The sequence below is a fragment of the Peromyscus californicus genome, unplaced genomic scaffold, assembly GCF_007827085.1.
Source record: "Peromyscus californicus insignis strain IS unplaced genomic scaffold, ASM782708v3 Scaffold_7__1_contigs__length_154581171, whole genome shotgun sequence".
NCBI classification, from domain to species: domain Eukaryota; kingdom Metazoa; phylum Chordata; class Mammalia; order Rodentia; family Cricetidae; genus Peromyscus; species Peromyscus californicus.
Window position 1 is genome coordinate 17,775,416 of NW_026294595.1, and position 288,358 is coordinate 18,063,773.

Sequence of the window (288,358 nt, forward strand, 5' to 3'; positions counted from 1 at the left end):
TTCTCGAGACAGGGTTGCTCTGTGTAGCTTTGTGCCCTTCCTGGAACTCACTTTGTAGACTAGACTGGCCTTGAACTCACAGGATCGCCTGCCTCTGCCTCCCGAGTGCTGGGATTAAAGGCATGTGCCACCACCACCTGGCAAGTCTCTTATTCTTGTGTCTTCTCTTTGGACTCTCACTGTTGACTTCCCTTGTCCAACTTTGATACAATGGTTTTTGTTTTTTCTTATTATATTTTATATTCATACACTTTTTCATTATCTCTTAGAAGCTTGTTCTGTTCTAATGAGAGACAGAAAGGCAGTGAACCGGGATGGGAGAGGAGGTAAGGAGGAACTGGAAGGAGTAGAGGGAGGGGAATCCCCACTCAGATTATATTTTATGAGAATAGAATTGATGTTTAGTAAATGAGAAAAAAATAAAATATCAGAGGTTTTGGAAAGTACCAATCTAGGCATTACATTGGAATTATATATATATTCATAACAGTTTGGCAGCATGTACAAGACCTGCACAAGCTCAAGCCAGACTAAAAAAAACATGGAGAAAGGATGTAGGTACAAAGTCCCACCCCTAACTGAAGACCTACTGGCAACTAAAAGCTTTTGGGAACAAGTACAGTCAGTTTTTATTAAGGGTGTAGCTCCTAGTTAATTTACTACACTCTAACAGAAGGTCACACATCATTTACTTTGAGTTAATGTACATGAAAAAGCCAAAAGGGATGGCATATAATTGGTTGGGTAAGTAAGTGAGAGTGGATCTGGAAGTGTTTGTGAGATGAGACTGGGTATATTCAAAATACATGATTGCAATTCTCAAAGAACTCTTTTAGATTCCCCCTTACGGCAGATGTCATACATTAATTCCTTAGATTCCATTATAAGAACGGTATTTATTTTTATCAAAGTGGCATTTCAAATCAAAGACTTTGAATACAATATATATTGACTTCAAATTATGTGAAAATGAATGAGTAGTTTTATATCTTTTCTTAAGTATTGGAAACTAAATGAAGCATACATGAAAATGTGAATAGTATATCAGAAAAACAGTAGAGAGGAAGCTGGGGCACTGAAGTTGCTGCTTTACCCATGTCCCAATTTAAGTTTACCTTAACCAGGCATGCTTTTCTAAGGCTGCCCTGCACATTTCTAGTCTGCTCAGACTCCCAAAATGTGAGAGAGATAAGCAGGTACCTGCTTTGAAAGTTGGTCTATTTTGTCACTGAATTATTAAAAATTAGGATACAAAACAAATCCTGTGTATCATCTGGGTCAGCCTAACCTACCATGAAAATCTGGGTTTTTGTCTAGCATGGAGAATTTATCTTTCTACTCGAGATTATTATAGACATTGTTCCTTCACTATTCTTACAATAACAGACAAAACACTCTTCAAGATCAACTTGACTGCTCTCTGAAGGTCAATTTGACACAGCCCACATGAGAAAAAAATAACTTAATGATATATTAAAACTTGAGCTTTCCTTATTTTATAGGTAAATATTGTTTTAAAAATGCCTGCATTCATTTGTAGTAAATGAGGTTTGATTTTGCAATCAATTGAAGAAAGTTCACTGAAGATTCCAGCTACTAAATTTGTCAAAACAGATATACATTTAACTTTTTTCATGTCTAGTTAGGGACTGTAAATATTGTATTATCAAATTGCTTTGATTTAAACTTCTGCATTTTCCTTATTTATCTAATCATTTAAAATCATCTTCAATAAAAGAAAGTAGTAATGACATTCTTCTTCATATTATGCCTTTCAGCCAAGGGGATGTGTTAATGTTTTAATGCCCTATAACATGAGTGGTCTGGTACAAACCATGGTGGTGTTTCTATTAAAGAAAAAGTGACTTTTGGAAAGTGTTCACTAATTGAACCCATTAAACACTATCACAATCATAAATAATTGAACTAAATTCAGTTTATAGGTTCCTAGTATTCTCTAGAAAAATAATATGATTTATTTCTAAAATATATTTTCATGATAGGCTGTAGAATATTCTGTTAACACTCACTTAGAAAATTAATAGGTGATAACAGAAATAAATTCAACACTAGAAATTTACCCTTCTTTTCCCAGTCTCTACCTAGAGACTTAAAGTGTGATGCCAGACTTTTTGCCTCTCCTTTGCTCAGCTCCTGACTACTTGTATTTGCATATTTTGTCAAACACAATTTTGATCATGAGAAGTTTTAACTATGAGTAAATAAGTTAATTTGTGGTAAGACAACTTTTTATGTATCTTTTTAATCTTATTTGTTACATAATATAAACATGGTAATTACAAATAAAAAATAAGAAAGGCGCTGAAACTACTCATGGCTGGAGAGATGTTCGGTGGTTAAGAGCACTAGCTGCTCTTCCAGAAGTCCTGTGTTCAGGTTCCAACACCCACATGGTAGCTCAAAACCATCTGTAACTCCAGTCTCAAAGGATCTGATCACCTCTTCTGGCCTCTACAGGCACTCCCTGCATGTGATGTCTCAACATATTCAGGCAAACACTCATATACATATGTAAATAAAATAAAAATAGATAAAAACTATAGACATAAAATTTAATAAAGAAAGACATAAAAACAACCTACTTTCTAAGAATTACTTTAGCTGCTTTAATGATGATGTAGAAAATGAGAATTAAGAGTAGGAATAAAACACTACTGTAGTCATAAGCTTCTGGTTAGATGAAATAAAAGAAAATGTGAACTATGAATCTTGCTAAAAGCAAGAAAAATATGGTTGGTAATGCAACTGAGAATATTGATGAACTTTCAATCCTTGATTCTAAACAACAAAACAAAAATCCTACCAGTAATTCTCTGAAAATACATTTTATAATTTTTTACAAACTTTGTCATCTAAAATTATTTTGCTAGTCACAGATCTGCTTGCTATTTTTATGCTTTACCTAAGCATAATACTTGAAGTAGGTAACTATTCTGTTTCGTTGCCAATCTATTTATATATTTATAAGCACATGTTTCAAGCTAATATTTGATTATTCCTTACAATTCTGTCACCTGAAGCAATGATCTCCATTGTTGTTAGTAATTGATTCACGCATGTGGCTCAGAGAAGAGTTTTGGTGGTCAGTTTTCTTAAAATTGAAATATACAGACAAGAGGCTTTTGGAGTGACAACTTCTAGGCACAGAATTTTATCTTTGTAGTTGGCATCATGCTTGATCAGACTTCATGACTAAATAAGTAACATGGACATATTCAGCAATAATTTTGGAGAATTGTTGTATGGCTTTTTTTTTCTTGGATCTTTCCTTTGATGAGTATGAAGTGTCCTTCCCTATCTCTTTTGATTAGTTTGGGTTTGAACTCTTTTTTGTTCAATTTTAGAATGGGTTTATATGGTGGCCTCTTAGGTCTATTTGCTTAGAAAATCTTTTTCCAACTTTTTATTCTGAGGTCATGTCTACTTTGATCTGGGTTAGTCCCCAACTGAGGAAATTCTGGAAATGAAAAAAAATCTAGAAATTTGAACAGAAACTACAGAGGCAAGCTTCACTAACATAATACAGGGGATGGAAGATATGATAAGAAAAATAGATCTATTAACAAAAAAATGCTAAATCTGAAAATTTCCTCACATAAAGCATCAGTGAAATTTGGGACGTTAGGGAACACCAAACCTAAAAATAATAAGACTAAAAGAAGATGAAGAATCCCAACTCAAAGTCCCAGAAAATGTTTTCAACAAAATCATAGAATGGTTTTTTTTTTTTTCTAATTTAAAGTCATGCCTATACAAGAAGTAGCACACACCTTAATCTCAGCACTCAGGAGGCAGACACAAGTGGATGTCTGAGTAAGAGTCCAGCTTGGTCTACAGAGCAAATTCTAGGACAGCCAGCACTACACAGAGAAACCACCCCCTCAAAAAATAAAAAAGAATAAAGAATACCAAATATATTGGAGCAGAAAACAAAGTCCTTGACACATAGTAATCAAAACATTAAATGTGCAAAAAAAGAGAAAGAATATTAATAACTGCCAGGGAAAAACACCAAGTAACATATAAAGGCATAAAAACTGCCAGGAAAAAAATGACCAAGTAAGATATAAAGGCAAAAGAGATTCTAGAGAAAAAGACCAAGTAACATATAAAGACAGATCTATGAAAATCATTTGTGAATTCTCAGTGCAGTTTCTAAAAGCCAGACGGTCCTGAACAGATGTGCTGCTGACTCTAAGATACCACAAATGCCAACCCAGACTACTATATCTAACAAAACTTTTAATCACATAAAAGGGGAAAATAATATATTCCATGATAAAGTCAAACATAAACAATATCTAGTCACAAATCCAGTCCTACAGAGGGTACTTGAAGAAAATCTCCAAACTTGGGAGGTTAATAACAACCATGAAAACAATGGTGATAAATAATTCCAGATCACCAAAATTAAAAAAGGAAACACACACACACACACACACACACACACACACACACATACAAACTACCACCACACCACCATGATCACCACCACCACCACCACCACCAAAATAACAGGAATGAATAGTGATTTATTATTGATATCTTTCAATATCAGTGGTCTCAAACAGTAAGATGATACAGATTAACAGAATGGATGAAAAATAAAACCCATTCTTTTGTTGCATCCAATAAGTACTCTTGAACATCAAAGTTAGATATCACCTCAGGGTGAAGTGTTGAGAAAAGATATTTCAAGCAAATGGACCTAAGAAACAAGATGGTGAAACCATTTTAATACCTAACAAAATACACTTCAAACCAAATCTAATTAAAAGAGACAGGGAAAGACAGCACACACTCATCAAAAAAAAATCCACCAAGATGAAATTTCAATTCTTAACATCTTTTCCACAATTCCAAGGTCACCTACATTTGTAAAAGAAACCCTACTTCAGCTTAAATCACATATAGATCCTCACACACTCATAGTGGGAGAATTTAATACCTGACTTTCACCAATAAACCTGCCAACTAGACAAAATATAAACAGAGAATACTGGAGCTAACATATATGAAAAATCAGATGAACCTATCATATATTTACAGAATATTTCACTCAAACACTAAAGAATAACCTTCTGTTTTGCATCTCAAGGAACTTTCTCCAAAATTGACCACATACTCAGACACAAAGCAAGTCTCAATAGATACAAGAAAATTTAGATAACTCCATGCATCCTATCAGATCACTATGGATTAATGCTGGATGTCAACATTAGAAAAAAGAACATAATGCTTATAAACACATGGAAACTTAACTGTCTATTGACTGAAAATTGTGGTAAAGACAGAAAGACTTGATGATATTAAAGATTTCTAGAATAAGTAGAGATGAATACAAATGATACCAAACTTAAGTGACACATGAAAGCAGTTCTAAAAGACAAATTCATAGCATTCAGTGTCAACAAAAGATGACAGATCTCATACTAGCAACTTAATAGCAAATCAGAAAGTTCTGGAACAAAAAAAAAGAAATCACATCAAAATGAATACACAAGAAGTAATCAAACTCAGTGCTTGCATCAATAAAATAGAAACAAAGAGAGCAATACAATGTATCAATGAAAAAAGAGTTGTTTTTTTGGGAAAAAATCTGGCAAGTCTGACAAATCCTTATACAAATTAAATAAAAGACATAGAGATAATATCCAAAAAAACAAAATTAGAATAGAAAAAGTGGACTAAAAACAGACATCCAAGAAATCCAGAGAATCTTGAGGCCATAATTTTAAAACCTGTACTCCACCATATTCAAAAATCTAAAGGAAATTAATATGTTTCTCAGTAATACTACTAACCAAAGTTAAGATCGGTAAGTAATTTAAATAGACCTATTACCCCTAGAGAAATAGAAACAATCATTAAAAGTCTCACAGCACTCCCTCCAATAAAAGTCAAGGGATAGATTGCTTTATCACAGAATTCTACCAGACTCTGAAGGAAGAGTTAATGTAAATATTTTGGAAATTGTTGCACAAAAACAAACAGAAAGAACATTGCCCAATTCATTTTGTTAGGCAAAAGTCACCCTGATACCCAAACCACATAGAATTAATACAGAAAGAGAATTACAGTCCAATTTCTCTCATAAATATTGATGCAAAATACTGAATAAAATACTTGCAAACATAATCCAAGAACACTTCAAAACATCAGTCACCATAATCAAGTAGGCTTCATCCCAGGGATGCAGGGATGATTCAATATACAAAAATCAGTAAACGTAATGTACTGTATAAACAACCTGAAAGGAAAAAAATTGCACCATATTCTCATTAGATGCAGAAATGACCTTTGACAAAATCCAACACCCTTTCATGATAAAAATCCTGGAGAGCTAAAGGATACAAGGGACAAACCTAAACATTCTAAGGCATTTCACATCAAGCCTATAACCAACATCAACTTAAATGGAGAGAAAGTCAGAGCAATTCAACAAAAATCAGGAAGGCAAGGTTGTCCACTCTCTGCATATATATTCAATATAATACTTGAAGTCTTAGCTAGAGAAATAAGACATCTGAAGGAGATCAAGGGGATGCAAATTAGTGAGACAGAACTCAAAGTTTCTTTATTTGCAGATGATATAATACTATACATTACTGACCCTAAAAAGTCTACTAGGGAGTTGCTACAGCAGATAAAAACTTTCAGCCAGTAGCTATGTACAAAATTAATTTAAAGAAATCAGTAACCCTCTTACATGTAAACTACTAATGGACTAAGAAAGAAGTAAGGGAAACAGCACCTTTCACAATAGCAACAAATAATATGAAATGTCTTGGGGTAAATCTAATCAAGCAAGTAAAAGACATATAATAAAAACTTCATGTCTTTGAAGAAAGAAAGTAAAAAATATATCCAAAGATGCAAAGATCACCCATTCTTATGCATTGGTAGGATTAACATAGTAAAAATGCCCATCCTACTAAAAGCAATCTACAAATTCAGTGCAATCAGCATCAAAATTTCAATACAATTCTTCACATATATTAAAAGGATAATTATCAACATCACATGGAAAAACAAAACAAAACAGGGTAACTAAAATAACCCTGAACAATAAAAATCTGTGAGAGATCTTATCGTAACTGATCTCAAGCTATGCTATAAAGCTGTAGTAATAACAATGTCATGATTTTAGCGTAAAAATAGACACACTGATTAATGGAATTGAATTTAAGACCCAGTTATAAAAAAAAAAAAAAACAAAGTAACCATAAAACAAAACAAAACAAAAAGACAAAAAAAAACTACACACACACACACACACACACACACACACACACACACACACACACACATACACACACACACACCTATGAACACCAGATTTTTTTTTTTTTTTTTTTTTGGTTTTTCGAGACAGGGTTTCTCTGTGTAGCTTTGCGCCTTTCCTGGAACTTGCTTTGGAGACCAGGCTGGCCTCGAACTCACAGAGATCCGCCTGGCTCTGCCTCCCGAGTGCTGGGGTTAAAGGCGTGCGCCACCACCGCCCGGCCCAGATTTTTTTTATAAAGAACACAGAATCACACACTGGATAAACAGAGAGCATCTTCAACAAATGGTGCTGGTCAGACTGGATGGCTGCATGTAGAAGAATCAAAACTGATCTATACATATCTCCTTACATAAAACTCAAGTCCAAGTGGATCAAAGACCTCAAAATAAAACCAGTACACTGAACCAGATAGAAGAGAAAGTGGGGGACACCCTTTGGTGTCCTGTGAACACATTGGCACAGGAAAAGACTTTCTGAACAGAACACTAATATCAACAATTAATAAATGGGACTTCATCAAAATGAAAAATTTCTACAGGAGAAAGGATACCATCATTTGGACAAAGCACAGTCCACAGAATGGTAGAAGATTTTCAACTACTTCACCTCTAACAGAGAACTAATATTCAACATATATAAAGAATTCAAGAATCCTGATATCAAAAAACAAATAATGTTTTATATTACAAATGAGATACAGATTTAAACAGTATTCTCAATAGAAGAAACTCAAATGGTTAAGAAAAAATGTTTAATATCCTTAGCCATTAGGGAAATAAAAACTCAAAACTACTTTGAGATTCTATCTTACACCTGTCAGAATAATTAAGATTAAGAATATAAAGGAAATCCCATGCTGGCAAAGATGTGGAGCAAAAAAACACTCCTCAATATCTAGTGGGAATGCAAACTAGTACATCCACTCTGAAAATTAGTATGGTGGTTTCTCAGATATATGGGAATTGATCTACTCCAAGATCAAACTGTTCCATTCTTGGACATATAACCTAAGGTCACTCCATCTTATCACTGAGATATTTGCTCAACTATGTAGCTGGAGTTATCTCTAGTCCCGCCCAGTACCACAGCCACTCAGACCCAAATAAACACATAGACGCTTATATTATTTAAACTATTTGGCCTAATGGCTCAGACTTCTTGCTACCTAGTTCTTACATCTTAAATTAACCTATTTTTATTAATCTATAAGTTACCACATGGCTTATGGCTTACCGGCACTTTACATCTTACTTCTCATGGTGGTAGCTGGCAGCATCTCCTCACTCAGCCTTCCACTTCCCAGAATTCTCCTCTCTCTTTGTCCCACCTATATTTCCTGCCTGGCTACTGGCCAATCATTACCTTATTTATCAATCAAAGCATCAACACATTTTCACAGCATACAGATATCCACAGCACAACTGTGGTCATTACTGCTCTATTCATAATACCCATAAATTGGAAACAACTTAAAGGTCCATCAAAAAATAGATACAGAAAATGTGGTATATTTATACAATGGAGTATTACTCAGCTGTTAAAAATGATATTATCGGGCTGGAGAGATGGCTCAGAGGTTAAGAGCACTGCTTGCTCTTCCAAAGGTCCTGAGTTCAATTCCCAGCAACCACATGGTGGCTCACAACCATCTGTAATGAGATCTGGTGCCCTCTTCTGGCCTGCAGAGATACGTGCAGACAGAATACTGTATACATAATAAATAAATAAAAAAAAAAAAAATGATATTATCAAATTCTCAGGCAAATGGTTGGAAGTGGAAAAAATTATCCTGAGTGAGATAGCCGAGACCCACTAAGATAAATATGGCATGTATTCACTTATAAGTGGATAATAGTCATTAAATAAATGAAAACCAAGCTTTAATTTATAGGCCCAGGGAGGTTAGGCTAGAGGAAGGAAGTACAAGGGACACATCGATCCTCCTGGAACTGTGAAATAGAATAGATTTTATGGGTGGATTAGGGGCAAGGAAGGGCAGGAAAAGGAAGATCATGTGTGAAAGAGAGCTGGGAAAGATGGTAGGAATGATGGAAGAGACAGCTGGGGGAATTTTGAGGGGTGGTATGGAACCCTAATGCAATGGAAGCTTACTAAAATATATGAAAGAAATCCTAACGGATTCTTCAAATAATGGAGTTAGAGTCCTAAGTGGCCATCTCTTGTTATCAAATAAAGCTATCTGTACCAGGATTGGGTTGCATACAGTTGAGTTGTTGACCAAAAGGGTCCCGTAGAAATCCCCAAAACAATTGGATGTACAATCTGTGCTGCCTGCAAAATGTGCTAGGACAATAGTGGAACAAAGCTTGTGGGAGTAAACAACTAAAGACTGTTTTGATTTAGCACCCACTCAATCAGATGAAACCTGTACCTGATACTGCTTGGGTTACAAAGAACCAGAGATTAAACTGCCCAGAGACCTATGGTAAAACCAAATTCTGCTTGTCAAAAAAAGTTAACAACTAAATGACACTTAATGAAAAAAAGAAAATATTTTCTTGGCCTTTGAACTGGGTTTTTTTTTTATCTCTTTCTCTCTCGTATTATTCATAGATTTGGACTTTTTATTGTCCTAGATTTCTTGGATGTTTTATTCCAGGATTTTTTTATATTTAACATTTTCTTTGACTGATGTATCCATTTCTTCTATCATATCATCAACATCTGAGCTTCTCTCTTCTATCTTTTGTATTCTGTTGAAGTTTGTTTCTGCAGTTCCTGCTCAAATTTCAAAATTTTTCCTTTCTGGAATACACTCACATTGTGTTTTCTTTATTGCTTCTAGTTCGACTTTTATGTATTGAACAGTTTTATTCATTTCCTTCAACTTTTTATTTTGTTTTCCTCAATTTCTTTGAGGGATTTATTAATTTCCTCTTTCATGACCTCTACCATTCATATTCATATAGTTGCTTTTAAAGTCATTTTCTTGTGCTACAACTCTGTTGGAATATTCATTCTGCTTTGATAGGGTTGCTTGACTCTAGTAGAGACATATTTCTCTTAATATTATTGAATATGTTTTTATGCTTGCTTTAGGCAGCTGGGATTGGTATGATTACATGTCTAGGTGTTGATTTCTATTTTTGTCTTTGTTTGATGTGTGTTTTGTTCCTTGGTTTTTTCTTCCTCTGGATTTTAGGAGAGTGTGTTGTTTGTGGTGCCTGCTAAGAAATTCTCTGTGGATATGATATGTATTCCACCTCAGACCCTCTCCCCTCATCTCTCTCTCTCTCTCTCTCTCTCTCTCTCTCTCTCTCTCTCTCTCTCTCTCTCTCTCTCTCTCTCTCTCTCTCTCTCTCCAAACCCTGCCTCATCTCAGAAAGCTTGCCTTGACTAGAGCACTCCAGATAGCCAAGGTTCAATGGGGTTACATCTATAATGACTCTAAATAGGCCTTTATAGTAGCCTATATTCATTCTGTCCTGTGGAGGGAAAGAGGCTTCATCACTACCAAGGGCACTCCCATAGTTCATGGATCCCTTATATGCAAGCTCTTGGAGGCTCTCAGCTCCCTGCAGAAGTAGTCATAAATCACTACCGGGGATGCCAGACCTTCAAGGACTCAGTAGCCTTAGGCAATGCTGACTCAGTCGCCTGAGACTGGCCTCCAGCGCCTCTGGATCAACAGAACATATTTTATTTTTGACAACTTCCTATCAGCCCTGCTATCAACCACAGGAGCGAGACAAACTCCTGAAAAAGGGGGCCTCACACATGGATGGTTCTATTTAAATAACTGCCTCATCTTTCTTTAGGACCAGGCACTGTCTATCATTTTAGACATCCACCAGACCTTACACATAGGCCCCAAAGCTTTGTTCCATTTCTTAGAGCCTGTCTTTGATCCCACCCATCTTTGAGCTCATATTTCACAGGTTCACTCTTCCTGCCAGATGTGTGCCAAGGCCAACCCACAAGGGGCCCTCCAGCCAGCCTACCTGTTTCCCTGGCAGGAATGGCCTGTGAGTTAGCAGGGTTTCCTGCTGGGTTTGGGGGAGCTGGAATAAAACAACAATTTAGGGGAGAGTGGTTACTAGGGAAGGCATGTGGAATCCACAGAAGATAAAGGCAGGGTGGTAATAAAGACTGTAGCAGGTGTTCTGTTGCAGAGCTAGGGATGAGACTGGGGTATTGGGTTTGAAGGAGAAGAGGCAGTGGTTAAGTTCTTCAGTTAGTTTATCTGTTTCCCTAGCCTCCTGTGTGTTCACAGGTAATGCCTTCTGGTATTGGACGCTGAGGTAAAGGGAGAAGTTGTGGGGAGGAAGGTTAGTGAAGACCTTTGTTGTCCACCGAGGATGGAGTCAAAGAAGAAAGGAGACCCCAGCAGGTGTTTTGCTAGAGAACAGATGATGAGACTAAGGGGATTTGGACTGGAGGATCAGGAGAGGTGAAGCTCTGTAGTCAGCTTACATGCTTCCCTGACAAGAATGTATCAAATAATTTTAAGGCAAAATAAATGATATATATTAGTTTCTCACATTTTGATATTAATCATATAATGTTAATTATTTGCATTATATTATGTATCAATTACATATGATAATCTATCATGTACTTATTAAGTATAATGGTTACATAGTCAATTTCATGATATGAGCTTTCATAAGTAGGGGTATAAATGGGGAATTGAATTCTGTGCTAGTTCTTGTGAATTTGTGCATAATTTGGAATTTAGACTCAGCCCTATGAGAGACTGTTGAGACATTTGGAGAAGGTAAAAATAAAACTAGATTCTTGCCTCATATGACTATAAAAACAGATTACAAATTAAAATAAAAATATTAAATAAAATTTAAAATAGAAATAAATTTAAGCTTAAAAAATCATTTGAATAATATATAATTTATATTTGGGAATAGTATTTCTACTTGAAAGTTTAAGATTTGTGTGAAATTTGCATACTTATTTTAATAAATTCTATTGACTTGATAACACTAATATCTCAGAAAGATGCACATGGTCCACAAAACTGGAGAAATGCCAAATTTCCTCATTGTAAGACACCAAAGAACGTCTTTAAAGTATGCTGATGTTTCAGGCTGTAGTCACTGCAGCCTCAGGTAGAAAGGGTTTTATATCTAGAGCCATTTAACCATGAATGAACAAGGAATTCCCTTTATGATTTCAAGGCACATTATTTTAAGATTGTGGCAGGAGAACAATCAAGTGGCCTGAAATTAGATAGATTTATAGTCCAGACATGAGACAAAGACATGTTCATTTAGGGAGGATGTGTGAAGTAACAATCTGTGTACCAAATGTCTATGCAGCTAAAAAGACCTCCTTATCTTAATTAACTTCATATCTTTCAAAATATTAGCAAATATTTGTTGTCTGGTTGAAAGGAAAGTAAGAAATATTGATTAGTTTAGCATTTGTCAAATGTGAATAAATTTAACATTTATTAAATACGAATGCCATTTAAATAGATTGTGAATAATTCTTATCTAACTAGTTAGTAAGATAAAGTATCCCTGAAAAACTCAAAATAAAATGATTAACTAACTCTCCATTAAGTGTTGCACTCTCAATTGATATTGGTTTCTAGCAAGGCCTTGGCTGCATGGTAATTTTTCCACTGTTTTAGAAGAATGGCATCTGTGCTCTTTTTGTATTTAACATAATTTCTTTATTGAATCTTTGGGAATTTCACATCATCCAACCCAATTCCACCCACCTCCCAGTTGCTCCATATCTGCCCTCTACCCCTGGAGTTTGCCCCACAAAAGAAAATTTAAAAGATAATAAAACCAAACCAAACTAATCTAAAACAAGGAAGCAAAAAAGAAAGAAAGAAAGAAAAACAAAAAACCCTCCAAACCCAAAAGAAAAAAGAAAAGAAAAAGAAGAGCAAGACAAACAAATAAACAAACAAAAACTCCTCTTCACTCTTTCATCTTCCTGCCTCTCTAACATCTCCTCGTTTGTCCTGGTGGTATTGGGGGCACGGTGCATCACACAATATAACTTTTTGTCCAGTCAGCTTTACTTGCAAATATTCATTGCGATGAATCATTGGTCTGACTCAAGGCCTCTGGTTTCTGGTATACCATCATTACTGGATCCTCATCGAAACTCCTCTCAGATATCTTGTGGCTGCCCTGAGTCACAGAGATCCTTCATGAATTCTGGCAGATCTTAGATGGGGTTGATGTTAGGGTGGACCAACCTAAAGCCTGTTTGTGGGCCTGGGTGGTAGTGGACCTGGTTAGTCCAGATCACTATGGTCATCACCCTCAGATGAGGGACAGAGCCAGCTCCCCTACATCCATGCCATCAGGATCAGTTCTCCCTTGCGTGAGGTGAGGGGTGGGGCCATCTCTCCCAAGTGTGAGGGCCAGCTCTCCCATGAGGGTTAGGGTCAATTCTCTTGATGCATTGTCCATCAAGGACAGGGCCAGCTATTCCAGGGCCGGAAAGCAGTGGATCAGGCTCAGCATTGCCTTCCGATTTCATCATGTATCACTCATGGGCCATCTCAGAAATCAAACGGACCCCAGCTGCAGCAGGACCACAGACCCAGACATGGCCCTTGACAGCAACTTGGGCACAGATGACATCCTGGCTCAGGTGGAAGCACCTGCCACTCAGATCAGAATGGCTCTGATATTGGCACTCCGGGGATACCAATAAGGCCACAGATTGTGGCCTCAACCCTGGGACTCTGTGTAACCTTTGGTGGCAACAGGCACCTTGGACTTCAACACAGACCTTGACTGCAGTAGAACCACAGACCCAGACGTGGTCCTCAGAGCCGTTGGCTCTGGATGTCACCATTGCCCCAGGTGGCAGTGCAGGCCACTCAGATGGTCCTAGGACACTAACATGGCACCAGATCTTGGACATTCACATGCTAACAGAAAACTCAGACATCAGTATAGACCTTGCTGCAGTAGGGCCACTGACCCAGACAGGCCTTCAACAGTAGCTCTGACCCAGATATCACGATAGCATCAGGTAGCAGTAAAGGCCACTCAGATATGTATGGCCCCAGCTGCAGCATAGCCCCCAGACTCCAACATGGATACACGTGTCCTTCCAGCCTCTAGGAATCCACATGACTCTTGTGGCAAAAGGAGTCAGGGATATCAACAATGACCGTGGATGCAGTAGGACCGTGGGCCCAGCCCTGGCCAGTATTTCACTATGGCATTGGATGACAACACCAGTCACTTAGATCTGTAGGACCCCCAGATGCAGTATGGCCCTGGGCCAACAACATGGTTCTCAAGACCTGGGCTGGTGGTAAGACATCTATATTCTTTTTTTTTAATTAATTATTTTTTACATTCTTTTCTTTTTTTATTTTATAATTTAATTTTACATATTGGCCACAGATTCCCCTGTCCTCCTTTCTCCCGCCGCCTCCCGCCTCCCCCACCAACCCACTGCCCATTCCCATCTCCTCCAGGGCAAGGACTCACCTGGGGATTCAGCTCAGCCTGGTACATTCAGTCCCCTCCTCCCTTCACCCAGGCTGAGCAAAGTGTCCCTGCATAGGCCCCAGGCTCCAAACAGCCAGCTCATGCACTAAAGACAGGTCCCAGTCCCACTGCCTGGGAGCTTCCCAAACAATTCAAGCCAATCAACTGTCTCACTTATCCAGAGGGCCTGATCTAGCTGGGGGCTCCTCAGCTATTGGTTCATAGTTCATGTGTTTCCACTAGTTTGGCTATTTGTCCCTGTGCTTTTTTCCAATCATGGTTTCAACAATTCTCGCTCATACAAATCCTCCTCTTTCTCGCCAGCTGGACTCCTGGAGCTCCACCTGGGGCCTGGCCGTGAATCTCTGCATCCGATTCCATCAGTCATTGGATGAGAGTTCTACCACAACAGTTAGGGTGTTTGGCCATCCTATCACCAGAGTAGGTCAGTTTGGGCTTTCTCTCGACCATTGCCAGTAGTCTATTGTGGAGGTATCTTTGTGGATTTCTGGGGACCTCTCTAGCACTTTGTTTCTTCCTATTCTCATGGGGTCTTCATTTATCATGGTCTCTCTTTCCTTGTTCTCCCTCTCTGTTCTTGATCCAGCTGGGATCTCCCACTCCCCTAATCTCTCTTTCCTTTGACTCTTGCCTTTCATTACCCCCCACCCCTCACATTCAGTTTATTCTTAAAACTATTTGCTGTCACTGGGAATCCCCACTCTAACACTAGAAGATTGAAGAATAAGTGTAAATAATCTGATTAGTAGACAATGGACTTGAGTAGATAGGAAGGGCACTCTACTCGAGAAGGGAAATTTTGCTCAGATGTCAGAATTTCATTAAAACATTTATGTTACATTTATGTTACTTAATTTCATTAAATAGGAAATAGTGACTTTAGATGAAGTGATTATTTTCAATTTTGAATTAAGTTTTGGTAATTTTATACATGAATGTAACTTGTTTTGATCATATACACTCCTCCTGGATGCTGCCTTCACATCTGCATCCCAACTTAATCTTCTTATTCTGCCATTATACAATTGTTGTTCCTCTTCATGGAGAGCCGGGCTACCCAAGACATTTTCAGAGGCCTAATAAAAGGACAAAGGGGAAAAGTGACCATTTACTGATCACATTAAAAAAGTCATTTATAGCTCACAGACTTCAACAAGGCCACAGCTATCTGCCCGACCCCCAGGAATCCACACAGCTCTTGTAACAGCTGGAACCAGGGATATCAACAATGACCCTGGATGCAGTAGGACCATGGTCCTAGCTCTGGCTGGTATGTTACCTGGGCACTGGATAACAATATATGTCATTTAGGTCTATAGATCCCAGATGCAGAATGGTCCTTGGGCACCAACACTGTCTCCAAGACCATGTTGTCTTGGTCTGAGGTTCTGTGGATTCTAAGTGATAATAATATGATAAATAAAATATCATAAAATTTTAAAAATGTAGTACATTGGAATTGAACAAAACCACATAAAGAAGGAAAAGAGCCCAATAGAAGGCACAAGAAACAGAGACTCGTGCTCACACTTAGGATTACCATGAAACCACTAATATTGAAGCAAAGGACCTGTAGGGTTAAAGGAGAGAAGAAAAAAAATATATAACTACAAATAAGAAATTATAAGAAAACATTTTTAAAAGGAAAAGTTGTGACATGACATTGAGACAAGGAACCTCCAAAGATGCCATTAAGTTTTTTTTCTATTGGCAATCAACTATATATAAGACTTATATGTGGGCATGCAGCCTACATATAAGACTAGTTTGTTTCTCCAGTAATACTCCCCTGTTGTGAGCAATGAAAGAGATATCTTGATAGAGGGAGGCACCATAGGGTTAGGGAGAAACCTAGTGATAGGGAAGTTCTCAGGAATCTACAAAGATGACCCCAGTTTAGACTACTAGAAATAATGGAGAGGGTACCTGAATGGCCTTCCTCAGTAATCAGATCAGTGAATACCCTGTCATCATATAGCCTTTATCCAGTAACTGCTGGAAGCAGATTCAGAGATCCACAGCCAAGCATCAGGCCAAGCTCCAAGAGTCCAGTCGAAGAGAAGAAGGAGGGATTCTATGAGCAAGGGGGGCCAAGATCATGAAGGGAAATCTACAGAGGCAACTGAACCAAGATCATGGGAACTCAACAACTTTAGACCAACAGCTGTGGAGCCTGCATGGGACCAGACTAGGCCTTCTGCATACAGGAGACAATAGTATAGCTTGGTCTGTTTGAGCAGCCCCTGGCAGTGATTAGGATCTATCCCTGGTTCATACACTGGCTTTTTGGAGTCCATTAGCTGTGGTGGGACACCTTGCACATCCTTGATACAGGGGGGAAGGGCTTGGTCCTGCTTTGACTGAATGTACCAGGCTTTGCTAACTCCCCATAGGAGGCCTTACCCTTTCAGAGGTGAAGGGGATGGGTCAGGGGGTAGGCTAGGGAGTAGCAGGAGGAGAGATGAGAAGGAGATCTATGGTTCGTATGTAAAATGAATAAAAAAATTCTTAAATAACAAACAAACAACAGCAAAAAATAAATAAATAAAAAGTCTCAACCTGGCCTCTCCCTACCACTTCCTGTCAGCTACTTGCTGACTCAGACTTCTGACCACAGATGAATTTTATTTAATCAAACACATCTTTGCATCATTAAAAAAATGTTCCAGAGCATAAACAAAAGTAACATACCTTAATATAATATTCTACAACAGGTGGAATGGGACTAAAATCGAATCAGATATTGGATGGTAACTCTCACAGCTTTGTGATTGACATTGTTGCCATACCATATCTTGCAGGCCAGATACCACTGTAAATCAAAGAGTTTATGTATGTCCTGGTGTTTATGTTTCTCTTTTGGAAGACTTCTGAAAACCTTCCTGTACCAAAGACACTAGAACATAGTCGTAAGGTCTCTGTGCAGGGACCAGCTTGACTTCTCTATGTTCAATGAGTTGTGTAGGTGTTGTCTTAAAAACTGGGGCTTTGTTTTCAGTTTGGGAAAAGAAATCTATTGTCTTGGCAAGAGTTTGGGTTGTTTGTGGTTTTCCATGGGGCTTCTTTGGCAACAGCTCAATTAGATGTAACCAAAGCTTGTTACTGGAAGCTTCACTTGGTGACAAAAGATGACCAGTTGGTACTCTGTCTCCCTTATTTTTCTTCATTTCTTTAAGATCACCTTCAGATATGTATTTCCCTTAAGAAAATTCTACTGTATTAAGTTTCATTAATATCCCTGAAATGGCCCATAATATTAGCTGACTCTCCCTGTATTCCTCCTGACTCCCTATTTCCCCACTTTTACCACTTGACTCTCCTACTCCTTTCTTACACCCCCACCATCTATCAATCAAATTTCTCAGCCATTTGAGTTTCCTCAAATGTCTTCATAGATAAACTATTTTTTAAAATGATCTGTTTTCTTGGCATCTACTTTTTTTTAGTTCCTTTTATATTTTTGATATTAGCCTTCTATTGGAAGTGGAGTTCATAAAAAAAAATACATTTTCCCATTCTGTAGTCTGTGTCTTTGTCTGAATAAGCATGTTCTTTGCCATGCAGATGCTTCTTAGTATCAAAAGGTTCTGTGTATTAATTGTTGACCTTAGGACCTGTGCTAATAGTTCTCTATTCAGATTTTTTTGCCTATGCAATAAGTTCAAGGCCATTCCCTACTCTCTCCTCTATCAGGGTCAATGAATCTGCTTTTAAATTGAAGTCTCTATTCTATTTGACGTTGAGTTTTGTTCAGGGTAATAAGCATATATCTATTTGTATTCTTCTATATGCAGACATATAGTTTGATCAACACCATCTGTTGAAGATGCTGTCTTTTTTTCAAGTGTGTATTTCTGGCTACTTTATTAAAAAAAAGGTGTATGTGCCTGTGGATTTATATCTGGGTCTTCACTTCAATTAAGTTGGTCAACATTTCTGTTTCTGTGCCATTACAATGCTTTTTTATTACTATAGTTCTGTAGTATCACTTGAAATCAGGGAATGTGATACATCCAGCAGTTCTTTTATTATTAAAGAATGTTTAAAAATCCTGAGGGTTTTGGATTTCCATATGGAGCTAAAAAAATTATCCTTTAAAGATATGTGAAATATTGTTTAAAATCTTTGATGTGCATTGCATTGAATGTGTACATTTCTTTTGATAGGATGGTCATTTTTACTATATTAATCCTATTGATCCATGAGCATGGGGAAACTATTCATCTTCTGATATCTTCTCCAGTTTCTTTCTTGAAAGACTTGAAGTTTTTCTTTTTAAGACTTTCTCTTGTTTTGTTAGAGTTATCCCAAGACATTTGATACTTTTTAAGGCTATTTGGGAAGGTTTCCCTGATTTCTTCTCAGTCCATTTGTCATTTGTATACACCACAGGCCTTTTTTAGTTAATTTTATATTCAGCAATGTGCCTGGAAGTGTTTATTATCTGTAAAAGTTTCCAGGTGGAATTTTTACAGTCATTATGTATGCTATATGATCTGCAAATAAAGATAATTTGACTTTGCCCTTTCCAATTTGTATCTCCTTGATCTCATTTAGTTGTCTTATTGTTCTAGATAGCAATTGAATAGGAATAGAGAGAGAATAACCTTGTCTTGTTCCTGATTTTAGTGGAACTGCTCTGAGTTTCTCTCGATTTAAGTTATGTTGACTATAAGTTTGCTGTAAACTGCCTTTATTATATTGAGGTAAGTCCTTTGTATCCATAAACCCTCCATGACTTTTATCATATAGTGGTGTTGAATTTTGTCAAAGGACTTTTCTGCATCTAATAAGATGGTCACATGATTTTTCCTTACTTTACTTATATGATAGATTACATTTATTGATTTATGTATGTGAAAACATCCCTGTATCTCTGGAATGGAACCTACTTGATCATGGTAGATAACATATTGATGTGTTCTTGGATTTCGTTTACACTTTTTAAACATTTTATGAAGAATTTTTGCATATATGTTCATAAGAGAAATTGGTCTGTAACTATCTTACTTTGTTGGGATTTTATGTGGTTTGGGTATCAGGGTAACTCTCATCCCATAAGAAAGACTTAGGCAATGCTACTTCTGTTTTTGTTTTGTGGAATAATTTGAAGATTATTGGCCTTAACTCTTCTTTGAATGTCTAGTAAAATTCTATGCTAAAATCATCTGCCCCAGGGCTTTTTAAGGCAGAGAGACTTTTGATGAGCGCTTTTTATTTCACTAGTAGTCACTCATCTGATCTTGCTTTAACTTTGGTAAGTGGTATGTACCAAGAAAACTATCCATTTTTTTGGATTTTACAATTTGTTGGAAATCAGGTTTTCCATATAAAGTATGTCTTTATAATTCTCTGGATTTCCTTGTTGTCTGTTGTTATATATCCTTTTACATTTCTAATTTTATTAATTTGGATATTCTCTGTGAGTCTTTTAGTTGATTTGGATAGTAGTTTTCAATTTTATTAGTTTTTTCAAAGAACCAATTCTTTGTTTCAATTATTCTTGTAATATTTTATTTGTTCCTATTTATTGACTCTATCCATAAGTTTGATTGTTTCTAGTAATATATCCAGTTTGGGTGTGTTTTCTTCTTTTTCTTCTAGAGCTTTCAAGTGTGCCACTATTTTGCTAGTATGCGAGCTCTCTGGTTTTTTATGTATACACTTTGGGACTTGACTTTGCCTCTTAGCACTGCTGTCATCACGTCCCATAAGTTTGAGTATTTTGTGTATTCATTTTCATTGCATTTCTAGAAAGTCTTTAATATTTTTTCTTAATTTTTGTCTTGATCCACTTTTCATACAGTAGAGAGTTATTTAGTTTCTATAAGTTTTTAAGGTTTCTTTTGTTATTGACATCTAGATCTAATTCATGATGATCTGATAGGATATGTTCGTGTCTTATTTCCATTTTCTTGTATCTGTTGAAACTTTCTTTGTGACCAAATGTGTGATCAGTTTTGGAGAAAGTTACATGAAGTGGAGAGAAGAAGTTATATTCACTTGTGTTTGGGTGAAATGTTTTCTAAATGCCTATTGGTGCATTTAGTTTATATAATCGTTAACTCCAGAATTTCTCTTTTTAGCTTTTTTTTCTTTCTTTGTGTATGACCTATATATTGTCAAGACTGTGTATTAAAGTCTCCCATTATCAGTAAGTGAGGGTCAAAATGTGTTTTAACTTTAATAGCATTTCCTTTATGAACTTAGTTGCTCTTCTGTTAGGGATAGAGATGTCAAGAACTTCTGTGTCCTATTTGTGGAATTTGCCTTTGATGATAGTGTAGTGACCTTCCCTATGTCTGCTGATTAGATTTGTTTTGAAGTCTGATTGTCAGATATCAAAATGGCTACTCCAACTTGCTTCTTAAATCCACTTTCTTGGACTTTCTTTTTCATTTCTTTTACCCCAAGGTGATAGCTATACTTTATGACAAGGTGTTTATCTTAGATGCATCAGAGTGATAGATCCTATTTTCCTATCCATTCTATTACTTTCTGTCTTTTTATTGGAGGACAGAGATTATTGATGTTGAGAGATATCAGTGAGCAATGATTGTTGATTCCTGTTGTATTTTGTTGATGTGTGTATGTTTGTATGTTTGTGCTTCCCCTCTTTTGAATTTACTGGTCTGTGGTTATTTATTCCCTTTTTTTAAGGTGTAATTAACATCTTTAAGTTATAGTTTTCTTTCTAGACCTTCTGTTGTGAAGTATTTGTAGGTAGATATTATTAATTTTATCATGGAATGTCTTATTGTTTTCCATCTGTGAGTGTAGTGGTTTGAATGAACATTGTCCACATAGGCTTATAGTGAGTGGGTACTATTAGGATGAATGGCCTTGTTGTAGTAGGTGTGGTCCTGTTGTTGAAAGTGTATCACTGGGGAAAGGCTTTGAGGTTTCAGAAGCTCATCCCAGTGTCTTCTTCCTTCCTGCTGCCTACTGATCTAGATGTAGAAATCTCAGCTCTTTCTCCATCACCATGTCTGTCTGCATGCCTCAATGCTTCCTGCCTTGATGAAAATGAACAAAACCTCTGAACTTGTATTTCAGCCCCAAATAAATGTTTTCCTTTATAAGAATTGCCATGGTCATGGTGTCTCTTCACAGAAATAGAAACCCAAACTAAAACAGAAGTTGGTCCCAGGAGCTGGGGCATTGCTGTGATAGGCTTGATCATGTCTTTGTTTGGAGGAATGTAGACTTTGGAACTTTGAATTAGAAAAGCAACTTAATGCTTTAAACATAATTTAATGGGCAATAATAGTAGGAACCAGGAAGAGAGTGGTTCTGGGAGTTATTTAATTGTGGAGACCTGGATCAGTAGGATTCAGAAGAGAAAAATATTAGTATGTAGTATAGAGACCATTCTTGTGATACTTTTGTGTAGAACTCAGCTGCTTTCAGCCCTTGTCTAAAAATATGCCTGATAATTAATTAAAGAATTATGTGTTAACAACTTTAGCAGAGGATATTTCAAAACAACTTATCATTGACTATGTTGTGTGCTATTAGTGACCAGTCTTATGCAGATCTGTAATTAAAAGTAGGAAGCTGAGCAAGGAAAAATATCATCCACACAGTACCCAAGCTTTGGGTATACCATGACTTGTGAATTATTTGGTCATCTGAAGTTTAAACAATTTTTGGTTTATGTTATTGGCAAGTTTGTAGTAAATGTCTAAACTACATTTCAAATAAGATATAGTGGGATCTTTCTTGCCTGTAAACATCTTGGAGGTCACATTTGGTAAATGGGTTAGAAACCTGAGAACAACCACCAGATGACAGTTTCACAAATACATCTATGTCATTGTCTTCACAAGATTTCCCTTGTGTTAAATTCAGCATGATAGTATGCTGACAATTTGCCTTATGGCCCAAATGATTTACATGAAAGAAAAATGTATTTTTTTCTGTTAAGCATCAGTTTAAAAGTACATATTGAATTGTCTTTAGCTCATTTGTTTGAAAATGTGACACATTACAAAGCTGTCAGTCATATGCATTGTTATTTTATATTGCAAATGTCATTTGAATAGTTCATTATGCTAATAATGAGGGGTAATGAGGATTTTATTATATATTTGATGAAATAAATCAAATTCACAAAGTATGCGATAAAAATGGGAACATCATAAAATAAACAATCTAGTCCCATAACTATAAAAACCAAAGACAGACTTGCCAAAAAAATTGTTTAGGGAGATTTATTATTGGCATGTAAAAGTCAGGAGGCATTTGTGATTGATGAAGGGAAAAATGATGACTTTATTTAGAGATATATAACAGACATGATGTTCTTAATAAATCTAAATATTATTCACGGTATAGAGACCCCTCATGAGAGCTAAATAAATCTCTATTTTAGAAGAGGAAGAGACACTGACACATTAGTTTCATAGCTTCAATATCAGGAGTATTCTATTATTGAGCAACACCATGTGCTAAATAGAGCATTTAAATTGGAGATGCTCATCATTTCAGGAAACTGTAACTACCTACATGGGTCCAGTTCCCAATCTCAGATTTGGTAATGACAATTAGGTAATACTCATCTTTTCATCATGTAAACAAACTTACCAATCGTGGATCATGGTGATATAATCTAATGAAGTTAATCAAAACCTTGAGCTGTTTGGAAAGGCTACTGTGTGTGTGTGCGTGTGTGTGTGTGTGTGTGTGTGTGTGTGTGTGTGTGTGTGTGTGTGTCTGTGTGTCTGTGTGTCTGTGTGTCTCTGTGCATATATATGTAAATGTGCATGTGTGTATTATGCATGGTATATTAGCATGTATCTGTTTATTTGTGTATGTGTAACTATTTTTCTGTGATGATGTGCATATGCTTATGTGTACTCATGTATTTCTGCAAATAAGTGAATAATGTGAGGAGACAAAAAGTGATCATCAATGGAAAAATATTGGCAGTACCTTTTTCTCTTTAATATGGGGTAGTTTGTGGAGAGGTAGAATTGTCATATGGTGTCAATTTCTCTTCCTTTTTTTTAATTTATAAAGAGATTTATGCCAGGTAGTGGTGGTGCATTCTTTCAATCCCACTACTATGGAGGCAAAGGCAGAGAGATCTCTGTGAGTTCAAGCTCAGCATGGTCTACAGAGACAGTTCCAGGACAGCCAAGGCTGCACAGAGAAACTCTGACTTGAAAAAACAAAAACAACAGAAAAAGAAAAGTAAAGAAAGAAGAAAGAAATTTATTAAGCTCACCTATTCTGGGGAGCCAAGGGCATGATGTTGGCTTTTGCTCAGTTGTGGAGAGGGCTTCATGACACCTGATATCACACAGAAGCTGGAACATGCACCAAAGAGAATGCAGTATGCTGTCACATGAAGCCTGGAAGTAGGAATGGGCCACTATTGCTCTTTACATGACAACTTTTTCTCAGAAAGACATTGTAAGACCAGTAGAATATATCTCTTGAAATCAGTGTCCCCAATATTTCCTTTACAATATCACATACTACAAAGACTATATGTCTTTCTTATCATCAGTCCTGGTAGCAAATTTCCAGTACATGACTCTTTGGAGGACACACTCAAATAATATCCATTCCACAACAGTCAGATACTCAAAGATAACACTGTGGTGAAAAGCCTTACTGACACCATGGACACTTGGTATATCAAAGCAAAAGAGAACTCCATCTCTACAATCTTCCTTCATAAAAGATATATCAATGAGAGAGGTATATAAAATACCTGACTAGTCTTTTTCAAATTGTTAGTCGTAAAGAACAAATTCCTTTGACAAAGGATGAGCATCCAGAGAGTCTCAGGAGGTATAATGACCAACTTCAGTGGGGATCCTGAGTGGAATCTTGAAAAAAAAAACTGAACAACAATAATGAAAATGAAGAAAAGATGGCTTTAAATTTGTACTATCTTGATATTGGTTTCTAAACTGTGGCAAATACATTTTGGTAATGTAAAATGTTAATCAGGTAGTACATGTGGTTTGAGTATACTAGGAATCTCTGAATTATGTTTGCTGCTTACCTTTGAAGCTACACTATTCTAAAATAATAGTTATTTAATTATGTTTTTAGAATCACATTTGAATTTCCCTTGACATCTTGCTTTATTCAGGAAGTTAAATTCTGGAAATAATATAGCAGGAAATATAAAAAAAATATTAAATTAATTGTGAATTCATTACATCAGATAATAAATATTTACATCATGAGCTGGTCAACTATTTACATGAGGAAAATTCTGATAAATCACTCTAAGAGATAATTTTATAATCCCTGGAAACAAAATAAATACACCTCTGTAACAATAGTTCACAGAATGATGAGGCTTGCTGCAATGCTTTCAGAATTTAATAGGAAAACATAGTTTCCAGGAAGGTAATTTAAATGAATAATTCGAATCTTCTTGAAAAATAAGAAGTATCTCTAGAGAGGAGGGTAGTAGAATACAGATGCTATGAAGAGAAAAAGGAACAAGGGAGAAAATTCAGCTGTGGAGAAAGATGTGATGCTAATACAGAGGGAGAGGGAGGGAGGAGGTAAATAATCATAAGGATGCTTGTAAAAGCCACAGGAAAATATAGTATTTTATAAGTCCACCTTAAAATACATTCTGTGTATGTGTGCATGTATAATATATATATATATATATGCATATATAGTTTAAATGGAGTTATGTCACATGTAAGTAACAATACTCCTTCCCCAAACCATAGCCTATAACAAAATTCCTAGTTGAAGGCATAGGAAACCTCCCTTTGATTTGATGGTCAGCAGAATCCAAGAGACCCTAACAGTATAAGCTATTGCCATTGTCCTTGATTGCCTCATAGAGCTTGAGGGTAAGGCCCTATTATTGAGCCCATACACTTCTGTGCATTCTTTGTTAATATTTTTGCAATGTTTTGTCTCCACAGTAGGGTTGCATAATATTTTAGCTGGCTTTAATATTTACATCAAATGAACTAGGCTCCTATGGTAATTTTACTAATAGTATAGCTAAGGAAATAAGGGATCTGTGTACCCCCTACCAGACACAGGGCTATGAGATTGTAGTAATACGCCTGTGCTTGCCCGACCACTCATCCCCCCTGGTACATTCAATCGAGGCAGGTCCAAGCCCCTCTGCCTGCATCAAGGCTGTTCAAGGTGCTCCACTATAGGTAATGGGCTTTAAAAATTCAGCTCATTCACCAGGCATGGATCCTGATCCTACTGCCAGGGGGTCCCTTAAGCAGATCAAGCTACACCCTTGTCTTGCTTATGCAGAGGGCCTAGTCCAGTCCCATGGAGGCTCCACAGCTGTTCGTCTAAAGTTCATGAGTTTCCCACAGTTTGGTTTGGTTGTCTCTGTAGGTTTCCCCATCATAATCTTGATGTGCTTTGCTCATAGAATGCCTCTTCCCTCTCTTCTATTGGACTTCTGGAACTCAGTTTGGTGTTTAGCTGTGGATCTCTGCATCTGCTTTCATCAGTTGCTGCATGAAGGTTCTATGATGACAGGTTATTCATTGATCTGATTACTGGGGTAAGTCAGTTCAGGCACTCTCTCCACTATTGCTAGTAAGGTAAGCTGGGGTCATCTTTGTGGATTCCTGGGATTTCCCTAGCACCAGTTTTCTCCCTATCCCCATGATGTCTCTCTCTATCAAGGTATTGCTTTCATTGCTCTCCCACCCATCCCTGTTCCACTTTGACTATCATGATCCCTTATGTTCTCATCCCCTATCCTTTACCCTCTATTGTCTCCTCTCATTCTCAGTTTACTCATGGAGATCTCATCTATTTCCCTTCCCTAGGATGATCCATTCATCGCTCTTAGGGTCATCCTCATTAGATAGCTTCTCTGAAGCTGTGGGATATAGTCTGGTTATCCTTTGCTTTACATCTAGTATCCACTTATGAGTGGGTATATACCATGTTTGTCTTTCTGAGTCTGGGTTACCTCACTCAGGATATTTTCTAGTTCCATTCATTTGCCTGAAAATTTCATGATGTCATTGTTTTTTACCACTAAGTAGTACTCCATTGTATATATGTACTACATTTTCTTTATTTATTCTTTGGTTGAGGGGCATGTAGGTTGTTTCCAGGTTCTGGCTATTATGAATAATGATGCTAAGAAGATAGCATGTGTCCTTGTGGTATGATTGAGTATCCCTTGAGAATATGCCCAAAAGTGGTATAGCTGGGTCTTGAGGTAGATTGATTTCCAATATGCTGAGAAACCAACATACTGATTTCCAACGTGGCTGTACAAGTTTGTATTCCCACAAAACAGTAGAGGAGTGTTCCCCTTGTATATATCCTCTCCAATATAAGCTGTCATCAATGTTTTTGATCTTAATCATTCTGAGAGGTGTAAGATGGTATCTCAGAGTGGTGTAAGATGGTATCTCAGAGTCATTTTGATTTGCATTTCTCTGATGACTAAGAATGATGAGCAATTCTTTAAATGTCTTTTTGTCATTTAGATTCTTCCATTGTCAATTCTCTGTTCAGCTCTGTAGCCAATTTTTAAATTGGATTGCTTGGTATTTTGATGTCTAGTTTCTTGAGTTCTTTATATATTTTGAAGATCAACCCTCTTTCAGATGTAGGGATAGTGAAGACCTTTTGCCATTCCATAGGCTGTCATTTTGCCTTATTTACTATGTCCTTTGCCTTACAGGAACTTCTCAGGTTCAGGAGATCCCATTTACTAATTATTACTCTCAGTGTCTGTGATACTTGTGTTATATTTAGGAAATGGTCTCCTGTGCTAATGCATTCAAGGCTGTTTCCTACTTTCTCTTCTATCAGGTTCAGTGTAACTGAATTTATGTTGAGATCTTTGATCTCAACTTGGACTTGAATTTTTGTGTATGGTGGTAGATACTGATCTGTTTGCAATCTTCTATGTGTTGACATCCAGTTATGCCAGCATCATTTGTTGAAGATGCTTTTAGTTTTCCATTTTACAGTTTTGGCTTCTTTGTCAAAATCAGGTGTTCAGGTGTTCATATGTGCATGGATTAATGTCACAGTCTTCAATTCAATTCCATTGGTCCACATGTTGGTTTTTATATCAATACCAAGCTTTTTGAAAAATTTTTTTTAAACTATAGCTCTTTAGTAGAGCTTGAGATCAGGGACAGTGATGCTTCCCAAAGTTGTTCTATTTACAGGATTGTTTTAGCTATCCTGGGTTTTTTGTTTCTCCATATGAAGTTGAGTTTTATTCTTTTCAGGTCTGTGAAGAATTGTGTTGGGATTTGATGGGGATTACATTGAATCTGTAGGTTGCTTTTGGTAAGTTTGTCATTTTTACTATGTTAATCCTACCTATCCATGAGCATGGAAGATCTTTCCATTTTCTGATATCTTCTTCATTTTCTTTCATCAGAGACTTAAAGTTCTTTTCATACACATCTTTCATTTGCTTAGCTAGAGTTACCTCAAGGTATTTCACATTTTTTGTGGCTATTGTAAAAGGTGATGTTTCTCCGATTTCTTTATCAGCCCATTTATCATTTATATATAGGCGAGCTACTGACTTTTTTGAGTTAATCTAATCCCACCACCTTAATGAAGGTGTTCATCAGCTGTAGGAGTTCCCTGGTAGAATTTTTTGAGTCACTTATGTATACTAACTTATCGTTTGCAAATAACAAAAGTTTGAATTCTTCTTTTCCAATTTGTATTCCCCTGTTCTCCTTTTGTTGTTTTATTGCTCTAGCTAGAACTTTGAGTACTATATTGAATAGATATGGGGAGAGTGGACAGCCTTGCTTGTTCCTGTCTTTAGTGGAATTGCTTTGAGTTTCTCTCCATTTAACTTGAAATTGACAGTCAGCTTGCTGTTAACTGCTTTTATTATGTTTAGGTATATTCCTTGTATTCTTGATCTCTACAAGACCTTTATCATGAAGTGGTGTTGGATTTTGTCAAAGTTTTTTAGCATATAATGAAATGATCATGTTTTTTTTTTCTTTCAATTTGTTTATATGGTGTATTACATTGGCTGATTTTTGTATGTTGAACCAAACTTGCATCTCTGGGATGCAATCTATTTGATTGTGGTGGGTAAGTTTGTTGTTGTGTTCTTGGATTTGGCTTGCCAGTATTTTATTGAGTATATTTGCATCAATGTTCATGAGGGAGATTGGTCTGAAATACTCTTTTTTTTTTGTTGCATCTTTGTGTGGTTTGGGAATCAGGATAATCGTAGCCTTATAAAAAGTGTTTGGTGATGTTTCTTCCATTTCTATTGTGTGGAACAATTTGAAGAGTATTTGTATTAGCTCTTCTTTGAAATTCTGATAGAATTCTGCATGGAAACCATCTGGTCCTGGGCTTTTTTTGTTTGTTTGGGAGACATTTAATGACTGTTTCTATTTCCTTAGGGGTTATAGCTCTATTTAAATTGTTTATCCAGTCTTGATTTAATTTTGGTATGTGGTACTTTTCCAGAAAATTGTCCATTTCTTTTAGGTTTTCCAATTATGTGGATTATAGGTTTTGGAAGTGTGACCTAATGATTCTCTGTATTTCCTCATTGTTGTTATGTCTCCCTTTTCATTTCTGATTTTGTTAATTTGGATATTCTTGCCTGCCTTTTGATTATAGTGAATAAGGGTTTGTCTATCTTGTTGATTTTCTCAAAGAACCAACTCTTTGTTTCATTGATTCTTTGTATTGTTCTCTTTGTTTCTATTTTATTGATTTCAGCCCTCAATTTGATTATTTCTTGGCATCTATTCCTCCTAGGTGAGTTTGCTTCATTTTGTTCTAGAGATTTCAGGTGTGCTGTTAAGTCGCTAGTGTGAGATTTCTCTAACTTCTTTATGTGGGCATTAAGTGCTATGACTTTTCCTCTTAGCACTGCTTTTTTATGTTCCATAAGTTTGTGTATGTTGTACAATAATTTTCATTGAATTCTAGGAAGTCTTTAATTTCTTTCTTTATTTCTTCCTTGACTCATTGGTGTTTCAATTGCATTACTCAGTTTCCATGAGATTGTAGGCTTTCTATAATTTTTGTTGTTGTGGAAATCTAACTTTAAGCCATGGTTGTCCAAAAGAAAATACAGGAAGTTATTTCAATTATTTTTTATCTTTTAAAATTTGCTTTGTGTTTGAGTATGTGATTGATTTTAGAGAAGGTTCCATGGGGTGCTAAGAAAAAGGTATGTTCTTTTGTGTTAGAGTAGAGTATTCTGTAGATATCTATTAAGTCCATTTGAGTCATAGTATCTGTTAGATCCCTTATTTCTCTCTGTTAAATTTCTGACCTGTCCATTTGTGAAAGTGGTATGTTGAAGTCTCCCACTGTTAGTGTGTGGGGTTTGATGTGTAATTTAAGCTTTGGTATTGTTTCTTTTACATATGTGGTGCCCTTATATTTAGGGTATGTATAAATGTTCAGAACTGAAACTCCATCTTAGTGGATTTTTCCTGTGATGAATATGTAATATCTTCCTGATCACTCTTGATTGATTTTAGTTTTGTTAGATATTAGGATAGCTACACCAGCTTGCTTCTTAAGTTCATTTGATTGGAAAGTCTTTTCCCAGCCTTTTCCTCTGAGGTAGTGTCTGTCTTTGAAGTTGAGGTGTGTTTCTTGTATCCAGCAGAAGGATGGGTCCTCTTTTCTTATCCATTCTGTTAGCCTGTGTTCTTTTATAGGTGAATTGAGTACATTTATATTAAGGGATATTAATGACCAGTGATTGTTAATCCCTGTTACTTTTTTGGTGGTAGTGTTGTGTGTTTCCCTTCTTTGGGATTTGTTGGTGTAGGACTATCTATTGCCTGTATTTTCCTGGCTGAAATTTCCTTGGGTTGGATTTTTCCTTCTAGTACCTTCTGTAGGGCTGGATTTGTGGGTAGGTATTGTTTATATCTAGTTTTGTCTTGGAATGTTTTATGCACTCCATCTATGGTGATTGAAAGTTTTGCTGGGTATATTAGTCTATGCTGGCATCCATGGTCTCTTATTGTCTGCTTTACATCTGTCCAGGACCTTCTGGTTTTCAGAATCTCCACTGATTAGTCAAGTGTTGTTTTGATGGGTCTGCTTTTACAAGTCACTTGGCCTTTTTTCTTTGCTGCTCTTAATATTCTTTTTTTATTCTTCATCTCTAGTGATTTGATTATTATGTGGCAAGGGGACTTTTTGGGGGTGGTCTAGTCTATTTGATGTTCTGTAAGCTTCTTGTATCTTGGTACATATTTCCTTCTTTAAGTTGGGACAGTTTTCTTCTATAATTTTGTTGAATATAGTTTCTGTGCCTTTGAGTACATATTCCTCTACTTCTTTTATCCCTATTATTGTTAGGTTTGGGTCTTTTCATGGTGTCTCAGATTTCCTGGATGTTTTTTCGTACAACTTTTTTGACTTTGGGGTTTTCATTGGCTGATGAATCTATTTTCTCTATTGTATCCTCCATGACATAGATTTTCTCTTCTATCTCATGTATTCTGTTGGTTATGCTTGCATTTGATGTTCCTGTTTGCTTACCCAGATTTTCTATTTCTAGCATTCCCTCAGTTTGTGTCTTCTTCACTGCTTCCATTTCAATTTTCAGGTTTTGAACTGTTTCCTTCATTTGTTTAATTGATCTTCATGGTTTTTTGGCTATCTTTAAAAGATTTATTGATATATTCCAATTTTTTTTTATCTTTCCCTCAATTTCTTTAAGGGATTTTTTTTTTTCATTTCCTCTTTAAAAGCCTCTATCATCTTCCTAAACTTATTTTTAAGGTCACTTACTTTTGCTTCTTCTACGTTGTGATGTTCTGGTCTTGCTATTGTAGAACCACTATGTTATGGTGGTGCCATATTGCTCTTTATGTTGTTGTATGTATTTTGCACTGGTGTCTAGTTACCTCTTCCTCTAATAGGTGCAAGAAATGTCTGTGTCTGAGGGCACTGTTCTTGGTCCAATCTGTTCTTTCTATGTCTATGTCTCAGGGGACCACTCTTGGTCCAGTCAGAGCTTTTGTTCTAATTGGAGCTGCTGGATTCTGTGTCTCAGGAAGCTGCTGAATTTGCAGGGGGATGGGTGGGTTTGGGGTAAGGAGAGGGTCTTATAGACTGCAGGGTCTAATGGGGGGGTGTTGGTGTGTTGGCCTACCTTTAGGCACCTTCCCTGCTGGCCTGCAACTGGGGCAGCAATCAATCAGTGGGGCTGGGGTGCATGGGGTTGCACCTCAGGGCCTAGGTCCTAGAGGTAGAACTCTGTAGTTAAGAGAAGAGTCACTCACCTCTTGGTCTAATCAGAGCTGCCTGATTCTGTGTCTCAGGGAGCTGCTGAGGTCACAGGGGGATGGGTGGGTTTGGGGTAGGTGGTAGGTCTTGTAGATTGCAAAAACTATGGGGGGTGTTGGTGAGGAGACCTGATCTCAAGAGTCTATTCTGCTGGCCTGAAACTGGGGCAACAATAGGTGAGTGTAGGAGAGCATGGATTATGCCTCAGGGACTAGGTCCTGGAGGCAGGACTCTCTGGCTAGGAGAAGAGTTACTCACCTCTTGGTTAAGACATTGCAATTCTTAACATCTATGCACTAAACACCAAGACACCAAATTGCTGTAAAACAAAACACTACTACAGCTAGAATTACATATTGAACTTTACAAGCTGATAGTGGGACACTTCAATATCACATTCTGACCAATTGACAAGCAATGCAGTCAAAAATTGAACAGAGAAATGCTGGAGCTAATTGATATTATACACTAAATGGACCTAACAAGTATTTACAGAATATTTCAGCCAAGTGAAAAAGAACATATAATTTTCTCTCCACTTCTTCAGACTTTTTCCAAAATTGACTACATATTTGGATGCAAAACATGTCCCACCAGATACAACAAAATGCAAATGATACCCTGAATTCTATCTGATCAACACAGATTAAAGCTAGATATTAAGAAAAACAGAAATAACAGGAAGTTTTCAGTCTCATGGAAATTGTATAACTCTCTGATGAATGAAAAATGGATGAAGACAGGAATTAAGAAAGAAATCAGAAACTATCTAGAATAGAATTAAAATGAATACACATCATACCTGAACTTATAGGCTACTCTGATAGCAGTTCTAAGAGGCAAGATCATAGCACTAAGTGTCTACATTTAAAAACTGGGGAGATTTCATGATAGTAACTTAACAGCACACCTGAAAGCTCTAGAACAAAAGGAAGTAATCACAATTGAAAACAGTAAGCCACAAGAATTAAACTCAGAGCTGAAATCAATAACAAAGACACAAACAGCACAAAGACTTGGTTCCTTGAGAGCAATCAGTAAGGTTAATAAGCCCTCATCTATATTAACTAAAAGAAAGACAAAAAGATGCCCCCCAAAAGGGGAAAAGACAAAGAAACAAAACAAAATAAACTCTGGAAATGAAAAGGAAAACCTAACAACAGATACCAAGGACTTTCTCTCAATACAAAGCATCCTAAGAACATATGTTATTTAAAACATTATTCTCTCATACTTTACATCTGAACCACAGTTTTCCCCCTTCCTCCACTCCTCTCAGACACCTCCTGCCTCCTCTCTTCCCAAAATCCACTCTTCCATTTGCCTTCAAAAAAGACAAGGCTCCAGAGGGATATCAACTAAACATTGCATAACAATTTGCAATAAGACTAGGCACAAACCTTCATATAAAGGCAGGGTGAGGCAACCAATAGAAGGAAAAGGGTCCCAACCATAGGCAACCAAGTCAAAGATGGCCACACTTCCATTGGTAGGAGCTCCATAAGAACACCATGGTACAGGATCATAATGTTTATGCAGAGGACCTAGCTCAGAGCAATACATGGTTTGTGATTATTACTTCAATCTCTGTGAGCCTCTATGAGCCATGATTAATTAATTCTATGGTCCATATTCTTATGGTGTCTTAACCCTTCTGGCCTCTACAATCCTTCCTCCCTCTCTCATGGCATGGACTTTAGTTGGACCAGTCTTCATTTGGCCAATCTAATGTGCCTCCATAACTCCAGAACATCTTGCAGATAGGACAGATTGTAGGTTGAAGGTTTTGTTGCTATGTTGGTGTTTATGTTTCTCTTTTGATAGCTTGCAGACTACCTTCCTCTACCAAAGATGCTGGAACTTATGAGTTATGGGAGCCACTTTCTTTCAGACCAATGTATTATGTATCAAGATGACAAATACAATTTAAAATGGGGTACATATCTAAATAGAGAATTCTTATTAGAAGAAAATCAAATGGCTGAGAAACACTTTAATACTAGGTTACTTAAATATTCAATTGTATTTAAGCCTAATGGGAAGCTCTTAATATATTTATAAATAATACTATATATTACTACATGAAATATACTAAATATATTATGTTTTAATATTATATGTTTTAATATTATAAAATATAAATACTTAAATACTAGGATAAAAGTTAACAACTTCATTCATAGAGTGCAAAGGCTCTATATAACAACCTGCTCAACATCTCCAAGTTCATTGTAGGTGTTATCTTCAGCAATGGAGCCTTTCTGTCAGTTTGTAGATAGCAACCTATAACTTTTGGGAATAGTCCAGGTTTTGTTGCTGAGATGATACCCCAGTCCCACTGCTGGGTTCCTAGTCTTGTTATAGAAGATAGCCCCTTTAGGCTTTGTATCTCCCATTACTAGGAGAGTTCACTAACATCACTCTCATAGATTCCAGGGAGTTTCTACTATACTAGGTTTCTATATCGCCCACCCAAATGCTTCCCCAATCTTCTCTTCTGGCCAGAAGACTGCCCTCCAGTCTTTTCTCCCAATATTCCTCCATCACACCCCGAAGTAACCCCTCTGGTTCCAATCCCCATCCACTTTCAGTGCACCCATGAAATCTATTCCACTTCCCCCTTTCCAGGGAGATCTCTGTGTCTCCCTCACCCTGAGCCCCTCCTTGTTACTTAGTATCTCTGGATCTGCAGATGGTAGCATGATTATCCTTTACTTAAGAGCTAATGTCCACTTATAAGTGAGTACCTACCATGTTTGTCTTTCTGGATTTGGGTTACCTCACTCAGGATGATTTTTTTGTAGTTCCATCCATTTGCCTACAAATTTCAGGATGCCATTGTTTTTAATGGCCTAGTAAGACTCCATTGTGAAAACGTGCCACATTTTCTTTATCTCTTCTTTGGTTGAGGACCATCTAGATTATTTCCAGGTTTTGGCTGTTAATAATGAAGCTGCTATAAACACAGCTGATCAAGTGTCCTTGTGGTAGGATGGAGCATCCTGTGTACATATGAGCTTAATATGTCCATGCAGTGAAGCACTGAAGGAGTACACAGTTTCCACTTTGGGAAATACATGCACAAGTGTTGCTAAAGTTTTCCTGCCTGGCCCACAGTCAGGACAAACTCTCTCACCTGCCAGTCCCACAGCCACTCAGACCCGACCAAGTAAACACAGAGACTTATATTGGTTACAAACTGTATGGCCATGGCAGGCTTCTTGCTAACTGTTCTTACATCATAAATTAATCCATTTCTATAAATCTATACCTTGCCACATGGCTTGTGGCTTACCGGCATCTTTACATGCTGCTTGTCCTGATGGCGGCTGGCAGTGTCTCCCTCACCCAGCTTCCTGTTCTCTCAATTCTCCTCTCTGTTAGTCCCGCCTATACTTCCTGCCTGGCCACTGACCAATCAGTGATTTATTCATTGACCAATCAGCAACACATTTGACATACAGACCATCCCACAGCACACAAGTGACTAAAATATCACACAGTAGCATATTTTCAAAAACCAATGTACTTACATTGCAATGAAGTCTAAATCATGTTTTCAATGTTTAATGATTTACTCACACAAGTCTGAATTTGCTTACAATGGAACAACAGGAAGTATGTTCCAAGTAAAGTGCATGTGGTAAGAACACAGTGAAAATTGTAGTAGTTTAACCATAGTGAGGACTTTGTTATACCAATGCTCCTTATAGATACCAACTGTAACACAACTGGTTATTGTTGTACAAGAAAGAAGAGCACATGCGATTGTTATTGTAACACTGAACCAGGGCACTGACTGAATAAGAATGAAATAGAATAACTCAGCATAAGTGTCTGTAACTGAAGCAGTGCAGTGTGGCATTTGTAGAAAATATACTATGTACAACTAATACACCTCACAATTGTGTATTTGTGAAAGAACATGTTCCTTTCCTCCATCAAAATATAAATCCTGTTTACAAAGAAGTTACGGTTTTTACTGGTACAACACTGAAGTTTCTTGCACCAGAACAGGTTCATATATGTGCCAAGGTAAAATGGATTCATTTTGAATACAGTGAAAATAGTATGACTTTCACAGCATCAGGAATTTTGTTGTACCAATGTACTTCAAATAGATGCACTGTGGCTGAAGTGGTGACTGATTTACAAGGAAGCAGAGCACATAATATTATTACTGTTTCACTATCCCAGGATAGTGTCTGAATAAGACTGGAAGATGAGGCCTAGCAAGAATTTCTGTGACTGAAGCAATACACAACACCATATTTGGAAAACACACATAGAAGTGATTAAACCACAGGACAATGGCACATTTGCCAAAAAAAAAAATGTACTACTGCAGTGAAAACTAAATCCCATTTACAATGAAGTAGTCAGTTTTCCTCCAACAACTCTGAGGCTGCTTGCATTGAAAGAGCAATGCATCCATCCCTAGGCAAACTCAGTTTGTTAAGAATACAATAAAATCAGCAGTACTTTTTACTGGAAAACAAGTGGCAATTGATTTGCTAAAAAATCAGAGTATAGGAGAATAGTGTATCATTGCAACAAGACACTGAAGTCAACCTTTAATAGCACTCATGAAAGTAACTAAAACACTGTGCACAGGGTATTTGCAAATACCAATGTACTTTTATTGCACTGAAATCCAAATACAATTTATAATAGTTTGGATGATTTTATTCATATAACTTTGACTTTGCTTCCACCAGAAGAGCAAGGTGTACATTTCAAAGTAGAGTGGCTCTGTTAAGAACCGAGTGAAATGGTAATATTTGTACAGCTGCATAATATACAAATGTACCCTACAGGGATGTACTGGAAGAGAAAGGATGATTCATTTGTAAGAAAGCAGAACATATGAGATCATTTAATCAGTGTCACCAGACACTGAATTACTAGATAGTGTTATCTTTTAAAAACACATGCCCAAGTGAATAAACACTATGGATTGGTGAATTTGCAAAAGAAAATATACATGTATTTCCATGAAAGCTAAATTCCAATTACAAAGAAACAGGAACAGATCAATTTACTCTCACAACTCCGATGTTGCTTCTATTAGAACAACAGCACATACAATCCCAAGTTAAGCAGGCTTATTAAGAAGAGAGTGAAAATGGCAGTACTTTTACACTAGGAAGAACTTTGTTATAAAAATGCACCTTACAGAAAAATATTCTAAGGGAAGTCAGCAATAGGATTAGGATTATAACGAATCAAGAATTGGAGAAAGAGTATAAAAGTATTTGTAATATTAAAAACAGACAATGTCATCATTAGAAAACAAGAGAATAAAACAACACACGTTGGCCTATTTGCAGAAAGCAATGTACTACTAGAGCAACAAAAACTAAGTCCTGTTTACAACAAAGTAAATAGTCAACTCTTATCACCCTGAAGTTGCTTGTTTTAGAAGAAAAGGTGCGCTTTCCTAAGTGAAGTGTAGTTGTAAGAACAGAGTGAAAATGGTATACTTTTGTGACAGTAAGAACGTTTTTATACCAACGCATCTCTCAGAGAGGACTGTAATGGAAGTGGTGATTAATTACAAGAAAGCACAGTGCATGAACTAATTACATTAGCAAGAAAAAGAGACATTAAAATAGTGTTAAGTTAGGATTAAGATTGGGGATAGAAACAATAAAGAAAATACAAACCAAGGGAATTCTGAATATGGAAATTCTAGGTAAGTGAGCAGAGACTTACAGATACAAGTATTATCAGCAGAATACAAGAGATGGAAAAGAGAATTTCAGGCATGGAAGACCTAATAGAAAGAAAAAAATAGATACCTTGGTCAAAGAAAACATTAAGTCTAAAAATCTCCTGTCATGAAACATTCAGGAATATTGAGACACTATGAAACCTTAGAATCATAGGAATAGAAGAATGAAAAGATTCTCAGATCAAAGACCCAGAATATTTTTTAAAGAAATCATAGAACAAAAATTTTTCTAAATTAAGGAAGAACATGCCTATAAAGGTACATGAAGCTTATAAAACACAAAATAGATTAGATTAGAAAAGAAAGTTCCCCTCACCATATAATAATCAAAATAATGAACACACAGAACAAAGAAAGAATTTTAAAAGCTGCAAGAGAAAAAAGATAAATAGCATATAAAGGCAGATCTATTAGAATTATACTTGACTTCTCAATGGAGACATTTAAAGCCAGAAGGGCCTGGACAGATATCCTGCAGACTCTAAGAGACCACAGATGCCAGCCCAAGAAAAAACTTTCAATCACCATAAGTGAAGAAAACAAGATAATCCATGATAAAATCAACTTTAAGCAATATATGTCCAGAAATCCAGCCCTATGAAAGGTACTAGAAGGAAAACTCCAACCCAACGAGGTTAACTATATCAACAAAAGCACAGGTAATAAATATTCTTGTACCAGCATAACCCAAAGAAGGAACACACACACACACACACACACACACACACACACACACACACACACACACTCACACACTACCACCATTATCAACTACAACAAAATAACAGGAATTAGCAATTATTGGTTATTGAAATCTCAAAAATCAATGAATTCAATTCCCCAATTAAAAAAAAATAAGACAAACAGAAGGGATGCAAAACCAAGATCCATCCTTCTGCTGCATACAAGAAACACGTCTCAACCCTAAAGATAGACATTAACTCAGAGAAAAGTGTTGGGAAAAGATTTTCCAAGCAAACGCTCCAAGAAACAAGGTGTTTTAGTTATTATAATAGTAAAAAAAAAATAGATTTCAAACCTAAAGTAATCAAATTGACAGATCATTCAGAAAAAAGCTAAACAGAGAAATAAGGGAATTAACAGATCTTATAAAAACCAAATGGACCTAACAGATATTTATAGATCATTTCACACAAACACAAAGGAATGTACTTTTGTGGAACATTCTCCAAAATTGACCACGTACTTTGTTATGGAGAAAGTCTGAACAGATACAAGGAAATTGCAATAACCCCTTGCATCCTACCAGAGCACCATGGAATAAAGCTTGATTTCAACAAAAATAGAAAAAAAACCCAGAAAATCTAGAAATTCATGGTAACTGAATAATGTTAGACTGAATTACCATTGAGTCAGGGAAGAAATAAAGAAATAAATGAAAGACTTCCTAGAATTCAATAAAAATGAACACACAACATGCTCAAACATATAGGACACAATGAAAGCACTGCTAATAAGACAATTCATAACACTAAATGTTTTCATAAAGCATTTGGAGAAATCTCATACTATTGAGCTAACAGCACACCTGAATGCTGTAGAACAAAAAGAAACAAATATACCCAAGAGAAGAAAGGAGTAGATGGCAGGAAACAGTCAAATTCAGGACTGACTTAAATAAAATAGAAAATAAGAGAACAAAACAAAGAATCAATGAAACAAAGTGTTGGTTCTTTGAGAAAATCAACAAGATAGAAAAACCCTTATCTAAACTAACTACAAGGCAGAGAGGTAATATACAAGTTAACAAAATCAGCAATGAAAAGGGAAATATAATACATATACACAGGAAATCCAAAATTGGAAAAGCTAAAAGAAGTGGACAAATTTAATGATAGATATGACTTATCAAAGTTAAATCAAGATCACATAAACAATTTAAACAGACCTATGATCCCCAAGGAAAGAGCAACAGTCATTAAAATCTCTCAGGCAAAAAAAAAGTCCAGGACTAAACAGTTTTAGCACTGAATTCTAACAGTCTTTCAAAGAAGAGCTAATATTAATACTTCTCAAATTATTCCACAAATAGAAGCCGAAGGACCATTGTCTAATTTATTTTGTGAGGCCATAATTTCCTTCATACTCAAACCACACAAAGAAAGAGAATTACAGACCAATTTCTCTTAAGAGCACGATAATACTCAAGAAAACACCTACAAACCAAATAAAAGAACACATCAAAATGATCATCTACAATGATCAAGTATGCTTCATCCCAGCCGTTCAAGTATTGTTCAACATACGAAAATCAGTTAACATAGTCTACCATACAAATAAACATGAAGAAAAAAATATATAAAGTGATCACATTAGATGCTAAAAAGTCTTTGAAAAAGTTCAACACCCCTTTACAATAAAAATCTTAGAAAGATTAGGCATACAAGAGACATACCTAAATATAATTATAACAATTCACAGCAAGCCTATAGCCAACATTAAATTAAAATGAGAGAAACTCAAAACAATTCAACTAAAATCAGGAACACTACAAGTCTTTACCTTCTCCATGTCTACTGACTATAGTAATTAAATAAGCACTAAGACAACTGGAGGAGATCAGGGGGATATAAATTAGAAAGGAAGAAGTCAAGGAATCATTATTTGCAGATGATATGATAGTATATAGAAACAACCCCTGAAAATGTACCAGGGAACTTCTACAGATAATAAACTCCTTCAGCATTGTGGCTGGATACAAGATTAACTCAAAACAAATCAGGAGCCCTCCTTTATACAAATAGCCTGAGAAAAAGAAATCCAGGAAACAACACTATTCTATAATTGTCTGGGGTGGGGGGAAGCCTCCAGGTAGCACAGGGCTTGAGGGAAACCCACAATGTTAGTGTGTACTGGACTTTTCTGTCTTAGGGGGTTAGGGAAAAAAAGGCACTCACACACTCTCCTGGTGGTTCCTTTCATCATTCTTCTGTTCTCTTCTCTCCCTCTATAGCTTATACCCCAATAAAATCTTTCAGGCAAGACAAGGATCACAAAGGGGTTACATTCAATTTTTCAAGTGAATGATTATAAGTAAAAACATTCTTTCCATCTCCCGTACATGATTAAAAACAGTCATCTTGATAACCCATATACAATACATCTAATAACTTGTTACAAATTGATAGATAATGTTCAAGCAAAGAGCATTTTTTATCAGCCCCTTCTTTTGTTGACAGGCTGCAAATTGCAGTCACAAAGAGAGAAGCAATCACTTAATTATCTATCTTGAAATGTAATCTTATAGGGAATTTTAAAGGGGTCACAAATCTAAACTTTTATACAAAAAAACAAAAAACAAAAACAGCCAGTCAACTGAATTTTGAATCTTTAGGGTATACACTTATTCATCAATAGTTTCTTATATCACAAAATTTAGGTCAGGGATAGGTACAAGGAATTAATTAACATCCTTGGATCATTAACCAGACCTAGTGAGGAAAGTACATGAGCTAGCAACAAATGGGCTGCTTTGTATTTTCAACCCTAGACTAATGAATTAGACAGCTCAGCTATGTGTCCTTGTGAACTATACATTCTTTTCTGGGGTTATATATCTTAAAACTATTAGCAAAGCATCCGGTCTAACCTGAAGTTATTTTGAAGTTTTGTTTCAGCTAATGGTGCACACAAAATCCTATGACTGCATGTTTTCAGCATTAAGAGAATTAGACGCAGTCTGGCTCTTGGAGACTGAATTGTTTTCCTTAATCACTAGTCTGAGTTGTGATCTAAAGCAGCTCCTTAAGGTAGAACTCATAGGCTTCAGCTGTGAAACATAACCTTGTATTAATTTTTATTCATCAAAACTTTGTATAAGCTATCATTATTATTATCAATTAGACAGTGCAACTTAGGGAGAAATCATCTTCATGACAATACATAGATAAAAATGCCCAGTAGAATGGAATGTTTCTATGAGATAAACACACCAGGCAGTGGGGATCTCTCCCCACCCATTCACACAATGCCAGGTACCAGAGAAAGAGCTGTAGCCAACCTGTAGTGGGACAATAAAAGCAAAAGACATTCAGGGGTCTGTAGTCCATGGCCTTCCTACATGAAATTCATCCATCAGAGATTCCTCCTGGTGGGCAGATACCTTGAACTTCAATTGCCACCTGATACTCCTCTGACAGGGCCACTGGCACCCTTCACAATAGCCACAAACAGTATAAAAGATTTTGTAGTAACCCTACCCAAGAAAGTGAAAGACTTGTATGACAAAAACTTCATTTCTTTGAAGAAAGAAATTGAAAGATATATCAGAAGTTAGAATGATCTGAACAAAAAAGAACTTCAGATGGAATCACTATCCCTGATTTCAAGTTTTACTACACAGCTATAGTAATAAAAACTTCATTGTATTGGCATAAAAACAGACATGTTTATCAATGAAATCTAATAAAAAACCCAAACATCAATCCACAAACCTATGGACACCTGATTTTTGATAAAGAAACCAGAATTACACAATGAAAGTAAGAAAGCATTTTCTACAAAAGAATGTTACCATGTAGAAGAATATGAATAGATCCATATTCATTACCCTGCATACTCAAGTCCAAGAATCAAAGACATTGACATAAAACCAGACACAATGAACCTGATAGAAGAGAAAGTGAGTAAAATTATTGAACACATTGGCCCAAGATACAACTTTACAAACAGAACACCAATAGTCTAGACACTAAAATCAACAATTAATAAATGGGACCTCATGAAACTGAAAAGCTTCTGTAAGGCAAAGAATACCATGAATAGTACAAAATGGCATCCTATATAATGGGAAAAATTTTACCTAATTTTCTGTTTATAACTGTAACCCATTTTTAATTAAATTATTTGGTTAGTTGATGTCTAGTTTCAAGAGTTTTATGTATACAAATGACCATAACATACCACAGTGTTGTATTTGCAAAAGCCAATGTACTTCTACTGCAGCAAACACTGAATCTTGTTTCCAAAAGATTAGATATCTTTACTCGCATATACCTGAAGTTGTGTTCTTCAGAAGTCCAATGCATACATTCCAAAGTGAAGCTGGTTGTTAAAGAAGAGAGAGTATACAGTAGGGGGTTTCAAAAAACTAGAATTTCCTTATAACCATGAGCTCTCCCAGAGAAATAAAGTAAGAGGAAGAAAGAAAGAAAATTCATGATTATTTAAAAGAAAGCAGTGAGCAAATATAGTAACACTAAATAAGGACATTAACATTTTGGAATGAGTCTAGGCTAGGGTTAGGGATAGAACAAAATATAAATGTGAGAGCAAAGTATCTGTAAGGTAAGAAGAACAGAAGGTGCATGCACAAGACATATAAACATCGCAGAGCAAAGTATTTGAAAAAATAAACAATGAACTGCTACTGTGGAGAAAACTAAATACACTTTATAACACAATGGAAAGAATTTCTCATACATCTCAGAAGTTACTAGCATCAAAAGAGCAGACGAAACATTCCTAAGTAATGTGGGTTTTGAAAGAACAGAATGTAAATGATAATATTTTTACAAGTACTTTGTTATCCCACTACTCCTCATAGAGAAGTTAAGAGAAGTGGTGATTGATTGCAAAGAAACCAAGCACATGCATACATGAGCTTTTCATTGTATCACTGAATAAGGACATATGAATTAGAGTTAATGTTAGAACAAGTAGTGAATGAGAAAGCAGATTATAAGTATCTGAAACTTAAGCACCACAGTGTCATCTTTAGAAAGCACACACATAAATGACCATAACAAAGCACAGTAGGGTACTTGCAAATACCAATATACTTCTATAGCAGTGCCCAGTGAATCCTCTTGAAAATAGGAGGTGTCTTTCCAAACCTAGGGAGGGGGAGGTGTCTAGTTGAGGTGAGTTTACATGGTAATCTATCAGGGCTGGCCTGTTGCTCTGCAGGGGGTGGAGGGAGTGAGGGAGGTCCCTAAGCTAAAGCCATACCTACCTGGTCTTTTCTCAAGCATGCCCTCTAGTTGGGCAGCAGTTGTCTGCCTGAGGCACAGTCACAGGGGTAGGCCTACTTAGTCTTATAGAAGGTATGGCCTGTGGTTGCGCAGGGGTTGTCTACCTGACAGAACTGAGAGAGTAGGCTGGAAGAAGGAAGGGTGGATCTACAGGACTTTTAGAATGAATGGCCTGTGGTAGGGCAGGGTCTGTTACCTGCAGAAGTAGAGAAAGTAATAAGGTCTGTAGGTACCTGGCCTACCTGGTTTTCTAGAAGACAAGGCCAAGAGTTGGACAGCAGGTGTGTGCTCAAGGAAGTAGAGAAAGTGTACCCAATGTATTTCTACTGTAGCAAAAATTAAATACTGTTTACAACACTTTGAAAAGCTCTACTCCTACTTCTCTGAAATTACTGAAATTACTTGTATCAGAAGAGCAGAACATACAATCTTAAGTAATGTGGGTTTTAAACAAACAGAATGTAAATAATAGTAATTTTACAACTGCAAGTACTTTGCACTTCACAGATAAGTACTGTGTAGGATGGGGTGAATAATTACAAGAAAGTCCAGTCCTGTTTATTATTGGAACACTGTAAAAGGATTTTAAGGTTAGGTTTTGAGTTAGGTTAGATAGGGAAAGAATGAGAGAGCAGAGTATAAGTATCAATGACTTTAAAAGCACACAGTATCATCTTTTGGAGATGTACAAGCAAGTGACTAAAACATCATACAATGCATATTTAAAACAAAGCAAAACATTGCACTTCTATCCTAGTGAATACTAAATTCTGCCTTTGGAAGGATTTACTTATATAATTTTGAAGTTGCTGCCATATGAAGAGGGGAGCATAGACTCGTAAGTATAATGGGAGTGTTACGAATGGAGAGAATATCTTTTCCCATTCTGTAGGCTGTAGCTTTGCCTTTTTGACCGTATCCTTTGCTCTTCAAAAGCTTCTCAGTTTCAAGAGGTCCCATTGATTGATTGTTTCTCTCAGTGTCTGTGCTACTGGTGTTATGTTTAGGAAGTGATCTCCTATGCCAATGCATTCAAGACTACTTCCTACTTTCTCTTCTAGCAGGTTCAGAGTAGCTGGATTTATGTTGAGGTCCTTGATCCACTTGGACTTAAGTTTTGTGCACGGTGATAGATATGGATTTATTTGCAGTCTTCTACATGTTGATATCCAGTTATGCCAGCACCATTTGTTGAAGATGCTTTCTTTTTTCCATTGTATACTTTTGGCTTCTTTGTCAAAAATTATATGTTCATAGGTGTGCGGATTAATGTCAGGGTCTTCAATTCGATTCCATTGGTCCACATGTTGGTTTTTATGCCAGTACCAAGCTGTTTTTATTACTGTAGTTCTATAGTAGAGCTTGAAGTCAGGGATTGTGATGCCTCCAGAGGTTGTGTTATTGTACAGGAATCTTTTGGCTATCCTGGGTTTTTTGTTTTTCCATATGAAGTTGAGTATTATTCTTTCCAGGTCTGTGAAGAATTGTGTTGGTATTTTGATGGGGATTGCATTGAATCTGTAGATTGCTTTTGGTAAGATTGCCATTTTTACTATGTTAGTCCTGCCTATCCATGAGCATGGGAGATCTTTCCATTTTCTGACATCTTCTTCAATTTCTTTTTTCAGGGACTTAAAGTTCTTATCATATAGGTCCTTCACTTGCTTGGCTAGTGTTACCCCAAGGTATTTTATGTCATTTGTTGCTATTGTAAAGGGTGATGTATCTCTGATTTCCTTCTCAGCTTCTTTGTCCATTGTATATAGGAGGGCTACTGATTTTTTTGAGTTGATCTTGTATCCTGCTATGTTGCTGAATGTGTTTATAAGCTGTGTCAGTTCCTTGGTGGAATCTTTGGGGTCACTCAAGTATACTACCATGTCATCTGCAAATAGGGAAAGCTTGACTTCTACAGAATGGGAAAAGGTCTTCACCAACCCCACATCTGACAGAGGACTAATATCCAGAATATATAAGGAACTCAAGAAATTAGACATCAAAATGCCCAACAGTCCAATTAAGAAATGGGCTATAGAACTAAACAGAGAATTCTCAACAGAGGAAACTCAAATGGCTGAAAGACATTTAAGGAATTGCTCAACATCCCTAATCATCAGGGAAATGCAAATCAAGACAACCTTACACCTGTCAGAATGGCTAAGATCAAAAACACTGAAGACACCTTATGCTGGAGAGGATGTGGAGCTAGGGGAACTCTCCTCCATTGCTGGTGGGAATGCAAGCTTGTCCTACCACTTTGGAAATCAATATGGCACTTTCTTAGAAAATTGGGAATCAATCTCCCCCAAGATCCAGTTATACCATTCTTTGGCATATACCCAAGGAATGCTCAATCATACCACAAGAGCACTTGTTCAGCTATGTTCATAGCAGCATTGTTTGTAATAGCCAGAACCTGGAAACAACCTAGATGCCCTTCAACTGAAGAATGGATAAACAAAATATGGTACATATACACAATGGAATACTACTCAGCAGAGAAAAACAATGACATCATGAGGTTTGCAGACAAATGGATGGATCTAGAAAAAAATCCTGAGTGAGGTAACCCAGACTCAGAAAGACAAACATGGTATGTACTCACTCATAGGAGGATACTAGATATGGAACAAGGATGACTGGACTGCTACTCACATCACCAGGGAGGCTACCTGGAAAACAGGACCCCAAGAAAGACACGGGGATCACCAATGACGGAGAAATGGAAGAGATCTACATGAACAGCCTGGACATGAGTGGGGGTAATGAAGGGCGAGGGTCGAGGGAAAGAGAGCTTAGAGGAGTGGGAGATCCCAGCTGGATCAAGAACAGAGAGGGAGAACAAGGAATAGGAGACCATGGTAAATGAAGACCACATGAGAATAGGAAGAAGCAAAGTGCTAGAGAGACCCACAGAAATCCACAAAGATACCCCACAACAGACTACTGACAATGGTCGAGAGACAGCCCGAACTGACCTACTCTGGTGATAGGATGGCCAAACACCCTAATTGTCGTGCTAGAAACCCCATCCAACGACTGAGGGATCTGGATGCAGAGATCCATGACTAGGCCCCGGGTGGAGCTCTGGGAGTCCAATTAGTGAGAAAGAGGAGGGTTTATATGAGGAAGAATTGTTGAGACCAAGGTTGGATAAAGCACAGGGACAAATAGCCAAACGAATGGAAACACATGAACTATGATCCAATGGCTGAGGGGTCCCCAACTGGATCAAGCCCTCTGAATGGGTGAGACAGTTGATTGGCTTGATCTGTTTTGGAGGCATCCAGGCAGTGGGACCGGGTACTGTGCTCATTGCATGAGTTGGCTGTTTGAAACCTGGGGCCTATGCAGGGTCGCTTGGCTCGGCCTGGGAGGAGGGGACTGGACCTGCCTGGACTGAGTCTACCAGGTTGATCTCAGTCCGCGGGGGAGGCTTTGCCCTGGAGTAGGTGGGAATAGGGGGTGGGCTGGGGGGAATGTGAGGGGGGCGGGAGGGGGGAGAACAAAGGAATCCATGGCTGATATGTAGAACTGAACTGTATTGCAAAAAAAAAAAAAAAAAAAAAAGTGTATGTCATGAGCAATAAAGGAGGAAGACAGCCAAAAAAAAAAAAAAAAAAAAAAAGAATGGAGAGAGAAGAGTAACACTTTTATAAAAGCAAGAATTTTGTTTTCCCAATGCCCCTCATAGGTAAGTCAAGTAAGCGAACTGGTGGTTGATAGCAAGACAATGAGGACAGGAGTTTGTCACTGTAGCACTACACAGGGACTTTAGGGCTAGCATGAGTGTTAGCACAAGAATTATATGAGAAAGCAGAGTGTAAGTATCTGTAACTGAAGAACCACAGTGTCATCTTTAAAAACACACACACAGAAAGTGACCAAAACATCGAACAGTGGCTTATTTGCAAAAGCCCATGTTCTTCTACTGCAGAGAACACTGAATCCTGTTTACAATAGTTTGGATAGCTGTCCTCATATATATCTGAAGGTGTGTTCACCAGAAGACCAATGCATACATTCCAACGTGAACCTGAATTTTACAGAACAGAGTGTAATGGTAGAAGTTTTCCAACAACCAGAATTTCCTTAGAGCAATAAAACTCCCAGAGAAGTAACATAAAAGAAAACGATGATTATTTAAAAGAAAGCAGTGCCCAATAAGTTTAGTATAGTAGCACTAAATAAGGGCATTAATATTTGGGGTAGAGTTAGGGTGAGGATTAGGGACACAACAAAATATGTATGTGAGAGCAGAGTATAAGTATTTTTAACATTAGAAGCACACAGTGCTATCTTCAGAAGAAATATGAACAAGCAACTAAAACCTTGCACAGTGGCCTATTTGAAATATACGTGTTTCTGTTATAGCAAAACTAAATACCTTCATGTACAACATGATGAAAAGCTTTTCTCACACATCTCAGAAGTTACTAGTGCCAGAAGAGTAAAGCATACAATCCTAAGTAATGCAGGTTTGGAAAAAACAATATGTAAATGGTAGTATTTATGCAAGTATTTCTTATAACAATGTACCTTTCAGAAAAGTACTGGAAGGGATGTGGTAAATAATTACTAGAAAGCCAAACACATGAGTTTAATATTGTAACACAACAGAAGGATTCAAGAGTTAGGGTTAGAAAAATAGAAATGGGAGGGCAGAGAATAAGCATCTGTGATTTGAGCAGCACACGATATATTCTGTAGAAGACACATGATAAAACATGATACAGTAATATGATTTAAAAAAATGCACTTCTACTGTGAAAACAGTAAACCCTATTTCCTACGCTTTGAAAAACCCTACTTATGCATCTTTCAAGTTGTTTGTATCATAAGAAAAAACATTCATTCCTAAGCAAAGCAGGAGTGTTTTTCGAACAGAGTGAAAACAGGAGTACTTTTACAAAAGTAAGAAATTTGTTATTCCAATGCCCGCCACAAAGAATTAAAGTAAGCAAAGTGGTGACTGAATGCAAGAAAACTGAGCACATGACTTTTACGAGTGCACAATGACATAAGGGTTTGCCTTAGAACAAGAATTGAATGAAAGAACAGAGTATAAGTATCTGCAACTGAAGAACCACACAGTTTTATCTCTAGGAAACACCCACAAACACACACAAATAACTGAATACAATGGTGTATTTTCAAAAACCAATATACTTCTACTGAAGTGAACACTAAATCCCATTTACAAAATTTTGAGAGCATTACTCACATATCTCTGAAGGTGTGTTCAAAACAAGACCAATGCATACATTCCAAAGTGCAGCCGATTTTTAATGAACATAGTGTATATGGTAGGAGTTTTCCAACACTTAGAATTTCCTCATAACAATGCAACAGTTGGAGAAGTAATATAAAAATGGTGATTATTTAAATGACAGCAGTGTCTGTGATCTTCTTATAGTTGCACTAAATAAGGGCATTAATATTTGGCTTAGGTTTTGAGTTAGTGTTAGGGATAAAACAAGATATGAATGTTAAAGCAGAGTATAAGTATCTGTAACCTTAGAAGCACACAGAGTCATCTGTAGAATACACAAAGTGGGAAAAATACTACACAGTGGCATATTTTCAATAACAATGTACTTCTAATGCAGCAAAATCTGAATCCCATTCACAACCAAACGGAAGGTTTTACTCCTGCACACCTGAAGTTGCTTGCTCCACAAGAGCAGGTGCAGGTTCCTGGGAAGAGCCTGTTTGTTAAGAACACAATAAAATGGTAGTACTTTTACAGCAGCAAGAACTTCGGTATAACAATGCACTTCACTGGGATGTACTCTAACAGAAGTGGTGGTTGATTTATGGGAAAACAGAGCACCTGAGAATCGTGTATCAGTGTACTATGATACTGTAACAGAACAGAGGTTTATCTTTGGATAGCACATGAAGAAGTGATCAAAACTCTGTACAAGATGTATTTGCAAATACTAATGTACTTCTGCAGTGAAATTCAAATCCCAGTTACACCAATTTGGATTGCTTTAGTTGTACAACTCTGAAGCTTCCTGCGTTAGAATAATGGTGGGTATGTTCCTAAGTAAAGCATGCTTGCTAAGAACACAGTGAAAGTGGTAGTACCTTTACAGAAACACTTCTGTGTCACATCTACATGTGCTATTCAAAGATGACACTGTTGTGGTACACAGATACACTGTTCTCATGTTCTCTGTTTTCTCAGAAATTCACCTCACAGGGATGTATTAGAACAGAAATGTTGATTGATTTTTAAGATGTGATCATTATATCATTGCACCAGGAAACTAAATTAGTACACAGTGTCATCTATGGAAAACACAAGCACAAGTAAATAAACACCATACAATGGCTTATTTGCAAAAGATGAATGTAATTCTTCTGCTGTGATATCTATATCCCATTTACAAAGAAGCAGCGTGGTTTTCTCATAAACTCTTAGGTTAACTGCATCTGCAGAGCCTTGGAAATGGTCCTAGGTGTTGGTTATTTGCAGCGCTCTTACCCTGCGAGGAAACATCACAAAAACAACAGAATCTACTAACAAGAGTTTTATTAAGATAAGGTAAAGAGATAGAGGTACACAGGCTTGTGGAAAAGACACGTGAGTAAAGATGGAGCCGGGAATCATGGCCCTGGCTTATAAAGGCTGGGCTGTGCCTGTGCACACAGGCCCATGTGGCGTTCTATGCATGCGCATAGATCACATGGTTGTGCTATGCGCTTTACACAATCACCAAAGCCACGGGGTCCTGGTCACACGAGACGTTTTGACCCAGAAATGACTAGACAGAAGTGAGTAGGTCCCACTGGGCATTTGCAACCATGCCCAACCGTGGGGGTGTGTTGTGAATCCATATCACTAGGTAAAGTGAGATTGTTAAGAACACAGTGTAAACAGTAATGGTTTTACAGCAGAAAAACTTTGTTTTTCCAATGCACATGACAGATTGCCTGTAACAGAAGTACTGATTGTTTAATTAGTAAGCAGAGGGCATGAGAATATTGTTCTGGCATCATATGAGGACACTGACTGAACAAACTTGGGAGAGGAATGCTCAGCATAAGAATCTGTAACTGAAGCAGTTCACAATGACATTCACTAGTGACTAAAACACCTATCAATGGCATATTTACAATGGCGTATTTTCAAAAACCTTGTGATTCAGTGCAATCTAAATCCCTTTTACAATGAAGCAGAAGGGTTTACTCTTACGAAGTTGCTTACAACAGTACAGAAACATATAGGTTCCTGGTTAAAAAACAGTTTGTTAAGAACACAATGAAAACTACTATTGTTACACAAGAAAGAACTTTGGTGTAAAAATGCACCCACAGAGATGTACTAGAACAGAAGTTATGTTCATTGTACATGAAAACAGAGCTCATGAAAGTGTTGTTTTAGGGTTGCACCTGGACAATGACTGAGCAAGAATGGAGTAGAATAGCTCAGCATAAGTGTTCGGTAACCGAAGCCATATACATTGGCATCTTTAGACAATACACACATATGTCACTAAAATACCTCCAAATGAGACAATTGTAAAAAATAACAACAACAAAACTACCAAGTATTTCTTACTGCAGTGAAATAAATATCCCATTTAAAAAGAAGCACATGTTTTTTCCCGTACAACTAATTCCTAACTCCACAGCAGACCACCTGCAGAGGCCTTCTTTTCCAACTTTCTACATCTCCAGTGGACTGCACAAGTCTTCTCCTTCTAGTCTTTCTACCGCCAAATTGTTGTTTTATCCCAGTTTCCAACAGCAGCAAGCAATCCCTGAAAACCCAGAGGCCACTCTGGTCATGGGAAGAGGTAGATCTTCACCTTTCTCTGATCTTGGCCAAACCCAATTCCTGAGTCGCATCTGAAGCTGGACAGCAGACTCCTTGCTTTATCCCAGTCCCCCACTGCAGCTGGCACTTTTTGCTAACTCACATGCTACTCCAGACACAGAAGCAATTAAGCCAGCAGGCAGCAGGCCTTCATATCCCTTTCTGCTCCATCAAATAAATTCCTGCAGTCTCATCCCTAGCTCTTTAGCAAACATTCTGTTGTGGCCTGTCTCTCTCTCTCTCTCTCTCTCTCTCTCTCTCTCTCTCTCTCTCTCTCTCTCTCTCTCTCTCTCTCTGCCCCAATATACAGGGGACAAACTAAGCAGATCCTGGTGGAACACCCTGATGTCCTCATTGACAAGCTCCTATACTGGCCCTAGCCCATCCATATTCCTAAGTATGAGGACTCAACACCCAAGAACAATTTTTACTGGAACCTCTACTGCCCATACCTATCAGGATGCCAGAAGGTTTTTGTACAGGCAGCATAAAGCCATCATAATCTCCAAAGACAAAGAGAGGAAACAAAACACCCACTCAAGATAAACAAGACCAGATATCATCACCTAGAATTATACTCTTACCATTCCGAGATGTCTAGACAGAAGCTTAAAAGCACAATCAATAACAACCAGGACAATATGTCCTCACTGAAGCTTGGCAGTCCTACCACACCAGCTCCTCAATATTTCCACATAGTTGAAGCACAGGCAAAAGAAATTAAAGTAGCCTTTATGAATACAATAGTGGTCCTCAATGAGGAAATGAAGAAATGCCTTAAAGTAATCCAGGAAAACACAAATGAACAGTGGAAGGAAATGAATAAAACCATTCAAGACCTCAAGAGGGAAATAGAATCAATAAAGAAAACAGAAACTGAAGCAAATATGGAAATGAAGAATTTAGGAATTCCAACAGGCACCACAGAGCCATGTTTCACCAGCAGAATACAAGATATAGAAGAGAGAATCGAAGACATTGAAGGCACAATAGAAGTAGATATATCAGCAAAGAAAATATTGAATCAAAAATCCTCCTGGCATGAATCATAAAGGAAATCCAGGACACAATGAAAAGACAAAATCTAAGGAAAATAGGAAGAGAGGAAGGAAAAAAAACACAGGTCAAAGGCACAGAAAATACTTTTAGCAAAATCATACAGGAAAATTTCTCTAACCTTAAGAAGGTGATGCCTATCAAATTCTAAGAAGCATACAGAACACCAAGCAGACTGGACTAGAGAAGAAAGACTTTGGGCACATAATAATCAAAACATTAAATATACAGAACAAAGAAAAAATATTAAAATCTCCAAGGGAAAAGGACCAAGTAAAATATAAAAGCAAACCTATTAGTTTTACACCTTACTTTTCAATAGATACTATAAAAGCAAGGAGAGCCTATAAAGACATGCTATAAACTCTAAGAGACCACAAAGCCAGCCCAGACTATAATAGCCAGCAAAACATTCAATTATCATTCATGGAGAAAATTTCCATACATAAGACATCATGATAAAACCAAAGGTAAGCAATATCTGTCTACAAATCTAGCCCCACAGTAGGTGTTAGAAGGAAAAATCCAAACAAAAGAGGTTAAATACATCAAAGAAAACACATGGAATAAATAATCCCAGAGCAGAAAAATTAAAAGAAAAATGAAATACAAATACACACAACAATAACAACCACAACAACAAAACAACAGCAAAACATAAATATAGCAGGAATTAACCATCATTGATCATTGGTAACTCTCCTTTTTCCCATTAAAAAGACATCAACTAAAGGTGTGGATGTGAAAACAGCATCCATCCTTCTGCTGTATCCTAGCAATGCAGCTTAACATCAAGGACAGACATCCCCTAAGGGAAAAGAGTTGGGAAAGATATTCCAAAAAAATGGACCTAAGGAACAAGCTTGTGTAGCCATTTTAGTATCTGATAAAATAGACATCAAACCAAACTAATTCAAGAAGATAGGGAAGGAAAATACATACTCATCAAAGGGAAAATCCACCAAAGAGACATTTCAATTCTTTACATCTGTGTACCAAAAACAAGGGCACCAAAGTTTGTAAAGAAACACTACTAAAGTTTAAATCACATCTTGACCCTCATACACAAATAGTGGAAGATTTCAACACCTCACTCTCACCAACAGACAAATATTGCAGAACAGAAAAATAAACAGGGAGATGATGAGTCTAACTCATGTTAATTAGACCAAATGTACCTAAAATTTCACCAAACACAAAGGAATACATCTTCTTCTAAGCACCTTGTGTAACTTTTTACAAAATTTACCACATACTCAGTTACAAAACAACTCTCAGTAGATACTAGAAAATGGAAATTACACTCTGTAAGGTCTCAGACCACCTCGGACAGATAACAACAAAAGAGAAACATCAAAAAGTTTACAAAAGCGTAGAAGCTGAATAACTCTCTACAGAAGGAAAAATGGGTCAAGATAGAAATTAAGAAAGAAATTAAAGGCTTCTACAATTGAATGAAAATTAATGTACAACATATCCAAACTTATGGGACAAAATGAAGACTGTTCTATGAGGCAAATTCAAAGCACCATATGTCTAAATTTAAAAAAAAAAATTGGAGAGATCTTATATTAGCAACTGAAGCATAGGCTGGAAAGCTCTAGAGCAAAATGAGAAATTCATATCAAAATAGTAGAAAGCAAAAATAATCCAACCCAGCTCTGAAATCAATAAATAGAAATAATAAAAAACCAAATCAACAAAGAACAGTACAAACAGTTGGTTCTTTGAGAAAATCAAGAAGATTGATAAACCTTTATCCATGTTAAGTAAAAGACACAAAGAGAAGATCCAAATTAACAAAATTAAAAATGTAAAGGGAAACATAACAACAAACACGGATGAATTTGGAGAATCACAAATACATGTTTCAAAATGCTGTATTGCATTAAAATTAGAATATAAAAAAATTGGATGACTTTCTCCATATAAACTTCTTACCAAAGTAAAATCAAGATCAGATAACAATTTAAACAGACCTAAAATCTCTAGTGAAATAGAAGTCAGTAAAAGTTTCTCAAACAAAAACAACCAAACAAAAAAGCCCTGGCCCAGCTTGTTTTAGTGAAGAATTATGCCAGGGTTTCAAAGAAAAGTTATTGCCAATACTACTCAAATTATTCTACAAAATTCAAACAGAAGGAACGTTGCTCAATTCATTTTATGAATCCATGATTACCCTGATACCCAAAGCACACAAAGATCCAACAAAGACAGCAATTCACAGAAAGATTTTTTTTATGAACAAAGATAAAAATTTCTCAATAAAATACTTGCTAGACAAATCCAAGAACATGTCAACCATCAAGATCAGTTGGACTTCACTCCAGATATAATCCAACACTTAAGTAAATTGAAAGATGAAAAACACATGATAATCTCATTAGATGCATCAAAGGGTCTGACACTAAGACCCCTTCATGATAAAAATCCTAGAGAGATTAAGAATATAAGGGATATACCTCACCATAATAAAGGCAGTTGAGAGAAAGCTCCTGGCCACTATGAACTGAAATGGAGAAAAATTCAAAGCAATTCCACTAAATTCAGAAACTTCAAAAGCAAGCACTTGAAGTAATAAGACAACTGAAGGAGCAAAAAGTATATAGATACTATACATAAGGGACCTGAAAAAATCCACCAGGAAAATTGTTCAGCTGATAAATAATTTTAGCAAAGTAGAAGACTCAAAATAATTAGTAGCCTTCATATATACAAATGACGAAAAATTTGATAAAGAAATCAGGGAAACAAAACCTTTTACAATAGCCTCAAGTAATGTAAAATATCTTGGGGTAACTCTAACCAAGGAAGTGAAAGACTCAGATGATGCAAATCTGGAGTCCAAGAAGAAAGAAATTGAACAAGATATCAAAAGTCTGAAAGATATTCTGTGATCATGGATTGTTAGAATTAATGTAACCCACATGGCCATCCCAATATAAGAAATCTACAGATTCAATGCAATCCCCATCAAAATTCCAACACTATCCTTCACAAATCTTGAAAGGAATTTTTTCAATTTCATTTGGAAGCACAAATTATGCAGGATAAATAGAACAATCCTAAACAATCAAAGATGGACATATCACCATCCCTGATTTCAAGTTGTACTACAAAGCTGTAATAATAATAATAATAATAATACAGGATGGTATTGCCACAAAACCATGTATATCAATGGAATCAAACTGAAGATGAATACATGAATCCACACACCTATGGACACATTATTGTTTATAAAGAAGACAGAAATATACACTGGAAAAAAAAGAGCATCTTCAACAAATGGTACAGATCAAACTGGGTGGCTGCATGCAGAAGAAACCTAAAGGATCCATACTTTTCACCATGCACAAAACTCAGCTCCAAATGGATCAAAGATCTCAACATAAAACCAGATACACTGAACCTGAGAGAAGAGAAAGTAGTGGAAAAGCCTTGAACTCAATGACACAGGAGACTTTCTTCTGAACAGCACATAATTTTCTAGGTAAATTAGTTTGTTGTGAAAACTATAGTACTTTTACAACAGCAAGAATTTGGTTATGCCACTACACCTTGCAGAGATGAATGGTAACAGAAATAGTGATTGGTATACAAGAAAGCAGAGCACATGAGACCTGTACCCCTGCACCAGGACACTGATTAAACAAAAGTGAATGAAGAATTCTCAGAAAAAAATATCTGTAACTTAAGCAACTTTGGAAAACAAAATCAGAAATGACTAAAACACAGCACAATGGCATACTTGAAAGAAATAATGTACTTCTACTACAGTGAAATCTAAATCCAGTGTACAATGAAAGGGGAAAGTGTACTCATACAATTCTGGAGTTACCAGCTTCAGAGCAGTAGTGTGAATGTTCCAAGCAAAATGGGTTTGGTAAGACCAAAGTGAGTACTTCCACCAGGGAAGAAGTTGGACTTGCTGCAGACCTTCGTATCTCTGTTGCTTCTCCAAATCTAATCTCTCAGCCACACCCCCATCTCTGCAACAGAGTACAACCTGCAACTTCCCTTCCCCATTCCCACCATCTCCACTGTATCTCAAACATCCTTTCCTCTTAAACTTAATGCCCCAACTCCTTCCTTTATCTCAGCTGGCACTCCTTGGGAACCAACTGGTCACCCTTGCCAGCAAAGCTCGTAGCCTGATTTCAGATCTTCACCTCTCTCCCCATTGCTCCAGATCCAGATCCTATGCTCTAGTCTCATGCCCAGCTCTGCCGCAGAACACCTGTGGCTTCTTCCCTTATCCCATCTCTAATGGATCCCACAGATCTTCACTTCCTAACCTCTCCCCTCAACTTGTTGCTTTATCCCAGTCCCAAACTGAAGCAGGTATTACCTGGGAGCAAGGTCAGAGAAACAGGTAGGCTAGCACCAGATGCTCACCTTTTTGCTCAGCTCCTTCAAATCCAATTCCCCAGCCTCATGTGTAGCTCTGCAGCAGTCTACCTGCTGAGGCCTCCCCTCCCCCATAGTCCCACCTCTAGTGGACCACATAGATCTTATCCTTAGAACCTACCACCCCCAACTAGTTGCTTTATCCCAGCCCCCAATCCAGTCGGCAGTCACTTTCTGCTAGCTGACAGGCCACACCATCCAGGGACGCAGTTAGGCCAACTGTCAGCCTTCACTTCTCTGCCTGCTCCTCCAAATCAAATGCCCCAGTCTCATCCCCAGTTCTACATTTAGCAAACATTCTGCTGTGGTCTCTCCTCACTCTCTGTCCTCAGGGCACTCAGGGCACTGACTTAGCAGATCCTGGTGGAACACCCCGCTTTCCTCCCTCTTGTCAAGCTCCTACACTGCTACAGTACTTCCACATTCTTAAGTGCCAGGTTCCAGTACCCTAAAATGACCTTTACCTGGAAGCCATAGTGTCCACAGCTATCAGGACCCCAGAAGATTTTCCTACAGGCAACATACAGTTCCTGCACTCCAAAGAACCAGAATGAAACAAAAACAAAGGAACAGAACACCCACCCAACAAAGACAACATGAGATATTATCTCCTAAGTTTATACCCTTTCCCATTCCCAGATGCCTAGTCACAAGTACAAAAACACAATCACCACTGCCCAGCTTGTGCCAGTTTTAGGAACATGTCCCAAATGTTAGAAGGCATTTTCTATTCAGATGTGCCAATGGAATATAGGTCCTGTTTTTCTTTTCACTGGGTGTCATTCCTAATTGCTATGAATTTTCCATGTGCTTCCATTGAACTAGAACTGGGGTTTGGGTGGCAGTTGTACAATACAGAGGGCTATTCAGCCATCACACATTGTTGTAAGGAAAATTAACTTACTATGAGGGAGAGTGTGAATGCTCACCTCTATGCAGAGTTTCTCCTTGGCAAATTTCAGCAGAATTAATCAGCATGATTTTTTTTTTATTATCAAGGGGAATACAAAATGAGAAAGAAGATATGTGGCTGTCTATTTTTCAAGAATATTTCTTAGCTCAGATGTCGGAGTCAAAGAATTTCTCCCAGGCTGTTGCTGGTTATGACTTATGAAAGGGCACCTGTCGGGCCTGACAAGTGTACACAGAGCTTCAGGCTCCAACTTCCCATTAGTAGCAAGAGCCCCAAAGGTTAATTTGTTTTGGCACTTCCTGATTACTTTCCGTGTTCATCTCGTTCCAAGACTTCACAGTTGCCACGTGATTTAAAGGCCCTACTTAGCAACACATTGCCATTTTCACCAACTTATTGCTAGCTTTGGTCTTGTGATCTCTAAGTGCAAGTAAATAGCTGAAATCAATTTTCTGTTTAGAGTGGTTGATGATACCTAGTGGAATTTGCAGATTTCTCTTCTTGGATAAGTTTGAGAGTCATGTGCAAAAGTCATAACAGACAGATAGTACAAGAAGCCTTCTCATGTTTATGACCTTGGGTTTTTATCTGTTACCAAAATCATCATCTCAAGTATTCCATCAGTCACAAACATTTTGATTAATGTTTTAGTCAATTTTAATGAACTTTGTAAATAAAAACAAATCCCCATCCCACTTACTGATACATACTAAATAAATTTAAATAAATTTACTTATTTATCATACTTCTGTGACATTTTATGGGGTGCTTTATCCTGATAAAGATGAACATACCCTCCATCATCTTGTTAAAACACCACTTTTCTCATTGATGTCTCCCAGGTCTCTTACAACCCTGTGTACTATTTTATGTTATTTTTCTTTGTACCTTTACCTTCAGATTTCCTGCCAAGAGGTCCAAGTAGCATTTTGAAATACATTAGAGTCCAGCAATGGACATTTACACAAATGCCCTGGCCAAACTATTATCACTCTTATTTTCAAGAGCTCTATGATGCTATCAGTGCCTTCACAAGAATAATGTTTTGTTTTATTTTATAATTAATGCACTTATTTCTGTATTCCTTCACTAATGTTCCAAAAAGGACAAGCACTCATACTGAAAATGTGTGCTCTTGAAGTGACCAAACCAGTTCAGGCTAACAATTCCCTCTGGTGCCTCATGGCATCTCTTAAGTTGTGGAAATACAAATGTTAGGACAACTTCTAACTTTGAATTTTAGTGGAAGAAAGCATCATTATTTCTCCCTAAGACACTAACAAAAATGTAAATTTTTTCACTTTTTTCATGTGATTTGTGTTAAGAAATAAGTCATTATCTAGAGCCTTTGTTTTGGATTGATTTTTAACTCCATTTTCACTCACAGACTGATCAGATCAGGGTCTTCTGCTTTATCTCATTGGTTTATCAGATTCACTGCAAGACTGACTTGTTAGCAGAGGTATGTCTAATAGTTTGTCCTATTTATGTGTCTGTGGCAGGGGACAGAGGACATATAAATAAAAATGGTTATGGTTGGAAACACATGGATCCGACTGATGGATTGCCAGCTCCATGCTGCCTTCTCTCCCCTCTCCCCTCTCCCCCTCCCCTCTTCCCTCTCCCCCTCCCCTCTTCTCGCCTGGACCTTAGAATTTATTTCTAATTCTTTAACACTGTGTACTTCACTGCTCTCCCTGTTTGAGTTCAATGAAATATTTCTTGTTTTTCCCATGAGATAATCATAAACAACTGTCCCAGGAACTGTGATGATTTAAAAGAAAATGGGCCCCAAAAGTCGTGCCAATAGTAGGGAGTGTGATTTTTTTTAACTAGGTGTGGTCTTGTTGGATGAAGTGTGCTATTTGGAGGAAGGCTTTGAGGGCTCATATTAGCTCAAGCCATACCCAGGGAAACTGACCACTTCCTGCTGCCTGCAAGATGTAAGGCTCCTGGCTACTTCTCCAGCACCATGTCTGCTTGCATGCCACCATGTCCCACCATGATGATAATGGATTGAACCTCTGAACTGTAAGTGAGACACTCCAATTAAATGTTTTCCTTTGTAGGAGTTACCAAGGTCATAGTGTCTCTTCACAGCACTAGAAACCCTAACTAATACAGGAAACCTTCCAAACTTATCTGAATTTCCAAACTTTCTTTTCCTATTTTTTTATAAGGTCTCTTACTTGGTTTAATCCTGTACAAAGGCAATAACTCTTCAGAAAATAAAATATTTAAACATTTTTGATATTATAAAGTAAATATAACTTCTAAAAATTAATATGAAAAGGAACATAGGCAACTTGTACTCTCAAAATGTTCCTTATCCAAAAAATAACAATCTTAAAATTTATCTACCAAGAATATTGTATTCTATGGATCCAAAGTCACCACAGTATAGACTCTCATGAGAATATAGTAATATAGTATTGTATGAATCTAATATCACTATAATATGGGTTCTCCTGAGAATTTTCCTGTGGTGGTTAGAATGAGAAATATCTCTAGAAGACTCATGATTTTGAGTTCTCAGTGTCAAGTTGGTAGAATAATATGGGGATATTATAGAATGTTTAGATATTTATGAAGTGGGCCCTTGCTTAGGAAGTACATCACTATGATCTGAAGGTTATAGACTTATCCTATGTTCTGTGCATGTACTCTCAAGTCTCTGTCTCAGTCTGCCTCAGTCTGTCTTTGTCTGTCTCTGTCTCTGTCTCTCTGTCTCTGTCTCTCTGTCTCTGTCTCTCTGTCTCTCTCTCTCTCTCTCCTTCCTGTGTGTTAAAGAAAGGTGATCTCTCTGCTTCCTGCTCCTGCCATTATGGACTCCAACTCTCAAGAACTCTAAGATAAACACTTCTTTCTTTAAGTCACCTTTTGTCATAGACAACAGAAGAGTAACTACTACAATTTCCATTTTATATACAAAGAAAATAAAAATAAAATGATTGGCCAGGTGTGCCAGATCATGCCAATAGTCCCAAGAGTTGAAAGATTAAGTGAGCAGTATTAATAATTCAAAGCCACTTGGCTTTCACGATAATTCAGGGTTATCCTGGAATATATAATACTTGTCTCAAACAAACAAGCAAACAGAGTAAAACAAAAACATACAATCAAAACAAATACAACAAAATCAAAGAAATGAAATAAAAAAGTAATACCTTTAGGCAAATCTTCACCTCTCCATCTGCTCCTCCAAATCCAATGTCCTAGTCTTATCCCCTGCTCTATAACAGAATACCTGCTGTGGTTTACCTTTCCTCTCTGACTGCATCTCCAAATGCATCACAAAGATCTTCTCCTCCAATCAGCCTTTTCCAACTCATCTAATTATCTTAGCTTAGACCCCCAGCAGGAATTTCTTGGGAACACACCAGCTGAGCAGGCCAGAGAAATAGGTAAGCTAACTGAAGACATTCACCACTTCCTCTTCTCATCCAAATTCAATATGCAATCTTATTGCTAGCACAATATCAGAAACCTGCTGCAGCCTTTTTTCCCCTCTGCCACATCTCCCTTGGACCCCACAGACCTTCCCTTCCTAATCTACCTCCTTCTACTTGTTGCTTTATCCCAGCCCCTGATTCCCAAGGGCCACTCCTACCAGAGAAGTAGGTAGGCTGACTGCATATATGACTTCACTTTTCTCTCTGTCCCTCCAGATCCAATTCATCAGTCTTATCCCCAGTTCTGAAACAGACACTTGTGACAGCCTCATCATACCATCTCTAGTGGAACCCATAGATCATCCCCTCCTAACCTCCCACTCCACTCTTTGCCTTATCCCAGAACCCAAGTCTGGGAAACTACAGACTGACTCTGCTCCAGAAGCAGGTATTCGAATAACAGCTCTTCACCTCTCCTTCCATTCCTGACAATCCAATCCTTAATCACATCTCCAGTTCTCTAGGAGACCTCTTTGGGTAACTTATCTGCACTTTCTGCCCTCATTACAAGGATACTAAGAAAGCAGATCCAGATGGGACACTCTGTTTTCCTCCCCCATGTGAAACCCCTCAGATACCTAGACTAATCCCATTCCTGAGTGTGAGTTCTCAATACCCAGAAACTCATTTTATCTGAAAGTCCCTATGGGACAACTAGATCCATCGAAAATTTCCTAGTAGTCAATACACGTCTCCCGCATTCTACAAAGACCCAGAGAGAAAATAGAAACCAAGGAAGAAAACATCCACTCAATAAAGACAAAACAAGATATCAGCATCTATAATTATAATATTCTCAATTCTGGATACCTAGCCACCAGCATAAAAACACAATCAATACAATCACAACAACATGTCTCCACTAGAGCCAGAGAGCCATACCACAGCAGGCCCTCAACATCCCAACATCGCTGAAGCACAGGAAAAAACCATAAAATAGCCTTTATAAATATGACAGAGGTCCTTACAAAGAAAATTAATAAACCCCTCAGTGTAATGCAGGAAAACACAAAGAGTGGAAGGGAATGAATAAAACAATTGAAGAATGGAAAATGAAAATAGAATGAATAAAGAAAATCCAAACTGGAGGATTTGGGAAACAAATATTTAGACATTCAAACAGATGCTACAGAGGTAAGCTTCAATAACAGAATACAAGACATGGAAGAGAGAATATCAGGTGTTGAAGATGAGATAGAAGAAATGATACATTGGTCAAGGAAAATGTTAAATATAAAAATCTTATATGACACAAAACATCCAGGAAATGTGGGACACTATGTGCAGACCAAATCTAAAACTAATAGGAACAGGGGAAAGAGGGGAAACACAGGTCAAAATCACAGAAACTGTTTTCAACAAAATCACAGAAGAAAATTTTCCTAACCTAAAGAAGATGCCTATTAATGTACACAAAGCATCCAGAATACCAAATAGATTGAACAGGACAAGAAAGTCAGCTCAGCACATAGTAACAAAACACTAAACATAAAGAGCAAAAAAAGAATATTGAAAGCTGCAAGAGAATAAAGTCAAATAACATATAAAGGCAGACCTATTAGAAATACACCTAACTTCTCAATGAAGACTCTAAAAGCCACTAGCTCAAACATGTTCATTGCTGCTCTCTTTACAATATCCAGGAACTGGAAACAACTTAAAATGTCACTCGACAGTAAATAGATAAAGAAAATGTAGTCTATTTACTCAGCTGTTAAAAACAATGCCATCATGAAAAATTTCCAGGCAAATGGATAGACCTAGAAAAAAATCACTCCGAGTAAGGTAATCCAGATCCAGAAAGTTAAATATGGTATGTATTGACTTATATGTGGATATTAGCTGTTAAGTAATTGATAACCAAACTACAATCATAGACACAGAGAGGTTGACTATAGAAGAAAGAACTAGGGGGATTATATTGATGTCCTTGGGAGGGGGAAATAAAATAAACTTTATGGGTGGACTGGGGTTGATGTTACTGGAACAGGAGGATCAGTTAGGAAGGGACAAGAAATGTAGGAGGAGACCACATACAGCTCAGCTCATTGAACATGTAGAGACTCAGCTGGTGCCTACACGTAACCTTCCCTCCTATAGTCTAGTGTTTTTGGTAAAGGAAGGTATTTTGCAGACTAGCAAAAGAGAAACATATATACCAACCCACCCACAAAACCTTTGATCTACAATCTGTCCTGCCTATAAAATATGATAGGGCAATGATGGCACAAAGCTTGAGGGAGTAACCAGTCTGATTTGACTTAAGGCCTACCCTGCAAGATATAACTCATACATGACACTGTTTGAGTAACCTACAACCAGAGACTAGATAGCCCAGAGAAACAAAGGAAAACCAAATGTTACTAGTTTAAAAAAGAAAAAAAATATAGTGACAAAATGACTTCTAATGATATTTGGCTGTACTCATAGATTAGCACCTTATTCAGCCATCATTAGAGAAGCTTTCAAGCTTTCTCCTGCAGCAAATGAGAACAAATACAGAGGCCCACAGCCTGACCTTACACACACACACACACACACACACACACACACACACACACACACACACACACACACCAAAACAAAACAAAAACAGGAAGAAAGAGAGAGGAGGAGAAAGAGAGAGAGACAGAGAGATATCTTGGAACACTCAGCTCTAAATGGGATGACTCCATCAAAACCTTCCCTTCAAGCTCATGGAACCCCACAAAATGGAAGCTGAAAGAATGTAAGTGTCAGAGGGAATGGAGGACACCAGAACAAGACCCTCTAAACCAGCTAAGAACGGCTCATGTGAACTCACAGAGACAGAAGCAGCAAACACGGGCACTGAATGGGTCTGCACCAGGTCCTCTGAGTATGTATTATAAATTTCAGTTTAGTGTGTTTGTGAGATTCCTCAGCATGTGGAAGAGTTGGTCACTAATTTCCATGCATTCTCCCGGGCTCTTTTTCTTACATTGGTTTGCATTTTCAAACTTGGTTGATATGGTTTTTGTTTTATCTTATATTTTATTTGGTTATGTTTTGTTCTTATCTCTGAGAAACTTGTTATTGTCTAATGAGAGAAGCTGAGTGGGTCCGGAGGAGAAGGGAAACTGTAGTCAGAATATATTGTATGAGAAAAAAATGTATTTCAGTAAAAGGGGAAATAATAATTTTAAGAACTAGGGCTATTTTCATGTAAATGTAATTAATATATAGTAAACATAGAAAAATATATAGCACTGAAACTACCAACTAACATCTTATATTTACATAATATAAAGCCAGAAGTAAAAACATGTAGGATATTTTGTCCTACATAGTGTATTTTTTAATTTTTATTCACAAAGGATATGGTTGAAATTGATCCAAATACATAGGAATACATATCTACACATACACCCACACAACCTACCTTAGACACATATACACATACACACACGCACACTCATATGCACACACACACTTACATATTTACATATACACTCAGACATATACATTTAGACATGTACATACAAAACACAATCACATATTTATTATATACATACTACAAATAAAGATAAACATATATATATATATATATATGTACATACACCCATGTACATGGTCACACATGTGCACAACCACACCACATTTTTACATATGCATATATACATACTCTCACATATATATATATATATATACACTCACAAAGTTATACACAAATACACATACCTACACATTAATACATGCATATGTACATATACACATACATCTATATACACATATACGTGCACACACATATACCCACAAATGTACACAAACACATACATACATTTGCATTAATCCATATATACACATATACATTCATGCAAATATACATGCATACATACACACATACACACAAATCCACATCCACATACAAATGGATACATACATTTTCAGACACATGCACATATATACACACAACTATATTTACATATATATATACATACACATGTATGCATACAAACACATAAACACACATACATATCACATACCTCAGAGAACACTTCAGGAGAAAATTATATACATTGTATTTAAAACTAGTGAGAGAAAATAATAACATACAAGGTTATAGAATTTATTTTGAGCCCTAGGAGCAAAATGACCAATATATTTAAAAACAAAACAAAACAAAAACAACAATAACAACAACAACAAAAAGCACTGTCCATAGCACCAAGACTGATAGAATGCAACAGAGATTAAAACAGCTTGTAACAGGAGAAGACATTAACTGTGTGTGTATCTGTTGAAGTATGGGTATATGAGTGAAGAAACATACTCTAGAATTTTGTATTCATGATTGTTTCAGGTCTTTCACTTTCACCAAATCTACACCATAAAAGTTTGGGAACTTTGGGGTCTATCAACAGTCTATCAACTTGTTTTATTTGGAATGTACACATGCTAAGAATGTTTTCACTGTACGCTGAAAAAGTTACTGTTGAGCATTGTCTTAATTAGGGTTTCTATTGCCGTGATAAAACACCACGAACAAAAGCAATGTGGGAAGATAAGGGTCTATTTCAGTTTCTAGCTTTTAGTGTATTATCCAGAGAAGTCAGGGAAGAAACTAAAGGCAGAAACTGAAGCAGAGGCCATGGAGAAATGCAGCTCACTGGCTTTTCCCTCATGCCTTGATAAGCCTCCTCTTTTTTTATAGCACCCAAGACTACCTACCTGACCAAGTGTGGCATTTACCAGTGAGCTGAATCCTCACACATCAATCACTAATCAAGAAAACACACCACAGGCTTACCTGCAGGCCAATCTTGTGTGGGCATTTTCCAAGTTGAGGTTCTTTCTTTCCAAATGTCTTTAACTGGTATCAAGTTGATATAAAACTATGCAACACAAGCATATAACTAAGTTTGTCACATACAACAAAATAGTTTCTAGTTTGATTTAACCTCTGTATGTGACTAAAAGAGACCTTATCTTTTTTGTTTGTTATTTAACTGAAAATACTGACATTTTCTAAAAGGAGGCATTAGAGCAGTGGTTCTCAACCTGTGGGTTGTGACCCCTTTGGGGGTTGGATATCTGATATCCTGTATATCTAATATTTACATTACAATTCACAACAATAGCAAAATTAGAGTTATGAAAGAACAATGAAATAATTTTGTGGTTGAGGGTCACCACAACACGAGGAAATGTATTAAAGGGCCGATGCATTAGGAAGGTTGAGAACCACTATGTTAGAGTAACTGTGGGAATTTAGACAAAATCGACAAAATCTGGCTCACACATTATCTTGAGGCTGCTCAGAATGGCCATTAACTTTGGCAGGAATCAATGTAATATGAGTGACTTGGATGAAGGAGCTGTAATTTATACTGTTTTAACCTCAATTGCTCAGTGTAGTTTTGACAACTTTCCATTGGTAAATGTCTGCCTTCAGCTGAGTTGTTTGGAAAGAGAAAAACTGCGTGAATCTGTCTGAGCTGAGTTGTTAAAGCTGATCACCAGGACTGGAGTGGGGAGTATTCACATCTGTGGCAACTGCCAACAGAGAGGCCAAGCTGCTCACAAAGGCACCGGGCCCAAGCACTGCTTTATTGTGCTGTGGATGGCAGATGGGTTTATGAATTGCTTTTCACTCAGCCTCTCCAAACCATCCTCAGTTTGCTTTGCATTGTTTAGAAGAAATCCTCCTTCCTAGGCCTTAGGAAAGGTTCACTACTAGACGGTTTAAAGGAAGGGAAGACAAAACAAACAAACAAACAAATGAATGAATAAACAAATGAATAAAATAAACAGATACATAAAGACACAGGGTTGTGTCTAAACCCATCATGTGCACCCAGGCCTTTTTCTTCTCATAGATGAAACTTTCTCTGAGCTACTTTTTTCTTTGACTGTCATAATTCTTCATTGATATTTTCATTTTTATTAAGTTTATTCATTTATTTTACATCCTGACCACAATTTCTCCTCTCTTCTCTCCTCCCCCCCCACCCCTACCTCACCCCTATTCCAATCCACTCCTCTTCTGTTTCTGTTCAGAGAGGGGAAGCCCTCTGGTGGGTGTCAACAAAGCATGGCATATCAAGTTCAGTAGGACTGAGCTCCTCCCCTTGTATTGTATTAAGGTTGGGCAAGGCAACTCAGTATAAGGAGTAGGCTCCTGGAAGCCAGACAAAGCTTTAGGGATAGGCCCTGCTTCCACCACAAGTAGATCAAGCTACACAACTGTCAAACGTGTAGAGAGCCTAGGTTGGTTCCATGCAGTCTCCTTAGCTGTCAGTCCAAAGTCTGGGAGTTCCTCTGATCCCAGGTGACTTGTTTCTTTGGGTTCCTGTGTGATGACCTTGACCCTCCTGGATTGTACCATCCATCTTCCTTCTCTTTAATGGGATTCCTAGAGCTTGGCTCAGTGCTTGACTGTGGATCTCTGCATCTGTTTCCCTGCATCTGTTTCCCTCAGTCGCTGGATGAAGGCTCTCTGATGACAATTGGGGTAGTTACCAATCTGATTATAGGAGATGGCAAGTTTAGGCTATCTATCCTCTATTGATAGGAGTCTTAGCTGGGGTCATCCTTATAGACTTCTGGGAGCTTCCCTTGCACCAGGTTTCTACCTGACCCCAAAATGTCCCTTCCCCCATCAGGCCTTCTCTTTCATTACTCTCCCCCTCCACACCCCCACCCCAATCCCTCATGTTCCCAACACCTCTGGCCCCCAGTCTACCCAGGAGATGTCTTCTATTTCCCCTTCCCAGGGAAATCCATGTGTCCCAGTCATTTTCTCACAACTTTTTAGGGGCCGATCTCACTGTGACCTGGGCTCCCATTTTCACTACTTGAGCTACCCTTCATATGCAGACATCACAGAAATTTACAAGTTCATTATTTGACAGTGTTTTTACTTGACAAGGCTGTTTATCTACAGAGAATGGTGGAGTTGGCCTGGACTAGGTGCCTTGAGAGACATGCATCATAGATTCTTCATGTTCGAGTCTGTGTCTCCTGGAGCATTGTGTGCCTTTCAGTCCCTGAGAAGCCTGGGCATTCACTCAGGTAGTGGAACGTTCAGGCCACCTGTTTATCTCTGCATCCCCTAAAAGTCGGCAGAGCGTATTTAAGTTTGGCAGAACAATTAGTCTTTGACATTAGCCTTGTGTATCCTCCTGTATAGATTGCAAGCACCATTGTGTCCTGGAAACTACACGTGTAATGTGTAATCCTTCTAGCAACCACCATTATATTCTGTTTCTGATAAGGCTATAGAAAGTCTAATTGCTTCCAATAAATGCGGCTTAGTCTCAGTCTTGCTGAGATCCCTCCAACCTGGGTCTGGTTTTCATTCCCACTGACCCTATCAGGAGGCCCTGGTTCAATAAATAAGTGCTGGCTGGTGCTTTCAATTATCCTTTGGTAAAATAAAACCAAACAAAAAAAATCAAAAAGTGAAACTCTAATGTCTAGAGAAATGGAAGAGTGCTTACTGTCTTTCCTCTTGTGCATGAGTTCAGTTCCTATCACACATCTTGTGTAGTTCACAACTGCTTAAGTCTCCACAGCTTCGGGGGAATTGACCTTCTCTTCTAGATTCTGTGGGAAACTGCACAAATGTGGTACACACACACACACACACACACACACACACACACACACACACACACACAAACTTAAATACAAATAAGTCTTTAAAAAATGTGAAATTCTTTTCTCTGCGATTGGCTTCTGGCTCTTGTCAGAGGATCTTTTCCTGGCTCAGCCTCTTAGGGGATAATGCTTCTCAGGGGTCCATGGCATATTCTCCCTTCTCAAGTTCAATATAGTTTTGGTAATCTAACAAATTACCATGGTTTTAAATTCCACAGATGGGAACCCTTTCCTCAGACATCAATATTTTTTTCTATCCCAAACGTGCAGATGGTTGGAACATAAATGAACATTGATTGGCACTCAGTATATAATCCATTTGTTCCAGAAGTCTTATGTGCACTCTGTCTTAGATATTCTCTTACTAAGTGATTTAAGGAGTCATATTAAAGCCTGATGAGGCGACTCAGTGGATAACATTGCTTGCTGTCAGACCTGACAACCTGAGTTCACTTCTTGGGGGTTACACAGTGGAAGGAGAGAACTGGCTACTGATAGTTGTCATCTTCCTTCTACATGGACACAGGCAACACACACATAAACACACACATACACACAAATTAATTAATTAATTAATTAATTAATTAATTAATTAATTAATGGTTTTAGTTAAAACTGTAAAGGATTTGTAACAGAACATGTCAAGTTGACCCACCTGACAGAAAGACAGCAATCATGTAAACTCCATGAACTGATATAGGTGGTTAACATGGCTAGGACTATAGAGCCACCTGACGGAAAGACAGCAATCATGTGAGCCCCATGAACTGACATAGGTGGTTAACATGGCTAGGACTATAGCGCCACCTGTACAGGTAGGTTTTTCACCTGAGTTTCACCTTTTTATCCCCAGCACAGCCCTTGTTGCTGATTTACTATTTAGCACTGCCTTTTCCTGGAGAGTGGATGGGCTTTATTTCAAACCTGATATAGGAGTATCATGGCATTCAGCACCCTGTAGAGGTGAATGCCCAAGCGACTTCTTTTGTAATACCTGGGTTGAAACAGAACAACTGGCATAATTGTGTTAGCGGATATTTCTCCCTTGATAAAATGTTTTCATTATCTCATAGTCTAACTGCACAGTCGAAAAAGATTTGGGTATTTGTTTTTCACAAACTGCAAAAATGCAGAGCCACACAGAGGAAGCTTATCTCTCTGCCTTCCTATTGGGCAGTGGAATAAAAGTACATGATGTCTAAATAGCAAATCAATTCTTTCTAAATATAGATTCTTAATTACTGCTCTTTTCATAATATTTAGAGGGGAAATATCTCTTTAATGGAAATCTAAATCAGAGTTTCAAGTTAGACAAGCTATTACTAATTTAGTCAACTTTAAATATAGCTAAAACGTAGTTTTTCCTGTAAAATGTTTAAAAATCAAAATATACAAATGATTTGCATATATTTTCTCTGACAATGTTCCACTAAACAGTAATTCAAATGAAGAGAAACACAAAGTAGGTGCCTTTGTGTGGTGAGGTAGCATGCAACTCCTGCGGGATACTACTTACTTTATTCTTTTCCTTTTGGATTAAATAATTTAAGGTGTTTCAACTTAGATACTTCTCTTAGATATCATTAATCTCAGCTTAGCTATAGCTTTGGCATTCAGTAATATTAGCCCTTCATTTAGCAGAGATGTTAGCACTGACAGAGGCACAGGAGAAGAGTGCAGCAGGATCCTAATTGGTCTTAATAAAGACCCAGAGCCAGATATTGGGGTAAATGCTGAAAGAGTAGAGAAGATGAGTAGCCAGCCACCATAGAGTTCTTACCTTGCCAACTCCTCAGCCTGAAAGAGTAGGAGTTCCTGTCTCCTCCCACTTTACATTCTTTTCTCCATCCAGCCATATCACTTTCTGTTTTAACCTCCCTGGTGCTGAGATTAAAGGGGTGTGTGTGTGCGACACCACTGCCTGACTCTGTTTCTCTTTTAGACTGGATCAATCTTGTGTAGCCCAGGGTGGCCTTGAACTCACAGAGATTTATCTGTCTCTGCCTCCTGAATGCTGGGATTAAAGGTGTCTACCACCACTGCTTGGTCTCTATGGCTAACTAGTGGCTTAGCTCCACACTCTGATCTTCAGGCAAGCTTTATTTGTTAGATCACAAACAAAATATCACCACAGGAGTGTAATAAGTTACCTGTGCTATGACTCCAGGGAGAAGAAAAGAAAGACAAAAGGACCTTCCCATTCCATCTTGTCTTCTCCCACAAAATGTTTTCATCATAAACCAAAGACAAGCAAAATGAAGCCATATAGTCAACCTATGACATTTTATACATATTTAGTGTTTGAAGAAGCAGAGAAAATTTTTATTCTTTTAATATAAAGTAGTTGCCTTCCTTTGCACAAATGTCTTGAACATTTCTCTAGTTAGTAAAGATTTATTGCATTGCATTTATTCAGTCAAACAAAAGACATGGGCTGTCAAATCATGTATTCTGAATGCAATTTGTTTTTGCCTTCTCAAGGATAACTCAAAAATGTTGATCACAGTTTCTTGTACAGTTCTCAACATTCATGAACATTGACTAAATTAATTTAGCAAACAAAATTCATGACTTATAGATTTTCATAAATAGAAAATTTAGTGTTGTTCTCAAATTCTGATTGTGGTATTAATGATAACAAAAGCAACCCACTTGTTTCAGGTGATCCAGCACTATTATTCTCCCCATATGGTTTGATGTCACTCAACAGAAGAACAGATGAAGATGACATCCTGAAGTTTACAGGCAAATGATTGGAGCAACAATAACAAACAAAACAAAACAAAGCAAAACAAAATCAAATGCCCCAGTCTCATTCCCAGCTCTACATTTAGCAAACATTCTGCTGTCGCTTCTCCTCACTTTCTGTGCCAATACACAGGGCACTGACTTAGCAGATCTTGATAGAACATGCTGCTCTTCTCCCTCATTGACCTTAATGAGTCCTTTCTTAAATTATTAAAAGTGTGTTTTTCTAAACTCTAAATTGTTCGCCAATATTTTCTACCTCAAAGCCATGAACAAACACCTTATCCTAACCTTACTAACAATTCTACATGTCTAAGTTCTTTCTAAGGGTGATGGTCAAATCTTTAATCTTCCCCAGCACCAGTGCTTGGAAAACATCAACCATTTTTATTTTAAGTACCAGTAACACTATCCAGTGAGGGGCGAGAAACCCCTGAAAGGATTCTTTCAACCCGTAGATTATGAGAGATGTGGTGACAACCTGTACATTATGAGAGATATGAAGGAACAATTAGAGCTATGTTCAATAACAATATGAGGTCCTCAGGACAAGTAGTCCTTAGAGCTTTTCCTCTACAAGGCTCAATCAGGCATAGCATTGTCAACCATTCAGCTGTGTTCCATGAGTTCCAATGCTGCCTGTTGGTTTCCTCACATGGTCCCAACTGTCCACACTTAAGGAAGTTCAAGGATAATAACTTCCTAAAGCCTGGGCATCATCATATTTTATGACTCATGGGAGAAATGCTGTGTAGCTCTGGGTCAGCCAGTTCTCTGGCTAATGGGAAGTTAGTCAGTGACTATACAGAACTAGATCCCCAGCTAATCTCTGTGGAAAATCATTTGATCCATCTGACAAAACAAGTCCAAGGATAGTGACCAGGTCCTGAAGGGAGATCAGGGACCTGTGTTCACACTTGAAGAGCTAGTTCAGTCATCACACTCTTTTTGGACCAATGCATGGTCAAGCTGAAGCTGCCCTCAGTCCAAAGCTGGATATTCTAAGACTCCATTGTGAACCCTTAGAATTTAAGGACTTTTTCATGAAGGGATGTTGGACTGTGTCAAAGCATTTGGTGCATCTAATGCAGTGTTCATGTGGTTTTGATCATTCAGTCTGTTTATATGGTAAATTCCAATTTTACTCTGCATCTCTTGGATAAAATCTAACTGATGTTGTGTATGATATGTTCTTCAATCCAGTTTGCAAGTATTTTGTTTAATATTTTTTCATTTATGTTCATAAAAGAAATAAGTCTGCAATGTTCTTTCTTTTTTGAATCTTTCTGTGGTTTTGGTATCAGAGTAACTGTGGGCTTATAAAATGAATTGGTCAATTTTCCTTCTGTTTGTATTTTGAAAAATAATTTTAGTAGTATTGGTATTAACTCTTCTTTCAAAGCCTGGTAGAATTTTGCCCTAAAAAATTATAGCCCAGGGCATTTTGTTTTGTTTTGTTTTTGCTTGAGAGACTTTTAATGACTTCTGTTTTACTAGGGACTTTAGGTCTGTTTAAATTGTTTATCCGATGATGATTTAACTTTGGCAAGAAGTATGTATAAAAAAGTGCCCATTTCTTTTATATTTTAAATTTTGTGGTGTACAGAATTTCAAAACATGTCTTTATGATTCTCCAAGTTCCTCACTGCCCGACCCTCTGTTTACTTTCTGTGCAGATGACCAGTCTATTGATGAGAGTGAGGTATTTCAGTCTCCCACTATAAGTATGTGAGTGTCATCATGTGATTTAAGGTTCAGTAGTGTTTCTTTTACAAACTTTGATAACCTTGTTTTTAGTACACAGATGCTAAGAATTGAAATGTCCTTTGGGTTGATTTTCCCTTTGACTAGAATAAATTTTCCTTCCCTAAACTCTTCGGATTAATTTTGGCCTGAAGTCTATGTTGTTAGATGTTAAAATAGCTACACCAGCTTGTTTCTTAGGTCCATTTGCTTGGAATACATTTTGCCAACCCTTTACCTTAGTGGGTGTTAGACTGCATTGCTTGGATGTAGCAGAAGGATGGATCCTGTTTTCACATCCAGTCCTTTAGTCTGTGTCTTTTTATGGGGAAAAGGGAACATTATCAATCACCAGTGATTGTTGATTCTGGTATATTGATGTTTCTTGTTGTTGTTGAGTTTGTGTGTACGTGTGTGTGTGTGTGTGTGTGTGTGTGTGTGTGTGTGTGTGTGTGCGTGTGTGTGTGTGTGTGTGTGTGTGTGTGCGTGTGCATGTGTGTGTGTGTGTGTGTGTGTGTGTGTGTGTGTGTGTGTGTGTTTCCCTTCCTTTTATTTTTCTGGTCTGGCATTATTTATTCCTTGTGTTTTCTGGTGTATTTAACCTCTTTCCATTTGAGTTCTCCTTCTCGCACCTTCTGTAGAGCTAGATTTGCAGATAGATATTCCTTGAGTTTGGCTTTAGTATGGACTGCCTTTTTTTCTCCATGTGTGGTTGAAAATTTTGCTGGGTATATTTGTCTAGGCTGACCTTTGTTGTCTATTATAGCCTATAGCATACCTGACCTTGCTTGCCTGGCTTTTAGAGTCTCCACTGAGAAGTTAGGTGTAATTCCAAAATGTTTGCATCATATTTTACATAGTCTTTTTTTTATTACTTTTTAAAATTTTTTTTTTACATAATCTTTTTATCTGGCACTTTGTAATGCTTTTCTTTGTTCTGAACATTTAATGTTTTTATTATTATGTTCCAAGGTTCCTTCTTTTCTGGTCCAGTCTATGTGGTATTTTATATGCTTCTTGGATTTTGATACTCATCTCTTTCTTCAGGTTAGAGAAAGTTTCTTCTATGATGTTATTGAAAATATTTATTTCTGTCTTTGACCTGTGTTTCTTCTCCTTCCTCTATTCCTAATGTTCTCAGATTTTTGTCTTTTTGTTGTGTTTTTTATTTCTGAGTGGTTTGTGCCTGAGTGGTTTGTGGATTTTCGATTTAAATTTCTCTTTGACTGGTATATCTTCTTCTTCTCTTGTGTCTTCAGTGCCTTTGATTCTCTTTTCCATCTACTGTATTCTGCTAAAGAAGCTTGCCTCTTTGGTGCCAGTTTGAGTTCCTAAATTTTTCATTTCTATTATTGCTTCAGTTTGTATTTTCCTTATTTATTTTATTTCCATTTTCAGGTCTTGAATTGTTTGATTAATTTCCTTCCATTGTTTGTTTGTGCTTTCCTGAATTACAATAGGAGATATCTTCATTTTCTCTTTAAGGATATTCACCATATTTATAAAATCTATTTTAAGATCTTTTTCTTGTGCTTCAATTATGTGGGAATATTTAGGACCTGCTATGATAGGGCTTCTGAGCTCTACTAGAGATATATTATCCTAATTGTTATTGATTTTGTTTTTATGCCTCTGTCTAGGATATGGGAATAGGAAGGGAATAATTCTAGGTGCTGATATCTGGTTTTATGTTTGTTGGGTACGTGTTTTCTTTCCTCTCTGGTTCTGTGGAGAGTGTGGTGAGTATGTGTTGTATGTAGGAAAATCTTCTGACATTCTGATGGGTGTGGGCACTAGAGGTTTCTGTGTGGACTATGGGACCTGACACTGAGTAATGGGGAAGAGTTGGGGGACAGTTTAAGAATTTGACAAGAGGGAAGAATGCAGGATGCTACACCAGAATATGCTTAGTTTATCTTTGTGCATGGTGGGCACAGAGGGAGAAGACACTAGAGGAGAATGTTTGCTAAAGAGCTAGGGATGATGCTGTGGAAATATTTGGTGGAGCAGAAGGAAGTGTGAAGGCTTGCTGTTGGCCTAACTGCTTTCTTGGCTGGAGTGGCCTGTGGGTAAGCCGAAAGTGTCAGCTGTAAAGGGGGGCTAGAATAAAGCAAAGAGTATGGGGGCATGTTATGATGATAAGATCTCTCTGATCCTCTGGAGATAGGGCTAGGGGGAATGGATGGTTTTAGAAGGTAGTCTGCTTTAGAGCTAGGGATACAGCTGGGGAATTGGGTTTGGAAGAACTGGGGGAAAGGGGTATGTCACCTTTAGCCTACTTGTAACTCTGGCTAGAGTGGCCTATCGGTTCTCAGGGAAATCCTGCTATGGTTGAGATGTGGGTCAAAGCAACAAGTTGGAGTAAGGAAGGCTAAAAGGAGAAGGTTTGTGTAGTCCACTGGAGATGGTGGAAAGTAGGAAAGGGAGGCCTCTGAAAGTCTGCTGTGGAGGTAGGGATTAGTTGTACAAGAAAAAAAAAATCTGCTTTTTTGTAAAGGAGATATTTATTTAGCTGCAGTAAGAAGTACATGGGATTTTAATGACATGTGTTTTATGAAGATGCCTCTGTGTACCCCTTCAGTTACAGAGTACTTATGCTGAGCTAGTCTATTCCATTCTTGTTAAATCAATGTCCTACTCTATTGCTAAAACAACAATCTCATCTTCTCTGTTTTCATGTATGGCCATCACTACTTCTGTTACCATGGGTCTCTGTGGGTGCATTGTTACATCAAAGTTCTTTCTGGTGTAACAATAGTACTATTTTCATTTTTTTTTAATTTGGGTTTTTTTTTTTTTGAGCCAAAGTTTCTCTGTGTAGCCTTGGATGTCCTGGAATTACCTCTGTAGACCAGGCCGGCTTAGAACCCACAGAGATCTGCCTGTCTCTGCCTCCTAGGTGCTTGCAATGAAGGTGTGTTCAACCACTACCTGGCTTCACTGGTGTTCTTAACACACCAGCTGTACCTAAAAAATTATGTGATTCCGTACTGATGATGCAAACAACTTCAGAGTTGTAAGAGTAAAGCCATCTACTACATTGTAAAAGGGATTTAGATTTCACTGCACAAGTATATAGGTTTTTGAAAATAAGCCACTGTAAATACATTTCTGGTGTTTTAGTTACATGTGGATGCCACTGCATGTTGCTTCACTTACAGATTTTTATTCGAGCACTCCTATTCCAATTTTGTTCAATAGGTGTCTTCATGTGATGCTATAATAATAATCTCATGTGTTCTGTTAATAATCAAGCAGTCACCACTTATGTTATAGGTAATCAATTATGTGCACTGGCAAAACATTTTTCTGCTGTAAAACTACTACTGTGTTCACTGTGTTCTTTACAATCTCTCTTTCCCTAGGAATGTTCCCAAGGCTGTGCTGATGCAGATAACTTCAGAGTTGTATGAGAAAACCACTCCACTTCACTGCAAATGGGATATAGATATCACAGCAGAAGAATCCTATTTATCTTTTGCAAATAAGTCATCATATGGTGTTTGTTTATTTGTGCTTGTGTTTTCTAAAGATGACACTGTGTATTAATTCAGCTCCTGGTGCAATAATATAATGATCACATGAGCTCTACTTTCTTAAAAATTAATCAACATTTCTATTACAGTACATCCTTGTGAGGTACAGTTCTCAGAAAACAGAGCACATGACAATAGTGTACTTGTGTACCACGACAGTGTCATCTTTGAACAGCACACGTAGAAGTGACACAGAAGTGTTGATGTGAAGCTGCTATCATTTTTACTGTGTTCTTAATGAACATGCTTTACTTAGGAACATATCCACTAATATTCTAAGGCAGGCCATTTCAGAGTTGTACAACTAAAGCCATCCAAATTGGTGTAAATGGAATATTATGACTTCCACTGCAGAAGAAGCACACTGGTCTTTGCAAATACATCTTGTACAGAGTTTTAGTCACTTGTGCAGGTGCTATTCAAAGGTGAACCTGTGTATTGCTACACTGTCATGGTACACTGATACACTATTCTCAAGTGCTCTGTTTTCTTGTAAATCAATAACTACTTACGTTAGAGCACATCCCAGCGAGGTGCATTGGTATACCAAAGTTCTTGCTGCTGTAAAAGTACTATCATTTTTTTCCTTCCTTAACAAACCAGCTTCACCAAGTAACTATACACCCTACTATTCTGAAGCAAGCAACTTCAGACTTGTAAGAGTACAACTATCAACTCCCTTGTAAATAGGATTTAGTTTTTACTGCAATGAAAGGGAAAAAAGTTTTTTTTTTTTTTCAGATAAGGAGCTGTGTGGTGTCTTAAGCACTTGTGTATGTATTTTCTAAAGATGACACTCTTTCCTGGAAAACTTACATATTCTTAATGCTCTGTTCTCCTATTTCTTTGCTGTTCTTAATCCTAACTCTAAAACTAGTCCTAAAGCTAACCTTGGCCCTAACCCTACTGTCCTTGTACAGTACTAAAATAATAGACTCATGCACTCTGCTGCAGTGTAATGAACCACCACTTTCCTTACTGCAGTTCTCTGTGAGAGGCGTTGGTATAACAACGTTCTTGCTTTTGTAAAAATGCTACTGTTTTCACTGTGTTTTCACCAAACGTGCTCTATTTCAGAATGTGTGTGCTGCTCTTCTGACGCAAGCAACTTCAATGTTGTATGATTAAGCTAATCAAAACTATTTTAAAGTGGATTTGGATTTCACTGCAGTAGTACACTGGTATTTGAAAATATGAACTGCACGTTGTTCCAATCACTTCTGCATGTGCTATTCAGAGATGATGCTGTGTACTGCTTAAGTGTCATGGTGTTGTGATACATCATTCCCATGCACTCTGTTATTGCAATTCAGTCCCCTCTCCTATTCCAGTACATCCCAATGAGGTACACTAGGATACCAAAGTTCTTGCTGCTGTAAAAACATCACCATTACTATTGTGCTCTTAAAAAATGGCATTTCTTAGGAAGAGACACCCTATTCTGATGCAAGCAGCTTCAGAGTGCAGGAGTTTATCTGTCTACTTCCATGTAGACAGGTTTTAGTTTTCTCTGCAGTATAAGTACATTCCATTCTGAAAATATGACATTTTGCTGTGTTTTAGTTACTTGTGCATGCTTTTTCAAAAGATGACACTGTGTGCTGCTGTACTTACAGAATCTTATACTCTGTTCTTTTACTCCTTTCTTTCTTCTAACCCTAAACCTCTCTCTATTGCTAGCCCTAACCTTAATCCAAGCCCTAAGCCTATCCTAACTGTAATGTTCTGCAGTGTTACAAAAATAAGCTCATTTCCTTACTTTGTTGTAACCAATCACTGCTTTCCTTACAGTACTTCTTTGTGAGATACATTGGTTTAACAAAGTTTCTGTTGCTGTAAAAATACTACTATTTTTATGGTGTTCTTAACAAACCAGCTGTGATGGCAGATGCCCTGATACTCTCATTCAAAAATCTTCAGACTTGCATTAGTAAAACTGTCCACTTTGTTGTTAACAAGATTTAGATGTCACTGCAGTTGAAGTCCATTGTTTTTTTAATATGCCACTGTATGGGGTTTTGTCATTTGTGTGTGTGTTTTTTCCATATATGACACTGTGTACTGTTAACATTATAGATTTTTATGTTCTGCTCTCATATTCCTTTCTTGTTCTAACCCTAACTCTAACCTCAATACTAACCTAACCCTAAACCTGTGACACCTATATGGAGAAACTACTTTACAGGAAATGCTTTCTTTTTCAAATACAGTTTTCCTATACAATAATATGAGAACCATTCATATTTAGTTGAATATTAGAAAGCAGATGAGACATGCTACGAACAGAAAGAACATATTCTAGCCTACTCTCACCAATGTAACGAATAAGAGAGTGGCCTGTGTCTTTTTAGAACCTCATTTCCTTCAGTGCACATGGACATCCTTTGTGTGAGACGGTTGTGAATATTGTGCACAAAGACATGACAACTTCTTGCTGATGTTATAGTGAGAACTACAGGCCTGATTCTAGATGTGGAGCCAGGAATTGTCCTAGTACTTATGAGGCTGAGGCAGGAAGACTGCTAGTTTAAAGTCAGCTTGTGAAACATAATGAGATCTTTTTCCCAAAAAGGAAAGTAGAGAGCACTGGTCTCCACTCAATTTGACACACGGGGTTCAGTGGAATAACACTCATAGACAGACAAACATCCTTTGTCAAATACATTGGTGACAGCTGCAGAAAAAATAAGGAGGCATGACAGCTAAATGCCCAAAATCCATATCTTGGCAAAAGCAAAATTACATGAATGCATGCAAACTTCTCTTCTTTAAAATTCCTATTTTTATTTCATCTGTGTGCTCATTTATCATGTGTTAATTACTATTTAAATATATGTTTTTGCAATGTCTATGCAATTCAGCATCTCTGCCCTCTCAGTTTGACAGAAAAAGAAACACAAGAAAACATGGTTTTGTCTGCTCAAGGGCTATGACAGAGTTATGATTTAAACCTGATTCTAGCATATGTCTTAATACCACATATATATGGTAGAAGTGGTCTCCAGTTAAAGAATGTCCCTATTTCCAGGTTGATCTACCCCGAAAATATAACATTTCTTATTACTGCATCTTTGCATCTTTGTTATGACTGTAAATAGTATTTGCTAAGAGTTTACAATATACCAAGGTTTATGCTAAGCTCCTATTTCTTATTTATTTATTTGTGTGTGTGTGTGTGTGTGTGTGTGTGTGTGTGTGTGTGTGTGTGTGTGCACCTGTGAGTACACATGCTTCAGCATATAGCATATTATCTCTGTGATAAAAAAAATAAACTTAGCATAGGGCTGGTGAGAGGGCTCAATAGTTAACGGGATGTGCAGCTAACCTAAGAATCTGCTTTCAGCCCCTGTAATGCACATGTTGGAAGGAGAAAACCAACACCTGCAAGTTATCCTGTCTCACCAGCCCTATGCTAAGTTTTTTTTATCACAGAGATAATATGCTATATGCTTCATTTCCGAAGTGTTCTTAGATTAGTATTGACATTTGTTTCTCTCTTTTCAAGATGAAGAAACTGAAGCTTAGAAGAAGCCAGTAACTTTTCTGACACCACCCAGAATTAGAATCTTTGTTATATCACTATACTAAATGGCATCCCATTGTCATGTGTCTTAGTGTCTCTCTGGAATTTGGTAGATAATGATCCAGGTAAAGACAATACTAATCTGACAATCATAAAACTTCAAGTGAGAATGAATTATCAGTCATAATGGTTTTCTTTCAGATGAGTACACTTATGCTGCTCTATTACTATGTTTGTTAACAGAATAAAATTAGGGTACAACTAATTTCAATTTGTGTTTTGGAGGGGGTTATTATCTTATGATATAAACAGGCATTTAGATTATTTCTTTGGCCATTGATTTTAAATAAAATCATACAATGGTTTGGTAAAATAAGAAAAAGTAATACCTAGACAGTTTAGGAAATTTCTTTTTTTAAATCTGACCACTGTTGCTTTATCTATGATGGCACTGAAGTTTTTCCAAACTCTTCAATACGGACTGACTTTAGCTCAGGGAAAAATATTGATGAAATTATGAGGGATGGAATACACTGGATTTCTTACCTCCAGAAACCTGGTTTAGATAGATCTGTAGGTGGCATAAGCAGTATTTTCTGACACTTTCCAGTTAGGTGGAGTGGAAGAAGTTGGTGGTGGCACCCAGTTCCTCTATTCTGCTGTACATTGTGAAAGGCACCAGACATGACAAGTTTCATTTGTGTTCTCAGAGGTCAAATAGAATAAAACTCTCATTACTCAGATGGATAGCCCCTGGCAGAGTTTCAGTTTAAGTCAGGGATGTACTCCCTTTTTACACCTACTGTACAAATGTGATGTAGAAATGAACTTGCTTTACATGACTTTGAATAGCAGAGTGGGCACCTGCAGCAAATAATCATCTGAACACTAGTGCTTTAACAGCAGCTGGCTACTCCTCATTCCTTCTCTCTTTCCTCCCCGTTCTTATTAATTCCAATCTCTTTCTTCCTCTGCTCCCCATCACCTGTGTTCTGTGTCTCTTTTTAATTTTATTGTATACACAAGGAAATTCCAAAAATAGTGTACAATTTTAAATAAAGATTTTCTAAGTAATAAAGGTGCTTGCATAAAATAATGCTGTAATGATACTCTGAGGATTCTAAGGAACTTCCAGAGGTTAAAGTGAAACTTTTTGAATTTACCACTCTTTCTGTGGTTTACTGATGGTGTAAAGGCAGATGAAATTCATCCTGGACTGCCAAGTCAATTACTGAGTCGCTTATGCCATGTTCTTTGGTTCTCTACTCATTGGAGACAAATGTAATGTGTTCCTCTTTCCCAAGGGTTTGGGTTTTTTTGTTGTTGCTGTTGTTTTCTTTTTTGACTTGGGCCTCATGTCACACATTACCTTTGGAAAGAGAACACGGACAGAATAGATTACATAATTAAAAATTTAAGTTTAGAAGTTATCAACCTAGGGGTCTACAATAATTCCTACTAGCATACTGCAGAAACACCTCACTCGTTGTACTTAATGTAGCACTCAGGGTGGGTAGCAAATAGAATCCCCCCACATACTCTGCCACAGCACAAAGTGTTAGGTGGCACCAAAGGTGGAAATCCACTCTTACTGAAGAAAACATCAGTATCAGGATGACATTTCTTCTACCAAGGGAATAAAAGTCTATATTCTGCAAAACAGAAAAAGGAGACAACATTTATGTTTCATAAAGTTAGTGAATCAAAGAGCATTCTGTGTGGGAGATTCTATAGACAAATGCATGTTTTATAGAAACAGAAACTGGGATAGCAGAAGTAAAAAGGAAATTCTCCAAGATTTGGTTATTATTGTTGTTATCTGTTAAACTAACCTCGGGGTTTTATTATTCATCTTCATGCCAGAAATGCCCTTTTGTGGCAACTAAAGAATGACGGATAGTTGGGCAGATCCTAAAGCACATCCTAGCTCTGTGTGGACTTTATGTCAATGTTCTCTCTCCATCTGAAAATAAAAGCTAAAAAATAATAATAATAATAATAATGACCCCTTTGGAGTCTTGTGCGTCTTCCTTGTTGCGTGCACTTCCATTTTCAAACACACAGTGACTAGATGAACTATGTCATCCTAGCAAATTATCTCTTCGTGTGATCTCATCTTGTGGTCTTCCAAAGTGAGTCAACATTAATATTTTTCTTGTTAATTGAAAAGGGATCATTTAAAACTTCATTGTTTACTTTCCTACTCTTCTCAGATAAATAACCCAAGGGAACGTAATTTAATCTTTCCAGTCTTTGACAATTTCACCAAAGTTATGTTGTTTGTTTAATTAATAAAGGTTAAATACATCACAGTTTTCAGCATCCAGTATGTTTTATTTAAATTGATCATCAGTATTAATGAGAAAAATATCACTTCAGTACATTCTCTAATGAGAGCCAATATGTGTGTGTTGGGGGGGGGGTGCATATGCTTGCATCAATGTACTTCCTTTTCTCTGCTGATAATGTCCATTGATTCATTTTATGAATATTATTGATTAATCTTATAAAATTATCTACATCACAATAGTACATATTGATGGGTTGCCATATGATTTACTGTGCAAACACAGTAGAATCATGTGGAAAATTTTATGCTCTTCTATTAATTCTTTATGACAAAACAGTACACAATGGTTCTCTATGGTCTTCTCTTGCATAGCAAATAGCATACCAGAATTTCTTAATCACATATTGCCATCCCTTAGTGATCTTTGGTCACAATGCAATTCTTTTGTGTCTTCATTTGAACAAATGAACTAGTCTTAATTTATCATGGAAATAGAGAACAAATAATTTATGAACAGAAAAAAATATTCATATATTAGGGATCTTTGTCACATACTATTAGGCCTATGCTGTCGTGGAGCATATACATCAGCAGCTCATTCAAGGCTCAGGACGAGACTCCAGAAGCAGAAAGGAGAGATTCTAAGGGGCTGTTACAAATGAGCTACAATCTCTCCTTTACAGTTAAAACCTGTGCTTTTATGTTGTCTTGCTCACCTCCTTCAAAAATTAAAATGCAGAATGAATTAAAAATCAGGTTAAAGTGCCATTAAGAGCTCTTCAAGAATGTTATCACCAACACCAATTGATAACTCTTTCTCTACCTTACTGTATGTATAGTTTCTATGTTCTCAGAGAGAGTTGATTAATTGATTATTACTGCCTGCTTTCCTGGAATATACAAATTTACTAGGAATTAGTTAAACTAACCCTTGGTTTTAAGACAGTAACAAATTATTACATATAATAGAATTTGGATTGAAGTAGTAAGCCTAAAAAGATGTTGCGCTCTGTACTGTTTATTTATTTAAAATTGTTTCTAAATTAACATTATATCTTTTCTAGACATACTCATTAGCCTCTTGATAGGAAAAGTATGGTCCCTTAGCTGATCCTCAAGAACAAAATGACTGGGCTGTAGATGTTTTTTGGAGGTGGTTAATTCTAACGCTTTAATTAAAGTTAACATATTTAATTTTTGTGTACATGTTTTATAAAAAACTTTTCAGATGTTATTGCTATTCAGTGTTTGTGAAAAAGCACAAATAGATTATGTTTTAAGAGTAGTAATATTCTTGGTATATATCTAATCTAACCCTACTCTTCTCATATTTTGATATAAATGTATTGTTTTCTGTCTCTTGAATAATGTACATATATTCATTATTTAAATGAAAATAATACAGATGATTTAATCCTGAAATCTCTTTGAAGTTCATACTCCAAAGCTGAATATATCTATAAATATTTACTCATTAGATAAGTATCTTCATGACTGTTTTGGAAATTATTATCTTTTCAGGCAGTCAAACGGCTTTTCAAAAATTTTAAAGTCATAGTAAAAACACCTTTAAAAAGAACTACATGCATAATATATAAATTAAGGGGAAAAGCTCTAGGGTACTCATTCAATATTAGAATGTTATAGCCACATAAACATGAAGAATATTTTATCTTTATAGTCTATTCCAAATTGTATGCAGCACTCAGGCACTGACATTGTGCAGTGCATTTTACTGAGAATGAAAGACTGAGTGAGATGAATTAAATCATGTCAAGAGTGCTGTTTTAAACAGTCTCAAGCTAGATGCTCCATTGTATGATGATTGATCTTAGCTTTGGCTCAAGTAAAGATATCCTTCCAGGCCTTACATCTCTTAGTGTTCTAGGCCAACATAAAAACATGCAATGGGAAAAATTCTAGTCATTACCTAGTCTAATAGTTTATTTGATGAAGTGAGACAAAGAGAATGGTGATTTACTCTCTCATCTTTTTTTCTGAGCCATGGCTTTTCCCATTTGACACTTTCTTTCCAGGGCCCAGAACTCCTATTGCTTTGTTTCCTTTTGTTATATTGCAATGTTACTATTACATCAAAATGAATATACATAATTTCTGATATAAGAAACATGATGAAGTTAATTGTGAAGATGAGATGAAATGAAATGTGTGCTTAAGGTTTCTGTTCATGTTCATTTAGTCAACTTATCAATTGTTGTTTTCTGATATTCAAATAAACTCAGAAATTCTCATCATGCAAAGAATCCAAAGCTCCAAATTTTGTATTCACACAAATAATGCCTTAACCAAGTAGCAAATACTTTTACTTGGGCATTGTAGTATGTGTCAGGCTGGCAAAATTAGTGAGCTCCAGGTTCAGTAAGATCCTCTCTTTAAAGAATTATAGTCAATTAAGGAATACTGGTAGTAGAAGTATTCTTTCTCACAAAGAGAACACTAATTGTTGATGCAATATCAAGTGTTCCACTCTGAAAACATACATACAGCTAGCATTATACAGACCAAGCAGGCTGTATTTATGCATTCAGGGAAATGAATATAACATATCAATTAAAGAAAGAAGAGGGGCATGAATTTGAAAGAGAGATATATGCGAAGGTTGGGAAATAAAAAATAAGGGGGGAAGAGGGAAATGAGTTAACTACATTAAAATCTTAATAAAATAAATAAAGTATTACCTAAGACAGAGCACCTGTGTGGCCTGGGCAGGCGTTTCCATGACAGGTAAAGTGACCTGCTGATGTCCTATGCAACCTAAGTCAGAAGCTCAATTTTTTAGTAAAAGGGGGACCTGTAGGGTTCTGGCCCCTGTTTTGGGTAACTGTTGCCTTGCTTGCTGACCTTGACCTTGATATCCTCCCTATGCTAATTCTCTGCCGGGTTCCACCCTCCGGAATGCTTAAGGGAAGTTCCTTGTCTGTATATCCTGCATAATGGGTGTTAACAGCTTAGATGCAAGATTGTAAAACATAGATAGCGAACTTCTGCCCTCCGGGGTTCTCCCATTGTGCTGTAAGCCTGTATTTAAGACCTCCTCCCTACTTCAATAAATGGCATTCGGCAAAAAAAGAAAAAAAAAAAGAAGATAGGGAGTGTTGAGTTCTTAATTTGCTCTTGGGTTTGACCTAAATGGGGCAGCAAGGAAGTAAAGATATTTCAGACATAAGTATACAGAAAATGAGACAGACTAGCTTATCTGAGTAGGAGCAGTCTCTGCAAGGGAGCACTACAATGCCCAAGTTTTTATGGTGTTGTTGGGATCTGAACTCAGGCCTATGGCTGGGTAGTGAACATTTTCCAGATTAAGCCATTCTCTCCTAGACCTTAGATATACTGTTGATGAAAGTAACTACTGAAACTTTATTTTTGAGATAATTTTAATCACATATGTGTCCTTTGAGCTCCATGATGAAATTCACATTTGAAATAAACTAAAACATACTGTAATAGAAAATTTAATGGTTCTCATATCAAAACTTTTCATATCTCAAATTATTCTCAAATTAAGAGATGATAACAGGAAAAAAGTATGGAATCCAGTTAGTCATAGGGATTTGTAAATAGATAAAAGTATGCTCTTGGTCTTCAGGACATGCCTTACAGATTATTCCCATCATATAATAGAGCTTTTAAGAGTCTTAAGATTGTCAGACAGTGGTTATATGGGGATCTAAGATCAAAAGACCTCATCTGTAAGATATTTGTGGAGGTATCTTTCTCTAAATAAGTATTATAAATGACTTCCAAGAAAGAAATATATAAGCTTTTAAAAAAATTGTCTCGGTTTGTTCTGAAAAACTATCTTTCTCTCTAGTTATCTATCTGTCTTTCTTTCTATCTGTCTGTCTGTCTATCTATCTATAATCTATTTATGTAGAGAAAGATACAAGACAACTTGTATCTCTCTTTGGGTAATTATTTTGGACAGAAAGGTAACTGTAAACATGACTCTGTTACAAGAGCATTTCTTTTTGTTCTTAATTATTTTTTATTCATAGTCATAAATTTAACTCTGCAATCCAACTAGACTTGGAGGGGAAGGAGGAAAATACAGAACCCAAAGAACTTCAGTGAGAGCAGAGATTATAAGGTATTTTGAACAATTGGAGTAGGGGTGCTCTCCTGAGCTACAGAAGGAATGGTCTGCTGGATAAGATGTGCACAAGTCAAAAGAATAAGTGTTGTCCACAATTGGAAATTGTGATCCTCTTGCAGTCTTTGCCTATTCTGGACCCAAAATACTTCATGGCTTCTATGACTCTTATGTCTTCCTTCACCTTCCCAAAACCACATATTTGCCATCCAGCCACTCAGCCTTGGCAGTGCAGATAAAATAAAAGGGGTGGGGTGGGAACTATTTGTGTTTGGTCCAGCATTTGCCATGGGCAAGGTGCCAGGACCTGTATGCTAGGATGAAGTTCTCACCCTCCAATTTCCCCAAAGAGGGATGTGCCACCAGTGCTATTATGACTTTTGAAGTCACCACCCTGGCACATAAATTCTGGAATAACTCAGTGAAAGGAGGACCGCTTACATACAAATCCTTTTTCTCCAATGCTCAGAGCATGAAAGTTTTCTGCTCTTTGGAACTTGGTTTGCAAATAGCTTGAAGAGACATGGCCCAAGGGCTTGCCATCAGTGTGATGTGAAAGAACACAATGGAGTTGACCGTGGCTGCAGAAAGCAGTGACCAGGGGTAGCAGCATCTGCAAAGCCACAAAATCATTTCTTAAGGAAAAGAAACAATGATTGCAAGGTTGGAGCCAAGATATTTATGAGAGAACTAGGTTCTCTCAAGAATCCTTTCAAGGACATGGGACTGTGTCTAACCAAGGAATGAGCTTCATGTGCCTGCCTTTTAATCCCAGCACCCGGAAGGCAGAGCCAGGCAGATCTCTGTGAGTTCAAGGCCAGCCTGGTCTACAGAACGAGATCCAGGAAAGGCACAAAGCTATACAGGGAAACCCTGTCTCGAAAAAACAAAAAACAAAAAAAAAAAAAAACAAAAAAAAAAAACAAAAAAAAAACTTTTCTTATTATTTGAAACAAATTTTAAATTTAAATATTATGGTGGTATTTTACTTGTACTGAAATGTGATTTTAATTGTATGTTAATAAATAAAGTTGCCCGGGAGTCAGAGCTATTAGAGCCATAGCAAGAGCGTGGCGGTGGTGGCGCATGCCTTCAATCCCAGCACTTGGTAGACAGAGCTAGGTAGATCTCTGTGTGTTCAAGGATACAGCCAGCATTGGAGACACATGCCTTTAATCTCAATACCAACCATAGAAGACCTGGAAGTCTCTACAGACAGGCAATGATGAGGGCAGTCATGTGTTTGGGTTTACAACCAATGAGAAGACAGAACAGAAAGGCTATAAAGACAAACACACAGGAAGTAGCTCCCTTTCGGAGAGCTCTCTTGGCTGAAGCAGGAAGGGTAAGGCTCTTAGTTCTGACCTCTTGGTTTTCTTCTCTGAATCGGCTCTGTGTTTCTTATTTAATAAGACGGTTGGTTACATCTACAAAATATATTTTTCCACATTATTTCCCTCTCCCAAGTCTTTTGAGATCCTCTCCCTCTTCCTACCCATCCAACTTTAAGTTCTTTCCCAAAACACAAACAAAAACCCAATACAAAAACAAAACTCCCAAACCAAGAACACAGATTTAAACAATACCAAAAGAAACAACAACAGAACACCTAACTGTATTCAAATAAAAGCACACAAAACTGTGCTGTCAATTATATGTCCATCAACTCCTCCTGAACTAGAGGACTGCTCTGAAGTGGTTGATATACTCAGTATCAGCAACACAGGAAACGGAGGAGCTAACCATCTCTGAGGGAGTATTCAACAAAGAAAATTGTCCAGCATTGCAGAGGAGCAAACTTCAATCTGATTAAAAACTCATTACTTGAAAGATAAAAGTTTCCATGCATTTTAGTGCGTAAAACATTTATTCTCCTTCATCTTTCCTCTGAAAACACAATTTGTAGTGAAGTAACTTCTGAATTCTATTCAGGTACATTTAGCTACATGATATTTAACTACATGATCTCTCTCCTGATATTACAACATGGTTGGGGCAGTTTTCTTCAAGGCGAAAGGTTTCCATGTTATCTTGAAATATATGAAAAGAAACAAATTAACAGTACCTATGTGAGGAAAAACGCTGTCTTTAATTACAAAATAGTACAAACAGCAAACGATTGTTTCAATCATTGGGAAATAAAACTATGTTTACTAACCTTTAAATTTCATCGATGAATGTTTGCTTTCAGACAAATCTTTCCTGGCTATAAACAGGATTACATCTCCTATATCTTATGTTCCACGTAACATTTAACCTTAGCAACACTATGAAATGTGAATATACATTAATTTTATTGATGTCTCTTTTCAGAGTAGAAATCATCAGGTGAGCCCCATATGACTCGGTTCCAAGAAACACAAAAGAAGATGGAGCATCTCCCTGGGTAAAAGGAAGGAAAAAAAAAAAAGCCATGTCCCGTGAGTGATGCATCCAAAATAAGAATCATTTAGTCCTAAGCTGTGATAATGATTAATTGTCACAAATATACATGACAAGATACATGAAAAATGTATGGATGTTACTCTCTTTAATGACATATAAATTTCACTTATAAATAAAGTATTTATACATTTAATTACTTTTATTAGTTTGATTATGTATAGAAAGTAGTTCACATGTTAAGGATAGTACTTTAAAGATAAAACTTAGGCAATTAAGGAAGGCCTTATGTTGATATAATTTTTTATAAGGGGTCTTATGGTGAAAGAAGTGGGCCTACAAATAGAAATGCACATTCCCAACATTACATCAACTTTCATAAGAACTTTCTCAAAAATACATCAACATATAAAAGTAAGTAAGTGTGGATGCCCCAGTTGCAGGACAGCAGGGAAGAATCCTGCAGGAAAGCTTCCCCACCAACACCCCTCATTGGACCCTGCAATCTATAAGAACTACTCCCTACCCCAAACCAACCCATCCCCATGCGACCTCAGCAGCTTCTTGAGACAGAATCTACTAGCTCCAATTAGACCAAGAGCTAAGATTGGACCAAGAGTGGCCCCCAGAGACAGATACAGCAAGCAGAGATTGGACCAAGAGCAGCTCCCTCAGATACAGACACCTCCTGCCCCTGTTGGAGGAAGAGATGGATAGATGCCAGTGCAAAAATACATACAGCAACATAAAGAACAATATGGCACCACCAGAACCTAATGGATCTATACCAGCAAGACCTGAACATCACATCATAGAAGAAGCAGAAGAAAGCAAAATTAAAAATAAATTTATGAAGATAATAGAGGCCTTTAAAAAGGAAATGAAAAATTTCCTTAAAGAAATTGAGGAAAAGACAAACAAAAAATTGGAAGAAATCAATAAATCCCTTAAAGAAAGCCAAGAAAACCAAGAAAAACCAATCAAACAGGTGAAAGAAACAGATCAAAAGCTGAAAATTGAAATAGAAAAAATGAAGAAGACATAAACTGAGTAAGTACTGAAAATAGAAAATCTGAGTAAACAAACAGCAACTACAGATGCAAGCATAACCAACAGAATGCAAAAGATGGAAGAGAGAATCTCTGGTGTGGAAGATACAATAGAGGAAATAGATTCATGAGTCAAAGAAAGCATTAAAGCCATGAAAGTCATAACATAAAACTTCCAGAAAATCTAGGACACCATGAAAAGGCCAAACCTAAGAAAAAATATGGATAGAAGAATAATACCAGCTCATGCACCAAGGATAGGTCCCGGTCCCACTGCCTGGGGGGCTCCTAAACAGTTCAAGCTAATCAACTGTCTCACTTATCCAGAGGGCCTGCTCCAGTTCCATGGGGGCTCCTCAGCTATTGGTCCACAGTTCATGTGTTTCCACTAGTTTGGCTGTTTGTCTCTGTGCTTTTCCCAATCATGGTGTCCTTGGTGCATGAGCTGGCTTTTTGGAACTTAGGGCCTATGCTGAGACACTTTGCTCAGCCTTGGTGCAGGAAGGAGAGGACTGGACCAGCCTCAACTGAATCTACCAGGCTGGGCTGACTCCCCAGGGGAGACCTTGCCTTGGAGGAGGTGGAAATCGGGGGTTAATTGGGGGGGGGGAAGGCTGGAGGTGGGAGGAGGGAGGACAGGGGAATCTGTGGCTGATATGTAAAATTAAGCTAATTATAAAATACAAATATTTATAAAAAAAGAATACCAACTCAGAGGCACAAAAAATATATTCAACAAAATCATAGAAGAAAACTTTTCCAACTTAAAGAAGATGATACCTATGAAGATACAAGAAGCTTATAGAATGCCAAATAGACTAGACCCACCAAAAATGTCATCTTGCCACATAATAATCATACCACTAAACATACAGAATAAAGAAAGAATACTAAGTGCAACAAAGGAAAAGAGCAAGTGACTTATAAAGACAGACCCATCATAATATCACCAACTTCTCAATGGAGATTCTGAAAGCCAGAAGGTCCTGGAAAGATGTATTACAGACACTAAGAAACCACAGATGCTAGCCCAGACTACTATATCCAGCAAAACTTTCAATCACTGTAGATGATGTGCACAAGATATTACAACACAAAATCAGATTTAAACAATTCCTGTCCACAAATTCAGCCCTACAGAAAGTATTAGAAGAAAACTCCAACCTAAGGAAGTTAGATGCACTCATGAAAACACAGTTTATAGATAACCTCACAGCAGAAAATCTCAAAGAAGGAAAATACCCACACACTACTGTAGACAAATTTTTAAATGGTCATATTAAATAAAAAACATGGAGCCAAATATATGGGTGACAGTCTTAGATCAGGGAAATAGGGATAGCCACCAACCAACCTTACCTCACCAACTCTTCAGCTTCCAAATACAAGTTAGTTTCTGTCTACCCATACCTTTATTGCCTTGCTTTTCTGCCCTTTCATTGGCTATCTTAGCCCAGCTACTTCACTTCCTCTTCCTACACAGCTCTGTCACTTTTGGTTGGTCTGAACAGACCTCCAGTTCTCTATGGTTGGTACTGGGATTAAAAGCGTGTGTAACCATGCTTGACTCTGTTGTCTAGTGTAGTCTTAGACACACAGAGATCCTGCCGGCTAAGGGATTAAGGGCTTGTGCTGCCTGATTTCTTGTTTACTTAAAATGACTTGCTACTTCCTCTAATCTCCAGGCAAATTTTATTAAAGCACAAATAGAATATCACCACACACTACTACCAAAAAAATAATTGGAATTAGCAATCAATAGTCACTTATATCCCTTAATATCAATGGACACAATTCACCTATAAAAAGACACAGGCTAACAGAATGAATATGAAAACAGAATCTATCCTTCTGATGCATACAAGAAACTCAACTGGACTTCAAAGACAGACACTATCTCAGAATAAAAGACTGGGAAAAGACTTTCCAATCAAAAGGATTTATGGAGTAAGCTGGTGTAGCTATCCTAGTATCTAACAAAATAAACTTTAAACTAAAATCAATCAAAAGAGATCAGGGAGGATATTACATATTCATCACAGGAAAAATCCACCAAGATGAAGTTCAATTGTGAACATTTATGCCCCAAATACAAGGGTACCCACATATGTAAAAGAAGCATTACTAAAGCTTAAATCACACATCAAACCCCCCACACTAGTAGTGGGAGATTTCAACACCCCACTCTCACCAATAGACAGGTCTACCAGACAGAAACTTAACAGAGAGATAAGGGATCTCACAGATGTTATGACTCAAAAGGACTTAATAGAGATCTACAGAACATCCATTCTAACACAAAAGAATATACATTCTTCTCAGCACTCCATGGAACCTTCTTTAAAATCAACCACATACTTGTCACAAAGCAAATCTCAACAGACACACACAAAAAAATTGGAATAACCTCCTGTATTTTTGTAGCTGAAGTTTTCCTGTGTACTGCCTGGCCCATGGTACGGACAAATATCTCTCACCCACCAGTCCTGCAGCCGCTAGGACCCAAGTAAACACACAGAGGTTTATATTATTTATGCATTGTATGGCCATTAGCTCAAGTTTATTACTGACTAGCTCTTTCACTTAAAATTAATCCATAATTCTTATTTATGTTTAGCCATGAGGCTTGGTACCTTTTTTCATTCTGCCTTCACATCTTATTTCCTCTGTGTCTAGCTGGTAACTCCTGACTCAGCCTTCCTCTTCCCAGAATTCTTCTTATCTGCTTATCCCACCTATACTTCCTGCCTGGCTACTATCAACCAATCAGAGCAACACATTCACAGCATACAGAGTGACATGACCCATTATTCCCCTTTCTTTTCTATTCAAAAGGAAAGCTTTAACTTCAACATAGTAAAATTACATATAATAAAATAGTTACCAAGCAAGAATTACAGTTACATATTTTATTGGACCACCATGGCTTAAAGTTAGATTTTTAACAACAACAAATCTTACAGAAAGCCTAAAACATTATGGAAACTGAACAAAGCTCAACTAATTCACCAATGGGTCAAGGAAGAGATAAGGAAAGAAATTAAAGACTATCTACAATTCAATGAAAATAAATGTACAACATACTCAAAATTATGGAACACTATGAAAGCAGTGCTAAGAGGAAAATTCATAGCACTAAATGCCCACATAAATAAGTTGAAGAAATCTCACACTAGCAATTTAACAGCACATCTGAGCGTTCTAGAACAAAAAGAAGGAAACTTACCCAGGAGAAAGAGATGCCAGGAAATAATCAAATTTCTATAATCAAATTATAGAAACAAAAAGAACAATACAAAGAATAGATGAAACAAAGAGTTGATTCTTTGAGAAAATCAACAAGATAGACAAACTCTTATCCGATCTAACCAAAAAGCAGAGAGATTGTATCCAAATTAGCAAAATCAGAAATGAAAAGGGAGATATAACCACAGGAAATCCAGGGAATCATCAGGCAATACTTCAAAAATCTATAATCCACATAATTTGAAAATCTAAAAGAAATGGATAATTTTCTGGATAAGTACCACATATCAAAATTAAATCAAGACCAGATAAACAATTTAAATAGAGCTATAATCCCTAAGGAAATAGAAATGGGAATCAATCTACCTCAAGACCCAATGATACCACTCTTCGGCATACACTCAAGGAATGCTCAATCATACCATAAGGACACATGCTCAACTATGTTCGTAGCAGCATTATTCGTAATGGCCAGAACCTGGAAACAACATAGATACCCCTCAACCAAATAATGGATTAAAAAAATGGGGTACATATACACAATGGAGTAATACTCAGCAGTGAAAAACAATGATATCATGAAATTTTCAGGCAAATGGATGGAACTTAAAAATATCATCCTGAGTCAGGCAACCCAGACTCAGAAAGATAAACATGGTATGTACTCACTCATAAGTGGATACTAGATGTAAAGCAAATGATAACCAGACTACAACCCACAGCTCCAGAGAAACTAGATAGCAAGGAGGGCCCTAAGGGGGACACATAGATTGTCCTGGGAAGGGGAAATAGATGAGATATCTATGAGTAAAATAGGGGTGCGAAGGGCAAGTGAGGGTAGGGCATGAGGGATGACAGCATAAGAGAATGGGATGGTCCAGATGGAACACAGATGGAGTGGGAGAGTAAGGAAAGAGATACCATGATAGAGGGAGACATCATGGGAATAGGGAGAAACAGGGTGCTAGGGAAGTTCCCAGGAATCCACAAGGATGACCACCACTTAGACTACTAGCAATGGTGGAGAGGGTGCCTGAACTGGCCTACCCCAGTAATCAGGTTGGTGAATGCTCTGTCATCATAGAGTCTTCATCCAGTAAATGATGGAAACAGATGCAGAGAGCCACAGCCAAGCAACAGGCCAAGCTCTGGAAGTCCAGCTGATGAGAGGGAAAATGGATTCTATGAGCAAGGGGTATCAAGACCATGATGGGGAAATTTACAGATACAACCAAACCAAGCTAGTGGGAACTCATGAACTTTGGACTGACAGCTGTGGAGCCTGCATGGGACTTGTCTAGGCCCTCTGTATAAGCCAAACAGTTGTGAAGCTTGGTCTGTTTAAGGAGTCTCCTGTCAGTGGGAATAGGATATATCCCTGGTGCATGAGCTGGAGTTTTGGAGCCCATTACCTATGGTGGGACACCTTGCACAACCTTGATGCAGGGGGGAGGAGCTTGGATCTGCCTCAACTGAATGTACCACCAGGGTTTGCTGACTCATTGTGAGAGGCCTTACCTTTTCAGAGGAAAGGATGGAGTGTGAGTAGAGGGGGTGGGGGCGGATTTGGGAGTGGCAAGAGGAGGGATGAGAGGGGGAATCTGTGATTGGTGTGTAAAATGAATAAAAAATGCCTTAATCAAAAAAAGTATGTAAGTGCCTAAAATAATACAATGGGTTCCCTATTTAAAAAATATATATATATATATATATATATATATATATATATATATATATATATATATATATATATATATATATATATATATATATATAGTTCCCCACAGTCTGTTCAGTCTTAATGGGTTAGGCTGCTTCCTGTCTCTTTGAGTGATTTTTTGTTATTCTCCCACAGGCTCCAGCCACTCCAGACTACTCCACATCATCTTCTCTTGGCAGATCCTAGCACTGCCTAGCAGGTACCTCCAGTGGTTTGAGCCTACTGACTCAGAAACACGTTCCTGACTACCCTAATGCTGTCACTTTCACCAGCACAGGGGACTATCATAGAGCCCTTCAGTACACACGGGACTATCATAGAGCCCTTCAGTACACACAGGGGACTATCATAGAGCCCTTCAGTACACACAGTGGACTATCATAGAGCCCTTCAGTACACACAGGGGACTATCATAGAGCCCTTCAGTACACACAGGGGACTATCATAGAGCCCTTCAGTACACACAGGGGACTATCATAGAGCCCTTCAGTACACACAGTGGACTATCATAGAGCCCTTCAGTACACACAGGGGATTATCATAGAGCCCTTCAGTACCTTTTGCAGCATTTATCTTCATTTGAAAACTTTTTTGACTATACTTTTTTTAGCATACATTGTTAGACTCAGACTCAAAATCTAATGTTAGGGAGAATCAAAATGTGTGTAAGTTGTATGCCCCTGTCTCTGTGGGACATAAAATTGTATTTGGCTCTTACTAAAGATCCAATGGCTATTCTTTAAGCAAACTAATGAGGAAATTAGATACATTCTTTGGGATTAAGGGATGTGGAGTTTTGTCTCTCTGTTAAATATTTTCTCTTGACCATGCATAAACCCTAAAGCTACAAAAACATTAAAGTCTAGATTAATGCCAGTTAGATAATATCTATGATCATTTTTATAATGACTACTTTGGGCATTATAGCAAACAAAATTATCTGGGAATGTCATTCATTTATCTTAATCTTCCTACTCTCTGAGAATTCATGCATGTCTTTCCATCTAAAAATCAGAAAACACTAACATTTGGGATCTTCTTCCTACTTTCAGTCTGACTTGGTGTTGGTATTTCAAAAACAGAGAAATATACTTATTTCATCCGTCACAACTATTAGACGACTTCAGCCTTAGGGCTCTTCTAGAAAGGAAATAGAAATATTTCCTCATGATGTGTTTTCTAGCAAAATGCACATTTAGTTTTGTATCTGTCCTTTATTTTATGAGGATAAAAAATAGTGGCGTCTTCACATCCTGATATACAGATGCTTGGGAATATGTAATCACTATTTGAAACTGGGCAATTCCCAGTAGTCCATTTTTATTATCTTAGTGTCTCTAAATACCCTTCACTGGCATTCCTCTTCTTCAGAATTCAGCACAAATTTGTCATCTGGGGCTTTTAGGACTATCCAGAAACAGTATCTTCAATGGTAGTAAACTGCTTTTTCTTTCTTCTAAGGAAATGAAATGCATTTAAAACAGAATAAATGGCTCTTTAAACATTGAAAAATAACTTACTATGTTTTATTTGGGTCACCATAAATTATTATAATATACTTACTTCATAAAGACTTTTAAAGGTTTGTTTTTTTGTTACATACTTCTCCATGGCTGTCTGTGCACAATTGTTTTCAACGTTGCTTACTTGAAAGCATTTACCCATATAATTAATTGTGTGATTTCTAACCTTGGAAAAATATTTAAGTATATACTAAATTTGCACATAATACAATCTGTTCATATTTATTTAGCATATTATTCTCATTGATATTTCAAATCAAAATTGTAGGGAATCACACTCCCAAGAGTTCAGAATCACCTTTTCCCCCCAGAGCAAATTTGACCACAGAAGTTTCAGAATCTTTAAGTCTTCCCCTTGCTTTGGTCTCTGTATTAGCCAGGGTTCTCTAGAAGAACAGAACTATAGAATGAGTATATATGTTTGATGTGTATGGTTATGTGTACATATATATAAATATAAAGGGATGTATTAGAATGGCTTAGAATGTATTAGAACATGCTGGGATCCAGCCAGTCCAAGAATGACTGTCTACCAATGGAAGATACAAGAATCCAGTAGTTGTTCAGTTCATGAGGCAGGATGTCTCACCATTACTTCAGTATATGCCAGAATCCCAAATACGTATGCTCTATTGCCAATTAAGGAATGGCTAGTGAGAGTGACAGCAGACACGCAAAGAGAGAATATGATTCCTTTTTCTACGTCCTTTAGGCTGCCAGCGGAAGTGATGTTTCTGGTTAAAGGTGGATCTTCCTACCTTAAAAGATCTGAATTAAAGGTGTATGTTCCCACATCAAAGAGCTTGATGAGAACTGGGTCTTCCCGCTTCAAACAATTTGATTAAAAAAGTCCCTCTAAGGTGTGTCCAGGTATTTATATTTTAGTTCTTTCAAGATAAATGAAGTTGATAACCAAGAATAGCCATCATAGTCTCAATTTTTTTAAAGTAAATCCTATAGTAATGCAGTTTTTAATGCTTCTTTCCTTCAGGCAGATTAAATGTTTTCCAGATATGGCAACCAAGTTAATAGTATGCCCTGAGATCACTGAAAAACATGTAACCAGGCTATGCTCTTACTGCAGATTTGTTTGCTCAAATTTAAACTGGTTTTAAAACAATAATGTAACCAGCCTTACTATGCCTTGGGTTTATCTTAAATTATGTATTTATCCATGTCCATGATTCAGAATAATGCTTATATCAGTATGTGCAGTGCTAATCATTCGGTCACAACAGCCAACAGATTAAAAGCAGACTTCAACAAATAAACCATAAATGTTGGAAACAATATGTTGAAATTCACCAATAACATCTGCATGCATCAAGAAAAGTCCTGTGTGCCAGGAAGAATATAGACACAGAAAACTGACAGTCAATGCACAAAGGCAAGAAGGACAAGCAGATCAGAAACACATAATAGATAGAGAGGACACAGTCCACAAACCACAAACAGATGGAAGTCATGGGAATAGAAGTAGAGAATTCAAATTTAGGCTTGCTCTAGATAAATTATACTAGGAGAACATTTCTTTATTTTTATACCTTAATGAAACATCAACACATTTTGGTGTCCCCTCTGAGGTTCCTTTTATACCTTTTTGACACAAAATCTCATATTGAGTATCTGTGCTTGACACATTGAACCATAGCTTATTTTAAATTTATTTTATTTAAAGTATAATTACATTACTTCCCCTCACTTTCCTTCCACTAGCCCTTCCAATGACCTCTTTCCAACCTCTCCCATGTCCACACTTTTCACTCTTTCTCACATTTGTGACCTGTTTTTCTTTTATTATTATTGTCACATGCAAAACTATATACATGCACACACACATAAAAAATACATAAATGCAAACTGCTGTTTCACTTTTGTATAGCTTGTGTGTATATAACTTCAGGGCTGATAATTTTGTATTAGCAAGCCAATTAGAAGGTTAATCTCTGGGAGACATTCATTATCCCTTTGTTAGCAGTTACTGGTTTTCCATAACTCTTTGTCTAGGCCTCAGATTTTTTGAGATTCTCCACTTTTGTGGTAGCACATCAATTGGTATTGTCATTTTTAAAAAAATTTTGTTTAATTAGCTATCTTATTGAGATACCATGGATATAGCTTTTTATCATTTCTAGGACACATAATTTCATAGCATACTTTATGGTCTTCTGGATCTTACAATCTTTCTATCTCCACTTTTGATATGTTCCTTAAGTCATAGGAGCAAGAAATTGGTTGTAAGCATATCCACTGGGGCTTGACACCCCAAATTCAGTTGATCTCTGCATATGACCGGTTGTTGTTTTCTGTAATGATGTCTGTCCACTAAAACAAGAAGCTTCTTTGATGTAGGAAGAAACAGAGCATGAACTTACCTGTGGGCACAAGGATAAGGTTTAGAATGAAGCCATGAATTATTCTAGTCCACTGAGTGTCATTAGTTAGTTCTTATCTGTGACTCATGAGCTCAATAGTTAATGGGTAGTTGGCTAAGTTTCTAGTACCAGGCATCATTTCTCTCATATTGAGTTGACGTTTTAGACACCTTCTGGTTACTGTCCAGATATGAGTGCCGCTACTGTACCATTAGGGATCTTGTCATGATGGACCTTGAAGTTCATAAGCATCACAACTGGGTAGAAATAGTGACTGCTTCCATCCTTTAGCAGCTTGTGCATCACCTTCTGGTACTATAAAATTTAGAATGCATGAAGGAGGTTTGAATGTTAGATCCAGCTCAAAATTTCTGAGTCCTTTGTCTAAAATCATCAGGATTTAGATTTGAACTCTGAGAGGCCACCAAGGGCAATAACAATAACTGATATTGTTTGGAGAGTTACTTAAACCGCCTGACAAACACCTCAAGCAAGTTTCTCACGCTTGGTATTGGAGCTTTTGTTCGATAAGCTATGGCTTTAATGAGGAGGATTAACAACAGCACAACTTAATTAAGTGAATTCAAAGAAAATTAAAACACAACACAATACTATCTCTGGGACAAAATAAAAGCAGTTGTAGTGGGATAATTCATAGCTCCAAGAACAAGAAGAGTCACTCTTGCCCGCACAACAAGATAAACAACAGATCTGTACCTCTTATTCTGCTCCTCCAAATCTTGTTTCCCAGTATCATCCCTTGTCTGTAGCAGAAAATTTGCTGCAGTATCCCTTTCCTCTCTGACCTTCATTCCCAGTGGATCACAGAAACTTCTCCTCAACCTCTCTCCTTACAACTCACCGAATTATCCCCCTTTCCCACACCAGCAGGCAGTGGCTCGGAACATACCAGGAGGGCAGGCCGGGGAAATAGGTAAGCCAACTGTAGACCTTCACAATTCCCTTTTCCCCTCCAAACCCAAGACCCTAGTCTCATCCCTAGTTTTGCAACAAAACACCAGGTACAGCCCTCCTTCCTCACTGTCCACAGGTCCTATTGGTCCTATAAGACCATCCTGTCCTGGCCTCCCTGCCCATATTTATCACATTATCCCAGCCTCTAACTACAGCAGGTACCCCCTGTTATCCCACAGGACAATCCTGCTGGAAAACCAGGTAGGCTACCTACACATCTCTTTTCTCTGTGTTGACCCAGATCAAATCCCCTTGTTTTATCCCCAACTCTGTATCAGAACTCTGTGGCAGCCTTCCCTGCCCCTGTTTCCATCTCCTATGTACCCATCTTATTTTTTCCATCTATCACCCTTCCCCAACTCTGTTTTTGTCACAGCCACCTAATAACAAGCAGGAGGCACCTCTAATTCAAAAGCCACTCCTGCCAGGAAAACAAATAGGCTGGCAGCACATCCACACCTCTGCTTCTGTTCCTTTAGATCCAATTCTGCCAGTCACAACCACAGCTCTTTAGCAAAAACCTGCTGCAGTCTCCCTTTCTCCTCTAACTCTATCTCCAACTGTTCATAAAGATCTCCCTGAATTAGCCTCCCCCAATTCATTCCAGTATCCCAGCCTCCAACACTAGCAGGCATTCCCTTTGAACACATCAGCTGAGCAAGCCAGGAAAACAGGAAAGCTTGCTAAAGACCATCACAACTCCCTCTTCTCCTCCATACCCTATCTCTCAGTCTCATCCATAGCTTTGACAAAATACCCACTGCAGCCTTCCTTCTCTCTCTTCCCACATCTGCTTAGGATACCAAAGACCTTCCTTTTCTAACTTTCTTCTCACAAGTATGGCTTTATCCCATCCCCTAGTTACAGCAGGCACTTCGTCACCCCAACCTAGACACCACTCCCATCAATAAAGCAGGTAGTCTGTTTGTCGAACTTCCTTTCTCCTTCTGGTCCTCTAGGCCCAATGCCAAGTCTCATCCCCAGTGCCACAGCAGACACCCTGGAGTGACTCTCCACTGTCTCCACTCTTCACTGTCTCTCCCATCCCCCATTGCGAGGAGATGAAATTAGCCAATCCTGACCGAACATTCTGCCTTGCTTCCTCCTGTGAACCCCTTCAGAACCTTAGCTTATCCCCACTCCTAAGTGTCATCTTCCAATACCCAGAAACACATTGTGTCTGGAACCCACAGTGGCCACATCTATCAGGTTCAAAGAAAGTTTCCTACTAGGAAACGCACCCATCACACTCTCTTATAATCCAGAGAGGAACAAAACACCAAAGCAACAAACACAAGTCCAGAAATAGCACCTAGACCTATAAACATCCCAATCCTAGATGCTTTATACACTTGGCATAAAACACAATCAATAACAGAGAAGGTAATGTTTTTCCACATGTGCCCTCAATATTCCAACATAGCTGAAGCACAAGGAAAAGAAAGTAAAATTGCCTATGTGAAGATAATAGAGTTCCTTAAAGAAGAAATTAAAAATCCCTTAAAGAAATCTATGAAAACACAAACTGAGGGAATTCTGGGAATGAAAAATAGAGGAATTTGAACAGGAACTTGAGAGTCAAGCTTTATGAACATAATGTAAGAGATGGAAGAGATAGTCTCAGGCACTGAGATAATAAATGGATGCACTGGTCAAATCAAATGTTGAATCAACAACAACAATAAAACTCGTGGCAAATGCAGGCTATCTGGACACTATAAATAGATCAAATTTAAGAATAAAAGAATAGAAAAAGGAGAAGAATCCCAGCTCAAAGACTCAGGATATATTGCCAACAAAAATCATAGAAGAAAATTTTCCTAACCTAAAGAAGGTGATACCTACAAAAGTTCAAAAAGCATCTAGAACCCCAAATAGATTAGGAAAGAAAAGAAGGTATGTAATCAGCACATAATTATCAAAACACTAAACATACAGAACAAAGAAAGAATATTAAAAGCTGCAAGGGAAAATGAGCAGGTAAATATAAAGGCAAACCAATTAGAATTACAGCTGACTGAACAATGGAGACTCTATAAGCCAGAAGAATCTGGAAAGGTGTGCTGCGGACTCTAAGAACCACAGATAACATCTCATACTTCTATTTGCAGCAAAACTTTCAATCACTCCTCATGGAGAAAATAAGATATTTCACGATAAAGCCAATTTTAAACAATATTTATCTACAAATCCAGCCCTGCAGAATGTGCTAGAAGGAAAAGTCAACCTAAGGCTACACCCATGCAAACACACGGAATAAGTAATCTCACTGTTATGTATATCTAAATTAGACACATGTTGTTTATTTTTAATTATTTATTTTAGGCTTAATTTTGAGTATATATATATATATATAAAAGCTAAAACTGAACATATTAAAGAAATTGATCTTTTATGAAATGACTGATGGTTAACTTGCATGTCTTATAAGATTAGGATTTTATAGCTTTACCCCTTTAAAGTTAGCCTTAAAAGTAACAATTTCTGAAAAGCAAGGAAGTTAGACATATATTCCTAAATCAGTCTCTGTTAGCCTGAACAGACCTTAAAATTTCTGAAAAGCAAGGAAGTTAGACATACCTTCCGAAATCAGTCTTCGTTAGGCTGAGTAGACCTTAGGTAAGAAGAGTCCCTTTGCCAGCCTGCTTAGGTCACTGTCTTGTATCATCTTGAGATGGGAATACCTCAGTATCTGTTTTTAAACTGTGGTTATAAGTTTTTATTTTAAGAATGAAGATACAAAGCATGATCATAATTTGTAGAAGGTAAAATCAAGTTTTAACAGTGTAAAGAATTTGGTGTTTCTAAAATCAATACCAAGCGGATTACTCTTACATTGCAAAATCTGGCTACCAGCAAGATACATCCCTGTACATGAATGCATGGAGGTGCAGCTTTAATACCTCAGCAAACCAGCATTGGTTTATATCCAGTTTTTATAAACCTTGTTTTCAGGATGGGACATGAATTATCATACAGAAATTCATCCTAATCCAAAATATCTTGGAGACCTGTTGTCTCCTTGGTGGGACCACTCCATCTGGTCACCTTTACTCAAGATGGTGGTGAAGTCACCTGACCTCCCTCTTCTCCAACCTTAGTCAAAATGGTGGCTGCCCACATGGCTGTACTTAATTAAGGTGGTAGAAAACCATGTTTTGTTTTCTAGAGCAGTTTGAATTTGGAGTAATTTAAATAAGTTTAATTATATCCAATTCCTTAGCTATTTTTTAATAAGATAGAAGAGAATAAATAACTTTAATATGATTTTTACCTCAATGATATATGAATCTCTGTCATTGAATCAGAGTCAGTGGCCAAGAATCCCAAAGGCAAATTCTGAGCCCAGGCAGCAAATAGTAACAGCTGAGCTATTTCCAAGATGCATGGAACATGTAAACTCAGGCATCTAAGACCAGTCAGATAGAAGTATGCAATGGTCACATACAGTTACACACCCAACTGAGCCTGAAGTAGTTCTGTGTGGTTCTCATGTCCATGAGAAAACATACAGGCATAGATTCATACAAAATAGGCAGGACATTTCTAACAGCAAGACAAACAAAACTTTCCATGGGAAACAGACATTGTTACAAATGATATGGATTTTAAACCATGTCAGACAAGCAACTTATAAATCTTGAAATAAGAGTTTATAGTATAGTGCAGCATGTAAGAAAGAATAAAAGATTTTTTAGGAGTGAAGAAGTGGAGCCTTAAAGGTTAAGAAACTTTGGAAGTGTAGCAGAGTTTGCACAGTTTAGCATGGGAGAGCAGGCAGAAACAGGGAAAGAGAATGGATCTGTTGCGAGAAGAATCCCCACATGGTGGGAAGAATCCCCACATGGCCAGACCAAATGCCAGGAAAGCCTAGTGAGTAAAAAGGCAAAGTGGGTACCTTTTGGTGGGCCATGCCAAGGTATGCCATTAAGAGAACACATCAGGGACAGTGGAGTTAGTACAAGAGGTTTATCAAGGGAGTGGGGAGAGTGAAAGAGCGAAAGGCCATTTTGGAGTGAAGATGTGAGAGGAAGGTAGACAGACTACCAGAAAACAGGAGTGGGGGTGGAGGGTGGAGATGGTAGTGACTCAGGTGCCATGATTCAAGATTCCACTCCCCAGATAAATGGGGATCTGGAGGCACTGTAGTACTAGACAACAAAGCCTGGGTCATGGGGAACTGGCTACAGAGGGAGGGATGAGAGCCCAGGGTCCAAAAACCCTAGATGTAGAGAAACTCAAACCATTTGTCCATGTGCTGGCAGAAATTTTCAAATTCACAGAGGATGTTAAAGTCAAGGGTTCCCTCTGGTGGCCATATTGACTGGTTATCAAGAGCATATTGAGGCCAGGCCCCAGAGCACAAAGAAATCAGGCGTTTTGGAGATATGGTATCAAAGAGCCCCAATTTGGATACATTTTGTAATAGACACCCCAGGGGTAACAGAGAATCTGGCTTGGACCTTCAGTTACCCATTTCCAATTATTTTTCTGGAGACCAAAGGCTATAGAAATGCATCTAGTGCTATCGCCTAGGGCTGAGGGGGGTGAGTATGGGAGCTGCCTTTGTGCAGAACTTTTCCTGCACAAAGACCCCATGGAGCAGAGACAGTCTCTGCTCCAGAAACAGGTTGGAGTTTTCCTGCTGCATCCAAGAAATACACCTCAACACCATGGATAGCTATTACCTCAGGGTAAAGGGTTGAAAAAAGATACTCCAAACAAATGGACCTAAGAAGGAAGCTTGTATAATGGAAGTCATTCTAATATCTAGAAAAACTAATCAAAGGGCACCACATACTCATCAAAGAAAAAATCCACAATGATGACATTTCAAATTTTTTAATTAATTAATTTTATTTTATGTGCATTGTTTTTCCAGCATTCATGTCTGTGTACGGATGTCAGATTCCTTGGACCTGGAGTTAAAAACAGTTGTGTGCTGCAGTGTGTATACTGGGATTTGGACCCAGGTCCTTTGGAAGAGAAGCCAGTGCTCTTAATCACTGAGCCATTCCACCAGCCCCAACATTTTAATTCTTAATATCTATGTACCAAAAACAAGGGCACCAAGTTTGTAAAAGGAACACTACTACAGCCTAAATCACATATTGACCCTCATACACTGACAGTGGAAGACTTCAGTACCTTTCATCAATAAACTGGCTATGTAGACTAAAAATATACAGAGAAATGCTGAATCTAACTGATGTTAATTAAACCCAAATGGACTTAACACAGTGTTATCAACCTTCCTAATTTTGTGACCATTTAATATAGTTCCTCATGTTATGATGACAGCCAAGCATAAAACTATTTTCATTCCTGGTTCATAACTGTTAATTATTCTACTGTTTTGAATCATAATGCAAATATCTGTGTTTTCATTAGGCTTAGGCAACCCCTGTGAAAGGTTAACTTGACCCTGCAAAGGGGTCATGACTCACTTCTGATCTAACATGTATTTGCATAATATTTCATCTAAACAAAAAAGAATATATACCTTCTCTGCACCTCAAGGAACTTTCTGCAAAGTTGACCACATACTCAGACACAAAGCAAGTCTCAACAGATACATGAAAATTGAAATAACTTCATAAATCCTATAAGACCACCATGGATTAAAGCTGGTTATCAACAACAACAGAAACAACAGAGAGCCTACAAACTCATGGAATCAAGGTGTGGAAAAGCAAATAGTTACACTTTTCTATCTCACCTAGTGTCCCAGTAGCAATTTTTTTTTTTCTTCCTGGTCAAGTGAACTAAAGTTCTGTTGGCCTAGGAGTTTTGGTTCCAGAGCAGGGAGCACTCCTGTCAGGAGCCACAGGAAGCATTCCAATAAACTGGATACTGAGTAGATACTCTCTACTTAGGTCGTCTAATGCCCTAAAACCAACAGGCTAAGAAAGGAGCAACAGGGTTAGTTGGGGTGATTGATTTAGATTTCCATTGGAAAATTGGATTGATTTTCCACAGTGGGGGTAAGAAAGATTATGTCTGGAGTGCAAGAGATCCTTTAGAGCATCTCCTGATGTTACAGCGTCCTGCGTTAAATCAATGGCAAACTACAACAGCCTAATCCAGGCAGGATAAAGGCCACAGGCCTGTCAGGAATGAAGATATGGGTCACTTCTCCAGGAAAAGAGCCAAGATCTACTGAGGTGCTTGCAGAGGACAGAGAAAATACAAAATTGGTAGTAGAGGAAAGTAATTATAAAGACCACCTACGGCCAAGCAATAAGGTGCAGAAATGGGGATTATAACTGACACGAGTGCTTTTGCTGAATTTTGGTAAGAATGCATTTGTACAGATATTTGTGTTTTCTTTCAATTTCTTTAACACCAATTAAGAGAATATCAATAAACAGAACCTCAAGAAACCAAAACTCTTCTGTAAGGCAAAGGACACTGACAATAACATAAAATAGCAGCCTGCAGAATGGGAAAAGAATTTTTACCAATTACACATACGACAGAGGGCTAATTTCCAAAATGTGTAAAGAATTCAAGAAACTAGACATTAACAAAACAAATAATCAGATTTTAAAAAATGGGGTACAGATCTAAACAGAGAACTCTCAACAGAGGAATTTCAAATGGCCAAGAAACACTTAAATAATGTTCAACATTTGTAGCCATCCAGGGAAATGCAAATCAAAACTACTTTGAGATTCTATCTTATACCTGTTAGAATGGCTAAGATCAGTAACCCAAATGATAGCTCATGATGGCGAAGATCATGAGCTATAACAAAGGGAACACTCATCCATTGCTATTGGAACTGCAAACCTATACAGTTACTATGGATAGATATCCCTCAACAGAAGAACAGATTTTAAAAATGTGTTAAATTTACACAATGGAGTATTACTCAGCTGTTAAAAACAATGACATAATGAAATTTGAAGGTAAATGGATGGAAATAGAAAATAAAATCATCCTGAGAGGGGTAACCCAGACACAGAAAGATAAATATGGTATTGTATTCACTTATATGTGGGTATTAGCCTTAAATAAATGATAACCAACCCAAAATGTGTGCACTCAGAGAGGTTATTTATAGAGGAAGGGACTGGAGGGGACACATAAATTTCTCTGGATAGTATATATTTTAGAGGTGGACTGGTGGCAGATGGGGACATGAATGTGAGGATCAGCTGGGGTAAAGGAGGGGAGATGTTGTTGAATGAGTGAATGCAGGAGAGAAAGACGGGATTGAGGGACATTTGAGGGATGATATGGAAGTCTATTACTATGGAAATGTCCTAAAATATAAACAGGTGATCCTAATCAAGTCTCCCAATAATGTTGTGTATGGAATCTGAATTGGCCATCTCTTGTCACCAAATGAAGCGTTCAGTATAGGGACTAGGTTGCATTCAATTGAGTTGTTGGCTAAGGAGATCCCATGGAAATTCCCAAACAACCCAAGTTGATGTCCAGATAATAGGTTGCTCTCTACAAATTGACAATAGGGCTCCATTGCTGACAACACCCCCACAACTCAGCGAATATGGAGAAGTTGATCTGGTGCTTAATTAACAAAACCTTTTTGGGTGCTTGTCCCAGAAGAACTTTCTCCTATAGTCCAGGGAAGGCACTACAACTGGCAGTGGAAACTACTTATCTATAAATAAATCTATGTACACTATACTCTTTCATTCCATCCACTGTACTGTTCTAAGTAAGCTCCCCTCCAGTGCCATGAGGGTACAGGCTTATACACACAAGCAGTGTTCTTTGGCAATACAATGCAAGGCTTGAAAGTTCTGGGTTCCTAAAGAGAGGTGTTAAGATTCACACATAATGCAATAACTGTCAGCTTTCATTTACAACACAAAGTGGGAGTAACTAATGGAAGTTTTCTGATAAGGTCAATTAAGGACTAAGTTAATAAAGGAACCTGGGGGGTTGATTTGTGTGCCCAGACTTTGTTCTTAAGTGTGACGAGGTATAAGGTTAAAAGTCTATTAATCAGTAAAAATCATGAAAAAGGTAAAACTGTCTTTTTTTTTCCTGTGGAGCCACATCTGTCTGAGTGTCTGGGCCTGCATGCCATTTTTTGGCAGGGTGTGGGGAAGTGTTCCCAGTTACCATGCAACCTGCATGACAACATGTAGCATTTGGTTCACAAAAGCACTTTCGGCTCAGAATCAGTTGGTTAAAGGAAACCTTTAGATCTAAGGACACCACCTAGGCTGTAGAATAAAAGGAGAGGCTAATTTGCACAAGAAACAAAAGTTGGCACCTACCTTCTACCCTGACTATAGTGGCTGTCTCAACAGGTCAATGGAAATATTGATTTTATCTTGGTAACTAGCAGATGGCTAATTACCTTCCCAGTAATCACAAGATATAAATTTCTTAAGTTAGGATCTTGTGTTATTAAACTGGGGTGAAAGTAAGGAATTAAGAATCTAAGGTTATTGAGGTTATCTTCTCTTATCTGTGGATGAGTTGAGCTCAGGGCACACTAGTGGTCATCTATCTTCAGTCTGTCCTTGGAAGTCTGAGAAGTGTCTCAAATGAAATACTTTTGTCCAGAGATGACATTGGCCAGATGCCTGCTAATGAAGATAACTACAGGAAAGCAGACTCTAAGTCTATACTGGAATAAGAGGAACAAAGACCTGATTTTTAGAAAGGGGTCTATGTTTGTAACTCTTTTCACACATAGCTAAGGGGAAATTATCCATATGCCCCAAATGTATAGGGGAAATTGTGCCAAATAAATGATCAATCACACTGTTAGAAGTTCTTGGGAAAAGAATCAAATGGGAAGGCTGCAATAGAACACAAGAAATTCACTGCAGTTAATATGTTCAAAAGGCAATAACACCAAAACATCTTATGTTTTGGCTTCAACCTCCACCAGAGCTCTTGGCTCTAATAAGTCAGCCTAGTCAATGCCAGCTGAGTTCCTATTTCATATTTCTGTGGCTCGCAGCACCTAATGAAGTCTTTGCAATTACATTCTAATATCTTTGGTGCAAAAAGATACTCTGGAGGCTCCCAAAAGAGAAACATGAACACTAATCTGGAAAAACAGAAACAAAACCAAAAAATTTGACTTAAACTATTTTCCCTGAAAAATATACTAGGGCGATAGTGGTACAGAACTTGTGGGAGTAGCTAACTAATGTCTGATTTGACTTAAGGCCCACTCTACAAGATGGAATCCATAAGCAACACTGCTTGGGTGTTCAAGAACCAGAGAGACTAGATAGCCCAGAGATCTAGGGTAAATAAAAAAACTGCTGGTCTAAAAAAAAGTATCAATAAAATGACTCCTAATGATATTCCACTATGTGCTCATGGATTTTTCTGTTCCACCGTCCAGCTCCCAAATAACCACATGGAGACTTCTTATTCATTATGAAAGTTCAGGCAATAGCTTAGGCTTGTTTCTAACTAGTGTTTATAACTAAAATTAACCCATTTTCATCCATCTATCTTCTGTCTTGTGGTTTTATTACCTGTACTCTGTACTGCCCATGCTGCTCCTCTCCACCTGGCTGGTGACTCCCTGTGTTTCCACCCTTCTTCTTCTAAGCATCATCTCTGCCCTGAAAATCCTGCCTAGCTAGTGGTTGTTGAGCTTTTTATTAAAACAATCTTAGTGACAAATCTAATCATGCACAAAAATATTACTCCACAACAGCTATACTCATAGATCATTACCATACTCAGTCATTATCTGAGAAGTTTCCTCCTGCAGCAGATGGGAACAGATGCAGAGTTTACCAGCCAGAAATTATGCATAGAGTGAGTCCTTGGAACACACAGCTCTGAATGGGCTATCTCCATCAAATTCCTCCCCTCAGAGCTTCATGCAAGAGGTGGAAAGAGTATAAGAACATGAGGGGATTGAAAAAAAAAAACCCAGAAAAACTAGGCCCTTTAAATCATCTGAACAAGTTTCATGTGAACTCACAGAGACTGAATCAGCAATAACTGAGCCTTCACAGGTTTTTCACCAGGTCCTTTGTGTATATATTATAGCTTTCTGTTTAGGGTTTTTGTGGGACTCCTATGTACAAGTGGGTCTTTGATTCTTATCCTTCTCTGGGCTCTGTTCCCTCTCCTGGGTTTTCTTGTCTAGCCTTGATATGATGGTTGTTGCTTTATCTTCAATTTTATTTTGTCATGTTTGGTTGTTATCTCTTATAAGCCTGTTCTGTTCTAATAAGATACAGAAAGGCAGTGGGCCTGGAGAGGAGGATAGGTGAGCAGAATTTGGGAGGAGTGTGTGTGTGTGGGGGGACTCTAATCAGAATATACTGTATGTGAAAATTATTTTCAATAAAAAGAAAAAGTGCAAACCATAAAAAAATATTATTATAAACTTAAGTAAATGACTTAATGATGAAATTTAAGAACTTGGAAAAATATGAACAAACCAAACCCAAATAAAGTAGATGGCAAGAAATAATAAGAAAATCAAAGAAAAAAATTAGTGAAACAAGAATAGTGTCATAGTTTATTTTTAAATGCTAATAGGATATACATCCTCATCATATTTTCTTTGGTTTGCAAATTGGTTGTCTTTGTCTCTCTAACACACTTATGTCCTTCTCTTTATCTTTTTCACCATTACTCCCTTCTGCTTTTGTTTTCTTACTCTCTTGCAACATATATTCATATGTGACTACTATCAATATTTTGACTAAAAATCTTGTCCTCCAGACCCATATCCAAAGTTATGTTAAAAATGTATTTGATTATTTAAGCCAATTTTACTATTTAAACTTATGAGAAGCTGATTTTCCTATAAAATTTATTACATTTTTTATCTCTCCCTTTCTTTGATGCCTGTTTTCACAACCTATTGACTCTGTTCTCACTTCCATATGTTTTTTATTGATCAAGTATTATTGTAGTTGTACTTAACAAATATCCTCTAATTCAGTGGACTGAAATGATAAGCTGGTAAAAAAAAAAATACCTGCAGCTCATCTATGTGGATTGTACTTCCTGGGTGATTTCCCCGGCATGACATGCAATCATGTGTTCTGTGGTGCTCTAGGTTGCTTATGGAAAATAATAGGGATTAAGAAGTTAAACAACCATCTTTGATATGGTTGTTAAAATATGAGGTTGCCAATCTGATGACATTTAATTGAAGGTACATGAGACACAAAGACAGAAAAAATAAACAGAGATTTGGCAAATTAAAATGGAAGTGATGAAAAGAGCTGTAAATTTTAGTGCCTGCCTCTGTGTCTTGAATCAAAAGAGCTGCTATTTAAAATAGCTTTGTTTATTTGAGTTCTAACATCTCTCCTCTTTTCTAGAAAGATTATATAGTATGGTCATTTGAAAGAAAATGTGGCACTATTTGGAGTGACTTTGTTGCAGTAGGTGGGGCCTTGTTGGAGGAATTATGTCACTGTTGGGGTGACTATAGTTAAGAGATTGTGTGACTCTCAGAAGAGACTTTGAATTTTAGACTTTTAAACAGGGTTGAGACTATTATAGATTATGGGGACTTTTGAAGTTGGACTGAATGATTTTTGCATCATGATATGGCTACAAGCTTATAGTTGCCAGGGAGTGGCAATTATTAAGAGATGTGTGCTTGTTGGATTATATGTGGTATTGTTGGAGGAATTGAGTCATTGTGAGGGTGGGCTTTGAAGTCTTCTATGCTCGGTGTGGAACACAGACTCCTTCTGCTGTGTTTAGATCAACATGTATAGCTCTCAGCTCATTCTCCAGCACCATGTCTGCTTACACATCCCCATGTACCACCATGGTGATAATGGACTAAACCTCTGAAACTGTAAGTAAGCCACAGTTAAATGCTTTCCTTTATAAGAGTTGCTGTGGTCATTACATAGAAACTTTATGAGTTGCTGTGGTCATGCAAAATATTGCCTCTACACAGCAATAGAAACCCAAACTAAAACATCTAGGAATGTCATTTTTATGGCCAGAGAATGTCATTGGTGTTGGGCATCCAAAGCTATACTTGCCTGCATTCAGTATAATTATACTTAGACTGCATATACTAACTATTGGAGACACCACTGAACCTTTCCAGTTTAAAATCTACACTGATTCTTGCTGAGAGTAGTATTATTTCATTCACAGTATTATTTCTTTCTTCAACAACTTCACTTAACCAATAGAAGTTTGTTTTGTATATAACTCTCTTATTCAGGCTATAAGACTTATGTTTCTTTACAGAGTGAGAGAATTGAACTAAATCACATTTAGGCTACTTTCTAACAACATAATTCTGAAAGTCTGTAAAATTTTTAACACTTAAATGTCATTTCCATTCTTTTCTTTCCAGTTACTTCATTTGCTGTTTTGTCTTTGTGTTAACATCAGTGGTTTTCCTGTGTCAAACAATATATTCAATGATACTTAACTCGAAGGTACTGTGAGCCATAGAAATATAAAGTAGGAATTCAGGTGACAATGGCAAAAGCTGTTACCTGGATGAGTCAAGAATCATTCCAGAGGATAAAGCCAAAACACAAGGAGTATTGGTGATACCGTTTTGTTTTGTTTTGTTTTTTTAAATACATTAGCTGTTTCCTGCAATAAATTTCTTGTGTCCTACTGTAGCTTTCCCATTTGACTCTTTTCCCAAGAACTTCTAACAGTGTGGTTGATCATTCATTGGGCACAATTTCCCCTATACAATTGAGGTAGTTGGATAACATCCCCCAACTGTGTTGACAACAGCCACATAGCCAAAATTCCCCTTTTCAGGGTTTTGTTCTCCTTTTTAGCATTAGACTCAGAATTCTGCTGTTCTGTACTTATCTTCATTAGCAAGTATCCAGCCAGGGCTATCTCTGGACAAAAGTATTTTATCTGAGCTACTTCTCAAACCTCCAGGACAGACTGCAGATAGATAAGCATTCAGACCACCTGGTAGTTTCCTGAGGTAAGGTAAATATCCATACTGAGACAACTGCCAAGGCTAGCTGGATATTAGGTACAAAACTTTGCTTCTTGTGCAAGTTAAGCTTAAACCCTCTTTTCTCCCATAGTGCAAGTGGTATCCCTAGTTCTAAAAGATTCCCCCTTCAATGATTAACTCAGAACAAAAGGGTTTTAACATACCAAGTACATCAAGCTGTGATATAGGCTGCCTAACTACTGAGTACACTTCCCCCACCCGACCAGAAAATGGTGAAAATGAGATAAGCTGAAACAGATAGGATGCCAAAGGAAAAAAAGGCAGTTTTATTTTACTCATGACTTATAGTGACATAAAACTCCTAACATTTTATCTAAACACTTCTAAGAATATAGTTTGAGCACATAAATTCCCTTTTTAGATCTCTTAACTGATTTTAGCTTAGTTGACCCCATCTCCCTTAATCACTAACAAAATGGTTGTAAATGAAGCTGAAAATCACTGTTCTTTGTGTGGATCTTATCACCTCCCTTTAAGACCCTGAAAGCTTCCCATTGCATTATCAAAGTATTACTGCTTGTAAGTATATATATACTGATAACCCCACAGCACTAGTAGAATTTGACTGAGAAGAATAAAGTATGGATTAAAGAGAGTTTGGTATACTTAGATTCATTCTACATCCCTTAGATTAATTCTTTGCTTCCAGTAGTGTCTCTTCTGGGACTCTGGGAGATTCCCTTCAGGGAAGGTACCTAAGGAGAATTTGATACTAAGCCAAGGAGGTAGGGCAGTTGTCTGCTTTTACATCTGATTGAAAGGTGGTTTTGTCAATATGTAGGCCCAGGCAAGACTTCAGTATATATATCACAATTTCAATGTTAGGCACTGTGCTATCTTTCAAATTAGGCCTTTTCTGTAGAGCATTATTTCAGAACTGCTAAAAATATATTTTTTTATTGATTAATGCAAATGTGTTATGAATGAAAGAGCTTTCTCCATGATTTTATATAGATTTTTGATGCAGAGTTTTTTCATGCTGCTATCAAGCTTGTTAGGGTAGAGCTTTCCCCATGATGCTATCTTGGTTGTTGGTGCAGAGTTTTTCCCATATTGTTATCTAGATTATGTGTCTAGTACTTTCCCATGGTGCTATCCAGGCTGTTGTTAAGAAGTTTTATTTCATTCTCAGAGACACTAAAGAAAGTAGAAAAGTATAACAACATGGTCAGAACACTGTGCTAGCACAAAGTGTAATACTAATATGAAAGGAGCTGTAATCACACAGAAGAAACTTTATTTGTACTGATAATTCACATTTAAATTTGTTTAACAGTTCATTCAAGCATACAGATAACATATGAACAAAAGGAGAAATAATACTGTGATTTCAAGCTTCACTAATGAGAGTATAGAATTCGGAGCCAACACATGTTAAAGGTTTGCCAGGTAAATGACTGTGAATGAATTGTTTCTACTTACTAGCTCTTCAAGACCAAAAAATGGGAATGTGCATTTAAGTCTTACATAGTCTCTAGATTTTAACTTGTGGCACTTATTAGATGTACCACTTAGTAGAAGAAAGGAAATATATAGGTTCTAAGCTTGCATGTTAAAGAACATTTTAAATCCTGGCTCTTGAGTACATGAAAAAAGAGACTTTGTGTCTCTCGTGTTAATTCTAACAAGGATAATGCAGTTTCTTTTGTTGTTCTAAATGTAGTTTTAAGATTCTGAGTTTATTATGACTGTGTTAAAGGCATATTGAATATAGGAAAAAGAAAGAAATACCTGAAAATTGATGACAAGATGCTTACTATGTAATTTGATATTTTATTATGAGGACATTGAGATTATCAAATACTGAATTGCAGTTTGAATGGCCAGAAATATAGAATAATAATGAATAAAAAAGATTAAGTAGTAATGATAATGAGAAGGATATTTACAATGGCCCCATAGACAGAGCAAATTACTTGAATTATTACTTTGTTTAACTATTAGCCAGTGGCAGGGATAATAATCTGTGCCTCTGGAGCTTTCTGTTAAAATCTTTTCAGCTGGATTTTTAACATGGATTCAATGTCTGCTTTGCAAGTCCAGTTCCCTGCACAAGGTCCTCAGAAAGTTTGGCAATGGGCAGCCTAGAAGTAGATATTCCTGATATATCTCAGAGAGGTACTGAGAGACTCAGCATTTTGTTAGCTAAAATGAGGGTTTCCATATACCTCACTGTAGGTTTTGGCACATCACCTACAGAAATCTCCAACAATATCTCCAGTACTCTGAATAGTCTTATCCTACAGGAACAAACACAATTTGCATTTCCTGCAATGTGTTATTATCAAGGAACAGTCCTCCAGAAAGGGATAAAGGGAGGCAGGAAATGAGATAAAGATGACAAACCAAAGTTAATTACAACAATTTCAAATTAATTTATTAATTTATGTGTATAAGTACAGTACCTGTCTCAGGAAAGTTCTTTTGCTTGCTGTGTCAACTAAGTCTTGCTGACACCAAGGAACTTGAACCAATGGAAGAGAATGCATTAAATTAGGTAGGAGTTAATGCTTTTCTGATATCCATCCTCTGTGCTAAACCCTTTATATGAAACAAAATGCTCTATGTAATCTATCAACAATATGCTATTTTCCTTTTGTCCTTTAATAAAATAGTTTTCCCTTAAAATTTATAACCCCATGGCTCTCCTTTTGGAATTATAAACACGGTTTTCTTAAACAACCCATTTTTGAAATGCCAGAAAACAAGTGTCTTTGTTTGAGATGTACTTACCCAGTTGAAATTATGAATAATAACAATACATTTATGTACTTCATACATCTAATTAACCCTAGGAGCTATTTATTGAACTTTGTCAAGCCAGCATGAAAAATCTACCCATTCACAGTATGAAACTTAGTGAGACAAGCCTTAAAAGTACTTAATGCACTTGATTTGGTCTTTTAGGCCCAGTAGGGAGCTGGGTAAATGCCTACAATTTTAAGAGTTACCATTATAACAAGAAAGTCCCCCTTTCTTCTCTGAGAGAAGTGGGGGGTGTCACAATAAACTCAGTCTTTGCAAAGCAATTAGTCACCCTTTATGCAGCATGCTCCTGGAAATACTTGCTGATAGTAGTGTATAACCTGACACCAGGAAGCCCATCTGCCTATCTGCAGAAATGTGCTCTTTTCCCTCCACCTCCCACTTTCTCTCATTAATTTTTTTTCTTCTTGAGATTATAATTACATCATTTCCCCTGTCCATTCCTCCTAAATCCTCCCATATGCCCATCCTTGCTCTTTCAAATCTATAACCTCTTTTTTCATTAATTGTTTCATATATACATATGTGAATATATACATTTACATATATATATCCATCCCTAAATATGTAAGTATAACCTTCTCAGTCTGTATAATGCTACCTGTATATATGTTTTCATGATTGACCATTTGGTACTGGAAAACCACAAGCAATCAAAATGTAGAGTTGTTAAGCCCAGTCCCAAGAGATAACATCTACAATACAAGTTCTGTACTTTTTCTCCTTTAATATGACATCTTTTTAAACCCCATGAATACTTTCACTTAGCACATGATTATTTCTACAATGAATTGGCCTGTTTCAATCTCTATTTCAAGCGTCGATTTCTTCCCAGGCCACATTAAGCCTTGAGGTAAACCATGGCTGTACTGCTTGCTCATGGAATTTGCTGAAATCAACTAGTATTTTCTGGGATGGACAGGCTGCTCTGTCTGACATGCTGAAGACATGGAATATACTTTATAGCCAAATCACACACAGAGCCTAACAACAGAAGAGAAACTTACTTGTCACCTGGTCAGTTGCCTGTTGTGATCACTTTTTCAAGAATTCTGTTCAGGATCTTTAAATTTCTGTTTACAATTTTGGAGCTACATTAATGCAAAATTGTAACTGTCTTCCCATACTGAGCAGAAGGCTCCAGACTTGGTTTTCCTACTTTTATATCATGTGATTTAAAATACAAACTGAAGGTAATTACCTTCAAGTAGCTCAGGAGTTGACTCATCTTTGCAACATGAGGACCTGACTTGAAGCTTTAAAAGCCTGTCATAATTGTACCCAAATCCCCTGTGTTATCAGGAGCAGAGACAAGAGTATTGAAGAGACTCACTGTTTGTCATCCTGGCTCCAGGCTCAGTGAGAGATCCTATCTCAAAGCCATAGCATGGAGAGTAACAGAGTAGAACACTTAATATCACTTTATGACCTACGTATGTGTCTGTGGGCATACACATGTGTGACCACATACAGTATACAAAAATACACCACACAAACAAAAAAATCTATAAATTAATTTTAAGACTATTCTAACATTTCATTTCATTAGTTGGTATATGTATATGTTTTAATTTAAGGAGAATTTGCAAGGCAGGTTAAGTATCCATATGATCTTAATTGGCTTTTATATTGTGGAAGAGAAGAAAATTCTTTGTTATTAAACACAAAGGAGAAAAAAAAGTCTAAAGGGAAAATGGCTCTACAATGTTTTAACAAAGTTATTGAAAACCAAAGTATCAAGTCTCCTGATGTTATTGTTAAATGTAACTTCCACAAATTGGAAACAATAAGATTGCTCATTTCTTTAATTTTGATCTAAATGAAGTAACATGATGTTGGCTATTGAGAGTTTTCTAGATACTACATTCAGCTTATTCTTATGGTTTACTTATCCTTATGCTATTTATTGAGTCCTTAAAGCATTTCCTTACAGTGCCCAGATTCTCCTTGGAGAACTCATTTGTACATAACTCCTCCTGGGCTCTGCTTATTAGATCTGATGTGATCTCATCTGAAGGAAGTGCTGTAGGCAACCATTTGTTTTATAGAAATAAAAGTTCTCATCATGGAATGCTGAGAAGCAGGATGTGATTTAAGGGGATACTTTTGTGTAGAAATAAAAAAATCATTACATATAGATAATGAAGATCCAAATATGCTCAAAACTACATCCAGACAATAAAACAAAGAAGTGGTAAATCACCAATGAACATAGAAGTTCTTCCTTCTTCATTCCTTTGTTTCTTCATTCCTTTGTTCCTACCTTCCTACCTTCCTTTCTTTATTTTTTTTACACGTACTTGTATTGGTTTTGTACCATGTGCTGTTCCTTTACTTCCTTTCCATGTGTTGCTACAACTTTAACCAATTTTTCATTGGAAAGCTTAGAAGTTTAAAATGTCAGAAACATACTATTACATTAGTTATATTACACTGGAGGCTTTGGAATTAAGCAGACTACCACCCATATCTCAGAACCATTTCTCAGTATATTATTTTGGCAATTGCAATCCTGTAGTTCAGAGATCCATCAAGACAGAATGAAATAATTGTAATAGCTATTAGTACTATTTACCAGACATTTATGGCCTCCACTTTATAAGCTGGGTAGGAGACAAATGATTACTTTTAGAAACTACATATGACAAGGATTAGCACATGCCAATATGGAAAAGGAACAGTTTACATGCATGCAGATACTCCCTAGAACACACATTCCCTGTCTTACAGTAACGCAAATGGTGGCTTCCCTGTAAGCATTAGTCTAATAGTGCAGACACCAGGACAGTATCTCTATTTGATCTAGAATAGACTATCTGCAAAAGAAGAAATGTAGAGATAAAGAAATGTGCTGGGTGGTGGTGGTGCACGCCTTTAATCCCAGCACTCAGGAGGCAGAGCCAGGAGGATTTCTGTGAGTTCAAGGCCAGCCTGGTCTACAGAGTGAGTTCTAGGCCAGGCACCAAAACTACACAGAGAAACCCTGTCTCGAAAAACCAAAAAGAAGAAGAAGAAGAAGAAGAAGAAGAAGAAGAAGAAGAAGAAGAAGAAGAAGAAGAAGAAGAAGAAGAAATGTATCTTCGGTGTAGTATGTCCTTTAGATTTGAGAGCTGTTTCATTTTATATATATATATATATATATATATATATATATATATATATATATATATATATATATATATATATAGTGTGTATGTGTGTATTTCTTAAACAATTTTAAAATTTAAAAATATTTTGATCATATTCTTCACCTCCCCACGTTCTTCCATATCCTCTCTCCCTCCCTACCAATCTAATAAGTTTTTCTCAAAAAACAAAAAGCTGAATACAACAACCAAAACCAAGGAAACAAAATAAAAATACCAAATGAGAAAGAAAGAAAACAAGCAAACAAAAGAAACATCTATTGTAACCAAATAAAAGCAAACACACACACACACACACACAAAAAAAAAAAAAAAACCAAAAAAAACCTGTCATGTCTGTCCATTTCTTGTTGTTCAACATCTCCTCAACATGAAGTCTGACCTGGAATGGATGATATACCCAGTGCCAATCCATTTGAGAGAATTAATCTTCCCTCTCCCAGCAGCTATAAATGAAAGTTCAGTTGTTAAGTTACCCTAGCGACTAAGTTTTCATTTATTTTTTAAAAAATAAAACAAAGTAAATATAATAAGGTGAAACAAAAATTATCACACCAAAGTTGGACAAGGCAAACCAACAGAAGAAAAGAGGCTTAAGAGGAGTCACAAGAAGTTAAGAACCTCTTGTTTACACACTCAAGAATCTCATAAAATGCTGAACTACAAGCTATAAAATAAATGCAGTGGACATGGTGCACACCTGTGCAGGCCTTGTGCATGCTGTCTCAGTCTCTGTGAGTTCATATGTGATTTGATCATGGAGATTTAGAGGGCCTTGCTTTCCTGGTCTTCTCCATTTCCCCTGGCCCTCACATTCTTTGAGCCTCCTTTTCAAGAGATTCCTTTGAGCTCTGAGAGGAAGGATTTCATGGAGACATCCCATTTAGGGCTGAGTGTTCCAAGGTGAGAGTTGTTTATCACTAAAATATAATCAGAAATTACCAGTACCAAGAAATCATAAGTTTTGTGTCTTGACATTAAAAGCCTAGTAAATATAGTGATGAAATGTCTCTGCAAAATATCATTTTCATAGCGTTTTTTTAAAATGTAACAGACAAAAAGTCTTGCAAAACCACCATTGCCTAAGATCTATAGGACGCACTAAGTGCTTAATTGTCTACATCCTGCAACATTAAGAAAGATCCCAATGTATTTCAATAGGTCATTTATTGTGATGATATTGTGTTCCCCAAAATATTGTGCACCCTAATAAACTTATCTGGGGTCAGAGAACAGAACAGCCACTAGATACAGAGGCTAGAAAATGGTGGCACACACGCTTTTAATCCTATCACTTGGGAGGCTGAAATCCATCCGGATTTCTGAGTCTAAAGCCACACTGGAAACAGTCAGGCATGGCAACTCACGTCTTTAATCCCATGAAGTGATGACAGAAAGCATGCAAGGCGTGAAAACCAGGAACTAGGCTGGTTAAACTTTCAGGCTTTCGAGAAGCAGTTCAGCTGAGATCCACTTGGATGAGGACTCTGAAGCTTCCAGTCTGAGGAAACAAGATCAGCTGAGGAACTGCCGGGGTGAGGAAGCTGTGGCTTGTTCTGCTTCTCTGATCTTCAAGCATTCACCCCAATAATTGACTCTTCTAAGATTTGTGCTACAATTTATTGTATTTATTTCCATGCTACTCTGGGATGTTTTACAGAGATGTCCAGCAAATCTTTTTCAATCAAATCAGGCCAAGAGACCTTGGCCAAGACTGATAACTAAGAACATTATAAAATGCACTTGTATAATTTCACTTTCTCGAAAGGTCCTGATTGTTCACGTTCAAGTCTATAAGCATTTCCCATTGGCAAAGCTTTCCTTCAATGCAGTAAAATATTCCTGCCAATGAGAGTGTACCTGTATTAGTTTCTTAATGCTGCCATAACGAAGAACCATAGACTGTCTGACTGAAAGGCCGAAATTTATCATGCTCCAATTCTGGAGGCTGCCAGTATGAACAAAGTAGAAGGGTTCACTAGTGGAAAAGTTGAATGAATATCCCATCATATATGCAGACACAACAGGCGGGTAACAGAAACATTTTTAACCAAATTACTATTAGAAAAATTCTAGCCTGTATACTTTATGGACTATCAACCAGGACAAAAGCATTGTGTTCATTTCTCACTTCACTGAATTACCCATGGAGTCCAAACACAAAGTTAAATAGATTGCCTCACAATTTTCAATATACAGTGTGTGTGTGTGTGTGTGTGTGTGTGTGTGTGTGCTGGCATATGCATGTGGGGAAATTTGTACTTCTTATCTACTTTAAGTGTAAATGGAGATATGGAGATTTCTTTCATTTTATCTTCATATTTGAATAAATACTTACATTCTTTGGGAGACTCAAAATGTTTAATTTCTTTCATTTTATTAACTTTTTTTTCAGATTGTCAAAGTTAAGTTCTGTTTCTTAAATCGTTTTCTTGAGTAGTCTCAATCTTTCTACAAAGGATAATAGTTACATACATTTCATTATCACTCTACAAAAATAATACTTTATATTACTTCCTCAATGCCCAATAACCTAGATTAACAAAGCTTAATATACAGAAAATCAGGGCATGATAAGTAGCATTTTATCTGTTTATAAGCAGTTAATAACAGAGAGAAGAAACAAGATATTCCAAGCTTGCAGAGTAGAAATGCCATCATTCCAGCTATCTTCTGATAGTTTTTTTTTTATGATGATGGCAGCCACAAACAACTGTCCTGGTTGTCTTCTTAGAAACTTTGTCTAAAATGGATGATTGCATAAACACTGACTGTGTCTAATGGCTACCTTTTTCATAGCTATGACAAAATACTAGACAAAACAACTGAAATTGAGGAAGGTTTTTTTTTTTGTTGTTGTTGTTTGTGGGGAAGCAGGGCTGTGCTTTTATTTTTATTTTGGTTTGCAATTTGAAGGCGTGTAATCCATTATAATAGAGAAAGTATGGTGGCAGAGGTGTGAGATGGCTTCATGTGACTATCACAACCATAGTCAGGAAGCAAAGAGAAATAAATATTGCTGGGGTGCTATCTTTTTCCTTCTTATTTAGCCTGAAACCCAATCCTTATTGCTAACCACATTCAGCAAGAATATTCCCTCTTCAATTAAGCCTTTCTAGAAATACCTTATCAACACACTCAGATGTGTTTTTCTGTGGTAATTTTAAATATAATCAAATTAACGATAAATATTAAGTCTCACACTGTCCACCTTGATTGGCTGTTCTTTTTATTCCTTAATTGACTATTATGATACTATGACAACTGACTTTTATTTGAAAATATGTCTTATCTTTCTTATATACAATGAAATAAGGAAGAAATTGTTTTTCTGAACAGCAGTGAAGAGGTGAGTTCTGGGGATAAAACCTTATTAAATTTGAGATATGTATAATTGCAACTAAGAACTGTCCTGGAAAATGAGGACTCACAGATGTAACAGGAACACTTAATATATTTAATGACATAAAATGATAAATTTGCAAATTTAATCATAAAGGGCAACACTTGCAATTAACTGAAGAGAGAATAAATTACCTAGAATTGATTACTTCCTCCTTAAATGTTTGAAATAAGACTCTACACTTAAATTTAAAGGAAAGAGTCAATAGGTATCTTGTACTTAATATTGAAACCATGTATTTCAAAAGTGACTTTAAATATTTCTCTGTAGCAGGTTTGGAATTGAGATGCACAAATTACTCTAAAAGACTCAAGACTGAGAGAGTATACTACCAGTTCTTTGGGGCTTATCAATGAATAGCAGATTAATATGTATTCATGTCATCATGGTTTGAATTTTTGTGTAAATAATCAGAACGTTAAATTTTATCTACAATGCTTGGAAAATGTTTCTCCTTAAAACCACTAGTGTTGTGGACTGTTCAGTTTAAATTGTGTGTGCAAATGAAAGCTCAACCTTCAACCTTTTTTCCACTCCCTCATGGAAAGGAAGAAATTGAAGACCATATGGGAAAGTAACAATTTAAAACAGCACCAAGATTCAAATCAGCACAGGTGACCCCCAAAATTCAAGCAGAGGCGGATCTCAGTATGGAGGTCATGAAACTTCACCCTGTATTTTTGGAAAGAATGTGTTTGACTCACATTAAAAAGACCAGAGAAGAATTTTAAAAGCTTGGAGCAATAATGATTAGTTGAAGTAATAAATATACTTGATCTGTATTATATGCAAGAAAGAGAATAGCATAAGAAATCCTCTCACGTTATTAAATTAGTGTGTAGCAATAAAGAAAGAAAAAAAGATTGTGGATTGTCCTTATGTCACACCTCAAATTGCTATCCCAGTTTTAAGTGGCAGAGGCAGGTGGATTTCTGTGAGTTCAAGGACAGCCTGATCTACAGAGCTAGTTCTAGGAGTGCCAGTGCTACACAGAAAAATCCTGTCTCAAAAAAAAAAAAAAAGATATGACTTGTGTTACTCTAAATTATTTCTAACATTTTTTATGTGATGTCTTTCAGTGCACTGCTTCTCAAATTTTAAACTGTAGGAAACTCATCCAAAGATCTGGTTAAAAATTTAGTTTTAGCCTTAGGTGGTCACTGAGAGTGGGAGTCTCAGGTTTTCCATTTGCTGAAATTTTCTAGCATTCATGCAACTGCTCTTCCAAAGATCACACTCTCCAGTAACAATAGTCTAGAAAACAGCACCTCAGATCTAAAAGAATTTGAAAAGACCACTTAGTGATCAAATATACTGTGTTCTTAGAAGGTATAGCCTCTGGTTGGTGGACAATACTCTTTTGTTGTTTTGTGCTCTCATTTAAACCCTTTTTTAAAATGTTTTCAATGGCAAACATGAGTCAAATATTTTGTATTTTAATTTCTTGAGCTTGAACTGAGAAACATTAAAGAATGTCATATGGAGCAACGTAAGGATTTAGTCAACAATCTGTTCGAAAATCTCATATTTTTTAATTTTCTATTTATTTTATTATGAATAAATAATTTTACTTTTCAGGAAACACATAACATCTAATAGGCTTCTTAATCTATACATTTTTTTTCTTTTTTTTTTCCTTTTTTTCTTTTTATTTTTATTTTGCAATAAATATCAGTTCTACATATCAGCCACGGATTCCCTTGTTCTCCCCCCTCCCGCCCCCCTCACCTTCTCCCCAGCCCACCCCCCATTCCCACCTCCTCCAGGGCAAAGCCTTCCCCACGGACTGAGATCAACCTGGTAGACTCAGTCCAGGTAGGTCCAGTCCCCTCCTCCCAGGCCGAGCCAAGCAATCCTGCATAGGCCCCAGGTTTCAAACAGCCGACTCATGCAATGAGCACAGGACCTGGTCCCACTGCCTGGATGCCTCCCAAACAGATCAGGCCAATCAACTGTCTCACCCACTCAGAGGGCCTGATCCAGTTGGTGACCCCTCAGCCATTGGTTCATAGTTCATGTGTTTCCATTTGTTTGGCTATTTGTCCCTGTTGGAGAGGATGTGGAGCTAGGGGAACTCTCCTCCACTGCTGGTAGGAATGCAAGCTTGTACAACCACTTTGGAAATCAATATGGCGCTTTCTTAGACAATTTGGAATCCATCTCCCCCAAGATCCAGCTATACCACTCTTGGGCATATACCCAAGGAATGCTCAACCACACCGTAAGAGCACTTGTTCAGCTATGTTCATATCAGCATTGTTTGTAATAGCCAGAACATGGAAATAACTTAGATGCCCTTCAACTGAAGAATGGATAAACAAAATGTGGGACATATACACCATGGAATACTACTCAGCAGAGAAAAACAATGGCATCATGAGGTTTGCAGACAAATGGATGGATCTAGAAAAAATCATCCTGAGTGAGGTAACCCAGACTTAGAAAGACAAACATGGTATGTACTCACTCATAGGAGGATACTAGATGTGGAACAAGGATGACTGGACTGCTACTCACATCACCAGGGAGGCTACCTGGAAAACAGGACCCCAAGAAAGACATGAAAATTAAATAACAGTACTGGAACTAACATTTGACTCTTGAAAATGCTGTATTTTTAACTTTCTCATTTTTCTTTGCATAGATCAAACACCTGGATAAACAGTTTGCATCTTACTTGTTACATGTAATCCCGGTTAGTTTAGGATCATTATATCATACAAAATATCTCTTAAGTTTAATATACTAAATTTAATATATGTTAAATTTAATAAAATATCTCTTAGATTTTTAAAAATTAAAGGAATTGTGTGTTTTAGTGTGTGTGCATGTGTGTGTGTGTGTGTGTGTGTGTGTGTGTGTGTGTGTGTGCATGTGTTTACAGCTAGTAAACTGTCTGGCATTAACACTTCAAATATTTCTTACATCTCATTTTCTCTATAGCCTGAAATTACTTCCACTGTTTGCTACAAAGCATTTTGTACATGTAAAGTACTAGAGCTCAAAGCAAATAATTATGTTTTTATTAGGAAAATTTGAATTATTATTTCCTGATCTTTGAAACATATTTGAATGTATTTTTGAGAAGCACATGTGTTCAATATTCAGCAATGGCCTATTGTTTAATCTGTCTCTTTCTCTTATAGTTTGATGACCTAGAGCATCTGGATACCACCATCAGACCAAGGAACAAAGAGATGTAACTGCCAATTGTTATCAACATGTGCTAGTATTAATGGTAAGATTGTTGTTGTTGTTGTTAAATGTGGCATTCTTTTCTTCTTCATCCAATAGATATATAAAAACAAAGTCTGGCTAGCAAATAGGCTCTTGAAGACACTGATATAATTAAGGTTCAATGATTTATTTATTTTTACTAGGGGCTTGAGGAGGTATCTCAGAGTCCCAGATGTGTCTGAAGTTTCACAGCATGAGAACTTGGGTTCAGATCCCTGGAACACTTAGAAAACCAGACTTCTAAATCCTGTCTGTATTCCCACTATCCCTATAGCAAGGAGACAGATGGAGACAGGAAACTTCTTGAGAGCTTGTAGGGTAGTAAACACAGAATATACAGCCGTTTATGAAAGACTTTCTCTCACACATATGGAAGGTATTGTCCAACACCTATGGTAGTCCTCTAAATCTACACATATGCCATAGTGTACGTATTGTTATTACATGTATTATAGTAAAATCAGATTCTACCTGTAGTAGTTTGCATGAGAATGCCTTCCAAAGTTCGTATGTTTGAATGCTTGCCCTTCAGTTGGTGTTTGTGAAGGTGTGGCCCTGTTGGAGTTGGTATGTCCCTTGGGGATGGAGTTTGAAGTTTCAAAGGCCCACATTATTCCAATCAGCTCTCTCTGTCTCACACTTGTGGATGAGGTCAAGCTCTCAGCTACTTCTCCAGGATCTACCTGCTGCCATGCTCCCTACCATGATAGTCACAGACTCTTACCCTCTAGAAGTGTGAACCCCAAATTAAATGCTTTCTTTTATAAATAGCCTTTATCATGGCAATAGACATGTAACTAAGACAGAAATGTGGTAACATATCCTTTTCTTTGTCTTTAGTATTAATCTAGTGGAGCAGGAAATGGTCATAACAAGGAAGGAGCATTCACTTAAGGAAATATATTTTTCCTCTCCAGAATCCGCATCTCTAGTGTAGTTCCTAGAATCTACTCTGAGTATCTGCTTGGTCTGGCTACTTTTCTGGGTCCTGATTTAGAAAGGTATCACTATTCACATTTCTTCTTTTCTTTCTTTTCCCTTTGGATGCTGGCCAGAGCCTCAGTATGCTACTATAATTAATCTCTAACACTTTGGACTTCCTTGATTTTTTTTCTAAACTGCCACTTCTTGGCTGTGTCTTTCTGTTAGCATGCAGCTGACCTCCATGCCAACTTACCTCTCTTCTCTTCTTCTGGACAGCTCCAGATATATAGCTTCCCTACACTGGCCTTTTTTCTTTTAAACTACAATAAATTATCACCAGGCTTCCAATTGAGTCCTTTTTTTTCCCTCCCTGAGCTCTGTTTGTGTCCAATATAATAATCTCTATCTAATGAGACAAAGAAGCCCCCAAGTGGAACTTTATGTATTCCTTCTGAATGGGATAGATGAGTCATAACCTAACTATAAAAACAGAGACTAGTATGAAAGCATGACCCACGGTAGAAGGGATTAGTCCCACAATGAACCCCAAACATCAAGTAAAGAGATGACTGTCTTACAGAATGGCCTTTTAGTACTTTACACTCACAAGCTCAGTAGCCACCTTAATCTGTTTTCTATTACTGTGATAAAACACCATGACCGTAAGCAGCTTATGGAGGAAACAGTTTATCTTACACTTCCATATAACAGTCCATTATGGAGGGAAGTCCAGGCAGGAATGCAAGGCAGGAACCCAGGGGCAAGAACCATAGCCATGAAAGGGTGCTGGTTACTAGCTTACTTCCCATGATTTGCTCAGTCTACTTTTTATATTGTCCACAACCACCTGCCCAGGGCTGTTACCACCCGTAGTGGACTGGGCCTTCTCATATCAATCATAAAGCAAGAAAACTTTCTATATACCTGTCTAATAATTGTGATCTATCATTGTAACTTCTGTCTTTCCATCCTAAAATCACAAAGCAGATGACTAAGAAGATTGAAATCCAGAGTAATAACTCATTTGTTTATTTGTTCTCTTTTCTATTTATCATATTTCTAATTCTTTTACTTTCTTCTAATATTCTAAGGGCTTATGTTTAATCTCCCTAAATATATCTATCTCATCTCTGTCTACCTTTCTAGTGAGACGGGCTGCTGTGTGACTTTTTCTGTGGACTATGTAAACAAACACTATTCACCTTGATATTGCACCAATGATGGATCAATAAAACAATTCCCCCCATGCCTTTCTTTGTGAGTTTATTGAGGTTACCACAAGGATTTGGGTGAGGGGTTGCTTACAGGTGTTAACTGAGTCATGGTTGACTCAAAGGCAGCCATGTCAGCAAAATCCCACCCCAGCACAGCTAACAACTACAGCTTCTGCTAGACTCAGAGGCAGCTTGGCTGTCAAGAGAGTTTCTTCTCAATAGTACCTGTTTGTGAACCTCAGAAACTTCATAAGACTATAGATGTTATTTGCCTCTTGAGCCTTGACAGAATGTTTCAATTATTTCAAAATAGCTACACAACTCTGAAACATTGTGGTAGCTGTGGCTCCATTTGGGAAACTCAGAATCCAGCAATTTTTAAGATCCTGCCTGTGAGCACACATGCAAACACACACACACACACACACACACACGCACACATGCACACACACACTCACACATGCGCACAAGCACACTAATATACACACTCATACATACATGTATACACAGTACAAGACATTGCTTCTTCACAAAGAATGAATGAGATTTCTGTTCCATTGTTCCATTCACTCGCTAATGGTTGGCAAGGGTCTGCTGATGAGTACTTAGGAATATTCATATATCTATATCCAGCATTCCTAAGCACTCATCAGCAGGACCTTGCCAATCATTAGGGAGTGAAAGGAACCTTGGAACAGAAGAACATAAGAATGGATATACAACCATTCCTAAATATAGTAATGGATATACAAACATTCATATATATATGTATTCAAGGTTTGGCTTGATTTCTTCAATCTCTACTAGTGTAAAGTAACATAAGCATGCTTGTTCTTATAACATATATAAATAAAAGCAAAACAAATTGTGAAAGAGGAGAGTAAAGCTTTGAGCAATGAAACAATGGAGGATTCCTGTTTTACTTCATATTAATGGATTCTTTAAGCCTAATATGAGGCCTCCCCAGGCCTCACTGCTTAGAACTTCATAGCAAGCACTTAGGAAATTTTTAGGCAGTATGAAAAAAATATTATTGGGTGCTGAAATGATGAATAAACCAAGATACTGAAATTAATTCACAAATCACACACCTTGTTAATATGAAACAATTTTCATATATCTATATACATGTGTGCTATGAGTTAATTTTAAAAAGTTTTATCTTCTCTAATGTTTGGAAAATTATAGACTGACCTTTATAGTTTCTGACTAAATATCATGAGTATTTAAAAATTATTCAGCTATTTTGAGTAGTCATCATGTGAGAATGTACAAATGGGATATTAACATTCATACTACTGTAATCATCTTTTCTTTTTTAAGATTTATCTTTGCTATTTTTGGTTGTGTGTGTGTGTGTGAGTTTCTCTATATATGGATCTTTGCATATGAGTGTAGGTATTCACAGAGGGCTGAATAACGTGTTGATTCTTTTGGGGCTGGAGTTACAGGTAGTTGTGAGCCACGCAATATGAGTGCTGGGAACTGAACACAGATTCCCTAGAAGAAAGACCCTGTAATGTTGTTAGTATGAACAATGTTACAACCGAATATGCCCTTGTTGTGTGATTTTTTTTTTCTGGGACAGACATTTGAAAAAAAAAATCTCTTCATCCTGGACAAGGAGCCTATAGATCAAAGAAATGATTCAGTCCAAGTCCAGCTTGGAAATCAAATGAATTTAGTAATTGTGTTACTGGATGGAGATTTATCCTTGTTGTTCTCCAAGAAAATAGTTGAACCAAGAGATCCAAGTTTAATTCTGCTGTGATATTTTTGGTGAAGAAAAAATATAGCATGTCTACATGTTGTACGTTGTATTGAAGTATTAGGAACTAATGTTCAAGATGGAAATTGACAAGGGATTGGTTGAAGGATGCATGCGAAAGCTGATATTGTGTTTCCGTAGTTAGCACATCAAGTGGCCAATCCTTCTAGAGTATCTTTCTTTAACCCAGTGGCCAAACCTACTCAACTTAGTTTTCTTTTCCTTTTTAGAAGCATAACAACATCCTTTAATATTCCCTTATCTCTCTCCTCTCTCCAGTGCCTCATGTGCCATACATTTCTTAAGTATAAAAAAAAAAAAACCCTGCAAATATTTATACTGTGCCATTGCAGATGTATGGTTGAGGTAAAGTGTCCATGATGGTGTTCCTTAGAGACAATGTGCAGAAAAGTTATTCATTGTTCTCTAGGCTCAGGGCAAAGCAGCAAGCACACTTTCATAGGAGACAATAACATGTGGTGTTATGCAACAACAACCAAGGTTTACACACGTATACAAACACCCACGGAGTTCTCTTTTCATCACATACGAGACTCATTAAGGGAAATAATAGAATATGACAAGATTAATTTTTTGTATAAAAATTCAGTCAAAATACTCAAGAAAATAATCTCATGAATGCACTTATAAAAAGAGAATTGTGCATCAACATTTAAAATATTATAAATGGAAAATATGTATGGTATTTATATGAGTTGTACATTATGTATAAACAGGTGATACGTATAGAAATGCACTCATTTTGTCCATAAGAAACATAGCAGTTAAGGATCTTGACATCTCCCCTCTTAGTCCTTCCAAAATTACTTTAGTATATATTTCCAGCTAGTTTCCAAATCATTCTCACATATTCCAAATGAAGTTATAACCAAAGAATTGCATTCTGTTGCATGTGCTCCAACCCTAGTCCTTACTATGGCAAAGAACAGAGTACTAATAAAGGAAGATCAGGGCACCCCCTCTGGATCCTCATGTTAGACCGCTCAAGACCGCAGAGGTTCTGTAGCTGTTGCTTACATTGCCCTGTTCCTTTTTCATGGGCTCTGGACTGACGCGCTCCCCAGTGTGTGAAGAAAAGGGAAACAACTGCAACATGCGCAACAGCAGAAGCCAAGCCTCTGATTATTCTGAAATACTATGGCATTCATATTTCTGCAAAACCCTGAGATCCTACTTTCTTTGTTTCCCATCTCTACTGCTCAGGCTCCTATGCAGTTCCTTTTCTTGTCAATTAGAATCACACGCAGAATCTTTCCCATGGCCTTGCTGACATCTCACCCTTGTCTTCATAGCATTATAACTCTGAGATACGGTTTGATTTTCCTGTTCCTTGTTTATTGCCTGCATTATTACATTTCCTATTTAAGTGAATTCTGAAGCTGACTGTCATAGTCTGATTAATTTGGAATTGACAGAGGTTTATTTAGTTCATGGTCTGAAAGGCCAGTACCTTGACATCAGTTTAGTCTTGGCATCTGGCTAGAGCCTTTTTTTTTTACATCATAACACAGTAGACAATTTTTTTTTTTTTTTTTTTTTTTTTTTTTGGTTTTTCGAGACAGGGTTTCTCTGTGTAGCTTTGCGCCTTTCCTGGAACTCGCTTTGGAGACCAGGCTGGCCTCGAACTCACAGAGATCCGCCTGGCTCTGCCTCCCGAGTGCTGGGATTAAAGGCGTGCGCCACCACCGCCCGGCTTACAGTAGACAATTTGACATGGCAAGACAGAGCAAGCTTCCTACTTTGGACCTTTTTATTAGGCCGCTAATTTATCACTTGGGTTCACCTTCATAATTTCATGTCAAACATCAAACCTCAAAATGCTATTAATACATGTTCTCACTATGAATTTGGAGGGAAAAACAGATTGGCCATAACACAACCTATACAGTCTTCTTGGTTTTTGGTTGATTTTCTTCTGATTGTATAAAATGTATTTTCTTCTTAATTTATATTTTTAAATGAAAACAGTATGTAGAAAATAGGGCCACAAATTGGCATAAACTGAACTTCTCTGAATAATTCCCCATTCTTACAATCTAGATAATGGAACCTGGAGAGTTTATGATTTTTTTATGGTTTGGAATATTCTTTTTTGGTCTTACAGATAGGCCATGGTTCTCTCAGATACAAGGCAAAGAACTCTACCACTGAGCTGTACTCCTAAACCTGGAATACTGTTTTCAAAGATCCCCTTGTCTTGTGTACTAGCCTCTGATTCACTTTCAATAACAAGTGGATTTGATATTTCTACATGCCATGGCCTAGATAATAGGCTATAATAATAGATAATTAGACTATATGCATCAAATGGTGATTTATCTACTTTCTACCTGTATGACACTAGGTACATTACTCTCTCACAGTATATGATATGAACCCAACCTAGTAATAGTTATTTTCAACTAGGCTCTGCATAGTTCTGAGGCCTCTTAACAGGTCTAGTTTTTTTTTTTTTTTTTTTTTTTTTATCAAATTCCTACTTTCTTTTACTCATACTCATAGAAAACAATTTATTTCATCATTCGAAACACTATCAACTCAGTGAATTAGTCTGGGTTAGTACAAGTTTGCTATAGCAAAGGCCACAGATAATTTGCCTTCCACAAAACTTTCTCACAGACCTGAGGTCTAGAAATCCAATAACAAACTGTCTGCAGAGTAAACTCCATCTGAGGCTTCACCTCTTGGCTTCCGGGAACCATCTCTGCTGGGTCTAATGCTGTGGGCAGTTCTGTACGTGTTTTTCTAATATAATTTCCTCTTCCCATGAAGAGACTTAGAATTGGTTGTATCCTCATGATCTCACATAACCTGAACTATCTCTTTATAACCATGTAACTGTATATTCTCTATGATATTGGAGACTAGGGTTTCAGTATAGAGATTGTAAGGGGAAAATGACTGAGCCTATAACAAGCAGTAGGTTCAAAATACTCACTTCCAAGAGTTTAAGCTGGTAAAGCACTGTAATTCCAGCTCTCTGGAAACTTAGGCAGGGGCATTGCAAGTTTGAGGCTATCCAGAGATAGTAAAATTCTACCTCAAAATAAATCAAAAAAGGGTGGGAGGAATAAAGTGATGGAGAGGTAAGAATTTACATTTTTCTTACATTGGGCATAAATAATATAAATGTCAGTATTAGGAACAATGAAAGAGAGAGTAGCGTCAATGGAGGCACCAAGACTATTGTCCTGCATTTACTTTTGTATCTCTCGAGCAAACCTTCCCTTTGAAGCCTAGAATCACAGCAGGTTAGTTTAACTTGAGTATGACTGATTACCATGTCTCTTATAAGAGTGAATTTTAAAACCTGGAATGTAACCTATTGCTAGAACATTTTAACTTATATATATCCAGTACATAACAAATGCTTTATCCAAGACAGCAGAAGAAATGTGAATGATTACTTTTTATTAATGGCAATGGCAAACATACCATGCTTTTCATGCCCAGCCAAACTTCTAAGAATTCTACAGGGTTCACTCCAAATATTCATTCACTCCTGTGGTATGTTCTCTTTCTATCCTTGAGACATGCAAACTTGAGTTTTGGATGGTTAATCAATTACAGGAAAGAAATTGAAATTTGTTGTAATCTTTATAGAAGATATGAGGAACTTTATTTCAGTAACTTGAGAGAAAAATTATGGAGTTTTGTTTGTAATTTTATCATATGGTTTTAGTTGGTTTAATCAGAGACAACTTGCAAATGAAAGGTTTAAAATTATTTTATCTATTTACACATTATATATGCTTAACAAATATTAGAATTATTCATTTATTCCTGAACTATTGGGCTTTGATGGAGGAAGAGAATATCAGGCAACCATCTAATATACACCAGAAAGTGAAGAAACTACTCTGATTAATTGCTAAACTAGAATTCACACACATGACTAATTTCAGGCTTCTGAAGATGTGATGATGTCGCTGCAAAAGCTTCTTAAGAAAGAGAGTTGATTAAAAGAAAAACTATCGAGCTTAATTAAGCAGTACTATCAACATGTTTGCTCACAGAAAGTTTTGTATTAGATACTATCATCTGAAACAAATGCATCCACTGTAAGCATTCAGCTGTATAGTAATTGGCTCTCAAGAAGAATGCTGGAGAATAGACACAAAATTTATTCATAAACTAACTTCAGAATTCTTACTCTGTGATAAATACAATATAGAATTTTAACTCAAGATTACTTAAATCTTACTGAAATCAATTTTGAATGTTTCTCTATGTTGAATAAATTCAAATATACTCTTTTGCACATAAAAAAGGGAAAACTTACCTTAACCTTGCTGAGGTAGCATACAACTGTAATCCTTATACTAAGAAAGAAGATATAGGAATGTCAGTGATACAAAGTCATCTTTAGCTACACAGTTATTTCAAGTCCAGTATGAGCTACTTATGATCCTGTTTCAAACAATCGAAAGAAAAAAGAAACAATCAAACAAAAACCCTCAAATATCTTTGTGTAGGTAATTTTCAATCACTACTATGGATTAATAAAATAGCTGAAATTTATTTTAACCTATACAAATACTCTATCAGCAAAAAGGTACATTAAAGGTGGCATTTCACTCTGTGTATAATTTCACAGCCTCAGTTCCAGATCAGCAGCACAGAGCACCTCTCAGTCTTACTCCTCTTTTCTGATCTTGAGATCTACTATTGACCTTGGTTTAAATTTTTTTTTTACTAGTATATTGAAGAATCCCTGAAGAACTGTGCCACATTTTGTTCTTTTCTCCTTGCATGACTGTTTTGCCCATCATTTTCTTTCATCATTTTCCATACAAGGAATCTCTCTCCACGGACCAGGGGCCATCATCAGTATTATCATTATTAGTATTATATAGATCCTTCCCTGATGTCCTACAAATCTGAGCTTTCTCTAAGTATCCTTAGATCTTCAGTTTTATATTTTCATCATATAAACCACATGTACTACTGAATTTTGTTGTAGAAACTGTCATTATAGGGATCTTTCTTTAAAGACCTATGTAGACTCTTTTTTGAAAAAGTATTTCTTTTATTTGGGGGAATATAATTACAATTACATATTTTCCACTCCCTGTAACTCCCTACAAAGCCTCCCATATACTCCTCCTTCCTCTCTTTTAAATTCATGAGCTCCTTGTCCATTAATTATTGTTATATGTATATATGTGTATGTCTCTAAACACATATATTATTTCCAAATGTATACGATATTTCTAAATATAATCTACTTCATATGTATAATTTTACTTGTATATATGTTTTCAAGGATTACCATTTGGTACTGGATAACCAATTGGTATCCTCTTCCTCTGGGAAGACTGTTTCTTGATCTCTCACCATTCTTTATTTGCCTATAGTTCTTTGTGTAGGATTGGAGACTCCTGATCTTCCCTCTGTCCATGTGCATGTCAACTATGGTCATCATTTTTCTGCTCGTGCTTAGGCAGTCATGTTAGTTGGAATTTGTTGATGTCGCTTCTGACATTTCAAGGAGAAACAATCTCACAACAAACTCTGGCTCTTTCAGTTTTCTGCTCCCTCCTCCACAGTGTTTGTCCCTCTTCCGCTGTGTGCTCTCAGCCTTAGGTGGGAGAGAATTCTGGAAATGTATTCAGTGGGACTGGTTCCACAACTCTCCAGTTTGATTGTTTTTGGTTTTCTGTAATGGTTTCCATCAACTGCAAAAAGAAGTTTCCTTGATTAGGAGTTCAGACTACACTTATCTGTGGGTATAAGACAAAAATTTAGAATACATTAAGAATAACGCTGATTTAGTAAAGTTGTGATTGGAGGCTCTCCTCCAATTTGCATGGTTCACTAACCCTGGGAAGTTGGTTAGGTTTCCAGCACCAGACATGATTTATCCCTTGTCAAGTGAGGCTTAAGTCCAATTGAAGAGCTGATGGATACCACCAAGTTATACAGGCCACTACCAAAACCTTCAGGTTATGGTGCCATGTTGGACATTGCTATGGTTCATAAGCATCAAAGCTGTATAGGACTATTGGTGGTTTCCTTCCTTTAGAAGTTTTCATGAAACATTCTGTCACCATGAAAGCTATCTTCAGGTCATATCTAACTTGGGGCTTCTGGGCCATGTTCAAGGTTAATGGAATATTTGACAGTAGGCACTTACATACATATATCGCTGGAAGGCAACCAAGGGCAATCAAAATAACATGTAATGTCGTGGGAGTCTCTTAGACAACCCTGACAAATAACAGAAGAATTCGCATGCCTGATGATGGGTTTCAGTAGATGGTTTTTGGCTCTTGAAGGGAGCATTGACAGTTCAGTTTAGATTATGAAGGGGAATAGTAGGTACAAGTGATCTGATGTGGGAAATGGAAAAAAAAGAGGTAGGCTTTGCTTGATAAGCAAAGAGATAAATACAGAAGGAGGGTAAAATAACAGTAAGAACTGCTGAAAAAGTCATATGGAATCATAATATGAACTATATACCTAAGAGAAAATTTTAATACATGTAAATTTGCATAAAATACATATATAGTTCAAACAAATTTTCTCATATGGATTTTAAATACTATATAGTCATATATATGACATTCCATCAAATATTTATGAAAAAATCCATCAGGAAAGTGCAAATGATTTGAAAATATATTTGGTAATTTGCCTTTTCTCTTGTTTCAAATATATATATATATGTTTCTGTGTCTATGTGTCTCTGTGTGTGTATTTTAAAAACTGCACTCTTATCTGGTAAAGCTATCTAATAAAATAAGATAGGAAAATTGTATAAGATTATGATAAAATAGAAATCAATAGGAATTTTTAAAAGCATCTAGTCACTTCTTTGCCAATTAATAATCTTCCTTATATTAAGAAAATGGAGAATTGCTTTAACAATGTTTTGGGCTAATAAATAATCCCAGTATATGAAGAAATAACAACCAAAAAGAATAGGCTGTAAAAATAATCAAACTTGGGGCTAGAATCAATGAAACAGAAACAGAACTATAACAACAAGCTAGTGAATTAATGAAATGAGGAGTTGATTCCTGGGAAAGAGTCACAAGATTGACTAACAGTCAGTCAAATTAACCAAAATAAAGAGAAAGATAATAAAAATTAATAAAATCAGAGATTAAAAGGGAGTGATTAAGTAAAGTCAGAGAACCACAACTGCACACTTTAAAAATCTAAATCCCACTAAACTGGAAAACTTAAAATAAATAGATGAATTTCCTGACATATATGGCCTAAAAATATCAAATGAAGATGAAATGAACAACTTACAACAATTCCTCTCAGGAATAGTAGCTGTAATTAAAAAAAAAAAAATCTCCCTACCAAAAAGTACCCAAAGTCAGATTTATTCCTCACAGAACTTTGTCATATACTAAAGAAAAACCAACACCAATGCTCCTCCAACTATTCTACAAAATCAAAAACTGAAACAAAATTTCGAAAGGCTTGTTATGAGGACACTATTACCCTAATGCCAAAACTACATAAAGACTCAACAAAAAGTGAAATTGTAAAATAATACTCCACATGACAGAGATGCAGAAATTCTCAGTAAAAATATTTGCAAATTCAAATTAAAAACACATGAAACAATTATCCACCATGATACACTTTGCTTTATTACAGAGATATAGGGTACATTATCATATGTAAACCAATAAATGTGATACACTCCATAAACAAATTGAAAGACAAAATAAAAAACATGTTCTCATTAAATGCAGAAAAGGCTTTTGACAAAATATAACTTCCCTTCATAATAAACAACCTGGAGGGAATAAAATTATAAGGGGCATATTTCAACATCATGAAGACAATTTATATAGGCCAATTAGCAATCTCATTCTAATTGAGGAGAAATTTAAATCACTTCCATAAAATTAGGAACAATACAAGGATTTCCTGCTCGCCATATCTATTCAATAATAGTAAGGGGAAAAAAGAAGATCAAGGGAATATAACAAGGAAAGGAAGAAATCAAATATCATAATTTACAGATAACATGTATTTAAACATAATATACCCTAAATCAGCAGGGAACTTCTAAAATTCATAAAAATCTTTCAGCAAAGTACTAGCATATCAAAACAAAAAAAAGCAGTAGCCTTCCTATGTACGAATGACAAACACACAGAGTGACAAATCAGGGAAAGAGTATCATTTTACAATAGAAAAAAATATTGGAATAAATAAACCATGAATGCGAAAGACATATAGTAAGAATAATACAGGATTTTATATAATAAGAACTTTAAGATATTGAAGAAAGAAATTGAAAAAGACAACTGAAGAAAAAGAAAGAAAAGGCCTCTCATACTCTGGGATCAGGATTAACTTTGTGAAAATGATCATTTTACTAAAATCTACAGATTCAATGCAATCCCCATCAAAATTACAGCAAAATTCTTCATAGAAATTATAAAAAATCTTAAATCTCATATGAAAAACACAAAACCCCAAGATATCTGAAATAATACTGAGTAATAATTTAAAAAAGAACTGCTGAAGGTGTCACCAACTCAGATTTCAGGTTATATTACAGATCTACAGTAAAAAATACCAGAGATATTGTCATAAAAACCTAATAATCCACTGAATAGATTTTAATATCCAGACCTATTTTCATATACTTTTGGACACCCGAATTTTGACAAAGAATCCAAAAATACACACTGATAAAAATACAGCATATTCAACAAATTGTGCCTTTCAAACTGAATAGTTGCATGTAGAAGAAAGAAAATATATTCGTATCCACCACCTTGCACAAAATTCATCGCCACATGGATCAAGGACATCAATATAGATCCACTACCCTGAGATAGATGAGAAAATAGAGAATACACTTGAACTCATTAACACAAGACTTTCTGAACCAGTCCCCAATACAAGAGGTGTTGAGACCAACAGCTGCTAAATGGGACCTCACAATATGAAAAGGAATCTCTACAAACAAAGCACACAACTATTTGATCAAAGCAGCAAGCCAGAGAATGGGTATATATAGTATCAGTTTTACAGAGGTTTAGTATATAAAACATAAAAAGAACTAAAAAACAAGCAAGCAAATAATGCAATAAAGGTAGGAAACAGTCATCAAAAGATGAAACACAAATGTCTGAGGAACATTTTAAAATGTTATAATGCCTACAAAACACAGCAATGATTTGCATATCCCCATAACCCAGACAGTGCAGTAATAACACACATACAATTACAACAAGCAATTGCTATCTAATTAGACTTATAACTTTTCATCAAACGGAAGTCATGCCTAGTTCAAGAACTACCCAACCATCCAGGATCAATGAAGTTATGGATCTTAGAGGAAAACCTACAATTGCCATTTTTTTCTAAGTCAGCAAAATACCTAACTACATTCTAAAAATTTGGTCTTATACACACAGAAAATTATAGTCCTCACCTCTCATCAAGGAAAATTCTTTTTGCAATAGATGGAGACCATAAATGAAAAACACAGCCAAAAAAAAAAAAAAAACCCAGAGATGTGGAACCCAGTTGCAAATGATACATCCACAATATTACTCAAGTGCCTAAGGCTCAGGGATCATAATGGAAGAGGGGGTGGAACGATTATAAGAGCCAGAAATCCAGAAAATTTGCAATGAGATTGGATCTCCTAATAAAGTCAAAATCTGTACCCAAAATTTGTAACTAAAATAATTGAATAAAAATGAGTTGATCAAGGACGCCAACAATGAACATGCTATTGTGGATGGGGGAAAGACAATGAAGCCTTAACCTAACCTTACACAAGGAACAAGGCAACTATAAGGAATCAGTTAATAAAATAAATTAAAAATAAAGAATACTGAGAGCAGGAGTAATAGTCTTTCCCAGAGATGAGCACACCAATTTCTTATCAAATGTCACCCCTGAAAACATACGTGCAAGTAACATTATGCAAACTGGTCAGGTTATATTGCTGTACTTAGGAACGTGTGTGTGTGTGTGTGTGTGTGTGTGTGTGTGTGTGTGTGTGTGTGTGTATGTGTGGTGTGTATGTGTGTATAAAACAATTACATATATATTTAACAATTTTTAAGACACTATGAATTCAAAAAGGAGCAAAGAGGATATTCTAAGGAGGATGCGGGAGAAAAGGAACCCTTATTCTTTGCTGGTGATATAGCCAGTATAAAAATCAGTGTGGAAGTTTCTTCAAATGCTAAAAATAGATCTACTACAAGATCTGGATATACCACTCTTGGTATATCCCTAAGGACTCTACATCAGAGATGATTGCTCATTCATATTCATTGCTACCTTAACCATAATAACCAGAAATTGCAAACAGACTAAAAGTTCATTAGCCATAAACTGATGAATGAATGATGAAAATATTGCACATTTTCACAACAAAACATTATTCATTTATTCAAAAAATGAAATTTTCTTACGAATAGAAGGAGCTAGAAACAATTATCCTGAATGGGATAACCCAGACACAGAAAGACAAACATTGCATGTTATCTCTCATAATTGGATGTTAGCTTTTAAGCTTTAAATATGTGTATCTCTATCAGAATAACTACAAAGTTTTCCTTGTATGGGACTGGGAAAGGAAAGGGGGATCTTCAGTAAAGAGAAAATAAAATGTAGTGTTATAAAAAGATAAAGGAAAAACTAGAATAGAAGAATTAAACAGGAGCAGGAGTGAGTGGCATCTACTACTACTATGTAGTACTGGAGACGCTTTCTAAAATATACATATATATATATATATATATATATATATATATATAATTTAAATTGATTGACCATATAATTAGGGAGGAATTTTCCCAAGTGGACATCTCATACCACCAGTGCCAGGAACATGTTAGATCTTGATTGATAACTCGTTAGAGAAAATGATCCCATAGACTACCCAAACATCACACAAAGGCTATTGGACCTACAATCAGAAAGTGAGGCCCAATTGCTAAAGACAACACTTACCCCTGTCATAAAATATGGAGAAACCAAGTTTCACTCCTATTAACTATCATTTATGGTAATGGAAGACACATACACACGCAAACAATGAAAACAATAATCATTAGTATCACCCAGATATGGAATCTGGAACCTTCAATAGCAACTTGTTTGCAAGATATATTAGTGTAATATTGACACAAATATTATGGGAGTTGCTAATCACCATTTAATTGTATTCATGACCCATCCCATGAGAAAGAACCCATTTCTGACACTGATAAAGTTACCAAGAGCCTGAGTCTGGTTAGGTAGTGGGTCTTAGGGGAAAACTCACTCTCATTATTCTGCTAAAAGAACACAGGAATAAAATGAGTCCTTAAGACATATTGCTATACCAGTGCTATACCATAGACCAATTCTTTGACCTACCCTCATCACAGAAGGACCTAGTCCTAATAGGATGTCCTTGTCAAGCCCTTCCTCTAAATCTTAGAAATCTTAGAGTCATTCACCAACATCTGGCTCATAAAATTCACTCCACTTCTTCAGCACGTTTATAGAAACATCTTATGGGTCAGATGTTGGTTGGGGTATGATGTCTGAGGAAACCGCATCTTTTGAATACAATAGGACTGATACATATAAACACACAAAGATTGTGACATTATGCACAAGACCTGTGTAAATTCAAACCAGACCAAATCCCATCATGAAAAAGAAGGTGAAGTGGGCACAAGAAGTTAGTTTAAAAAAAAAATAAAACTGATACTTGTTGGGAAAGGGGCATCAGTCAGCAATTTTTCTCCAATGTAGGGACTACACTCTAGAGCAGGCCTCATGTCAAAGAGTTTTGGACCAATACGAAATAAACTCTGTATCTTTTAGCACTTTTTTTTGTTATGTTTTGTCGTGTTGGTTTTTCATTAGTCTATTTTTTATTTTCCTTTTTTGTTTCTTGGGGTTCATTTTATTTAGAAAGAGAAGGAATAAGAAGTTTGGTTGGTAACAAAGGTAGGAATGATCTGTGGTAGAATAAGGGAGAGGAAAGAGTATGATCAATATTGTAAGGAAAACATTTAATAATAATTTAAAAAGTACTTTCATCTGGCATAACGATCTAATATGGCAAGATAGGAGAACTATTCTAACAATATACTAGAAATCAGAAAGAAAATTTTAATGTCATGTACTCAGGGTTTCTGCAAATAATAGTCTATGTCAGATTAAGGAAATGGAAACTTGTCCTTGCTTTTGGGATACTGATAAATAATGTTAATACAGTGTGAAAAATTCCTTCACAAAAGTCTGCAGAGCAACAATGGAAGTACAGAAAGGAAAAAAAAAATTCTCACCTAAGCTTTAAAAGTCACTGATACCAAACTGAGAAAATAAAACAGGATCATTGCCAGAATAGGGAGATTAAAGAACAATAGAGAAAGATGGGAATAGCAGGATACAAGTAGTCTGATCAAAGAAATGTGAAAGAAGGATATTTTTAGGCAAAGTGAAGGAGGTAAATACAAAAGGAGGTGGAAGGAAGGTAAGGGGGAATAGCTGGAAACAAGAGACCTGACAGGAAAGGGAGGCTCTTTACTGAGGAAAGAGGGATGCAAATACACAAGAAGGAAGGAGGTAGATAAAATAACATAAGGATATCTGAAAAAGCTACAAGGGAGTATACTGAAAGGGAAAAATCAGTGGTCATCTTGAGAGATGGTCCCCCCCCATCTAAAGGTATTTGCTGAACTGACCAGAAGTTGAACTCATAGTAAGAGAAGGCTGACACAATAAATTTATATGTCCTGGACTTGGCAAAACAAGATATGGGGTGTAATGGGATCAACTGATCAGAAGTTGAATTCAAAGGACAGTAGAACTGGAACAATAAATCTGAATGTGTCTATCTTAGGTTCAACAAAAGCAGGACATAGGGAGTAAAAAATTTATGTCTCTTTAGATACCCTGAATCCTGTTAGCAATCACTAACCTCATGCTTGTAGTTCAACCAGTAACTTCAATGAACTACCTCACCCCTAACCCCCTCATCCAATCCCAAGCTGTATGCAAACCTTTTCCTATATAAACCCCTTAAAGTGAGTGCTTGGGGCCATCCTCCTCCACCTGCTGTGTCGGATATTGGACTTGGACCAAGCCCGAGCTTGCTTGTTATCAATAAACCCCTTTGTGTTTTACATCAATTATTGGCTCTGTGATGGTCTTGCTTGGTGGTCTTGCTTGGGGGTCTTGTGATGCAGGCACAATGTTTGGGGGCTCGTCTGGGATCCCCCTGCTTCCCCCAGACCCTAATCTGAGTGGTTTCTAACTGGCCAGTAAGTTTCTGTGTGTCTTTGTTTGTCCTTGTCTTTGTGTGGCTCTGTACATCTATTTTCTGAGATGCGCTAGATCTCTGAAGTGGTCCAGTAACGGTCAATGCTGGTGGCACCTAGTGGACACACTAGGACCCAGATCACAGGATTCCAGAAGATGTTCTGGGAACCTGTTTAACCGGGATGTGGAAATCCCTGGTCTGTTTAGCTGAGGACAGAGAGCCTTGAGTCTGGACAGTTTTTGGTGTCACTGAGCCTAGCAGGTTGCTCCCTCCAGAGTGCATCAGGCTGTCATTGTTCTTGGAACTTTGTAGGTTGTCTCTTGGGGCAAAGTTTGTTTTGATGTGCCCTTGGTCTTGTGTGTAGCATGTTAATTGTTCTTATTGTTGACTAAGATAGACACTATGGTACAGTCTCCCTTTTCTCCCCTAGACCCTTGCCAAGCAAACTAGAAGGATGTGCTAGCCACTGCTCACAATAGAAGGATTGATTCACAAAGGGAACTTCGTCACCTTTTGCAGTGCAGAATGAGCCTCTAAGGATGTTTGCTTGGTCTCCTGAGGGAACCTCTGTTGCTGAGCATGGAAAAACTCCCCTTGGTTCCTGCAAACCTTAGAGGGAGAACCAGGCTGCAAAGGGTATGCAGAGGCTGAGAATGAAAAAACAAAACAAAACAAAACAAAAAAAACAAAAAAAAAAAAAACACCTACTGATCCCAGTAAAGTGGTTCTTATGTCTATGTAAATGTTACTTGTTTCTGACTACTAACTTTCCTTATTGCTATCAGAACTGAAACACCAGCCACTGGGTGAAGCTCCTCAGTGGGGACCACCAGCTGAGTGCTCATCACACTGGGCCTCTGGGAAGATCTGAGACTGGGGCCTCCAGCAGCCCTAACTGGACCCTCCTGGAGCGGGGAGGTGAGTTTGCAGAGAGCAGGGCTCCAGGAATGGGCAGATTGGGCAGGAGGGGCCCTGAGTGGGCAGATACCTCCCCGAGGGAGCTTGGCCCAGGATAAGCAAGGCTGGTGTTAGCCTGCAGGAGAGGCTCATGTGGCTCTCACAAAAGGTGGAAATGCACACTCCCTACAGGCAGGCAGAGAGGGGGAGCTAGGGGTGGTGGGGAATTTACGGCCTATACACTCTGAATCTAAATTGCCCTCCCTTCCTTCCTAAGCCAAGTTCATCATTAGCTTTCCACCTTAACCCTTCTATGTCCTGGTAATGCTTTAAAAATGTTAAAGTACATTAGGTTTAAAAAAATATGCTTTTGTTTCCACGGGGGAAAAAATATAATACATGTATTTTGGTCATTTGAGTTCAATGGGTTATAAATACTTCCCATCATTTAAGAGAATTGGTTACAAATTATTATTGGTTAAGATAAAAAAAAGCTGTATCAAATTCCAAGTAGAAAATAACTCAATGAACTAAATAGAAAAAAATATATTTTAGAATATAATGCTTTTATACAAATATGAAGGCCTGAGATATGAGGATGAAAGTTTTAATAAATTATTTTGGGGTCTGAGGAAGTAGTTTAAGGTATAAAAATATGGAACTTTAAGTAAGTTGTGAGGTTTAAGTATAAGCAAAATCTATGTAGGGTCTAAGATGTAAAGGTTTTGGGTATGGGAATATAAAAAGAATGTTTTGGGAAGAAGGAAAGTACTTGAAATGCAAGTTATTGGAATGTATAAAAGCAAGTTATAAAGGTCTGAGGGTAAAAAGCCTTAAGTAATGATAAAAGAAAGTGACTTAAAGTATATAAAAGAATAAACCACATTTTAGATTTCTTTCTCTTTCTATTCTGCTGTTACTTTGAGACTCCAAAGGTTCATAGTTTTAGAAATCTGTCTACTCTGTAGGTGTGGATGAAAATGTGGCCACATTTATGTTTGGTTTTGAATGTCTGAATTTGCATGTCCTCTGTTTTAAAGAATACAAGTTAATGCTAGTCATTGGGGCTGTCCAGATACTAGTTTAAAGCATAAACTGTTAACTCTTATTTAATTATAAGCTATTTAAATAAAAAGAAAAAACAGAACCTGAGAGGTGCATTTGACTAATATATTTACAGGATAAAAATTAGGATGGTTATTGTTACCAAACTTAGAGATGCTTTCAAGATCAGGCCTAGATTTGTTTGGCTCAGATATAGTTAATAGATAATGGTGCTCAAACCCGTCAAAGATCTAATGACTATGGCATTTAAATTATTTGATAAAAAGCTTACTATAGCGAACAGAGACTCCCAGCTCCTAGCAATGACTCCCAAGGTCTCCAAAGACGATATGGAACAACAAGAAGATGTCACCTGAATTGTGGACAACAATAACCACTGGGCAAGATGCCCCAACTCAACACCTGTTGCCAGGAATCCAGCCTAGAATGGACAAATGAGACACGGACAAGATAAAATCAGTATTTACCAAGTTGCTTCTCTACAGGGAGAACTTTCATGTTATGGGCCTGGCAGCCAAGACTGATGCTGTCCTGACACCTGTTCTGCCAATGCTATGAAGACTACAGGAGCCTAGAATGATGACAGTGTGGGCAATGGACAGTCTCTGTCATTTTTTAATAGATTTGAAAGTCTACACTCAGGTAAAATTTATCCTTCTCAGATCTCTGATGGCATTGATGATTGGGCTAGCTATAGCTTTATCAGCTTAGAAACATCAGGCAACCAGAGACTTCTATGAGGTTGCAGTCACCTTATTAACTCATTGATCAATGCATTAATTAATTGAAGACCATACTGTCATTGCATTAAAACTTAATAAGTTCAGAATTTAACATTGATAGAGTTTTGACAAACTAACAGAGCAATGACTACTACTTATTGTTTGGATTATGTGCTCAAGATTTTGGATTTCTTTTGGTTATCTTCTGAATATAGATTTATAGACAGATAACTGTTACCTGCTTTTCTACAGTATGTGTTTCACTACTGATTGATAACACTAATATATTTACTAAGGCTGTGGGCCTAAAAATTCCAAATAAGTTAACTTTTGTCTCTAGTCTCTATCTGTTTCAGTGGGCTTCCATTTGGCTGGCAGACATATCCAGGCATCGGCTACTGACTTCAACCTGTGACATATGGACTTGCTGAAAGCTGATATGGACCTTCTTTAGCTTTTGAATGAAGCAGATGCTTCTAAATCCCCTCCTTGCTTTTGACTAACATTCTGGATTTCTAGGTCCCTGAAAACGATGTTCCAACATCAGCAGGAAGTAATTACAGAAGCAAAAGCATCATCCTTATTCCCTCTGGAACATTAGATCAAAGAAAATTTTCTATTATAGGGAACCTGAGATAAAATAATAACTGGTTCCTATTCTCATTTCCAAGTTCCTTCAGAATAAGGAACTCTGTCAGCCATCACAGGGCTTTTTGCCTTTCTGCTTCTGCTAAATAGTGTTGGCTCTTATGTCATTGTTGCCTTAACTAAATAATAATTCCTGTTTGGATGCCACTAAACTGATGATGCTAGAATCCCTCATCTTGCATTCTGAGGTCATGTTACAGAACAGGCTATGGCTAGACATTCAGTTCTTATGACAAGTGGGACTATGTTCAGTCCTGGGAGAAAAAATGATGTTTTTATGTAGATCACTCAGGGCTGGTTAAGGACTCTATAACCAAAGTAAAGAAGGGCTCAACAAGCTGACGCAAATTATCAAAGAAAGTTTGGGGACTGTGGGATGACTCATCTCTAACAGGCTTGAGGGCCAGCAGGCCCAAACAAGTAAAAAAGATACTTTCTGAGAGCCTACCTGGGTCTGCCTAAGGGCCTTAGCAACAACAGCTGATACTTGATATGGAGATCACATGGACCAGTGAGAGGCAGCCATGTCACACCAACAGATGCATATTTATCAGACCTTATCTCAGGGTAGAGTGGAGGGTGTGTAAGCCTTGCCTCTTCCTGAATAAACTGAGCTTGTTATTTCAACATTCTCCCAGAGTCTGTGTGGTTTGACTCTGCACCTACTTGGCCCCCTCCCCAAAAAGGAACAACAGCACAGGACCCTGCTACAGGGGACCATCCAATTAACATTGCAAAGGACTCAAACTCAATAGCAAAGGACTCAAACTCAATATGAGATCCTCATTTAAGATATTTAAATGGGTCGTCTGACTCAAGGCAGACATTTTCAAACTAGGTATTGACAACCCATGATTGGGTGGCCTCGAGTTACTAGGAGAGGGGGGAATGAAAGGGAAAAATCAGTAGCCATCTTGAGAGATGCTCACAGCCCCCTCCTCTAAAGGTATTTGCTGAACTGACCAGACGTTGAACTCATAGGAAGGTAAGCCTGAAACAATAAATCTATATATCCTGGACTTGGCAAAACAAGATATGAGGAGTAAGGGGATCAACTGACCAGAAGTTGAACTCAGGGGATAGATAGTAGGACTGGAACAATAAATCTGAATATATCTATCCTGGGTTCAGCAAAAGCAGGATATAGGGACTAAAAAAATTATGTTTCTGTAGATACCCTGAATCCTGTTAGCCTTCAATAATCTCATGCTTATAGTTCAGCCAGTAACTCTAAAGAACTACCTCACCCCTAGCCCCCTCATCCAATCTCAAGTCGCATGTAACCCTTTTCTTATATCCCCTTCAAGTGAGTGCTCAAGGCTGTCCTTCTCCACCCGCTGTGTGGGATGTTGGACACAGACCAAGCCAGAGCTTGCTTGTTATCAATAAACCCCTTTGTGTTTTGCATGGGATATTGGCTCTGTGGTGGTCTTGCTTGTGGTTCTTGCAAAGTGGGCACAACAATACTATGGACTATTTATCTTTTAAAACATGTAATTCCATGTAAAAACAAAAGCACATACCACACCAAATACTACCTAACAAAAACTCAATTCCAAACACGAGAAACTCTCTTCTCAGTTTGTGGGCCAGAGCTATTCAAGAGACCCCCAAAACATATAGCCAATTGCCTTTGTCCTTGGTTGCCCTGTGAGACCAAAATGAGCCATCTTAGAAATAAGACCAAAATGCTTTCACTCTAAAATTAAGGCCTAAGATTTCTCCTTTTGGGAATAGGCCATTAGTTACTGAAACCAGTCAGTTCAGATTCCAGAAACCAGGAAGTGTAAAAGTACAGAGTTACAAGATAGTCACGAGGTAATGCCTGCCGGACTATGGAATGTCCTCTCCCTGGTTTCCAGGGTAACTGACCACAAAAATGACCCCACCTGAGGGCAGCCAATGAGAAATGGTGGCGGGCAACCACTCCCTTAGAAGTAAGATTAAGCCATGATTTCTAGAAAGCCCCTAGAAGCGAGCCAATCAGAATTGTACCCATACTAGCACCCCTAAATGATGTAACCTTGTGATTTTTCCCTTTAAAAACTGAACTTGCAGACAGGCGGGCACTTCCTCCAGCCTCCACTGCATTGGATGTATTGGACGAAGTCCCTGCCTAGGCTTGTATTGCATTTGGATATCCCGAAATTAAACCTTGCTTTTGCATTCCGGCATGCTCATCTTTGGTGGTCTCTCTGGGGGGTCACGATCTGGGCATAACAGCCCATCCCCCAGAGTTAGAAGATAAGTCCCTATTACTGAAGACACTTTGCACTTTAGATGCAGAGATCCCTGAGTTGGAGGTGACCTGAATGCTCCCTCCCTGAGAACTAGCTTTCATGGTACTGGAAGGCATCATGCAAGCTTCCAAAGGAAGGAGGCAACAAACAGAATTACCTAGATAAAGCACCTATTAAGCACATCAATGACAATCATTGGCATGATAATTGTAATGATGCCATAGTGGCACATATACTTTGGAATCAACCAACAACTATTTAATTGGACTTAAGATCCAGCTGGGTGGTGGTGATACATGCCTTTAATACCAGCACTCAGAAGGCAGTGGAAAGAAGATCTCTGAATTCAAGGCCAACCTGGTCTACAGAGCTCATTTCAGGATAGTCAGGGCTACACAAAGAAAACCTATCTCAGAACAAAAACAAAAACAAAAACAAAGCAAAACAAATAACAACAACAACAACAACAACAAGAAAACCAAATCCACTCAACAAGAGGAAAATGAAACCTAGGTAACTACTTAGTACTGTACTAGTGAATTCATAGTTATTTGAGGAGAATCTATAATCACTAATTTACTAAAAAACATTGTAATCCCTAATAACAATCTGTAAACATTCATCGTTATACTCACATATGAGTGTAGTTATTATCTTTCATCAAAGGAACTTTATTGATTACCCAGGGTCCCAGAGATTTCTCTACATCCAGCGTGGGATATCTGAGGGAAAAAATCTACATACACTATGCTCTTATGACTGTTGACTTTATTCCTCTAAGACAAAATTCTATCAATACAGCTATAGCTCCGTCAGGCATTCAGGACATGATTAAATCTAGATGCACCAAGCTCTTTATCCGTCTACTTTATTTCTCTTGGATGAAAACCTGTCTACATAGCTTCAGTTCCGTCCAGTTCCCTAGCTCATAGTCCTGCTAATGACTAAACTCCTGTGCTCACAGTCTCATCTTTGTCCTCTGTTTCCTCATTCCCCATTTCCACTACTCTCTACTCCACTACTACTACTGGGACTCAAAAAACTCTACCTGAGGAGATCTGATTACTCTCTATGGAACCTTTGTCTTCCTCTCTTTTCTCTCATCATGCCTTTCTGGTTCTGTCTGTTTCTACAGAAAATGCCTGTCCTCCTCTCCCTAGCCATGTGGTTCTCTGTCTCCTCAGGAATGTTCCTCTACCCTAACTTCCACCTTGATATGTAAAACCCTCTTTTGTTCTCAGTCAATTGCTCTGGAGAGCCACTAGGCCTCAAGATGAGGAGATGGTCTGAGCTTCATTTGCACAAGAAGCAGAGCTATGTGTCTCCAGCCAGCTTGTCTCCTAGGCTCAGCAGGGGAGTTAGTAACCCAGAAGTTCAGCGGGTCTTGAAATATTTGGGCATGCAAGAATTTCATAGTAGGAAGCAGCTGAAATATTAAAGGCTGGATAGCACCAAATATTTATAACAAATGGCTTGCCTTTTGACAGACCCTTAGCTGGTCAAAGTATAGCCTTAAGACATAGCTGAATCTCTAAAACATATTCTTGCAGTCCGCAAGAAAACTTCTCTTTGCAATAGAGGGATACCACTAGAGCAAACCACAACCAACCAAAAATGCAGAGGGTGAAGCCCAGTCCCAACAGATACATCTAAAAAACACTCTCGAACCAAAGGCTCAGGGAACATTGTGGAATAGGAAATGGAATGATTTTAAGAGCCAGAGGATCAGGGCATGTGCTATAAGGTTGTATTGTTGTAATGCCAGAAGCTATGCTAATACAGTTTCACCAAAAGGATGGCCCAAATTGATCTGAACAAGAATTGCAACAATGAACATCCCAAAGTGGATGGGGGAAAAGCTCATGTGGTTTCAAATCTACACTAAGAACTACAGGCAATTGAGGAAATCTGGGAGCTGAAGAGGTGGTCCTCCCCATGTTGGCTGTCCAGTGCCTAACAGAGATCCCAGAGAACATGCATATAAATATATGTATGAACTGATCAGGTTATATTTAGGAATATATATATGTACATGCTGTGGGATGTTCTGTATGTTAAATGTGTTGCTCTGATTGGTTAATAAATAAAACACTGATTGGCCAGTAGTCGAGCAGGAAGTATAGGTGGGACAAGGAGAGAGGAGAATTCTGGGAAGTGGAAGGCTGAGTCAGAGAGACGCTGCCTGCCGCGGCCATGAAAAGTGATATGTAAGGTACCGATAAGCCACAAGCCACATGGCAACTTATAGATTAATAGATATGGGTTAATTTAATATATAAGAACTAGATAACAAGGAGCCTGCTGTGGCCATATAGTTTGTAAGCAATATAAGTCTGTGTGTGTTTACTTGGTTGGGTCTAAGCAGCTGTGGGACTGGCGGGTGAGAGAGATTTGTCCTTGGGCCAGGCAGGACTGGAGAAAACTTCAGCTACACATACATATATATGTATGTAATATATTCTTGCGTTAGCCATGAAAAAAGATGCAATGAATTTGAAAGAGAGTGGGGAGGCCTATATGGTAGACTTTGGAGAAAGAAAAGCAAAGGGAGAAATGTGGTAATAATCTCAAAAGTAAAATCATCAACACTGTTTCATTTCTCTGGAAATCCTGAAGAATAGAAAAAGTTTCTCAGGCAACAAGTAATAAAACATTATTTTAAACCCTTGACAATGGACATACATACAGTTGATCGATTTTGTAATGCTCTATGGAGAGATGAGAGATTGTAGAGTGAGAAGGGAAGGGAGCAAATGGTTTGGGAAGGAGCAAGTGATCCATACTACCAGGACTGGCTTTTTCTTTTAATGTGAAAAGTCAGCTCAAAAGGTTTGAGGGTTGACTCAGTAAATAAAAGCACTTGGGCTCTTCCAGTTGACTCAGATTTGATTTCCAACATCCACATCATGGCTCACAACTCTCTGTACCTTCAGTAGTGGGCCATCTAATGTCCTTTCCTGGACTCTATGTATATCATGTAATTATGTGGTACACACACTGACATGTATACAAAACATCTATAAACATAAAAGTTTAACATTAATAAATCTTGCAAAGAAGAAAAGCCAATATAATATTATAGGCAGGGATATTATATGGTCAGAGTTACTGTATGCAGGAGGCCAAATCAAAAACTAATACTGGAGTCAAATAAATGCTCTAGAGATAAAGCAAAGCTTTATAGAAATGCTGGGCATTAGAGGAATGCAGTATTGGACAGATGAAGAGAAAGACAAAATTCAGAGTACAGAAACAAACATACACAATGAGAGGAAGGTAAAGGATGGAAATTATCTGGTAGGTTTGGATAGTTGCTGATGCCAGTAATCAATATTGCTATAATGAGATCTATTGCAGGAGGTTAAGACACTTCACATTGTTGGATTATTCCTTACTCTCAGGTAAACATGTTCAATTAGAGGCTATAAATATTTTGTGGGGTATGAGTTGAGACTCGAAATTATACATTCAAAAGCCACTGGTATGTGCTCAGATAAAGTCTAGTTATGAGACACAAAGTAGAGAGTTTTACAGAGAGACTTCACGGTCCTCAACACCATGAAGAATAAAGAAAGAGGATCAAACAAGGACTTCAGGAATCCTTGTAGATGTAATGAATGTGTCTCTATCCTTGACTTACATGGTACTTTCACAGGTGTATGCATATACGTTTCAACTAATCAAGCTGTATACATTTCCGAGTATAGGGTACTACTATGATTTGTTCAACAATGCAACTATTTAAAATATAAAAACACAAAAATAAACCAACTACTATTTGAATTGGATGATCTATGAGCTGTTCAAATTTCAAAATGCAGCAAAGAACATATGCATATCTTTTTATATCACTTTGCAGATAATTTCAGAAATAAAGAGTTACAGGCTCTATTTCCAAAGAAGCCATTGCTCAATTAAGAAACATGCCTAATCTTTTCTGTCTGGTAATTTATTTTGAATCAAGAAGAGATGCTGTCTATTTACAACATACAAACAGTATGGTTGAAAAGGAAGGACCTTCTGTCCTTCCCATAACTTCACCTGTCTGTGGCAGCAGTCACTCTTTCTGAGGTGGCTCCCAGGAGACAACAGATGATCACAAAAAGCATAGCCCCAGAAGTCTTTGTGTGCCGTGAATGGATGAGCTTGTTATTTATTCTTGCCCTTCTCCATTCCTTTCACTGTTACAGACCATACAATAGGCTTGCAGACAGCTCTGCATTTGTCATTTCTCCATCTATATCAAAAAGAACCATAATTTAGTGAGGCTGATGTAACTGCTACAGTACATGTCACAAGGAGTTCACTTGTTCTGTATCACTGATTCTAACATGCGTGGAGATCTTCCTAGAAATATCTCAGTGTATGTAAAGGATCCTCAGCCAGTGTACACAGGCACAAAAAATGCACTATCATTCTGTCATTCTATAATTTTATTTCCTTCATGCTTATTTAAGTACGTTCATTTTTATTCATTTTGAAAACAGTAAGCTGAAGAACTTTAGAGTGCTATCATTGCAGTGAAGCTTATATACTGGTTTTCATCCCCATTACTTGTGGGAAACTAATTGCTCTGCAGAGCTTTGTTTATACAAAATGAACACAATTCCCCATTATGTGTGCTGCTCTTGTTATAATTTTTATGTTCAACATGACCAGTATCTCCTAAATTGTTTGCAGCAATCTGATTCCATTTCTGTGTTAATTGAATTCTCCAAATAATTACAGCTGGTGATGGCATTTTAAGTACCTTCTACAGGTGCTGAAGAGTGTGTTCTGTTTTGATTTAATGTGAAAAAGCATTAAGAAAGTCTAAATTCTTGGAACTTTGCCACAGTACAGAGGTGCTTTTCAAGTATAAATGGCAGTTTACATTTTTATTCTTTATATACTCATGGCCAAATAGGCATCTCATATACATACATACATATATATATATATATATATATATATATATATATATATATATGTGTGTGTGTGTGTGTGTGTGTGTGCATACAAGTTATCTCAGGACTAAGCAGCTGGCTTGAATATTCATCTACTTAAGTACTTGTAGCAATATTAATTGTGCTTCAACCTGATCACCTCTGCAACCAAATTCTAACAATGTAGTTACTGAGAAATAAGAGGAATGTGAACAATATTAGAGCCTGTATGGGAAATTGGGAGGAGAAAATGTGTGCTTGTGTGTGCTTATGTATATGAGAAGGTACCTTTATCACTCACTGGGCAGACTATGTAATCTTAAGAACTTGCTTTGGCAACATAATGGTGAGAATACTATAACATAGGGTTTGTGTTAAAGGTTAAAGGATTGAATCCATGGACAGTGCCCATATTATTTGTAAAAAATATCAGACAGATGACAATGGCAGCAGCTTTTGTTATTAAAATAAATAACACAGAGGAGGCAGACAGAGATGCCAGAGCTTATGCACCAACTGAAAATAATTTGGAGCTCCATACAGTGAAAAGAGGTGGGTAGTATTTTCAGGGCACTCACTGCACAATGAAAGATCAATCTCATGTACATACTGAATATTCCAGAGTTTGCTATAGATGTTAGGACAAATGTGAAGGATACTCGTTAACTCATATTTAATTTTACATCCAAAGTGCACTTTTTGCCAGGCTAATTTCTTAATGTAATGGAGAAACACACACAGGGCTTGTTATGACCTTTTGCCTCATTACTTATGTATCTTTCCCATTCTTGTAAACATTAGTGACACTGACAATATAGTTCATGTAGTGTTGAAGATACAGTCAGACATGACTTCGTGTGTCTGTGGGAGGCACTGCTGTTCTTTGGTTTTCTTTGTCTCTTTTCCTGTAAACTTCAACAGGTCTGATTCACAGAGCAGGAAATATTGGCTGGTCAGGCAATCCCTTGACAAAAGTGAGATTAAGAAATGCTTGAGCTGCGTGCTGGGGAACTGGTGGTATTTCTGTCGACACACTCATCTTTCATGGGAGAACTTCAATTCCCTAATCAATGTCTCTTGTATTGTGTCTTTCATAACAAGAAAGGCAAGCAGAAAGCAAGAGACCTGGGAGAGTTAGTCATTTTAACAGAATCCCAGTGATACTATGTGCAAGGTAAAAGCTGAAACAGAAGTAATGCTAATTGTAATTTTCTGAATTTTAATGAAGATCAAATTGTGTCATTAAGACGTGCGTACACTTCTTGGTTTCAATGTTTCTGTCTCTGAAACACTGAATTCCTGCTTTTGTTTCTCATGAATATTTTACAGATGATATTTTAAGATGCAGAGATTACAAGATCTCAATCATCTACTCACCCATAAGTGTCCAGTTATCTTCAGGACTCTCTACACTTCATAGTGGTAAAGGCTTTGTAACGCAATTGTCTAAATTTTAACAAGTAGAGAAACATATACTTAGCTCTGGTCTTTCCCTCTGCTTATACCCCAAATTGTACCCCTAGGATATTTCTTCCTTTGATTAATTAACTCCTAGGTTCTACCCAGTGCAAATACAAGCTTTGGATTACACTTTCAGCCCTGGTGAGCTGAAAACATTCCACAAAATGCCAAACACATATAGTGTTACTAGAAAAAATACAAATACCAAATAAAAGCAAAATTAATTCTCATGCTCATTCTTTCAATATATTCTCAGGATTTTTCTTCTAGATGGCATTAGTTTTATTTCCTAATGTTAGTGTGGCCTTCCCTTTCTCTATGTAGCATGTGATAACTATGCCAAGAATAATGATAGAACTGCAGAAAACATGTACTATAAGTATAGTGTTTATTGATAACTTTGATATGTTTTGTAACATCATAGGTAAGCATGCTGAACTCAGAAGTGAAGAAAGACACTTTAGGTTTATTTTAACTGGTGTACCATCTTTGGATGTCCTTCCTGAGGGCCAGAACCTCCACAGGATGTCTGTACAGTACAACTTCTGCATATAAATCACACCCTGCCACTTGTGATTTAATAGCTAGCAGTGCTGACTCAATAACAGTAAGATTCCACAAGATTGTTCCCTGTAGCTCTGAGTGTTCCCCATAGAGGTAATTGTCTAGAAAATAAATTTCTTAGACAAAGAACAAGATGTTATAGACCCAAGAACATCCTTTATTATCTCAAAAGTGAACTTTCTATTGCGCTCACACATTTTGATCTTCATTCTTTAGAGATATTGTGGTAAGTTTTCATCACAAGCAAGTGGATTTACATAATTTGTTTTCAATTAAAGAATTTAGGAATACCCATTGGGCATCAGAAATGATCAATTGAGGCTACTGATTACTCAGACACCCCTTTCGTTTTTCAGCAGGTCATTCCATATCCAAATAATAAATCTGATAAAGAGAAAATACTTGTCAAAACATTCCTGAAGGGATTACAAAAATCTAGTTTTAAAAAACCCATTGAGGGATCAAAGCGAAGGACCAAAGAACTGGATATTTGATCAGTTTCTTAAGGCTAAAAACATTACTATTTCATGAAATATATAATTCTGTTCAAGTTAATTTAAAAGCACACAGCCTATTCTGTACAGATGTTGTGCTTAATAAGTCTAAAGCTTTAGACAAAAAGTATGTGATAGGACAAATGGAATTTACCAAAAGTATATGGCTCCACTGGTCAAAAAAATACTGGTATCATTAAAAAATACATTGGACATTTTAAATAATAAGACTCAAGAAACTTTTGCCTTAGTAGTTATTGCTAATTAACTCTAATATCAGTTATATGTGCTTGCTTGGTATAAGTTTTAAAGAAAACTTATCCTTTCTAATATGGTCTGATTTTCTTTGTCTTGGAAATATGAATCATTCAATTATCAATTTATCTAAGAATTCAACTAAGCAGTCTAGAAATCTATGTTCATTTATTAATTGCTAAATTTCTCAAATCCTGGCCTTGTAAAGGTTGACTATGCTAATTGCTTTCAATGTTGCTGGTGTGAACTGCTTGACAAAATCTGCTTAAAGAAGATAGGGTTTATTGTAGCTCATGAGTACAGTCCATCACAGAAGGGGATCATGGTGGGAGGAAGTTGAGGAAACTGGTCCCACTGATGTACAGTCATGAGAGAAAGATGATGAATGCTACTATGTAGCTCACTTTCTTCCTTTGTTCAGTCTGGGACACTAACACATACAACAGTCCTGGTCACTTTAGGATGAGTCTTCTCACCTGAATCAACCTAATCTTGATGATCTTTCACAGGCAAACATGTAGATGTTTCTAGGTCTCCTAGATGATTCTAGTATCCTGTCAAGTTAATGATCACTATTAATCATCACATGGACCTACCGAAGGGATGATTCTAAATTCCCTTTGCTTCTGAAAGTGTACGTATTTCCACATGCTTAATTTATATACACTTACGAATGCTGTACTCATCTATGTAATAAATAATTTTGTTCAAAAATGACTTTCACAGACAAATCATTGTATGTTCCCAAGTAGAGTCTACAATCTCGCAAGCAGAGATTGAGAGAGACTTAAACGAGGAAAAAAAAATGTGAACACGTACAATACTAGATGCCAAGAATTAAGCCAGTGTGTCTTGATCTATACTTAGTCTGTTGTGGGTTTGCCAAAACATGCTGCAACCAAACTCTGGCAATATAATCAGTGAATAAATTTAAATTTGAGAATAAACAATTATATGGAAGCTTAAGAAAGGAAATGAGCAAAGGAAGCAGCAACAACAGAAAATGTTACTGGGGGAAGGGAGTTTTACTCACAGAAGCGAAAGGGGCAGTGACTCCTGATGACAGGGTCTCTCCAGATATCTAGAAATCCGTGAAGTCAGACTCAGTCTGAGAAGGTAAGAGAAGAGGCAGGTCACCTTTATTATTCTGAGTGGATGCTGAATCCATTCATGGAGAAAAAACTGGGCTAAAGCTTACAGAACACTTCTCATAGAGAGACCCAGGATCTTTCATAAGTCACAATATGGAGTATCATTTTAGTACAAGATCAATCTCTATAAGAAAGATGATAAGCATAAAACCATTATATTAAGACTTAATCCACTGAGTTTCCTTAATCACTAATAAAGACAAGCAGGCAATCCCTCCTCATGTTTGACTGCATATAGTTATCAGCTGAGGACGGATGCTTAATGTTTATTTTCTTGGTTTTAATTCTATTTATTTATTTATTTATTTACTTACTTATTCTTATATCTTTCACATCATGCATCTTTATCTTATTCATCTTCCCTTCCCTTTGTACAGTTCCTTAGTGCAAAAAGTCTGAAAGGATGCCAGCAGATGACTGGATGAATGCTAACAGTGGCTTTACTGGATTGGAGTCTAGTAAGTTGTCCTATTCACATAGCCTGTACCATTCAAATTTGATGGGGCCCTAATGTGAGTTATGCTGCTAGGTTTCCTTTTAAGCAAAATCCCAGAAGACTCTAAAAGTTCTCCTGGCTCAATTATATTTATTCACACCTTGTATATTATCACTAATAATTACCACTTTCTTCACCATTATAATTCTAGGACAAAAAGTTTTCATAAATGAATTTGAGGAGTCCATGTGAGGTTAAGTACTGCTTATGAAACATACTGATCAGAATTAAAAACTCCATGTCGTAGATGAATGGATAGCTCTAACTCATTTTTTCATGAAACAGAGAATTTTTCCTTAAATTGCATTAAAACATAATTTTATTTTAAGCTGTTTTATTAGGTTGTTGTGTTCTGAAAATTGGTGCTAGCATTCATTATTGTGTTAAAGACCCACAAAGGCATGGACAATAGATATATATTATGTTGTATAGCTCCTGTCATCTTGCCATATGAAAATAATCATATTCATTTTCATGATGACAATAAGAGAGAACCTAGACCTTTGTCTAGGAAACTGTGATGGTATCATTCTAAAAAACTTCAGGTGAACTGTTTGCAGGTCACTGTGCCAGAAGCCTTCACACAGTATAAATGATAAACATTCACAGGTGTTATAGAATTTGATATAATGAATCTTTATTACCAGTTCTGCTTCAGACCTCTCAGAATTCTTTGTAATGAAGCTGACATTGTTGAGAATTTGTGTGTGCATTACGGACTTACTCCATATCCAGGATTGTCATTTGTTGTACCTGGCTAAGGCAGATAACTATGTTCAACAGACTTTGGCCAGCATCTCCATCCTTTTTTAACAAGTCATTCCATTTCCTGTTAGAGATATTTTTTCAGTGTAATAACCAGATAGGAGCTTGAGAAAATGTAACTCACATTATCCCAATGGCAGCTCCAAAATTTTAGGAGAGGAATGTCACATTATCCAGAGGAAAGAGAGCTTGTCAGCTGAGTAACATTGGCAGGCTTTCTTCTTACAGTTTCTTCTGATGCAGGGGAACCTGGGGTCTTGTAAGCTCACTCTGAAACAAGCTATCTACTTGGAAAGATTTATAATAATGTCTCAAAATTGAAAATTTTGTCTCTATCTAATTATTTCTCTTCAATTTTCTTAGAATACATAAAATTCAAAAGTAGGTTCTACACTCTTTCTTACTATTCTTTCTCAGGGTTCCCTGAGCTCTGAGGCTTTGAGAGAAGTCATCTAATGGAGACATCCCACTTAGAGATAAGTGTTCAGAACACACTCACACCACCCTCTCTCTATGTAATGACTGGCTATGGGTCTCTGTATTTATTTCTACCTGCCGTAGGAGGAAGCTTCTCTAATAATGGCTGAATAAGGCACTGATCTATGAGTATGGCACAAAATAATCATTAGTAGTCATATAATCACAACTTGTTTTTTAAAAGATGAGTATTATTTAGTTTTACCCAAGGTCTCTGGGCTATCTAGTTTCTAGTTCTTGGCCACCCATGTAGGGTCAGGTATGGGATGCATCTCACAGAGTGGACCTTAAGTCAAGTTAGTCATTGGTTAGTTCCTCACACAGGCTTTGTGCCACCATTACCATAGAATATTTTGAAGGTGGAACAGCATTGTAGATTAAAGGTTTTGTGGTTATGCTGGTGCAAACATGTTTCTGTTGGTAGCCTTCAGAGTACCTTCCCATACCAAAATCACTAAATCATAGGTGTGAAGGTTCTATGTAGGAAATAGTACAAGATCCAGAAGGGATGGAAGACCCCAGGAGGACAAAGCCTTCTAAATCAAGACAGCAAAGTTCATATGAACTCACAGAGACTAACACAGTAAGCACAGGGACTACATGAATCTGCATTAAGTCCTCTGTGTACACCTTATGGTTTTCAGTTTCATGTTTTTATGGGACTCCTGAGTGAGTGGGTGAGTGACTGGGTCCCTGACTCTTGGGCCTTCTCTTGGTCTCTTTCCCTTCTGTTGGTTTGCCTTGTCTTATGATGTATTTTTGTTGTTTTATCTTACTATATTTTATTTTGCTATGCCTTGTTGTTATTTCCTACTAGTCCATTCTTTTATAATAAGAGACAGAAAGGGTGTGAATCTAGATGTGAGGGGAAGAGGGGAGCAACAAGGAGGAGTAGAGCAAGGAGAAACTATTCAGGATATATTGTGTGAGAAAAGAATCTATTTTCAATAAAAAGGAAAGTGCAAATTTAGGAAAAGCCAGTTTCATAGATTTGATTGACCCACTGGAAGATGATAAATACCCAAAATAAGATTCCTCGGACACTGTAATGACCCCATTTGGAACTTGCTAAAAACATAAAGACTTATAATCTATCCTATAACTATAGACCAGAAATCCAAAGGGTGTCCTTAAGAATCTGTATTTTATAGAGATCTCCAGATGAACCTGATGAAAAGTAATGTTTGTAAAACATTTATTAATTTATGTATATTTTCCTTATTTCTTAAAACATTCATCCAGTTTCTTTACTAATTTTTCCCTGTGATGTTTTATTTTCTAATGATACATTTTTTTCAGACTATAATATATCACTTAGTTGGCTCCAATTTTCATCTTTTCTATGACAAAATTATGATCTTCTTTAGTTATCAGATAAATGAAAATTAAAACTACTTACTATCTCACACCAGTAAGAACAAGCAATGTGAAAGTGACTTTTCCCCACTCCTTTTGGAAATAAAAACTATTGTAGTCACTTTGGAAATATTTCTAAAAAACTGGAAATGGGACTATCTTATACTCACCCATACCACTTGTGGAGGCTATTCTTGGTTGTCAACTTAGATACATTTGGAATAACTAAAACTCAAAAATGGCTGGCACACCTGTGAGGGATTTTCACTTAATTATATCTGTTGAAATGGGAAGATCCACTTCTAATCAGGACCCTTGAGGTGAGAATATAGACATTTAACCCACATCTTTTGATGTGAAAAAATCCACCGCTAGTCTGGGCCTTACGTTCTGCTGGCAGCCTCTATAAAGAACATGGTAGAAGGAAGCTTGCTATCTCATTGCCTGCTTGCACTTACTCTCACTGACAAATCCATTCCTTCACTAGCATTACAGTTTACTTCTTCTGTATTCTGGCATATACTGATGAGCAACTAAGATATCTGTTCTTGTGTACTGAATAACTACTAGATTCTTGGACCTTTCGTTGGTAGAGAGCCATTGTTAGACATGTGAAGAGACACCATGATCATGACCATGACAACACTTATAAGGAAAACATTTAATTGAGGGGGTGTGCTTACAGTTTCAGAGTTTCAGTTCATTACCACCATGGTGGGGAGCATAGCAGCATGTAGGCAGATGTGGTGCTGGAGGACCTGAGAATCCTATATCTTGCAGTCAATTAAGAAGTCATCTGACAGTCACACTGAGGGAACCTTGAGCAAAAGTAACTTCAAATCCACATGGGCTCCAACAAGGCCATACCTCTTAATAGTGCCACTCTCTTTGGGTAGAATTTTCTTTCAGTCCACCACACATTTAAGTGAAGACATAGCCACGATCCTTGAGGAAGGACCTTGGTAATATATTTGAGTTTATTAGCCTTTCTTCAGTCCTTCTCAAGAGAAATGTTTTGCCTTTAATGAGAGTTAAAGAAACATCTATAACCATACAGAAACAATCAGAATACCAGGTTTTTTTGGATAGTGTTTTGGGATTGATGATGGTCCCAGAAGACCCCAACAAACAATATGGCTCTTCAGTTAAAGAAGGGACTTATGGGCATCAGGTGGTTAATGGAGTTGCAGTGAAATCCAAATCACAGTAGGAACAGTACAATCCTGAACTCATCCTGTGGTTATTTCCCCAGGCCTAGAATGTATTACTGAGACAGATCCATTTAGGACCTGGCAGAGTTCTCAGATTGGTGTCTTGACCTGTGGAGTGAGGGCTGCTTTGGTTGGAAAGGCTTAAGCAAAACCTCTAGATTTTCCACTGCCAGGAAAAGAATGAATCAAAAACAGGATTAAATATCTTAAGGAATTCAAAAAATTAAGGCCACCATCAAGGACTTGAAAAATGCTGGGGTGGTGATTCCTGCCACATCTCCCTTTAACTCTTCTATCTGGCCAGTTCAGAAGAGAGATGGATTATAGAGAATGACTGCAGAGTATCAAAAACTCATTAAAGTTGTGACTCTAATTGTAGCTGTTGGAACAGATGTGGTGTCCTTACTTGAGCAGATTACCACATCTCCTGGTACATGATATGCAGCTATTGGTCTAGCAAATGCCTTTTTCTGATAAGGACTTTGTCCATAAGGACTCCAGAAGCATAACATCGAATTTGAAGTCTCTAGAAAGATGATGGGACCCCACAACAATGATTCCACATGGACAATAATAATACCACTAAGCTGACAAACATTACTCACAGATCAGCTTTGGACTACAAATGCTCAGAACAATTTCGAGATGGCCAACTGAGATGATCCAGTTTCACAGACTACTTGAACAAAGACTTGAAATAAGCCCTGAACTTTGGCATTATGCAGAGACTGGACAACAAATAATATTTGTTTCCTAGAATTTGACAATTAACCCAAATTTTTCTTTTCAGAATAAAGATACCTTCACCCACAACCAGCAGGAAGCAATTTTAAGAACACGATGCCCACATTCCCAAAGAGGTGGTGTGGCGTTGGTTGTTTTTGGTTTTTCAATGGGTTTGGGTTTGGGATAATTTTCATTGTTTAGGAGGGTTGGTTACAAGTTGTTGTTAACAGTTAGGAAAACGGCTAAGCAAAGGAGATTAGATTTAAGGTTCTTCTCTGAAAAAAAAGATATATAGAAATGTTAGAATAGAGGGTAGATTATTGAATCTACTCTGAAAAGTAAAGAGAGGATATAGATATGATATGGATAAAAATGTAGATTATTGAATCTACTTTTTAAAAGACAATTACTAGTTTTAAATACTTTACATTGGATTGAATTTTTGTATATTGTATACAAATTATATATATTGAGATTGATATTGTTAGAAAATGCTATACGTATATTTCTAATCTTTTTCAGGATATTGCACTAAGACAGTTCAATTAACAATGTAATGCAATTTGCCAATCCTTGAGTGTTATTATTACCAACTATTAGGATATAAAGAAACGAAAGTATGTAGTTAGACATTACAACTGAACTTGTAGTCATATTAGGTATGTTTTCAAGGTCAAGCAGATATATTTTAGATAGACAGGTCATCTTCAAACCTTTAAGAGATCTACGGAATATGGCATTTAAAATGTTTTAATAACTTAGATTTTTTTCTTTCTTTCTTTCTTTTTTTTTTTTTTTTTTGATGACTATGAGACATGTTGGCTCCTGGCAGCACCAATCTACTTCAGAGAAGATATGGGAATTGAAGAAACTGCATATAGAGTTAACTTTCACTGTGGTAAAAGTTAGCCACTAGACAACAAAGTGTCCTTGAATCGACTGCTGACAAACAGGACAAAATGGACAGACAGTACACTAAACAAAGGACTACTGATTCTTGTCAAGACAAGTGTGGTTGTGGCTTTAGCAACAGGCATCCTCTGAGGCCAAGACAATATGGCACCATCGCTGAAGCAGTCTTTGCAATCTGGAAAAGATACAGTGCTCCTTTCTTCAAAGGCAGCTGAACATGCAGTGGACTGATGGCTTCTGATGTGCAGTGGAACAGTAGCTGAAACAGTTATTCTTGAAAGAGTAACTAGGTTGACAAAGTCTAATCTCTCAATGGTAGACTGGCAGTTAATAAAAGAGTTGAAGCCACCCACAAGCCAAGAAAAATGGACAGCTGAATTAAAAAAAAATCAACAATTTCCAGAATTTAAAATCCTGAATCATGACAGGACACTAGTGGAATTCAGGTTTATCTGGTACCTGGACTACTCACACTGAATGTGAGATCAAACTGTAGGCCTTGTGTACATCCCACTTCACAAATGAGTCTGTTAGATACGCTAAGCCTATAGGCTGAAGATGATGTCCCAATGTTGTGGAGAAACCTCAGGTAACTGGGCAGTTGGCCATTTCTGTCAACTCACATTTTTTTGGAAGTCGCTTGTTTGCACTTCCTGTTTTATTAGGTAATATTATTTCCTTCTTTGGTCTCTGAGGGAGTTGAAGATTAGATAGTTATGGTTATAGTTAGTTGAAAATTAGATAGTTATAGTTAAAGATTAGGTAGTTATAGTTATGGTTTTGAATTCTTGCTAAGAATTTCAGAAAAGAAACTCACTAAAGATTTGTAAGTGTATAAATTTGAAAGACATTATATGATAGTTCTCTATTAGTAATATAAGATAGGATAGAAAGTGAATCAGGTACAATTTGGACTTACCAAAACAGGATAGATAATGAAATATTTTCTCTGAGTCTGTCAAATGCAAATGGACTAGACATTGTTGAGATATTTATTGCTTGTATATATTGTATATAGTTATTGTACTTATTGTATATAGTTTTTTTATATTAGTTATACATTTTTTTCTTTTTTCTTTTTATTAGAATAAAAGAGGGAAATGTGGTGATATTTTAATTGTGCTGAAATGTGATTTTATTTGTATGTTAATAAATAAAGTTTGCCTGGAGATCAGAGGTCACATAGTGAGATCACATCGCCATAAACAGGAGTCAGGCCGTGGTAGTACGTGCCCTTAATCTGATCACATGGCAGGCAGAATCTCTGTGTGGTCAAGGACACAGCCTTTAATCCTAGTACCAACCATAGTGACCTGGAGGTCTGTATAGACAGGCAGTGATGAGAAAGTCATGTGACTGGGCTTAGAGCCAATGAGAAGGCAGAACAGGAAGGCAATAAAAACACAAGTTAGAGGGGAAGAAACTCTTTCTGGGGAAGCAGCGGCAGCGAGGTGGTAAGATAAGGTAGTCATGGCTCTTCACTAGTTCTCTGATCTCTTTGGCAATTACCTCTGTATTTGACTCTGTGTTTCTTATTTAATAAGACTGTTTAGAAATTCATCTACAATTTCCAGAGTGGCTGTACAAGTTTGCACTTCTACCAGCAGTGGAGGAGTGTTCCCCTTACTCCACATCCTCTCCAACATAAGCTGTTAACAGTGTTTTTGATCTTAGCCATTGTGACAGATGTAAGATGGTATCTCAAAGTCATTTTGATTTGCATTTCCCCAATGGCTAAAGATATCAAGCAATTCTTTAAATGTCTTTCAGCCATTTGAGATTCTTCTGTTGAGAATTCTCTGTTTAGATCTGCACCCCATTTTTTAATTAGATTATTTGGTATTTTGATGTCAGCTTTTTGAGTTCTCTATATATTATAGAGATCAGTCCTCTGTCAGATGTGGGATTGGTGAAGACTTTTTCCCATTTTGTAGGCTACCATTTTGTCTTCTTTACTGTGTCCCTTGCCTTACAGAAGCTTCTCTGTTGCTAGAGTTTTCCTGCCTGGCCCACAGTCAGGGCAAATCTCTCTCACCCGCCAGTCCCAAGCCGCTCAAACCCGATCAAGTAAACACAGAGACTTATATTGGTTACAAACTGTATGGCTGTGGCAGGCTTCTTGCTAACTGTTCTTACAGCTTAAATTAATCCATTTCTATTAATCTATACCTTGCCACGTGGCTTGTGGCTTACCGGTACTTTACATCTTCCTTGTCCTGATGGCGGCTGGCAGTGTCTCCCCTCCCAGCTTCCTGTTCTCTCAATTTTCCTCTCTGTTAATCCCGCCTATACTTCCTGCCTGGCCACTGCCAATCAGTGATTTATTCATTGACCAATCAGCAACACATTTGACATACAGACCATCCCACAGCACCTCCCCTTTTCTTTTCTTAAAAAGGAAGGTTTTAACCTTTACACATCTCCAAAGTCAGCTTGGTATATTTAGGAATTTGGGCGTAGCTTCTCTTACTACTTCCTGCTGGAGGGGGGCGCTGTATCTTCTGGGGAAACAAAGAAAATTTTAGGATCATGGAATAGTCCGTGAGGCTGTATCATCTGAGCCAGTTGCCTTGAAACGGTTCTGGATGTTGGATCATCTGGGCCATGGTGTCATCGGAGACCTTTCAGGTGGTCTTGGCTGGTCAAACCTGATGTGTCTTAATCTGGAACAAATCCATAGCCTCTTGCTTTCTGTGGAAACAAAAGAGACTCTTTTCCAAAGCAACATATCCTTACATCCAAATTTTGAAGTCAAAGTATCTTTAAAATATACATACTGGTTTAACTCAGCTTCCTTTACAATCAAATATCTCTCTGTAGTTAAGAATCCCAAAGACAACACAATCCAGACTCTCTGTGTAATAGTCATCTCTACGTGGCTTATTTTTTATATTAATTTTACTGTCTCTTTAAAGACTTTATTTTTTAAAACCATGTATTTGTTTCTATACTGTATATATCACCTTTTTTTTGTCTCTTTTAAGCCTATGTAAATTTTACACACATTTTAAACTATTACATCTGAATCTGTCTTATTGTGAATCTATTGCTTTAAGCTGCAGCAGCTGTGGCTGCTGGCTCCGCCCACCTCAGCTTCCCAACTTGGCGTGGTACTTTACCACCAGCTCTGGGAGCTATCGTGGGTCTATGCTTTTATCCAAGCAGCGTGTAGCCCAGAAACCTCTTTTGTTTTGTACTAGCAAAGGCTAAATCCACAATGTAGCTTAATGTGCCACTTGCAGAGGCCTCATTCCTGCCATACTGCAGGTCGAGCGCGCACGCCAGCAACCCGCCAGTAGCTCAAACCGGCAGCTGCTGCTCATTTGAGAGAGACAATTAGGAAGCTGTTTTTAGCTCCGTTTTAGAATCTTTTTTTTCAGGTTTTAGGTGGAAACTCTTGCCACCATGTAATATTAAACTCAGTATTCAAAAAAAAAAAAAAAAAAGAAAAGAAGAAATGGAATGGATAGGTATAAGATATTATGGTAGATTATTATGTATACTAGTAAACAAATTTAGTAAAATAGTAGCGTTAAATAATTTGCACTGTAATTTGCACTGTTATGGGTTCTTATATGTTGATACAAATGTAAACTATTTTTATATTCCTGTTTAAGATAATTTGTATATTGATACAAATACAGAACTATATTTGTTATAATGTACATATATTTCTACTCTTATTTGAAATACTTGTATATTGATACAAATGTAAATTTATATCTGTCATACTTTATGTAGGTTCTACTTCTGTTTAGGATATTCGGTATATTGATATATATTTAAGATTATTGTCATATTGCATATCGCACTATATACTCCTACCTCTGTTATAACCTCTTGTGTATTGTCACAATTTTGAAGTCATCGTTCTTTACCATACACTTGCTTATAGACTGTTTACCTTGTTTACGTGAAGCCTTAGTCCTTAGGTTATTTCGGTAGATAAGACTTATAGATTTATAGTCACCTATGCATGTCATCTCTATAGTTACGTTAGTTAGGTTATCCAGATTTACAGATACATAGGTCAGATGGACAGGTAATCTTCAAACACTTCATAGACCTAGAGAATATGGCATTTAAATAACTTAGAATTCTGTTGATGTGAGACATAATTGCTCCTGGCTGCACCAATTTGATCCCGAGAGAATGTTGGGCTTCTAAGACATTTCCATTTGGAAGTTTGTCTTCTTGGCACAAAATGGCCTACTGGGCAAAGAACTGCCCTTGCCTCGACGGCTGACAGTACTAATGCAATGCTATCCTTTCTGGACAAGTGGGACACAAGGAAAGCGACCACTGTACTCTGCCAAGACAGGGTAAGATGGTCTTTCAAAATTCCTGCTTCTGAAAATGGTCTGTCAGATACTTTAGGCCTGTAGCCAATTTGAATGCACCAACAATGCTGAGAAACATTAGGTGACTGTCCAGGCTGCCAGCTGTCTCCGTCTACTCTCGCAAGATTCCCGAAAGTTGTTTGCATCCATGTACCATTTCTCAGGTACCATTATATTCCTTCTCAGGTCTTTGATGGGATTGAAGACTAGCAGTTATAGTTACAACTTAGTAGATAGAACATATTAAGTATTAGATTCAGGTTCTTTAGGATAGGACACCTTTTGGAAGGATCTTTGTAACATGCCATTTACCTATGCTCTATACTTCTCTGGACTTTAGTATGTGTTTCTTGCTTGATATTGTTTGCACTGCTTGTACTTCCATCTTATCTAGGTCATTATCCCTCATTATTCCTGGACAATATTTGATAACCATTCCTTTGTATATAGTCTTGTATTAGGTTAGAACTTTCTTATTTAGACAAAAAGGGGAAGATGTAGTGGGTATCCATTCCAGCTTTGATCTGGAAGTTCCAACCCCCATTGAGACTTCGGCAACTGTCACGCCTACAAGGCGGGGCCAAGGGAGGCGCCGGGGGACCCGAGATCTGGATCGGCGGGCGCTCGCTCTGTGGCGGGACCCTGGACTGGAGAGGTGGACTGAGCAGAGCTCCAGAGAACACCGCTGGACTGTGTTACACCTTCCCCAGACTCCGCGACCTACCTATTCCTTAATTTGTAAGTTACGCCATTAAATAAATCTCCTTTTAACTACGTGGAGTGGCCTTAATAATTTCACCAATACTTCTCAGTTTCAGGAGGTTCCATTTATTAATCTTTGCTCTTATTATCTGTGCTAATGTTGTTATATTTAGGAAGTGGCCTCCTGTGTCAATGTTTTCAAGGCTACTTCCCACTTTCTCCTCTATCAGATTCAGTGTTTATGAACTGATTTATCAGATTCAGGATTTATGTTGAGGTCTTTGATTTACTTGGACTTGAGTTTTGTTCAAGGTGATAGATATGGATCTATTTGCATTTTTCCTACACGTTGACAACTAGTTATGCCAGCACCATTTGTTGAAGATCTTCAACTATGTTCATAGCAGCATTATTCATAATAGCCTGAACCTGGAAACAACCTAGATTCCCCTCAATCAAATCATGAATAAAGAAAATGTGGTACATTTACACAATGGAGTATTACTCAGTAGTAAAAAACAATGACAGCATGAAATTTGTAGGCAAATGGATGGAACTAGAAAAAAATTATTCTGAGTGAGGTAACCCAGACCCAGAAAGACAAACATGGTATGTCCTCACTCATCAGTGGGTATTAGATGCAAAGCAAAGGATAACCAGGCTACAATCCATAACCCTAGAGAAGTCAGGTAAAAAGAAGGACTCTAAGAGGGACACACATGGAGCGCCCCAGGAAGGTCAAATAGTGATCTCCTGGGTAAACTAGGAAGGGCAGTAGAAGAGAGGGGGTGGGGTGGGAACATGAGGGATCAAGATGGCTGAGTTGGGGGAAGGACAGAGCAATGAGACAGATAACTTGATAGAGGGAGGAGCCGTTATGGGGTAAGGGAGAAATCTGGTGTTAAAGAAACTCCCAGAAATCCACAAGGATGATTCCAGCTAAAACTCCTAGCAACAGTGGAGAGGGTACCTGAACTGACATTCCCCTGTAATCAGATTAATGACTACCACAACTGCCATCATAGGACCTACATCCAGTAACTGATAGAAGCAGATGCAAAGTTCCACAGCCAAGCACTGGGCCAAGCTCCTGCAGTTAAGTTCAATAGTGAGAGGAGGGATCATGTGAGCAAGTGGGTTCAAGATCATGATGGGACAAAGCACAGACACAGCTGACCCAAGCTAGTGGGAGCTCACCGACTTTGGACTTACAGCTGGGGAACCTGCATGGAACCTAATTAGGCCCTCCGAATGTGGGTAGAAGTTATGTGGCTTAATCTGTTTATGGGGCCCCTGGTAGTGGGACTACAACTTATCCTGGATGCATGAGCTAGCTTTTCAGAGCCCATTCCCTATGGTGGGATACCTTGCTCAGCCTTGATGAAGGTGGGAGGGGCTTGGTCCTGCCTCAACTTAGTATGCCAGACTTTGTTGACTCCCCAAGGGAGGCCTTACTTCTGAGGACTGGATGGGGGTGTGATGGAGGGGAGTGGGAGGAGGGGAGGGAGGGGGAAATGTAATTTTTTTGGAAAATGAAAAAAAAATTAAATAAAAAAAGTGTTCTACCTGCAACTAAGATAGTTAAAAAGAGTTTCCTGCTTCTCCTATGTTAAATCCTAGTTAAAGAATAAGTTCCTGTTTGTTCAGTGGTAAATCCTAGCTAAGGGACAAGTTCTTGTTTGTCCTATGTTAAGTCCTTGCAAATTAAGGGCTCTGTTTATAATTTAAAAAATGTTCCTGTCTGATATGTTAAGTGCTAGCTAAGGGATAAGTCCCTGTTTGTCCTCTGTTAAGTCCTTCCTAATTAAGGTTTTTATTTGTAATTAAGAGTAAGTTCCTGTTGTGTAGGTCTAATATAAACTGCTTGTAACTCCATTCACTAGTATAGCCTTGCTTTTGTTAATTACCTTTTTCATTGTATCCTTTTAACAATGTATCACCGCCCAACCCTCTAGGCCCTGTGAACAACTTTTATCTCCTATCAGTGGGACTTCAAGAGGCCAATAGGGCTTCTATCAGATATCCCTACTTCCTGTGAAACAGACAGCTGGCCCGTCCTGGGTGTATGCCAAAGTATAGCTTGCTTTAATTGGACAATCATTGACTTGGTCTTTCTCTTTCCTGAATGTCATGGTTAACATCTGGAGGCCCCAGTGAAATAGACAGCAAACCCTGAAAGGAACAAGCAGATGCCATAGCAGGCTGCTCAATCTTGTCTCAGAGATCAGGCCTCAATTTCAGTTTCCTGAGACTTGAGCAAGCAGTTTCTAGGAGGGCCATGAACAAAAGACAATTAATCACTTATGCCCCTGCCAGCAGGGACAGAGAGATTGGACATACCAAGCCTAGGCCACTGAGCCAGCTGCCACAGTTAGCATGTGCTAGGCCAGAGAGCCTGCACAGCAGCTCAAGGACAAAGCCTGGGACTTATCCAGGCTTGCCCAAAATAGATAACTGTAACCCCCAACTAACCCTAGCCAATTAAAAGTTACTAACATGATTGCCACTCAAATAAACCAATCTTGAGTCTGCTCCTATGTAATCTGTAGACCCCAAGACCCCCCCCACCACTCCCGCTTTTCTCCTTTAAAAAACATGCCCCATTGCTACGCAGGGTCTTTCCTGCTCTGCTGCTGCGTCAGATGGACAGAGGAGCCCAGGTTAACTCACAACAATAAAAAGACTCTTTGCTTTTTCATGGACTTTGGTCTCTTGATGGTCTTTGGGGGACTCTGGGTATAACACACCAAAATTCTGTGGAACTGGGTCTGGACTCTTCACTCTGGGATCCTTGGGAGACAGGTGAGCTACCTCAGGGGGCACACACCTTAGGATAGCTAACCCAGGTGATGCAAGACCCTGGGGAGGTAAGTATTTTCCACTCTGTGAACTTCCAAGGTGAAGGGCTACACTCACCAGGAAAACATCAAGCTTTTTTTTTTTTTTCTTTTTTTCCCCTAGGAAACTTCTATCTGGTAAGTCGTTTGATTCTCCAGGATCCTAGTCTAGGGAAATAGGGGGCCTGATGAGGCCCAAGGATCATTCATTCCTGGCAAAGGAAAACACTCCCATGGCTCACTGGTTATTTCTGGTTAATTGGAAATTCAGCTAGAGCCACCATTTTGGGGGTTTGTTGGTTTTTGTTCGGGGAGTTATTTTGTTTGCTTGTTTGTTTGTTTGATTGATTGTTTTGTTGACCTACCTTGGATCCCTGAGGATTCCCTGGTGACACTGGCAGCCAGAGTAAAAAACAAAAGCAAAGCAGAAACAAAAACAAAACAGAAACAAAACCAAAAACCTTGGAGAGAACTTTATTAGGAGAAATAGAGAGTGTGGGGGTGCACGTCTGGCTTTTAGGCTGGGACGCAGTTGCCCACTTATGGCATAATAAGGCACCAGACAAGACCCCCGAGCTGTGCATATACAGAATCCTTACATTCCAGACTTCTGCTTATTATAAAAAAAAAAAAAAAAAAGAAAGAAAAAAACAGTGAAGAGGAATAGGGGAGTCATTTCTCCCAGGAAAACTGCTTCCAGCGGACTTGGAGGGTGTCAGTTGGCTCTTGGGGGAATAGGGAAGTGGGGGGTCTTCCAAGGTAGACAGGTGTTGCTGGATGATGGGCTGTCCATCCTGAAGCTGTGCATCTTTCCTGGATTGGCACTCTGGTTGCTTTTGTATCTGACAGGCTGCTGGTGAGACAGGAAAAGCCTGAAGCAGGTCTGACCTGTCCAGATGGATTTAAGTTGGTTTCTGGAGCCTGAGAAAAGTTTTGACCATGTTAAGAAGCAGCCATGAGAAGATTAGTGACCATATGTGGTGTTTAGTACTCTGCTTATATTGTTTAGTGTTAATGGGAGAGACAGAGAGATTGGAACATGTTAAGCTCTATCAGAGACAGATTATTTTAAGGCACCTGTTTCCTTTATTAGTATGGCATCCAGGAGACACAGATGATCAGTTGTTAAAAAAATTTAACAGTAATAGATGGTTATATTAAAGTCTGTTTTTGTAGAGCCCAGATGCTTTTGGGTCTGGGGGTGTAAATACATTTTAGCTGTTACAGTTTCTTACTTGATGATCTCTGGACTTCAGTTCTGTGGTGGCCTTCTACCATTAGCTGAACAGTGAGTTAGAATAGGGAACTGGGAAGAGAAAAGCTTGTGGTGCATGAGAACTTTTTTTTTTGGAATTAGGGACAAGGCAAAGATTAGAGCCCTGTCTGTGTGCACATGAGAAACACAGGCAGGTAGGTCAGGAGTGAGGCACATGGAAGCTCTTATCTTAGCTGGAAATCATTTCCTGTTAAGTAACCCTGAAAGTGCAATTAAATCTGGTGAGGTGGGTAAGGCTGTCCTCCCTACCCCGACAATAGGGAAACAAGGAGAGATGACATCCTAAAACTCCCAGGACCAAGTCAGTGACTCTGGTGTCCAGAAGGAAAGAAACGGATCCCTTCCCTGCTGCGTTCTGGGCTCCCTGCAAGCCTGTAGCCAAGCCTAGGTCTGCTGGAGGTCTTAGCTTGATGTTCCCATGCGTCTTGGTACCTGGGGGCAGTCAGTTGACTGGTTTTCTTTTTTTTTTTTAATGTGTGTTCACAAATAACCTTAAATTTATTTTTTAACATAAAAAACAGGTAATAATTCAAAAGTTCAGGGTTATTTTAAACAGTAAAATATTTTCTCTGTAGAAAATAGTAAAAATGATAGCACTTCCCAATAAGTCCTTTTAAGCCAAATGATAGCTGAATTATACACATAAATATTGATTAGATTCTGGGATACAGAAGAAACCTATCTTCATCTGTTCAGAGAGCTATGTTTTTTTCTGTTGTTGTTTTAAAAATTTGTTTATTTATTATATATACAGTGTAATGCCTGCATGTATCCTTGCAGGCCAGAAGAGGGCATCAGATCTCATTACAGATGTTGTGAGCCACTATGTGGTTGCTGGGAATTGAACTCAGGACCTCTGGAAGAACAACCAGTGTTTTTTTTTTTTTTCTTCCCATTTTTATTTATTTATTTATTTTTCTATTATCAGCTTGATACAGTATAAATTCTTATCCTAATAATGAAATGTTTGATTGAGGCTTGCCCAGTAATTGAGTAAACTCAAAACTTATTATAAGCCACAGTCATCCTAGAGTCCCTCCTGCTATATAGTCTCCCTGGTTCTGTGGGTTGCAGTCTGATTGTTCTTTGCTTTATATCTAGAATCCACTTATGAATGTGTACATACCATGTTTGTTCATCTGGGTTTGGGTTACCTCACTCAGGACGATATTTTCTAGTTCCATCCATTTGCTGGCAAATTTCATGCTGTCATTGTTTTTCTCTGCTGAGTAGTACCCCATTGTGTATATGTACCACATTTTCTTAATCCATTCTTCAGTTGACGGAAATATAGGTTGTTTCCAGGTTCTGGCTATTACAAATAGTGCTGCTATGAAAATAGTTGAGCATGTATCTTTGTGGTATGATTGAGCATTCCTTGGGTATATGCCCAAGAGTGGTATGGCTGGGTCTTGAGGTAGATTGATTCCCAATTTTCTGAGAAACCACCATACTGATTTCCACAGTGGTTGTACAAGTTTGCATTCCCACCAACAGTGGAGGAGTGCTCCCTTTACTCCACATCCTCTCCAACATTGACTTTAAGTCCCTGAAGAAAGAAATTGAAGAAGATATCAGAAAACGGAAGGATCTCCCATGCTCATGGATAGGTAAGATTAACATAGTAAAAATGGCAATCTTCGGATCTCTGTGAGTTTGAGGCCAGCCTGGGCTACCAAGTGAGTCCCAGGAAAGGCGCAAAGCTACACAGAGAAACCCTGTCTCGAAAAAAAAACCAAAAAAAAAAAAAAAATGGCAATCTTACCAAAAACAATCTACAGATTCAATGCAATTCCCATCAAAATCCCAACACAATTCTTCACAGACTCGGAAAGAAAAATACTCAACTTCATATGGAAAAACAAAAGACCCAGGATAGCTAAAAGAATTCTGTATAATAAAGCAACCTCTGGAGACATCACCATCCCTTACATCAAGCTCTACTATAGAGTTATAGTAACAAAAACAGCTTGGTACTGGTATAAAAACTGGCATACAGACCAATGGAATCGAATTGAAGACCCTGACATTAATCCATGCACATATGAACACTGCTTGTCTTTCTAGGGGGCATTTTCAACAAGGCTATTGATGGCCTGGCAGGGCACTCGCTAGCCTGTGGTCTTTTTCCACACTTAGAACAGGGACCCAACAGCATTCGGGAGTCAGTGAGGGCCAGCACTTGGCAATTGCGTTTTCAGGGTTTTTATCTCTTTCCTGGCACACCTTGAATGCCACAGATGACCCTTTTGCCTGTGAGGTCAAGAGCCTTGCTCTCCAGATGTTTAAGTTTTAGCTGGGGAGGTCTGGGAAACATGACATGGATTTTACTCAGTGTCTTGAATTTTTTTTCCTTGATGATTGCTGGCTTAAGAACAGCTTTTTGGAAGATCTGCCAGGAGGCAGACTATAAACTGATCTCTGGATTAGGAGCCATCTTGATTACTGTAAACTTATTTGTATGGATCTTAGCCCACTTCCAGACTGGTCTGTACCTCTTAGGGCAGCTTGAGAATGAGTGGGAGGAGCGTTAAAGTGAGAGTCAGCAGAAGCAGCCTACATAACAGTACAGAGCCCACCCACTCGTTCAGGAGTTAAGGTGAAGTGAGCCTGCCCACACAACAGTAGAGAGCCCTCCCACTGCCAGAGAGAAGAAGGCCGAAGTCAGACAGACAGAAGTGGTTGCATGTGGCAGAGAAAAAGAAAACATCAGAAGTGGGGAGGGAGAAGGGTTCAGAGCTTTAACAGAAAGCTTGGGGATAAAGTAACTCTTTTTATTTGCCCGTTTGCTGGCAGAAGTTCCCACAAAGCTGTTATGTGGCCAAATTTAATGGTATCCGCCCCTTTGTCCCAGGACTGCAGCCGAGAGAAAAATAAAAAAAATTAAAATAACAAAGCGCGATCCTAGGCTCCTACCCAAGCGTCCCTGAGGCTAGGAGGAAGGATTTATGAATCAGCACAGGTTACCCAAAACCGCCATTGCTTTATGGGTAAGGGCTGTGTATGTATCCAGAAGACCCCCCAGGGGCCAGACAGCATCCTATACTTTGTCAAGATAGAATGTGTCATGGTACACACTGGAGGACCCCCACCTCCCCCGGGGGGGGGGGCATCCGGCACGAAGAATATAGGTCAGGCTGCAGCCTTGAGAACTCACATGTGGTGGAGAAACACAGCGGTAGTGGAGGGAGTGGTGGCTGGAAGCAGTGGCAGTCGCACTAGCCGTGGGCAGGGTATGGGAGTATGGCACAAATGAAAGGGTATATGGCACTGGTGGCTGGCACTGGTTACCTTGTGGAAAGGTCACAGTCACAACAGAACTCAGTGGTACCTTTTAGAACTTTATTAGAAGGAGAGAGAAAAAGAGAGAGAGAGAGAGAGAGAGAGAGAGAGAGAGAGAGAGAGAGAGAGAGAGAGACAAAGAGAGAGACAGAGAGAGAAAGACAGAGACAGAGAGACAGAGAAACAGAGAGAGACACAGAGAAATGCAGAGAGAGACCCAGAGAGAGAGCATGGGGGTGTACATCCAGCTTTTAGGCTGGGACGCAGTTGCCTGCTTATGACATAATAAGGCACCAGACAAGACCCCTGAGCTGCACTTACACAGAATCCTTACATCCACCACCTTGGCATCTGCCAGCAGAGTTCCATCACTTAGGCTACAAAACAAAACCTAGGAAACCTCAGGACATTATAGGTCAGATCTAGAGTTTAGAGAGGCTCTGTGTGAGGATGTTAGGCAGTCCAGGAGTTGTGTAAAGAGAAAACTGAAACAGCCTTCTATTTGGTGAATTCTCTTGGTCTGACACCTCTGACGCCTATTGTTAGTCTCCCTTTGCTATCTTCGTTCTGTGTATTTTCTTGTATCTAATCTGCGCTTGTGTGTTACAGCTTGGAACAACTAAATCAGATGAAGAAATGACGTGCAAAATAAGACTGGTAAATTGGCCAGCTCTCTGACTCTGTGTTCTAAAAAACTCTAACAAATGTTACCCCTCCCTCTATAGCTGAGGAAGATTTTGGCTATCTCCACACTAAGAGGCAGCTGCAATTGTTTTGTGAGCTTGAGCAGCCCAGGTTTGATGTCAACTCCCCTCCCCCGCTTCACCATGTAATCTACAAGTGACCTGTATAAAAATAAATATTGCTGTGGGAATCCTAGCCCCCCAGATCAAGTTGGACATATTTTGCATTGGGCAGAGGCCACTTCTTCCCAGTCTCCCTAGATAAGGGTATTCGTCATCCAGAGTGGGCATGATGGCCAAGCACTCCCAGTGGTAGAAGGGACCTTTGGGAGGTGGCTTCTGAAACTCAGGAGCGCCCTCCACAACCCACTCTCTGAGAATCTGCCATACAAACACAAGAGTTTGTTTTTCCAAAACCTGTCCTGCAGCAATAGCCAGAGGAACTGGAGTCCCTCTTCCACAGTTATAACCATTTTTATCAGCTTTCTTCCTCAGATATCTGAGTCTCCCACCCCATCTCAGGCCACACCAAGGTGGCCACAGTCACCTGTGTCATCAGAACCACTTGGCACCCCATCACCTAATCCTCTTCTTCCATTCCCTGCACTGTTTCAGCTTCCTGTCCTTTTCAGTCCCCATCCCTTCAGCCCTGGTTTCTGCACCTCCCCTGTCCCATGTCTCCTCCGTTTCTGTGCCTCTATTCCTAGCTCCCTGCCCCCTCCATTCTCACCCCTCCTCCTCTGGCTCCTGTACAGCTGTTTCCTGCCCAATGCCTTCCTGCTTCTCCTTTTCCAGCTCCTGTATTTCCCCCTGGCACCCTGCCCTTCCATGCCCAGCAGGGAACCCCAAGCTGTGCTTCTTCAGCTCCAGGATTTTCTCCTGTTTCCTCTTCCCTCACTTTACTATCTCCTTTGAACCAGTCCCAACCTTCTCCCCCAAACCATTCAGGGAAGATCATATGCCGCCCCCCACCTCTGTTTCCTTTCCCTTTTACCTATGTGAGTAAATTCAGTCTACCTCTCTCAAATTCTTAAGCATCAAATTTGGGCAAAACCTGTTTCGCCCTTGTACCTTGCAAGAATATTGATTGGGGGGGGTTAATTTTACATTCCTTTTCATCACAGACTCTACAACTGGAAAAACCAGAACCCCTCTTTCAGTGTCAGTCCTGGTTCCCTGATTGATCTGGCCAGTTCTCTCTTTTACTATCACCTCCTTACTTTGCATGACACTAAATAGATTCTTTGAACTCTCCTTGCCACAGAATTGGGAAAGTGAGGGAGAACTGAGACAGTCACTGGTATAGACACACTGCCTGATGAATTGAGGGCTGAGGAAGATTGAACAAGTCTTGCCAAGGCAAAGGCCTCCATGGAATTACAAGGCTGAGGCAGGCAGGGAATTGCTCAGTAACTAGCACCAGACTCTGAGAGAAAGGATGAAAAGAGCAGCACACAGGCCCGCAAACCTCTCTAAGGTGACTGACGTAAGGCGGGGTCCAGATGAATCTCCAGCTTTCCTAGAGTGCCTCATGGAAACTCTCTGGCTATGTTACAGAGGGCATAACAAATCTCAAGGCATAACTTGACCTTTGTCTCCCAGTTGGCCCGTGATATGTGTAGGAAAATTCAAAAGTTAAATGGATTTTTAGGGAAGACTAGATCAGAGCTGTTAGAAACAGCCACTGTGGCAGCCCTACAGGACACAGCCATTTTTATCTGGAAGAAAAAGCCACTGTAAAGGATCAATGTGTTGACTCTAAAGGAATGGAACATTGAAAAAATGAAAACCCTCGGTGGAAACAGGTGGAATACCCTGATGAGCACCAGGACAAGTGACTACCACAAAAGGAGGTAGGCTCCTCCAGACCCAGATTGGTCCTAACTACTATGGAAGACTAACTGGGCCAAGGCTCCTTTGAATTGGGCCCCCAGGAGCCTATGGTAACTGTTAATGTTGGGGTCCAACCTATAAACTTTCTGGTTGACACTAGGACCACTTAGTCCTTGCATGAGCCCCTGGAGCCCCTCACCAGTGAGACAATGAGAATACAAGGGGCAATGGTGGATGGAATACAATACAAATGTCCCACTGACTAGATGGTCAACTTGGGTCAAGGAACTGTAACCCATTCCTTTAGTGTGATCCTTGAATCCACCTTCCCATTATAGTGGCAAGATCTCCCTTAGGCCATGATTTTATTCTTGGAGTTTACCGCCAGGTTATAAGTAGGAAGGCCTGCAAAAGTCTTGACTCTAACCTTTCCACTAAGTGAAGAATATCTGTTCCTCTGAAATCCTTCTCACTCCTGAGAAGGGAAATGGAAAATGTTACTACAGTGCAGGTAGAGGACAATCCCCCTGGCCTGGCCAAACATGTACCACCTGTCATAGTACAGGTTACATCTGGGGCTATGACCACTCAATTCAAGTAGTACTGTATCAGGTCAGAAGCCAGGCAATGAATGGGTCAAGGTGCATATCAGGTGCCTCCTTTAAACGAGTATACTCATTCCCTACAAGTCAGTCTGGAATATCCCTTTGTTGCCTGTCCCAAAACCTGGGACTATAGACCTTAAGAGAAATAAACAAGTGGGCTAAGGCCATTTATCTATCAATTCCAAATGTATACATCCTGCTTAGTTTATTACTCCCAGAACAGCATGAGGTTTATACTGCATTGGATCTAAAGAATATATATATATATAAAGAATATATTCTTCTCTACCTCCTTATCAACATTAGTGATTGAAGGTGTTGGGCTCAGCCTACTGTGGGTGATACCATCCTTGGGCCGGTAATATTGGTTTTTATAAGAAATCAGGTTAAGCAATCCATGAAGAGCAAGCCAGTAAACAGCACCCTTCGTTGGCCCCAATCCACCAAGGCACTCTTCCATGAAACCCTAATCTTGGTGCAGAGACTCGGCAGGATATCCTGATGCTCTATCCCTTATTGCCAGTTCACATACAGCAGACTCACCTTTCAGCTCACCAGTTCCTGGCCACTCCACCCAACAGTGGCATTTGGTAAGTTTTCTCTTTGGTCAGCATAAATAGTTTCCTGAATTGGAAGAAGGGATGGTTTAGCATTGGGCACCCCTCTGATACTCTTGCACCCCCAACCATGATTTTTAAGGGTATGGTTGACCCTCTTCACCAACCCCACATCTGATCCTTTCCCTTGGGTGAGGCTTCATTTGTGAGCTCAATTTTTACCTTTTGGTTTCATTCAAAAGTCTTGGTATTGGGCACTGAGTCTCCTTGGGTGCTTAGCCCTTGGCCCCTATCCAGTAAGGTTAGCAATCACTAAATAAATTGTGTCTTTATCATTCAGTCCTCCTAAGTCCTGGAGATGCCTTGGACCTTCTTTTCTTCTACAGACATGGGAATATAATCATCCACCTGGCACGAATCTGCAGGGATCCAAATTCATCTACTTTTATAATCAAATTTGGCCTAAGTGTCACTTAGATAATCAGTCAAAATGTGGCTGATTAATGGTACCCTAAATCCCAATATTATGCAGGATCTTACAAATACTGCAAGTGATTGAGAGGTAGGGAAGGATTCCCTATTCGCTATTTCTTTTTTCTCTGCTATAGCCCTTTTTGTTTTTGTCGAGTCTCCTCTACACACTTTATAATCTCCTGTGTTTAGGTTAGGATTGAATGATCTCTGAGTTTCTTTCAAAATAGGAGTCAGAGCCCAACCTAGCAGAAAGCAGAAAAAGCAAAGGAGCAGGCCAGCTGCAATGAGCACACATCCACCACACTCCTGTTCTCCCCTGCAATGCTCATTACAAACAAAACTGCTGATCTGAATCTCCCACAGGATGTGCTGATCATTCCTTTTTGAATTTTTTATTTTTCGAGACAGGGTTTCTCTGTGTAACAGCCCTGTCTGTTCTGATACTTGCTTTGTATACCATGCTAGCCTCGAACTCACAGAGATCTGTCTCCCAAGTGCTGGGATTAAATTTCATGTGCCACCCCTGCCTGGCCTTGTTTGTAAATTTGATCTCAAATTATAGAATCCAGTTCTTCAGCTGCGGCTTCCCTCTGGCATGCTGTGCAGTCCACATGGACATGTACATGCTTCTAAGCTTCTGCTTGTTCCTCCTTGTCCCTTTACCTTTCCTTTCCTTGTTCTAGGTCATAAGTGTCTTTGTGGTTCCTGGCACCAGCTTCTATGCCCTTGGGGTTCCCAAGATATGGACAGCTTTCTGTCTCCACTCTAGCTTTCTACATCTGTATTGGTCTCTCTACTTAAGGTATTTACTGGCTCCCCTTTTCCCTGCATTCTTCAGGCTACCTCTCTGGCTGCAGTCTACAGCAGCTTAAGCTCTCAGCTCTCTCTTGGAGCTCATAGGAACACTCTCACATGTCGTTCAGTTTTGAGACTCTCTTCCTCCGTGGCCTCAGAGGTTATTGCAATAGCTTGGCCTCAGTACAGCTCAATGGCCAAAACTTAGTGAACTTGATTTCTGAATTCTCACAGACTGTAACAACTACTACTGCACAAATGATCCCCAAATATCTTATATCTAAACTTGCTATGTTCTACACCTGTTCTACTTTCCACTCTTAAAATTATTATATCACTATGATTTCTTTACACTCTGATCTTAAAAAATCTCTTAAGATTATCCTGTAAACTCTATCTCAGGTTATGTAAATTCATTGGTTTAAAAATATATAAAATTTGCAACAAAAGTTAGCTTTAAACTTATAACAAAGGGGTTATAATTAAAGTCTATACACAGGTAATCTTAATTTGCTGCAACACATTATACTATTCAACTCTTGTTTAGGATATATATGTGTGTATGCATATATATATATATATATATATATATATATATATCTTGAATTCAGTTCTCTGTGTGTATGTGTCTATGTGCCTTGGATTCAACTTTCATTCACTTAAAACATAGAACTACTAGGAAAACAAATGTTTTTAAATAGCAAACATTTGGTTCTCTTCCATCTTGGCCAATGACCTCATCAAGATGTAAGCAGCAATGTGGCTGGTAGCCATTTTTACTAATATTAAAGAATACAAGCCATGTGACTTAATCATCATCTTCAGATGAGCATGTGGCAAAGAACAACAATTATAAAACTTAATGCTAATGAGTTTTCTGTTTATCATAGTATCTCCTTTTTACTAATAAAGCAACAAGGAATCTCAAGTATTTTTGATTGGTATGGGTTTTTTGTATGATGATAAAAATTTAGTGTTCTATTTGCTACAACATACTATGTTTGTAATTCAAACTTGATAAATTTATAGTGTATATGATTATAAAATTTTAAGATTATAAAGGTCTACTGAGATTAACGAAACCTGATTTAAGATGTATGTCTAACTACTTCTGTCTTTGCTAATTGTTCAAAACCAAGCTGTTAAAAAATTTAGATAAGTAATAATGTATATTTATTAAAAAGGTATATTTATATAATATATATAATCAAGATTTCTAAATTCTTAAGGTCTATTCAGGTTCACAGTAATATTTCTCTAGCTTCTTGTTTGGTTTTTTTTTTTTTGTTTTTGTTTTTGTTTTTCGAGACAGGGTTTCTCTGTGTAGCTTTGCGCCTTTCCTGGAACTCACTTGGTAGCCCAGGCTGGCCTCGAACTCACAGAGATCCGCCTGGCTCTGCCTCCCGAGTGCTGGGATTAAAGGCGTGCGCCACCACCGCCCGGCCTTTTCTCTAGCTTCTTTACTTTAATCATTTTAAGCTTTAGCTATTTGGATAAACTAAAGCATACAAAAAATTACAATATTCTGTGATGGTGCACTATAAAAGGATCAGCAAAGCTGCCAGTCTCCCTATGGATTGTATCTATGATTAAAAGCTTTATTTTGATAGTAGAAGAGCTCCAATTCAAAAATTGTTATTTTTTAATGTGAAACCTAACAGGAATAAAATGGAAATTCTTAGTCTTATGAATGCTACTAACATGTTGTAAAGTGTTTAGGATAATTAAGAAATGCAAGTTAATAGTCACTGTATAAAGGATCAATTCTTTAATGTGTTCAAAACAGTACTTTAAGCTATGCTGAGTACTAATGCAATTTATTACAGGAAGAAGCTTTATTTAGCCTCCTGTACATGTTTTCACAGTTAAGCCTGAAATAAATGACTAGAAAAACAGCAACATTTGTTTACAAAATTAAATTGTTAAGAAATATTAATAGATAATGGCCATCAAACTCTTCAAAGATCTGCTGAATTTGACATTTAGTGTGTTTAATAAAAATCTTCCTGTGATAGAAGTACCAGCTCCTAGCAGCAACACTAAAATCTCCAAAGAAGAAGATGAGGCATCGAAGATTTCTACCTGGAGCTTGCTTTAAGTGTGGCAAAGCAGCCAGAGGTTGAAAAGGTGCCCTTCAATTCACTTGCCACCAGGACCCTCTGTAAACCATGAATAATCAAGACCCTGGGGAGTTGATTGCCTCACTTTGTGCAGACAAGGTAGACCTCAGTTACTTTTCCATAGGAAAATGGCCAGAGACTGATGCTTCCTTGGTACTTCTGCCCCAAATCCATGGAGGAACCTAAGGTGATTGTTCAGGTAACTGAAAAATCTCTGTCATTTTTAATACATTCAGAAGTGGCTTGGTCAGTACTTCCTACTTACTCTGGTGAAATGTGTCCTTCTCAGTTCTCTGATGTCACTGATGATGAGGCTAATGATAGCTTTGTCAATTTAACAGCAGCAACCAAGGCTTTAGCTGCCTTCTCAGTTTTCTTCATGTGCAAAACTCAGGCCTCACTTTCCGAGAGCTACTACTAGGCATCAAAATAGTTTATCTTGATACTGGTCTCAAAAAAGAGATAAACTCACAAAACAAATTTCAATGTAACTTTTAATAATCCTTTAGTTAAAGGAACCTATTTTATAATGATCTCTCTCAGTAATCAACCACCTGTGACTCATGGCAAATTATCAGACGGAAAATATGTAAAGTTTATGTAATGTTTGAAGATTTGAAAGCTTAAGTTGTGAGAATCTAAGGAAATGTTTTAAGATATGTAAATGAAAGTTATAAAGAACCAAGAATGTGTTTTAAGGTACATAAATATAATTTGTTAAGGTATAAGAAAGGGATTTAAGACATACCTAAAAATAAAAAAATGTTTCAGATCTCTTTTCCTCTCTATGCTATTGTTATATTAAAACTTCAAAAGTTTATAGTTTTAAAATTAATCAACAAAGTTTTGATAAGATATTAATCTGGCACTGGTAATCTCCAACTATAATCGTAGTCACAAGCTCAAGATTTAAACTTTCTTTGGTTGTCTTCTAAGTAAAGACTTAAAAATGCTTATTGTGCTATAAACATCTTTTTAATGTATATAAACCAAAAGATTATGAATAGAAAAGAGAGTGTTCACACTTTTAATCTAGAATCATTTATGGGTCCCCAAGCTTCTACAATGACTCAGAGGCAGACTGTTTCCCCACATGCCTATTCCACTTTGTTTGAGGGTGGGAATTTCTCCATCTTTTTCCCAGTCTTGAGACACCCCTCCCCCAACTACCAACACCATGGGCCTAAAAGTTTCAATGTACACCTTGAGAGGGCCAGAAAGCCAGATGAGAGCCATGACAGGCTTCTAAGAGCCCTGCCAGCGACCATGCTTTAGTTTCAATTTACTGGAACTGACTGGAGCTGAGCAAGCAGTTCTCAGGAAGACCACAACTCAGAGGCAACCTATCAGCAGGTGCTCCCCAGTTTTCTGCTAGCTAAAGATAGTTGTCCCTATCCTGCTGCTTCAAAGTCACTAATCACTAGAACCTCCCACCAATCAGGCCCCAGGCTAATCCCTGCCCCCCTGGAACCCCCCTGGTCCTGCTTTCAGGGAGCCTGTGAACTTTTCTGGGGGTCACTATTTGCTACCCCAACATGTTGGAAACATTAAACACTCTTACTGAATGCTCACGTGACTGGTGGTGTTTTACAGGACTGCTCTTGGACCCTAACACATGGTGCATTGGCTGGGAAGCTCCCCACCCAATACCCCTGAAACTTGGTGCATTGGAAAGCTGGCCATCAGGTAAGTGTAAGTGTGAGCCTCTTTGTCTTGGTCTGTCATAGTTCTGACTGTTTGACCATCACTGTTCTCTTCCATGTTCTGTGTTTCTGTCTCTGGGAAGCTTGAGCTATCTGAATCTGGAGTGCTAGGTGGATGCACTACTTGCACTTGTGCAGTGTGGGTTTGAGAGACATCTCTGACTACTTGCACTTGTGCAGTGTGGGTTTGAGAGACATCTCTGACCCACCTGGAAGGGCCTGGGTCCCTTTGGTTGAACTGGGACAGAGGGTCCTTTGGTTGAATGGGAACACAGGTCGCTTCTGTTACAGAACAGAACTCCCCAGGGAGGTAAGTTGTCCACCTGTTCTTAGTTTCTTTTTTTGTGAGCCATGCTGGTATATTGTGGTACTGTGGTCTTTGTTGCCCTGTTATGTTTTTTTGTCTGCTCATTGCACAACACTTGAGCGAGTCACTTCCTCTATTTGCTAAGCAGTAGTGGCTGTGTTGTGATGGCTCACAAAGGGAAGACACACTGGGACAGACCTTCAAATGCCAGACAGAGAACGTGGGGTTGATTGTTGTGGCAGCCAGGGAAACTGGCAATCTTTTTTGCAGGATATTGACTCCCAGGCAGGCACCCTGTGCCCTCAAGCTGACTGTGTAGCTGCTGTGCTCCAACTTCCCTTCCTTCCTGAGCCAAATTCTTCATTGTGGACCAAGGTCCTTTCTGCTGGTTATTTCCCCTTAACCTCTTCCTGTCCTAGTGAATGTTATGCTTTGTTTCCACAGAATTGTATATGGGTTTTGTTCATTCAAATCCAATGGGTTATAAATTTTTGTCATCATTTAGAGGGGTTGGTTACAAATTATCATTGATTAGGGTAAGAAAAAAAAACTACTGCTAGTCTCAGATATTTCATATTGGTACAGGTTTTTATTTGTTGATGCAAATTTAGAGTTATTTGTGTTATGGCATATGTATGTTTCTGTTCTTGTTAAACATATTATAGCCATACAATATTTTAGACTACTGAAGGAAACCACAAGAAGGACTTTGATAAAAGTTTTCATACTGTCTGGGAAATAATATCTGGCTGAACCAGAGGGGCAGATATAGAAACCTGAGGGTGTATAATAAGTTGTAGGAGGTCAGAGAAGTTATGAGATTTGACCATATTATGTTAATTCTGGTTGATTTTCTTCATTAAAAAAAGCTGGTGGTTCCTCACTGCAAAATGTTTGTATTGGGAATAGGGCCATGCTTTTTAAAGGAGAGGGACTGAGGTCTCATATCAGACTTATTTAAAAATATAATATTTAGTTAACAACACAGGCTAATAATTAATAATCATATCACAGCTCTCTGGGTTATAGGGTTATATATGATTAGCTTTCTATTAAATGGCAATAATAAAGCTCTTAGCTATTCAGAATTTTATAGAAAAGTCCAAATCTGTTTCTTAAAAATTGTCAATATCATATCAATGATCTGTAAATGAAAACCGCAGTCTAACTGCTCCTATAATGTCTATGGAGAGGGAAATATGCTTATAAGATAAAAGCAAAACAAATGCAGAACTCTGGCCTCCAAAAAAAACCCCCAATACTTCTGAAGAACCCATTTCAGAAAAATATGGCTCTAACTTTATATGTGGTATATGAAATGGTTGCCATCAGGCCTAGAACAACAGCACTGACGTGGACTGTTGTATGATGATAGAAATATAAAGTTAGTTTTGTTACAACATAGTGTATATGTGATTCAACTCTGGTTTAGAATATACTCTATATGGTGATAAAATTTAAGGTTATAAAGGGTCTATTCAGATTCACAAAAGCTGACTTATAGATTTACACCTACGTACTGATGTCTTTGCAAAATGTTCAACACCAAGCTTCTAGTGAATTTAGAGAAATGGGAACACATGTTTGAAAAATAATATTTGATAAATAAGATACATATTCTAAAATGGAGATTCTGGTCCCCCAAGAGGGGCTTTTTCCCAGGGTTGGGCATTTGGGCAGGTGCCACCATAGTTTATTAAAGGCAGTGCTGGTCTCCAGGCTCCCTCAGTCCCTGTTCATGGGCAACACCTCAATTCACATATCCCACTTCTCCTGTTCCCATTTGGTGCTGGGAATCTTTGCCCTGTCACTATTCTTTGCCTTCTCAGGTGACAGCCTTAGCAGTTTGGAACAAACTCGTTCCATTGTCACCCACCATATGACTCCTTTGGTTTCTTTACTGAGTCCATTATCTATAAATAAGAAGTTTTATTTTGATACCAGAAGAGCTTCAATTCAATATCATAATTTTTAAGGCTAAACCTAATAGGAATGGAATGTAAATTCCTAGTTCTATGAAAGCTGCTAACTTATTGTAGACTGTTAAGGAAAACAAGTTAGTAATTAGTTATCTTACGATTGATCAAGTTCTTTAATTGTAGTTGTGCCAAGTACTAATATAATTACTTACAAGTATGAGTCTCACTTAGTCCCCTGTTTTTTATTTCAAAGTTAAGTTTAAAACAAGTAACTGGAAACGAAGTTTGTCTCTCCAGATATACCTAATAGATATACAGTCCTCAAATGCTTCAGAGATCTGTAGATGTATGGCATTTAAAATGTTTAGTAAGAAGCTTATTGTAACAAAAAGAGACTCCCAGATCCTAGCAATGACTCTCAAGGTCTCCAAAGAAGATATGGAACAATGCAAAAACTCCACTTACATTGTTGATAACACTGACCACTGGGCAAGATGCCCTAATGCAACAGCTGCTGCCAGGACCTGGCCCAGACTATAGACAAGCAGGACACTGGAAAATTAATTGCCCCCCTTTGTTTAGATAAAGTAAGGTCAGTTTTCCCCATGTTCTTCCTCCACAGGAAAAAACTCTCACCTTATGTGCCTGGCAGTTGATGACTGATGTTATCCTTATACCTCTGCCTTCAGTGCTGTGGAGACTGTGGGAGCCTGGGATGGCTGTCTGGGTATGGAATTGTCTCTGTCATTTTTAATAGATTCAGTACTGCTTTGTCTGGACAAAAGCAAGACTAAAAACTAGCTGGATAAACTCCAAATTCTGCATCCCTATGTCTGATGTCAAAATGCTCTTTGTTATCTCCAACACATTTCAGCTTTGTGATTGCAACACAATTATTTCTCTAGGCCTGGTTCCACTCCGTGTTAGCAGCTTTACTCAGTAGGTTATCCCATGGCTCTGGCATGTCCAACATCTTAGGATCTCCAAGCCAATCCAGTATTCAACATCACAACTTCATGTAATGGTTTCTCTGGGCTTCCATTTAAGGACATTCCTGATACATGCCTAACTTCAGTGGCTTTCCTTACTCACAGAGGAACATTTTTCATCTACCCTTGACTCTAAAGCCAGAACCACAAGGCTGAAGATGACAACATGGCCACCCTTTTCAATTACATCTTCACCAGCTTTCTGTTTTCCATGGTTTTCTTCACTGCCTAACCTTGGTTGTCATGGAATTTGCTCTGTAGACCAGGATGGATTCAACTCAGAAATCTGCTAGCCTCTGCCTTCTGAGTGGAGGGATAAAAGCTGCGTACCACCAGACCTGTCTCTAAGTTTTTCTTTAATTACTTTTTAAAAACTAGAAACGTAACTGGGTGGTATCTTACACTGACATCATCACTCTACTCATTCTATCACTTAATCCATTTATCTCCTTGAACACAGGACTTGGCTCTTCCTTGTGCTCCTTTTCTCATTGGCTTGCCCCTGCTCCTTTTCATTCTAAATCTTTATAAGCATGAACAATAGTAACCACATGACAGAGTCCATACTAGGATGTTTTGATATGTCCTTTGCCAAAAATCTTCACTTTAACCCCAGAAAGACTCTTTGGACAGTGGCAAAAGGCTGCCACATTCTTCACCAAAATATCACAAGAATGATCTCTCTGCAACATACTAATAATACTCCTTTCCTCTGAAACCCCTTAAACCAGGCACCCACAGTTCAAACCACACTTAGCACCACTCTGTTCCATATTGCTACTAGGATGGCCCATTAAGCAGAACTTAAAATGTACAAATGCTTTTCTAAACCATAGTCCCAATGTCCATATTCCTTCAAGTAAAAGCATGGTCAGGTCTATCAAAGCAATACCCCATTCATGGTACCAACTTTTGTCTTATTTAGGGTTTCTATTGCTGTGAAGAGATACCATGACCACATCAACTCTTATACAGGGAAACATTTAATTTGGAGCTTACTGTTTCAGAGGTTTAGCCTATTACCATGTCCAGACATGGCAGCACGCAGGCAGACTTGGTACTGGCTACATCTTAATCCAAGTGGAACATGAAGTAGTCTGAGACACTAGGCATGGCTTGAGCATATATGAAACTTAAAGTCCATCCCCACAGTGACATACTTCCTCCAACAAGTACATACCTACTCCAACAAAGCTATACATTCTAATAATGCCACTCCCTATGAGCTTGGGACACCAATTACATTCAAGCAACTACAATTGTCTTACTTCTATTGAAATGCTTCTGCATTTTTGACATATTTGTTTAGATCTATTTCTGCTTTCTCAGTCAACCCATCTGTACATCTAGCTCTACAGGAATATTATAGTCTTATATCATCTATCAAATACAGCTTGAAATTCAGTATAAAAATAATTCCTTTCATTTTGTTTTTTTCAATTTGTTTTGCTTTTGTATTTATTTTGCTTTTATTTTCTATTTATACATGTTGTCATTGTTTGAGTTTCTATTGCCATGATGAAACCCCATAATCAAAAAGCAGATTGGAATAAAAAGGGTTTACTCGGCTCATACTTTCATATCACTGTTCATCATGGAAGGAAGTCAGGACAGGAATTCAAATATGGCAGGAAACAGGAATTAGGAACTGATGCAGTGGCCTTGAAGGGGTGCTGTTTACTGTCTTGCTCCTCATGGATTGTTCAGTCTGCTTTCTTATAGAAACCAGAACCATAAGCCCCAAAATGGAACCACCCACAATAGTATTAGCCCATCCCCTTCAATCACTAATTAACAAAATGCCTTACATCAGCAACATTTAGAGATATTTTCTCAATTGAGGTTTCCTCCTTTCAGAAAAATCTAGCTTATGTCAATTTGACACAAAACCATTCAGCATAATTGACCCCCTAGCAACTTGAAACACAAACACAACAGTGTTAAGTACAACCTTTCCGTTCTTATTTATCCCCAAGAACACACATTAATAGTACTAAATTATAAAATATTTTACAAAGTTAAAAATTCCCACAGTCTATACAAATTCAAACACTTTGTAATTCCAAAATCTCCTTTAATACCTAAAATCTCTTCCAAAACATCAGTCTCTCAACTGTGGAATCCTGTAAAATAAAAAATAAGTTAAATACTTCTGTGGTACATTGAGAGAAGTTGGTACCCTAAGGTAGTGGCACTGCTAGGAGGTGTGACATTTTTGGAGTAAGTATAGTCTTGTTGGAGGAAGTGTGTAAGTGTGGAGGCAGTCTTTGAGGTCTTAAATTTGCTGAAGATACCATCCAGTGTAACAGACTACTTCCTGTTTCCTGCAAGATGTAGGACTCTCAGCTACTACTCAAGCACAGAATCTGCACAGATGATGCCATGTCCCTTCATGATGATTATGGACCTAACTGTAAGTGAGTCACTCCAATTAAATGCTTTACTTTAGAAGAGTTGTCATGGTCAGGGAGGCTCTTCACAGCAATAGAAACTCTAACTAAAACAGAAGTCTGTACCAGGAACTGGGGTATTTCTATGAAACACCTAACCACATTTTTGTTTGGAGGAATTTGAATTTTGGTACTTATGTTAGGAAAGCAGTGGAATGCTTTAAGTGCTGCTTAATAGGCCATAGGGACATGGAAGAAAGAGGTGCTAAGAAGTATTTGAAATGTGGGGGCTTGGAACAAGAAGTTTCAGAAGATAAGCATATTAATATATGGTATAGAGGTCATTTTGGTAAAGAATGTGGCTGCCATTTGCCCTTGTCCAAAAAGTCTGCCTGAGGTGAAAGTAAATAGTTTTGATTAATAATGTTGGCAGAGGAAATGGCAAAACGGCCTAGTATAGATTACGTTATATGATTATTAGTGGTAACTTTAATGAAGATTTATATTGAAAAGGAGCAAATTGAGCAGAGTAAGTTATAAAAAATAAAATCTAAGGAGAAAAGGAGCACAAGGAAGTGTACTGGACTAAGTCTTGTGTTCAAGGAGATAAATGGATTAATAAATGGAATAAATGGATTGGTGATATTAGGGCAAGATCGTACCCAGCTAAGTTTCCAGTTTGTGAAAAGGAATTAAAGAAAATCTTAGAGCCAGGTGTGGTGATACATTTCCTTAATTCCAGTACTTGGGAGGCAGAGTCTGCCAGATCTCTGAGTTTGTGGCTGTCCTGGTCTACAGAGCGAGTTCCAGGATTGCCAAGGTTAGGCAGAGAAGAAAACTCTGGGGAAAAAAAAAGCTGGTGAAGATGTAATTAAAGATGGGGGCCATGTTCTAGCTCCAGCAATCAGGAGAACTTGACAGTTTCTGTCGAATGGTTCTGGCTTTAGTGTTAAGGATAGAAGAAACAGGTTATGGAATTTGCCTCTAAGACTAAGAAAAGCTGCTGAGGCCAGGCATATGTCAGGAGTGTCATTGAATGGAGGCCTAGTGAGGCCATTGTGTGAAGCTGTGAAGTTGAATACTGGACTGCCTTGGAGATCCTAAGATGTTGGAGATGCAAGAGTCATGGGATACCTGCCAAAAAAAGCTCAGAACAGGGAGTGGAACCAGTCAAGAGAACAAGTGTATTTCCTTCAACAAGGCTGAAAGGTGTTGGAGATCTGAAGAGCATTTTGACATCAGGCATGGAGATGCAGAAATTGGAGTTTGCCCAGCTAGTTTTTGGTCTTGCTTTGGTTCAGTATGTCCTCACTATGCTCCCTTCCCTATATAGGGATATATATATATATATATATATCCTGTACTATTATATGTTGGACTATCTGATTTGATTTTGATTTTGATTTTAGAGGGGATTATGCTTAAGAGATTATGTGAACCTCAGAAGAGACTTTGAACTTTAGACTTTTAAATAAGTGTGGGAATGTTGTAGACTATGGGTACTTTTGAAGTTGGGCTAAATGCATTTTTGCATTATGATATGGCGAAAAAGCCTTTAGGGGCTGGAGAGTAGAATGTGGTGGTTTGAAAGAAAATGGCCTCCAAAGGGGCACTAAATAGGAAATGTAGCTTTGTTGGAGTAGATATGGTCTTGTTGCTGGAAGTATGTCACTGTGTAGGCAGGCTTTGAGGTCTCATATGTGCTCAAGATACTGCCCAGTTTTTCAGACCACTTTCTTTTGCTTGCAAGATGTAGGACTCTCAGCTACTTCTCCAGCACAATATCTGCCATTTCCCACTATGATGATAACTGGACTGAACCTCTGAACTGTAAGCAAGCCAACCCCATTTAAATGCTTGACTTTATAAGAGTCACCATGGTCATGGTGTCTCTTCACAGCAATAGAAACACTAAGGCACCTTCCTTAATTAAAGAGGTAAATGGGTCACTTCTCTAGTTCAATTTGTCTTCTAAGCTTCAGCAAGCTCCACTCCACCTCTGATGCTGTTCTTTTTGGTCATCCCATGGTACTGTCTTCTCCAAAACTGTTGAGTTCCCTTGCTGCAACTAGATTGTGCTTTCACCAGTAGATTCTCTTGGGCTCTCTTCAGGGACTCCAGCCTTGCCACATAGTGCCAAGCCTCAGCTTCTCTCCATCACTTCTTCAATGTCTTCAAAATCAGTACTAACTGGGTGACATATACTCACAAGTTTGGCTGCTTCTGGATCACAGATTCTGTGTGCTGACTCTCAGAAAATACTTCCACAAAGATTTAAGCTCACTGATTCTAGTATCTTCTTAATTACCACTAGTTTCTTAGCTCTACTTAACCAGCACCAATTATCCCAGTAAAACAAAGGTTTTTACCTTACTATGTCCAGTCTCTTGTTAATCACAACAGATTCTTCAAACTCAGGTCAGCAAAACTACAGGTTGTTCACACAAATATTCTAGTAGAATATTTGCTTCCTTCTGAAAGCCAGACCTTCATATTTTGCATTTCAGTCAACATTCTTATCTTTAAAACTCCCACAGAACATCCCACTGAGTTCTAAACAGTCAATGGCTCTTGTAGTCCAAAATTCCAAAGTTCTTCCACATCCTTCCAAAAACACGGTCAGGTCTGTCACAGCAATATCCCACTAATCTGGTACAAATCTGTTTTACTTTGAATTTCTATTCTTCTGATGAAACACCATGACTAAAATGAAAGCTGGGAGACAAAAGGGTTTATTTGACTTATATTTCCATATTACTGTTCATCATGGAAGCCAGTCTGGACAGGAATTCAAACAGGACAGGCACCTGGAGTCAGGAGCTAATGCCGAGGCTTTTGATGGGGTTATTTCTTAACTTACTTCCCCTGACTTGCTCAGCTTGCTTTTCTTATATAAGCTAGAACCACCAGACCAGAGATTGTACTACCACATTCTATCAGTCACTAATTAACAAATGCCCCACAGCAGCATCTCATGGAGGCCTTTTCTCAATTGAGGATGCCTCCTTTCGGATAACTCTACCTTGTGTGAAGTTGACATGAAACCATCCTACACATATTTATACATGAGTTTTAAATGATACATTTAAGTTAAATATAAAACAAAAACAAAAACAATCATTCTGGGAATTTGCTAGTGACAAAGCTTTTTATCAGTTTAGTGGAAACTGACATGTTTACTATATTTGGTTTTCCAACACATGAATAGTGCCTCTTCATTTTTTAAAATTTTTTTACCTCTGTTATCAGTATTTGACACATAAATCATGTTATTATTTGGTAACTTTATAGCTATTCTTTATTTTTTTCTGAAAGATTTTAAATCATATTTCATCATTAAGTTTTAATTTTGGTATTAAAATAGCAATTGCAAATTTACAAAATTAAAGTAGTTTGAAGAATATTTACATGTGCATATTTAAAAATTATCAGCTGGTTCACATAAGAGAACTCATGTCCATATATGCTTCTTCAGTCTCTTTAGGTTGTATGGAAGCTGAAGCTATGACTGTGTCTGTATCAACAGTGTATTAGTCACTACTACTCTCTATCATGAATGCAATGGTTACTTAAATTCTAATGGTTTAAATTATTGTCTTTTTCTCATGCATCTGGTAACTAGCTACAGATTACCTAGGAATTAATTAATCTAGACTAGGCTTGGCTAAACTGGACATTTTATAGTGCTGACAGAACTGGGAAATGACAAGCCCAACCATAAAAACAGACATCAAACATTTGCTTCTATAACAGATTTTGATATCTAAATGCCAAAGACAGACACATGGCATAGCACCAGTTCAATGAGACAGGAAAATGTGTCTTGCCTCTAACACGAGAAGGAATAACTAGGACAGGTCTAGAGATATAATAACTCAATCTTTTACATGTGTTTATAAACAAGTGGTCTAGTTTGGACACAAACTTAGGTTTGTCTGAATTCAAAGTAAAATATTTTGAACGTATTTTCAGCTGACAAAATAGTATGTGCACAGTAAAGTATAGGAATGAATGAAATATTCCATTTGGCTCCCTTTAAACTGTATTTCAGATAAATACAGGCATAAGTCATTTGTTGCAAAATGTCTTTGGGGGCACTAGACCATGTGTGACTGCTGTATTTCCTGCTCCTTCAATCCTGTGAAAACTTCTGATTTTTTTTTATTAAGAAAATATTTTTGTTCATTTTACACACCAATCAAAGATCCCCCTCTTCCCTCCTCCTGCCCACCTCCGCCTCCCCCTCCCAACCCACCCTCACTCCCCTCCACAAGAAGGCAAGGCCTCCCATGGGGAGGCACATCTGGTAGAGGCAAGTGGAAACCCTTCCTCAGGCCTAAAGGCTGCATGAGGTAGTGGGCTCCAAAAAGCCCAATTCTGATCTTACCTCCAGCCCCCCCACCTCCCAAGCAGATCAAGCTACACAACTGTCTTGCCATGCAGAGTTCCAAAACGTGTGATTTTGTTTTGTGACACCAGAAAGCACAGCTTCTTCCTGGTTGTGGAGACTTTTTCAGGCAGCAGCTGGGAGTGGCTCCCTTTGGCTCTGTCTTGGACTTTCTGTGCAGACAGTGTTATCACTATGATTCCATGAACTTTCTTTATCCACTCATCTGATATTTTTAGAAGACCTTTTCAATGTCCTTTCAGGAAGTTATCTTTAATGTGTAGAGTACTTTTATAGTCTGCTTGTGTGTTTTTAACAACTTCTATAATTGCTTTCATGTGGAGAGTGCTGCTACTTAATATTCAGGGAATGAAATTAGTCTATGACAGTGGCTCTTAACTTGTGGGTCATGGCCCTTTTTGGGGTGGCATATCTAATATCTCACATATCAGATATTTATTTTACAATTCAGAATGGTAGCAAAATTACACTTAGGAAGTAATGTGAGAGTCAAAGTTACATTTTAAGTTTTAATTACTATGCCTTAGAGATCCATGAAACAGAAATGGCTCTGATCTGCAAGCCTCTTGCTCAAGGACAGATAGTTCCTAAAATCTGGAGGCTATTTTTATGGGAGATAACAAGCTACATGTTTTTCACTCCCCTGAACAAGTTTGCTTGACCTGTCTCCACTGAATGTGCTTGGTCACATGTGGGCAGGAGGTTCACAGGCAGAAAATACATCAAGATGTGTGTTTGCCTCTGACTAGACCTGGTGGAAAATTCTTAAGCCTTTCTAAACCATGATTGGGGCCATCTTCTGGAGACCAAGAAATGGACCTGGCCAGAGCCCATTCACTTGGCCAGTATTTAATTAAAGCTTGCTTCAAATTTGGCTTTAAATTATGGTAGTGGTGTTATTCTTGACTGGTGGAATTAACAGTATCAACAAAATAACTTTATGGCCAGGGGCCACCACAACGTATCTACTAAATATCTACTAAAATATCCCAGTATTAGGAGAAAAGTTGAGAACCCTTCACTGGTCTAGGAGAAGAGGTAACCAAACTTTTTTTTCTTTAATTCAATTGTGGGGTTTTCTGAAGTAGATGAAGATTCTAGATGTTCTTCTTTCCTTTTTTTTTCTTTTTTAGTATTGTCATATTAGGGAGACAAAACTTGTGATAGAGTCATTGAGCACAGTAGGACCAACTGAAAGCATGTGCCAAAAAAAATGGATGATATTAGGTCCAGATACTTAGCTTTTAGAATATGGTGATGAGGGTATTAAAATATATCACTGTGTCAATGTACAAGGAAATCATGGAAACTACATATCATTCATGCTCTTTCCTATTTCTGTTTTAATCAGCTCAGTAAATGATGTCTCCACTAAGTGTGCTACCAGTGAGGTAAGAACATAGCCATAATGCATGTGTCATTAAGACGAAATGGATGATTGTTAAACTGATACAACCACTAAGTTTCTTGGAAAACCAACTCTCAGTTGCATTTATATCTTAACATCAAATCTTATAGCTTATCAGCATCTGAAAATATAAAACCTATTGAATAAAATAAAACCATATTAAATGTATATGTGTAGTGTATGTATGATTCAGTCCTTTCTGTGTTTCACTGACCAAAGTAGAAAGCTGATTACTTTGGTAACTATTTATAATTTTATTTTTAGTGTTCTTGGTTCTCATTAATACTTTTTAAATGATGTGAATATCTGACAAGAAACAAATTTCGTCTTTTATTAGTTTAAGATAAAGCATTATTTTAATTGATATTTCTCTTATGAAGACAGTGTTTCATTATTTCAATTTTACATCTATTTATTTATTTATTTGTTTTTGTGTTTTTGAGACAGGGCTTCTATGTGTAACAGGCCTGGCTGTCCTGGAACTAGCTCTACAGACCAAGATAGCCTCAAACTCACAGAGAACCACCTGCCTTTTCCTCTCCAGTGCTCTATTTAAAGGTGTCTGCCTCCTCCAATTAAAGTATGCTCATTCCTCAGGTCTTGAATACTCATTTCTCCATTTCCAGCTAAACTTTCTCTTTCCTGTGCTACTGAATTCCTGTCCTATTCATTCCATATTAAATCCAAATTGGTCCCCACTAAAGATCTTTACCCCCAATGACATTTTGTTCTGTGAATTCCTACTCCTCATTGCCTCCTAGCCTTCCCGAAGCTTCCTGTGTACAGTAGCACCTGCAAAGTCCACTTCCAGGATTTGCTGCTGTTCTCAGAAAAGTCAGAAGTTTCCCTGGCTGGACAGAGCTTGCTAGTTTCCAAGAAGTCTGTTTTTGTCTGTCCCACTCTCTAAAGACAATGTTTTAAAGGTGACCCCATGACTCAGTTACCAAACTTTTCTCTTTAAAGAGAGCTAGTTAATACACATTACAACTTAAATCTGTGATACCATATAACTTGAAAGCCAAGAGGATGAGCCTATATGGTATCAGAAGACACCTGCAAGCATCTACTGCAGTTTATTATATGCCATGTGACAAGTTGAATGCTGATTTTGATTACAATGTATTACATAATTGTAACAGCATAAACATTGGTGTCTGTGCAAGTAGTAAATACCAGAAAATAGGAAGCAATGGTTACTTGGCACAGTACACAATCAAAGTAACAATTACTTGCATAAATATCTCTCCATTGTTGGCTGAGGACCTGGACCTTAGGTCAGTGTCACAATTTGGAAATTAATGAGTCAGAGCATGCTTATTTATTTTTCTTGGTTATGGTGAATTTTATATACCTCAGTGAAAGAAAGTGCTACTATAATTTGATTGAAAAGCTAAAATCTCATTGAAGCACAAAGAGTTATTTTCTTATATTTTCTATAATAATTTGGCATTTAAAAACTAAGTAGAGATTACTTGTCCAAACCGATTATGCCTATACATTCCTAACCCAAACAAGACAAATCCTAATAACACAAAATAACAGTAATTTAAATAGTAAAACCTACTTTTTAAAAATCTTCTTCAATTAACAACAAATAAAAAGGTGACATTTTTTATTTTTTATATTTTAAGGATTGAAAATATGCAGTAGATGGAATTGTGGTTCTATTCTACATTACGGAAAAAGGGACCAGTATATTTGCACATGATTCCCCAATACCAAGTTTTCAGCACATGGGAGATTTATTTTCCCTGGAGAAACAAAGGACAGGAAATAAAAGACAAAGACAGGAGACAGGGGACAAGGGGAAATGGGAAGGTGACAACAGAAAAGAGGGAGGGTATTTGGCCCTGGGAATCAGACAAAGGACTGCCTCTGGATAGAAGTGACAGATTTGGCACATTGGAAAAAGGTAGTTCATAGTGGCAGAAGGTAACATCTGTGTTAGGATGAGGTATTTAATGTTGATCAGCCAGGTTAACTAAGGCATCTCTACAAGGGGGCGTTTGACTGCTAGACTTCAATACTTTAATAGCTAGACTTTGGTAGTCAGTCTCAGGAGGAGGAATGGCCAAAAAAGGTACTAGATCTCCATAGCTAGTGGTGGTGGCGCACGCCTTTAATCCCAGCACTCGGGAGGCAGAGGCAGGCAGATCTCTGTGAGTTCGAGGCCAGCCTGGTCCAAAGTGAGTTCCAGGAAAGGCACAAAGCTACACAGAGAAACCCTGTCTTGAAAAAAAAAAAAAAAAAAAAAGAAAAAAAAGAATGTAATTGATGGTTTTCAGCTATTTATCGAATTCTTTGTTACTTTTATATTATTTAGATATGTGTGTACACATACACATTCATGGAAACAAGCATGAATATTTGTAGGTTTGTGAATATATGAGTACTATAACATGATAAGGTTTTTAGATTAGGATTATATTCCAAATTATGTTGAGTTCATGTTAAATTTCTCTTTATTTTCCAAATCGTCACTAACTAAAGTAAAATAAATGGCATTTAAAAACAATTATAGTATTAAGCCAGGCAGCAGTAGTACACACCTTTAATCCCAGCACTTGGGAGGCAGAGCCTGGCAGATCTCTGTGAGTTCAAGTCCAGCCTGGTCTACGGAGCAAGATCCAGGACAGGAACCAAAACTACATGGGGAAACACTGTCTCAAAAAACAAATAAAAATTATAATAATAATTATTTATTTATAATAATTTATTATTATTAAAGTATTAAAATGAATCAAAAAGTTTTGAAATTTTTCTATAAATAAATCTCAGAGCAGAAAACTGCAAGTAAAAATCAAGGCTTAGTGCAATTTTAGTGCTTCATGTCTGTTTATAGTTTTGTTAAAATGATTATGGATAAAAAAATAAATGTTGAAGCCATTGTTCAATTCAGTTTATTGGCCAAGGATCTGACTCAGCCCACATCTTCCTTGAATCAATATATAAATTTCAGAAAATTTAAAGACAGAAACCCTTGATAAAGCCATTTCTCTTTCTCATAGTGGAAACATGCTTTTACCCTGAATCATTAATCATATGAGAACAATTTTTTTCAACCAATACCTCTTTCAGAGGAAGAAATATCCTTCCTTTTTCACAGACATTTATTCTGAAGTTTAAGAGTTAAATAAAGATGTACAATAAAAATGAATTATTTTTCTCTAGGATTTAAATCCATCCTTTTTTTCCTTCTCAAAAATGAATGGTTTGGGTCCAACTCATTTATACATTATAAATTTCTCCAATGTGCTGTCTCAGATATTTCTCTTTTCACCATGTCTTAATGGATTATAATCTAATTACTTTTAAATGTCAGAAGATGAAGTATGAAATTATAGCCTTACCTCTTATATTTTAGTTTCTTAAAGGAAAGGCAGCTTTGAATGAAGGTTCATGAACAAGCAAGGAGATAGTTATTAAGGAATGTTCATATAATATTTCATTTTTTATTGTAAGAATTATATGAATGGAATGCAAAATAATATAATCTCATATTTCAGTTATTTACAGGCATTATTGTGTACCAATCACAGATAATGTCAATTAGGCTTAAAATTAGATAAACAGCAAAATATTGTGGCTACATATACAATGCCTCAGATAAATAAAGATCAAAAAGATCCAGTGAGGTTCCTTTTCTTTATTCAGTCTTCAAATCTGAACAAAAAAAGGGGGAAATAAAATGTTATATTCTTTGCTCTATCAAAATAGTGTAGAATTTTCTTCATCATTTCTTACTTCACATCATTTTCTTATCTAGGCAAAAATATTGTCTACTTTCAACACTTAGGTTGCATCAGTTGATTACATGTGGTTTTATTGCTGGGGAACAACTTTTCCATCCTCTTGTGTTTGATCACATGAAAAAGTAGTTTCCATCAAGGATGTATGGAAGATCAATACCAAAGGTCTCCACATGCAGAAAAGCAACACGCAGGCAGAAGTTTCTGTCCCACCTGCCAATTCCCCGATAACTGACATGGAGACCTGTGGGAGCCCGTTCTCGGGTTCCTCATGGCTTTACCCAGCATGTCCACATAGAGGATGATTAGGACCACGGGCCTGAGTGCAGGTGTCTGAGATGGTCTGCACTTGGCTGTGCTGGGGGAGGAGGTCTTTTGCTCCACCCCTTGGTGTCTCTATAAAAACCCTGGGGCAGAGACAGTCAGGGCCTGTTGGAATAGGTTCCAGGCCCTCTCGAGGCTATTCTTTATTTTCTATCTGTTTATCTCCGCAATAAATCCTTCTGTCTAATATTTCCTGCTGCTCGCACTCAAGAAAACTCTGGGGAACTGTGGGGGTGGTTGGGTAAACACCCCACAGAATGGCGCCATGAACAAGGACTAAAAAAGAAAAAAGGGACTAAAAAAAGGGGGGACTAAAGACAAATGAACAGGGACTAAAGACAAAGTAATAGGGACAAAAGATAAAGGAAAATAATAGTTTTATTACAGAGTTTTTGGCGAAAGTGCTGAGTTCAGCCCTGCCAGTGGATAAGGCATGCCGGTGTTATGGAAAATATATATATTTTTTATATATATTGAGAGGCAGGGGTTTTATCCTCAAGAGAAAAGGAAAGCGGACTGGAAGGATGTCCGATGCTGCAGCACAATTCTCTTCTGTCAAAGTTTTCTATCTTCTACCCCTTTCTCAATTTCTATCTGAAAAAATAAGTATAAGGCATAGGGTAGTAATATAGTGTAGGAAAAACTTAGAAGTGTAAGATTGTGTAGGAAAAAATAAGTAAAGCAACTAGACAGAAAAACTCTTCAATTTTCTAACTTTGGGGGCTATGAATGCAAACTGGGAAAACTTTCTTTGGGCTTTACGGGTAGCAAAAAAGCTCTTCTTTGAGCTTATGGGGAAGAAAAGGTTTCCTATGGAAGCTTTTGTCCTGGGGACAGCTGAAATGCTGAATCCAAGCGGCAGGAGAAAGTGATTTCTCCCTGAGGCAAATATGGGGGTGTAAAAAGCCAAAGTTTAAAGTTGGGAAGTTTTGGGAAAAGTTGGTCTTTCTCTCTTGGGGGAAAACATCTTTCTCAAACTATAAAACTTTTCTTGGAAAATTTGGGGGGAAAATCTCTAAAAAGCCTTCATCTTTCTCAAAAGCTCTCTTAAAAACTTAAAAACTAAAGCCTTTAACTCTCTCAGAAGGACAAAAATTAGAATTACCTGAAGATATTAGTATGGGGACCACCTGTGATTAGCTCTAAGGGAAAACAACAAACCTCTTAAGACAGCAAAACCTCTCCAAGTTCTCTTTCAAGCTTTAAAAATCCTCCCTGCAATGCAGGAGGCAGGGGCAAGTTCCTAAAAACCTCTCTTCTAAGCTGTTTCTTCAAGCTGGTAAAAGACAGTGGGTCAGAGTACCCTGGGAGTGGGTCAGAGTACGCTTGGGAGAGTGTGGGTAAAGAGCTACAGAGAGCCCAAAAGGGCAGGAAACTTTACCTGAGAAAAGCAAAAAAGCCAAGCTTTTCAGTTACAGCGGAGCTGAGGCATTAAGGGTTTTGTTTCTGAGTGAGCGTCTTTCAAAAGGTGCTCCTAATCATCCTAATGCAAAGATCCCCTGAAGCAATGCAAACTGTTAGCATTGTATCCTCACTTCTGACCAAAAACCCAGAGGCGACTGGCCAGCGTCTCTGAGTTGGGGTGCATTTCAGGGATACTAGGGTTCCTGCAGTTGTAAACTTCCAGGACCACAGAGCTGAGGCAGGAAGGTGCAGGACCCAGGGGAAGGTTGCTAATGAACAAACAAAGCTAAAGCCAGTGGGAACAGCACTGTTGTCTGCTTTCCTACAAGTCCTGGATTGATAGGTCCACAGCTGAAAGAAATCTGAAAAAAGCTTTCCTATCAGAGTAAGGACCTTTCTGGGAAAACAGTAAAGCTGAACTGTGTCTGAAGCAGTTGTGCTGCTGAGTCAGAACGCTGTCTGGGGAAAGAGCCCAGCCAGGGCAGAACAGAACTATCCAGGAGTAAAGCTTTCTTTTCTGTCAGAGAAAGCATCTCTTTGAGAAAAGTTTTGTTTCAACTGACTCCTAAGAGATGAGGGAGTGTAGCCCTAAAGAGTGATTGCCTCTGGTATAAGCTCTGTCCTTGAGCACCCAGACAAGCAAATGCAACCCACTGGGGGACTGGGCCAGGTTAAAGGCCTGAGGGAAAAACATCTGTCCTAATGCAAGCTTAGATATGGCAAAAAACCTCCCTTGCTAAGCTTGATTTATGAACACAAACCTCAGACCCCGAAAACACAAATGGAAAAAAGCCCTACCTTCAGTAGCAGGGAAAGCCGCCACTGTAGTGTCAGAAGTGTGTGTGAGGTAGAGGGGATAAATTTTGAGACCAAACTGGGACCTGTCTGGGAGAAAGACTCTGAAGAAACAGAAGGGACATAATCCTCCCCAGAAAAGTATGACCTGAAAAAGCTGCTAGAATTTGAGGTAGATTCGGGGAGAGAAAAAAAAAGCCCCTACCTCCAAAGGTAGCTAGCAGAGGTACAGAGCTGCAGACAGATACCTGAAGCTCTGCATCTGGGGGGGGGGGGGGGGAGGGGAAGGGACAACCAAAATGAGAATAAAATTAGTGGGAGAAAATCTCTCCGAAGGAGCTATGGAAAAGCTCTGTTGTCAATGTTTTTCACTGACTGGCTAAGGCAAACACAAGCCCCGAGAAAAGTTGCTATCAGAAATGCCAGCCTCAATGAGCGCTAAAGAGGCAGGTGCAGTTCTGATTTGGGGGCCAGTGTTTGATGAAGGAGAGACACCTGTTAAAGCCAGTTGAGGAGAGAATAGGAATCTCCACATGAGCCATAGCTGAAAATGTAAAATGCTTGTTCAAATCTCCCGTTGCAAAAGCAAAAAACTTTGTTCAAACCTTCCAGGCAAGAATTTGTAAGCAAGTCTGGTAAAAGAGAACCAGTTGACCCTCAGACCCGAAAAGAACTATGGGAAATGAAGTCCAAAAGCTAGCTTGCAATACTGGACTGATATAAGGGAAATGCATTCTGGGAAGGGTTGTTTTTCCGCTAAAGATGATGATATTGCCCTGAAACACTTTTGTCAGCTTGAAAATAGTTCATGATAAACTTAAAATACAGCTTTTAAAAGAATAAGGAGGATCTCTGTGAGTTCGAGGCCAGCCTGGGCTACCAAGTGAGTTCCAGGAAAGGCGCAAAGCTACACAGAGAAACCCTGTCTCGAAAAACCAAAAAAAAAAAAAAGGAGGAAAATCGTCTAAGAGTTTAAGTGTCAGTTCCAATGAAAAACTGAAAGGATACGAAACTAGGTGGTTCACTGTTTGGGGCTCCTTGGTAAAATGCCTTATTTACCCTAAAAGCTATGCAAAGTTTTTACTGTAGTTGGATGACAAAAAGCTACCTATAAGAGCAAACAAGCCACTTTAAAATCCTTAAAACAAGGGAAAGCAGTTTATACACTGAACGTTGTCTTAGATTTGAAATTAAAAAAGTTCTTTGCCTTTTGAACAAACTGCCTGCAATGAGTGATTTCTTTGCAAATAAGAATACAAGGAAACAGGCATTCAAAAAGAAATGACTGCTTTATAGACTTGAACAAACTTCAGAAAATCTAGCTGTCTTACAAAAGAGTTGCTTCACCTGAAAGTTCCTTATAAAAAATCAATGCTAAATATATCACAGCTGCTAATAACATCAGGAGTTAAAGCTAATGAAGTGAAAATACTAAGTACAGTTCGGAGCTGTGCCACTTGTGGCTTTACTAGCTCCTTTAGAAAAATACTTTATATCACCTAATAGCTGTGCAGTTTTTGGCGAAGAGCTTTACAGCAGCTAAATACGGTAATTTCACCCTCAGAGTGAAGTAAAGTTTTTCAGTAGAACAAACTAAAAGTACTGCTGTAATAGAAATGTTTGTCTGAATTGAAGCACTTAGGGGACTATTATGAATTTGGGTGAAGGGACAGCCTCTAGTAAAAAACTGTCTACCGCTGACAGTGCATCTTTGCCGGTCCGGAACAGCTGAGAGAACTGGCAACTTTGGAGTGTGGCGTCATCGTGGGAAGGTTGCAGTCCCCTAGCAACAACTGTCACAATTCTATAACAACAACACTCACTAAATCCCAGTACTTTATAACAAAGCTGACTATAAACTCTAAACTTTAGCAATGATGTACGTACTTCCTGTCTAGTTAAGAGAATCTTTCTAATAGAGATAGTGATAATAATTAAGAGTAAGAAGTAGAAAAAGATGAAAATAAGATGTGAGTTTGTAAAAATTCTGTCTTGTTAGATCTGTGTTAAAGAAATCTTTAGGTGTTTGCTAAGTTAAATATATGCTAATGGTAGCCCTATATAAGTTTGTAAAATAGATCTATAGAGTTCCTTTAAGAATATAAGCTTGCAAGAAGTATCTAATGTAGTCTTAAGACATATAGTAATAAGCTTGTAAGAAGTAAAGATGCTAGTTGTAAATGTAAGTTTAAATAAGAATAAGATGGAGTGAATATAAGAAATATATAAGAAGTAATAAGAAATATATTTGCTAAAGTAGTTCTATAGTTTCCTTAAGGAGTATAAGTAGATGATAATGTTATATGTGAGTTTGTAAAAACATGTAAATATTGAATGTGAGTCTAAATGCTTTCCAAAAAATGTTAAGAGTGAGTCTATTCTTAATGTATATGGTTGAAAGAACCTGAGACACAGAAGGTAGTGTCGCAGTATACTGCAAAGTAGGCAGTCTGAATGTTTTAAAAAGCTCCAGAAGCCGCTAAGAAGTTAAGAATGGCGGACGCCAGAACCAGCACAAGGCATCCGCAGCTGAGATCCGTGGAAAATCGACGCAACACAGAAAAACCTGAGCTAACATCAAAAACGGTGTGGTTTAGAATACTACTGTACCTAAAGGTCTCTGGCTTGAGAATAAAAGTTGCAGAGATGCTTGTTTGAAGGAAAATTGCAAAAAGTTTTGGTTGTAAAACGTCTCTTCATATTTTGAAGTGAAAGCCTGATACCAGAATTTTTCTTGTTTGAACTTTTTGAACTTAAAATGAGATAAAACTACAGAAAGATTTTGATTATGGATTTCTTCATATTTGGAAGGCTAGTACCAGAATTTATCATTTGAATTCTAGGACTTAATGAACTGAACAATATTTTTCATTGCAATGGGACAATTTTGAGTTTACTTACAGTAATGACCCAGAAACTGTTTTCTGGGACTGGTTTTGTGTTACAAATGGAACTGTTTAAATGGGAAAGTTTGGGTTTTCTAATTAGGCTTGAGATTTTGCTTAAATTATAAAGAAAAGGGGGAGAGTTAATATTCCTTAGTCTAATTTCAAAAGTTGTTTGAGTGGATTAATGTCATGTTTTGTTAGTAAAAAATGCAAATGGGGTATACTAAGAGGCTACTTTTAAAGTGTAAAGAGTTTTACTAAGAAACTGCTTTTGGATGTTTTGCTAAGTTTTCAAAGTGTTAATGGTTAGATTGAGAAGATTGCTTTTCAATATGGGTTTGTAGGAGTTGTATGAGTTTGGATTCTTCTAACTAGGTTTGAGATTTTGTTTAAAAAATTATAAAGAAAAGGAGGAGTTATGAGGTTGAATTATGTTTGCAGAAATTATGTTTACCCTATTGATATTGTTGCACCCTGGTTTTGTGGAGTTAAGAAAATATTTAAGTTTGATGTGAATACATTGAAGTTTTTCCTATGTTCTGTTAGCAAGGAAATTCAAATGATTAAGAGTTAAAGTTGTAAGACGGAGAAAATTGTTAACTATATATAGCACCATATATGCTAATTCAAATGGTTCTGTTAAGAGTTTGCTTTGAGTTATAAGATTGAGGAAATTGTGACTATGTATAGCAATATTTATGTTAACCTGTTAATGGTAATGATGAAGCTAAGAGATTCTTTAAGTTTGTAGTCGCCTTAAGAGTTTTTGGTTTAGAAAGGGCTTGAGGCAGCTAAGACTGCTGTAGTCACCTTGGACCTAATTCAAAAGAAAAATGCCATCTTTATCATCCTCTACTCCCATATTGGGAGGTGTAACAGCTATGGAGATTGCTGTAAGGCATTAATAGTTAATTTTTATATATTAAGAAAGGGGGATCTGTGGGAGCCCGTTCTCGGGTTCCTCATGGCTTTACCCAGCATGTCCACATAGAGGATGATTAGGACCACGGGCCTGAGTGCAGGTGTCTGAGATGGTCTGCACTTGGCTGTGCTGGGGGAGGAGGTCTTTTGCTCCACCCCTTGGTGTCTCTATAAAAACCCTGGGGCAGAGACAGTCGGGGCCTGTTGGAATAGGTTCCAGGCCCTCTCGAGGCTATCCTTTATTTTCTATCTGTTTATCTCCGCAATAAATCCTTCTACCTAATATTTCCTGCTGCTCGCACTCAAGAAAACTCTGGGGAACTGTGGGGGTGGTTGGGTAAACGCCCCACAGAGACCCAATATTAATTACAAATGCTCAGCTGATAGCTCAGGCTTATTACTAACTAGGTATTACAACTTAAATTAACCCATTTCTGTTATTCTATGTATTGCCACATAGATAATTGTAGAGAGCTGCGTAAAGCTGCATCCTTGAGATGGCGCTGGCTTCCACCCCCCCCACCCCCCCCCCACCCCCCCCCCACCCCCCCCCCACCCCCCCCCCCCCCCGCCCTCCCGATGGCGAGTGCTCTCTATGTTAAACAACTCCTTATTTGGCTTGGCTTTAGATTTTGGCTTGCTAAGGCATATGTGTACCTATCCAGGAATCCCATGTGGCGCATGGTGGCTGGTGGACTGAGACCTAGATAAGGCTGGGGCGGGCTCTCCCTAGGGGTAGAAGAACAAAGGAAACAGATTTGAAAAGGCCTGAATAAACAGTTTTGAAGAAGAGCTCGGTGTTGTGTCTTCCTTGCTGACGCGACAGATCATGGCTTTACCTTTCCTCCAGTTTGTCTTGCTCCCTCAGTGTCTCCTGTTGATGCCATTGACTCCACCCTTCTTCCTCCCAGAATTCTTGTTTTGGCTGTCCCACCTATACTTCCTGTCTGGCTACTGCCCATTCAGTTCTTTATTAACCAATGAGAGTAATATATATTCACAGTATACAGAAGGATTATTTCACAGCATTTCCCTCTTTTCATCTAATTAAAAAGTTTTATATAAAAATTATATAGTTTTACTATATTAAGGTTAATTTAATAGGTTTAAATTTAACATAAACCTTAATGTTGTAAAACTATATAAAGCATAAACAGTTATTAAGTAAGAATTACAGTTACAATATCTAAGTTATTTGTATTTGGCAAAATTAGAGAAAATATTTCATTATCTATTTTATCTTTGTGATTCTAAAGTTTTGTACCTAATTTACCTTCTATCATAACTACAGAAAACTGTAGCTATCTAGTTTTAACTCCATCAAAGACTCCAGAAGGGTGAAATGTTACCTAATTACAGGGACATCTGGCTGCCTGAATAATCACCTTAGGGTCTTCCATAACATTGGGGCATCCATCTTGATCTACAGGCCTAGTACATCTGAGAGACTTTTCTGAGAAGCAAGGAATTTTGAAGGATTGTTCTACCTTGTCTTGGCAAAGTTTGACAGTTGACTTTTTTGCATCCTGGTAGTCCACTTTGGCCAGTATGCTGTCAGCAATTGAGTCACGGGCAACTTCTTTCCCAGTGGCTTACTTTTGCCACAAAGAAAGCAAACTCCACATGGATTTTCTTTGATGTCCATTATCTTCTCTGAAGTAAATTGGTGCTGTCAGGAGCAGACACATCTCACTATCATGAAAATTCTTAAGTTATTAAACATATTAAATGCCATATTCTTTAAGTCTTTGAAGTGATTGAAGACTATCTATCTATACAAATATATCTGTATGACTTTGAGAACATACCTAACATGACTATAAGTTTGACTATCATAGATGACTATTAATCTGTATTTTTAATTATATATTGCATTTTTAAATGGCTGCATAAATTTAATACCTTAAACAGGAGTTGAAATATACATACAGTATAACAAAATTAACTTTAAATTTGTTTTAATAAGCCAAAGCCATACCAATATAAAATGTTTAAAATTAATAGTTGTTTTTTAGATTAAAGTAGATTCATCCTTTTATCCTATAATTCCTATATCCCCCTTTTCCTTTTAGAGCAAGCTCCCTGAATCTAATCTCTTTTATTCTTCTTTTTTTTCCTGAATATTACCAATAACAACTTGTAACCAACCCCCCTTAAGTGATAATAAATGTCAATAACCCAACAATTGGGAAAGTGGGCATAGTTTTCTAGATTGCTTCCTGTTGTTTGTGGGACTGTTATCTTTGAGGGACCCTGCAAAAATTTAGGATTATGATCAAGTCCCAGTTAGAGTATTGTATGAGGCTGTATCATTTCAGCCACCAGCCTTGAAGCTATTCTAGATGTAGAAATTCTGAGAAGACTGTAATAGAAGCCTTTTAAAATGCTAAAACACACAGGTCATCCATTTTCATTGGTGTTTGGTCCCCTTGCTCTGAAAATACATGAACTTTTACACTAACATTCATATGTGCATTAATACAAGTATAGACTGTGCATTGTGTATAAATCAGTCAAAGATTTTGTTTGTTTGTTTGTTTGAGCAGGTAAACTATATGTCATATGTTTTGTAGTTCTTCTAGATTCACTTCATTATATTTGTAGTCAGATTTCTCAGGGGATCTTTCTCAATCAAACCTGATTTTCCTTAATCCAGAATGAATCCATAGCCTCTCATTTCCTGTGGAAATAAAAGCATAACCTCTCCCCCAAAGTAATATATCTTTTGACTTAAATTTTGAAGTAAAAATATTTTAAAAATATATAGTTTGATTGAATGTAGCAGTTATTATAATTCAGTGTCTCTTAGCAGCCAAAAATTTAAAAACAATATAATAACATACAGGATCCAGACTCTCTGTGTATTTCCCATCTTCACATGGCTTATTATATTTTTTATTACTCTATTCCATTTTTAAGGACTTTCTCTACCTCTTTTTTCTCTTATGAGCCTATATATATATATTTAAACACACTATCCCTCATTTAGAAACTTTTTTTTCCATCTGTATCTGTCTTTATTGAATAGCTGTAACCTTTTCTGTCTGCATGAGCAAAAACTTGAAACCTGCCATGCAGTGTGCTGTCAGAGTTTATGCTGGGAGCTCAAGCCCATAGGCAGTGGCTGGGAGATGCCTTTCTGTACTGAAGCTCATGTGAGACGCTGCAGGAACCTCCACACTGCTGAGCCCATGGGGGTTGGCTGCCATCTCCATCTCTCAGGCAGATGTCAGGAGACTCATCTCTGAAATGTGGCTGGCATGAGACTGTGATACTAAGACCTTGTGATTGGCTCCATTTTTATGTGTTTAGAATATTCTAAAATTATTTTAGGTCTTATATAAATCTACTACCCACATTAAGTGCCGTTTGTAGGTGGAGGTTTCCTGTCCCAACTGCCTGCTCCCAAATAAACACACTGAGGCTCATATTAATTATAAATTCTCAGTCCATAGCTCAGACTTATTCCTAACTAGATCTTACAATTTAAATTAATCCGTTTCTATCAATCTATGGATTGCCACATTGCACATGACTTTACCTGTCCTCCAGGATATCTTGCTCACTCTGTGTCTCCTGGCCACTCCACTCTTCTTCTTCCCACCACTGTAAGGATTTGGTCCTTAATTATGTCATCAGCCTGTGACGGCGTCCCAGTCTGAAAAGCAGGTGGGCTCTCTGTGCACCCTTCTCTTTCCTTTCTGCTCCTTCTTTCTGTCTGTCCTCTCTTTCCCTCTCCCCCCGCCAATAAAGCTCTAAAAAGTTAACTGAAAGGACCAAGCAGATGCCATAACAGGCTGCTCAGTTTTCTCTCAGAGATCAGGCCTCAATTTCAGTTTCCTGAGACTTGAGCAAGCAGTTTCTGGGAGGGCCATGAACAAAAGACATAGTCCTTGCAGTAGCTCCCTTTCTGCACGTACTCTGACTGCTCAAGGTTCAGCCAGTTGTTTACTGTCTGGGACCCCTCACCAACTTAGACTTATGTGCAGTACATGCTTGGCCAGCCAGCCCCCATGGTGGCTCAAGGGCAAAGCCTGGGACTTGTGCTGGACTGCCCCCAAAGTAATAAATTGTAACCACCAACCAGTAAATTCAAAAGTTACATACCCTCACCCAATTAAGAGAGAACAGAGATAAAAATAAACCAATCCGAGTTGCACCCGTGCAAAACTCCCCCAACCCCCCTGAAGGGCTTGTGGATTTTGCCTTTAAAAAGCTAGCCACACAAAGAAAAAGCAAGTTCCTCCTGGCCTCACGGTTACTACGAGTGAGTGCTTTGAATTGAGCTTCCCTGCCCGAGGCTTGTAAACAGAAATAAACCATGCTTTTGCATTCTGTACCTAAGGTCTGTGGTGGAATCTTTGGGGTCACAATCTGGGCATAACATTAACCATGGGTGCGATTCTTCCGATCAGCACTCTCCTCCACCAGCATGGCCGCCCTGGGCAGCGGCCAGCCATGAGCAGTGCTGATTTAACCAACAACCACTCTTTGTTTGGATGTCCCTCCTATACTTCCTCTCTGGCTACTGACCAGTCAGTTCTTTATTACCCAATGAGAGTAATATATATTCACAGTGTATGGAGGGATTATTCCACAGCAGCTACATGCCTATCTGTTGGATGAAAAGATCTCTTAGGAAATCAACACTTGTACATAATTAGGAAAGAAGTAGTCATATAGTTGAATCTGAGAATAAAAACACCAAAAACTTATTCACAATGTGCTTCTTAAAATACTGTTTCATAAATGCTAAAAACTTACCTCATTATACTTGTCCAACCCCAAAATTTAGACATTGCAAAAAATACTATGTAAAAGTTCTAAAATATTTTTTTTCCTTGTGGGCTGCAAGAATATATCATAGAGATTCAGCTGTGTATTAAAGCTATACCTTGACTGGACCAAGGGTCTGTCTAGAGGCAAGCCATTTATTATGAATATTTGGTGATATCCAGCCTTTAATATTTCAGCTGTCTTCTGCTATGAAACTCTTGCATGCCCAGACCAATTGGCAAACAGTTCAGTTCCCCAGACCTGCTGAACTACTAAGTTACTAACTCCCCTGCTGAGCTTACTGCACAAGCTGGTAGGAGACTATAGCTTTGTTTCTTATGCTAATGAAGCTCAGACCATCCCCTTGCCTTGAGGAGGCCTAGTGGTTCTCCAGAGCAATTGACTGAGAACAAAAGAGGGTTTTTTTGTTTTTTTGTTTTTTTATCAAGGTGGGAAGTAAAACAACATTCTTGAGGAGGCAGAGTACCTTATGTCTAGGGAAAGAAAGGGCAGGCATTTTCTGTGGAAAGAGACAGAATGGCATGGAGAGAAAGAGAGAGAGAGAGAGAGAGAGAGAGAGAGAGAGAGAGAGAGAGAGAGAGAGAGATGAGAGGATGACAGAGGTTCCATAGAGAGTAAGCAGATCTCGGGTAGAGTTTTCTGAGTGTCAGGAGTAGAGAGTAGCAGAGATGGAGAAAAAGGATTCAGAGGATCAAGATGAGGCTGAAAGCATAGGAGTTTAGTTGTTAGCAGGGCTGTGAGATAGGGAACTAGATGGAACTGAAGCTATGGAAACAGGATTTCATCCCAGAGAAATGAAGTAGATGGATAAAGAGCTTGGTATGTGTAGAGTTATTCCTGCCTTGAATGCCTGGTGGAGCTATAGCTGAACTGATAGAATTTTGTCTTTGAGGAATAAAGTTAACAGACATAAGAACATAGTGTATGTAGATTTTTTTCCCCTCAGATATCCCATGCCAGACATAGCTAAACCCTGGGATCCCTGGGTATTTCTATTTTTTTTTCTGATTTTGTACTTCATCATCTGTCTTTTGACCCTTTAAGAGCTATGACTGTCAAAAATAAGCCTGCATCCCCGCCCCATGTGTGTTTGTTAACATGAGTGAATGCCTATAGTGTGAGTTGAAGTGGACATGAGAATCAAGTTCAGGTATATTCTTCTTTCACTTGCCACTTTATTTTTGAGACAGGGTGTTTCCTTGAAACAGGTGTTTGACTTTCTAACTAAACTAGCTGGCCATTTAGCTCCCAGAATTCTCTTTTATCTGTCTCCTAATGCTAGGGTTACAGTTTCATGTTGTTGTACTCAGACGTTTATGTAGATGCTGTAGTTGACCTCCTTGTGTAGTAAACACTTCATGCACTGAATCATCTGCCCTTCCGTATGTATTTCTACTCTCTGATTGAACTTAGACTTTTTCCTCTGCCTTTAATTCTTCCTCTTTTATTCTTTTCCAATAATCCTGTACTTTTAATCTCAAATGATAATGAAATGGGCAGTGAAGCTATGTACAAACACTCTGGTTTACATTATTTTCTTTCTTTGCAGCTTTATGGCACTTAAACTCTATAGCTGATATATTCACTTATCAGTTCTTTCTAAATCTATCTGTTATATTCCAAACATTACACTATATTCTGGAAATATAGCAATATATAAACATCAGCCAATGATTTCCAAATTCTCAAAATAGGATCAGAAATTAATTTTTAATATGTGATGAGCTTTCCCACTAGATATAACACCTACACTTCTGGGTGAGCATGTAGCATGTTCTCAACAAAACAAATGTATGCAGGTGTAAACAGGTAAGATGAAGTAATATTGTGAATGTTAGAACTGAGACTTTTATAGGAAATAGGGAAAAAACAGATAAGCGAGTAACATGTAATTAGAAGTGTACAAGCAGGAGACTCTGAGGTTGAGTTGATGTGTAAATGACAAGAGACTGCTCCTAGGAGTATTAAGAGAGAATAATGTTCAATAAATTATCAGAGGAGAGACTGTTCTAGGTGATAATTAGCAATCTAATACACCTCCAAATGACCAATCTTGTCTTAATACATTCCTGAAAGCTAGTTATGAATGCATTCCTCTTTTTATTTAAAACAGACTAAATTGTTCTGCTTTGAACCTTTATGTAAACCAGATTACAAGAAATACATAAAATAACATAAGTTAGAAATCAGAACAGGCTGTTTGTAACACAATGTGCCATTAATTCACTGTATGCTTTGAAAGTTACTTTTCTCCCCCTAGTCTGTGCTACAGTTTTCACAAAGAATATGTGAGAATGTTGTAATAGATATCCTCAGAACTCCTTTACATCACAGAATATTCTGTGATCCTTAATTCTTAAAATCTCCAATTTTCAGTAGACAGGACAATAAAAGAAAAATTCCAAATATATTAGGAAAATAACACTGAGATAACATTGGGGATGTAGTGGTACTGCTTTCTCAGAGAAATGGGGGGGCAAAGTTGGCTATGTATATGGTGAAGAAGAGAATCTACACTAAAAAGAAAAAGAGGAAGACATAAAAATGACAAAAGTAGATTACTGAATCTATTATGAAAAGAAAAATACTTTTAAAAAGGAATTACTTGTTTTAAATAGGATAAGTAATGAAATTTTTGTCTGAGTTTACCATATGTTACTGGACTGGACATTGTTAATACATATAATGGAGTTTTTTTTACTGTATCTATATTGTATATACCTATTGGATAATTTTTCTTGTATTAGTTATAAGCTTTTTTAAATTTTAGACAAAAAGAGGGGAAATGTGGTGGTATCGTTTTCCCCAAAATATTGTGCACCCTAATAAACTTACCACTTTCAGAAGCAAAACTGATCAGTACAGAGGAATTCAGAGTGCTATGCTACTATGTGATCATTTTCTTTCTATAAAAACAGAGAAAGTTTCAAGAAAAGAAAAGAAAGAACTTTGTAGTAAAAAGTCAAAACTTCAGTTATTATGATATCTAAATTAATCAAACTGAATACATTCAGGGATTATATCAACACTGCTAGATGCAGTTTTCTACTTAACTTTGCACTGCATCTTTAACAGATAAGAATATTTATAAAAACAGGGAAATATCAGTTCTTCCATAAAAGAAGTCAATCAGGGCAAATAAAAATATTCAGACTGTGCCATCAGCAAGTTGCCACCCTGTGATTACTAATCCCTTTGCACACAAATACTTAAGATTTGGCCAAGCTTGTCTTAAAGCTATTGCTATGTCAATGTACACAGTTTTTTGTTTGTTTGTTTGATTGATTGATTAGAATAAAGATTGGAAAAAAGCAAGTAGGAAAAAAACTCCTACCTATAGGTTTTAAGAAGTATAGGAAGTTGTACACATGGAAACTTTTATAGCAAGATTCTTTTGAAGAAAAATTGGTAATGTGCTATGTACTCAAACGCTCACCAGAAACTTCCTAGAATGATTGTGCTGTGTGCTACAGTCACTTTATTTATTCATCAAGCCTTTGCAAGAGTGACCCCATCGTCAGTATAAAATGTTACCACACATACTAATAATGTGGGATCTTAGGTAGTAAAAGAAAAATCACAGTTAGTTTTACCTATACACATATAGTACCAGTAATATGAAAGCTATTGCAGCATAAATCCTGGAGGTTCTTAAATGAGCAAAACACCACTTCTAATGAGACATTTGGGATTAAAAACATATGACAAGGCATTCAAGTCAGTCTTGAAACTTCATGGTAAAATTAAACCCCATATTTAAGTAATTCATATATTAAAATCAAAGCCATTTCCAAAACACAGAAAAAGAAGATGGAAAAAATGTAATTAGATCCACTAAAATATAAATATATATAACAATGCTCGTAAGTTTTCTTCATCTTATTTTTAATAAATGGGAAAAGTTAGCATTTTATATGATGTATTTTATTCTACTTTTCCTTTGCCCTTGTCCTGTAAACATTCTAATTCTTTTCCCCTGCTTAATCAACTACATTTCTTCTTGCTGCTCCCATGTCTCTGCATCAGTGGCTGAAATCTCCGTGGTGACTTCAGGATATTAAAGAAAAGAGAGTGATCTGTCAGTCTTAAAGAATTTTAGGAAATTGTACTTAATTACTCATTCCTACCGGCAAAACCCATGGGAACAGACAATCTGATTTCTAAAATCTAGTTCATGGAGTTAAATATTTTTCTGATATATATCACTTGAGTTTCCATCAGTATTTCTTACCCAAATAAAACTTGTTATATCAACACCATTTAACAGCAGTTAGTAGAAGGCCATAGAAGCCAATGAAGAAAACTAGCTTTAAATTTGTATGAATGTGCATGTGTGTAAGGCAGTTCCTTTTGGATGCTTTCAGTGCATGGACTTGCAGTGTACTCGAGGGTTTATACTCAGCAGAACCCCATTATAGTGAGGCTTTATGTGTAGCGTATCTAGTTATGAAATAGAAGTCCACATATGATGACACCAACTTCTAGATTCAAAGTGAGAGAGTGAAGACTATATTGCATATCCCTTTTTCCAAATCATTGGCATATTATGAAATACTTAGAGAGTAAGTTCACCTTCAAATAACCAAGTAGTTGAGGCCAGGCATCGATGGCTTACATCTTTAATCCCAGGACTCGGGAGGCAGAGTCAGGCGGATCTCTATGAATTCAAGGCCAGCCTGGTTGACAGAGCAAGCTCCAGGACAGGCACCAAAGCTACATGGAGAAACCCTGTCTCAAAAAACCAAAATAAATAAATAAATAAATAAATAAATAAATAAATAAATAAATAAATAAATAAAATAAAATAAAGATAAAATAAAATAAACAAGTAGTTGATTGCATGCATGCTGCACACTGTGAAGGAAGCAAATGGCAAAATGATAAATGACATAGTAAAACTTCAACCCAGATTCTAATATAGGAAATATTATTGTGATCTTTTTTTTTTTTTTGCTGAGGTTTATTTAAAAGTTAAGTATTAAATACTTAAAACTTGTGAGTACAATGGTGAGTAGGAATAAATTAAGGGAAAAATAAGTGACATTTTAAACATTACATAAGCTACTACTGAATGATAAGTCTTTGTCCTCTCTCCTTTTAGACTTGTTTTACTACTCTTTAAAAACAGAATGAGAAAAATCTCTGGCTTGTGGTGCTTGGCATTCCATGAAGGTAAATTGATTGCTGTTTTTGAAAACTGAAGCTCTGAATTGAAGTCAGCCTCTGACTGCATATCACCTTAGCACCTTTCCCCTCAAGCAATTCCAGAAAATCCACAGCCAGAGGGATAAATATCAAGAACAGTTGAAAGTCATTTGCTAAAAACACCCGGAAGCTGCCAATCAAGAAGCAGCCTACAAGGAAACTTGTCGGTAAGGCACCACCTAACAACATAGAAAATCTGGTCTTGGGTGCTTTAGTGCCTGTTTCTTCCATATACTATATAACTTACACAGAAGACACTGGGGGGACTCTTTACCTGACAAGGATAGTGCCATTAGCAGTGAAATAGCTGTTACATAATCTAGCTTCTTTCTAGAAATAATCTGTGGTTTCTTTTGTTTTATGAACACGTTGTGCCCACATCGCAAGCCCCCAAGCATGACCACCACAGAGCCAATATCTGATGCAAAACACAAAGGAGTTTATTGATAACAAGCAAGCTAGGGCTTGCTTTAAATCCAACATCTGACACAGAAGGTGGAAGAGGATGGCCCCAAGTACTCACTTGAAGGGGTTTATATAGGAAAGGTTTACATGCAGTTTGGGATTGGACAAGGGAGCTAGGGCTAAGGTAGTTCTTTGAAGTTACTGACTGAACTATAAGCATGAGGTTACTGATGGCTAACAGGATTCAGGGTATCTACAGAGACATAAATTTTTTACTCCCTATGTCCTGGTTTTGTTGAACCCAGGATAGATACATTCAGATTTATTGTTCCAGTCCTATTCTCCTCTGAGTTCAACTTCTGGTCAGTTGAGCTCATTACTCTTCATATCTTGTTTTGCCAAGTCCAGGATACATAGATTTATTGTCTCAGCCTTATAAGTTCAACTTCTGGTCACTTTTAAAACTGCTGGTCAGCAAATACCTTTGGAGGAGCAGAGGGGGAATCATCTTTCAAGATAGATACTAATTTTTCCCTTTCAAATACATCTTCATAAATCTCCATTAGACATTCTACTTCCTAGTTTATTATCTAGGCTCAACTAAACAAGTCATACTTTTGTGAGACAATTGGGAGAACCCAAGTTACATTAAGTTTGTATGACCATGCCTAAGAGATCCATGAAACGAAAGTGTCTCTGATCTGCAAGCCTCTTGCTCAAGGACAGGTAGTTCCTGAAATGCTGGAGGCTATTGTTTATAGGAAATAACAAGCCACATGTTTTTGCTCCCCTAAATAAGTTTGTTTAATCCATTTGTACCTGACATGCTTGATCACATGTGGGTGGGATGTTCACAGTCAAGAAACACATCAGGATCTATGCTTGCCCCTGATTGGATGTAGGCTGGAGTAACATAGGCAGGAAATACATCAGCATTTATGCTTGCTCATAGAGTATTTTACCTGATGGAAAAATACTCTAAGCCCCTGCAAACTGTGACTTGGAGCCTTTTTCTGGGAATCCAGAGACAGACCTGGACAGAGAGCCCATCAATCTGGCAAATATTTAATTAAAGCTTGCTTCAAATTTGACTTTAAATTTTGGTAGTGGTATTACTTTCTATCAGTGGGATTAATATTTTATGGAGGCCCCAGAAAGATTTGGGCCACGCACCCAAATTCTAAAGCCATGACTATAAGCACTAAATACTAAACACCAGAAAGTAGAATATTCATTTTTTATGCAATAAGACCATGATGTAAACAGGCATCTAAAGGGAATGGCTTCTCAACCTATGAGTCTCAACCCTTAGGGGACTAAAAGTCTTTTTTACAAGGGTAGCATAGTACCACCTACATATTGGATGTTTGCATTGCGATTTATAACAGATTTATTGCAGTTCTGAAATGGCAACACGAAAGATTTTATGGTGGTGATGGGGTCACCTCAATATGGGGAACTGTGTTGAAAGGTCATAGCATTGGGCAAGTTGAGAATAATTGGCTTAGAGAATCTCTCGCCTTTCCTAACATCTATTCATACTTAAGAATGTATGTCTAGCCTCCTTATCACTGTTAACGGTTACACTTAAGCAATTTTGATAATCTGAGTCATATAAGAAACTGTTGTATTCTATAATGGTGTACTATAAACGGATCAGAAAATTTTCTAGTCACTCTATGGATTGTGTGGACTGTGTTTATGAGTTAAACATTCTATGTTGATACTGAAAGGAGCTTCAACTCTGAACTTGTTATGAATAACTTATTTTATTTTATAGTTTTAATTTGTTTTCTTGTTTTTACATCCTAAGCAAAATGTCCACTCTCTCCTTTCTTCCTATCATCCCCACTACCCTGCTGCCCCATCCATTCCTCCATTGCTTCTCTTCAGATGCAGATAGACATCCCATGGATATCCGCCAGCATGGCATATCACGCTGTACTAAGACTAGACATCCCCTCCTCTATTAGGTTTCATGAGCAATCCAGCAGGAGGAATAAGCCAATAGAGTTAGACATCCCTTATTCTCACTGCTAGGTGTCCCATACAAAGACAAAGATGCACAACTGTAACATATATGCTGAGGGCCTAAGTCAGCCCCATATAGGACACTGATTATTATAAGTTCAGTTTCTTTGAGCACATATGAGCCTAGATTAGTTGGTTCTGTGGGTATTCTTGTGGTGCCTTTCACACCACTGGGTCCTATAATCCTTCATCCTCCTCTTCTGCAGGATTCCCTGAGCTCCACCTAATACTTGACTGTGGGTCTCTGCATCTGTTTTCACCAGTTGCTGGGTGAGGTCTCTCTGATGACAGTTGGACTAGGTATTAATCTATGAGTTCAGCAGAATAACATTAGGAGTCATTTCATCGACTCTTTTTGCCATTCATGTTTGGTCCTATCCTAGGTTTCTGGGGTATCCTGCTTGTGGGTCCTGGCTCTTAGTGGGAGCTCCCTCTCGTGGTATGGGTCTTCAGCTGTGCCAGTCATCAATTGGTCACTCCTAGAATTTCTGTGTCATCTTTACTTCAGCATAACTGTAGGGAAGAAAAATTATAGGTTAAAGAGTTTGTGGCTGGCTTGGTGTTCCAGTCACTCTACTGGAACTCTTGCCTCGTTACAGAGAATGGCTGGTTCAGGCTCCATATCCCTATTGCTAGCAGTCTTAACTAGAGTCATCTTCATAGACTTCTGGGAGTTTCCATTGTTCTATGCTTCTACCTCATCTTAAAGATGCCCCCAGAATCCAGTTGTCTCTCCCAGCACCCTCCCCACATCCTCCCCTTACCTGATCCTTTCTGTTACTGTTCCCATTCTCCATTTCTGGTGCTCCATCCACTGGCAATGTCCATTCTATTTATCCTTCAAGGTGAGCTTCATACATTGCCCCCTTGAGCTTTCCTTGTTACTTAACTTGTCTGGGTCTGTGAGTTATAATATGGTTCTCCTTTACTTTGCAGCTAATATTCACTTATGAGTGAATACATACCATGCTTGATTTTCTGATTCTGGGTTACCTCACTCAGGATGATCTTTTCTTATTCCATCCACTTGCCAACAGATTTCTTGGAGTTATTGGTTTTAACGGCTGAGTCATACTCCAATGTGTAAATGTACCACATTTTTCTTCTCCAGTCTTTGGTTCAGGGACATCTACATTATTTCCAGTTTCTGGCTATTACAAATAAAGCTGCTATGATTAAATTGTGCAAGTGCCCTTGTGGCATGCTGCAGTGCCCTTTAGATATATGCCCAGGAGTGCTATAGCTGGGTCTTGAGGTAGATCAATTCCAAATTTTCTGAGGAACCACCATATTAGTTACCAAAGTGGCTGTACAATTTTGTCCTCTCACAAGCAGTAGAGAACTGTTCCACTTGTTCCATACCATTTCAAGCATGAGCTGTCATTTGTGCTTTTGATCTTGGCCATTCTGAAGAGATTAACATGTTTGAAGGCTCAAACTTAACAGAGGTAAAGCTGTAAAGCCCTAATATTATAAAAGCTTATAAATGTAAACTGTTAAAGATAATTGAGGCGTGAAAGTTAGTAGTCATCTTATAAATGATCAAATTTTTTTAGTGTGTTCAGAACTCTACTTCTAGTCATGTTAAGTACTAATGTAATAATTATACAAAAAGGCTTTCTTTAGTCTCATATATGTGTTTTCAAGGGTAAGCCTGGGTTTGTTTAGCTCAGATATACTTAAAAGTAATGTTCCCCAGAATTGTCAGAGATCTGATGAATACGGCATTTAAAATATTTAGTGGAAAAAGCTTACTTTAACAAAGACGCCCAGCTCCTAGCAGCAACTCCAGGGTCTTCAAAGAAGATGACAGTGCACTAGGTAAAGTCCACCTGGATTGTGGTGATGCTGACTGCTGGGCAAGATGGCCCCAATGCTGCACCTGCCACCAGGAACCAGCTCAAACTGTAGACAGGAAGACACTGGAGAGTTGATTGCCCCACTTGGCCTAGAGAAAGTGAGGCCATTCTTCCCACCCCCATGTTCTTCCTCAAAGCAAAGACTCTCATCTTTTCATCCTGGCAGCCAAAGGCTAATGCTCTCCTGGTATGTCTGCACCCAGTGCCATAGAGACCACAGGAGACAGGGATAACGGTCTAAATAATGGGCTACTCTTGGTCATTTTAGTGGATACACAGGTCATTTGGTTTATACATTCTGCTATAATTTATCTTTCTCAAGTCTCTGCTGGTATTGACAGCTAGGCTAAGTATAGCATTGTCAGCTAAGCAGCAGCAGATCATCAGTTCTTCCTCAAGGCTACAGCCACCTTGTTAGCTCATTTTATATGTTAAAATTAGGCCTTACCTATTCTAATAGGCATTCTGTTGGGAAAAGTTTGACAGGTTTACTGTGCTAACAGGCTTCATACTAAAAGACAAACAGGTTTCAGATGTAATTTTCCACTAAAGCAACATAACTTGCAATCACTGTTCTCAGTAATAACTGCTGTGTCTAAGGTAAATGATTAGATGGAACAAAAAAAATAGTAAAGTGTGTGTAAGTTTTGAGGGCCTAAGGTAATGTTCTAAGGTATATAAAGGTCTGAGGATATGGAGAGTCTATATCAGTTCTGACAGTTTAAGATATGAAAAAGTCTATGGATATGCAAGATTGAATCAGTTTTGATGGACTAAGAAATTGATTTAAGATGTGTAAATGTGAATTGTAAAGATGTAAAAAAATGATTTAAGGTACGTGAAAAATAGGAAATATTTCAGACTTCTCCCTTCGATCCTATTGTTTCACTGAGGTTTCAAAACTTCACAGTTTTAACATTAATCAATGGAGTTCTGATAAGCTGGTAGAGCACTGACTACTTACTGTTCAGTCACAAGCTCAAGACATTAAATTTCCCTTGGTTGTTTTCTAAGTATAGACCAATAGATTAGAGAATTCCCCAAAAGCTAAAAATATATCTACTATATGACTCAGCTATACCACTCCTTGCCATAAGCTCAAGTTATGTCTTACTCTACACATAACTTGCTCAGCCATGTTCATTGATGTTCTATACACAATAGCTAGGAAAAAGAAACAATCTGAATGTCCTACAACTGACCAAAGCATAATAAACATGTATGATCTACAAGCTATAGAAAACTATCCAGTTATAAAGAAAAATTAAATCATAACCTATGCAGACACAGGTATGGAATTAAAGAAGGTCACATTGAGTGAGGTACTCAGAACCAAAAGAACAAATGATGCATACTCTCTTATCAGAGATTCCCAGCTCCAAATCTTCACAGGTGAGTACATGTCCTGGAGTCACATGTAAAATGAGTAAAGGAAAAAGGGACCATTGCTGGGATATGGAGTTGAAGGAATAATTGAGAAGAGATTAGCACCATGAATGTGGTTTGATTGTGTTAAGGAAAAATTGGGCGACCCCTAATTAGAGTATTGAGAGGGAGAAAAATACAGAAGGAGGACAAGATAATAGTAAAATGCTAGGAAATATCATAAGGGATCATACTATTAACTATATACCTAACAAAAATATCCCTATAATAACATGTAAAAGCCTATAAAATATGTAAGACTGTGTATAAATATACTTACAAAGATTAAATGAAATTTTTCTATCTGGTTTGAAAATGCTTTCCCAAAGAACTATAAACCATTTAACAAAAACTCCAATATCTGGCAGAAGGCCTCTACTGAGTTTTGATCAGGGCTCTCCAAGAGCCACCATAGGTTATTGCTATTGCCCTTGCTTGATCACCCTCCCCTGCCAGAGGTGGAAGGTAAGTCTCTATTGAATAAGTCTCCACTGACTTCAGACATAGGGCTCAGAGGTCACCAAGCTGGAAATGTCCTGATTGCCTTCTCCCTGAGGACTCTCATGTTATCAGAAGGTGCCATGCAAGCTACCAAAGAAAGGAAGCAATTAACAGTTCTAACCACATGTGGTACATAAGAACCATGACAACTAACAACATCATCTCATAACAGCACAGTACAGTACAGTAGTGGTATACCTACCTCAGTGGTAACCAATTGTTCTCTATTGGACATAAAATCTGTTCAACAAGGTAGAAAATATCCTGGTGCTGGAAACTTAGCCATGTACCCAGGACTAGTGAAGTTATTGTTCTTGGAGGAGAATCTACAACTGCAACATTTCAAATCAGCATACATTCTAACTTCATTCTAAATATGTGTCATTATACACACTAGATAAGTGTAGTCCTAACCCCACGTCATGGAGTTTTCTATTTATAACAGATACCGTTACAGATAACCAAAAGCAATCAAACTGTAGATTTGTGAAGCTTAATCACAATTAATACATCTACAAAATAACTCCCATAACTATGCCTTAGGGAACATTGTGGAAGAGGGGCTAGAAAGATTGTTAGAGTCAGAGAAAGAGGGAGTTTGCTCTGAGACTGTATGTCCTACTAATGTCAGACGTTACATCCACAAATTCAGACTAATATGGCTGCCTAAACATGAGCTGAACAAGGACAAAAGTAACATACATCTTAACATGCATAGGAAAATGCCTGTGAGGCCCCAACCTTACACAAATAACTACAGGCAACTAAGAAATGCTGAGACCAGGAGAAATAGTTTTTCCCCAGGGAACAGCAATTAGTTTTTAAATATCGGTCAGTCCTGAAAACAAACATTTAAGTAACATTCAACCTGAACAGATTAGACCTAGGAACATGTATATAAATACACACATGCATACATACAAGTAAATACGCATATTTGTGTGTGTATGTGTAACAACATTAATGAAAACGAATCCATGAATTTGAAAAAAAAAACCAGGAGAATTTGTGTAAGGATTTGAAGGAAGCAAGGAGAAAAATATGCTATAATTGTATTATAATCAAAAAATTTTAAAAAGTTAATTTGCAAAGAAAATGTGACTAATATGTGGCTATCTTGTTCATCCTAAAACATTTTTCTTTTTCTAATATGATTAGTAATTAATTTTTCTTTTTTATGATTCTGTGTATTTGAAGATTCCATAATAGGCAAATTAATAGATACAGAAAGAGATCAATGAATTTCTACACTCAAAGGCTTTGGAGCAAAATTAGGAAAACACAACAATGGGTATACAGCTGCTTTGTGTGGATGTAGAGTATGTCCTAAAATTTTTGTGGTGATGACTATATTTCTCCTAGAGTTAAAAGTTCATATATGTGTGTATTTATATATGTGTGTGGGTTTGTGTGTGTGTATCTGTAGTGATATATATATATATATATATATATATATATATATATATATATTTTTTTTTCCTTTTATTGAAAATAGATTTTTAATTACATAATTATTTTGATTATTATTTCCTTTCCTTTACTCCTCTCTTCCCCTCCCAATCCATTCTATTCTTTCTCTCATTAAAAACAGGCTTCTAAAGAATAATGATAAAAAATCAAAATAAAATATAAGATAAACAAAAACTATTGCATCAGAACTGGACAAAATAAGCAAGCAGAAGGAAAAATAGCCCAAGAGAAGGCACAAGAATCAGAGACCCACTATTTCACACACTCAGGAATAACAGAAAACAACTAAACTTAAAACCATAACATGAGCACTAAGGACCTAACTGCAGACCCATTCAGGCCCTGTGCTCAATGCCTCAGTCTCTGTGGATTTATATGAGCCTTGATGATGTTGAATTAGAGGTCCTTGTGTTATTAATGTCATACATCCCCTATGGATCTTACATACTTTCTGCTTCTTCTTCCACATGGTCCTCTGTGCCATGAGGGGAGGGATTGTATAGAGACATCCCATTTATAGTTGAGTGTTTCAATGTCTTTTCCTCTCTTCCTAATGTCTGGTTGTGAGTCTCTTTATTTGTTCCTACTTGCTGCTGGAAGAAGCTTTTCTCATGTGAGGTTAGCAAGGCACTCATTATGTTTGTCACATTTTTTTCTTGATGATTGCCAAAACCAGTAATTCCAGACCAAAAAATCCTGGAAACTGTAGTCTCCTGTAATTCATCAAATTCCTTTCTAAGATATTTTTGACAGTTCTCATTCTTACCAGCTGAGTAGTTCTTTAAAATGAGGAAATTCTGTGATTTGAGGGAACTGAAAGAGTTCACTTTCTGCTGTGGAATAATGCTTTTGTACACTGGTTTAATAAAACACTGATTGGCCAGTAGCCAGGCAGGAAGTATAGATGGGATAAGTAGACAAGGAGAATTCTGGGAAGAGGGAGGCTGAGTGAGGAGACACCAACCCACCGTCCAGGAATCAGCATGTAATGGCACACAGGTAAAGCCACGGAACATGTGGCAAAATATAGATTAACAGAAATGGGCTGAGTTTAAGTGTAAGAGCTAGTCAGTGGTAGGCCTGAGCTAATGGCCGAGCAGTTTTAATTAATATAAGCTTCTGAGTGATTATTTTATAAGTGGCTGTGGGGTCCTTGGGGCTGGGCAGGACCAGAGAAAACTTTGAGCCACAGCCCTGAGATTGGACTGTCATTGTTATATTTTAAAAAATGCCATGTTCTATGGGACTATGGCAGAATAAATTGAAATAATGTCACAGCCTATGTAAGCAGGCAAGGGTAGATTACATTGTGCTGAGAAAGTTAGAATTTAATAAGTATAATAAGAAGTCATGGATCTTTGAAAGAATAAGTGGAATATTATATGATTTATTTTTTAGTAGAATTTTCAGGCTACTGTGTGAAGAACAGACTGTGCATGAAAAAAATGGGATTAAAGAGATTATTTTCTGCAGAATACTATTACAGAATTCTCTCAAAAAGATGAAAGTGGATTCAAGCAAGATGAAAATATAGAAAGATATGTGTTGTATTCCCCCAACCACATGTTTAACATTCTTCAAAGTGATACTTTATTTATCTATGATATCCAAGAAGTCATTATATGCTTTTATGCTTTGAGGTGCATAGTAACAGTATGAGTCATATACAAATTACTATTCATGGGGCTTTGAGTATGGCTGCAATTGAAATCAAGTTAGGGTAGGCAAATACAAATATACGTTTATACATATACAATTATTATTATGGATATCACATCTAATGAGGCATATATGGGGGTTGGCCTATTGTAGAAGTACTGGTTTATAGATTAAAGAGAAGTAGCTCCTGTTACTTTAGTAATAGCCAAGAAATTTCTACATGAATGCCTTATTTCTAACCACTCTGTAGGTCATTGGTTGAAGTGTTGCCTTAAGATGCTTGGACATTCTTAGCTCAACATTTATTTGGAGAAGAAGACTAGGGGTGACATATACAACAGAAAAGTAAGCATTTATGAAATACACAATGGTCTCAAGCATAAGAATAGCATTACAAGGAAATCAGAGCATTCAAACTAAGACAATTAGACTTAACATTTATAGAAAGTCGGGAATGATCCTGTGTCACAAATCTGGGTGTTAGTTCAGCTCCTTAGAGAAATTAAATCTTGGGGACTAGTATTCTTCTTTTATTTTTATTTTTATTGTTCTGATCTCTAACATATAGAAAGTATGTGCTACTTGCAATAATTATGTCATTAATAGTTTATGTTGTTGATTAGCATGTTCATCTACCAACTTTATTTCAAAATATTTAAACTGTAGCGTGGTGAAACCTCTAGCTACAGTTAGTTGTAATAATTGCTTTGGGAAATGAGGATGCTGAGACAAACTTTCAGCAAGCTTGCCAACTACTTGTTGCTTCCATGCTGAGAGGCATTAGTTGATCCCTAAGGAGAATCTCAGCTAAGTCTATTGTAGCAAACATAAGCTGATTGTGATTCTTTAGTTTTTCCTTTACCTCAGATACTAGCTCACCCAAATTCTAATCAAAAAGTCTCATTGAACATTTCTTCACACAAAAAGGAAGTGACAGTTGCTTTTTTATGATTGTTGCAGTTTCTTAAAATAGGCATAGGAGAATTACTTGTGATTTGTTTTTATCCTCTGATTCTGGTTGACAAATGTTCATGAGTTTCATATTTTCATAAAATAAAGAAAACAGATTTTTTAAAATTATGCTCATTTTATGCATAATGATGAGGTGTGATGAGAACATATCCAACTAAAGGCATCAAAATAATGGAGAGTTGTGACAAGAAATAGTAGAAATACAAAATACATATAAAAATTACTGAAAGGAATGATAGAACAGAGAGTGCTTTTGATATCAGCTTGGGCTTGTCTGTGTTTTGTTTGTTTTTATAATTGATTAGATACCGTTCTGCAAAGAAATAAGGAAATGAGACATTGATGCAGGGTATATGAAGCTTGATGTTTGGAAGTAAAAGCAAATACTTCTCTACCTCACTTTCTGTGGTGGTTTGAAAGGAAATGGACACCAAAGAGAGTGGTATTATTGAGAGGTGTGGCCTTGTTGGAGTAGGTGTGGTATTGTTGAAGGAAATGTGTCACTATGGAAGAGGGCTTTGAGGTCTTATATTCTCAAGCCACCCAAAGTGAAATAGTCCACTTCCATTGTCCTTCTGATCAAGATGTAGCCCAAACCATGTCTGCCTGTATGCTGCCCTGTTCTAAGAAATGTATATGGGATTCTGAAATCTTTTGTTACGTTTTCTTAGGTTTTTTCACTGGAAGTTTTCTACTACATGTCTATATCTTGTTTCCTTCATAGATGTTCTTGAATAATTAGAATATAGGTAATACATATATAAAATTAGTTTTCTTTTTTAATGACTATTTCATTCCAGTAAATTCTACGTATCTTTCTGTGTTCTACAATGATATGCATAATGCATTTAATAGCTTTCTGATCATTTTCAGCTATAATACATCCATGTCAGAACTAAAATTTCATTATCTCCTTCTCCAGCTTGTTCTTGACCCAAAGAATATGTCTAATTTACAGAAAAAGCAATTTGTTGCAATTTCTATTTCCCAATTCAATTCAATTATGTTGGAAGGTAAGATGAGGAAATACATCAGCTATACTGCAATGCATTGTGGTAATTTCAAGGAATCTTTAGATTCATGGCTTTGGTAATTGAGTCCTCCTGCTACTCAAATAATCATATCTGATTTTTAAGGCATCAGGCTTTTAGGAGTTGAGAATGGATGACATCTTCTTGGACATAGTATATTATGATTCTATATTTCTCCATTACTGTAGTTTGTTCCTAGAAGTTTCCTCAGTATATCAGAGACTAGCACGATACATAAGATGTTACTAGTAAATGACCCTAACTCCAAGAGAACATTTCAGATATCATTGTACATAATTTTACTTTTACACTGTAGGAAGTTTCCCTTTAAGCACCTACAGACAGTGTTTGAGAGCAGAAACTTTTAGAAATCACTGATAACCATCCTATACTTTAAAAAAGAGTATTATAATTGCTATGCATTAATTCCATGTCCATTTATTAGGTGAGTTTTATTAGAAAGACACATAATTTTAAGGAAACTTTTAAGGAAAAGAATATTGGCTAATGAAGGCATCTAACAACTGAGTCTTCTTTCTTTGTGGTTTTCAAGTATGAAAAATATTCCCATGTGACAATTCATAGAGTTTGCACTACTGAGTCAACCAGGAAAATTAAACATATTGCATTAAGTACTCTTAAGCTCATGGGAATAAAAGAGTATCTATTTTATTTAGAGAAATTAGTGTGTTTATATTGAAATTGATTTTAGTGCACTAAGATTCATCAATTAATTTCAAATATGTTATCTGTTATACTTTTGTAAGTCACAGTGGGGTGCTACTAATAGTGTATAATTTGGTAATGGTACAGACATTATGCATAGCAGATAATATTATTTCAGAATACCCTGGAGCCAGGGTCTCTGATAGCCTTAAAAGTGATCACAAAGGTGCTACTGTGATGTAAACACCTTCCTACCATGTTTGTAATAAGCACTTATCACATCTGGTCTCTCTTCAATAGCTGTAGGTGTAAATTTCTCTACTTCAGTATGGTCCTCTTACACATCCCTATCCAACATTACAGGATCCCATACTTCATCAATCAATGCTCTTACTATAATCACCAACACCCTATGATGGAGGGATTTGAATTTTGAATTTTTGCTGTAATTCAGCCAACCTTATAATGAGGACTTCAGTTTGATATTCAACAACTTGAGCTCTAGCTCCTGGAAAAAAGACTCTCATCCGGTGCATTAGAAAATTTTAGACTGTGTGTACATATTTGGATCCAGTTGATTGTTTTACTAAGTTCCTTGTTGTCTTTCCCTGTATTCTGAGATGCTAAAAGATTTTGACTTTTATCACAGAGCTCATCCCTATCCTTTGTCAATTTAAGCAAATGCTAAAAGCAACCAACGAGTATCATCCTTTTCCTTATTTTTCACACAAATTTTCATATATAACATCACCAAATGCATTGCTTCTCACAATTGGAGAATCGGAATAATAAAATGCATTTATCTCCTTGAGTTTTTAATATAGTTCACATCATGAGTTATCAGTACTCTCTGAGTTTCCAGGAGAGGCTTCAGTAACTGTATGCGTTAGTAAATTGAAAAGCTTATTCCAGATAATTAAAAGACTCATACTTATACTTATGCTGTTCAAGAACCAATTCTCATAGAAAAGTCTGTATTAGTCAGTGTTCTCTAGAGTAAAACAACTTATAGAATGAATCTCTCTGTATATGTATATAGAAGGAAATTATTAGAATGAATTACAGGCTGTGGCCTAGCTAATCCAATAATGGATGGCTGTCAATGGGAAGTCCAAGAATCCAGTAGTTACTAAGTCCAGAAGACTGTTGTCCCAGCTGGTCTTTAGTATATACTGGAATCCAAAAAGTAGGCTCTAATACTAGTGAAGGAATGGACTTAATATCAAGGTGAAAGAGAAAATAGGCAAAGAGTAAAATATCTCTTCTTCCAGGACCCTAAATAGACTTCCAGAAGAAGGTGTGGCCCAGGTTAAAAGTGGTTTTCTAAAGTAAAATGATATGGATTAAAGATGTGTCTCTTTTTCTCAAGATCTGGATAAAAGAAGTGTTCTTTCCCAGCCCTAAATATCTGAATTAAAGGCATTTCTTTTTATCTCAAATATCCATAATAGAAGTGGATTTTCCTGCTTCCAATTAAACAAAAATCCCCTGTAGGTGTGCACTTCATTTTGGGTTTATAGCTAAGTCCAGACATAGTTAAGCTGACAACCAAGAGTAGCCATCACAACTGGTAAATAGTATAAAGAAATTATATCTATTTTCTCTATGAAAAACACAGTTAAAGTGTGCAGTAGAATACAATTATAAATAAATAATTGAAAATCAAATGTGCCAACTGAGAGAAATTTGTTTAAAAATGGCATTGTTGGCATTATTTGTGAACTGATGTGGTTGTTGAAAGCATATTTGAATAATAGGTGGTTTTCATTTGGCCTTAAAAAAAATTCAGAGCCACTGCTAAATGGGAGACAGAAGAAAGTTAACAGCAAATAATTGTACCAGCAAAGCTATAACAGCAGAAATTAGTTACTTATGTGTATGAGGTAATGGGTCTTAATGGAGCAAATGGTCTGTGCAAGATAATATTGTAAATGCAATTTATGTGAGTAAGATGAACCAGAGACTTCAGAATGTGTCCAGCTAAACTATAAAATCAATGGTAGTTCCAGATGGTACCAACTTAACATCAGACTTTGATGACACTAAATCAGTAAACACAGATGATATTCAGGAAAACTTCTATTGGGACAAAAGATAGAACTAAGCTCAGTTCTGAATGCACAGTGACAAGTTATAGTAAAGAAGCTAATAGAAGTTAGTGCCTGAGAAAGTATTAAGAAGAAACTTCAGGGCAGAACTAAATTTACAATCACCTACGAGGAAAACTCTGGAACTCTGAGGTAATTTCCAGGGAGCTTTAAACAAAATGAGAAGAGCCCTCCTGAATATGAGTGTTGTCATTTCATAGATGGAGTTTGTAGTAAATACAAAGGCCAAAGTCAGCTGAATGGCAGCATTCACCTCTGTGTGTTGCCTCATTGTGAATATCATGTAGCAACCATTGTACACTCCTGACATCATGCTTTCCTTGCCATTATAAACTGGACCTTCAAAGTTCCAGCCAAAATAAATATTTCATTAGTCAAATTATTTTATATCAATTATTTCATCACAATAAGAAAAATGACTAACTCAGAAAATTAATAATAAAGAATGAGGCTATTTTTTTTTAAATGTGGCCATGTGATTCTGAGGTCTTTTAGACTAGTGGAGAAAACATTTGGAGCTCTGATCTAGCAAAACATATAATATGGTAAGAAGGCTTAGTAGGCCACTCTGGTGGAAGTTCCACATTAGTGGGGCTTCCCAAGGCTTTTGAAGCGAAGAAGCTGAATTCAACATGCAGGACAGAGAGCTGAAGGATATGATGTTTCCTCTACTGTGTTCCCATTTTGTTTCTTTTGAATGTCTCCTTGCAAGGCCTACACTTGTCTCTTTAGTTATGGAAATATTTACTCTGTGCTACTGTACATTGATAATATATAATGTGTTTTTTTAAAAATTTTTTTCTAGTAGATTACTATTAAGAGATTCTGTGTGGATATTTTTCAAAGACGTTTAAGTGAAATGGGGGGACTCACATTAAGTGTGGGTGACACCATTCCATGAATTGAGGTGCCACACTGAATGAACAGGAAAAAAGCAAGTGGGAACACCAGTGTGATTCAAAATGTAGATGTAACATATTCTACCTCCATATATTGCAGCTGATGTGACTTCTCCACCATGATGGGCTACACCCTTAAACCCTGAGTCAAAATCAACCCTTCCTTCCTTAGTGTTGCCTCTGTCAGAGGACTTGTCACAGTAATATAGAAAGAAACTAAGATGAGTGACATTTTACGTATTTCATTAAGGCATTAAATGCTCCAAAAAACTTGCTAATGTGGCTCATACTTAATGCTTTTGTATCTCAATAGCCAATGCTTGTGGAAAAAATGATAAGAAACAGAAGATTTTAGCAAAACCTATAGTTTTATATAATTTCCCTTCAAAGCCAATGGCTGGGTCTTGTTTCCCTTATTACTTTCTGTGAAGATTTTTCATCTATGATTCTGAAAGGGGCAATAGTGCGACAGCGACACATTCATCTTAGTGAGAACACAACTTTCTGATTGGATAACAAACAACTGTCTAAACGTCTAATTGGCTGACACAAAGAACAGATTTCATTCCTGGCACTGTAACTTTACCGAATTATTTTTAAATTTATGAGGTCTTAAACCTTAGAGTTTTAGAGGTTTAAAACCACTTTTTAAACCCAGTATATTTTCTCATTGTATTCTAAATACTTATGCTTCTACCCACTTTTAAAAGTGGAATTAGCTTAAGCCCAAAAATAATTCATACCTTTGAGAGATTTTTGCTTAACGTGCAATGGGAAGATCCACTCTAATCTGAATGTTTGATGAAGAAAGACATACTTTTAACCTAGATCTTTTGAGCTGGAAAAGGACATGTCTCTAATATAGATCATTTGAGTTGGGAAAACTTACCTCTAACCAGGGCCATTATCTAAAAGGCTTCCATTTGCAGCAGATGGAGACCATTAAAAGTTCCACAACTAGTCAAAACAAGATGCAGAGCACATGATAGTGCTGCCCAAACCCAGTTGGTACATCTACAGTGAAGCCCATATTAAGGCTCAGAGGACATGGTAAAAGATGACAGGAAGATGATAAGTACCAGAAGAGCAGAATGCCTGATGCTGGATAGTGCACCCTAGACATGACATGCAAAATATATCCATGAAATACCAATAATATAGTTTGTCTGTTGGCTAATTTTATGTCAATTTGACACAAGCTAGAGTCATCAGAGAGGAAGGAGACTCAATTGAGAAAATGTCTCCAGAAGATCATGCTGTAGGCAAGCATGTATGGCATTTTCTTAACTACTGATTGATGAGGAAGGGCCCAGCTCATTGTGAATGTTGCTGTTCTGTGGGCTGGTGGTCCTGGGTTCTATTAGAAAGCAGGTTGAGCAAGTTATGAGGAGTAATCCAGTAAGCAATAGTTTTCCATAGCCTCTGCATTACCTCCTGCCTCCTGGTTCCTGCTGTGTTTTATTTCCTGTCCACACTTCCCTCAGGGATGGACTACAACGTGGAAGTGTAAGCCAAATAAACTCCTCCATGACTCTTTTTCATCATGATCATAGCAGTAGAAACCCTAACCAAGATATTTACCTAAATCTGATCTATGTATGGACAATTCTAGCAAGCAAGTAGAGGAAATCTCACAAGGATCCATCTCTTGTTGAAAAGCTACAGGCAATCAATGGCTGCAGAGAGAGAGAGAGAGAGAGAGAGAGAGAGAGAGAGAGAGAGAGAGAGAGAGAATCAGTTTTCTCCGTGAATGAGCCCCCTGATATGTTATCCAATCCCAAATAGTCTGCAACACATGTACATCCAAGCAACACTGAATGTACTCAAATAATTTATACATATATGTGTGTGTATATTTCTATGTGTATATACATGGGTATTTTTATTCAACAATAGTAAAAGAAGAAAAGGTAAAAGATCATGAGCTAAAGTTAAAAGGGAAGCAGGAAGTTTTGGAGAGAGGAGAGGGAAGGGGGAAATTGTGTAAATATAGTACTCATGTATGAAATTCTCAAAAAATAAAACACTGAAAAAGTGGAGTTAAAATGTGTTAGTATATTCCTGTAGTTTTCATAGAAGTAAAAATTTATTTATAATCATTGTGAATACTGACATATAAATCTTAATATTTTATTATATACATCCATTGTAATAAGTGGTGGGTTCATAGAGACAAGGTATTTCAAGCATAACATGTACGATAATAGATTCATACGATATAGATTTTTCTATATTAAACTCTTCTTCCCTCCTTCAGTCTAGATATCTTTCAATAGATTAATGAGCAAAGAAGATGTTCTATGTGTATACAAGGTAGTTTTATTCAGTTATAAAGAAAGTACATCATATCACTTGCAGGAAATATGGGCATAACTGGAGATTATCATTAAGTGAAATAAGCCAGAATCAAAAAGCAAACATTACATGTTTTTCTCTCTTTTTTGGATCTTAGGTTTTATATGGCTACATAAAACAAGGTAGATTAGTAGATTACATGAAAACAAACAGAGACAGAGGCAATAATGTTACTCATTCTCTCTAATTGGATTTTCTCAATTTTTTAGCTCATAATTTCCAGAATTACAGCGCTTGAATGAGTTTATTTATTTATTTAGTTTTGGTTTTGTGAGGGTTTCACTGTGTAGCCCTGACTATCCTAGAACACATTTTGTAGACCATATTGGCCTCAAACTCACAGAGATCTGCCTACCTCTGACTCTTGAGTTATGGAATTAAAGGTATGTACCACCACTTCCTGGCTTGTTAGGAGCATGTATATCTATCAATTCACTATAAAGTGAAGGCATTTTTCTTGTTAGATTAGCAAAAAATAATTCAGAATGAGGCTGTGAAAATATCAAGACATTATATATTGTTCTATGGCAAAAATCAGCAGATGATTAACATAGATTGTCAAAGGACATATTTTCTCAAATAGTGTTTATAGAATTTATAGAACTTTAAATTCTATTTGTATACCAATTATAGTTCTTAAGTTACCATATTACTTATTCATTCAAATATAAATACTTAAGAAATATTCCTTTATTTTATTAAAATTGTATGTAACTATACTTTTCCAAAATCATGTATAAACTTGTTTTGTATTCACTGCTTAAACAAAGGATGGTGGATTTAAGCAACTGAAAACATTGTGGAAATACCACATATGTTCATTTTGTGCTATGATATAATTTACATTAGAAATATGTAATATATCGGGGTTGGGGATTTAGCTCAGTGGTAGAGTGCTTGCCTAGCAAGCACAAGGCCCTGGGTTCAGTCCTCAGCTCCGGAAAATTCAAAAACAAAAACAAAAACAAAAAAAAGAAATATGTAATATAGAATCACAAATGAGGAAAGTTTAACATATATCCTTTTAATTTGGAACATGATAAAAACAGATGCTGGGACGTGGTATTTTGTGTAGGAAGGTACATGTAGTTGAAATCATCAATTTGTGTTAATTGAAATCTGACTGATGTAGCCACAACAATTCATGATATAGCATGATCACTCAGAGTGAGACAGCTCTGCATGTCATGCAATTTAAAGACTTAAAATATAATGAGAAATTATCAGCAAGACATTACATACTATGAGACTTAATATGGTCATGTAGATTTTGAAGGGGAACCTTAACAGTATTTCGGACAATAAACAGAATGAGATGAAATAGAAAATGATGAAAACCAGTAGTCAGAAAGAAGTTTCAGATAAACAGTAATTTTTAATATCAGAACATAGAGTTGTGGCTTCCTATTTGGATATTAAGTATGGAGTGTTAGGAATTCAAATAAATCCGATTGATTAATTTCTTTAAGGATCACTGCTTAATCATAGCAGAAGCTTCAGAAATGTGTATTACTTTCCTAATTTTAAGAGGGGCCATTCTAAGTCTGAGAATGCTTAGATTAGCTTTTTTTAGTTCTTTCTGCTTAGGAAAGAAAGGCTGAATTTTCAGGAAGAATCTTGCTTAAGAATTAGATTTCTGAAGGAAAATTCCATGCTAGGTCTGGAATACCTTCCTATTAGTTTCTGGTTTGTGTGATCCCAGAGGCTCCCAAAATAATGCAGGCTTTGGAATCCCTTACAGTCATCCATCAGAACTTGATTATGAACCCGTTGCTGAAGACATAAAATATTTTGGTCATAAAATATGAGAAACAGTAACTGAGCTAGAAGTTTCCTCCTTGATGGCTAATATCTCATAGTATCTGAGGTGCTGTGCTGATCTGCTGGGGGAGAAAAGCAATCAACATCCATACATAGCTATGGCCCTTATGTGCTAGAATACTGACCTGCCAGACAAGGGGTGCACACTCGTGCAATAATGACATTACTATTTCAGGATAACCGTTACTTTCTGATTAGATTTGAGGCTCACTACATTATTGGAGAGAAAGTATGCAGGCACTATAAACCTGGTCAATAGTCCATGACTGCATAAAACATTGGTCCTGATGTTTTGCTAAATGGACATGTTATCCAATTGCATTCTAAATATTTCTATTTATATTCATAGATTAGTGCTGCTCTCAGACTTGGTCAAACAAGGCTCTTTTTGCAGTTTGTGGCAGGGACTCAGAACTGGTCAAAATGCTGACATTAAGTGATTGTTAAGAGCTTAGCCTTAAAGAGGATATATATATATATATATATATATATATATATATATATATATAAAATTTTCACATATATGTATACACAAACACACACACACAAACACACACACACATACACACACACAACACACACACACACACACACACACACACACACACACACACACACACACACGGCTTAGAGAATACAGGGAAGTAGTGGACCAAAAGAATGTAAGAGTCAGAGGATTGGAAGAACTGCTATGATATGATATGCTAACGTCTGGGAATGATAAGGCTATTAAAATCATGAATTCAAGGCACTGAGGGTTCCTTACAAAAGAAAAGTAAGGAAGGCCAAGGAACATTCCACGATGACTAAAGGATAGGCTAAATAGGCCCATCACAGCCAGGCGGTGGTGGCGCATGCCTTTAATCTCAGCAATTGGAAAGCAGAACCAGGCAGTTAGTTATCTGTGAGTTCGAAGCCAGCCTGGTCTATAGAGCAAGATCTGGAACAGGCACCAAAACTACACAGAGATCCTTTCTCGAAAAAACAAACCAACAAACAAACAGGCCCATCACTTCCTAAGGAGCTGAAAGTACTTTAGTGGTTACTGGGGGAGGAATCATATTCCTCAGTGGTATAGTAAATTACCTTTCTCTGAGTACGTAACTCCATAGTAATGTTCATGTCACCAACCTAACTAAACTCAGTGGGTCACAAATCAAAAAGACATGACTCTAGAGGGAATCTTTAGGAAAAGAAACAGGATTTTCTGGAGTGGGAGGGTGATAGAAGATAGGAGCATTCACAAGCATGTACACAAACATATGCATATATTTGTGAAATACTTTAAAAATCTGTTCTAATGCTGACCTTAAAAATGGACATGCTTGAACTAGGAACATAGCTCAGTTATAGAGTATTTTCCTAGAATAATTTGATTACTACGACAGCAACAAGAAAAAAATCTTTCCCTCTGGAGAGAAAGCTTATGATTCAGAGTAAATACAACCTTTTTTTTTTTTCAAACCTCTTTGGTGGTATTGGCAGACAAAGAATAAGTGTTCTTATAGACAAACTTCGGTGTTTAATATTCTTCCATCCAACATAATTCTTATGACATTTTTCCTTTTTCTGTTTTGAAAACAGCTAAAACTTTAATTGACCTTATTAGAGTTAGAATCATAAATAAGCATTAGGCCTATTTACTCTACCATTGTTAAAGCTGTTCTTACTAAAGAATGCTAGCCTTTTAAGAAGTATATTATTTAGAGCAGATTTTCTGTTTAGCTTGTGATGAGATTTGATTTTTACAAAAAAATGGGGTGTTATTAACATTTAGATCACAACTATTATGGCCAAATAAGCAACCAGGATTAGAAAAAAGTTCAAAAAATATGTCTATTAAAGTTCTAATACCAAACATAACTCCGGTAATATACATGAAGCTATAGTTATAACTGCATTACTTTAAAATATATTTTTGTTAAGTGAATTTTTTAAGATTTAGCTCAAAGATATTTCATTAATAAGGACCACAACTTATGACATAAGAGATTTTAATGTGTATAATACTCAAGAGCAAGGATGAAGCTTATCTTCCCTCAGAATTATGTGATTGAAACTGTTTCAATTAAAAGGTGTTTTGCTATAAAACAAAGTGTAATTTTGAAGGCTTTGCCAGTGCCAGTGAAATTAATGACATTGTACTCAATAAATTGGCACACTCAAGTGACAGAACTTATAATATTAACCATGAGACCCTTACCAGCTACTTCCTTTGGTGAAGAAGGGTTACCACATAAATGTGTTTATCAAGGGACATGGAGAATTTTCAAATAAATCTTTTGCTTTGGAGTAAGGGCCTATGGTGAACATTTTCTCTGATTCATGTGTTATCTTTAAGAAATCTATAATAATTGTAATGGCTTCTGCTTTAAAAAGATATTCTTAAGCTTTAAAATATCTATATTGCAATTCTTAAAAACAATTTTTTTAGTTCTTTGAGAGTCTTTTGAGGGTTGTACAATGTGTTTTGATCAAATCTACCTCCACTTTGCTATTTCCTTAACTTTATATCCTTTAAAAATTCTTAAATGAATTTGTGCTATCTATTATACCTTGGACATGTAGTCTTCCACTGGATCATGGTCCACTTACTGGGTTACACTCTTTTTTTTTAATTTTTATTTTATTTTATAATTTAATTCAATTTTACATATCAGCTATGGATTCCCTTGTTCTCCCCACTCCCACCCCCCACCTTCCCCCCAGCCCATCCCCCATCCCCCATTCCCATCTCCTTCAGGGCAAATACTCTCCTGGGGATTGAGTTCAACCTGGTAGATTCTGTCCAGGCAGGTCCAGTCCCCTCCTCCCAGGCTGAACCAAGTGTCTCCTGTATAAGCCCCAGGTTCCAAACAGCCAGCTCATTCACTGAGGACAGGTCCTGGTCCCACTGCCTGGATGCCTCCAAAAACAGATCAAGCTAATCAACTGTCTCACTTATCCAGAGGGCCTGATCCAGTTGGGGGCTCCTCAGCTATTGGCTCATAGTTCATGTGTTTCCATTCGTTTGGCTATTTGTCCCTGTGCTTTTTCCAATCTTGGTCTCAACATTTCTCGCTCATACAAACCCTCCTCTTTCTCGACAATTGGACTCCTGGAGCTCCACCTGGGGCCAGGCCATGGATCTCTGCATCCAGTTCCCTCAGTCATTGGATGATGTTTCTAGCAGGACAATTAGGGTATTTGGCCATCCTATCACCAGAGTAGGTCAGTTCGGACTGTCTCTCGAACATTATCCACAAACCCAGCCAATAGATAATGCCACAGCAGTAAACCCCAAAGAAGAAGAGTACACACACACTACCACCAAAAAACAACAGGAATGAACAATCACTGGTCATTAATATCCTTTAATATCAATGGACTTAATTCACCTATAAAAAGACACAGGCTTACAGAATGGATACGAAAGCAGGACCCATCTTTCTACTGCATACAAGAAACACACCTCAAATTCAAAGATAGACACTACCTAAGAATAAAAGACTGGGAAAAGACTTTCCAATCAAATAGTCTTAAGAAGCAAGCAGATAAGCCGGGCGGTGGTGGCGCACGCCCTTAATCCCAGCACTCGGGAGGCAGAGCCAGGCGGATCTCTGTGAGTTCGAGGCCAGCCTGGTCTCCAAAGCGAGTTCCAGGAAAGGCGCAAAGCTACACAGAGAAACCCTGTCTCGAAAAACCAAAAAAAAAAAAAAAAAAAAAAAAAAAGAAGCAAGCAGATGTACCCATCCTAATATCCAGCAAAATAGACTTCAAACTAAAATCAATCAAAAGAGATAAAGAAGGGCATTAAATATTCATCACAGGAAAGATCCACCAAGATGGGACTACACTCTTAGAGAAAAAAAAAAAAGAACCTTCTTTTCCTAGTAGCCAAGAATTACAGATCTCTTCAAGGTTAATGGTGAGGTTGTGTGCCCAGCTCTTCACTCTGTGCTGGGAATTGCTATATCCTGGGCTTGCACAGATCTTGAGCATGTTTTCACAACTGCTTCATGTTCATATGTGCAGTTGGCCTGTGTGTCCAGAAGATGGCTCCTTGTAGTTGTCTGTTTCTCTGGCTCTTAAGCTTTTATTGCCCCCTTTCCCACAATTGAACTCTGAGCCTTGGGAGAGGGGAATGATATAAATATTCCCATTAGGACTACTCATTCTGTGTGATCTCTTATTCTCTACACCTTGGCCAGTTTTAGTTCTCTGTGAAATAAAATCTTAATTAACATTTAAGCACAAATTAAATCACCTTTAGCTTACCAACCTACTTCAATTATTCTAAGATACTTTTATTAATATTTCTTGACTTACCTATAAGATTTCAAAATTTAGTCATAGTATATGTACTACTTGATAATGTAATGTTTTCTACATTATTCTATTATTATATTCTATTAATATATTCTATTAATATATCATAAATATTTGCACATCTTTATATATTTTATTTCTTTTTGAACAGCTAAGTGATCAAAAGAAATATATTTAAGCAAGTCAAAAGCAAGTTATAAGTCATTTTTTTGATATTTAGAAATAGTTTTCCTGAGAGGAATATTTTAATCCAATTGCTAGGTCATCGTTATCATTATAAAGGATTTTTTTAGAGTTACCGAAAGGCAAAGAATGCCATTTAAATATTAATCCAGTGAGAATGACAGTGTTTGACATTTACACTATCATCAATCTATTCACAAGAATGCTGAGAAATTTCTGCCCAAGTCATTTCCCTCAACTTAGTTACCAGGGAGTGACAGTACTTGAAAGGATAAGAAAAATTAAGAGGTATCACCTTGTAGGAGGAAGTGTATCCCTAGCAGGTGGTCTTTGACATTTCAAAACCCATGACAAGCCCAGTCTCTTTCTCTGCCTATAAATCAGGGTGCAGTTCTCAGCTATCGGTCCAGGGTCCAGTGTCTGTCTGCATGTCACCATGTTTCCTGCCATGATGATACTGGATTAAGGCTCTGAAATCGCAAGCAAGCCCCCAATTGATTGCTTTCTAAGAGTTGCTGTGACTATGGTGTCTCTTCACAATAATCAAACACTAAGATACTCACCATATGTAATATTAGTGATAGAAAGTACATGTAGGTAAATGTTTCTGTTTCCTTAAGATAATACATGTACATGTCTATATAATATCCAAATATGTGTGTACCTATACTCATGAACAAATTTATACCTAAAAACTGCATAATAGAAATGTTTTAGTTAATGAATATATGGAAATAATGCAAACACATAAATCTATTCCTCTATCAATTTCATCTATTATTTGTGTGTGTGTGTGTGTGTGTGTGTGTGTGTGTAAGCAAATAAGTATGTTAGCAAATAAATGGCTTTTATTGGCTTTATTCTTATATCCTAAAATAGATAAATTAGTTGGGAGAATACAGGGTATTGTTCATCATTTTTTTCAGCTCATGTGAGTATCTTAATACAATTTGGGAAACAGTGAAAGGGCCCATATAAAATATGGAGATGAAATACTCTCATTAAATCTCATTTAAAGTCATTGTTTACTTTCATTTTGTATCCACTAACATTTACATAAATAATTAGACCAAGCAATCAATTTAATATCAGTTCTAGTGTTAAAAAAATGACTTATTTACCCACAATGCCATCAGAGTACTTCCCAAATTCTTCAGCCCCCCATGTCATTTTCTACAGCAGATGGCCACACTTAATAAGCAGTGGTATCCACTATTCATTCGAGGCTACAGTAGCAAAAATGTTGGACTTTTTTCTGTTTAGCAGCAACTTCAATATTAGAGTATGTACCTGCACATTGTAACTTAAAATCTTTGCTCCTGATGTTACCCTAGATACTTGCTGTTCTGCCTTGCCTTCTAAATTTCTATTTTTTTTTCAATTTCATGACCTTTGTATGATAGGACCTCTATCTTTGATTTGTATACAAGTAAGTAAGGCATATCTCTCTCACCTGTCTTCTCTCTCTGCTTGGTTTCTCTTGCAGATTTAACATATAGGTTTCTATGTATTCTGTAACTGTGTATAATATCTCTCAGTTTCTATTCTTTGAACATTAGTTGCCCTGGACTGATAACGATCTTAGCTCCATCTTGGCTCATTGTATCCTGCCTGGAATCTCCTTTTTGTTCTGTAATCTGGAGCTTCAGTAAGCTCATTGTTACTACTTAGGAAGAAGATCCTTTAACATACTGGCAAAACAAGGAAGTGTTGCTAATTATCTTACAGAACACAGCCCCACAAAAATTCTACATCCAGAATTACCAACAGGAAAGTTCCAGAAAATGACTTAGGCATGCATATTCATAGCCGTTCAAGTTAGGTCCAAGATTGTACTCATTTTCCCCTTATTTATTTGTCTTTTAGTTCTCAGACTGATCTATGATGTGTTTGATTTTTCACATATTATATAATATATTCAAGGATAAAATTTAGGAAAACTTTTCTGCTCATAATTAGCTAAACATTAATTTTAGATATGAAAGGAAACTATAAGAACAGGATAAAAATGGAAAGCAATAAAGATAGAGAAAGATTATTAAAGTTATTGTTTATCGTTACTCTCAAGTAATGTATTCAATTGATATCTTCAATATGGAGAACTTATTTGAATGATTAAAATTAAAACATTCCCAAGTGATTCTTCAAACCCAACTACACACTTTTGCTGCTCTTATGCAGAAGAAAACAGAAGATAACAACTTGTCTGGGTAAGTCGGGAGTGAGAAAGAGAGCTGTAATTAGAATCAATATTTTTATCTTAATTTATATATTATTCAGAAAAGCAGTATAGGCTTGTAATTCTAGATATCTCTGTTTCTAATTTGAGTCTACCTCTGTGACCTTTGCCTTTTGCTTCCTGAGTGCTGCCTATGGGGGGGGGGGGAGAGTTTTATTTGCCTCTTTGTGCAGGTTATTTGTTTCTTTCTTTCTTCTGTTTTTTGAGACAGAATTTCTCTGTGTAACCTTGGCTGTCCTGCAACTTGTTTGTTGACTAGCATGGCCTTGAACTCAGAGGTGGTGATATTTTATTTGTACTGAAATGTGATTTTATTTGTATGTTAATGAATAAAGTTTGCCTGGAGATCAGAGGTCACATCACAAGCCATAAGCAGAAGCCAAGCAATGGTAGCACTCGCCCTTAATCTGATCACATGACAGGCAGAGTCTCTGTGTGGTCAAGGACACAGCCAAGCTTGGTGACATGAGCCTTTAATCCCAGTACCAACCATAGAGACCTGGAGGTCTGTATAGACAGGCAGTGATGAGGAAGTGAGGTGGCTGGGCTTAGAGCAAATGAAAAGGCAGAACAGAAAGGCAATAAAAACAAGTCAGACAGGAAGAAGGTCTCTGGGGAAGCGATGGCGGCGAGGTGGTAAGATAAGGTAGTCGTGGCTCTTCACTAGTTCTCTGATCTCTTTGACTATTACCTCTGTATTTGGCTCTGTGTTTCTTATTTAATAAGACTGTTTAGAAATTCACCTACACTCAGAGATCTGCCTGCCTCTGCCTCCAGAGTGCTGGGATTAAAGGCATGCACCACACAACTGGAAGATGCTTTCATATTCAAATAAAACTTTCTTCAGACAAGATAAACTTTGGTTTGGCAAAATCATAGCTGTTATGCAGAAAGGAACAGTGGGGTAAGGCACCCAAGTATAAGCTCATTGTTTTCATCAGAGGTGTCATATTTTAGAAACACTATAGCCAATCAAAAAGACAACATAAAATAAGGACAATTAAGTTTGATCACCTGCTTCTATGAATTTAAATATTTTACATTTTTATATGAATATTTGTGTGTCTTTGTTTGGCTTCTTCCACTTACTGTCAAGTCATCTAAATGCGTTCATATCCCAAATCACAAGATTTCCTTATCCTGTTTACACGTTCTCCACTGTCCTTATCTTTTCTTCTACTGAGTGACTTGAGGTTGATGTTGTTTCTTGGCTATTGTGAATGGTGTGGCAGTGCTGTGGGATGGCTTTTTGAACGCTGTGAATATGTGTTGCTCTGATTGGTTGATAAATAAAATCATTTGGCCTATGACAGGGCAGGATGGAGCCAGGCAGGAAAATCCAAGGGAAACAGTGAAATGAGAAAGGACAGGCCGAAAATGCTAGCCTACCACCCAAGGAACAACATGCCAGCAGACCAATAAGTCACAGAACATGTGGCAAAACATAGATTAATAGAAATGGGTTAATTTAAGTTATAAGAGCCAGCAAGCAAGAAGTTTGCCATATGCCATGCAATTGGTAATTAATAGAAGCCTCTGTGTGTTTACTTGGGTGTGAGCGGCTGCAGGAAAACTTCCAGCTACATGACAGTGAAGAAGAAAATGCAAATATGTGCTGAAAGCATCCAGTCTATACCATTCTTGCAATTCATATGAACAGAAGCTAAGATCCTGGTCCAGTTCTCTTGTAGTTGCAATGAATAAGATTCTCTCTCTACTTAAATTATACATATTTTATTTTTACAACAGTAGAATCCTAGTCACAGGTAACAAAAGGTAAAGAGCAAATGGAGATGCCAGCAGAGGACAGCACTTTATGTAAAGATGCAGTAATCTTTATATCCCTGAGAAAGAAGTAGGGCTTCAGTAAAGAGGGAATGGACAACATATATTGACCAATAGTTTTCACACTTTTTGATCATGAGCCTAAGAAAAATACACTTGTTGTAAAATAAGCCTACCAGTCTTGTCTAGCTCACTATTTTTCAATTATTGCCTTGTATCCAATTCCATTCTATTCTTTTTCATACCATTCATTTTCCCTGCCATTCCATGTCTTTATAAAAATGTAACAGAAATATTAAAAAATTGAACATTGTGAGCCAATAATTGAATACAACCAAACATTGTACACTCATACACTTTCAGTTATTTTTTTTTTTTTTTTGGTTTTTTGAGACAGGGTTTCTCTGTGTAGCTTTGCGCCTTTCCTGGAACTCACTTGGTAGCCCAGGCTGGCCTCGAACTCACAGAGATCCGCCTGGCTCTGCCTCCCGAGTGCTGGGATTAAAGGCGTGCGCCACCACCGCCCGGCCACTTTCAGTTATTTTAAAACAGTAATTAAAAATCAATCTTTTTGTTATTAGCCTACATTGTGAACTACTTTGCTGAGATATAATGAACATTCTACCAATATTAACCATTTGGAATGAAAATTCAGTAGTTTGGGGGATATATTTTAGAAAAAAATATATTTTCTATGTGTTTTAATATAACAAAAATGAAAAAATTCATCATCCTATCCAAAATTTTCAAATCCTTTTGCATTTCCTAATTCAATCTATTCCTTTCTCCTAAGCTTATATAATGACCATTTCAGTTTCTGTTTCTCTATCCATTTGTCCCTTCTACACATGCCATGTGAACAGAATTCTGTAATATTGAGTTCATTAGGAGTTCATTCTAAGTTAGTGTGGCATTTTTAGATTTAGCTGTGTTACAGTGTATATCAATATCCCTTTTAAGCTCTAGGTAGTATTCATTTTATAATTATGCTACATTTTATCTTCATATTTATTTTTCTAGACTCATTTCTGTCTCTGTAATAAATAATCTGACAAAGAGGAACTTCAGAGAGGAAGAGTGTATTTGATTTATAATTCTGGATTAAGTTCATTACTGCTGGGCAGTCACAGCAGCAGGGGCTTGAGTGGGCTAGAAATGATTACATCCCCCGACGAGAGAGAAGTGAATGCAGTGATTTCTCCTGCTTTTTTTTTTTTTAGCAAGTTTTCTTCACTCTTACAGAGTTCAAGAGGGCTTAGCCCATGAAATGGTGCCACCAACATTTAAAGTGAGTCTCTCTTCCTCAAGAGTCCACAGCACATTACCACTACCACCACAGACATACTCACAAGCCAACCTGATTGTAATAAACATTTTTACATATATTTTTTGTTCTGTTTATTTTTGTATTTTTGGATAAGTGGCAATTTAGACACATAGCTGATACTTTTTTTTCAGCCAGTAGGTCATTTGTCTTTCATTGTTGATCCATGTCTTAGTTAGGGTTTCTATTGCTATGACAAAACACTATGTTAATGCACAAGTTGGGGAGGAAAGGGTTTATTCAGTTTTTGGCTTTTATTGCTGTAAGAGGCACCATGACCAAGGCAACTCCTTTTTTAAAATTTATTTTAATTTTTTTTAAATTTTGCATACCATTCTCAGTGCCCCCTCCTTCTCCATTTCTTGCCCCCCCCCATCTTCCCCATTTCAACCTTTCACCCACTCCTCAGAGAGGGTAAGGCCTCCCTAGGGGAGTCAACAAAGTCTGGCATACTAAGTGGAGGCAGGACCAAGCCCCTCCAAGCTGTGTCAAGGCTGAGCAAGGTATCCCACCCTAGGGAATGTGTTTCAAAAAGCCCTTTCATGCACCCGGGATAAGTCCTAGTCTGACTGCCAAGAGCTCCACAAACAGATCTAGCCACATGACTATCACCCACATTCAGAGGGCCTAGTTCAATCCCATGCATGATCCCATGCATGTTTCCCTGCTGTCAGGCCTGAGTTCATGAGCTCCTACCAGCTTGGGTCAGCTGTCTCAGTGTTTTTTTCTCATCATGACGCAAGACAAATCTTATAAAGGAAAACATTTAATTATGGCTAGTTTACAGGTTCAGAGGTTCAGTGCATTATCATCATGGCAGGAAGCATGGCAGAGTATAGGCAGACATGTAGCTGGAGAATGAGATAAGACATCCATATATCTTGGATCAGCAGGCAGCAGGAAGAGAATGCCATTGGGCCTGGATTGAGCATCTGAAACTTGAAAGCCCACTCCCAGCGTCACACTTCTTTTAGACAAGACCACACCTACCCCAACAAGGCCACACTTCCTAATAGTTCTACTCCCTATGGGCCCATGGAAGCCATTTTCATTCAAATCACCACATGCCCTTTTGCATGACTGATGGAATACAAGTAATTTTACTTTAAATTTTTGAGGAGCTACCTCACTGTAATTCATAATACATGGAATAACAAATTTGAATTTTTGATGGTCTAAATTTTTCTCTTTTTCAATTTCAATTTTGGTGTCATATCTAAGAAATCATTGTCTAATCCATTATAGTAAAGACCAGTCTCTATGTTTTCTACAAATTTTATTGTGTTAGCTTTCATTTAAATATTATAACAATTTTGTTTTAATTTTTGAAGCTAATATCTTTTCAGTCAAGTTTAATATCAAGTCTAAGAGAATATGTTCATTACAACATTGCATAGCCCAATATTCAATAATTACAGAAATAAATAAAGAAAATGATGGATGCATGAACTCATGCATTTGATAGATATTTTGGTGAGATTCTTATGTCAACTCACTGAAATTCAGGGCCTATAAATGAGCAGACTCCATGGGATTCAAACTGATTAGAACAGTTGGATGTTCTTAGCAAGAAAAATAAACTGTGGAGAATGATCAGGGCATCCTGCAAATCAAAATTGACCTCCCTCAGAAAATTCTCAAGTCTGGAGGTACTTATGGATACTTGACTGCAGTCTGTTAGAAAGTAATACAAGCCCAGCTGCTGGCCAATTTCTGTTTGTAAGCTTGTGTTTTCCTGCTCCCTCTCAGCCTTTGTGTTTGCTTTTTACCTCTTTTACTTTCATCATATTTATTCAAATCAGAGATTTCCTGATCTCAATTTTTAGCATCAATTTTAATAAACATCTTCAAGCTTAAGAAGTTGAATGTTTCACTTTTAAACATATCAGTTCTTCAGTATTGTTTCTGAACAAGTTGACAACTGTCAAGTGTTTTTGTTCTGGACAAAAATCAAATTAATCTGTAAATTCGTCTAACATTTTCATGCTTTAATATAAACAAGAATGTCGCACTGGCCAACTGCAAACCACTCCTCCATTCATATGATGCTGAGGTTGAATATTAATTCTCCATTGAACATGGGTATCTTTGGATCAACTCTAGGGAATGGCAGCCTAGTCAGAATGACTTGAACTGTGGACTAATTAAAGGTAAAGCCCAATGATTATAATCTAAGTCATCTTCCTTTTGTTGTTCTCTCCCAGTTAATGTCAGAGGCTGCACTTACCATGAGGGAGAAATCATATTCTGACTTATATCCACACTTAACACTTTTCAGCTATAAAACACACTGCAAACTGCCTCAGAGGCATCCATTTTTAAACAGCTGACATTAATGATGCATATATAGCAAGGAAAAGGCTACAGTTTGCCCACCTCAGTATACTATATTTTCTGGTGGAAAAGAAAAAAACATGCACCAAAATTCCTTTCAATATGAAATTACACCTTTTGACTTTGATATTTTCTTAATGTAAGAAGATATTTTCTCATGTAAGAAGCTGATGTGTACCAGGAGACAATATGCAATTATGTAGCAATAGTTTATTTTTGCAACTGAACATCCAAAAATATAACCTTATATGATGCTATGCAAAGTTTGATTAGTTAACTGTGACCCACTGTGCTACTGGCATGCTTAAAATACACAGTGAAAATTCAAGTATAGAAAAATAATACATATATAAACTTTTAGTAACCCCCCCAAAACCCAAAGAATTCTTTACCATTTAATTCACAAAGCACTAAAGAAAAAGACTAAAATAATGTGTCATGATTTATCTGGAAAATATGGAAAGAATCTGTTATTTTCTCTATGCATACAAACTTAATGAAAAGCAACAACTTTAAAATTATCTAGATTTATGGTAATAAATTTGACATTTGAGCATTATGTTTTAATAAACCACTATACAATGATGTAGAATACAAATTCCTTCCATTAATGTTTAGAAAATAATATAAAGCTGATTATGGAGTTCCTTTAATTAAGAAGTTACCTATCTAGAGCCGGGCGGTGGTGGCGCACGCCTTTAATCCCAGCACTCGGGAGGCAGAGCCAGGCGGATCTCTGTGAGTTCGAGGCCAGCCTGGTCTCCAAAGCGAGTTCCAGGAAAGGCGCAAAGCTACACAGAGAAACCCTGTCTCGAAAAACCAAAAAAAAAAAAACAAAAAAAAAAAACCCAAAAAACAAGAAGTTACCTATCTAAATTTATGCAATAGATTTTTAATTAATGTTTTATTAAAATATGATTGGATAATTTCCCTCTATTTTCTTTTCTTTCTCCCATTTAACCCCCTCCCCTTTTCTTCTCAAACTCCATGCCTCCTCTTTAGCTGTTATTGGTGTGTGTGTGTGTGTGTGTGTAAATATATGAAAGAAACCTGTTGAATCCATTCAGTATTGTTGGTACATGACCTCAGTGATGACAATTTGGTATTAGATAAGCAATTAAGGGGTTCCTATTTCTCTTGCTCTCAGCATCACCTAGTAGCCTGTAATTCTTACTCTAGGGGTGGAGGTGAGATTTCATCCTTCCATGTCATCATGACTTTTGGTGTCATATTGCCTCAGGGCTTGTTTAGGTATCCATATTGCTCAGTTATTATTAGTGAAGCTTCTCTGTCATTTCTAGGACACATAATCTCACAGATTTCTTAGCTCTCTAGCTCTTACAGCCTCTTTGTCTCCTCCTCCTTGTGCAATCTTTCTGACCCATCTTCCTCTTTCAATTTTACTGCCCACCTACCTCTTCTACAATGTTCCCTGAGCCTGAGGCACAGGAGTAGTGCTGAAGATGTTAAAGCACTGGGAGTTGGCATTGGGCACTCCATGCAAGCTGTCCCTTGCATTTTGACCAGTTGTGTTTTTCTGTTAGTCTCTGTTGATTGCAAAGAGGAGTTTCTTTGATGATGGTTGGAGGTTACACTTATCTGTAGGTATAAAGGAAAATATAAGAGTGTGCTTGGAAATTTGTCTGATTTAGAAAAGCGGTAGTAGGTTTTCCTATAAGATGCATAACTTCACTAGCCTCCGGGAAGCTGGCTAGTTTTCCAGTACCAGTGTTGATTTCCTTCCTGCTGAATAGGCATTGAGTCAAATTATATAGGTGTTGGTTACCACCAAGATATGAGTGCCATAGTATGTAATCGGTTTTGATTTAAAAAAAAAAAAACTTTTAAAGCTCCCTTTTTTGATGCACATGTTCTAAACATTTTAAAAATAGCATTGTGTCTAACATTGAGACATTGGTGACAGTATTTCTGTTCCACTATACAGTGGTATGCTTTCACATATCAAATGAATAATTCATAATATAACATTTTGTACTTCATACTAAGTTTCTGCCTCACCTGAGTAAATGGATTCATATGTGAGAGTTCAGAAATGCTTAGCAAATATTATGAAACCATTGATGGGGCCTATTGATAGTTCTGGAAAAAACTGACCAGAATAGACTATTGTATTATTAATTTTAACTACTAGAAAATTAATACTTTAGATTTGAAAGACCACATGGGAGTGAAATAAATCATTTAAGAAAAATAATAGACCAACCTTCTTACTAAGACAGGTTTTGTTTATGAGTGTTAAATGGAACAAACCCAAGCTTTCTATTTGCTTAATTTTAATAATGAAAACCAGATCTTATGTTGATTTCTGTGATTTATTTGATGTTGAGTTCTGTGCAGAGTGAGAGATAAAGATCTAGTCTCACTCTTCTACATGTAACTCTCCATTTTGATCCACACCATTTGTTGAAGATACTGACTTTCTTCCATGTGTATCATGGGCCTATTTGTCAAAAATCAGGTGAATGTAAAGATATAGGCTGATGTGTAGACCTCAATTCTATTCCCGTGATCAGCAAGTCTTTTCTTTTTATATTAACACCATGCTGTTTTCATTACTATAGGTCTGTAATTTAACTTGAAATTTGAAATAGTGATACCTCCAGCAGATTTTTTATTGTTCAGGATTCTTTTGGCTGTCCTGGATTTTTGTAGTTCCATATTAAATTAAATATTGTATTTCAAATGTAATGAAGAATTGCATTTGAATTTTAATAAGAATTGCATTAAATCTGTAGATTGCTTTGATATAGTGGCCATTTTACAATATTAATCCTCAGTGCAAGAGCATCTTCTAACATCTTTACTTTGCTTTTTCTCTGTGTCAAATAAGTTCATAGTTAATAAGGGAAGTTAATCAAAACATAATAAAAATAAACACAGTTGTGACAAAAAATTAGACTTATAAAAAGTTACAAATGGTGCTTGTCTAAGTGGATTTCTGCATGTAGAAGAATGCTAACAGATCCATATCTATCATCCTGCACAAAACTCAAGTCCAAGTAGATCAAAGACCTAAGGAAAATAAAATCAGATACACTGAACTTTACAGAAGAGAAAGTAAGGAATAACCTGAATTAAACATATTGGCACAGGAGACAACTAACTGAACAGAGCATTAACACTGCAGCCACTGAGAACAGCAGTTAATAAATGGGACCTCATGAAACCAAAACGTTTGTGTACAGCAAAACAAACAAACAAACAAACAAACAAACAAACAAAAAAAAAAAAACCAAAAAAAACCCAAAACAGCAACAGGAAACATAGCAATCTACAGAATAGGAAAAGCTTTCACCAACCCCACATCCGACAGATGGCTAATATCCAAAAATATATAAAGAATTCAAGAAACTAGATATCAACAAACCAAATAATTCTATTAAAAATGTAGTACAGATCTAACCAGAATTCTCCATGAAGGAATATCAAATGGCCAAGAAGCAGTTAAAACAATGTCCAACATCCTTAACCATCAGGAGAATGCAAATCAAAACAACTCTGAGATTTTATGTGACACTCCCAGGAATTCACGAGCATGAATCTAGTGGAGACTGTGAGTAATGAGGGATATGGAACCTTAACTGGCCATCTTCTATAACTAGGCAAGACTTCCAGTGGAGGAATTAGAACACCAACCCAGCCGCAAATCCTTTGATCTACAATTGGTCCTGTCTGCAAGAGATGCTGGAGTAAAGGTGGCTCAGAACTTGTGGGAGTGGCCAACCAATGACTGATTCAAATAAAGACCCATGTCACAAAAGGGAGCCAATCCCTGACACTGCTTGGAGGGTCCAGGAACCAGAGACTGGATAATCCAGAGACCAAGGGCAGAACAAACAGGACCAGCAAAAAAAAAAAAAAAAAGTCAGTGAAATGATTCCTAATAATTGTCACAAGAAAGGCTTCATCCAGCAACTGATGGGAGCAGATGCAGAGACGCTCAGACAAACATAAGGCAGAGCTCAGGGAATCCTGCAGAAATGAGTGAGGAAGGATCGTAGGAGCCAGAATCAACTAACCCGGGTTCACAGGGGCTCACAGAGATTGAACAACAATCAGGGAGCCTATATGTGTCTGACCTATGTCCTCTGCACATATGTTATGGTTGTGTAGCTTGCTGTTCCTGTGAGACTTCTAACCATGGGAGCAAAGCCTGTCTCTGACTCTTTTGCCTGCTATTGGGACCCTTTTCCTCCTACTGGATTGCTTCATTGAGTCTTAATATGAGGGGATGTGTTTAGGTTTACTATAACTTTATATGCCATGTTCTGTTGATGTCTCTGGCAGGCCTGAATGGAAAGTGAAGGGAAATGGATCTCAGGGGCAGCAAATGGGAGGAGGTCCAGGAGAGAGTATGGAGGGGAAACTGTGCTTGGGAAGAAATATATGAGAAGAATAAAAGGAAGAGTTAATTAGTTAAGATAATTTCAAAATGTTAAAAGTAACAATCTAAATGCAGTCAATAAATTAGAATGATATTGTAAAAAGTAAATACACATTAAAAGTTATAGTATTTTTAAAAATATAAGACATTTAATATTTCAAAAGAAATACTTGAAATACATTATATATAAATATAAATGAAATATTTTATGTTTTATTCCTAGATTCATTATTTCTTTTTATATCATGTGCTATACCTTATTTTGCTAATAAAAAAGGGAGTTGAAGAAATAGTGTAGAAATTATGATTATAAATAATTGGTTAAGTTTTTATCAAAGTTTTCTAATTAACGAAAATTGTAAAATCAATTCAAAATTTGACAGTATAGATAATAAAAATATGTTTTAAAATATTTTATCAAAACTGCATAGAAGTATGTATTATATTTATATATATATTTAGATTTTATATAAAGCACAGTTACATATATATACATACATAGACATATATGCTATGTATATATATATATATATATATATATATATATATATATATATATCAAGCTTGTAAGAATCATCTAAAGCAAAACCCAACTACACTTTTAAAAATGATTAATGTCAATACCTTTGAAGAAAACTTATATGTATTGTACCACATGTCATACCATGTCTCAGACCATGTTTTCTGGTAAAAGTTTATGAAAATGAAGCAATTCAGCACCTATTTGGTACCATTTATTAAAATACACAAAAACCAATCTTTATTGAAGTTGTACAAGTTGCATTTGTTAATATACCTTTGGTACATGAGGAAAGCAGCTTATAAAGATGTCACTAACATGCTTCAGATAGCACATGTGTGAACATGACCTAAAGGATTCTAAAGAAATTGCTAACAATTACCTTGGTCCTTCATCACCAACATATCTCTATCCCTACTTGTTTCTTACATTTGTATGTAAGTTAGGCTTGCCACCAAGCATTTATAATTTCATCATTTACAGAGAAAAATTCCTTCCATTCAGAAAGAATCTCAGTAAACTGAGGACCCATATCCCTTTCATAATTAAGAAATCAGTGATTTTTGGGTTACTGTGAATAACTCATTCTAAAAATAAATAACAATATAAGAATATTGGTTAAAATTACCATATCCTCCTAGTGTTCTCCCTGTCCTCTGACTCCTACAATCTTCCCTTCCATTTTACCATGGGGTTCCCTGAACTCCAAAGAGAGGGACTTAGTATAGATCTCCAGTTAGGATGCTCTCTCTTATGTCTTTATGTGGGCCTCTGTACCTGCTCCTATCTGCTGCTGGAGAAAGCCTCTCAGATGATGACTGGACAAGGCACTGATCTTTAAGTTTAGTAAAATACCATTAGAAAACATACATTTCATTGTTTTTTTTTTTTTTTTGGTAGTGGGGCTTACAGAGTCTGAAGCAGCAAGCATGGTGCTTGTATGGATCTGTACCAGGTCCGCTGCATTTAAGTTATGGCTGTTACCTTGGTCTTTTTGTGGGTCTCCTAATAGTGGGAGCTGGTATGTCTCTGACACTTTTGACTCTTTTCTTCCTATCGAGTTGCCTTGTCCAGCCTCAATATGAGGCCTTGTCTTACTGCATGTTATTTTGTCATATTTGGCTGTTGTCTCTTGGAAGCCTGATTGTTTCTGAAGGGAAACAGGGGGAATGGATCTGCTGGAAAGTCAATGTTGGGGAGGAGCAGGGAGGAGTGGAGGGATGAAAACTATGGTCAGGTTGTATTGTATGAGAGAATGTATTTTCAATAAAAATATTGAATTAAAGGTCTTTATATTTATATTTTAAATTTTTGAATTAAAAAAACATTTTATTTCCTATTTCACAGCTTCAAGAAGGCTCACAAGTCTGATTACTCAAGTGAGAGAAGCAGGTTAACCACACATTGAAATTCACAATAATCTTCTGTGATATTCATAAGAGGGTCATTCTATCCCCTTTACTTTATTCTGAACATCAAGAAAATTTTATTCTGGTCAGAAAACTGACAGACGTGGATTTTGTGCAGAGGAGTCAGCCATTAAGAGCCTCATTTAGTGGCAAAATGCTGCCTGGGTTTGTCACACAGGCTATCATTGAGCTGTATGTAATCCTAAATACTGATAAAAAACCATTGCTTTCTTCTGAACCTATGTGTCTAAAAGTGAGGTGCTCTCTTAAGGAAATAGTTGTCCCTGTCCAGATTGTCTATGAGAGAGGTTAGAGAGTGACTCAATAAATCTTGGCACTCAAATCCCTGGAAACCATCATATCCACTAATGAATACAAACACTGTTGAAAGGACAGATGCTAAATTGGGAACAAATCATTGTGCATGTAGCCGAATTTCACTGTAGGCAGTAGAACACTGCTACTTCTGGTAATAGACATGGATAGTATAGCCAGACTAACCCTACCATATTTTCTCATTATTGTCTGTGGTAAAAATTGATTAAATTTATCAACAGGAGGAAATAACATTATATCTGTTTAAAATAGGAAATATATGTTTTTCTGTACAGGACCTGAGATTCAAAGTCTATATGAAAATGCAAACATGTTTTCTAATTCTTAAAGATTATCATTTTAGAGGTAACTTTAGCAACATTTTAAGTCATTTACTTTTATTATTTTCAAGTATATCTGAGTTGTGTGGCTGTGGTTTCCACCTGAGGTCATAAATAGTATTTCTGTATTTCTTTTTTTCATTTCATGCATAAACTCATTGTCCTCCTCAAGTTGCAAAAGACAACAAATCTCATACTTCTGAGTACATAGGTATCAGCCATCACTGATTTATCTTGCATGGTAGAGAACTGTTCACGGTCTGAAAGCATTTTAAGTACCACTTCTTTGAGCTTTAAGGTACAAATGAAACACCAAGGCAACTATGTCATCAAGTTCTCTCTTTTCTCCTCATTAGACCACTGAAAAGCATGCCTTCATTTCTCAGGATACTACACTGACCTACAATGGGATAGGGCACTCACCTTCTAACTAGGTACCCAACATCTGACCCAGAAAACCCCTCCCTGAGAGGGGCCCAATGTAGTTACTATGGGAAAAGAACCACTCTCTTTGGCTCCAAGTACAAAGTTCAGACTCTACCCATGCCTCTAATTCTGCATGTTTATATTATGTCTCTCTACAAAAAGCCAAAGAACTCAATAGAATATCTACTTCCCCTTCTTTATCCTCTATGCTCCAGTCAACCTTACCACCTGAGAACTCTGGCTCACTGAGATATAGACCAAGAAAAAGCAAATAATAATAACAAATGTACAGGTACCATTGCAAAAACAAAAGCAATATGAAAACCAAACCAATATATTTCAAGCAAAGACCTTCAACACTCATACTCATACCCAGTGAGAATAACTTAGGTAATTATAAGCATGTTTAAGGAGTTCAAGGAATCCAAGAAAAACATGAATGAATATATGAACAAACAAATAGGACAGTCATAAACTCCTGATTAAAGCCCCAAAGAGCAGAGATGGCTAAATATAATGACGGGAAAAAGTGAGGATATGAAAATTTAATTCAATAAAAAACTGAAATATTGATGAATATCCAAAGTGAAATAAAGCTAGAAATTAAAAATTTAACAATGAAAAATTAGTAAGTCTAATTTTTAGAAAAGTACTAAATAAATGTTCTTCTTTCCTCTGATCAATGATAGCATTTGTCATCATATGTTGCTAACTTTTATCATCAGTTGTTTTTTTGATCTTAGCAATTCTGATTTGGTAGGATGAAATCTAAAACATACTTTGAATTTTTATTTCCATATTATTTAAAAAATCTTTCTCTGATACTTGTTTTTCATCTTTAGAAAACTGCCATCATAGAAGAAAATCTTTCTCGGAGAAATTAAAGAATCTAATGCCTATTGTGAAAAAAAAAACATACTGCTTGGAGTGATAGAATGGCTATAAAAGAGAGGACACAAAATTTGGGAGAAACCATAAAGCGATTGTTTTTGGCAAACTTCTATAAATGAACAAAGACCAAAATTAAAAATATGAATAAATGACTTTCTCATTGAAGGTCTTGTAGACATAGGTGCAGATGTTACAATAATTGCTTCTGAGAAAAATATTAGGAGGTATTACAAAGAACAGCTACCAACCATCCAGCTTTTACAAGAACAGGGCACAACAGCTGCTGATCTTTCAAAGACACCAAAGGCCCTGCCTTTAAAATGGTTAACAGAGAAGTCTTCATGGGTTCAGCAATGGTTTTTAACAAGAGGCCTTAGAATATCTGGTATAAGAGCAGTTAAATGCTCAGCATATTGAGGAATCAAACAGCCCTTGGAATTCTCCTGTATTTGTTATTAAAAAGAAATCTGGTAAGTGGAGAATGGTAACAGATCTAAGAGCAATTAACAAGGTAATTCAGCCAAAGGACTCTCTATAGTCTGGAATTACTTTTTCTACTCTATTACCAGAAGGAAGGCCTCTTATAGTTATTTATTTAAAAGACTGCTTCTTTTCAATACCTTTACAAGAAAAAGACAGAGAAAAAATTGCCTTCATGTTACCTACTTATAAAAATTCCCAGCCACTCAAAGATATCTCCCATAGGGAATGTTAAATAGTCCAACCCTGAGCCAATATTTTGTACAATAGCCAATTTAAGTAATATGTAAACAATTTCCTAAATGAGAACAAATCATCTAGAAATAATGCCCCAAGAGAAAGAGTAAATTGGCCTATTGGTATATCACATATAAAATTTCATAAGTCTCCCTTAATATTTGTTTCTGTTGTTCTCTACAGACACATAATGCAAATAGCCTTTATGTAGTCCCAGTTAAATTAAAAATTAAAGCTGATTTTGTAGTTGGAACATGGGTCTTTCCCTCTCTGACCCCAAGCATGCTTGATAAAAGAAAATGAAAAATCTCTGTATCATGTCAGAAGAGTCACCTGATATGGGACAGAAGAAAACCCCAAATTAAGGGACTATTCTATTGCCACTAATCTCATAATTCTTTGTTTTTAATTTGACTCTTTAAAAATGTTTCTTAAGGTATGAATTTTATACTAAAATTTATAAGATTAGTATATATTTTTTTTAAATTTTTGTCATGATATTAATGGTCATAGATAGTACTAACTAATCATAGAAAAAAGGCTTCATCTAGATGCCTGTACATAATTTTGGGTTTAAGTCTCTATAAGTTTTCTGCAGGGAACCATGACCATGCCTTACATTGACTTTGAAGTCTCCAAAAAGATAATGGAGCTCCACAATGATGATTCCATCAAGACAATGATAATATCACTAAGATGACAAACACCACCCAAAGATCGGCTTTGGACTACAAACTGCTCAGGACAATTTTGACATGGCTAGCTTAGATGATCCATTCTCACAGACTACTCGAGCAAGGACTTGAAACAAGCTCTGCATTTTTGAATTATGCCGAGACCTCTCCCAGGATTTGAAAATTAACACCAAATTTTTCATTTTAGGATTCCCTAAAGATGCCATTGCTCCCAGACAGCAGAAAGTAATTTTCAGAAAATGATGCCCACATTCCCAAGTGGTGGGGAGGGTGGTTTTTGGTCATTCAATGGGTTATGGATAATTGTCATTGTTTAGGATGGTTGGTTAAAGTTGTTATTGGTAATGGTCAGGAAAAAAAATCTAAACAAAGAAAATTAGATTTAGTGTTCTTGTTTGAAAATAAAAAAAGAAAAGCAAAAAAATGGTAGATTATTGAATCTTCTCTAAAACAAAAAGATAGAAATGACAGAATAAAGGTTAGATTATTAAATCTACTCTGAAAAGAAAAAAGAGAGAGTATGGATATGATAAGATAAAAAGGTAGATTATTGAATCTACATTCAAAAAGGAACTACTTGTTTTAAATATTTTACATTGGATTGGATTTTTTGTATATTGTGTACAAATTTTGCATATTGATACAAATTTGATGTTGATTTTATTAGAAAATACTGTATATATATTTCCAATCTTGTTCAAGTTATTATACCTATACAGCTCATTTCACAATTTAACATAAATTGGTAGTCCTTGAAAGTTATTATTACCAACTAATTAGGGTATAAGAAATGCAAGGTAATAGTCACTACTATCAAACTTGTAGTCATTGTAGGTATGTTTCCAAGGTCAAACAGAGATATATCTTAGATGTTCATGTAATCTTCCAACACTTCAGAGATCTACAGAATATGACACTTAAGGTATTTTAATAATAGAGATTTGTTTCTTTTTTTTATGGCAATGAGACATGTCTGTTCCTGGCAGGACCAATTTATTTCAGAGAAGATGATGGGCATTGAAGGAACTCCATATGGAGTTTACTTTCTTTGTGGCAAAATTTAGCCACCAGGCAAGAAAATGCTCTTGCGTTGGCTGCTGACAGTACGCTGTCCAAAATGAACAAGCAGGACACAAAAGAAAGGACTGCCATGTAATGCAATTTGCTAAATGGTCTTATTAATAGAAAACCTGGAGCCAGATATTGGGATGAGAGCTGAAGATCAGAGAAATAGAACAAGCCACAGCCAACCTCACTTACCAACTCCTCAGCCTCCATAGTGAGACTTTCTGTTTACTCACATCTTATATACCTTTCTGTTTCCTGCCATATTACTACTTCCTTCCTAGTGCTGGGATTAAAGGTGTGTGTGCTTCCAAATACTTGGTAGCAAAGGCATGAGATTTCAAGTGCTGGGATTAAAGGTGTGTGCCACCACTGCCTGGCTCTGTTTCCAGTGTGGCCTTGAATTCACAGAGATCCAGATGGATCTCTGCCTCCCGAGTGACAGGAATAAGAGTGTATACCACCACTGTCTTGCTTCTGTCTAATCTAGTCACTGGCTTTGTCTTCTGATCCCCAGATAAATTTATTAGGGTACATAATATATTGGGGTACACAATATATCACCATATTGCTGAGCCTTGTCAAGACAACCTAGGAAGGCCCTTTAGAAAATCCTGCTTCACAGATGAGTTTGTCAGATATGTTATGCCTGTAGGTCAAAGATGGATGTCCCAACATTGCAGAGGAACCTTGCATGACTGTCTAAGCAGCCAGATGTTTCTGTCATTTTTCACATTTTTTGTAAGCTGCTTGTTTTATTTCCTTCTTAAGTCTCTGAGGGAGTTGAAATTTAGATAGTTATAGTATTCCTTGTTAACAAATTCAGTAAAGAAACTCACCAGGAGGTGTATAAGTTTGAAAGACAGCAAAAGAAAGTTTTCAGTTGATAATACAAATCAGGATAGAAAGTGAATTAGGTACAACATTTTGGACTCACCAAAATAGGATAGATAATGGAGTATTTTTTCTGAATCTGTCAAATGTTTACAGACTGAATATTGTTAATGTAACTCTTGATTGTATATATTGTATATACTTATTGTCTATAGTTTTTCTTATATTAGTTATAACCTTCTTTTATTGTTTTAGACAAGAAACTGGAAATGTAGTGATATTTTGTGTACCCCAATAAAACTTGTCTGGGGGATCAGAAGACAAAGCCAGCCTCTAAATTAGATATAGTGGTCAGGCAGTGGTGGCACATGCTTTTATTCCTATCACTCATGAGGCAGAGATCCATCAGGCCACACTGGGAACAGAGCCTGGCATGGTGACACACGCCTTTACTCCCAGCACTTGAGATCTCATGTCTTTGTTTGGGAAGGACAAGCATTTTTAATCACAGGAAGTAATATGGCAGTACGCAGAAAGTTTTATAAGGCATGAGCAAACAGGAACTCTCTCTTTAGACTGAGGATTTCCTGGAGGTAAGCTAGTGGCAGCAAAAGTTCAGCTGAGACCCTCAGGGGTGAGGACTCAGGATTTTAGTCTGAGGAAACAGGGTCAGCTGATGAGTTGGTGAGGTGACGTTGACTGTGGCTTGCTCTGCTCCTCTGATTTTTTAGCTTTGACCCCAATATCTGGCTCTAGGTTTTTTATTAATAAGACCATTCAGCAAATAGTATTACAAGTAATAAACCTGAGCTACTTGCAAAGTATAAGCATCTGTATGATAATTTGGGATATTTGGGAGTTGCTGGAGGGACAGAAACTTCTGACTACAGGAAACTTTAAAGATACAAGTGACTAGAGCAACATTCTTCCAATTTTGAAATGACACAGACACCAAACCAGACAACTTTAACTGGGAATTGCCCATCAGAATAAAAAAAGAGAAAAGCTTTTAGTCATAAAATAGTCTCAATTTATATCAACAAAATATGCCTAGGAAGAATAGGTGCAGAGAGGGATTTTGACAAAACCCAACTAGCATCATCCTAAATGGAAAAAAAGGTTGATGCAACTCCATTAATATCAGAAATAAGATGGTACCATCACTCATATTCAATATAGTATTTGACATTCTAATGAGATTTCAATATGGGCTGCACCTATATGAAGTCACCTCAACAGTGACTAATATTTTCTCTTTCCCAACATCATGACCACCATATTTTGTCATTTGATTCTTTTCTCCCCCAAGTTCCTTTATGTCAGAGTATTTTATAAGAGCAACAGAAATAAAACTAGGAAAGAGATCCAGACTTAAGTCCACACAAATAAGAAACAGATAAGAGAAGGAAGTAAAGAGGAGACAAATAAGAAAAGGAATCACAGTAACCAAACCTTGAAGATGATATGAAGTTATACATAAGAAGTCCTAAAACTCGATCAGAAAGCTTCTAGAACCAGTTAACATATCCTTTCAAGTGGCAGGATACAATATTAGCATACAAAATTGTAGCTTTTCTATATACCAAAGACAAACATATTAAAAATGAAATGAAGCAAACAATCACAATCACAATAGCCTCTTATCAAAAACAACCAAAAAAAGCTCTCAAAGAAATCGCAACTAAGGGATTTAAGAATCTCTACAATGAAAACATTTAAATTCTGAAGAATGAAATAAAAGATGTTACTAGATAATAGAAATGACTTACATGCTCATAAATTAAATTGGTAGAGTTAGTATTATGAAAATGCTGTCAAAAGCAATTTACTTATGCAGTGAAATCCCACTGAATAGAAAGACCAACATTAAAATTAATATAGAAACAAAAAAGAATCTTGATATCAGGGAAATCCTAAGCAAAAAGAGTAATATGAACAATCATACTCAATCAGAAGCTAGTAAAAATATAATCAGCCAAGCAGTAGTGGCACATGCCTTTAATTCCAGCAGTGGAGGCAGTGGCAGGTGGATCTCTGAGTTCGATGCTAACCTGGTTTACAGAGTGAGTTCTAGAACAGCCAGGACTATGCAGAGAACCGCCGCTTTGAAAAAGTAAGTAAAATAAGTAAATAAATAAGTAAATCAGCATGATAATGGTTCAAAAAAGATATACAGAACAGTGAAATACAATAGAAAACTGTGGTGATTACTTTCAATGTCAACTTTCCACAGCCTAGAATTACCCAGGAAGAGTTTCAAGGAGATACTGTCCAGATTAGGTTGGACTATGGGCATGTCTGTGAGAAGATGTCTTGATTGCCATAATTATGTCTAAAGACACAGTCTGAAAGCTAGGGACTGTAGACTGTATAAAAGTTAAGAAAGGAAAAAAAGTACTAAGCATGCATGTGTTCATTTCTCTTTGCTGTCCCACTGTGGATATGATGTGAATGGTCACTCTAAGTATCTGTCTTAATTTCCCTTCAGTGATGAGCTATAACCTGGAACTGTTAAAAAAAAAAGTCTCCCCTAAGTTGCTTTTTGTGAGTCTTTTATCACAATAAGAGGAATGAAACTAGGAGAAATATTTATATTTAAGTCCACACAATTACAACCAACAGATTATTGGCAAAAATGACAAAAAGACAGGAAAAAGATAGCATCTTCAATGAAAAAATGTTTGTAAAATTGGATGTCTATATATAGAAGAATGACACTAGACCTCTATCTCTCACCCTGCACAGAATCAATTCCAAATGAGACAAAGGCCTCAATATAAAATCTCCAACTGAAACCACAAGCAAAAGAGGGAGTCGCTACATTTTGTACATATAGGCAATAATTTTGTAAATAGGACTCTTTTTTCTCAGAAAATAAGGAAAATTAATAAGGTCAAATAAGGTCAGTAAATAAGGGTTCTCAATAAGAAAACAATGCAATAAAAATAAACTATGAATCTAAACAGAATTCTCAAAAACGGGAATATAATGGCTAATAAACATTTTTAAAAGTCTTCATCATTAGCCATCAGGGAAACAACAAAAATATGAAACTTCTCTGAGACACCATCTCACTGTTGTCAGAATGACTATCATCAAGGAATAATATGATCAAAAATGCTGTTGAGGATATGAAGAAAAAGAAAATCTTATATGTTGCTGCTGTGAGTACAATAAAATCACACTATTGAAATCATTGTGGAGATTCCTAAAAGAACGAGACACAGAATTGCTGTGCGATCAAGCCATTCCAGCCTTTTGCATGTAACCAGTTTCTTTATTCTATTATAGAAATGTGTGCCCATCCACCTTTATTGTCACTCCATTCACAACACCCAGAAAACGTACTCAGTCTAGAAGTCCATCACATGATGGATGGATAACTAAAAAAATATGTAACACAATAGAATTATCATTACATGTAAAGAAAAATAAAATAATTTTTTTTCAGATAAATGGATGGAATTAGAATAATTATATTGAGTGAGTTAATCCATAAAATTATATTCTCTGCCTGGTAATTTCACAGAAATGATTCCCATTAAGAATAAATTAGATAAAATGTCAGACCCAGAATTAAAAAATAAAAAAGTTTAATTAATAAGATTATTTAAACACACTTCTAAATGAATTCAAAGAAAATGAAAATTAAAAATTGAATGAAATATGACAAACAATATGATATATAAAACAGAAGTCAATAAAGTGATAAAAATATTTTTAAAATCCAATTTAAATTTGGGAGATTAGAATTTCAGTAAGTAAAATAAAAATGAGACTGCCTCACCAGTCAAATGGATCACATAGAAGACAGGATATGAGGGATGTTAGACAGATGAATTAGATAATTTACACATTGGAAAAGATAAAAATTATATATAACATCCTATTTTTGTGACACTACTATAAGATCAAATTTTAAAATTATGGGACTAGAGGAAGGAAAAGAAACTCAGACAAAAGCCATAAGCAATATGCTTAATGGAATCATAGACTTCTAAGATCTAGAGAAAGAAATGAACATTTTGACTCAGGATGCATATTAGATGAGAGTAGAAAAGAAACTGCTAATGCTGGTTATAGATAAAACACTAAACACACAGAGCAATGAAACACATTTAAATTGCAAGAGGAGCACCAAGTTACACATAAAAGCACACCTATTAGAATTCCAGCATATTTCTCAACAAAAATAAAATTTCAGAGATAGTGCAATGTTGTAGTGGTTTAAGTAAGAATGGCCCCCATAGGCTCATATGTTCACAAGCTTAGTTACCAGGCAGGGGCACTATTTTAAAGTATTAAAAGGATTAGGAGGTGTGGCCCTATCGGAGGAAGTGTCCCTCAGGGGATGGGCTTTGAGGTTTCAGAAGCCCATGCCAAACCCAGATTCCCTCTCTGCCTTTGGATCAGGCTTCAGTTCTCAGATACTGCTTCAGTATCTGCATACATGCGAGCACACTTCCTGCCATGATAATGGACTAAACCTCTGAAACTGTAAGCAAATCTCCAACTAAGTGCTTTCTTTCCTAAGAGTTGGCTTTCATGGTGTCTCTTCATAGCAATAGAACTGTGATTAAGATAGAAGTTGGTACCAGGGACCAAGGCATTGCTGTAATAGGCCTGACCACACTGTGTTTTGGCATAATATGAAAGACTTTGGGAATTTGGACTAGAAAAGCCACTGGACACTTTAAGTGGGGGCTTAAGATGGATGTCCTAGCAGGAGTTTGAAAGACAGTACTGGCAGTGTGTTCAAGAAGTTTCTGAGGGAAAGAATATTAGTAAGTGGCCTTGAGACTGTTCTTGTGATATTTTGGCAAAAAATATAGCTGCTTAGCTGGGCATGGGGGTGCACGCATTTAATCTCATCACTTGGGAGGCAGAGGTAGGTGGATCAGATCTCTGAGTTTGAGTCTGGCCTGGTCTACATAGTGAGTTCCAGGACTACTAGGGCTATACATATAATCCCTGTCTTTTATGCAATCTGACAATGAAATTGAGCAAGCTGAGCAGGGAAAAATATAAAATATACAGTTAGAGAAGAAAAAGAACACCAGGAAATTCAATGTTTGAGCCAAGTTCAATGTTCAAGAAAATAAATAGTTTAAAGGAAAGCCTGACACTAAATGGAATAAAGGGAGTAGTGACCTAAGGGCAAGACCCCACACAGCAAAGCTTCTAACTTGTGAAAGGGAATTAAATAAAACCTTAAGCAGTGATGAAAACCATCAACAGCAAAAAGCTGATGCAAATGAAGTGGGATCAAGTTCCAGACCCAGAAAGCATCAGATATTTGGTAGATTTGGCAGCTTTGGACACTGTGGTGGTCCTGGCTTTAAAGTCATGGGCCTGAAATGGGTTGTGGAATCTTCTTCCACAGCTACTGAAAGCGGTTGAGGCCAGTCATGTGTCAGCAAAGTCCCTTCATGAAGGCCAAGGAAAACCACTGAATGAATCTGTGAAGGTAAAGCCTAGATTTCACTGGAGATACTAAGAAGTTGGAGATGCCAGAGTCATGGGATACTTGCCTAGGAAAGGTCCTGACTGGGTGTGGAACCAGCCCAAGAAAGAAAAGTGTGTTGCAGTCAACAAAGCTAGAGGAATTGGAAATCTGAAGAGCACTGTGATATTGGACATGGAGATGCAGAATGTGGAGTTTGCTCTGCTGATTTTTGTTCTTGCTTGTAGATGTAACCAACCGTCTTATTAAATAAGAAACACAGAGCCAATACAGAGATGAAAGCCAAGAGGTCAGAGCAATAGCTAAGAGCTAAAAACCTTACCCTTCACTTTCGCTGTTGTCCTACCTCTCCGAAAAGAGACCTACTTCCTGTGTCTGTTTTTTTTATAGAGTTTCTGTTCTGCCTTCTCATTGGTTGTAAACCAAACCACATGACCTCCTAGTCACTGCCTGTCTGTACAGACCTCCAGGTCTTCTATGGTTGGTATTGAGATTAAAGGCGTGTGTCTCCAATGCTGACTGTATCCTTGAACACACAGAGATCTACCTAGTTCTGCCTACCAAGTGCTGGGATTAAAGGCATGCAACACCACCGCCCAGCTTTCTCTATGGCTTGCTAATAGCTCTGACCCCTGGGCAACTTTATATATTAACAAACAAATAAAATCACATTTCAGTACAAATAAAATATCACCATACTTGCTTTTGTCCAGTTTTTCCACACTATGCTCCCTTTCTTCTCTTTTAAATGGTAATATATATTCTGTGCCAGTGCATCTTGGAAGGGCATGATCTGCTTTTTTATACTAATTTTACAAGGGGTTGCAGATAGAGACTAAAATGAGTCTCAGAGACTTTGAAGTTTGTACTTCAAAACAGTGTTGAGATATTGATAAACTGTGGAGACTTTTGAAGCTGGACTAAGTGAATTTTGCCTTATATTATGGCTATAAGCCTATGGGGGCCAGGAAGTAAAATATGATGATTTGAATAAGAATAGTACCCATAAGGCCATATAATTCATATAATTGAATGCTAAGTTACCAGATAGTGGCACTGTTTGAAAGAATTAAAAGTATCAAGAGATGTGGCTTTGTTGGAGGAAATGTGTCAGTGGAGGGGGGCTTTGAGGTTTCAAAAGCCCATGCCAACTCCCAGTGTGTGTTTCTATGACTATGAATCAGGTTCTAGTTTTTTGCTTCTGCTCCATTGTCTGCCTACATGCTGCCGTGCTTTCTGCCATGATGGTAATGGACTAAGCCAATTAAGTGCTTTCTTTCACAAGAGTTGACTTGGTCATGGTGTCTCTTCATATCAATAGCACAGTGACTGAGATAGCTGTAATCTAAGTGCTGAAAACTAATAACTGCCAACAAAGACTTCTTTATCCTGTAACTGTCCCTGATACCTGAGGAGAAAGAGTGTATAAAATTAAAACAAAGCCGACAGAACCATAACCACTGAAGTGGCAATATGTAAAAAATTTGAAAGAATTATTTTGACTGAAGAGAAAGATAAATGCATCCAGGAGGCTTCAAGAAAGAATCAAACCCTCTAGAGCTATAAGAACCATAAGAAGCAAGAATAAGAAGTCACTAAATACTACCAAAATTAGAAAAATGATAAGATTAATATGAACTTTTCAATGATAATTTGGACTTGACCACCCATCACAAGACACAGACTAGCAGATTAGATTAAAACATAGAACTTATTTGTTTCCTAGAGGAAATGTACATTTTTATCAGAAGTAAAGATAGCCTTTGGGAGTAAAAGGCTGGAAAAGTGCCTTTCATGAAAATAGAGCTAGAATGCAAGCAGGGATCACTCTTCTCATATTTGATATAATAGACTTCAAACAAAATTATTTAGAAGAGATAGCAAAGATCACTTCATATTAATTAAGGAAACTGCAAGGGAAAACTAGTGGGGCCATGACAACAAGCCCTAACCCCATGGCACTGATTTTTTGCCTGCTCAGAAAAGAACTACTCTATCCCAGTATAAGAGTGCTCAGACCTGAATGTAAATGAATTTATTCTTTCTTTTACAGAGTGCTCAGACTAGCACAATAAAAATAGGCAATTATTATACTCTACTCTCAGCAATAAAATAAGAAATATCTGAGCTAAATTATATCATAGATCAAATGGACTTGTGAGGTATTTTCTGAACGTTCCACCAGAACGCACATATTCTAATAATTTACACAGGTACCTATGATGACTAAAGAAACTTAACATGGAGCCAGATGTCCCTCAAGAGCCATTGACCTTTTGCTCTGGAATGCCTGGGAGATCCTAGCAGTCTGCAGGTGAGACAGGAAGAGTATAATGGGCTGTGAGGTACTAACAGCTGACTTTGCGTCTGTAAAGCTCACTATTACTGTGGGAAAGGAATGAAACGGTCTTTTTATTACTATATACTGGGAAAGTAAGAAACTACTGGGGAAAGTAAAACAATTTTCCTGCCCAGCTGTGAATTTCATGAATAGTTGTAATACACACCTTTCTGATAACTACTTTAAAATACCACCTTAACCCCCTTTCCACATGGCATGCTGTTTGGCTCTAAGGCTGCTTTCCTTCTGCTAGCAGTAAGAATAAATTCATTTTATCTAAATCTGAATTGTCCCAAAGTCTTTGGTTTTTCTCAGTGGATTTGAACAACACAACGAACTGAGTTTTCCAAGATAAAATGTACCAAAAGAAGCACCTAAAATCATAAAATCAACACCACTGGGCATAAACTTTATCCCAACACAATAAAAATAGCTAATTATTATACTCTACTCTCAGAAATACACAGGTCTTCAGATTCAAAAAGTAAGAATTATATGAGATAAATTATATCATAGATCATATGAACTTTTGAGGTATTTTCTGAAAGTTGCATCAGAACACACGCACATTCTTCTCATCAGTTTAAGGAATAGTCTCTAAAATAATTCTTATATGAAACAGAGCAAAACATTAAAAAAATAAAGAAAATTGAAGCTGGAATTTTTTTCTGAGACATCTCTACTTAAGCACATATGCTGTTTCCTTGCTGCTTAGAAAACATTCTTCCTCTTAAGACCATTTTCTAGGTCCTATTTATGTGGATTATCTATTGTGGATTATGGACTGAGATCACTACAATGAATTCTCTGGCACCCAACAACTTTTTGTCAATCTGAAATAATCTTTATATATCAAATCACACTGACATCTTTCCCAGAATGACACAGATTCAAGCTAGAAAGAAGAGTCACTTCAAGACTGAGTACAGCTTCTGCCCACCATTGGCTCCTATAAGACTTTCTAAAGTTATTTTTTTCATGACAAATGGTGTATAATGAAAGAAAACAGCTAAATACAAGACTAAAATTCTGGCTAAATGAAATATAACAAAGCACTTGAACTTGTATGGTGCCAGATGAAAGGATTAAAATTTGCCAAGGCATAGAAGAAATTAATAGAAGGATTAATAAAAGAGGCAACTACATCAGCCATACCTCACATTTGGCAACTCTACTTTTCTGACATTGAGGGCTTTGACACAACATGATCCTGATAAACTTCCTGAAATAATGTACAAAAAAAGATAAGTCATCAAAACTTAACCAGCTGTAGAAAATGCTTTTTCCTGAGCCTTATCAGGGAAATGTTATCAAAACTCAAGGTAAAATACTATGAGTTATGTCTGTAGCTAGACTCAGCAGGAACAGAGAGGTATCGAGTTACAAGAGTAACAAACAGTAGACAAAACAGCAAGCAAGAAGTGAGGATTAAGCTTTTAATACAAAAAAACACTAACTGTAAACACACTTCCAGATGTGGAAAATTGTACACAGATATTTTACCTGTATCCAGGTCCTATGAATAGTAGATATACTCAAAACTTACACTGAATCATCTGTTCAATGGTCACTTAATAAGTAATGAATATAACCAATACCTTTTAGATCTTTTTTCAGGTTTAATATCTAGATTAGTCTGTGGATGAAGAGGGTATATTAAACATGACTTTGAGGCACTACAAGTCATACTCCTTGGCTAGGAGTATCCTATGATCACACATGAAAAGTGAACAACCAGTGCATTAACCCTTTCAACATTTGCTTGTGTAGCATCTTGTTTAGGCCACAAACTATTACAATTAGAACAGGCAGAAACTCCAGACTCCACAGAGACTTTGTCTCCATGCTTACAGGTGACTGTGGACTTTAGTTGTGCCTGATCTCTGAGGAATTTATTTAATAATATTGAACTAAGAATATTATACCTAAGAATTCTTTTATGAATATTAATTTATTAAAGTTTAGAGAATCTATTTCAGAAAAATCTTCAAAGAAAACACATTTCCGGAAATGGGGCATTTGAATGTACAGAGTATGCATGAAACAAAGCTTTTATCTTTATTTCATTGTACTGGGTTTTGTGAAATATGCCATAATATGAAAGCACCTCGCCTTTGAGGGAATATGATATAATTTTTTTCATTTAATTCTTAGTACTACTATATGTGGCTAGCTTTAAAGTTGATAGGAATTGGGTGGCTTTACAAAATTGCCGCAGGCAAGTGTTTCAGTTGAGATTTTTCTAGAATAGGCTCTGTGCTTGCTTTTGTGGTTAGGTCTTTCTACTGAAAGGAAGAACCTCAAATAGGAAGCCCTAGGAGTCTTTGATTTGGTGACTGTTGCTGGCTTCCCAGCCCTTTACTACTCTCAGATACAATTTTTCATAAATCATGAGAAATAGGCAGCATACGGAGCACTGTTTCTCTCACCAATCTGAAATTCTGATTCCAAACAGCAGATCTTCAAGTCTGTCAGAGTGTGCGCAGAACAAGAATAGAACTACCTGAGCTGCTACTGAGAGTCCCAGGAACTTTTCTTTGAGGAAGAAAGACTCTTTTGAGTACTCGAGGCTATTCTTGCTTCCCTTTACCTTATTTTAAGACATTTAAAGTCTCTTGGAATTTATATTCAGAAAAGATGTTTCTATATATACTTTAAATTTCCTTATTTCTTTCCTTTCTTCTTTTTTACACTGACATGATGAAGTCTTATATCGGTCTAAGAGTTAATAGTTAAGGAGCATCATTTCCTGAATCTGCCCTTGATTTTTGACTCTTTCTAAGTAGACGTTTTTGGACTCTTCATGGTTCATTATAATGATCTAGGATGCTTTTGAAGTATATCTTTATGGTAAAGGAAATTGGCACTATGTGTTTTCAAGTTCCACTGTTGACTCTAATAGGCATAAATCTTAAAATTGGTTCAAGTCAACTCAATTGTGTTTTCCAAACTCAACTTTCTCTCTTATAATGGAAAAACAGTAATTATGCATTTTCCCATCTTAAATGAATGATGCATAAATATAAACTTATTCATCAAACATAATCTTATCTGTGTGTATATCACTAAAGAACCAAATGAGAGAAACAGAAGTTTTTTCTTCAAAGCTTTCTGTAGTAAGAAAGCCAGCTATCCCATGCTTGACAGAACAGGGTATGAAGCTTTATAATAGAATAAGAAACAGGTCTGAAGTATTCTCTGCCATGAAGTTGTTGTCACAAAGAAAATAGAGGAAGAACAACTAGCCGAGGAACATTCTGTGGGGTTAAAGTTTGTCTTTAGTTGTTCCTAAACTATGTACAAGTGCAGAAATTGGAAAAGCTGTCAGTTATCAAGTCTTGGCCATTTAGGGATGATTGACACAAAATTTCTACCTTCCAGATTACTAGAGTCATAATAACCTGGTTCACTATAAGCTCAGCTTAAGCTGTCTGCTTCCTGGGTACTTTATTGTAATTAGGGGGATAAATTTCCACAACACATTAATTCCAATTATCAGTCATAATTCTTCATCATCCATGATCCATCAATGATTCATTTGTATATTCAGTGTGGTATAATCTAAATCCCATTGTTCTACAGAAGTCAGAGAGAAAGAGACAGAGAGAGAAAGAGTGAAAGAAAGAGAGAAAGAAGACTTACAACATACCTCTTTAATAGCATCTATTCCCACCACAGGGCTCACCGATTAATTATCTCATTCCTTAGTACCTTGGTGGGTTGGGAAGTTGGCTTGCCAGAATCTATCTCAAAGTATCAACAATCTGCTTTTGTGTAATTCCTTAAAGCATTTCCTCATTGTCTATGAAAAATGCTTCCCATTGTCTCATGAGGACTCTCTTTGAATCAGCTCTGACTTCATTTTCCTTCCAACATAAATAGAGCCATCTGTGTATGCTATTAATGAAATTTTGCAGTTAAGACAAAAGATATTAGAATGATTTTAAGAAAATGAATGAAATCAACCATCTCTGCCATGAGAAAATTTTTAATATTTTCAGGGAGCAGTTCCACAAGGTTCCATGTTGCCTTGCAAACTCCAAGCTCTCTCATTTTCAACAAGTGTAAAACTCAGCACACTCAGACAAAAGATCATTAAGACATTTTTCTGTAATATAAGCTTAGTGGTAAATTTGGAGCACTAGAGACCATGATGAGATTTAAAATTAAAATTCTAGGATATTGGAGGATGTATAATTCAATAAATAAATAAAAATTAACAAGGTAAAGGACAATAATCATATGATTATTGCAATTGATACAGAAAAGGCATTTGACAAAACTCAGCATTCTTTCATTAGAAAAATTCAATAGATGTTAAGTGTACATCAACATAATAGAGGCCTTCCTTACATAAAAGGCCAACATAATGTGGAAAATTTTTGCCAAAATTAGAAATAAATAAAGAGTAGTCATTTTATTCAATATGGCATCAGAAGTCTGAGAGTAATTGGATGAGAAAGGTAATAAAATATTTCTAAAGTGGAAGAGAAGAAATCAAAGTATTCCTAGAATTGGGTGTAACATCAGAGCCAATAAACTGGGCACTTGGAAAGCTGAAACAGGATGTTTGAAATCAATAGTATGAAACAAACTTGGTGCTACCTAGTAAATTTAAGGACAGCTTAGTCTAAGTAATACAATCCTGCCTTAAATTGAATGTTTTAAGAGCAGGGAAGGCCCTGGTTAAATATTCCATGATCTTATACACAGGAAACTAAAGCTATTTAAAAAAACAAACCTTAGAATAAATAAACGAATTCTGAGCAGCAATCATAGAACAGAATAAGGAAGTACCTGATACCTCTGCACTACCCTCCCACACAATTCTGCACATTCACAGTCATTTTGATGGAAGTGAAATTTTTCTTATAGTAGAGTCCTATGTGTATATTCCTTTCCTTATTTGGCCCATATGTTTATTAAAGATAGAAAGTTTATCATTTTTAATCTGGATCTTTATATGTGTAAATGACTCATATCAATTAAGTGGTTAGTTTAAACAGAATAATTGTATTAAATAGTGAAATATGCTTGAGTCCTATATTTTGAGATCATTGGAATTTTAACCAAATTATATTGTTTCTTGAAAATAAATGTAAGTAAAATATGCATGAAACTTTATTTTCTATTAATATTAATGACACCCTGAAGGAGTTTGGGATTATTAAATATGAAATAGTTTGGAAGCATCATATGTCTGGGCACAGACATCATTGAAAAATGAAAGAAAGATAGGTAGAATTACCATAGCAAAAATGGCAATCTTACCAAAAGCAATCTACAGATTCAATGCAATCCCTATCAAAATTCCAACACAATTTTTCACAGACCTGGAAAGAACAACACTCAACTTCATATGGAAAAACAAAAAACCCAGAACAGCTAAAACAATCCTGCACAATAAAGCAAATTCTAGAGGCATCACCATTTCTGATCTCAAGCTCTACTATAGAACTATAGTAATAAAACAACTTGGTATTGGCATTAAAACAGACACATGGACCAATGGAATAAAATTGAAGACCCTGACATTAATCCATACACCTATGAACACTTGATTTTTGACAAAGAAGCCAAAACTGAACAATGGGAAAAAGAAAGCATCTTCCACAAAGGTGCTGGCAAAACAGGATGTCAACGTGTAGAAGAGTGCAAATAGATCCATATCTATCACCATACACAAAACTCAAGTCCAAGTGGATCAAAGACCTCAACATAAATCCAGATATACTTAACCTGATAGAAGAGAAAGTAGGAAGTAGCCTTGAACACATTGGCACATGAGACCATTTCCTACATATAACACCAGTAACACACACACTGAGAGCAACAATTAATAAATGGTACCTCTTGAAACTGAGAAGCTTCTGTAAGGCAAAGGCACAGAAAATAAGACAAAATGACAGTCTACAGAATGGGAAAAGATCTTCACCAACCCCACATCTGACAGAGAACTGATCTCCAAAATATCAAACAATCCAACTAAAAAATGGGCTACAGAGCTAAAAGAGAATTTTCAACAGAGGAATCTCAAATGGCCGAAAGACATTTAAGGAAATGCTCAATATCCTTAGTCAGCAGAGAAATGCAAATCAAAACTACTCTGAGATATCATCTTCCACCTGTCAGAATGGCTAAGATCAAAAACACTGATAACAGCTTATGTTGGAGAGGATGCAGAGCAAGAGGAACTCTCCTCCACTGTCAGTGGGAATGAAAACTTGCAGAGCCACTTTGCAAATCAGTATGGTGAATTCTCAGAAAATTGGCAATCAATCTTCCTCAAGACACACCTATAGCACTTTTGAGCATATGCCCAAAGAATGCTCAATCATACCACAAGGACACATGCTCAACTATGTTCATAGCAGCATTATTTAACAGCCACAACCTGGAAACAACCTAGATGCCCCTCAACTGAAGAATGGATAAAGAAAATGTGGCATATATACACAATGGAGTACTACCCAACAATTAAAAAAAAGTGACATTATTAAATTTGCCAGCAAATGGATGAAATTAGAAAATATCATCCTAAGTGATGTAACCCAGACTCTGAAGGACAAATGGTATATACTCACTAATAAGTGGATACTAGATGTAAAGCAAAGAATAACCAGATTACAACCCAGCTCCAGAGTAGTTAGCTGAAAAAGATGACCCTAAGAGGGATGCATGGATCGCCTTGGGAAGGGGAAATAGATGAGATCTCCATGAGTAAACTGGGGGTGAGGGGAGCAATAGAGGGTAGGGGATGCGCGATGAGAACATAAAGGAATGGGATGATTGAGTTGGAAAATGGACAGAGTAGCAGAGCAAAGAAAGAGATACCATGATAGGGGAGACTTCATGGGGATAGGGAGAAACCAGGTGCTAGGGAAGTTCCCAGGAATCCACAGGGATGACCACAGCAATAGTAGAGTGGGTGCCTCAGCTGGCTTACCCCAGTAATCAGATTGCTGAATACCCTGTCATCATAGAGCCTTCATCGAGTAACTGATGGAAGCAGATGCAGAGATACACAGCCAAGCACCAGGCTGAGCTCCAGCAGTCTAGTTGAGGACAGAGAAGAGAGATTCTATGAGCAAGGGACAAGAACATGATGGGGAAACCTATTGAGACAACCAAACCAAACTAATGGGAACTCATGAACTTTACACCAAAAGCTGTGGAGCCTCCATGGGACTGAACTAGGCCCTCTACATAAGTAAGACAGTTGTGTAGCTTGATCTGCTTAAGGGGCCCCCTGGTAGTAGGATCAGGATCCTTTCCTGGTGCATGAGCTGTCTTTTTGGAGTCCACTACCTATGGTGGGTCCTTGATGCAGGGGGAGGGGCTGGGACCTGCCTTACCTGAATGTACCAGGCTCTGCTGAGGACAGGGAGGCCTTACCTTGTCTGAGGAGGGATTAGGGGGTGGGTTGCAGTGGGGAAGGCTAGAGGATGGGGTGAGGGAAGAGAGAGGGATCTGTGGTTGGCATGTAAAATGAATAAAAAATTTCTTAATGAAAGAAAATAAAAAATAATTACAGCCGGGCGGTGGTGGCGCACGCCTTTAATCCCAGCACTCGGGAGGCAGAGCCAGGCGGATCTCTGTGAGTTCGAGGCCAGCCTGGTCTCCAAAGCGAGTTCCAGGAAAGGCGCAAAGCTACACAGAGAAACCCTGTCTCGAAAAACCAAAAAAAAAAAAAAAAAAAAATTACATAACTGTTTAGCTTTTGAAACTTGATGAATAATTGATCTGGGTTTTATTTTGTGCTCTTTGGTAAAGAAATGTTGGCTGCTGTTTTATAAGTCTGATTTCAATGATGAGCTTTCCAGCATCTTATGGGTTTTTCTCATGGCTAATTGGGAGTCAGAATGATTGACAGGTCTTTCCCTAGTTATTAGATTTAGATGTATATTAATTTTGAACTCATTTCAAATACCTCAGGAATTTTTTAATACTTTCCTAGATGTTGATAGCTTATTCAAAATAAAACAACTGTAATTCCAGAATTATGTATTACAGATTAAATATAAATTTTGCTCTTAGTTAAAAACCAGCAAATAAAGGAACTGAAAATATTGGAAAACAGAAATTCTATTTTCCCACTGATTGCTTTCTATTTTTGTGTTTAACTACTTGACTTTTTAATCACTCTTCTGTTACTTTTGTTGAAAAGGGTAGTTTCCTGACTGGATACTAATAAACAAGTAAACAGATATCTAAAAAATTATGATCAAAACAAACCAAATACTGTCCCAGAATACTGACTGTATATATGTATATGTATATATATATATATATATATATATATATTTGATTATGAAGTGTTTGAAAAATGAAAACTATTTTTTATTTTAATGTGAAATATTAAGTTTAAGATTTTCAATTTGGTAACACATATGCTGTCATTCCATGTAGACCATTGTTCTAAGTTTTCAATATGTACATGATCACACATACAACATGCATGCCCTCAACTGCAAAATATTTAACTCATTGGTAGATCTATTGCTGTCAAATTACAAAAAGTTAAAATTTTATGGCTTTATAGAAAATGCTCCTGGCTATTCATTGAATATCATTTAGTCCTTATGGGTATTAATCAGAAATATCTGTTAAATGGATGGATCTTTTAGCTAAATATACAAATAATTTTGTGAACATTTGATTTTTATATTTTACAGTGCTGAGAACCAAACTTTGTGTTTTGACATAATAGACAAAATATCCCCAAATATCAAAATATCCACTAATTCAATTTTTTTATTTTTGTGTTCTCGCAATTATTTTTTCAATGTGTCCCAAGGGAGAAAGTAACTTATACAGTAAAACTAGGGCTTTGTAAAGTCCGTTGTGGAAGTGCCATTGTGGCTGTGGCTACTGTCTCTCCTTTCTCAATCAGAGCACAGAAACAGAAACTGGAGTGAAAGCACCTTAAGTTTGCTTCAGTCTGAGAAAGAAGGTGTGTGCACCATAAATGGCAGGGCTGGAGAAATGGGTCTGACCAAAGGTTTGAATGCCAGATTACACGCCTCAGACATCTTACCATGAGCTACGGAATTTGGATTTACATTGATGGATTTTGATTTTACTTAATGTGCATGTTTTCATGCCCAAGTTCTTCCCATTTGGAATAAGAAAACATAAGCACAAAAATTGTTTTTACAGGAGCTTACAGTTAAGAGACTCGGATTTGTAATGAAGATTTGAACTATTTTCTGCATTTTCTTAAATATTATAATTTAATTGCAACATTTCTTCATTCTCTTTCCTCCCCCAAAACCCTCCCACATACCCTTTCTCATTCTCCATCAAATTCATGACTTCTTTCTTTTTTAATAATTGTTTTTACTTGCATATATATTCATATATATAGTATATACCTAAATATAACTGGTTAAATTCCTGTAATGCTTTCAGTATATACAATTTCAGGGCTGTTGATTTGGCAAAACTAACTGGTGGGCCTTTCCTGGGGAAAGCCACATCTCCCATTCCCAGCCTTCCTCAATTGCCTAAATAATTCTTTTTGTACGGTTGAGGCCTCGTGGGCCTCTCGTCCACTTTGATGTGTTCATTGGCATTGTTTTTGTTCATCTCACATTTGGAAAGCCATGTTGGTGAGAATTTGTGAGTGTAGTTTCTGAGGATAGTAGGAGATAAAATCCCATAGCAAACTCCTCAGTCCCTACAGTCCCCTGCACCTTCGGTATGGGCATGTTTTGTAAATATTTCTGTTGTGCCTGGACTCCATATCTCTGAAATTTGATTGGTTTGATTTTCTCTAATGGATTTCTTCTTTTAACATTTTAAAACTTTTAAAGATTGAGGGGATAATGGATGGAATATAGTCAGGGACACCTAAAACTAAGAGACATTTGAGGGGTCATATGATAATCTACTATAGTAGAAGCTTTTTAAAAAAAAAAGTTTATATATTTGAAAAAAATGTATACGCATATGAAAGAAATCAAAGTGAAGTCACCAAATAATGGAGGAGACAAAACCCCAACTAGATATTACTTGTTCCCATGTGAAAGTTCCAGTGCCAGTGATAGATAACATCTAATAGAATTGTTGGCCAAAGGGCCCTATAGAAACCCCCAACCACACAACTTCTGCCATGGCTATTGGTTGCACTCCACAAACTGATGATAAAACTCTATTGCTCTTACACATGTCATTGAACATGGAGAAGTATACTTTGGGCTAACTAGAGACTTTACTCCCTACTAACTAGTGTTCACACTACTGGAAATCACTCTGCACACTACCAGTGGAAAAAGCAAGCAAGTTACAAACCCTTTAATCTACAATGATGTTCTGCCTGTTGTGGGGGTCCCTGAACCTATGTCCCTGTTCAAAGCACCATCTGTGCGAGGCCAGCTCCCACCTTTACTAGGGTTCCTATGAGGAGGAGAGAGGAGTAAGAAACTTGTGGATAGAAAGATAGAGAGGAGACAGAAATACAGGGTAGCTTCAGGAGGACATGGATCAAAATCCACTGGCCCAGAAGTTTATTCAAAAGTGCTTTTTATAACATGCCAAGGGGCGGGGCAAAAGACCTCCCCCTTGCTGGATCAAAGCACACTGTACAGCCAAGTGTAGATCTTTCCAAACACCTGGTAACCACGCTTGTGGTCAAATCATCCCCTTATACAGCCCTGCTGGGTAAAGCAAGCTCAGATTCTCTGCCCCTGAGTAATTTGGGCCTCCACAGCCTGTATGATATGCTGGTGCAATAGTGGCACAGAAATTGTGGCAGTAACCAATCATATCTGATTGGATTCAAGGCCCACTCTATGAGATGGAACCCATACCTGATACTGCTCAAGTAGCTAAGAACCTGAGACTAATAGGTCATGGGCATAGGGGGAAACCAAACACTACTGTTTTGATATGAGAATATAGCAATAAAATGACTCCCAATGACATTCTGCTATACTCATAGACCACTGTCTTACTCAGTCATCATCAGAGAAGCTTCCTTCTGCAGTAGAGGAGAACAAATACAGAGACCCACAACTGGACAGTATGAAAAAATGAGAAAACTTGGAATAGGCCGTCCTGAATGGGATGCCACCACCAATTTCCTTTCCTTGGGACTGAGGAAGCCCTGCTAAAGAGAAGACCAAAAGATTTTAAGAGCCAGAGGGGATGGAGAACACTAAGGAAACAAGGTCTTCTATACACAGCACAAATGATGCACATACAAACTCACAGAGACCCTGGCAACATGGACAGTACCTGCACAGGTCAGAGTCTGTTGAGATCCCAGCACTGAGGAGGAGAGTATACACAAGCCCACACCCACAACTCAGAAACTATCTCCTGTCAGTTACTGCTCACAAGTGAATAATTACTTTTTTCCAGGAGAGACTCACTGGGTGTATAAACTACTCTTAAAGATAGGCTACATGCCCAGCAGTAGATTGGAAAAGAAAAGGTACTTAAGGGTATTTTTGAATTCTTTTTGTCTTATATTGCTTTGTTTGAGAATTTTTTTAACCTTGCTGGTCTTTTGCTTATATATTTCAGTTTCGGATTTTGTGTTTTAAAAGGTTTTGTTTGTTTATGTTTAAAGTGCCTTTTCTTTGTTTTATTCCATTCTGTTCTTTTTAGCAGAATGATATAATTTATATTACTAATACTAACTTATATTACAATATACTAATTTGAGACTTGAGGGAGGGAAAAGATATGAAAATTGATGAGTAAAGTGATATTTTTTGTTTCAAATTTGTAGAGGGGTTAGGCTGACTGGTTTGAAATATCAACTTGCCACCACCTACAATCACCTGAGAAGAAAATATCTATTAGTGAATTTCCTAGATCAGCTGTCCAGGTGGTCATGTGTTAAGGGGGCAGAGGTTGATTGCTAATTGATATAGAGACACAGTGAAGTATGGGTGACAAATTATTTTTTCTTTTGTATATTAGGCCATGAGTTGTTGAAGAATGAGGAAATTTAGCTGAACGAAAGTAGAGCGGCCAGTATGCAACATGCATGCAACATGTTTTCTCTCTGCTTCTGACTCTACGGATGGGATGCTTTGAATTCCTGCCTTGACTGTTCATCAATGGTGGGCTATAATCTGTAACTGTAAACCAATTAAGCTGCTTTCTCCAAGTTGATTTTAGTTAAGATGTTTTACCACAGCAAGAGTAGTGAAATAGGAGCATTAGTTGGAGAGATCCTTCCATCTGCTGCTGTGTGTAGCTTTAGAAATGATTCCAAGATTCTGCTTCCTTTTCTTTGTACTGTGTGATATTGGTGCTCATTCCTCACTTGGAAGGTCAGATTGACCCTTAAAATTGCTTCTAATAACTTAAAGTTCATCAAATTTCTTGATCTAACTCACCCAACAAAGTTTGTAAAGTTTGCTTCTATGCCAAGTATATATGGTCATTCTCTCATTTGCCCACTCTGGAAAAAAGGAAGATTTCCAGTTGTGAGCTGCCTTGTAGAGTAGTAAGATAGTCGAGGCCCTGTGAAAAAGCACTAAAATTTCAGTAGTAGAAAAGACTGACACAATCCCTGGCCTTACAGTGTAATCATTATTACTTAATAGAAAGGGCCATGGATGATTTACCAGACTGACTGCTCTAGTGTGTTTCCTGCTGTTGAGATAAAATGTACTGACCAAAAGCAACCTGGGGAGAAATGATGTATGTGCTTTTATATCCTGATCGCTTTCCATCATGAAGGCAATCCTAGGCAGAATTTTAAAGCAAGTACCTGGAATTAGTAACTGAAGCAGAGAATGTGGATCTAAGTGCAATTACTATCTTATTTCTTCTGAATTGCTCAGTTCGGTTTCTTAGAAACTGCAGAACCATCTGCATAGGGATGGAAATGTCCATAATAGGTTGGCCCCTCCCACTCCATTCATCAATAAAGAAAATTACCCACAGGTTTGTCTACAAGCTAATCAGATTGGGACATGTTCTCAATTAAGATTCCTTCTTCTGAGATGATCCCAGAATGTGTCAAGGTGACAAAACACAGGAGCACACTGACACTCTCAGAATTTATTATAGTTTTACTATAACTTGGAAATATTTTTTAGAATTTTCTGAACTCCAATTTCTTCTCTATAATCAGAGTGATAAAAGTACTTGTTCCTTGGAAGTGCTTATAGATATGTGGGATACAGCAGCAAAATTGTTTGTAAAAGAGCTCACGGTGAGGACTTAACAAATAGTGAGTACTATATTTCTATTTATTTTGAGTTATCTGTATCATCATCAACATTATTGTTAAAAATTAGAAACATCTCTTCTCAGATCTTAATTCCCACTTCAACCAGATATGTGTGTATTCTTTCTAGGCTCTCCATCTTTTGTGCATTGAAATAGTATATTTTTAAAGGCCAAAATTTAGACTAAAGGATGTAAAATCACTCCACAATAGAAATCATCTTTATAAACTAAAAGAACAGGCATGATAATCTTTTGTTTTTTGCCCCTGCATCTCAAGTCACAAAGTTCGGCATAATGAAGAATGCGTGTAACTGCTATGTGAAATGTTTTCTAGCTTCAGGAATGAACGTTGACATTGGCGTCTGTGTTTCTTGGTGGCTTCTCAGCTATGCATCCTAGGATCTAAAGAGGTTAATCAACACAGGAAGCTGGGAGTGGGAGTGACAGCAGGAGAGAAAGATTGACACAGAACATCAGAATGGAAGAGAAGTCATCCAGGAAGGGAAAGTATTTCTAAGGAAGTATGCCATCATCTTCAACTTTCTTCAGAGTTACAACATCTCTTCCAAGATCGTTATTAAAAAGTTTGCTAAGTTATCTATTAGGAAAGCAAGAAAATGTAACTTAAGTGCTGGAATTAGCTTTGTATTTTTTTTCTCAAACAGTGGTATCGCTACTTAATATATTTCTGAATGAAAGTTTCTCTTTACCAAGAGAAAAAGTCACCATAGAAGCAGTTTATTTTCCAAAGTGAAGTCTGCAGCAGTTGGAATGGCTATCCTCATGGATAGTATTCTCTACACTTGAGTGCATGGCTTCAAAATGTGTCAATGTTGCATTAAGAAACAAAAACAAAGCACTTCCTTTTGGAGTGATTTAACAAAGAGAGAACCCACATTTGAATTCTCGAGTTCTCTCCCAGTGTTTGTGGTTACTTCCTGTCTGTCATATCTTTGTGTGCATGTGTCCATTTTGTCTGTCTGTCTCTAACAATGGGCTTTATTGAACAGCACAGAAAACATATGGGAATGGGATGGAGGATCCTCTACAGAAATCTTTAACAGATTTTTACAAGAGAAAATAACTGTTGTCCTGCAGAACACCTAAAAGTACTTAGTACTGTAAAGCTATGTTATCAAACTACATCCACAGGTCACACTCAACATTTGTGGCTGATTTTCATTTTATGAGCTTTCTTCCAACACAATCACTTCTTTCAGAAAATGATCACCACAACACACACAAACATTATTCTGGGTTAGAGCCATGGAATCATATATAATTTATGATTAAAACTGTTTCCACATAGCTTTGATTGTAAAAGCTGATTACATGGAAAATCCTAAGCACAGTAAAGTTGGTTACATTTTCTTCAAAGCAGATTAAACTTAAACCAGGCTGGAATACTGAAGAATAGCATAGTCTTCAATGGTCTTTAGGAGTATTATAAACTTCTCTGTGAAGTCTATAAAAGTTTAGTCTTTTACGATTGAGAAATATTTTCATGAAAGTGTATTACTATATTTGGATAACACTTTAATTTTGCCTAACTCCACACCTTTTAGGCTTGAGATATCCCTGTGTTTTGTTTTTCTTCTTTAATTTAATTTTCAGGAGGTTTGGTGGTTGGCATGTGTGGTATTGGCGCACTACCCCAAAACCTGAGTGTCTGATACTGTGGCAAAAATTTAACTGTGGCTTTAAAGATATAAAGCCATAGTAAAATATACTGCTATCAGGATTTAGGAATAGTTTTGTATCTCAAATCTGAGTCCTTATTTACCTGGTCAGATTATGCCTGATCACAAGGTTTGGTTATACCCAAAACCTTCTCCCTCCTGTTTAACTCAGTTATACACCAACATAAGCACTAAAGAGCTAGATGCCTCTGTAGGTAGGAGGATAAATAATAAGTGTAAAATTCAAGCTGAAGATCCCATTATGTTCATCCAAAGTCATGGTGAATAGTTTAAACAATGATAAATCATAATACTGACATTTTTTTTTCTTCCATGTCTCTAGTTTATCCCCCAATACTTTAAGACCCTGGTAGGGAAGAAGGAGATTAATTATATAGACACACTAGCAATTTTTGTGACATATTGCATAAACATTTTATGCTCATTATAGTAGAACCTATTATTTTCTGTGTATTTTGTCTTTAAAAACATGGATCTACAATTTATATCAGAAAACATTCCAACCTAAATTATGAAAATCAGTATGTTTCAGGCATTTAACAATCTTTCCCTACATTTATAAAGTAACTTCCACAGAGGGATAATTTTTTTAAAAGAACATTTATACTAAAAACTCCTCACAGTAATAGTTAAATTCATGGTGATTTCTCAGCTTATTTATTACAGATTTTTACTTTTTAATTGCTCTCAAATATAATATTAAAACTAATAACTAATAAAAGAGAGTCTCTAAAGTGTGTTCTCTAGTGGAAGTATTAGAAGAAATTGGCTGAGTCAGTGAAATGGGTAGAGAAGCTTCTAAGAAATTAAAAAGTCTGATTTTGGCAAGGGCTTGACAATAATAAGTTGAGTAAAGGCCAATATGGCAGAACTTCCTAGGAGGGTGAACTAGGCGTCAGATTGAGGCCAGAGAGGGAAACTTAGCTGAATCCACCAGAGCCTGTAATTTCAGCTTGAGGACCTTTAAGAATGAGTATAGTATCTAATCCGTTGATTGTCTATAGCATTTAATGGAGGATCGGTCCTTGTGAATTTTCCACTATACACAAAGCCATGTTGACTAGTGTTTTCATTATGCAGATCTTCCTTAAGGAAAGATTATTCTTGAGATTTCAAAGATCTAGCTCCCTGTAGCATCTAGAAGACACTATCTAGCAGCAGGTGTCTTGTTCCTGTGTTCTTACAGTCTTTTTGCCCCCTTTCCCACAAAGTTCCTTGAGCCATAGGTATAGGAGGTGTATTTTAGAAGTATCAGTATGCATTGGTTATACCACAATCACTTATTCTCTACATTTTGACTAGAAGAAGATCAATGCATTAGTTTCCATCTGCTGCAAAAAGTAACATTTTGGCAGAGGGTGAGTACAACACTTACCTGTTAACATAAGGATAAACAAAATGGCAGTGTTCACCCCTGGGGACTATGACCTCTCCAGCAAGTTGTAGTTAGTTACATTTACAGTACCAGGCATAGTTTCTCTTCTATTAGTAGGCCTTATGTAGAATTAGACAGCTATTTATTACTGCCAAGAAAAAACTGCAGGTACTGCACCAAGTGGGTATCTTGCTGGACTTACCATTATTGTGGTCCATAGGCCTTGCAGCTGAGTAGGACTATTACTTTTTGGGTTTCCCCTTCACTAGATTTATTTTGATATGCAGAAGCATTTTAGAGATCATCTCCCAAGTAGAATTGTGGTGTTCAAATCCCCTGGGAGAAAGCAGAGATTCAATTCAAATTTCGATCAAATGAATTTATTCTGACTGCTAGCAGAAGAATGGCAGCTTAAGAGGCAATACAGCATGTCATGTGGAAGTGGAGGTCAAAGGGGTTTTAAGGGCAGACATCAGAAAGGGTTGCATCATAAGTATCCATGGAACAGTTGTGCAAGAATATTGTTTTACTTCCCTCAGTTATCCTTTCCTTTCCTCTATATGGTAATAAAAGACCATTTTATCCCCTTTCCCATAGTCATAAACAGGTTTTTACAAATGCCATGGCAGCTGTTAATCCCTTGCAGCCCATTTTCCTATTCTTAACTCACCTGTAGGCAACTAGGATCTCCTAGGCATTCCAGAGTAAAAGGTAAATGATCCCTAAAGGACGCCTGGCTCCATATTACGTTTCTTAGTTATCACAGGAGAACAATGTAAATTACTATTCAGGTCTGATCACTCTAATTACTAGGATAGAGTAGTTCATTTCTGGGCAGGCAAAAACAATGCCAAGAGGATAAGGCTTGTTGTCATGTCCTTGCAGTAGGTTATCCAATCCCAAGTAGTCAGCACTAAGCAAAGTGCATATGAGCAACACTAAATAAACTAGTAAGGGATGTGTGTGTGTGTGTGTGTGTGTGTGTGTATGTGTGTGTGTGTGTGTGTGTGTGTGTGTGCCCATTAACAATAGTTGAAAGATGGCCAGGTAGTGATGAATGGTGATGTTACACCCCTTTCATCCCAGCACTGGAGAGGCAGAGGCAAGTGGATGTCTGTGAGTTCCAGGCCAGCCTGGTCTACAAAGCAGATGCCAGGACAGCCAGGAATATTACACAGAGAAACCCTGTCTCGAAAAACCATAACAAAACAAAACAAACAAATAAACAAAAAATACAATAGTTGAAAGGAGAAGAGGCATGAATTTAGAGAAATATATAAGACAAGTTGTAGGGTGTAGAGGGAAGGAAAAATGATATAAACACGGTTCCAATTTATAAAATCCTCAAAAAATTAAAAATTATATAAAAATTAGTGGGAAAATGAATGATGATAGTGTTCTAGGTGTGACAATGTAATTTATGTGTAATGGATGTGAGAGAACAAGAATTATGAAGGAGTTTGTGGGCTTTGGCAGTTGTTGAAGGAGATTAAGTTGGTTCAGTGAGTGGCATTGGAAACAGAAGAAAAACAAGTAGATTCTAGACATATTTTTAAAGAAAATTTTTATTTCTTTTTATTGTCCAAAGTGAGTTCAGTCTCTTACATGCTAAGGGACCCCAGTAATATTTGTGAATCATGCTGAAAACATTATTCCCAGAGGGGTATTCAAATTATTGTCCTCCCTGGTTTCTCAGAAAGTCAATAGACTACAAAGCATTACTTCTGAAGAAGTAAACTCAGAGTTAAATTACCACATAAATGTAGCCAATTCTGAAACAAATATTTAGACAACTTTTGCAGACCTACAGTTTTCTTGGTTAGCAGTCGAATAAGAAATGTGAAGTGTTTGCTTTGACATGTGCACTATTTCCTGTTGGGAAGTCATAAGCCGGTTGCCATTTAGAGTTATCAGAGACACTCTCCCAACAATGAAAATGATATCCATGAGACTCCTCAGCCAACTGGCAGCTGTCAAAAAGGATCTAAAAAATTTTGCCTAATATTGATTCCAATTAAGTTTTAAAATCCAGAATAGTTTATTCATCTTTATCTGCAATTTTTAAGAGTTTTGAATGGGACATTAATCTGTTCACATGAAGCTATTTATAGAAGTTAATGTTTTTAATAAGCCCATTAAAAACTGACTGTTAGAGCATGATTTCTGACACTACTCAAAACTCCATGATGAAAATATTAACAATCTGTAATTTGGGGAGGGGGGAATGATAGATGGGGTATGGAATACTGTGATTTTTGCCAAGAGTTTTACAAAAATATTGAGAACACTTAATTTATATTTTAGCTGAACAAAGCTCTTAGCCTCAATTTTGCATTATGTACGTTAAACCTTAGAAATTCAAGAAACATGGGGTATTTTACACACACACACACACACAAACACACACACACACACACACACACACACACACACACACACACACACACGTAGATTTAACTGTCTTTTTAAATAAGAAACACAGAGCCAATTGCAGAGTTAAAAAGCCCAAGAGGTCAGAGCAATAGCTAAGAGCTAAAAACCTTACCCTTCACTGCCGCTGCTGTCCTCCTCAGCAAGAGAGCTACTTCCTGTGTGTTTGTCCTTTTTATTGACTTTTTGTTCTGCCTTCTCATTGGTTGTAAACCCAATCACATGACCTCCTTGTCATTGCCCATCTATACAGACCTTCAGGTCTTCTATGGTTGGTATTGAGATTAAAGGCATGTGTCTCCATGCTGGTGGTATCCTTGAACACACAGAGATCTGCCTGTCATGTGATTGGGATTAAGGGCATGTGCTACCACTGCCAGACTTCTTCTATGGCTTGCTATTAGCTCTGACCCCCAGGCAACTTTATTTATTAACATACAAATAAAATCACATTTCAGTACAAATAAAATATCACCATACACACACACACACACGCACACACACACACACCCAGAAAGAGACAGAGACATAGAGGGAAGGAGGGGAGAGAGAAATAGAGAGACAGTGGGGAGGAGAGAAGGAGGGAGGGAGAAGGAGATCTGGGTGTAGTAGAAAGTTATTTTAATTTTATGTTGTACAACATCAGTTTTAATGTCATCTTTTGTTCAAAAATCTCATCAAGCTGGTTATTAAATAGAAAGGCACACATCGACTGCTGCCACAGGAACCTTTGAATTTTTTGGAAGAAAGGATTATAAAGGCATTTTTAAAAATCATAATAAACTAGATTTGGAATATGTTTATGGTAGAGTGGAGCTAAAGGAAGAAGAGACCTCTTGTCTGAAATGTACATAATGTGTTTATACAGCTCCTTCAAATGACTTATGTGGGTATTCATTAGTGTGAACACACATTTGTCAGACTGTAGGGTAGAGTTCTGCAATAATTAAGGCCATGCGGAAACATGGATAAAGATGGAAAAATCATGTTAAACACACTTATTAAAGAGACACAGAGCCGGGCGGTGGTGGCGCACGCCTTTAATCCCAGCACTCGGGAGGCAGAGGCAGGCGGATCTCTGTGAGTTCGAGGCCAGCCTGGGCTACCAAGTGAGTCCCAGGAAAGGCGCAAAGCTACACAGAGAAACCCTGTCTCGAAAAACCAAAAAAAAAAAAAAAAAAAAAAAAAGAGAGACACAGATTTTACATTCAGAGGCTAGATATAAGAAAGAGAGCATAAGGAATGCCAGGAAGTATATTTTCTTAGATATAAGAGAGATTACATAAGGAATAACAGGAAGTGTATTTTCTTGCTCTATCATTCCCACTACTATGGTAGAAAAAAGCAGGAATCCTATCAGCAAATGGTGATGTTTTGCTGTTGGACACCTCTAACTCAAACCATATAAAATATGGATTTTTCCCCTATCAGCTATCTAGTCTATGATCTCTTACAGAAACATGAGAGATACTAAGACAGAAAGCTTAACTTTACAGTAAGTCATTTGACAATAGTTGAAGCCATGACTATGGATGATTCTTTCTAGGGGCAGCCACAGAGGGATACCACTAAAGAGGTAGTTGTAGAACTTTGAAAAACAGAAATTTCAGATCAGGTGAGAATGAGTCAACACAACACTGAGGGAAGACAGTCTACCAAAATAGTGTGAGGCCAGCAGATAATGGTTTTCATTCAAAAAGAGCATTTCTGAGAAAAAAAAATTAATAACTGAAAACTACCCACTGTGTTTAGTAATAAGGAAACTGTAGAAAATTATAGTGAGGTTAGTTCAGCAGGTGATAGAGATAAATATATTTTATTTATATCATATTATAATTCAAGTGTCAGTTTTGCATAAAAACCCAGTAGTCAAATACACACAGTTCATTCAAGAGTTTCTAATAAATATTTTAGAACTGGATATGCAAGCTACCAGAGGAAAAAATTATCTTCATAATTTTTCTGTAAACACTGTGAACACAGTGAGTGGTGAACCTTGTTAGTTACAATGATGTCTTAGGAAGATATGCCTGCTGATCGATGCTTTAATGGCATGTACATCATACGAGTAGACAACGACTTTCTGATTAGATTGATATTCTGATCTATAAGATGAAACCCATACTTGAACCATACTGGGCCAAGAACCTATAACTAGATAGGGCATGTAGGGAAGAGCCTACTACTATTATTTGCTATATTGAAATGGTACTAAACCAACTCCCAGTGATGTACTATTATGCCCACAGATTAACACATCTCTCAACCCTCATCAGAGAAACGTCCATTTGCAGTAGATGGTGATTCACACAGAGATACACAACTGGTGAAGGTACATAGAATAAGAGACTGCAGAATATTTATTAAACAGTAGAAAATATATACCACACTTCTACTACTTCCTAGTGCTCAAGGATCATTGCAGAAAAGAGGACAGAAAGAATCTAACAGCCAGAGGTGGTTGATAATTAAAAGGAAACAGTTTTTTTTTTCTAGACATAGCCTGACAGCTGCTTATATGAGCTCAAAACTGCTGTGACACCATGCAAAAGACCAGTGCAAGTACAAGCCATAACAAATTCCAGCATAGAAAGAGGAGTTGGTCATGAATTCTAACCCCTAGCTGAAGAGGTTTCAAAATTAATAGCAGCTTGGAGAGGGAAGTCAATTTCATACTTTGGTTATTGCTATGGGCGGGGGGGGGGGGACAATCTGAGACACTCAGGGTAAACTCATGGGATAAACTGATTTTGTCATATTCTTCAGAGGTTAGGCAACACCTTAGATATCTCACTTTGTATGAAATAAAGTGAAATCTATTTCTCCTGTAAAAGAAGCGATGAGCTGACAATT

At 37.3% G+C, this 288,358-nt stretch overlaps 1 pseudogene; it reads right to left on the minus strand.

The window, feature by feature from the left end:
• Positions 1–87,055: 87,055 nt before the first annotated feature.
• On the minus strand, positions 87,056–87,615 carry LOC128100407 (peptidyl-prolyl cis-trans isomerase A-like; annotated as a pseudogene).
• Between the last annotated feature and the right edge of the window lie 200,743 nt (positions 87,616–288,358).